This window comes from Heloderma suspectum, chromosome 16, assembly GCF_057233095.1.
Source record: "Heloderma suspectum isolate Gila_16-S chromosome 16, 16-S_ref, whole genome shotgun sequence".
NCBI lineage: Eukaryota > Metazoa > Chordata > Lepidosauria > Squamata > Helodermatidae > Heloderma > Heloderma suspectum.
In genome coordinates, this window is record NC_139473.1 from 10,349,034 (window position 1) to 10,635,861 (window position 286,828).

General features: G+C 47.8%; 4 protein-coding genes across 11 annotated transcripts; 2 read left to right on the forward strand and 2 right to left on the reverse strand.

Moving 5' to 3' along the window:
- The first annotated feature begins 1,740 nt into the window (after positions 1-1,740).
- On the forward strand, positions 1,741-135,823 carry KSR1 (kinase suppressor of ras 1). The gene is made up of 19 exons (XM_084822838.1): positions 1,741-2,032; positions 66,060-66,200; positions 101,418-101,565; positions 102,464-102,917; positions 104,735-104,739; positions 114,758-114,818; positions 115,498-115,581; positions 116,166-116,227; positions 116,355-116,464; positions 117,395-117,563; positions 119,150-119,191; positions 121,590-121,644; positions 122,434-122,482; positions 124,228-124,610; positions 125,584-125,680; positions 127,194-127,327; positions 128,435-128,566; positions 131,814-131,949; positions 134,255-135,823. The coding sequence occupies exons 1-19, from the start codon at positions 1,829-1,831 to the stop codon at positions 134,486-134,488; spliced, it is 2,700 nt and encodes an 899-aa protein (XP_084678964.1). The 5' UTR covers positions 1,741-1,828; the 3' UTR covers positions 134,489-135,823.
- Positions 135,824-153,781: 17,958 nt separating this feature from the next.
- On the forward strand, positions 153,782-175,530 carry LGALS9 (galectin 9). Of its 2 annotated transcripts, XM_084822841.1 has the most exons (10): positions 153,782-153,980; positions 161,418-161,506; positions 163,325-163,535; positions 165,212-165,334; positions 166,764-166,799; positions 167,749-167,802; positions 170,270-170,358; positions 171,907-172,069; positions 173,362-174,729; positions 174,824-175,530. In XM_084822841.1, exons 1-9 carry the CDS (start codon positions 153,951-153,953, stop codon positions 173,506-173,508), a joined length of 942 nt encoding a protein of 313 aa, XP_084678967.1. In that variant the 5' UTR covers positions 153,782-153,950; the 3' UTR covers positions 173,509-174,729; positions 174,824-175,530. The 2 variants fall into 2 exon arrangements, with proteins under 2 accessions (XP_084678967.1, XP_084678966.1); XM_084822840.1 differs by having other exon boundaries at positions 153,837-153,980; positions 173,362-175,530.
- A 1,804-nt stretch (positions 175,531-177,334) lies between these two features.
- Positions 177,335-230,365, reverse strand: NOS2 (nitric oxide synthase 2). Its single transcript, XM_084822839.1, has 27 exons — positions 230,276-230,365; positions 225,475-225,647; positions 220,144-220,225; positions 218,396-218,509; positions 217,832-217,980; positions 212,525-212,684; positions 211,094-211,185; positions 210,872-211,013; positions 208,967-209,106; positions 207,101-207,275; positions 205,288-205,389; positions 204,139-204,333; positions 203,688-203,770; positions 201,981-202,125; positions 198,991-199,095; positions 198,845-198,894; positions 197,295-197,469; positions 195,646-195,778; positions 194,796-194,874; positions 194,066-194,244; positions 193,545-193,708; positions 191,572-191,782; positions 189,618-189,705; positions 187,376-187,497; positions 183,982-184,130; positions 181,881-182,075; positions 177,335-179,845 (listed from the first exon to the last, which is right to left on the reverse strand). The coding sequence occupies exons 2-27, from the start codon at positions 225,591-225,593 to the stop codon at positions 179,717-179,719; spliced, it is 3,477 nt and encodes a 1,158-aa protein (XP_084678965.1). The 5' UTR covers positions 225,594-225,647; positions 230,276-230,365; the 3' UTR covers positions 177,335-179,716.
- Positions 230,366-255,754: 25,389 nt separating this feature from the next.
- On the reverse strand, positions 255,755-270,265 carry LYRM9 (LYR motif containing 9). 7 transcript variants are annotated; one of them, XM_084823065.1, is made up of 5 exons: positions 270,166-270,265; positions 269,628-269,705; positions 262,986-263,124; positions 261,609-261,701; positions 255,755-259,593 (listed from the first exon to the last, which is right to left on the reverse strand). In XM_084823065.1, the coding sequence occupies exons 3-5, from the start codon at positions 263,109-263,111 to the stop codon at positions 259,576-259,578; spliced, it is 237 nt and encodes a 78-aa protein (XP_084679191.1). In that variant the 5' UTR covers positions 263,112-263,124; positions 269,628-269,705; positions 270,166-270,265; the 3' UTR covers positions 255,755-259,575. The 7 variants fall into 7 exon arrangements, with proteins under 7 accessions (XP_084679191.1, XP_084679196.1, XP_084679192.1 ...); XM_084823070.1 differs by having other exon boundaries at positions 270,097-270,185; XM_084823066.1 differs by having other exon boundaries at positions 270,092-270,185.
- Positions 270,266-286,828: the final 16,563 nt, after the last annotated feature.

A 286,828-nucleotide genomic window follows, 5' to 3' on the forward strand; every position in this document is an offset into this window, starting at 1 on the left:
TTTCTTTTCTTTTACTGTCTTAATATTCATCTTTGTAAGCCACTCTGGGAGCCTTTTTTGGCCGAAGAGTGGGGTAAAAACACAACAAATAAATAAATAAATAAATAAATTTCACCAGCAATTCAAAGGGCTCCCCCCTTCCACCAGCAATTTAAAGGGTTTTTTCCTTCTTCTACCAGCAATTTAAAGGGCTCCCCCCTCCCACCAGCAATTTAAAGGGGCTTTTTCTTCTTCCACCAGCAATTTAGAGGGTTTTTTTCCTTCTACCAGCAATTCAAAGGGCTCCCCCTTCCACCAGCAATTTAGAGGGTTTTTTCCTTCTTCTACCAGCAATTCAAAGGGGCTTTTTCTTCTTCCACCAGCAATTTAGAGGGTTTTTTTTCTTCTACCAGCAATTCAAAGGGCTCCCCCTTCCACCAGCAATTTAGAGGGTTTTTTTCCTTCTACCAGCAATTCAAAGGGCTCCCCCTTCCACCAGCAATTTAGAGGGTTTTTTCCTTCTTCTACCAGCAATTCAAAGGGGCTTTTTCTTCTTCCACCAGCAATTTAGAGGTTTTTTTTCCTTCTACCAGCAATTCAAAGGGCTCCCCCTTCCACCAGCAATTTAGAGGGTTTTTTTCCTTCTACCAGCAATTCAAAGGGCTCCCCCTTCCACCAGCAATTTAGAGGGTTTTTTCCTTCTTCTACCAGCAATTCAAAGGGGCTTTTTCTTCTTCCACCAGCAATTTAGAGGGTTTTTTTTCTTCTACCAGCAATTCAAAGGGCTCCCCCTTCCACCAGCAATTTAGAGGGTTTTTTTCCTTCTACCAGCAATTCAAAGGGCTCCCCCTTCCACCAGCAATTTAGAGGGTTTTTTCCTTCTTCTACCAGCAATTCAAAGGGGCTTTTTCTTCTTCCACCAGCAATTTAGAGGGTTTTTTTCCTTCTACCAGCAATTCAAAGGGCTCCCCCTTCCACCAGCAATTTAGAGGGTTTTTTCCTTCTTCTACCAGCAATTCAAAGGGGCTTTTTCTTCTTCCACCAGCAATTTAGAGGTTTTTTTTCCTTCTACCAGCAATTCAAAGGGCTCCCCCTTCCACCAGCAATTTAGAGGGTTTTTTCCTTCTTCTACCAGCAATTCAAAGGGGCTTTTTCTTCTTCCACCAGCAATTTAGAGGGTTTTTTTCCTTCTACCAGCAATTCAAAGGGCTCCCCCTTCCACCAGCAATTTAGAGGGTTTTTTTTCCTCTACCAGCAATTCAAAGGGCTTTTTTTAGAGTGTCAACTTTCCGCGCTGTCGCTGTTTCGTTTTCCATGCCCACACGAGGTGGGCGGGAGGGAGGAGCGGGGCGGCGGTGGCGGTGAAGCACACGCACACGCGCGCGCGCGCGCGGAACCTCGCCCTCAGCCCCCGCTCCTCCCGCCCCCCAAACTACAACTCCCAGCATCCTCGCCGGCCGCGACCCGGCCCCAGCCGCTACAAAAAAACCCCGTTAAGCCCGCCGAGGCGCTTGTCAGCGCGCAGCGCAGCGCAGCGCAGCGCCGCTCCGCCGCCGCCTGCCTGCCTGCCGGGCATGAGCCTGCGCTCCCCGCGGCGCTGGATGCCCTCGCCCGCGGGGCCTGCGCGGAGAAGGCGCGCGCGGCGCGGGGGGCCCCGGCTGCTGCGGCGCGGGGCGCGCTGAGCGCCGGTGGCGCGGGGCGCCGAGGATAAGCGGGGCTCGCGCGCGCCGGGCTTTTCCGCCCACCCCGGAACGGGCGGCCCTCCCCGGCGGCCCGCGCGTCAGCGGACCCGCTCCGCAGCCAGCCGCCGCCGCCGCCGCCGCCGCGCCCGCCTCCCCGATGCCGAGGGATGGATAGGGCGGCTGCCGCGCGAGGAGGCGCCCCGAGGATGGTCGCGAAGAGCGGCGGCGGCGGCGGCCGGGCGGGCTGCGCGCTGCACCAGTGCGGCCAGCTGCAGGGCCTCATCGACATCTCGCTGTCCAGCCTGCGGGGGCTGCGCACCAAGTGCGCCGCGTCCAACGACCTCACCCAGCAGGAGATCCGCACCTTGGAGGTAGGCGCCCGGGCGCGGCGGCGGCGGCGGCGGCGGCGAGGGGGGCGCGCGCGCGCGGTTGCGGGTGTGCGCGCAAGCCCGACGCGCGTGTGCGCGTGCGTGTGCAAGCCCGACCTCGGCTCCCCGCCCCGCCCCGCCCCGCCCCAGGGAGCTGATCCCAGCGGGTTTTGCAGTCCATATATATATATATGTCTGTCTGTCTGTGGGGAGGGGGCTGCGTGAATGTCCTGCCCCCTTCCGCCAGCCCTCCGGCGCGGTGGCCGTCTCCCAGGCTGGGGAGAACCTGCGCTGAGCTGGAGTGAAAGCCGTATAATGCAACCCCCCCCCCCCGCGCGCGCGCGCTCCGAGTCCGGCCCAGAACAACGCCGAGGTGCTCTGCGCGGCTGTCGCTGTGTTTGGATCTCTCCCCTGCTTGCGTTGGTTTGGATCTCTCCCCGCCTCGCTGCTTCTGGTGCGGCTTTCCCCCAACCCGGTGCCCTCAAGATGTGTTGGACTACAGCCCCCATCGTCCCTGGCCAGCATGATGGAGGTTGGGGTCCAACCCGTCTGGAGGGCACCATGTTGCAGGAAGCTGTTCCCCCCCGCTTCTAACACAGCTTTCGCCCAACCTGGTGCCCTCAAGATGTGTTGGACTACCATCCCCATCGTCCCTGGCCAGCATGATGGAGGTTGGGGTCCAACCCGTCTGGAGGGCACCATGTTGCAGGAAGCTGTTCCCCCCCGCTTCTAACACAGCTTTCGCCCAACCTGGTGCCCTCAAGATGTGTTGGACTACCATCCCCATCGTCCCTGGCCAGCATGATGGAGGTTGGGGTCCAACCTGTCTGGAGGGCACCATGTTGCAGGAAGGCTGTTCCCCCCGCCTTCTAACACAGCTTTCTCCCAACCTGGTGCCCTCAAGATGTGTTGGACTACCATCCCCATCGTCCCTGGCCAGCATGATGGAGGTTGGGGTCCAACCTGTCTGGAGGGCACCATGTTGCAGGAAGGCTGTTCCCCCCGCCTTCTAACACAGCTTTCTCCCAACCTGGTGCCCTCAAGATGTGTTGGACTACCATCCCCATCGTCCCTGGCCAGCATGATGGAGGTTGGGGTCCAACCCGTCTGGAGGGCACCATGTTACAGGAAGCTGTTCCCCCCCGCTTCTAACACAGCTTTCGCCCAACCTGGTGTCTTCTAGATGTGTTGGACTACCATCCCCATCGTCCCTGGCCAGCATGATGGAGGTTGGAGTCCAACCCGTCTGGAGGGCACCATGCTGAGAGGAAAGCTGTTCCCTCCTTCTTCTTCTAATGCAGCTTTCCCCCATTCTGGTGCCCTCCAGATATTTTGGAACTACAACTTCCATCATCCCTGGCCAGCACTGCAGTGTGTGTGTGTGTGTATGAATTTCCTGTCCTCCACCAGCCCTCCCCAGAGACTGCCACAAAGAGGTTTTTTTTTTTTTTTTTTTAGACCTTTGGGGAGCTAAAATAAAAGCTGTAGAATCTTCTCAAGGTCAACTAATACATACAATACTAAGGTATTTTGCACTATTGTTGTGTTTGGATATTTTCCTTACTTCTGCTGCAGCTTTCCCCCAGCCTGGTGGCCTCCAGATGTGTTGAACTACAACTTCCATCATCCCTGGCCAGCATGATGGAGGTTGTAGTCCACCACATCTGGAGGCCACCAGGCTAGGGAAAGGCTGTTCTAACAGACTGCAGAGTTACCTGCAATCAAACCCAAGATTTATTCCTTTTTGACAGCACAATCCTATGCATCCGTATTGGAAGTAAGTCCCGTTCGGTTCAGTGGGATTTACTCCTGCATAAGTGTGCGTTCCTGGATTTATTTATTGCCTTTCTTAGCCGCCTTTCGAGACTGTGATCTTCCCAAGGCTGCTTACAATATGAAGCATGTAATTCCATATCGGTATGACACTCAATTTTAAACAAATTTCAGAATAGGGATGTACAGGGTAGCATCCAATGTTAGTCCTGCGTAGAGTAGATGCACTGAAATGAATGAGACTTAAGTTAGTCACAATTGACTTACATCCCATTCATCTCAATGGGTTTACTTTATGTAGCATTGGATACTACCCTTAGGACTGCAGCCTTTGTCACCCTATTTTTCACAATTTTTTTTGTACTCCTGGGATGAGGAATGTTGTTGGACGACAATGCCCATCATCCCTCACCATTGGCTACGCAACCCAGCCACATATCCCTCACTTCTGCTATCCTCCTTTCTATATATTTTAAAAACCTTTACGCTGCCATACTTGATTTTATTTTCTTGGAAAGGATCCCTCCCCTCTCCTACAACCGTTACAAGGAGAAGATGAATGCTGTCTTTCTTACAGCAGGGTGTGTATGTATGTTGCAGAAACTGTCTCTCCCAACTGCCCCATTTTCAACTCATGGTTTTATTTATTTAAGGATTTTATTATATTTTTATTCACTTGGTCTTTCTGCTACAAAAAGGCCCCCGAGGTAACTTATGAAACAGTAAGAAACAACAGAAGGCAAGCAATAATCCAAAAAGACTCAAAAGACGCAGTCCCAGCTAAATCTCTCTTAGACGCAGTCCCAACTAAATCTCTCTTAGCTGTGCTGGCTGGAGCATGCTGGGAGTTGTAGGACCTTTTTCTGTCAAAACATGCATAGGATCACACCCTTAAACGTGGTTAGAAGCTGTACGAAAAATGAATTGTATGGTTTCCTGAAAAAGGTTGAGGTGTGTGTGTCGGGTGGGGGGGGGCAGTAATCTTGCACACACCCCACATTGCAAGAAAAGGAAGTGTTGCCTGCACTATGCAGTTGTGTATGACTGTTTTGTTGCAACATTGTCGTTTTTCTGAGGAAAGGGCTGTTTCTGGCCCCTTTCTACAATGGCGTTTGCTTAGGATGTAGTCAGATTTGCGGCCATTTCTTTTGTTTTCTTTTGCCCTGAAAGGGCATGTGTTCTCAGTTCTTGGGGGATGTTTTTCTTTTCGGGGTGCGGGGAGCAAAATCAGCTCTTTACTTGCTCCCATCGCGTATGTTTAACACGTCAGGCACTTGCTTCTTCTGACCCTTCAGCTTTCGAAGTGAGGGTAGTAGGCTGAGGGGTGGTGATGGGCCCAAGGTCACCCAGGGAGTTGCATGGCTGCATAGGAATTTGAATCTGTGGTCCTCAACCCAGGTCTGACACTGTAACCCAGGGGTGGGCAACCTTTTCTCTGTTCTGGGCCTCATTCCCTTGCATGTAAACTGCCAGGGGCTGCAGGGCCAGAGCCAAAAGTGGGTGGGTGGGTCTCCTTTTCTCTTTGTACCACCCCCTTTTCTCTCTCTCTTTGTACCACCCCCTTCTCTCTCTCTCTCTTTCTGTAGCATCCCCTTCTCTCTCTCTCTCTTTCTGTACCATCCCCCTTTTCTCTCTCTCTCTTTTGGCACCACCCCATTCTGTGTGTGTACCACTCCCTTTTCTCTCTCTGTATCACCCCTTTCTCTCTCTCTCGGTCTCTCTCTGTGCCATCCCCCCCCTCTCTTTCTCCCCCCTCTCCCCCCCTTCCTTCCCACCAGTGAGTTGCAAGGGGACTGGACCAGTCACTCTTGCCACTGGCCTGAACTGATTGCATGCAGAGGGCCGCATGAAATTAGTCCGAGGGCCGCATGTGGCCCACCTCTGCTCTGCCCATTACACCACACTAGACAATAGTGTGCAATAAGATCAAGAATTTTGGCAGATTTTTTAAGAAGGTATTTAAAAATGCTTAAAGGCCCTGAGACAAGCAGCAAAGCGGAGTTCTCAGGGAAGTGAATTCCACACGTGTGGAGCATCTCTGGAAAAGACCCTGTGCCGGCCAACCTGACTGCACATGAAGGTCTGGACTTCTCCTTTCCCCTAGATCAGCTACTGGGTTGTAGTAAGTGCCTGCTCAGCAGTTGTCCTTGCGTTTCCGTCTGCTGCCGCCACTGTTAATGGTGGCCGGTTTCCCAGTTTTTGCTGCCATGAGCGGGTTTCACCCTTAAAGACAGCCTCAAAATAATAAGACAACAAAACAAACAATGTTTTGTTATGCCACTTTGCAAGCTTACATGGCATTCAAGAAATGTGGGGGCCACTGGTAGCCCACGGTATCAGCATTATTGTGATGCGCAAGCTGCGGTCTAGTGGTAACCCATCGGAGTAGGGCTGCCATGAAATTTGGAAGTGTGGGTGTCATTGTGGCAACCCGCATAAGCATGCCCCCAAGGAGAGTCCAAAAATGTAGGCAGCTCTATCAATTAGTTCTGTGCTGAAAATGTTCCCCACATTATTTCCGACCGTTCTTATTCAATCGGATGGAGAAGAAATGGCTTTCGAAAAGAAAGTGAAAAGAGAAGAAATTTCGGAGAAATTCTCATGGATTGGGTTCATGGTTCTCCTCCTTTGCTGACCTTTGCCACTTGAAATGGGTCTGGATAGAGAAGGTTGTCTTACCTGCTCAGTCGTGATCGTGCTCCCCCATTGCAGGAATTAAATTAGCATAGTAAAGCTAGGAAGATTATGTTTATCACCAATGATTGCTTTTGGGAATGATTGCAGTGTGTATCTTGCATGTGAGAAATTCCCTCAGTCAAGTTTTTTTTTGAATGGATTTCCCCAATTTGCACCTTGCTGACCCAAACACAGTTCCTGGTTGGAAATCCAGACATCCTGAGCTTGGATGTGTGTTTTGCAGTACAGACGTGTTTGACAGGTGCACATTTGAAAAATGCAAAAAGAGAAGTGTGTACATTTTCAAAATGCACCTAGACATGCTTTAGTTGGCGGGTGCATCAGTCCCCCAAAAGTGTACCATTGATAAATGTGCACAGCAATGCCCATTTTGGAAAACACCACAAAAATGCATATGAATTTAGGGAATGGAACTGGGACGGAATGAGCTTGGCGGTGAAAACCGAGAATCTTGAGCTTGACAGATACTCCCATTTGTATACATTTGAGCTTTGCAATAAAGTAACATCACAGACTGTAGCTCTTTCGTGTTCTGCCATTGGCACGGCTGTGTACGGTTTCTCCCTTTCTCTCTCCATGCGTGTGTCTGCCGACAGAGGATAAAGCAGCACGCGTCAGATGGAGTGGATTCTAGGCCATGGAAGTTGATGCCATAAGTCGACCTATCCCAACCTGGTGTCCTCCAGATGTGTTGGACTACAACTCCCAGCACCCCCCAGCCAGCACAGAACAACAGCCATCCTCGCTTAGGGATACTGGGAGTTGTAGTCACTCCCAACACATCTGGAGGGCCTCAGACTGGGGCAGGCTGCCATAAATTTTTGGTTTTGACTTTTTCAGAGTCTTTATTGGCTTAGGGCTGGGGTACTTGAAAGATTGACTGTTTCTATACATATTTACCCATGCATTAATTTCCTCCATGGAGGGTGCGCCCAGCATCTGAGGTGAGGCAGGTGGCTGACAGAAAGAGGGCCTTATTGGTGGTGGCCCCACCAGTTGTGGATCATGCCCCCAGAAAAGCTCGCCTGGTGCGTAAGTTGTCATTTTGACAGCAGGCAAAGACGCCCCCGCTCCTTAAGTTTCTTAGGTCCCATTTTGACTCAAATGTTTTAATTGTGCTTTTATGATTTTGTAGTTTCGTGTGTGGTATGTGTATGTGTGTGTGTCTTTACACTTGAATTGTGGTGATCCCCTTTGTCAACCGCCTGTTGAATAGAACTGAAGGGGAATAAGTCTGAAGTATAAAGATTAAGTATTAAGTACCACAAAGACTGTCTGTCTCTTTTTTGGTGGGTGTTGTTCCTAAGTGGTTCTACTAGGAGCATGTACTGGGAAGACAGATTCTGAAATGGAGAATGGCTCACTAATAGCCTTTCCCAACCTGGCACTCTCCAGATGGGCCGGACCACAACTTCCATCATCAGTAGCAGCACAGACCAACAGCCATGCTGGCTAGAAGGTGATGGAAGTTGTAGTCATATCTGGAGAGGATCAGGTAGGGCCTGAAATATATTCCTTTCCCAATAGATGGAGGCAAACTCTCTCCCATTTTGCCAGAATTTTATTCAAGTTGCAGATCAGAGCAAAGCTACAGGGAGCAATTAAAACAAAAGTCTTGCCATACAACAGCGGGAGGCTTTTGTAGAATGGGCCTTAGTTGTTTCCCTTCTCGCCCTGCCTCCCCCTGTGCTTTCTGACAATAGCTGGAAGGAACTTCCTTCCTTTCCCCTCACTTTCTGCCTGCAGACTCTCTTTTTCTAATCAGCTTAGAGATTTGGGGCATCTCCGTACTTCTGCTCCCGTTCCAAAATATCTGGTATCTTTCCAGACACATCTGGCTCATCCATTTCCCACCAACTCATTATAAACGTGTAACAAATACAGGAGATTATTTGGGGGGGGCGAGGTTGAGAGAGGGTCACCCACCCTGCTCGCTTCTTGATTTTGTTCAAGAATTTATTTATTTATTTATTATTTGCTTATTTTCTGTAAGGGGGTTGGACCTGGCTGCCTTCCATTCTAGGCCGTCCATTGCTCCTTCTCTCCAATGTTGAAAGGATCTGCAAAACTCATTGTTGTTAGTTGTTGTGAATCGCCCAGGGAGCTTCGGCTATTGGGCGGTATATAGACATGCAATAAATAAAATAAATCAGGTCCGAGAATCGCCGCTTATACATTGTCAAAAAGAGAGGAAACACACCGCTTAAAAAAAGGGCACCGATTGTCAAGATATTTCCATATGTACAGATGCAAATTTATTTATTTATTCATTTCTATACCACCCAATAGCCAAAGCTCTCTGGGCGGTTCACAAAAATTAAAACCAAAGAGCACACAATAAAACAATATAAAATATATAAAACCTTAAAATATATAAAACCTTAAAACCACAGTATAACAATACAACCAGAATACAACCTAGCAGCAACGCAGGGATTTAAAATACAGATTTAAAACAGCAAAGCTAAAATTCTAGAAAGCTAAAATGCTAAAATGCCTGGGAGAATAAAAAGGTCTTCACCTGGCTCCGGAAGGAGTACAAGGTAGGTGCCAGGCGAACCTCACTAGGGAGCTCATTCCACAGCTGGGGTGCCACAGCAGAAAAGGCCCTCCTCCTAGGAGCCACCTGCCTCATTTCAAAATGTATACGTACAGATGCAAATTTAGAAATAATAACTATAATTCAAATAGAAATACAGTACTTCTGACCGTAGTGGGGAAGACTGTGACTAGGTGACCTGCTTGCTCTGCTGTCAACTGTTGATGAGCAATATTATTTTATTTATTTATTTATTTATTAGAAAGCTCTCTGCGTGGTTTACAAAGATTAAAAACATTAAAAATACAGTATATAGAGATTAAAAGCTATTTACAGAAAAAACACATGAACAGACAGTATACACAAGAGAGCATGTATCTAAAACAACTTCAAACAAGCAATCACAGTATGGTTCTTTATCTTTAAACCGTACCTGGATTGGACAGTCCTTCAAATAGAGGACGGACCACTGTAAAGTAGGACACCTGGCCACCCTAACAACTCATGACCCACCAAGTCAAATGCAGCCCATCAGCTAGTCACATCTGGAGCCGTCTCAGGTTGCCGTAAGCGAACCGCTGCAAATCTGCGCCGCTGAACGTAATGCTGGTGGTACCGTCTTTCTTTAATAGATGTCTACACTGCTGAATGTGTTTAAAACTATCTCTAAGCGGTTCACAGCATACATTGTAACATGCATAAAAATGGCGGAAACATTAATATAAAACATGAATATCGATTAAAATTGATTAAAGCAACACTGGAATCGCAGACCAACAGACTGGACAGTGCCTTCGCTCAGGGAAGGCCTGGGTAAAGCTTCAGTTGATGCCTAAAGCATGCTACGGTTGGTTCCTCCAGAATATGAGGGGGGAGATGGTTCCATAAATTGGGCACCACCACAGAGAAGGCCTGGTGTTGCCACAACCTGGAGCACCAGCAAAACGTCATAAGAACATCAGAAGAGCCCTGCTGAATCAGACCAAGGGTGCATCTAGTCCAGCATTGTGTTCACACGGTGGCCGACCAGCTGCAGGACACGAGTGCAACAGCACCCTCCCACCCATGTTCCCCAGCATCTGGTGTACACAGGCATACTGCCTCTGATAAAGGAGGTATCACCTCCTCCAATGACCTTCATGCTCGCATGGGCCTGTGTTGGGGAAGGCGACCCGACATGTATATGGCGTTGTGGGTCCTTCCAGAGCTCGGAGGGTTTTCACAGCAAGCTGCTGTTCCAGATGGCAGGGGGCTAGCTGGTCCTGGCAGCTGGTGGCTCTAGGAAGCATTTTAATTTCCACCAATACTCTGTCGTGATGCTCCGTGGGTCGCAGCTTGGGAGCAGTGTGGGAAGTTTAAATGCATGGGAGGCTTGCCTTTGTTAGCTGGTGCATGCAGGGCTGCATGTGAAAACAGGAGGACTTGAAATCATAGGGTTGGAAGGGGCCTGCAAGACCATCAAGTCCAACCCCCTGCTCAATGCAGGAAGCTTGATTCCCAGGCGGTCTCCCATCCAAGCACTAACCAGGGCTGACCCTGCTTAGCTTCCAAGATCAGATGAGATCAGGCATATCCCCTATCCTGGCCACTTTGCCAATCCTTGATGGAGGTTGCTTTCAGTTGCTCATGTGGACTCGAATTGCACTTTTGGTAATACGCGTGGGTTATTGTGAATACGGCAAGGTGGTTAAGGCTGTGGAGGGATTGCTAGTAATTTCAAACAGCTCACGTCACAGTGAGATGGAACTTCCCTTCCCACCACACCCCCAAATGCCTTATCTGTATCTTGGGGGCGGGTTCATACAAGCAGCAGAATCAAGTAATAAAGAAACTTTGGCAGAACTTTACCACTTCAGGCTCCATGGGGGTGTCAAGGGGAGGGAAGAGGAGGGGAGTTGCATATTTAGATGCTCTGTCATGCAAAAAAATAAATAAAATCTGCACATAGAAAAATAGCAGGTCAGGGATAAGGCTAGACTAAACTCTCTCCCCTCAAATGCTACTTTTCTTCTTGCAGGGAGTTTATTTATTTATTACATTTCTATACAGCCCAGTAGCTGAAGCTCTCTGGGTGGTTCACAACAATTTCTTCTTCTTCTTCTTGGGGGAGCTTTCCAAAATTGCAACCACCTCATCTGTAGCCAGATACACTCCAGGAAAAGCTTGATTCAGCTGGTTTTATAAAATGACTCTGTTCCCCCTAGTTATAATAATGGGTAGTCTCCCTTTCTTTCTTTCTTTCTTTCTTTACAGTATTTTTACCCCCCTCTTCAGCCAAAAAAAGGCTCCCAGAGTGGCATCAGTTCTCAGTTTCAAAGTTCTTATCAGTGTTCTTTCTGGCAGAGAAGGGGGAAACAAGCTCCCTGCAGCTGTTCCTTGTCTGGCCGATGTATGGGAACATTATTACATTTTTGTCCTCCGCCCCCCCCAACAGGTGGGAGGGTCAAGGCAATTTCTGGACTGAAAATGCATCGTTATGTCATGGATGTGCTCACTAAATTTCCTGGCTGGTGTTCTCTCTTTTCCTGTGGTTTTGGAACAGATGCTTCTGAGAAATGGGGTTCCCCAGAAACAGAGAGTTTGCAAGGAATAGGAGAGATTTTGTTATGAACCAACAGAAAATGTCTGACCCCAAAAGTGCTTTTGGTTCTTTGCACTGAAGTGTTCTTGGCCTGAACCCTTGATGTCTGCACCGGCTCCACAAAATGAGGAACACAGAGCAAGAAAACGGTGAAAAAGGGAGATGATATTTCAGCATGCGACAGGAAGTTCCAGCGGTTAACCCTCCAAAGGCTAAAAACAGTGATGGCCGTGGCATGAGTCTCGGTAGCTGAAGAACACATCTGACAAAGTAGGCTTTAGCCTTCCAAAACGTGTTCTTCAATCCCCTAATCAGTCTTGAAAGTAGCACAGTGTCTTTTTTCCCCCAGTCGTGCAGGAAGGGATAACGTGTTTTCCTTGGAATGCAGGTGATCCATGGCCAAGGAACAGGAAGTGTATTTTTCTGCAACTCTTGAACCTGGTTGGAGCCTACAACAACACCCCCTCCCCGCCACACACCCCAAGAGTGAGAAGTGTAAAGTTGTGCAACTGCTGTTGCCTCTCCACTTTGGGAGACATCATTTCCTTCCCTTGCACGCAGTGGAGGCTGGGGGCTCCGAGGTCAGTGGGGTAGTGAACCTGCTCCGGGTTTCAGGCCGAACCAGTCGGTGCTCTAAAGGAGCTATCCGAGGTGCTGCACCCACTTTGGGGGAAAAGGCTCAGCACTTTGGATGTCTTCTTTAGAGCTCTGGCTGGTTCTGAGCGAAACCCAGAGTGGATTCACTGCCCCGCTGACATTGGCGCCCCCAGCCTTCACGGCTTCCATGTGAAATCAGAAGCGCGACTTGGCAATTTTATACTCGAATGCAGATGAGCCGTAGCTTGGTGGGAGATCACCTGATTTGGATGTGGACGGTCCCAGGTCCAGGGCAGGGAACGACCACCACCTGAAACCTTTAGAGCAGCCTTTGAGAGCCGTTGCCAGTCAGTGTCAGTGATGGAAATGGAAGCGGCACCGACCCTGCAGACATGTGTCTGCAATGATTGTTTACTGCAGAGGTGTTGAGCCTCTGATTCGCAGGCCCCAAGTCCAGCCCACGGGTTCCAGTCCAGCCCAGCAGGGTGCCCTGTAGGCCGCACCCCACACTTGCCCCAAAGGCCCAGCATCTTTTGGAGGACACAATAGGCTGGCTGCCTTTGGTTAGGAAAGGAGAATTAATGATCGACCGGCTGTTTTGCAGTCACAAGGGCTGGGACCGCGATAAGGATGACGACATTGTCAGAGAAAGTAGGAAAAGCCAGACGTCATGTGGGACTGCACATCCCCGGGAGGAATTCGGTTGTGCATATGTAACCCACTGGTATATTTTTCTTTAAGAATTCTGTGTGGGAATATTCTGCACATCTTCAGTACAGGAGTGAGATAGGGAGTGGCCACCGTTTTAGTCACTTACCGAAATGCAGCGTGGAAGAAGCGTGCTTTCCCCTCCCTGTAAGACCCCAAACCCGTGAGACAGGCCTGTTTGCAAAGTTTACTCTCATGTTAACTCATCCAGCTTGAGAAGATTGCTGTGGAGCTGGAGTGAACTGAGCAGAGACTGTTTTTCTTCTTCGGCCAGCCGAAAAATCAAGCTTCAGAGAGAAGTTTTATTCATATTTTTTGTTGTTGTGGACTCCAGCTACAAGACAGAACTTTGGGAGGGCTGTGCTCTGTTTTATTGTTTTGGTGATAAGTGAATTGTTCTGCATGTCAGATGATTACATGTGCATTGTTATTGTTTTTAATTAAGAAATTAACATGATGTACGTGAATTGTCCCTGAAAAAGGCCTTTGCTGCGAGTCCCTTTAGAGACCCTGAAGAAAAGTGTTACACGTAGATAAGAGACCGTGCAGCTTGGGCACGGGGTGAATTTCACAGCTATTGAGGAGATCCGTACAGAGAACTGGGCTTTGGCCCAGGGGCCAAATCCAGCCCTCTTCGGATTCCAAACCGGCTCTCGAGGGAGGTTCCCCAGATGGCCACACCCTCTCCCTGGGCCCCACCCCCTTTACCCCGAGCACTGATTCTTTGGTGGCTTCCCGGCTTTTGTGCAGTTTTCCCCCCTCGTTCTAAAAAGTTGGAACAGCTCTCCTAAGACTTGGTTATTGGCAGTAAGACCTTTAAGCTAAAATATCTTGTGGTGTTTATGTGTGTGTGTATTTTTGGCCCCACTGGAATGCAGTCCCCGAGAACTTCTCCAAAACTGAATTTTAGCCCTCTGGCTGAAAGAGGTTTGACAACTCTGTACTGAATGTATTGTACTGGTTGACTGTACTGAATTCATCTTATGCCTGCTTGTCTCCCGCTGCTAACAGCTAGCCCGCTCAGGAAGGTTCTTAGCTCTTGGACTTTGGCAGTCTTTTCACACCACAGAGAGAGGTGATCAGCATCTCAACGTGCAGAACTGAGGCCTGGTGAAAGCTAGAGACAGTCCTGCAATGAGGCAAAGGGTGGTGGTTGCTCTGGGTGGTGATATTTCGGTGCCATTAAAGGCAGCAGAGTGGGAAACTCCAGGGACTTCTTCATACGGAGCTTTTATCCTGCTATTGAAATTGGTTACTCACAGAAGTTTGCGGGTCCTGTAGATGACGTTGTCAACCTCCAGGTTTCTCCCGTGTTAAAGCCCTATACGGCTCGGGGCCACAGTACCTGACAGAACGCCTTTCCCGGCATAAACCGACCTGTACACTACGCTCTGCATCTAAGGCCCTCCTCCGGGAGCCTCCTCCGAGGGAGGCTTGGAGGGCAGCAACAAGGGAGAGGGCCTTCTCGGTGGTGGCTCCCCATTTGTGGAATAATCTCCCTGACGAGGCCCGCCTGGCACCAACATTGTCATCTCTTTGCCAGGTTAAAACTGCCTTCTTCTCTCAGGCATTTGGCACCGTATAATGGGTCTCTTGATTGTCTCTGGCTGATTGTTTTAAATTGTTTTAGATATACGTTGTTGTGTGTGTTATTTGTTTTATGTCATTATGTGGCTTTTTTTATATTTTATATAATGTATTTTAATGTTTTTTTAATTTTTAATGTTTTTTAATTTTTGTGAACCGCCGAGAGCGTGTTGGCTATGGGGCGGTGATGTCGGGAATGAATCTGAGCATGTGGACATAGCTAGCAGCTGAGACTCAGAATGGGAACAGCCAGAACCGGGGGAGGCTCCCTCCCTAGTAAGCTCAGATATGGCAAGGCCTTCGTTTCAAGACCTTGGCACACAGATGGCTCAGCCTGAGCCCCCCACTCCTCCATGAGAACCCAGGTCTCGGGAGGAGTAGAGTGAGGGGCGTGACCTGAGGGATGCTAAGGTCCGTTGCAGAGTGAAGCGGGAAAAGTTAGAGGCGGAGCTCAGACGCTCCCCCAGGTTGGCTATGCATGAAAGCCTATGTAGGAGGGAGCAACTGTAAGGGAGGGGCATCCCCCCTAAGCTAGTCTGGCCCGGAAGTTCTTGTTCAAACTGCCAGCAAATTCTCTAACTTCCACGTCGGCTCCTCTGTTGGTATTCATAATTGTGTGGCATAGCTACAAACTCTCTTTGTAGCCTGAGAGTTTCCTAGAATTTGCATTTGTAAGGAACCTGGTCATTAACTACTAAAGTAGTGAGCCTGAAGCCTGGTATCTTGGAGTGTTTTGATTGTGAAGGAGGAGGACGAAGGAACATGACAGGTATAGAAATATAATAAATGAAAGGAAATGACCTTTATTTCATTTTTTAAAAGATCGGAGATAATAAGCTATCAAATTACCGTGCTCAAGTTCCGCTTGTTCCCTCATGAAAAGAGGAAAACTCACAATAAGAGGAGTTAGACCACAGCGCCATCTAGCGGCTGCGTAATGAAACACATTGAAGACTCAGATAAGAGGGGAAAGGGGTGGTGGGGGAAAGGAAGCGTGTGTAAAGGGAGTCTGTCGTGATCCTGCATTTAAAATGGAAGCAGAAAGCCCCGTTTTAAATGCGGGATTTTAGGCTGGTGTAGAGATGCTCTGGATCCGATGTATGGGACACCCTCTGCTGGAAACCTCTCCCACCACAATGCTTGGGACTGGCAGAGTAGCAGTAGAACTTACTGGCTAGTTGTGCCGCATTTGTATCAATGGAAGGAGGGTGCCGCTTCCTAGAGCTGGTACTGGTGAAAGACTTTTATGCTCTGTAACCAGTATTCAAAATGTGTTTGGGCACACCGTCCTAATTCCACTAACTCCAGGGGTAGAGGAAAGAGACTCGCTTCTTCAAGGTCTTCTCCTGTTGAAGTGTACCTCTCTTTCACGTTGGCATGTGCTCCCTGCTCTGTGTTTTCACTTTTCGGCAGTTTGCCTGTGCATGAAACAGCGTTGCGGCTTCAGAACCCTCCCTGGGGATCTGCACGCTGAGAGCTCTACCGGTAGCTGAAATGGCTGGCTTTAAAACTCGGTTGAGGGCTGCAAATGATGAAGCTGTTACTGGATATGCGAGTTTGAAAAGGGGGATTGAAGAGGCAGGAGAAGGAAGGAAGGAAGTGGTTTTGGTGACGGTGTTTTTTTGGAATGGCGCTCCAAAAGGCCTACCAATTTGAGGTTACGCTGGCATATTTTTGACAGGACGAGTTGGCTCGATCTAGCACAAGGTTTGTACTTTTAATTTTATTTTTACATTCCCCAAATGTTTGGGTGTTTTTTCTCTTGCTGTTTCTTGATGAGGGCATGCAAGAATTAAAGTCTGTCGAAGCGTTGAGTTACATCGAAATCCCTGTTCATGTGACGATGTGAAAACCCCAGTTTTGCTAGTCGTCTTAAAAAAAATTCTTTGAGTGTTTTTACTGGACTGGGAACCTCCCATTTTTCCCCTTAGATGCAATTTGATGGCAATGAGGCCTGCTTCCAGATGAGGCTTTTATGGTACCACCCCCCTGCCTCATTCATGGATGTTTACAGGGGGGCCAGATGATGACATCTACGTGTTACTGTCCTGTGTTGTTGTTTTTACGGCTTCTTCCGTCTTTCTCCCTTAAGGCAAAAAATCTGTTAAGGAGAAAAAGATGGAACAGCGGCACAATGCCTTCTTAGTGGTGGCTCTAGGAGCATTCCATCCGGAAGCAACCCTTAGATGTGAACACGGACTGAGCATGTCCATGAGAGAAGCTATCTATCCCCTTATGCACAGATTAGGATCTTGGAAGAAAAATGCTCTTGAAGCCCAAGAAGAAATTTATTTTGCCTTGAAAACTGGTCCAGGGACGTTACTAGCTGATTTGCCTGGTTATCGCTCTTAGGGCACAATCCTGTGCATGTTAAGACAGAGAAAAGGCCTACAGCTCCCAGCGTGACCCAGCCAGCATGACTGGCTGGGGCATGCTGGGAGTTGTAGGCCTTTTCTCTGTCTAAACATGCATAGGATTGTGCCCTTAGTTGTTTGTGGTCACTGGGGTGGCACATTTGCCAAGGCTGTGTCTAGTCTGACCCTAAAGGAGGCATCAAAAGTGAAGCTGCAATCGGAATTCAGAGCTCTCTTAAAGAATGGCAGGCACCACTTGTACAGGATGGTTTTGTGTGAATCTTGGGTTGGCTTTTGTATCTTTAGGGTGCAGTCCTATGCAGGTTTAGACAGACACCCCCCCCTAAAACTCCTAGCATTCTGGGGGTCCTATAACTACCAGAAAAAAAAGTCTTACAACTCCCAGCATTCCCCAGCCAGCCATGCTGGCTGGGGAATGCTGGGAGTTGTGGGACTTTGTTCTTTCTAAACATGCCTAGGATTGCATCCTTAATGTTTATGTGTTATGTGGAGCGAAATATGTGTGTGACAGATATTTCAGCGATCATGAAAGAGGCCAGCAGCCATCTTGAAGAACCAGAACAGTATCGTGCCTGGAATATGATATGCCCTCCTACAAAAGGGCTGCAGTGGCGTAGTGGTTAAGACGCTGAACTGCAGACTGGAAGGTCGGCAGGACAGCAGTTCGAGACCCGAGTGCTGCGTGACGGAGTGAGCTCCCGTCTTCTGTCCCGGCTTCTGCCAACCTAGCAGTTCGAAAGCAAGAAATTGCAAGTAGATAAATAGGCACTGCCTTGGCGGGAAAGGTAACAGCGTTCCGTGCACCTCGGTGTTCAGTCATGCCGGCCGCATGACCACGGAAGCATCTTCGGACAGCGCTGGCTCTTCGGCTTAGAAATGGAGATGAGCACCACACCGTAGAGTCGGACACGAGTGGTTGGGGACACCTCTACCTACAAAAGCAGCGCATGCTGAGTCTCGAATTCTGTGCTCGCAGGGTCGGCGCTCACAGTCAAGCAGCGCACAATGCCTCGGCGTGCGTTGCTTCAGCCGTAGCTTTACGCCTCAAGCCCGAAGTCTGGCTTTCGTAAGCGACCAAGCTGTGTGAACCTGCCATGTTGGCTCGTGTGGTATTAGCATTGTTTAACCACGGCAAAATTCACTCAGCCGGTTCCAAAGAAGCAAAGTCTGGATGCCTGGGAACCAGCTGAGCAGAACACAGGAGCGAGAGACGTGTAATGTTCTAGGAAGACGACCATTATATTTTCAGAACCTTTTATTCTATTTTATTTAAATTGCCGGTATCGGAACATGGCTGCCCACAGATGCAGTCATTGGGTGGCTACCACAAATCTCTTCAGAGTTGGTCGGGTAGTGGTCTCTTGCTTTATACTGGGTTGGGAAGACAGACTGTGTTCTCTGGCTCCTGGGAAAGGGAAGGGCCTTTCGCATTGGGCTAATTTATTTATTTATAATTATTTTTAGGCTGGCTTGAAGAGCAGAACCCTCTTAAGGCAGCATACACGATAAGAACATACAAAAGTATACCAACAGGCAATGCATAAATATACAATAGCACACTATTAAAATGCTAGAAAGGTTACAGCAATAAAACCTGCAGCCCACAGAGTAGAGGGAAGGGCAGTGAGAATTGGTGGGTCTTCAGGGCCTTCGATGTGCTAAGAATAGTCCTGATGAACTTTGGTGGAAGCTGAGTCCAGACGTGCGGGACCACCATGAAAAGTCCCTCTCCCTTGTACCACCTTCCAGAGACCCAAGGAAGCCGGGCGAGAGTTTTCACCACTACTGAACATCTCCAAAGCCAGACGTGAAGCGTGAGACTGACTTTTCCCCTTGCTCTCTGTATATGCTAGAGGTTTTGTGGGCAGGGCGGAGTTGGTGGCAATCTCAAAGCATGTGGAACAGAGCATGTGGTTGGTGGTCAAGTGCCTGTGTTGCATGCAGAGGGTCCTGGGTTCAGTCCTTACCTTCTCCAGGTAACACGATTCTGGGTAGCAGATGGTGGCAAAGACATTCTGCCTGAGACCCTGAAGAGCTGTTTTTACCCGTCAGAGTTGATTGTGCTGGGCTTAGAGATATGAAGGCCTGGGGGGAAAAAAATCACAGAAAAAACAAGCCAGTGTGGTGTAGTGGTTAGAGTGTTGGGCTGGGAGATCTGGGTTCTAGTTCCCCACTCGGCCAGGGAAGCTCACTGGGTGACTTTGGGCCAGTCGCAGACTCTCAGCCCAACCCACCTCACAGGGTTGTTGTTGTGAGGATAAAATGGAGGAGGAGGAGGCCTATGTACGCCGCCTTGGGTTCCTTAAGGAGGAAAAACGGCGGGATATAAACATAATAAATACATAAAATAAATGGGAGAGGGGGGAATGGAAAAAATATTTCCCCCATTTTTCCCCCAGGGATTTTTGGAAAACTTGGGGAAAATGCCCCCCCCCTCCATTTTTTCCTGAGCCTTCGTATCTCTTAACTGGAAAAAATAGTCTGGCTCAGTACAAGGCAGCTTTGCGTGTGCGTCCTTGCTGGCTGGCTGTATTGTGACCAGCCAAAACCTGCAGATCCAGGGCAAGAAAAGCAGAAGGAAGGCGGGTGAAGCGCCTTCTGCTGGCCCAAACATCTCCGCTACCTAACCTAGATTGAAAGTGTCACCTGCACAGTTAAGTCAACTATTCTAATATTTAGTTGAATTCAGGTAAAACTGAGGGATTAAAAAAAAAATCAGTTCAGGTCCTGCTCTTAGGTTGAGACTCTAGGATGGAGGGCACACTTTCCAAGTCTGGATTAGCCCCTCTCCGTGCTGACAGCCAGTTCTCTGAAACCTTAACGGACTGCAACAGTGTGTATTCCGGCTCTAGCCGTTGTAACTGAAGTCACATGGCCTCAGTGAGGACCATGTTAAGAGGACTTCCTTCGGAGAACAATGAGATGTTGGCCTGGCTTCCCGTTTGGCACGTGAACGCTGCAGAGTTTTGGAGGCCACAAGGAAGGCTTCAAAGCGTGTAATAAGCGGTCTCCAAATCCAGGGTTTGTACCAAGTGAGAGGCGCAGGGAGAAAGAGGAAAGCTCTTCTTAATCTGGGCAAACTTAGGCCCAGCTTAACCTACATTTATGGGTCTTCTATGATTAGATGTTGGCGTATGGATGTGCGTTATCTTCCTTGCTGCAGCAATGCGTAGCACTTTTGGCCTCTCATGGCGGAGGAGAGCGTTCCTCTGTAGAAGAACTTGTTGGCCGTGGCTTTTTGAGGACTCTGTGACTATGTTAACAGTGGAATTCATGCAAGGCCTCGTTGGGTGTGGCATCCTCCTCCAAGTGTTGGGAACAGAAACCTCAGCCTAATGGACCGTTTTGAACGTGACCTGAGGCCGTGCTGGGCTAACCAAGTTATATTCTCGCCGGGGGATTCGTGCTCCTTCATGTGTATGCGCGGGTTGCTCAGTAATAGATAACTCCATGTTTTGTCACTTGGTGACTCGGAGCTGAGGATGAGAGGGAAGAAGAATAGCTCAGTGGCAGAGCCCCTGCTTGGAATGCAGAAGGTTCCAGGTTCAATTCCTGGCGTCTCCAGTTAAAATGATCCAGTAGGCGGTGATGGAAGAGATCTCTGGGAGACGATACTGGGATTGATGCACTAATACTGGTGTCTTCAGGTCGGTGCTGGTGGGGTGGCAATGTGCCCACTGACTCCTCTCTTGGTGCTCACTGCCCCCTCCTGTTTTTTATTTCTTGGGCCTGCCAAAGAAAGTGATGTCCTCTAGGGCCATCGTTATTTGGGTTCAGAAAAGAGTGGTTTTGTGTTCTGGAGCTCAGACCCCACCTTTGCTTTGTACTCAGGGTTTTGGGCAAGATTCTTTTAGTCTCCCCAGTTTGTCTTCTGAGAAGATCCTGTTCTGTGACTGGCCATGGCCACCACGGTGGCCATTTTGTGAGAGGTCTCAAAATTCCAAATGTGCCCAGTGCCCGCAAGAAGTCTGGGACCCCTTGATCAAAGGTCTAGCTCGGTATAAGACAGCTTCCTGAAGTGGCACAGTGCGGGGGGCGGGGGGAGGATACCATTTTTGAAGGCTCCCCTACGTTAAAAAAGATCCATGGAAATGAAGCATACTTCTTTGCCTGCTAAGTTGGCTTCCAGTTTGCTAGGAGTTTGTAACATAAGGACGCTTTCAACATGACATTTCCTTGCTGTCTTGCTGATTTTGAGCCTATAACTTGAATTCACCTGTATAAATCTTGATCCGTGGAGCTGAAGGGCAACCGTTTGTTGTTTTTTGCCTATTTGTATGTATTTTTAAAATCTGTTGCCAATTTTTGTTATTATTTCCCTGGTTATCTTTGCAGTTCATGGAGCTCAGAAAGACAGGGAAACCTGGAATTCTCAGGATGACAACAAGAGCTTCTGGCCCTCTTTAAAACTATGTGATACTTGTTTTAAAACTAGTTTTTAGGATAATAATTACACAGAATCCAAATGGATGAGGAGTGTGTGGGTGGCAGAATGTGCTTGCATCCAGGCATGGAGAGCCCATGTTACCAGACTCCAGTGCCATCAGCACCAGCAAGTGTGGGTGGTGGTGAGGGATGATGGGACTTGTAGTCCAACACCATCTGGAGGGCTACAGGTTTCCCACCCCTGGATAGGCAGTTGAAATGGATAGATGGGTGCCCTGTTAGCTTCAATGTGTAGTAAGCCCATAGGCTGATAAAGAGCTTAGGTCTCCGAGCCGCTGTTGAAAGAGTCTGGGAACTGTTGTTAATGCAATGTTTTATAAATACATTAATACTTTCCCTCCCTCTCATCCTAACTGGGCTAAAAACTGCTATAAAAATATCAATAAAACAACAAACCTGCCATTAGCGATAAACAGCTTTGTAAAAACCACAGCCAAATGTGATGGAAACAATACCAAATATGCAGCCAAAACTCAAGGACGATCAAAGAGCGCCCTCGTGAAGGCTGCATCTAAACCAGGAATGTGGAACACAAGAAATCCAGGCCTGGTTTTAAAGCTTTGAAACTCAAGCTGTCTTCATTTCAGAAGGACATACTGTCATATGTACAACTGTTGGTTGTACTGTGATATTGTGGTTTCAAGCTTTCATATTTTGTATTGTTTTATGCTGCGCTTTGTGGTTTTAATTTTTGTGAACCACCAAGAGATGGTGGTTATTGGGCGGTATAGAAATGAAATAAATCAATAAAAAACATATCCATCTCCACCATTTTTTTTTTTTTTACAGCACATAAGACTTAACCCAGTTAAAATCATTAACAAAATCCCTTAAAAAGCACGCATGTCGTGCTCTGTCTGCTGTGGCAAATAATGCTATTCTATAATTAAATTAACAAGGGCCCAAACAAAAATCTGGTTGTATCTCTTATTATTATTTTTTTACATTGGCCTTTGATCTAACAAACAGGGACTGGTTGTGGTCCAAATGGGCCATGACCAGTACTGATAAAATATTAGTCTGTCTTATACAGTTGTTAGGTCATAACAATGCTGGAAGTACAATTTAGGGTGGGGCGGGGAATCATGTTGTTGCAATAATGGGAGTCAGAAGCCTCATAGACTGATAGGGTTGGAAGGGGCCTACAAGACCCTCGAGTCCAACCCCCTGCTCAGTGCAGGAAGCCTGATTCCCAGGCGGTCTCCCATCCAAGCACTAACCAGGGCTGACCCTGCTTAGCTTCTGAGATCACTGCAAGTCACGCAGAGATCCACCAGTACATCCAAATCTACCTTCTGGGCACTCTACACTGACCAGTAGCGATTCTCCAGGGATTCAGGCAGGGCTCTTTCCCATTCCTATGTGGAGCATCCGGGGATTGAACCCGGGACCTTCTGCATGCAAGGCGGGGTGCTCTACCGCTGAGCTACAGTCATTCCACCTGGAGGAACAAAAGGAGTCTCCACAGGCCAAATGCGGCATCTATGTGGGCTGGATCAGGCCTAATATAACCTCAGTCTGCTGCCTAAATTAGCCACATCTTGCAAAGCAATGAGCTTTGTTATTTGGTCCCCACCAATCTGTCCTGTATTCCCATCCTCTCCACATCTGATGGTGGTGGGACACTGTTGCCTTGTGTGGGTAGATCCGTTGGGGAGAAGGTGGTGCTTTCAATATCCCGAGAAAGTCAAAACCAGCACCTTGGAACATAACGTCAGACGAGACCTGCTGGATTAGACCAAGGATCCATCTAGCCCAGAATTCAGTTCACACAGTGGCCAACCAGCTGCCCACGGGAAACCCACAACGAGGATGTGAGTGCATCAGCACTCTCCCACCCATGTTCCCCAGCAACTGGGGCAAATAGGCGTACTGCCTCTGACACTGGAGGCACCTTAGAGCCATCAGGACTAGTAGCCATTGATAGCCTTTTCCTCCAGGAATTTGTCCAGTCCCCTTTTAAAGCCATTCAAGTTGGTGGCCATCACTACACCCTGTGGTAGCAAATTCCATAGTTTAACTCTGCGCTGTGTGAAGATGTCCGTCCTTTTATCTGTCCTGAATCTCCCACCAATCATGGGAGGACCCCAGGTTCTAGTATTTTGAGAGCAGGAGAAAAATGTCTCCCTATCCACATTCTCCCCACGAGGCATAATTTTGTAGACCTCTCTCATGTTTCCCCTTAACCTCCTTTTTCCCAAGCAAAACCATCCCAGCTGTTGTAACCTTCCTTCATAGGGGAGATGCTCCAGCCCCTGGATCATTTCAGTTTGTTTGTTTGTTTATTTATTTATTGCATTTATATCCCGTCTTTTTTCCTCTTGCAAGGAACCCAAGGCGGCTTACATTATCCTCCTCTCCGTTTTATCCTCACAACAACAACAACCCTGTGAGGTAGGTTGGGCTGAGAGTCTGCGGCTGGCCCAAAGTCACCTAGTGAGCTTCCATGGACAAGTGGGGACTTGGTCCTTTCCTGCACTTTTTCCAGCTCCACAATCTCTTTTTTTAGAGGCTGTCACCAGGACTGTACCCAGTATTCCAGGTGTGGCCTCACCATAGATTTGTATACGGGCAGAATGATATTGTCAGTTTTATTCTCAATTCCTTTTCTAAGTACATTTCGGAAGCTGGAGATAATAACGGAGTGACGTGATCCAATAAACGGGCTTCCGTCAACAGTCCAGCTTTTTGCAGCAGCCGACGTTTCCGGATGCTCTTCAAAGGCGGCTCTGCTGTGTGGAGCATCTGGCAGTGGTAGTCTTTCGGAGGCTGTGGTCTGTGCGAAAGGAGACCTTCCGAGGCACAGGATGTGACTCTAAAGGGTTTGGATTGGGACGGCCTACATATGGGAAACAAACCTTTCCATCTCTTCCTTTTCTCTTCTCTTTATTTCAACCGGATTAGGCAATGGTTGTGGCTGGCAGTTTTTTTTTTTTCCACCCCTCTCTTTCCAAAAAGCACTTCGAGGGAGGGCCAGATGGTGCATGTCCTGTATGTGGCTCAGGGCTGCACATGCTCTCTGTGTCCTAATGGAGAGGAATGGATTGCAGCAACTTCCTGTTGCCTGCCAAATGCTTTTCTAACCCAAGGGTGGGAGAGGGGTTGGTTTGCCTTGTTTTGTTTGTTCTCTTCCTCCCTGGTGGGATATGCAGAGGAGAAGGCGGGTGGGGCGGAGAGGTGATGTGGTGGTGGGGGAGAAGGTTGCCACAGATAGGCTGAAAGAGAGCCTTGCGATGTGCGACTGTGGCTAAAAATAGACTGTGCCGTCTCCCCTTCTGGATTGGGTGCCCCCCTCCCTCGCCGTGGGGGGAGGTAAGCAAATGAGATGGCAGGCTGAAGCAGAATAAGGAACCCTGCAATCGATTGATCTGTGGCGAGGCAGTGCCGCTGGTAAGCAGACTTTGCCCAGGAGCACAGCTTTCCGGTCTTCCTCACACCAGCCAGCTGCCATGCGCTATTGCGGCACGCAAGGGATTCGGTGTTGTCCAACGGTCTTGGTAGTTAGCGGCTCCCGGATGGGCAGCCGCAGTGATGGGAGAAAGCTGCGCGGTCCGCCTTGTTGCGAGGGTGGGCAGATGGTCGATTTGCATCCCCTGGGACATATCAGTCATTTGGAGGAGATCGCTGAGGATTTCTGACCTGCAGTTATTTAACCATAGCAGCACCAACAAGCTGCTCTTGCCTCCATCCAAGCAATGGGGCCACGGCTCAGCGGTAGAGCCCCTGCCTTGCATGCAGGAGGTCCCAGGTTTAATCCCCGGCATCTCCAGGTAGGGCTGGAAAAACTCCTGCCTGAAACCCTGGAGAATCACAAAGAAGAGAAACAGGTTCTCAGGATGCTTTTTTTAAATTGTAGGGCTTCCTACAATAACAATTTTATGTGTGTGACGCTTCCTATGATAATTTTTTTTTTTGCAGGGCTTCCTACGATAATATTTTTTTTGCAGGGCTTCCTACAAAAAAAAAATTTGCTTTGCAGGGCTTCCTACAATAAAAAAATGTTTTTGCATTGTTTCTTACAATAAACTTTTGTTTTGCAGGGCTTCCTACAATAAACTTTTTTTTTTTTTGCAGGGCTTCCTACAATAAAAAATCTTTTTGCAGGGCTTCCTACAAAAAAAAAAATTGCTTTGCAGGGCTTCCTACAATAAAAAAATGTTTTTGCATTGTTTCTTACAATAAACTTTTGTTTTGCAGGGCTTCCTACAATAAACTTTTTTTTTTTTTGCAGGGCTTCCTACAATAAAAAATCTTTTTGCAGGGCTTCCTACAAAAAAAAAAAATTGCTTTGCAGGGCTTCCTACAATAAAAAAATGTTTTTGCATTGTTTCTTACAATTAACTTTTGTTTTGCAGGGCTTCCTACAATAAACTTTTTTTTTTTTTTTGCAGGGCTTTCTATAATAAAAATTCTTTTTTGCAGGGCTTCCTACAATAAAAATTCTTTTTTGCAGGGCTTCCTACAATAATTGGTTTTTTTGGGGGGGAGTAGGGCTTCCAACAATAAATAAATAAATAGCATCCTGAGAACCTGTTTCTCTTCCTTGTGATTTACTTTGGATGCTCACCTCCTTCTGTTTTCTTGAAACGACGGATCGCCATTGCTGCCAGTCAATGTCGGCAATACTGGGCTAGATGGACCAAGGGCGGGAGGGTGCTGTTGCGCTCGTGTCCTGCTTGAGGGTTTTCCGTGGGCAGCTGGTTGGCCGCTTTGTGAACAGAATGCTGGGCTAGATGGATCTTGGTCTGATCTAGCAGGGCTCTTATGTTCTTAAGTTCTTACAAAGCACTTACGGATGCCGTTTTTTTTCTCTAAAACCCCCAACCATCTGGAGCATGCCAACTTGTGGGAGGCTGTTCTACCCTACGGGCAGGCAACTGATTTTCCTCTGGCTTCCAGGAGAACCCCTGAACCCACGGACACCTTCTTAATATTGACTACTTACTTCCGAGCTACACCATAGGCAAAGGGCTCTAGGTATCCCCTCCCTCTACAAGGTGAGCAGCAACAAAGGCCAGGAGCAGGTTTCCTCCTTAGCAACTCCATAGTTGCTCACTCCCATGTGTGAGTTGAAGCTCTGGGGCATATTCTGCCAGAGCCTCTATTGCTGGGGCGGGGGGGCCAACAGAAAGGAATGGGAGAGCCCTTTGCCCATGAATCTCGGAATGGTTGGCTCCGGGGCATAATGAAGACGAGAACTCCACCAAGAAAGGATGTGAGGAGGACGCATCTTTTTAACTTAGGCTTTCAAAAGATGTAGCTGTTTTAAGGTTTTACTGTTTTAAATGTTCTTTAAAAACACACACAACTGGGTCAAGGTTTTATTGTTCAGTGCTTGTACACCGCCTTAACAGCTTTTTAGCAAAGAAGGCGATAAATAAACGGTAATAATAAACAAGTAAATCCAAGACCCTTTACCTGCAGGTGCTGGATATGGGACTGGGCGGCCTTACGTAGGCCGACCACGTGGCCCACCACTGAGTATTGGCCTGTTGGAGGCAGAAAGCGCCCGCTGCTCTTCTGAGTGGGGACACATGTTTTTCATGGGAACAGAAGAGCAGCCCTGATGGATCAGCCAGTGGCCTATTTAGTCCAGTCTGCTGGTTCACACAGTGGCCAGCCAGATGTTTTGGGCAGCGGGGGGAGACACAACCAGGCTATGAAGGAACTTTCACTGCTGTTTGCCCTCCGTGTTTGGTAATTAGAGGTACGTTACCATCGAGCATGGGCATTCGCCATGTTTATGGAGCATGGGCGTTGCTAGGTTTAGGTGTTGTGGGGTCTGGGCCCCTGATCAGCATAGCTGTCCTCCAGGGTGGAATTTCCTGTGGAATCTCAGTTGGGGAGGTAAAGGTGAAACCTTCCCCTCCCTGTGCTCTGTGTGCCCCCAAATTCCCCCCTCCACTTGGCAAGACCTAGGGAGATGGTGGGCTCTCCCACACTGAAGGCATTCAGGATGAAGCTGGACAGCCACCAGTCAGGGATGCTGTGACTTGGATTCCTGCATTGAGCAGGGGGTTGGACACGATGGTCTTGTAGGCCCCTTCCAGCCTTACTATTCTGTGATTCTGTGAAGCTGGACAGCCACTAGTCAGGGATGCTGTGACTTGGATTCCTGCACTGAGCAGGGCGTTGGACACGACGGTCTTGTAGGCCCTTTCCAGCCTTACTATTCTGTGATTCTATGAAGCTGGACAGCCATCTGTCAGGGATGCTGTGACTTGGATTCCTGCAATGAGCAGGGGGTTGGACTCGATGGTCTTGTAGGCCCCTTCCAGCCTTACTATTCTGTGATTCTATGACGCTGGACAGCCACTAGTCAGGGATGCTGTGACTTGGATTCCTGCATTGAGCAGGGGGTTGGACTCAACGGTCTTGTAGGCCCCTTCCACCCCTACTATTCTATGATTCTATGATTCTATGATTCTATGAAGCTGGACAGCCGTCTGTCAGGGATGCTATGACTTGGATTCCTGAAATGAGCAGGGGGTTGGACTCGATGGTCTCGTAGGCCCCTTCCAGCCTTACTATTCTGTGATTCTATGAAGCTGGACAGCCACTAGTCAGGGATGCTGTGACTTGGATTCCTGCAATGAGCAGGGGGTTGGACACGACGGTCTTGTAGGCCCCTTCCACCCCTACTATGCTATGATTCTATGGGTATTCCTCTGCATCCCAGTGGCTAACAGCTGCATTCTGCATTTTTCATATTGAAAAGAGCAACTCGCGGCCCCGATTGTGAATTGTTGTTAGGTTTATTTTTATTTATTTATTACATTTCTAATCCGCTCAGTAACTAATGTTTTCTGGGCATCTTACAACCGGTTACTTGTTACTTAATAGAGCAGGGAGGACCATTGAACATTCAGTTCTATTGATTAATATTTATATCCTACTTTTCCTCCAATGAGCTCTTGGCTGTGTATTTAGTTATTTAAAGGATTTTTTATCCCACTCCCCAGCCAAAAAAGGCTCCCAGAGCGGCTTACATGCAGTCAGTAAAACAAGTCAGCCCCTGCTTGCAGGCTTACGATCTTAAAAGACACAACACACAAGGAAGAAGGGATAGGAAGGGAAGAGGAAAAAATGAAAAAGTCTTTCAGCAGGGCTGGTGGAATGGCCCCTCTTCCCCTCTCATCTCCCTCTGTATAGACTTCTGGAATCAAGTGTACAGAGCCCCCACCCCTTTTACACTTACAACAACCCTGTGGGGTAGATTAGACTGAGAGAAAAGCCCACGTCATGTGATACTTATGTGAAGGGACATGTTGAAAGGGTCTGGGGGAGGCACTTGCTCCTCATAACACCCCCCCCCCGGCCATCCATGCATTGGGCTGTAGATCTCTACAGCTTCTGGAATCCTGTTCGGGCATCCTTAACATATAGAAGCAACGGAGGCTGGAGGCTCAGATATCAGTGGGGCGATGAATCCAGTCTGGGTTTCAGTCAGAACCAGTCAGAACTCTAAAGGGGCTCTCCAAGGTGGGGAAGCACCTTGGAGAGCTTCTTTAGAGTTCTGGCTGAAACCCGGAGCAGATTCACTGCCCGCCCAGCATTGGAGCCACCAGCCTCCCCTGCATAGAGGTTTACTCATGAAGGCTTCCCAAGCTCAGGTGTCCATGCTAATAGGTGAATAAATTAAAAATGAATGAATAATGCATGGAGCAATGGGTGGGCCTGGTAGGAGGCCTGTGACATCATGGGTGAGCCTAAGAGCACAGCCCCTCCACCCTTTCCTACACACGTCGCTCCCTCGTTGGACGAACATTTCAACCCACCTCTCCGAATGCTGTAAAGTTTCGAGTCTGAATGGTTATAGAAGCCTTCCTTGACCCCCGTCCTCCAGATGGGTTGGACTACAGCTCCCTCCAGCCCCAGACAGCATAAGCAGTGGCTGATGGGAGTTGTAGTCTACCCCACCCAGAAGGCGGCAGGCTGGGCTACACCATTATTATGAAACTGTCGTATACCATAAGAACAGAAGAACAGCCTTGCTGGATCAGACCAAGGGTCCATCTAGTCCAGCGTTCTCTTCACACAGTGGCCAACCAGCTGTTGATGGGAAACCCACAAGCAGGCCATGACTGCACCCTCTTGCCCATGTTCCCCAGCAGCTGGTCCACATAGGCATACTGCCTTTGATACTGGAGGTAGCACATAGCCATCAGGACTAGCAGACATTGATAGCCTTCTCCTCCAAGAATTTGTCCAATCCCCTTTTAAGACCATCCCAGTTGGTGGCCATCACTCTGTCTTGTGGTTGTGAGTCACATCATTGGTCTCCCCAGCCCCTACATCGACCAGAGAAGGAAGAGCTGCAGGAAGTTTGTTTTGCCCTTCCCTGCCAGAAGGAACACCTATAAGAACTTTGAAACTAAGAACAAGTGTTTGAGTTTTGCTTTTTTTCCCCCTCCTCCCTCCCAATCCCTTTTCCTTTTGTGTCGTATCTTCTAGATTGCAAGCCTTAATATTAATCTTTGTAAGCTACTCTGGGAGCCTTTTTTGGCTGTTGATAATAGTAATTATAATAATTCTGTTAATAAGAATGACAGCCCAGTACTGTCTACTCCCAATTGGCATCTCTCCAAGGTCATTCCCATTCCTGCTACTTTGACCTGGAGATGCAGGGATGGAACCCCGTTTTTCTCCGTGCAAGCCATATTTCCCCCCACTGAGCTGTGAGCCCTGCTGCAAATTAGTCTTGCTGCGTAAGGGTTTGTACTGCGGGCATATGGTTTCCAAAAAACACGGGTTGCGCTTTTTACGTGTTCATTTTTAACTGGCATCTAAATAGCTGGAACTGTTCTTTGGCATCCCAGCTTGTTTTGCTCACTTTGCTTGGGCTTCTCAACAAACAAGCAAACTTGGCTCTCCTGTGATCTGTAACCAGAGCTGGAACAAATGTGTGAAACAAGTTATTTCTTTGAATCTCACACATTCTCTGAGCAGGAGCCGAGATCCTGCTCCCCGACGGTGCTTTGGTTCCGCAGCCGGGTTAAAGCAAAACAAGGACTTGCCCAGTTTTACTCCCGCTGAGTTTGTTTGCTTGTTTTCTGAAGTAATGAGCAAATAATTTTGAAGATTGAAGCCATGACTGCTTGACAAGTGGATCCATTTAAAAGGGGGAAAAACAAAACGAGATTGTGCAAGCTAGCAGTCCAGGTGGATAGGCAGGCTTGGAAAGAAATCCACAAAAGTCGCTAACCTGAGCCCAAAATCTGTACCACCCCGCCTGCGAGCACATTCCAATGTACGTCAGTCATGATACATTGGCACTTCTTCGGCATTCTAATCCCGCCATGCGATTAGAATCTGGTTGAATTGCTGTCTTGGTTTGTGTTTTGTTGTTCTGTTGTAAGCCACCTGGATACATTATTTGGAAGGGAAGGATATGAGTTCTAACATAAGAAAAGCATACATCTCAAGCGTGTTCTAGTTCATATAGACCGTTGTGCTGAGTCGCTTGGATGGACTTCTTGCTCGCCATAGGTGAGCAGCAATTTCTCAACCTGTGCAGATTGCCTTTCTGTGCTTGATGTTCGCCACTGTTAATATAATATTACAATATTATTTAATTCATATTTAAATAATCATAAATAAGTATCTCCCGTTCTTTAAAAGACCAGGTGCGCTGTGTGCTAAAGCAACATGCTTCTATCTATGCTCTTTCTTGGCCCTTTAAGATCAGGACAAGAGAATACTTGGGCTGCACTTTGTCCTGCAGGATAGATAGGCGCAAACTGTTTCCAGGTCGACAAACAAAGTAAGCCGTAGTTCAGATGACCGGGTGGGGTGGTAAAAATTTTCCTGGGCAGTACCACCTTCCCGGTGGCTCTGATGTCAGTGGGTCAGTGAATTCACTCCAGGTTTCAGTCAGAATTGTAAAGGAGCTATCCAAGGTGTGGATACCTTCTTTAGAGTTTGGACTGGTTCTGTCTGAAACTCGGAGCGGATACACTGCCCCATCGGAGACACCAGCCCCCACTGCACCTTAGACTGCAGGTGAGCCTGTCACGGTTGAATAGCCTGCATGTAAAAATCTAGTATATTGCTGGAAAAATATTGGCTAGAATTTGTCAATGTGTAAGGAGCTTTATTTTGTGGTGCGGAGGTGGTTTCAATCTTGTGACTCCCCCTGCGCCAAACCAGACCCAAATGGTACGGTCCAGGAACAGTTTTACTGCCTCATCTACTGTTTGTGTGAACCTTCCCTGAGTGTGAAGGCCCTAAAATGTCATTCTTCCCACGACCAAATATCTTCAAGTCCACTGTCTTAATTTGGGCTCTATTCAGACATCCTGCTCCAAACCATGGTTAGCAAATCAGCAAACTCTTGTGTTGCGGTTGGCCAAGAAATCAGGATCTGCCAAGCATGGTTTGTGCTAACCATGGTTTGGTGTGGTTTCTGAAATGACCAGCCAGAGTTGGGGCATTGTCTTTCTCTCAAGAGTCTGCTTGTACCATGGAGGAAGGACTCCAGTTATGAAGCTGAGCACTGAAAGGTTTGGAAATAAAGTCATACAAGCAGCTTCAAAAAATTTTTGCCTGTCTGAACTTTTGGAAGAGCAAACCAGGGTTTGGGTTCTGAAGTAGGGTTAATGCAAACCAGGGTTTGTTGAGGTGCCTGAATTCTGTCTCCTTTGATATACATCCTGGTACCTTTTTCTGTCTTGGGACATATTTGCAAGAATTGCATCTTGCGGTGGGGGGGCTTAAAAGGAGGGACCAGAAGTGGTTTGATTATCTCTTTTTACATTGTTGTCTCTTTTGAACAGCATTTGGAGAAGTGGTCAATAAATGCATCTTTTAGAAAAACGAGGAAGGGCTATTCCAGGCACTGGGCTTTTCTTGAAGGGTCTTCCCTGTACTTCCACAAATGAACATATGCTTCTGGTTACGCTGCTGTATATTGCAGCTATCTCTACGTAATGCTCTGCGCTCTGCAGTCTCTTGGTTTGGGATAGCCATGGTTCACCATCTGCAGCTTGTGGTCGCCCTGTCAAATCGATCCATGGTTCTCTTCCAACCCATCTCTCTTGTTTTAATTAGATGACCTTCTTTCAATCAGTTTGAACCAAGTATTTATGGAGGTGCTGATGAATTATTCACAACCATGTTGGCTCGAGGGAGCACTTACCTTGATCGGGAGCGTGCTTAAAGATGATGGACTTGTCCCTGTCCCCCCCCCCCTGCCAGTCCTCCCGGCAAGTGGCTGAGGAGAACAGTCCCTGCTTTATCAGCCTGGCGAGATTGGTCTCCGCAAATCCAAGGCCTCCATCACCTAAAACGGCTTCCCCCAACCTGGGTGCCCTCCAGATGTTTACATCTCCCAGCATTCCTGACTATTAGCCATATTGTGGTTTTAATGTTCTATATATTTTAAATTGTTTTATTGTGTGTTGTTTGGTTTTAATTTTTGTGAACCGCCCAGAGAGCTTCGGCTATTGGGCGGTATAGAAATGAAATGAATGAATGAATGAATGAATGAATGAATGCTGACCAGGGCTGATGGGAGCTGGGGTCCAAAACCTGGAAGGCACCAGATTGGGGAAAGGTGAGCTAAAACATTGACCCGCCCTGTCTTTATAAGACAGAGGTGGGGAGCGCTGAAGGGAGGAATTCTGTTTTGGAAAAGTTCTTATGGGGCGCAAGGGCATGGGCAAAACTTTGGGAACCCCTCCCACAGGATATTTTAACTTGCAGCTCCTTAGGAGAGGCATTTGAACTTTTTAGGATGGGGGGGGAACTGCACAAAAGCTGAGAAACCCCCAAATGATTGGTGGTTGGGGGAAAGGGGGTAGGGCCCAGGGAAGGGGGTGTGGCCCTCTGGGGACACCCCCCCCCCCGGAGAGCTGGTTTGGAATCCCAAGAGGTCTGAGCTTGCCCACCTGGGTTAAAAGCTCAGTGCTCTGGATGTATCTCCTCTGAAGCGGTGAAATTGCCCCGTGTACAAGGTCTCCTATATACGCATAACTGAATTCCTCCCGGAGATGTGCGGCCCTGTGCAATGTCTGGGTTTTTTTGCTTTCTCTGAAGATGTCATCGTCCTTATCACAGTCCCAGCCCTCTTGGTTGCAAAACAGCCAGTCAATCATTAATTCTCCTTTCCTAACCGAGGAAGCCACCAGCCTATTGTGTCTTCCATAGGAAGCTGGACATTTTGGCAAGGGCAGGTTGTCCTGCAGGGTGAGCTGGGGGTGGGGAGAAAGCCCCCAGTCACCTCAAATTCCATGAAACGGTGCTTTGCTTCCACTCCGAGGGTCCTGAGAACTTGGCATGGTGATGCTGTGTGGATTAGATCTGCCTGACTGCGTTTTGACCCAGTAGCAGAGGGTGAGCAGGAAGGTGGGAGGTGGTGGTGATGACGGTGGCTGGGGCTGGGCTGGGCTGGGCTGGGCCCTCCCGCCGCCACGCGATGCTGATAACGTTGTGGTAGGCAGCTGGAGCAGAGGGCTGCAGGTAAACCTCAGCCGGCCGGCTGTCTGCCGTGGACTTCCTTCTGAGGAAGGGAGCTTGGTGCAGCCTGTTTGAGCCGAGCTGGGGAGCTGTAGTGGCCGGGGAGTGATGGTTTGTGCCAGGTAAGAAAGGCAGCGAGGATACGGCACCTCTCTGGTGCACCATTTGGGATGAGCTGTACTGTGGTTCTTGGATCGCTTCTTCGATCTTGGAGGGATTTTCTTGGAGCAGAAAGAAGGGGGGGCTGCAGCTCATTGCTGGAGTGCCAGTTTTCGGTGGTGCATCCCAAAATGACCACCCAGAAAGTGGCAATGGGTGATGAGAGAGCATCCGCGCAACAGAAGCAAACTTGTATTTTGATTTCCGAAGTGCCGCTATCGCGCTGTGATTGAAGAGAGCTCCCAATGCGAAACTGCATGTGCTCAGAGTATTTGGTGTTTTTGTTTTATAAATTGGGCTTGGCACACTGTCTGATGGTTGCTGTTCTGAGATTGCCTTCCCCCAGCCTGGTGTCCTCGTGTTGGACTACCTCTCCTAGCATCCTGGAATGCTGGGAGTTGTAGTCCGGTGCACATCGGGAGGGCACCAGGTTGGCGAAGGCTGTTCTGATGTCTCAGAAACGTAGAAGCGGTTTTAAGCACGGAAGAGCGGTTGGAGGGGGTGGGGAAGAGAAATGTTAGTTGTGTGCTTCACAATGGATGTAATACACGTGGACGTCGAAAGGGGAAGACTGTGAAATACAAGTTCTAAAGTGACCAGGCTGCACCAGTGCCTGGTTTGCATGTCGAGGGTCTCCGGTTCAATTCCTTTCCCAGGTAAAGGGATACGGGGTAGCAGAGTTCAAAGAGCTCTCTGCCTAGGAGCCTAGGGAGCACTTGCCAGTCAGATGGACTCTGACTCAGTGCAGCATGCGCTGCTCTGCTTTGCTCTTGCAAAATACAGAACGGTTCTCGCTGCAACAGGAGACCAGGTTCCTGCTCTGTGGAAAGGAAGAGCGAGTGTAAAAATGCTAGGCCTGCAACATCACAAGCTCATATACAGAGTGGCCCAAAAGTAGGTATATAGTTGTTTAGAATGTTGATGAGAGGGGGAGAGAATGTGTGAGTAGAAAATGTGTGTGTGGAGTCAGAATGACAGTAAGGAAGAGTGAGTGTTAAATCAGTTAAGTGTAGAGAGTGAGGGGAGTGAGGCCCTTAAGTAGGTATACAGTTGTTTAGTTGTGTAGTTATTTTTTTTTTACTGATATTGTGAATGATGGCAGCGAACTTGCATCAAGAACAAAGAAAGTGGATTCTAAAGCAGTATTGGAAGACTGAAAATTCTCTCCCCCTGCCATCAACGTTCTAAACAACTGTATACCTACTTTTGGGCCACTCTGTACTTGCTGTCAGGCTTGCAACCTGTTATTGCCCAGAAGGGGGTGAGGTGGAAGTTTCTTTCCTCCGAGGTGATGTGTATGGGCCCTGGTGGTTTTGCTGAGTTTTCTTTTTTCAATAGGCCTTTTAATTTTGCAAACCTTAGGAAAGGAACATCTAATGAAAGATTAGGAAACCTAGAGATTTGGAAACCTGTCTTTAATGGCCTGTGCTGTCCTACACATCTGTTTAGGGCACCAGGTTGGAGAACGCTGTTGTATAACAAGGAACATAACAACCAAAGGCACTCCACGGAGCAACTTAAGACGCAACTATACTTAGTTGACATTAGGTATGTGGGGCGGCGGGGGGGCTGGCCATTCTCTGTATGGGATAAAATGGGAGCCAAACTTGAAGAAATCCTCATTTGCCTGTCCATTTTGTTCTGCCTTCATGGATTTTATTTATTTCTTTTTTTTACATCTGTAGTCTATCACAATTTTCCATTCCCTTTAACAAGAATAAAAAAAGGCCGAAACAATTTTTAAAAAGCCAAAAAACCCTTGCCATTCAGAAAAGCAAAAATACATCATCTGTGAAGAAAAGAAGAATTTAATTAAATTCGCTCCTTCACTAGCTTCGATAGCATAGTGGCACACAGAGCAATCTTATGTACGTTTACTCAGAAGTAAGTCCTGCTGTGCTCAGAAAAGTGTGCAGTTTTCTCTGGGAGTAAGCCCCGTTGAGGTCAGTGGGACTTACTTCTGAGTAGACATGTGTAGGATTGCAATGTAAAAGATGGTGCTAAAAATCAGGCAGTCCACGGTTTTGAATTTTACATCTACAACAAACTCACTTGGTGGCTTTAGATCAGCTGTTGCTTGGTGCATCAGTCATCCCATCTGCAATACAGGGATAATAATACTGAACTACCTTACAAGGTTCTTGCAAGGATTACACCAACATGTGATGTGGGCAACAGTTTGGACTCTTGAAATCCCTCCTCCTCCTCCTCATTATTATTATTATTATTATTATTAGAATGACTTCATAAAGTGAGAGGTAAACTTCTGTATTATTATTATTAATAATACATAATTATTATTATTGACTTATTATTATACATAATATTATTATTAACTTATTATTATACATAATAATAATAATAATACACATTATTATTATTAACTTCTGTATTATTATTATTATTATTATTATTATTAGAATGACTTCATAAAGTGAGAGGTAAACTTCTGTATTACTATACTTCCCCCAAATCTTACTGAACTGGGATTTATTGAATTGAAATTTACACAGCAATTGCCTGGGAGCAAGTCCCACTGAAAGCAGTGGGGCTTCTTCTGAGTAGACATGGCTAGGGTTGCACTGTTCTGTTCTGGCAATATGGATACAGCAAGGTCGTCTCTTACCTTCTCCCCTCTTGAGTTTTTGCATGCACACCTGTCACAGAACCCTAGAACCCATGAGTAGTTTCCCGTTGTAGCTGCAATGTAAGCGCAGATGTCTTTATCTCATTACCCTGCGGCTAGTCCAGAAGATGTTTGTGCTATAAATGTTATTTATAAATTTAAATTTTGAAAAAATCATGGATGCTGAGAATTTTCTTTTTTTTTGTGGTCTTTCTCAAATACTAAGAACTGGGGGTCACCCAAACAAATCAATTAGCCCACGGCCGGTGCTAAGACTGGGTGGCCAATTGGCACACCGCTGCTGTGTCCCTTTGCCAACTGGACTCCCACCCCCAAATCCCTTGCCACTCCCCATAGGTGATTGTTTTTTGCCCTTCATTTTATGTGAGTGTAGCCCATAATAGCTCCTTAATGCCCCTGATGCGCTATGGGTTGTTTAATATGGATTGTCCTTTAAGGCACATCTCTTTGCATTTAGATGATACGTATATTGTAACACAACACATGCATGGAATATTAAAAAAAAAAATAAAAAAAAAATTGCTCCTTAATTGCTTGAACAGGATTCTGGGGTTTTATCAAAACTAACCTGGGGTGCTTCCAGGTAGACACCTCCTGGCACAATTCCAACATTGTGCGGCTCTTCCGCCTTTTCCTCTTCTATGGATTTACAAATGGAACATGACATCCTCCGGACCACCCGTGAATGAGGCAGAGCGAACGACCGATAACAAAAACCTGGTCTGGAAGCACCCCTGGAGCGGAGATAGGTGGGGGTGAACGAAATTGAGCTTCCCTGTTGCGTTTTGCTTTTCTGGGAAGCGAAGCAAAAGGCCTGAGGCGGAAAGGTGGTTCTTGACTTGCATGTAAGACCCGTTCTATTAATAATTTACCAGCAGCCCTGTGCAGGATGGGCTCTGTCGTTCTGGGAGTTGAGCTTGCAACGGATCGTGCGAAGGGGTCCTGTGAATCAAACACCTCCTCAGTGGAGGTTCCACTGGTCACTGCTTGCTTTCTCCCCACCATCAAATAATAAACCGTTGAAACGTGGCTGAATCGCTGTTTCTCCTGAGGTCTTGCTTTTATTTCCTTCCTTGCTTTGCGACTTTGTCCGAGGCAGACAGAGGCCAGGAAATTTCTTCTGCGGCCAGATTAACCGCTGCGCATTGGATGAGCCTCGTAATATCCAACAGCGCTTGGTTTTTATCATCTTTTTTTTAAAAAAAAAGATCATCTAGGGGGAGGAAATTCCTTTTGTTAAGGATTTATTTATTTGTTTTGCTTGCCTTTCCAACTGAAATGCGGACTTTGAAAGCGAGTGACACACATAACCTGGGTCATGGCTTGCCCCTGAAAAGAGACGCATATTGATATGGAATGTGTCAGTTGACATACTCAAGTTATTTTTCTGCCGCTGATAATTTCTCTTTCTTTTAACAATCATGCTTCCTTTCCCCTGCTACCGAGCCCGGGTTAATGAGAAAACAGCTAGTTTTCCATTTTATTTTTTTTTTTAATTTAGTGCAGTGTTATTTATTTTAAGAACGTCCTTATTTTTGGTAAATAAATACCATATTCTCTCTGCTGTAAAAGTTCTATAGGCATAAAAATAACAATGTAAAAATAAAAAGTTTAAAAATCCCACTATACCAACGAGGCAAAAAGCAGTAAAGGCCAATAAACCTTAACTGCTGTTAAAAACCTCAAGTGCACAGGACAGATTTAGCCTCGAATCGAAAATATCATAGAACCATATAGTTGGAGGGGGGCTGTGTAAGCCAGCTCTTGCTGGATGGAGAAAATCCGGAGCCAAAGCATCTTCAACCTGGAATAGCTCCTTTAAGAGTTCTGACTGGTTCTGACTGAAACTTGGAGTGGATTCACTGCCCCACTGACATTGGAGCTGCCAGCCTCCACGAGCTGAACTGCTCCTAATGTTCACTCGAAATCTACCCTTCTGTTGAGGAAGCCCATTTAGTTTTAGTATTTCCCCGTGATGCCCTCTTCTAACAACTGCCCTTCAGGTATATTAAGAGGGCTACCATGTCAGCCCCCTTCCATGCCCCCCCTCCCCAGTCTTCTCTTCTTCTGAGCTAAACATATCCTGTCCCTTCACCTTTTTGCCAGAGGACTTGATTTCTGTATTGCTTCTCTTCATTGCTCTCCTCCGAACCTGCTCCCATTTGTGCATATCCTTCTTGAGCTGTGGTGTCCAGAACTTGGAGGCAGTACTCCAGAGGAGGTTCGATTTGTGCAGAATAAAGTGGACTAGCCACTCATACCGCATTTGGAGTACGGTGTCCAGTTCTGGGCACCACACTTTAAGGAGGAGATATTTTTATTATTACATTTATATCCCACCCTTTTTTCCTCTGAGTAACCCAAGGTGGCTTACGTGGGCCTCCTCCTCTCCATTTTATCCTCACAACAACCCTGTGAGGTAGGTTAGGCTGAGAGTCACTGACTGGCCCAAAGTCACCCAGCGAGCTCCATGGCCGAGCGGGGACTAGAACCCGGGTTGTATAAATTGGGATGGGTCCAGAGGACAGCAACAAAGATGGTCAGCAGTATGGCGAGTGTAGAGCAGAGATGTTGGACCTCAGGCCTGCAGGCCAAATGTCCAAATACACTGGGTCCCAATCCGGCCCCTCTGCAGTTCCCCAGATGGCCTGCCCCCTTTTCTCCGACTGCCAACCATTTGGTGGTTTCCTGGCTTCTGCCAGGAATGGGTTTTTCCCCCCATTCTAAAAGGCTGAAATGTCTCTTCTGAGGCTTAGTTACTGGCAGTAAAAGCTTTAGGCTAAAATACGCCGGCATTTTGGTGTTTTGGCCCTGCCCCTTTTGCCTTTAGTCCTTCCTCTTTGGCCTCCTGCCTTGCCCACCACTGGAATCTGGCCCCCCAAAGTTTCTCCAGAATTGAATTGGCCCTCGAGGTGAAAGAGGTTTGGCACCCCTGGTGCAGACTCTGTATGAATATCATACTATATATCATTCTGCCCTTATACCAATCTATGGGGCAACCACACTTGGAATACTGCATACTGTTCTGGTCACCACACCTAAAAAAAAGAGATTGTAGAGCTGGGGAAAGTACAGAAAAGGGCAACTAAAGTGATGAAGGGGCTGGAGCATCTCGCCTATGAGGTAAGGTTACAGCAGCTGGGATTGTTTAGCTTGGAAAAAAGGAGGGTCAGGGGAGACCAATTCCCTAGGGAGGTGGCGGGCTCTCCCACACTGAAGGCATTAAAGATGAGACTGGACAAGCATCTGTCAGGGATGCTCTGACTTGGATCCTGCACTGAGCAGGGGGTTGGACTCGATGGTCCAACCCTTCTATTCCATGATTCTACGATTCTGTGACATGATGGAGGTGTACAGAATTATGCATGGTGTGGAGAATGTGGATAGGGAGACATTTTTCTCTCTCAAAATAGTAGAGCCCAATGGGGTCATCCCATGAAGCTGATGGGTGGGAGATTCAGGACAGATAAAAGGACAGACTTCTTCACACAGTGCAGTTAAACTATGGAACTCACTACCGCAGGATGTAGTGATGGCCACCACTTTGGATGGCTTTAAAAGTGGGTCGACAAATTCGTGGAGGAGAAGGCTATCAATAGCTACTAGTCTTGATGGCTCTGTGCTACCTCCAGTACCAGAGGCAGTGAGCCTATGTACACCAGTCGCTGGGGAACATGGGTGGGAGGGTGCTGTTGCGCTCATGCCCTGCTTGTGGGTTCCTGGTTGACAGCTGGGTGGCCACTGTGTGAACAGAATTCTGGACTAGATTGGCCCGTGGTCTGATCCAGCAGGGCTCTTCTGATGTTCTGGTGTTCTTATGTAATACATCTGGGGAGGGAGTTCCGCAAGTGGGGTGCCACCACAGAGAAGGCCCCCGCCCCAGTCACCACCCGCCTAGCCTACGAAGCTTGGGGCACCTGGAGAATAGTATCCAACGACGATTTCAATCAAAAGGGCAGGTACACTTGGAAGAAGCTGGTGCTTTAGATATTTGGGTCCAAGCAATACAACTTTTTTTGGCAAGTGTGCTGGAAATCGAGTCCAAAGCATGAAAGGGCCATGGCTCAATGGCAGAGCCCCTGCTTTGCATGCACAAGACCCCGGGTTCAATCACCAGCATTTACAGATAAGGCTGGGAAAACCCCTTCCCTGAAATTCTGGAGTGCCGCTCTCAGTCTAGGTCAACCAGCCTTCCGTAACCCAGTGTCCTCCAGATATTTTGGACTATGTCTGCCATAAGCCCTGTCCATTGCCGTGCTGGCTGGGGCTGATGTGAGTTGTAGTCCGAAACACCTGGAGGGCACCAGCTTGGGGAAAACTGGTGTGGGCAGTACTGAAAAGAGGGGCCAGTGGTCTCTCTCGGTAATGGGTATAGCTTCCTAGGAGAGTCTTGGGAGCGCCTTGCAGACTTTATTATGGTGAACGCTTTTGTCTGGGCTGGCCCTGCCCTGCCCTCAGGAAGTATGAGACAGTCGCTTCGGGCAGCAGACGCGGGCAGGCGGCAGTAAGGTGTTTGAGGAGAGGGCAGTGTGCCACACAGCCGGCCCAGTGCCCCCTAAGCTAGCCTTCAGCAGTGGAGGAGGATGCTGTCCCATTCAGGGCCGGCCCGATCATTAGGCAGAGTGATGCCTCACTCGCTCGTCCGTTCGCCTTGTGCTGCAGTCATCTGCCAGTGAAACCCAGCCCTGCGGTGCTGGGCGCACTCCACAGATCATAATCACGGCTTTTTATTTTTAATCTGGAAGTGATAATTAAGCATGACATGATTAGAGCAGGAGAGAAGGATGCAGGCGGAGGGGTGTTCTTTGAGCGGGGTGCGCTGGAGCACATGATGTAGCAACCACCTGGAAAAGATTTTGGAAACTATGTTGTACTCCTTCTGGCACCAGGTGAGGGCCTTTTTATTCTCCCAGTATTTTAGCATTTTAGCCTCCTGGTCTTTTAGCTTCAGTGTTTTAAATCTGTATTTTAAATCTCTGCATTGCTGCTAGGTTTTTATTCTGGTTGTACTGTGATAGTGTGGCTTCCAGCTTTCATATTGTTTCATGCTGCGCTTTGTGGTTTTATTTTTTTGAACCGCCCAGAGAGCTTCGGCTATTGGGTGGTATAGACATGAAATAAATAAGGGTGCAATCCTTTCGGGATAGGAGGCCGCCTCTGAACTCAGGGGCGACCGCCTATCCAGTGCAGGGCAGGAGAAGCCCGGAAGGGATTGTCCCCTCCATGCTTCAGCTCCACTGCAGTCGTGGCTAGACAGATGATTTCGGCTGTCTAGCTGCATGAAGTTGGGGGGGGCGGACGCTGGGTGACACATAGGAAGCATCGGAACAGCCCTCCCACCCTCCCCACCCCCAGGAAGGCCCCGTTTTTGCCACTCCGCACTCCTCTTACTAGTGTAGGAGGGGGGTGGAGGTCGGTTCTCAGGGAACCAACCTATCCTGTGGCCGTCTAGTCGCCGAATAGCGGCCATAGGATTACTCCCTAAATAAAATAAAATAAACTGGATGAGGAGCTTTCTCCCCTTACCATTCCCGCTGCCCCAAATCCAGTTGCACCATAGGGCCCTTCCAGCCCTGGGAAGTTATGGAAGGACCTCTTCTGGCAGCGATTAAGAACAATTAAAAACAGCCACATGTCCAACGGCACATTGAGCACATTGAGCATCGCATCTACTTACTTTTCACAGGGAGTGATGACATCATGCCTTGCAGCAGGGGAACAGAGCCAGTGGAAGCTTTGCTCTACAATAGACTGTTCTTTAAAAAAAAATAAAAATTGGTCCCTCCCCTTGTGTTCAGCCCCGTTCACCCCCGGAATGTGGCGCCCGGGAGCTTCTCTGAAATGGAGAAGCCTTGGGCTGAAAGGGGTGTCAACGCCCGTGCCTTACAGGCACTGGTATATCCATCGGAGGCCTAAGGTGGCCTCCGGACAGAGGACTCCTAGCGCTGCCGGGCAAAAGGCATCGTGCAGCTTCTGCAAAATGCGGCAGCCAGACTCGTAACAGGGACCAGAAGGTCCGCACATAGAAGACCGACCCTGGCCGTTTGTGCTCCCTGCCTGTATGGTTCTGAGCTCAATTCAAGGTGCTGGTTTGAAACTATAAAGCGCTGCATGGCTTGGGACTGCAGCACTTGATGGACGCCTCTCCCCAAACGAACCGACCCGTACACTCCCCTGCACTGAGCCGGGGGTTGGACTCGAGGGTCTTATAGGTCTCTTCCAACCCTACTATTCTAGGATTCTGTGATTCTGTGAAGCTGGACAGCCACCTGTCAGGGATGCTTTGACTTAGACTTCTGCATTAAGCAGGGAGTTGGACTCGAGGGTCTTATAGGCCTCTTCCAACCCTACTATTCTAGGATTCTATGATTCTATAAACCAACCCATACACGACGCTCTGCATCCAAAGTCCTCCTCCGGGTGCCTTCTCCGAGGGAAGCTCAGAGGGTGGCAATGAGGGAGAGGGCCTTTTTGGTGGTGCCCCCCTCCGTCTGTGGAACAAGCTCCTCGATGAGGTCCACCTGGCGCCAACATTGTTATCTTTTCGGTGCCAGGTTAAGACCTCTCTCTTTTCTCAGGCATTTGGCAGCACATGATGAGTTTTAATCGGTCCTGGATATGTCTTTAGTTATGACTCAGAGTTCAAAGTTGTTTTTAGTTATATGTTGTTTGTGTATATTGTCTGTGTGCTTTTATGTACATAGCTTTTCAATTTTGTATATTGTATTTTAATGTTTTAACTTCTGGAAACAGCCCAGAGAGCTTCAGCTATGGGGCGGTATAGAAATGTAAATAATAATAATAATCTTCTTCTTCCCCTCCTTAATGATTTTTTTTTTGTGGTGGTAAGAAAAAAAAAAAGCCACGGAAGAAGCGGAGGGAAAATCCAGGAGGGTTACAAAGGGAAGATGACAACATGTGTAACCCTCTGGTAAAATTCTGTGGCTGAGGCAGGGCGATTGCACGATAAACGCCTCGTCTGGAAGAACCCCCGTTGTGAGACGGTGTGACTGGCCCCAGGGTCAGCCAGCTGAGGTTCATGTTTGAGTGGGGGTTTGACCCCACGTCTTAGTCCGACACATGGCTAATCTAGCGATCCATGTGGACTAGCGACCTGCACTTTTGTTTTTGTGTTCATAATCTGATTTGCACTGATGCAGCCTGCTAATTGTGCCCCTGCCTGACTCTGAAGAACTTTTTTTCGAATTCGGAGCTCTGATGGTAGGGATTTATTCCATCCCTTCCAGCCCCCCTCCAGTTCTGGGAGTCCTGGCTGTTGATTCTTTGTGATGCTTTAAGCCAGGGGTGACAAGGCCTTCTTCTGCCAATACAACCATCAGCTCTCTGTTTTGACCATTGTGGGTGAAATCCTTGAAGTGTAATCGGTGTTATCATTTACAGAGCGCCTTTCTGGATCGTCCTCTTCCCTGTTCAGCCTGGGAAGATGCCAGTGTATTGCTTTCCTGCATTCTCAGATGCTGAGAACTTGGAAAAGTGCAGGGGAAAACCCCATCCCTCCCCATACTCCCCACTGTATGGCCACTGGGTGACCCTAAATCATGCCCTATGTATCGGTGGGCAAAGTACAGTAATTGCCCTGACACGATTTATTTATTTAAAGCGTTTTTATCCTGCCAAAATGGATCCCGAGGCGGCTTACATATGATCAGTAGAACGGGACAGTCCGTCTCCCATGCATTTACAATCTAGAAAGGCACCACACACAAGGAAAAAGGAGCGAGGAGGGAAGAGGGGGAAAAAAGTCAGCAGGGCTGACTCAGAACTGGTCTTGCTTCCCCCTCTCATCTCCCTCTATACAGCCTGCCAGAATGGCTAGGTAGAGTGACTGATGGCCGGTAGTTTTAAGTTTAAACAATCTGTAGGCCGTGGCTGAATTCATATCTAACACAGAGAAACACACCTAAGAACATAAGAAGAGCCCTGCTGGATCAGACCAAGGGTCCACCTGGTCCAGCATTCTGTTCACACAGTGGCCAACCAGCTGTCGACCAGGAACCCACAAGCAGGGCATGAGCGCAACAGCACCCTCCCGCCCATGTTCCCCAGTGACCGGTGTACATAGGCTCACTGCCTCTGGTCCTGGAGGTAGCACATAGCCATCAAGAGCGGTAGCTATTGACAGCCTTCTCCTCCAGGAATTACGGAATAATGGGCTCAAGTTACAGGAAGCCAGATTCCGGCTGAACATCAGGAAAAACTTCCTGACTGTAAGAGCAATATGACAATGGAACCAATGACCTGGGGAGGTGGTGGGCTCTCCCACACTGGAGGCCTTCAAGACGACGCTGGACAGCCATTTGTCAGGGATGCTCTGACTTGGATTCCTGCACTGAGCAGGGGGTTGGACTCGATGGCCTTGTAGGCCCCTTCCAACCCTACTATTCTATGATTCTATGAATTTGTCCAACCGCCTTTTAAAGCCATCCAAATTGGTGGACATCTCTACACCCTGTGGAAGCGAATTCCACAGTTTAGCTATGCGTTGTGTGAAGACGTCCTTCCTTTTCTCTGTCCTGAATCTCCCACCAAACAGCTTCATGGGAGGACCTCTGGTTCTAGTATTTTCCGAGAGGGAGAAAAATGTCTTCCTATCCACATTCTCGACACCGTGCATAATTTTGGGCATCCATTGAGACGTAAAGTGAAAAAGTACTTTCTTTTGTCTCTCGTGAATCTTTAAGGCCAAGCAGTTTAACTGTAATGACCCCAGATGTCTAGTGTTACGAGAGGGTGAAATGTTTCTCTGTCTCCCTTCTCCACGGCATGCCTAATCTGTGTGGCTTTTATTTTCTGGCAGGTTGCATTTGTAGGAGGTGCATAAATTGTACTTCTGTACTTTCTGTCAAGAAAAAAGGGAACATAAGCATGCAGTGAACTCAGCTTTGAGGTTGGCTTGCGGTGCGGTGGAAGCTGAAATCCTGTGTGTTTCAGCCCCGTGCAATGTGTGCATTTTTAAAAATGTGTGCTTGCGTTTTGTTTTGTTTTAATTGTCCTTCCCTTTAATATTTGGGGTGACAGTTACTTTGCACCTTATATGTAATCTTGCAAAGCTGTAAACTTGGCCCTGAACATAGATAGCTGCCTTGTGCATTATGCAATGCGCAATTAGTAACCCATGATGAAAATGTGAAACCATCTTCTCCAGGATGAGTCAAAGTGTTTGTTTCTGTAGTCAATACAGTTGAAGGTCTTTCTGATATACCAGGAGGACTAGAAACCTGAGTTTGTGGGTGTGGGAGCTTTAAATTAATTCTGTCGATCTCGTAAGGCAGCGGGGTGTGGTGTGTTAAGCAGACTTTCAGAAGAGAGAGAGGCGAAGAAATATTGTAGAAAAATTGCACCGTGAGAACCGCAGGCTTAACTTCATTTGCTTGGCCTCCGGTTGCTTTTTAGTTCTGAAGTAACAGTGTTTCTGGTCCTAATTTTAAATAGGACATATTTGAAGTCAAATCCTCCTGAGTGTGGGGGGGAAAGTCTTGCTAGAATCCCTCGGGATAAAAGCTGAAAGATGTGGCCATTGGGGTTTTACGTTCAGTTAGGTTTCCCATAGGCACTTTTTGTTTTTGAGGTCTGCTTTTATCGGTGTGGCGGAGTTTGCAGCGGGATGGGTTTGGAGTTTCCAATCTGCCATGGTACTTCTTGAATCCCAGCGTATCTTTTTATTTAAAAAAAAAAAACACCTGGCAGGGGAGCAAATAAATCTGTTGGTTTTGCCATTCGATGTTGGGAAATGTTAGCTCTGCAGGAGCTCTATTGCTTTACGTCTTGACAGTAAGCTTTGTGGCACACCAGCGGTTCTCTGCTTTTGGTGTGTGTGTGTGTGTGTTGTTTTTCCGAAGCTCCCAACTGTTTGTTTGACGTCACAATTAAAAAAAAAAAAGGCAAGCCTGTGTCTCAAGAGGTTTAGCTAGTTACAGTATAAATAGAACAAAAAATAATTCCGAAGTTGGCAGGGCTCCCCTGTATGCAGTCTCTGTCTCTCTGTCTCTGTCTCTCTCTCTCTCTCTCACACACACACACACACACACACACGAGCTGCATCTTGTTCAGACCAAGGCCTGGGTTTTAATTTTGAACCTAGAATTTTAATTGGCCCTGCAACGGGATTTTCAACACTGGCGTCTGCCCTTGGATTCTGCAAAGAAATCAGCAAAGAAGGTGTCTCTGAGAATGCACAGAGCTCCTTTTGCTCACCACTGAGTAATGTGCCTCTTCCCCACCGTAAACACATTTGGAATACAGAAATAAGTAGGGTTTCCGCATCTCACCAGGCACAGATGCGCAGACCCAGGGGGTGGAGTCTGGGAGTGAAGGGGTGGTACTTGGGAGAGACAGGAGGTGGAGCCTGGCAGCATATAGTTCCTGATTTTTTCCCCTCCCTTCACTCTGGTGTTCCAAACTTTCCTTCGAGAGACTGAAACCTGGTAAAGAAAAGGAGCTCTGTGCATGCTCAGCAGTGCCTTCCTCGCTTTCCAAGTGCAAGACTTTCAGAGTAGAGAATGTGACTGAAGGCAGGTTTAAAGCCCAAACCTTCCCATTTTCGAAATTGAGCACTACCATTTTCTTTAAATTAAAAAACAAGCCCTTTTCTCTTAGCGAGGGAACACGAAAACCATTTCACTTGAAAACTATGACCCTGCACCTACTCTAGCTGTCTCTGTGCCAGCACACTTCGGTTATAATCCTGAACATTTTAAAAAAGTTTTAACTTTTTCAAAAAGCTGGAACTCTTCCACGGATGTGCATGTTCCAAAAGAAGGAAACCTTATTGATTGATTTGATTTGTAACTGCAACTGATGGAGTGGTTAGTGAGTCGTCTCAAATCAGCATTTCCTGGATTGGTTGCATTACTGTAATTGTGTCATAGTTATGTTTTAGAGGAGTTATATTTAACAATATACAATTTAACAAACATGGGGTTGCTTTGGGTCCTCCCCTTTAGGATTTAAAAAAAAAGATTTTTTGTACTTCTGCAAAACTTGAGGCCCCCCCGCCCTTCCTGGTGATATCTTCCTTCTTGCACGTGGATGGTTCCATCTTGGCTACATAAGGATGCATATTTGGAGAATGAATTTGCTATTAGCAGATATGACCACGATTGAATTGTAGTGTTCTCCCCAACCTGTTCAGTAAACTGCGTCTTAAAGTTTTTACAGCCTATTTGATATCGCACTTTATTTTTTGCATGGGTTTGATCACAGCCAGGCTTTGTTAGCATTACTGTGTGTGTCTGGACATCTATAATATAAATTGCAAAATAAATGAAATATAATTTCTTAAAACTGTATTTTTTAAGAAAGAGAGAGGTCAGATGTTGCAGAGCCAAATTTTGCCACCAGGGTGGGCAGAAGGTCTCCAGATGTTTTGGACTTCAACTCCCAGAAGGCTCCCAGAAGGTCAGGAATGCTGGGAGTTGAAGTCCAAAACATCTGGAGATCTACATTCTGGCCACCCCTGCTATAAATGATCCAAAATAGGCTGCATATTTTTCCTTCTGAAAAAGGTAAGGGTCTCCTTCAGCCTCCACCTACCTGGTGCCCTCCATGCTGGCTGGGGAATGTTGAGAGTCGTAGTCCAACACATTTGCAGGATACAAGTTTGGGGAGCGCTGGTCTAGTTTGACTTAAAAGAACAGATTGTAATTTACTGCAGGGCTCCCCAATGCAGCATCTGTAGGCACTCACAAAACTTTTATGTATGTATGTATTTATTTTTGTTTTTAATATATACATAGATTTGTAAATGTCCATAGCAGTGAATGCATATGAAATTCACACAGTGTTCTAGCAATTATACGTAGGTTTCAACAAAAGGGGACCAAATATCCAAATCAGTATTCATCTGAAGGTGGTGTCTATATGCCACCTGTTCAAATATTGAAAGCGTTGTAAGGTCCTCAATCCATTGCCTTAGGGGAGGGGAGGGTTTATCCTTCCAATGTTGTAATATCAGTCTTTTAGCTTTCAAAAGGGTGCAGAGAATCCATTTACGCTGACCATTTGTTGATTTCCATGAAGCAGGTAAATAACGTAAAAGTGGGTGTACATCAGCAAATATTAAAGACTGTTCCAGTACAAAATTTATCCGTGTAATAACCACCTCCCCAAAAGAAGCTTCTATTGGACACTGCCAAAACAAGTTTATGAGAAGCATTCGCTGTATTGCATTGCCAGCAGTTAGCCAAATTAAACAATCCCTTATTAAAGAGACATTGCGGTGTCCAGTAGACATGAAACAAATGTTTTTGCTGAATGAGATGCAGCCTAAGATCCATAGATGCGACAGGTAGGCACCAAAGCTGCGATCCGCTCATGAGGCCTTTTGTGGTACTGCCCACGGCAGTCTCTCAAATTCCCAAATGTGCCCATGGGCCCGAAAAGGTTGGGGACCTCTGATCTACTGCTTCCTCCACATGGACCACATTTTAGTAGTTGGGGGAGACCTGTTCTGCGTCACTGTGGCCCTCTTTTCCCTCGCCTCCCCTTTCTTTCTGTTTTTCTTCGTTTGCGTCACTGAACTCTGCTCCTTTCTGAGAAATCAGTTTTGTCACAAACCCTAGCCGTTGCTGGCAGCCAAACCGTGAAGTTTTACTTAGAAGACAGAGCAGGAAATGACAAAATGAGATTGATTTGGGTTGGCGTGTTACAACCCTGTAAGATGTGTATTCTACAATTTGAGGGCCAGGGGAGGAAAGATAAATAAAAAAAAATACCAGAAAGGGGGGAAATCCCCAAAGTTCTGGCTTTATTTTTTCTTTTCAATCTCCATGCGGTCGGACGAACACTCCACATTAGAAGCCCCCAAAGTTTACTTCTCGAGCCCTGGGCTGAATCTACACAGAGCAGTTATACCGTTATCATACCGTTATCATAACTGTTGGTACACATGACACCAGTGGGCACCAATAGTAACGGTATGATAATGGTATAACTGCTATGTGTAGATTCAGCCCTGTCCTTCCGTACCCCTGTTCTAGAGCACAAAGAAATAAGGACCTTTCCTGCTCCTCCGGGTGTTTCTTCATGGGGCAGTCTGGACAAGTGATGCACGCAGGGCTGGCGTTGACAACAGGCATCTTTGGGAAGCTCCCTGACTCTAGATGTCCTGGCAGAGCCCATCGGTGCAATACCCACATAGGGGCTCATGGGAGTATTTAGTAATGATGCCTCCTGTTAGAAAGGCAACCAGCAGGGAATAAACAAAACAAACAATGAGCGTGTTCCAGTCCCCCCCCCCCACGGGCTGTCTTAATAATAAAAGGAGAACACGCCTTTCGTCAGTGAAAGAAAACAGTTTTCCTCACAAATATTCTTGCATATACAATGCAGGTACAGCATAGAGTTTCAAAAAGAGTTTGTTCGTTTTGTGTTCCATTACACAGGCAGGAGCGAGAGAGCAAATGCATGTACTCCCAGTAATGGTAGAAGCCAGAGAGAGAGAGAGAGAGAGAGAGAGCGCGAGCGAGCAGGGGGAGGGGGGAGGAAGGAAGGGGAGGAGCAAAAGGAAGAAATCACAGGAAACCACACTGTAGGCTATAGAGATCCTAAGGCTAGCAGTAGCCAGAATTCTCATGAACTAATGAAACGCAATGCTGGACCCTTCCAGTATCTTGCAGATGAGGTTGCAAGAATCCCAACGGTGGCGGGGTTTGGGAGACCACCTGCCATTTCAAATTTCCCATAATCCTCTTAGTGCAGCTATATCAGTGCATTGTGGGAATTTTTTTTTTTTAAATGTCAGGCAGCTTGCAGCCGCTCCCTGCCGATTATGGTGCTGCTGTTGCCCCTGTAGCAGTAAGACTGCTGATGGTGGGAGCGTGGTGGCTTTTGTGGGAGGGGGCTCCCAGCAGGTAGCACTTCCCTATGTGCCCTCTCAGTCCTGGAGCTGGCCCCGGATTCACGCAGATGGGAAATAAGTAACATCCTTGGAGAACAGCATGATACTGTTGCAGGGGGAAAGGCAGCCAGCTCCAAATGTAATGGGTAAACTTGACGAAAAAAATTAAACTGGTCTCCTAGAGCAGGGACGGGCAGAAGGTAGATCTCCAGATGTTTTGGACTTCAACTCCCAGCATTCCTGACCACTGGCCATGCTGGCAGGGGCCTCTGGGAGTTGAAGCCCAAACGTCTGGAGATCTGCCTTCTACCTACCACTGCCCTAGGGGCACTTTTAGATGCTTTCCTCCTGTTCCTTTCTTTAGCTAAATTTATTTCAGCCTTCCCCAGACTTGCTGCTGTCCAGATGTGTTGGACTACATCTCCCAGCATCCCCCAGCCCTCAGGATGCGTCTGGAGGCAGATCTGTACTACAGGCTTAAATGGGTTGACTTATAATCCCCTCTTCTCAGAGGACTGCAGCGATCATATTTCTGCGGAAAAGGGCTAAGGATCTCTTAACAGAATCTTCAGCACCTCATGGCGCTACAGTTCCCAGAATCCTTTGGGGGAAGCCGTGACTGTTCCACTTGGAACGAGGTTGGCATTTTTGCAGCGTAGCGTTACGGGCCTCGATATGACCGGACCTGACTGGAAGGCTCGCTTCGTGCCTGGGACGGTGAGCCCTGCCCGTCTTCCATGAGCTAGCAGAAGGCTGCCGGTCCAAAGATGAACGCTTAAGTGGACTTTTGCAGTTTTGTTTTATTTTTAGCCAGCCTTGAGATTTCAGCGCCCCCGCTTTTCTGCCAGCAGGCTGTGTTCAACTGGTCAGGGTTGAGGGAGGGAGGGAAGGAGGGAAGAGAAAGCAGGGGTTTGAATGGCTACTGGGAAGGTGAAGTACAGGGGTTCTGTCTGACATCTGCCCACTGTCTTCTAAAAATGGCCAAAGGCGTCGCTGGAGGGAGGGATTTCCCATGCTGCAACGCTGCACACAGACACGCTTCCTCTTTCCCACTTTCCAGCGAGTCTGTTGTGCTGCGTGCAGTTGGCAACGGATCCGGATCCGGCTCCCTTTGCGTACCATCCGGCTCCCTTTGCGTACATTTCTTTGCCAGCTGGGCGGCAAAGCCTGGCAAAAGTCTGACCAGCCAGGCAAAAACGAGCCTCGGGTAACGGCCGGGTGACAGTCGAAGCTTAGTGGCTAAAGTAAGAAATGCTGGGGCTGAAGCGCGCCTGTAAAATGTTACGTTGACTTCGAAAGCTTTTACTTCTAATCCGAGGATGAGTTTGCACCCGTCTTTCCCACCGTCTTCCTCCCCCCACTCCCCACGCATCCAGAGTAGCAGCAGTTCACTGCCGAAGCTGAAGGAAAGTAAATGCTGACTTCTGCCCTCTCCTTTTTTTAAAAAAATATTTTTTTATTGTGGTTTTGACAAAGCAAATCGGGGCAGGGGGAGGAAGGGAAGAAAAGACGAGCAAAAATTACATGCATAAAAATATAAATATTCCATTAAGTACGACTTTCTACAAAAGGCCGGACGTTATGCATAAGCGTCAACAAAAGCAGACCAAATATCTGTGCGTTTGTCCATTCGCAAGTGGCACCTGCATGCTGTTCAAATGTTGATAACACTCGGAGCAACTCCCCTGTGAGGAAAGGTTACAACGTTTGGGGCTCTTTAGCACAGAAAAAAGGCAAGTAACAGGGCCAAGTCAGTCAGATGTGATAGAGTCGTATAAAATGAGGCCTGGTGTGGGAGTGGATAGGGAGACGGATTCCTCCCTCTGAGCAGTGCTGAATTCAGGACACACAAAAGGGAGGGCTTCTTTATACAGGGCAGAGTTAAAAATGTGGAAGTTGCTTCCGCAAGGTGTAATGATCCCTGCCAATTTCGGGAGCTTTAAAAGGGATTCATAGATTAGACCAATTCACCTGCGGAACTCCTGTCTGCTGGTGGAAAGGAACCATGCTGCCCCATCCAAAGCCCCCTTGGACAGCTGTCCCTGGGAGTGATTATTAGTTATTTTTATACTACCTTGTTGCAGGTCGCCAGTAGGATTAATACCCTGTTCCTCAGTTCTTTCTCTTAAGAATTGAGGACATTTCAGGAAGTGCATCGTCCCAGCTTTGATTTAACCTCGAGTATGTATTTCTCTGCGACGGCGAGGACTCGGAACCTCATCTCTCTCTCTCTCATGAAATAACTTTAGGTACGGTGTGAGAGGAGGAGGTGTTGTGAAGGAGTAAAGAAGGAACAATTTCCCCTCACTCACAAAACTAGAACTTAGATTCACCCAATGAAGTTGACTGGGGGAAAAGATTCAGAACCACCAGACTAAAAAAAGAAGACCATTTCGTGCATAATGCATCATTAAAGGTATAAAATTTGTTAGTTTAGATCAGAAGTGGACAGACTTGTGGGATCTACTTTGTGTTTTGACTAAGGAGTGGGGAACCTCTTTTTCATCCAAGGACTACATTCCCCTGGGGGTGGGGCCAGATCCCAAAGTGGGTAAGGCCACCCCCTTCTCTCTCTCTCTCTCTCTCTCTCTCTCTGTCTCTCTCTCTCTGTCCCTCCCCCTCTCATCTTCTGCCCCCATCTCTCTCTTCCTGCCACCTCCTTTTCTCTCTCTCATCTTCTGCCACCCCTTCTCTCTCTCTCTCTCCCCCCCTCTCTCCTGCCACCCCTTTCTCTGTCTCCTGCCACCCCTTCTCTCTCTCACTCTCACTCTCACTCTCACTCTCACTCTCACTCTCTCTCTCTCTCTCTCTCCCTCTCTCTCTCTCTCCCTCTCTCTCTCTCTCCCTCTCCCTCTCCCTCTCCCTCTCCCCCCCTCTGTCTCCTGCCAACCCTTCTCTCTCTCTTTCTCTCTCTGTTATCTTCTGCCACCTTTTTTTCTCTCTCTTTCTCATCTTCTGCCACCCCCTTTTCTCTCTCTCCTCCTTCCTCCCCAGCTGTTTATTAAGTGATTACCTTTAGGTCTAGCAATCTGTATATTAGGCATAGAACCTCCATAGTTACAGGCAGTGTACCTTTGATTTGCTAGGAGCAAGCAGCAGATCCAGTGGTTTTATACCGAGAGCTGGTGTAGTGTGAGCTATGAATCAGGAAATCCCTGGTGCAAATCTCGCCACTGTTATAAACTTGATAGGTGACCTTAGGCAAGGCACCCTGTCCCAGCCTCCGTTCCACCTCCCTCATCTGTAATATGGGGGATAATAATACTGGCTTGCCTTACAGGGTTGTTGTAAGGTGGATGACTAGATAAGGCATGCAAAGTGCTTTGAATATTTGAAAGGGCTATACGAACGATAAGTATTGTTATCTCACTTCGCTTGCAGAGAACCCTGGGCAAGATAGACCCCTTGATCTGATCCAGCAAGTTGATTCTTCTTAAAAGAAATTGAAGCCACATCTTTCAGGTATCTAAGTCCTATACTAGAGGCAACATTTGCTATGGACTTTGCACTCTCAAAACACCAATCAGTGGTTACCCACCTTCAGTAAATACCATGGGTGGCGGAGGGAATATAACAAAGAGTTTGGCACTGAAAGACTTTACTCTAGCGTAGGGTTTTGAGGACTAGAGTCCACTTCATGTATTATTTTATTTATTAAAACATTTTAATACTGCCGTTCATCCATATGGATACTAGGACGATGCTTAAAATCACAGAAAGTACAGATTTGTGTATCCCCCCCCCCACACACACACGGCTGCAGGGAAGAAAAAATGGTCAAGAATGAACCCCGAAAGCCATGTAATGCAAGAGATACAGGCTAGTTTGTGGTTTCTACCCTCACTCCCACTTTGCATGAGGAGGAAAAACCAATGAGAAATGGATAGCTTATCATGATATCTGAACCTGGGATCGTGGTTTGTTGCTCCCAAACAACCCAAGATTTGTAAGACAGCAACAAGCCAGGTTTTAATGTTGGCTTAGGAATCCTGGCTTGTTTGGGAGAAACAAACCAGGATCCCAGGTTTGGTTGTCATGATAAGCTACCAATTTCTCATTACTGTTATCCACTTGTGCGAAAGGAGGGAGGAATGGGTTATGTGCAGCAGCTCACTCCTTTTTCAGAGTAAGCCAGAACTAGCTAGGAATCCTGTCTTATTGTTACATGTGAATGTGACCACACTCTGCTATTTTCTGTGCAAAGCCCAAATGTATATATACATAAGATAAGCCAAACCTCAGCTCCCCCTCTGGAAGATGAGGATTTACTGTAGCCGTAATTGGTGATTAACACAGTCTTCTCAATTTTGTTAACATATTTAACACCTTTAATAGAAGAGAGAACCTTGCTCTCATTTGAGCCCTAAACTGATAAAGTCAAATTTCTTGATAGACTCTAGTTTACCATTTTCATGCCGTGATCTCCCTTTTGAACTTCTCTTGTTGAAAAATTGTGCCTTTATGGGTGTCCTGGGAGTCTGTTGCTTTCTGAACATTGCCTTTTCTGGGGTCAGATCTGTGTTCAGTTTTTTTCCTTTGTCTAGAGACTGTGCGGTTGTCCATACTGGACAAAACTGAAGGACATTGTTGGCAGGTGATAGCATCAATTGCGCTTTGGAAGATCTGAAGTCCAAATTTAAGGTGTTACCTTCCGTACCCAGGCTTGGAAAAAAAACAACCCTAGTCTTGTGTGTCTGTTGCCTCAAGCCTCTTGTCCCCTTCTCCTTCGCCTGCAAGGTCACTGATCACAGATTGAGAAAGCCATAAAAAGATAACAGGTTTCAACTGAAAGTGGTTTTGCTGGATCTTGGAAATGGGAAAGTTGAAAATCCTGTCCCGCCAGATGCTTGCCAATGTCAGGTGCACAACAGTATCATAGGCTGGGGCAAACGTCTGCGGGCCATGTCTGGTGGGTGAGAGCCGTGTGCAGGAAGTCGTGTTAATTTACCTGTGAGTGTTTGTGTATCTTGGTAGCTGCATGTTTAGCAGAGGTAAGTGTGTGTCTGCCTTGCTTGTGTACTCCAGTGGATACAGAGCTGAACTTGGACCTTTGAGACCTGTGTTCAAATCCCATCTGGGACCAGCACCAGCTTTGGGGGTGGGGTGCTGGGCAAAGTGCCCTCTGTTGGGGAGGGCTCTTACATCAATGGGGCCCCTTCAGGCTTCTTTAGCAGAGGAAGCGCCACTCCACGGTTGGCTGAAAGCTGCCATTTTAGTTCCTCACAGTTCCCTGGAGTACCTGACATAGCATCACCCTGGGGCAGTTGTGGGGAATTTAAAATGGAGGCTTGCACACCGGCTGCCCAGTCTGGAAGGCTCAAGGCAGGTGTCAACTCCGGTGGGCCCAGCTGGGGCCTTGGCAGCTGCCCTAGGGTGCCCGGTGCTGGGTCTGGGTCTGATTCTGTCCCCGGGTTTACGGCCACCACCATCCCTGCCTCCGAAAAAAAGTGGAAGGTTTTTTTCTTCAGTTTTGAGTTCTTTAAGGCTTCTCAATGCAGACGCTGTAAAAAATCAATCAATCAATCAACGTTCCTTACACAGTTTGTGTGCAGAAAAGGGCAGCCCAAATGATCCAGGGATGGGAATGCTTCCCCTACCAAAAGCATGTGGGTTTCTTTAGGAAAGAAAGAAAGAAAGAAAGAGAAAAAAAGAAAGAAAGAAGATGAACAAAGCAGGGGTGATAGGAAGTTTACACAATGTGGTGCAGGCTAGGGGTGTACAAATTGTAAAATCGCAGATTGCCAGGGGCCTTATGTTCCGTCGTCCGCTCACTGACGGAATCAGGTTTTTCGCAGTTTTCAGAATTTGCACAAATTTGCACAAATATGCACTTGGTGCAAAGACACAGATCCCCCCCCAGTGCGCGAATCCCCCCTGCAAATTTTAATGCTTTAGCCAATGGAGGAAATGCACATTGTCGGCTGGTGTTTTTTCTAACTTTAGGTATTTTTCTATGACTAAATTTGTGTAAAACTCCAGAAAGTAAAAAACAACAACAACGCTGGTTTGCAAGACCATGGAATCTATGGAACTCAGGAAAAACTGCTCAGCTGCAGAATCCCCAGGTCGGAGTCTAAGAAATTCAAACCATTTGATTCCGTTGCAGATTTATCCGACATCCTTAATGCAAGCGGTGGGCTTAGATGGCCTTTATCAGAAGGGATTAGACCAGGGGTAGGGAAACTGTGGCCCTCCAGATGTTGCTGGATGCCAGCTCCCATCAGCCTCAGCCAGCATGGTTGGGGATGATGGGAGTTGCAGTCCAACAACAGCTTGAGGGCCACAGTTGCCCAGCCTGGAATTGGACAAGTGGCAGAGGGGAGATCTTTCGTAGGTTGGAACAAACGTCTAAGTTCCAACTTCGAGCTGAGTGTAGGGCCAGCGTCTGCAGCTCAGAGGCCCCCCAAATGACCACCAGAGAGTGGCAGGTCATGAAGGCATCAGGGTAGCAGAAGCACACGCCGTTTTATTCCTGTGGTCATGATGGTGCTGTGATCTCAGTGAGTTCAATAATGCAAAACTGCACATGCCCTGAGTATTTCGCGCGCTCTCTATTTGTAGTCAGTGTTGGCAACCATTCTAAAGTACCAGGAATGTAGAAGCGGTTGTACAGCAACTGGAGGCTGATATGTGTGTGAAAAGAAGTATGAGCTGCATGCGTTGCAACTAAAGGAATAAATATGGCTGTTTAAAGTGCCCCCCCCCCAATAACACTATGAAGCCCAGGGACTAAAATTACCGAGCTGTGTAGCTCAGTGACAGAGCCCCTGCTTTGCATGCAGAAGGTCTGAGGTTCGATCCCCGGCAACTCCAGGTAGGAATGGAAAACCTCCTGCCTGAAACCTTGGGGAGCTGCTGCAGTGTAGTTAATACTGGGCTAGATGGACCCATGGTCAGACTCAAGATAAGGCAGCTTCTTATGTTCCTATGGCTGCTGTTAGCCATGGTGTGTAAATAGAGCTTCCAGATTTAAAGGCAGTCCACCTCCGAATTCCAAATGTTGGTGCATAACTGTTGCCTCTGAGATGTCTAAAAGCAAGGCATGGTGGCACTTGTATGGCTACTCCTGGAACAGGATTCTGGACTCGATGGGCCTTTTCTCTGATACTGCAGGGGGCTCTTGGTCGTTCATGGTTTTCCTAGCATTTTACGAAGCCGCACAACTCTGGTTGTGGAAGGCGCCTTTTTGCTGCTTTCACTCTGCCATTTTTTAAAAGGAGTTCTTGCCGCTACTGATGCACAATCTTTTTTCTGCTTTCAGTTGCATTGCTCACCCTACCCAGCCTTTAAAAGAAAAAAGAAAAAGAACCCTGTTAAAAATTCCAGCAAGCTGTTCTAAGACCTGAGAAAGTAGCTGTGTGGGAAGTGAGAAAACCTCACTTACCCCCGAAAGTGGCTGGTTTAGTCAGCTTTTACTTCTTGTGCAAAACACACCCGCTCTTTTATCGAAAAGTGTCGTTTGGAAGTGCGGATTTGCCTTGTGCAAATGCAGCGCTCCTCTTCTCCCCATGCACGGAGCTAAGCAGGTTTGGGGCTTTCTGCCGTGTGGGCAGTGGGAACCAGGCAGGGAGGGAGAGGCAGAAAGAGAAAAGGGATGAGCCGGTGGAAGCAACAGGGAAGGCAGGGAGGCATGGCTTTGTAGGGGGAGGTAAGGTTTGTATGTATCCATATCCAGAGCTGAGGTCCAAGCTATTTTGGCTCCACTGGTGGAAAGTCCAAACGATGCTCCCAGGAGTGATTTTTTAAAATTAAATTTAATAATTCATCTTTTAATGGCACCCAAACTGTGTGCTGTAGTGTCTGATAAGAACACAAGAAGAGCCCTGCTGGATCAATCCAAGGATCCATCGAGCCCAGCATTCTGTTCATACGGTGGCCAACCAGCTGCCCCCACGGGAAACCCACAAGGAGGACATGAGCGCAACAGCACCCTCCCGCCCACGTTCTCCAGCACTGGGTAGACATGCGCATATTGCCTCTGATACTGTAGGTAGCATAGAACCATCAGGACTAGTGATGACCCTCTCTCTATAGTTGCTTTGGTTCGTTTGCCCGAACATGGCATTTGGGCCCTGATCTGGGATTTCTTAGTTTTCCCCTGAAAATCTCTGTCAAGTTTCTAGTCCCTATGACAAACAGTGAAGAATATGCTGCTGGTGAGTGAGCACCTGCAGAACATGTGGGTCCAGAGAGGTTCAGTGCCTGTCCCTTGACTCCGCAAAATGTGAAGTTCAACTTTGTACAGGTGGAAGTAAGAACGAATGAAATTTACGACTGTGGCATCTGGGGACGCCTGCTGGCTTAAATGACCTTCGAAAGGATTAGGCCTGTTTCTGCAAACATGGGTCGATAATGTCAACTGCTGTTGACCATGATAGTTAAATAGATCCTGTATGGGTTGTTGTTGTTGAAGTTCTACAGCACTATCAGCATGGCTGGCCCTTAACGGAGTGCAGGTATATTCCCTGAAGTGTGTACAAGGAGTACGAGCAACAGGGGGTGGGAAGATCTTTGCTTGAGAATGTGGAGAGTGGGCTGGCAACCAGAGTAGACGAGACTAAGTATATGGATCAGTGGTTTGACTTGGGATATGGCAGCTTCATATGTTGAAGAGGTATTGCTAGAACACTAAAGTCAACAGCTGAGGCCTTCCTCTGATTGCCTTCTCCGAGGGAGGCTTGGAAGGTAGCAACGAGGGAGAGGGCCTTCTCGGTGGTGGCCCCTCTGATTCTGCAACCATCTCCCCACTGAGGCCCACCTGGCTCCCACACTGTCATCTTTTCGGCACCAGGTTAAGACTGTCCTCAGATGGGGACATTTTTGTCAGCTCTCTTTATCTGGTCCAGTGTGTTACTGAAATTGTTTAGCTGCTTAAATTGTTTTAAATTTTGTACGTTAACACGTTATTCTGTGTTTTATTATCTCGTATTTTATGGTTTGTGACCCGCCCAGAGAGCTTCGGCTATTGGGCGCTATAGAAATGAAATAAATAATAATAGTATAATAATAGAGCCCCTTGCTTTGCACGCGGAAACTCTGAGGTTCAGTCCTGGCGCCTCCAGTTAACATGGGCCCACTGATCATTTGGTGTATGGTTTTCCCCCCCTACTCTGAAAGGTTGAAATGCCTCTCCTAAGGCTGGCAGTAAAAGCTTTACATTAAAATATGTTGGTATACTAGGGATTTTGGCCCTGCCCACCACTGGACTGGGGTCCCCAAGAGCTTCTCTGAAATTGAATTTGGGCTGAAAGAGTTCGGCACCCCGAGTCAAAAGGATCAGGGTGGCAGGTGATGAGAAAAGGCTCTTCTCCTGGTGAGCCTCTGGAGAGCTGCTGTCAGTCAGAGCAGAAAATATTGGGCTGAATGGACAACCTAGAAGGCGGCTTCAAATAGGTCCCTCTATCGCCCCCTGGTGTCTGGAAGCATGCGGAGTTGTTCCTGTTATCCAACATGCCTTCACACTCGTCTGTAAGCTTGACTGCTACGGGAAAGAAGCAAGGCTCCTTGCACCTCGCCTGATCCAGCAGAGATCCTTTTATGTCCTTAATAATTGAGAAGAGCATTTGTCTTAGGGCTAAACTACATGCTGTGTTAAACCAAATGCTGTGTTTCTCTTAGGGCTAAACTACACACTATGTTAAGTATGTAGCGTGCAGCTGATCCTCACCGGTTTGTTTACCTTAGTGCAAAGGGGCCCCCGTCCAGATAGGGACTGCCACGCGTGCGTAGGGGAGGTTTAAATCTTCCCAGCCACTTTCCTTTATTTATTTAAAGTATTTCTGTCCTGCTTCTCAGCCACAAAGGCTCTTGGGGAGGCTTACAAATGATCAGTTCAACAGGATGGACCCTGTCCTGCAGGCTTACAATCTAAAATGACACAACACATGAGGACAAAGTGATGGGAATGGAAGAGAAAAAAAACGACATTGTCTTTCTGCAAGGCTGTGCTTGCCTTCTCATCTCCCTCTGTTACAGCATGCTGGGATGGCTGGTGGTGGTGACCATTGAGGGAGGAGACGCCTTCATGAGGGCTGGTGGACTGTGTTCACCATCACACTTGACTTCTCCCCCAAAGTCCCCCCCCCCTCCTCTGAGGACTAAAAGCAGAAGGAAAAAACACACCTTTCTGTCGGTGCCCAGCTCCAAGGGTGGTTCTGATTCAGAGGGAAAGGCCCATGCAATCCACCCCTGCAGGCTTTCAAAATGGGACATTTTAAATGTTCTCCCAGCTATGCAAGAGCTCTCTGTCACGGATAAGCAATTCTGAAATGGCTGGGGTTGCGTATAAAAGGCATGGTTAGATCTGAAAAAGAAAAAGAGGTCATTGTTCTCTGTCTCTGCCTCTCTCGTCTCTTTCTCTGTCTCTGTCTCTCTGTTTCTCTCTCTCTCATCTCTGTCTCTGTCTCTCTTGTCTCTGTCTCTGTCATTCTCGTCTGTCTCTGCCTCTCTCCCTTGTCTCTGCCTCTCACTGCCTCTCTCATCTCTGTCTCTGTCTCTCTTGTCTCTGTTGCTCTCATCTGTCGCTGTCTCTGTGTTGTCTCTGCCTCTCTCATCTCTGTCTCCGTCTGTCTCTGTCTCTCTGTCACTCTCATCTGTCTCTGTCTCTGTCTCTCTCTCATCTCTGTCTCTCTCTGCCTCTCTCATCTCTCTCTGCCTCTCTCATCTCTGTCTGTGTCTCTCTCGTCTGTCTCTGTCTGTCTGTCTCTTGTCTCTGTCTGTCTCTCTGTCACTCTTGTCTGTCTCTGTCTCCATCTGTCTCTGTCTCTCTGTCACTCTCATCTGTCTCTGTCTCTCTCTCATCTCTGCCTCTCTCTGCCTCTCTCATCTCTGTCTGTGTCTCTCTCATCTCTCTCATCTCTGTCTGTGTCTCTCTCATCTCTGTCTGTGTCTCTCTCATCTGTCTCTTGTCTCTGTCTGTCTCTCTGTCACTCTCGTCTGTCTCTGTCTCTGTCTTTTCTCTGTCTCTCTTATCTCTGTCTCCATCTGTCTCTGTCTCTTTGTCGCTCTTGTCTGTCTCTGTCACTCTTGTCTGTCTCTGTCACTCTTGTTTGTCTCTGTCTGTCTCTCTCATCTCTGTCTCTCTCTCGTCTCTGTCTCTCTCTTGTCTCTGTCTGCGTCTATCGCTCTCGTCTGTCTCTGTCTCTGTCTCTATCTCTCTTGTCTCTGTCTCTGTCTGTCTCTGTCACTCTCATCTATCTTTGTCTTTCTCTCTCATCGTTGTCTTTGTCTCCGTCTCGATCTCTCAGTCTCGGTCTCTCTCTCACCTCTGTTTCTCTCTCTGTGTGCTTTGTTGTTCTCTTAGCTGGAGAAGGCTTGTCTAAGCCAGGGTGGCCCAAAATACATTGCATGTATTCTTGCAGGCTTCATTTTGGATCATAAACAATTCAGTTAGCCGTATCTCAGAGCAATTTTAGTCTTTTGTTTACGAGCTTGCGTTTTGCCCTCTGGGGACGGGCAACATGGAAGCCGTTGACCCTGCCCGCCCCCACCCCTTGGAGCGTTGGTTGCTGCAATGCAAAACCATAAAATATGAACACTGCCATCGGCTTCTTGGAGCCAAGCTGACATGAGCAATGATTTGGAAGGTGCGGCATGCACTCCTGTTTTAGCCCTGTGTGCTTGTTTGCTTGTTTTCGGACATTTCATACCCCACTTCATACCCCGCCCAACACCCTCCAGTAGCCCCAGTAGGCATCATGACTTTTGTGCTGCCATTTGTGGTTCAGAGGCAGTCATGCCAGCGGCTTCGGGGTTTTCGTTTTCTCCCCCTCCCAATGACTCTGACGGGCACTGCTGCTTGTGTGTCATCCACTGGGGGCACGGGGATGGACGGACATGGAGGCCTACAGCCTGCATCCCTCGGCCCCAGGTTGTGCCCCCCTGGTACATAGGGTAGCATCATCAGGGTGCATTAAGGTTGACAAAAGTATAAGAGGACAGCTGTCTGCTCCAAGGAGCTTCCAGTCTAAAATTGAACACAGGGAAGATGGCAGAGGAAGGGATGGAAACAGAGGCCAGGGGTAAGCAGGGAAAGGACATGTGCTTGTTTCAGTTACATGTACTTAAACTTGGTCGCAGGTGTAGATACCATAGGAAACAGGCGGGAGACCTTTTTTTTTCTGAGCCAGAGTCACGTTCCCTTGGGGGCAATGTGCCAAGAGGTACATGCAAGTGGTGGGTGGTGACCAGAGCCCAAAGTGGGTGGCAACCAGAGCCCAACGTGGGCTAGACCTGGAGACATCATCTGAGTGGCCTGCATTTTATTTTTGGTTGATCGGGGCGGGGAAAGGGAGGGAAGCACCGATCCAGTAAACGAAAAGGAGGAAAAACTCGCAGGTGCACAAGAAATAGTTCACATGATGGAAACTCAGCATGTTTTTTGTGGCTTCCTTTGGGGGCCACTGAAACCGTTTCCTAAAAGGAAGTGCTTGAGACAGCTATACCCTTGTCTCGCCAAAGCCGCCGCGTATACAACACAGTGGGAATTTTCTGCATATCACCAGAAAAGCTGAAAGGTGGGATGAGTTCTTTACCCAGCAGAAAGTGTCTCTGAAGTTCTTCCTTTTAGGAAATGGTTTTGGGTGCTCCTGGGGGAGAGTCTTTAACTTTAAATATTAATATATGAAACAGCTGATTTTTCTTGAGCTGGTCTGTAGTGAAGACTGAGCTGTGAGTCAGGAAGTCCCTGGTTCAAGTCTCGCCGGTCATGTGAACTCACTCGGTACCATCAGGCAAGCCTCTCTCATGCCTCTCCATCCACCTCCCAGTCCCCCCTCTGCTGCCCCCCCCTGTGTGGAAGTAGACTTTAAATGTAGCACGAGGGGGCATTTGTGTGTGCTGGTATTTGCACGTGCATGCATGAAACAGAGACGGGATGTGACTCTGTTCAGCACTCGTGTGTCACCTCTGGCTGGTTTCCCAAAAGGGAATATGGCCTTCACCTACCTTACAGAATCGTTGTAAGGACTCTGACTAGGTCATGGGGCTGTTCACACAACATGCAGGTGGTTGAGTGTGGGCTGTCTGTTGAACCGTGGGTTAGCGTGTTGTGTGAACCCAGGACGTTTTCCACAGGGTGGCTTGTTAACTGTGCAGTGTGGCTACTGAGCAACCCAACGACAAACCTGGGAGCCGGGAGATCCGGGTTCTAGTCCCCACTTGGCCATGGAAGCTCACTGGGTGACTTTGGGCCAGTCACAGACTCTCAGCCCAACCTACCTCACAGGGTTGTTGTTGTGAGGATAAAACAGAGAGGAGGAGGATAATGTAAGCCGCCTTGGGTTCCTTGCAAGAGGAAAAAAGGCGGGATATAAATGCAATAAATAAATAAATAAATAAATAAATAAAATAAACCACACCGCACGGTTAGCAAGCCACCCTGTGGAAAATGTCCTGAGTTCACACAATGCTCTAACCCACACTAGGTGGTTGAGTGTGGGTTGTCTGTTGAACCGTGGGTTAGCATGTTGTCTGAACGCAGGACATTTTCCACAGGGTGGCTTGTTAACTGTGCAGTGTGGCTACTTAACCACCCTGAACAACCCAAAGATAAACCATGAGTTCTCAGGGTGGCTTATTTGAGAAAAATAAGCCACACCACATGGTCAGCAAGCCACCCTGCGGAAAATGTTCTGGGTTCAGACAACACGTTAACCTACGGTTCAACAAACAACCCACAGCTTAACGACAGCCCACACTCAACCACCGAGTGTGGGTTAGCGTGTTGTGCAGACCCAGTTGTTGCATGTGAAGAAGGGCTTTTATTGTTGCTGAGTCGAGGGCTGGCTCCAAGTCTTGGAGGGCACCTGGTCAAGGCACCCTCAGTTAGGGATGTGCGAACCCACCCCTGTCCAGCTTCTCCAGGCGCCTGTCCAGCCCCTGCTCGCCAGTCCCTGGACCACCCTCAAGCCCCTCCCGCACTCAGTGAGCAGCCCTCACTCGCCCCAGCGCCCTTGTCGAGCTCTGTGGTCCCTTATCAAAAGGCGCCAATGCTTCATCCCTCTGTGCGTCATCCTCTGCACCACTGTCCTTAGCTGCTTCCTGGCACCATGACCTGATTAAGAACCTATCATATGCCGCCAAATGCCTGGGAGCAGAGAGAGTTCTTACTTAACCCAGCCCTGAAAAGGTGGCAACCCCTGCTGCTCTGTTCAGATGACGCAACAGGCCGTGGCAACCCCTGGTTGAATATTCAAAAAGGCCGCCTGCATGCGCCGTAGCCCCACCATGGCTTCAATGAGTCTCTTATTTGTATATACCATATCTGACGAAGGTTCTGGGTACCAGTGCCCGACTCTGTTCTTCCACTGCTTTGTTTATATGGGAATGGGGCAGACAGTGAATAGAACACCCCATGGCTGCTTCATCGGCTATAGAACAAAATATAGAACCACAAGCTATAGAATAAAAAAATAGGACCACAGTTGTAGACAGCTAAATTCTAGAACTGCGTTTAGCACACAGCTGAAAACTGATCTCAGTATAATAAATAAGATAGCAATAGAAACACACTTACGATCGTTTATAATATTTGCCGTTTTATCTTTTAGTGAAAATAATTAGTGCTTAAACAGAGATCATACTCGGTGTGATCCAGTCTTCAGTTGTGTGCTTATTGCAGTTCTATAATTGAGCCTTATTATAACCAGGACTTGCTGAAGGGCACCTATTCTGAGTTAGTGGATGAGGTGAAATCGATTCCAGCGGTTTCCCGTTTTTCCTCTCTTAGCCAGTGATCTGGTGGTGAATTTTTGAAGCGCAGGCTGTCATCATTACACTCCCCATAGCCACGTCCCCGAGAGGAGTCCCCAAATGCAGGCTGCTGTGTTGATCCATATTAGCAAGCCTGTTCTAACAGTTCTCGTCTTCACCAGGAGCAGGTCTGGTGGAGGCTGATGGCTCTGATGCTGGTGGGGCGGTGAGTCCACTCCAGGTTTCAGTCAGAACCAGTCTCTAAAGGAGCGGAAGCACCTTGGAGAGCTCCTTTAGAGTTCTGACTGGTTCTGACTGAAACCCGGAGCAGGTTCACCGCTCCGCTGACTTCGGAGCCGTCATCTCCACTGAGCTAGTCTTTTATAAAGCTATTGGGTCTTAATTGCCCATTCAAGACCAAGACATCCCCAAATACTTTGCATTACGACGGGGAACAATGGGTCCGTTCACACATCACGACAGCCCACCCTGGGTTAATTAACCTGTGGGGGCTGTCGCGTTGTCCTGGGCACCCATGGGTGCCATTTTTACATGGCGCCCACGGACATGTGGCCTGTTGTGACATGCAAAACCAGGCGGCAGGGGTTGTTAGAGGGTTAGACAACCCTCAAATAATCCTAAAACAAGCCATGGGTAAATTAACCCATGGTGGGCTGTCATGTCTTGTGAACAAGAACAATATATTGCCGCTTGGGAAATCTGTTTCTCCCAGCTTCAAGAACTGCAGCTAAGCTCAGAGGGAGCAGGGATGTCTGAGGGAGCTGGCATATGGCTTCAGCATCCCTGCTTATCAAAAGGTGCCAGTGCTTCATCCCTGTATGCCCTGGCTCCTCTACGCCACTGTTCTTAGCTGCTTCCTGGCACCATTTGAATCCTCTTCCCTCTCCCTCGACAGGTGAAACTCGTCCGCTATATCGGCATCCAGCTGCAGTGCAAGTTGAGTATCCCTCCCCACGAAAGGACGGTCGAGCTAAACAGCTACCCGAGGTTCAGCGACTGGCTGTGTCTCGTCAACGTGAGGAAAGACGTCGTCCAGGTAAGGCCACCAGAGTGCGTGGCTAAAGTGCCGATCAGTTTCATAGGCAGGGCCGGGCCAAGACATGTTGCTGCCTGAGGCAGAGAACAAGATGGCGCCCAATCCCATTTCGTGCACAAAAGCTGACTAGGCTGTTTCTTCAGCACTGGTGATGGAACAGCGTCCTCCATTGAACCTGAAGGCAGCAGGCTGGCTTAAGGAGCATAGGGAAGGCCATGATGCCACCTCCCAACATCTGCCGCCTGAGGCGACTGCTTCACCCTGCCTACTGGTAGGGCTGGCCCTGTTCATAGGATGACCCTGGGTGCTCGAGAGACAGAGAAAAAAGACTCCCTTTCCACCTTCTCCGCACACCATGCAGAATTTTATAAACCTCTATCATGGCCCACACGGAGTCACCTTTTTTCCTAAACCAGCCTTTCCCAGCCTGCTGCCTTCCAGATATTTTGGACTACAACTCCCAGCATTCCTGTCCATAGGCTGGCTGGGGCTGATTGGAGTTGGAATCCAGCAACATGTAGAGGGAACCAGGTTGGAGAAAGCGGTACTAAACTAAAAAGGCCCAAACTTTGTAACCTTTCCTCTTAGGGGCGTTGCTCCAGTCCTCTGACAGTTTTGTTCGTCTTCTTCTGCACATGTTTATCTTTTTTGTCATTTGGCAACCAGATTGTGATTTCAGGGTTCCTTATGTAAGCTTCAGAATATGTTTCTTAATGGGGGCTCTCGCATCTGTGTGATTTGGCTCTGTAGAAGGAACTTTTTCATGTATCTTTTATTTCAGGGGTGAGATCTAAGTATGGTGTGTCTCTGTCACTCTCAACCCGTGCTCCTTAAAAACTCCACCAGCGGGCTGGGATTTTTGCGTGCAGATTTTCTTACTTATCATGGAACTTGGCAGAACAGTGGTGCTGTTTTTTCCCCCTCATGTTTTGCATAGCTCTTTTGGGCTTACTGCAAAACCAAACAGGGAAATTTTCTTTGATTTATAGCTACCTTATCTTGACGCTCCAGTGGTGATTGATGTCACTTCCTTATTTCACGCATCCTCGAAACACGTCTGCCACGGGTTTTCGTTTATTTTGTTGTGCAGGGCAATAAAAGTCCAAGAGATCTTTGCCAAGGCCTCCCCGTGTGTTAACAGGGCTTTCGGCCTCTTACTGTGCGATATGTGAGTGTGTTTGGCCTCAGGTCTGTAAGAAGGTCAGGCCTCGGATCCTGAAAGACCGCCCACCCCAACCCCAGACGTCTGGGAGCCACAGAGCAGCCGAAGGAAAGGGAACTAACATTTGCAGAGAGTCGGAGCACTTTCCTGTTACTTTGCAAGTTGAGCTCTGGCAGGGAAAATCACTTCGGGGCGTCCAGTTAAGCCATGCATTGTGTTTGGCGGGGCAAATCAGACATGAGGTTCATCGTGTGAATGCAGTTAATGTGCATTTCTTGTCATCGCTGTTCCGTAAAATGGCAGCTGTGGGAAAACCCTAAGTAATTTTGGGACCATGGGGGGTGGAGTGGGGGGAGAAGAGGGGAACCCAGTGATGCTGTTAGGGGCAGATGTTTGGGGCTCCGCTCAGCAAAATGAACAGGGGGACCCCAAAGGTGGCAGGGCTGGGTTGTCGCATTTTCAAGAAAGTGAACGCAGAGACTCCCATGCTGTGGGGCAAACCTTCCTGAGTGGGTGGATGTGAAATGCATGGGAGGGGAACCTTCCTGCCCCTCCAGCCGAGAGCTCAAAGAACGGAATGCCCCATAGCAGAAGGCCCAGCCGGTTGCATGTCGGATTTGTGGGGGTGACAGCATCCTCCTTGCCCTCCCAGTGGGATTATTAAGATTTGGTTCTTTTTTTGAACGTGGGGGAGCATTCAAAAGCAGTATCCCCCAGCTACAGTAAACCTGCCTTTAAAACCAAACCAAACCATACAGGATTTCCAGGCAGCAGTTTGGGTGTAGTCCTGACTCCTAAGGCATATTGGCCAATCTTCCTTTGCACCCTCCTTTTTAAAGAGAGAATTTGGGGGGGCGCTTCTGCCACTCTTCTTGCAGCCATCTGAAGGTGAGCTGAAGACGGAGCCTTAAAAACGTGCTGGAACCTGAACAAGATTATCTCGCGAACAAGTTTACCAATGCCTGTCGCATGCCTCCTTTTTATTTTAGGAAAGTGTGGCAAAGATTTATGTGAGCTGCCATGTGCCAGCCTTCGCCAAAGTCTCTGCTTTTGCTGGGATGAGACTTGACTGGTTTTGCAGCATTTTGACGATGTTTAGCTGGGCTGGCAGGCAGGCGGTAAAAACAGCGCATCAACAAAACGCATAAGATGTTATCTTCATCCTTCTGAATCCCGCCCCCCACCACCACTTCCACTGGAAAAAAAAATCAAGTTGTTTAGCAGCGTTTTTTCCTGAACTACCATGACCTAGTCTTCAGGTGTATTTTGCACTCACACCATGCCAACATCTGAGAGCAGCAAAATTGGCTGCCGGGTGCAGAGTTCAGCTTCTTGTGAATTTCTGCTTTTGTTTTTGTAAAACAACAACCACACACAGAGAGAGAGAAAAAAGTAAGTTTCCTTAAGTCTGTGAAAATAGGCTTGAAAGCATGTAGGAAATACTGGGTAAAGTCTTAGAAGCTGGGAGGCAGGTTTTACTTTAAAACTGGTTTTGTGGTCTTTTTCTTTTTTTAATCCTTTATAGATTCCAACTAGCTATATAGCAAAGATCTCCATGTTTTCTTTATAAGGGGAATTTGTTTTCTGTCCATCAAACAAATTCCCAGGGTGGCTTGCAAAAATAAATACATAAATCCGAAATACAATAAAAAACAAACAATATTTATTTTATTTATTTATTAAATTTCTTAATCGCCCGTCTGGCCAGTCACCCAGCCACTCTGGGCGATGTACAATAATGCAACAGTTCAAAACAATAAATTCCACACTAAAACATCGTATTTCTAAAAATACCCTAACCCACCCCAAATGCCTGCCTGAACAACCACATTTTTAATGCGTGGAGGAAGCTCATTAAAGAGGGGGCATGGCGGAGTTCCCTAGGGAGAGAGTTCCACAGAGTGTGGGCCACCACAGAGAAGGCCCTCTCCCTTGTCCTCACCAGCCTAGCTGGCTTGGCTGATGGGATAGAGAGAAGGCCACCCAAAGGCCACTGATCTTGTTGAGCGGCCTGTCTGTTGTTGCTGGCGCTCCTTGAGATAGGCTGGGCTGGACCCGTATAGGGTTTTAAAGGTCAAAACCAACACCTTGAACTTAGCCTGGAAAACAACTGGTAGCCGGTGCAATATACTAAAAGCAGCAAATCTAAAGAAATCAGCATCAAGTAATCACAACACAAACAGCGGTTGGATATTAGGAACACTAAGCACAGCAGATGAAATATAAAGGCCTGGGTTAATTCAAAGCTTTTCTCATAATGACAACATGATATCAGGGTAGGCACCAGGCAAGCCTCCCTGGGGAGAGAATTGCAAAGTTGAGGTGCCACCACCGAGAAGGCTGTTTCCATGCTAACCATCCACTGCCCCACAGATGTTGGGGGTACTTAAAGAGAGTCTGTGCTGAAGATCTTAGCGTACGGACAGCGTTCACAACAAGAGGTTACAGTTACATCCATTTTGCAGTTCAGGTGGGGTAGTAGCTGCGGCTGAAAGCTTATGGTCTCCTAGACAGCAGTTAGATGGGTCGGTGGAGATCTGTGATCAGATCTCCCATGCCTTAAAATGTTTGCAAAAGGCAACTGTGATGGTGGTGGTGGGGGGGGGGGGTTGGATCAGGGATGTTATTCTGGGAGAGGGGCATTTAGTTCCCCCCCCCCCAGTTGTTTTCCCCATGAAAATCACCCACCTCTCCGCAGTTCCTATTTGCTCCTTACGGATAGAGAGCCCTCTTTTTGAAGCATTGTCCGGTTCAAGGCCAGTTTAATATAAAAAAAAGGAGTGCCGGGGGGGGGGTGTCTTGGAGGTTCTGCCCTTAAACAGTTAGCCCCTGAAATGCCCCCCCCCTTTCTGGCATATGCCCTGCAGTTTTGGCTCTTGGGCTCATGTTACAATTCTAGGGCCAGTAGTTTTCCAGAGGGTTTGAACAAAGCCGTTGACTGCCTATATCTCAGCTATGATGTTGACATATGCTGTTGGGGGTTTCTAGAATTGCTTAAGCCCCCAAACAGCCAAACAGAGGCCTCCACCCTTGGGGGGTTTGTAAGCCTCCTACAGACCTCATTCATGATGACTGCAGAATGCCGAGGGAAAGCACCGTCTCTGTGATATCCAGGAACTCTGTTGGCCTTATCTCTGCTTTGTCATCATGGTCATTAAAATAGCGAGAGGCCTTGTCTGACAGAGGCAGGCTGAGCATTAGTGCTATACAAGGGGGATATGCAAAAATGCAGCAGTATGGAGTGTTCCTGGTCAGGCTGCCAGCCAACCCTTTTTGGGGATGCTCCATTGCATTCCCCACTCCACTGCCTACTTTTTCGACTCCCACACAACAGTCCGCCAACATTCTGTTGCCACTGAGCATACTCAGTTCTCACTGGGCTCCCCCCTCCCAATGTAGTGTTTCCCCCCTTAAGGATCATTCATTCTTCTGCAAATCTTGGGGTTCCCCCAAGTCTCCTGATACCTTTTGTCAGTGGATTGGGTCATTTTGGATACGTAAGGCTCACTTACACTCAGAGAATGAGCTCACTGTGAGAATGTAGCCATGACGATTCAAGCAGCGCTTATTTGGGGGGTCAGCTACACATCTGATCTCCACAATTCCCATGTGCTGGGCATTGCAATCCTCATTTCCAGTTTGAAATTTTTCTCAGCTGCTACCCAGAAACCCAGTTGAATGAATGTGGCAGTCAGAATGGCTGTCACCCTCCCCCCCGCCCTCGGACCTATTATAGGGTCTATAGAGAACCTGTATACTTCTGTTGGGCCTTCTCCATGTGATTGGGAATCCTGCTTTTCCAGGGTTCCTGAGCATGTTGAGATGGCCCTCTGCGTGTACAGGGCTCGGGGTGGAGCGTGCCTGTTCTTTCTCCCTCCTCTTCGTATGTGTTTATGAGAACGTCTGAACGGTGCTAGAAAGAGTCAGACAGAGGCTGTGTTTCCCCCACTTTAAATTCTTCCATAGGAAGAACACTTAAGAAGCAAGGGCTGAAATATTGCTGTCACCGCTCTTTTATTTATTTGTTGCATTGATATTCCACCTTTCCTCCAAGGAGTCCAGCGTGGTGTACATGAACCTCCTCCTCTCCACCCTATCCTCACAACAACCCTGTGAGGTAGGGTAGGTTGAGAGTCAATGACTGGCCCAAAGTCACCCAGTGAGTGACTTTGGCAGAGTGGGGACTAGAACCCAGGTCTCCCCAGCTCCAGTCCAACTCTCTAACCACTACACCACACTGGCTCATGTCCGTCTGCTCACACTGCCACCCTGCCATTTCTTCCTGGGACCCGGGCGAATGTCTGTCTGTCCTTCCTTCCTTCCTTCCTTCCTTCCTTCCTTCCTTCCAATATTTATATACTGCTCTATATCTAGAAGAGATTTTGGAGCAGTGAACACAAAGGATAAAACAGTAAGAGCATAATAAGATTAAAACACCACATTAAAATTACGCTTGTTTAAGAACACAGTGCCAATAAAAGCTGTGACTGGTCAATTTAGGGATGCCTCGTGGAAGAGTGCTGTTTTCAGGAGGAGCTGGACCTGCAGGAAGGGGGCCACCACACGGAAGGCTCTTTTCCTGGTGGACTCCAACTGGGCCATGGGTCCATGTGGAACCGCCAGGAGCAAGCCCTCCGATGACCTCAGTGACCGGGCAGGTTGGTAAAGAAGAAGGCGATTTCTCAGGTATTCTGGTCCTGAGCTGTTCAGGGTTTTGTATACGAGTGCTAAAACCTCAAACCTGGCTTAGTAGCGAACAGGCAGCCAGTGCAGTTCCTTCAGCAAAGGAATTACATGCTGGCGGAGGGAATACGCTGACGGAGGGAAAATGCTTAGCTTATCAGGGAGGGTAGGTTGGAAGGATTTTCCTGGATTCCATTCATATACATGGAAGGTGGGATTCCTGCGGGGGGAAGGCCTGGGATGGTGTCGAGGAGGTGTTTTTTCCCCCCTTTGCCACGTGTTATTTGGAACTTCCCACGGGAAAGGTTATGTTCCAGTGAAAAATAGAGAGAGAGTCAGTGTGGTGTAGTGTAGTGGCAAGAGTGTTGGACTGGGAGCCGGGAGATCCGGGTTCTAGTCCCCACTCGGCCATGGAAGCTCACTGGGTGACTTTGGGCCAGTCACACACTCTCAGCCCAACCTACCTCACAGAGTTGTTGTTGTGAGGATAAAATGGAGAGGAGGAGGATAATGTAAGCTGCCTTGGGTTCCTTGCAAGAGGAAAAAAGGCGGGATATAAATGCAATAAATAAATAAATAAATCTTGCAGGTGGGTGTTGTAGGAAAGAACAGTGGCATAGAATATTCTTCTTGCAGCCCTGGCTGTGGGGAAACAGCTCATTAAAACGTTGAAATCTGGTCTGTAGAAATGCAGATTTGAGCGAACTGGGCAGGGGCGTTGCTAGGCCTGAGCCGGTGGGATCTTGGCCCTGAATCTGTTTCATAGAATCATAGAATTATAGCACAGCAGGGTTGGAAGGGGCCTACAAGACCGTTGAGTCCAACCCCCTGCTCAATGCAGGTATCCAGGTCAGAGCATCCCCGAAAGGTGGCTGTCCAGCCTCGTCTTGAACGCCTCCGGTGTGGGAGAGCCCACTACCTCCCTAGGGAATTGATTCAATTGTCGTGTTGCTCTAACAGTCAGGAAGTTTTTCCTGATGTTCAGCTGGAACATCGGGAAAATGTTGGGTGAGAAAGAACATTTTCCAGAGCCCCAGATTTCCCCCCCAGAACGCTGTGGTGATCTGCGAACTGGCCCAGAGTTTCCTTTGGTGCCGGTGGAAGCACAGTCGCCACATTGGGGATGAGGGGGATTTTCAGGCTGAATGTCCTCTAAATGGGCAAACACAGATATAAATTAGCATATGCGGATTTTATGCAGATTTGTGTCCGATGGGCCTGGCCCCCACACCTTTTGCGTGCCTAGCAACAGCCCTTCTGGGGGATGTGTTTTTTCCTCTTCTTTTGCACAGATTGTACATTAGGTGAAGCAATGGTTATTTTCGCCATTTATGAAAAAGCCACCCTTGTTGCCTCGGAGAATTGCAACAGATCCTTTCTAATTCTTTGCTCAACTCCGGTGTGCTCCAAAGGGTACCTTTTTATCAAGGAATTTGATAAACTGACAAATTCCTTCTCCTCCAGGAATTTGTCTAACCCCCTTTTAAAGCCAGCCAAATTGGTGGCCATCACTCGGTCTTGTGGTAGCGAGTTCCAGAGTTTACCCAGTGAGCAGCGTAGCTGAGTAGCCATCTCTCAGGGATGCTCTGACATGGATTCCTCACTGAGCAGGGCGTTGGACTCCATGGTCTTACAGGCCCCTTCCAACCCTACTATTCCATGATTCTGTGAGTATAGATTTGAACCTGGACCTTCCTAGCCCTAGTCTGACACCTTATCCTAGCCTTCCTCACCCTTGGCCCCTCCAGATGGTGTCGACTGCGATTCCCAGCATCCCTGACCATTGGCCACCAGGGCTCGTTGGAGTTGAAGTCTAGAACATCTGGAGGGCAGCAGGTTGGGAATGCTGACCTAATCCCCCCCGCCCCCGCCGGGCTCTCATCAATCTTTAGCCAAAAGTTCAAACTTTTTCTCTCCGCTTGTGTGTCTCAGAAGGATAGGTGGTTTCAGGGTAAGCAAATATTACCACTGAGCAGGTTCAAAAGAATGAACTTGAGCACACTCCGGGAGAGAGCGGAGGACAGGAAGGCCTGGCGTTCTATGGTCCGTGTCGGACACGACTTAACGACTGAACAACATCAAGGTGCAAAAGAATTTTTAGCAATGCATTGGTGGTGGTGGTGGGGCACTCGGGTGGCGGACGGAGTTAGGGGATTGTTACAGATTTATAAGTAGGACCTTATTTTTGCATCTGATAAATGTTGGAGGATATGAGCCCCCACCCCCACCCCTTTCAAAAAACAAACTACAGGCCTTTTCTGCTTTTCTTTTTTTCCAGCTTGATCATTAAAATCAGGATGCCTTTTGTTCCCCTCTAGCTTGGCCACTTCCAAAAATAAACCAACTAGGCGGGCAGGGGAGGTTGGAAAGCCCCAGACGTGCCCCCCCCTTTTCATAAATAGCCTGTCGGGTGCACTTTGAAATATCTGCTGACTTGGCCGATCCGCAGAAGAGCTTGTCTTTCGCTGGCTGACTTTTTTCTGATCCAGTCCTGGGACTCAGTCTTGGGGTGGGGAGGGGGAGCTCTGGGTTGCGAAGGGCAGCGTGGCGTGGGTGTTTAAATGCTCAGGCTTGAAGGCCTGTGTTTAAAGCAAGCCTGATGGCAGCTTGTCAAATCCTTTAGTTTGGGGGGGAGATTACTGTGGTAACAATGCAGTGTTTATGGAGCTGGGCCACGGCGAAATCTCCGGCAGGCGTGGACCGCAGACAGCCGGTCACGCTGCGGAGTGTGCGAGGCCTTGTCTGTCCGGAGACGGAGGTGGGTAAGAGGCTGGCCCCTCCTGTGCAGTTTGCTGTCTGTCTGTCTGTCTGTCTGTCTGCCTATCTATAATCTATCAATCAGCTGTCTACCTACCTACCTACCTACCTACCTATCTATCATCTATTCATCTATCCATCTATCATCTATCAATCATCTATCTTTCTATCTATCTATCTATTATCTATCATCTATCATGTATGTATGTATCTATCAATCATCTATCTATCTATCTATCTATCATCTATCATGTATGTATGTATCTATCAATCATCTATCTTTCTATCTATCTATTATCTATCATCTATCATGTATGTATGTATCTATCAATCATCTATCTATCTATCTATCTATCTATCTATTATCTATCATGTATGTATGTATCTATCAATCATCTATCTTTCTATCTATCTATTATCTATCATCTATCATGTATGTATGTATCTATCAATCATCTATCTATCTATCTATCTATCTATCTATCTATCTATTATCTATCATCTATCATGTATGTATGTATCTATCAATCATCTATCTTTCTATCTATCTATTATCTATCATCTATCATGTATGTATGTATCTATCAATCATCTATCTATCTATCTATCTATTATCTATCATCTATCATGTATGTATGTATCTATCAATCATCTATCTATCTATCTATCAATTCATCTATCATCTATCTATCTATCTATCTATCAATTCATCTATCATCTATGTATGTATGTATGTATGTATGTATCGATCTATCGATCTATCGATCATCTATCTGTCATCTATCCTCTATCTGTCATCTATCATCTGTCTGTCTGTCTGTCTATCTATCCATCCATCCATCCATCCATCCCAGGGTAGAGTGAGGGAGTGTCCTGGATCCAGCCTAATTTGTGGAAGCTGCAAGGACCATGTGAGGGTTAAGGGAAGAGGAGTTCTAAGAATTGATGTACCCATTACACAGGAGAAAGTGGTAGACTGAGGTGGTAGAACCTTTGATTTTTTAAAATTCCAATTGTAGGTGTGTATGCGGGGCTGTTTTTTGGGTTTTTTTAATGCTCCATCATGTTAAAAAGAACCAACCAACCATACATATAAATGAGCACGTCAGAGCAGAAGGTTATAATGTAGTCCTGGTTTGGGACTTTTTTTAAAATGCAGGGGAGCATTTAAAAAGGCTGGGCAATCCCCACTTCTGCCTGAAGTGGTACAGCCTGCATATCTACCACCTCAATTCTATGTACTGGGCCGGTTCACACAATCGCCACAGCCCACCATGGCTTATTTAAGCCACAGTTGGTTGTGGCATGTGCCAGTGGCCATGGTGGTCGGTCGCTGCAGCTTATTGTGCTATCCGAACCCAGCGCAGGGTGGTTTCTTGCCTTGGTTAACAAACCAGCCACAACCCTAAAGCAACCCGTGGGTTGTAGGTGGGTTGTTAACTGTGGCAACAACCCACTCTGGCTGGGTTCGGATGTCACGATAAGCCACAGTGACTGCCCGCCATGGCTTGAATATTCACAATGACTGCTGGCATGTGCTGCAACCCACCATGGCTTAAATAAGCCACAGTTTGCTACGGTGATCGTGTGAACCGGGTCAATGTGTCGAATGGCTCTAACTCTTTTAGGCCTAGTGCTGACTGAGGCCATTCAACCTGTGCCTGGGCCATACCACTTTGGATTGTGGGGGAGGACTCGCATGATGGAATGCGCCTTCTTTCAAAAAAATTCCCTGCCTGTTGATTCTAGCCTTGCCTTCTCCTTGACACGCTAGATTTCTACGTGTTGAGAATTTTCTCTTCAGAGAAGTGCATAAAGTCCCCCGAGTCCCCCATGTGCAGCATCTAGACCCAAGTCTACCACTACAAACTGGGATCTGTGCCCTATTTCTCCAGATCAGATAGGTTTTGTGAGCCTGTTTTGGTTTGGGTTGGTGGCTTTTAACGTTCTTAGGAAATGGGATTCTTTGCAGCCGAAACCATGTTCTGCAGGAAGTTCAGCAGCCGCCCGCTGTTGTGTTGTGTCACAAGCTCAGTACAACGTCAGAAGACCTTGTCCCCTCCCGCCAGAGGGTGGGGCGGCAGGGTCATGCCTAGGACAGATTTGGGCCGCCTACGAAAGCAAGTCATGCTTTGTTGACCACTGTTTGTATCTGTGATACCGTTTCAGCCATTGTGTGGACTGGGCCTGTGTTCAAGGTGTTGCCTCTGTGCGTTGTGACCTAATAGGAAAATGACCATGTAAAGGGTGGGTGGGAGGGGGGATGAGGATGGAAACTCAGCTGCAGGGTGGGGAAAGATATATAGCTGCTTATATGGGGGAAAAGCTGCAGAGGTGACTCATCCATCCATCCATCCATCCATCCATCCATCCAGAGGGCTGACACAGCTATGATTTCCCTCATAGAAACGTTGCATTAGTACCTCCTTCTACTGGGAGCGTTCACCTGATGGATCTTGTTCAGTTAGCTTGCCTTTAGGAAGGAATTTCCCCCTAGTCCAGTGTGGTTTTCGTGGTGGTAGTGTTGCAGTCAGCATGCAGCTTGGCTCACTTCCTTGAGCCGTTCGGATAAACTTGGTGTGGTACATCTTGTTCGCTCGGGGGGTCTCGACAGGAAAAAAAAGTACGACTCCCAGCATTCCTCAGCCAGCATAGCTCGGGAATGCTGGAAGTTGTAGGACTTTTAACTGTCTAAGCACACATTGGATTGTGCCCTTAATTGCAAAAATATAAAAATACATACACGGATGGAACTTAATTGTCTAAAAACACATAGGATTGTGCCCTTAATTGCAAAAATATAAACGTTGCAATAATGTAAAAATATAAAAATATAAATATTACATATAAATATTAAATATTTATAAATAAAAATATACAATATAAAATATGCAATATGAATATAATTGTAACAATATAAAAATTGTCTAAACACACATGGATAGAACTTAATTGTCTAAACACACATAGGATTTCACCCTTAATTGTAAAAATATAAAAATTCATACATGGATGGAACGTCACAATGTGGGAATAAAGGACAGTGGCCAATGGTACTCCTTCACAGAGTAGAGCCATTGAAATGAATAGGCCTTGTCTACGTAGGACTACCATTGGATACTGCCCATAGACTATAACAGTGGTACAGAAACCTTTTCATCCCGAGGGTCACATTCCAGTGGTGAGTGGGGTTCAGTACCCCTGTACTGTAGAAATAAAGAAATTGATGCATGATTAAACTTTATTCCCTAAGAAAATATTCATCTTCTTAATCTACATAATCGGGAAGCTTCTCTGTGTTAGCAGATCTAGGTTGTGTCTGTTCCTTATAAACTCAGAGATAGGAAATCACTTCATTTTCCCCATCTTGGCTTTTTATTTAATCATCGCTGCCATTTTCCGTAATGTAGTTACAGATCTCAGAGTTACAACTTTTTTTGGCCACCGAAATGTTTGCAGCAGCCAACATATTCCATACCAGCTCTTGAAGATTTTCTTTCAATACGCTGATATTGGGCAGTACCCAACGCTGATGCTCCACTTAAGCGGTTGACATCCAAGGAAACACGTTGCACCAGCGTACGCTGTTGGTGTTGCGCCAGAGGTCGTCTATGCTAGCGCTGTATCAATGGCATAAGGAGAACAACAGCGTTGCATATTGTCCCTTAAGTATCCAAGTAAAATGACCTCATGACTCTTACAAGTCCCCTGGACTGCAAGGAGGTCAAATCAGTCAGTCCTAAAGGAAATCAACCCTGACTGCTCATTGGAAGGACAGATACTGAAGCTGAAGCTCAAATATTTTGGCCACCTAATGCAAAGAGAAAACTCTCTGGAAAAGACCCTAATGCTGGGAAAGACTGAAGGCAAAAGGAGAAGGGGATGGCAGAGGATGAGATGGCTAGATGGCATCACTGATGCAATGAATATGGACTTGAGCACGCTCCAGAGAGCGCAGGACAGGAAGGCTTGGGGAGCTATGGTCCATGGGGTCACGAAGAGTCGGACACGACTGAACAACAACAACAAAATGACCTTAGCATCATCAGTTACAGGTCCCTTGATAATTTGGATAGTGACACACAGAATCTTCTTCCACAAAAGTCTTGATTTCTGGGCAGTCCCATCAGATATACATAAACTCATCCCTGAGACCCGAGACAAATTAACCTTTGAAATTTACCCATTCCTACAATCCTTAAATTGGATTCTTTCTGTGGACAATTGGGTCACCAAGATCCCTTTTATGACTGAAAGAAAGGAGCAATTCTTTCCTACGTAACTCCATACATGTTCTTGATGCAGTTAAGATATCCTCAAATAAAATGAAATGCTTGGGGCTGCGTAGTGCAGTTAGGTAATGTTAGACTCGATGGGGCCAGTTTAGGTAACAGCAGAAGCAAACACGCTCCCTCTGGCACATTGCTCGCTTCTGCTTTCTGTAAACAACCTACGATCGGCCCTGTCTTGATTTATGGGATCCTGATTGATTAGGTCCCAAGTAATCCGGATTCATATATCCACCAAAGTGAAACAAATCACAAATGGATCGGTTTAACACTTTATTGATTACACAGGGTGATATACGGAGGCAGAAAGAATATACAAAGAAAGCCCAGGTCTGTTCAGTTGGCAAAGCTGGCAACTTTGCCACGGGCTGATAAGTGCACCTGGGTCTCCAAAATATACGAGACGCTCCCTTCAGCATCAGCAAGAGTTCTCCAGGCTGGCAGCGCGCGATTCCCCCTTGGAGCGAGACCAGAGATCACAACTAGCTTGCTTGATTTGATAGGTTTCTCCCTCTAAGCTCAGGAGCTAACAGGGAGAAGGTGGGCTTTCTTTCCCACGGGAAGCAAAACTTATCTCATCTTTTAGGATGACGTAGTCCTGCTGACCAAAACAGCTTCAAGGTGAAGCTGTGAATTGCTAGCCTGTGTGAAAGGGCTTCAATTTGATTAACTATAGAGCTGCCAGCTAGGCCAAATGACACAGGTCTCTAGGTGGCTACCAACAGCATATAGGAATGCTGTGAAGTCCATCTTAAGAACATAAGAACAGCCCTGCTGGATCAGACCAAGGGTCCATCTAGTCCAGCATTCTGTTCACACTGTGGCCAACCAGTTCTCAACCAGGAACCCACAAGCAGGACATGAGCGCAACAGCACCCTCCCGCCCATGTTCCCCAGCAACTGGTGTGCACAGGCTCACTGGTTCTGGAGGTAGCACATAGCCATCAAGACTAGTAGCCACTGATAGCCTTCTCCTCCAGGAATTTGTCTAACCCCCCTTTAAAGCCATCCGAGTTTGTGGCCAACATCACATCTTGCAGAAGTGAGTTCCATAGTTTAACTCTGTGCTGTGTGAAGACGTCCTTCCTTTGATCTGTCTTGAATCTCCACCAGTCTTCTTCATGGGAGGACCCCAGGTTCTATTATTTTGAGGGAGGGAGAAAAATGTCTCCCTATCCACATTCTCCACACCATGCATAATTTTGTAGACCTCTCTCATGTCTCCCCTGACCCTCCTTTTTTCCAAACTATCCTTATTGTTCACCAGCAAACTTGCTACAAGCCCATTCGTAGGTTGTGAGCGTGACATGCAAACCTGGAGTGCTGGGATGTTTAGAGGCTAAACAACCTAGTGGTTAACCCTGCAAGAAACCATGCAGCACATCTGCTCGTTCCCACTTGTGCCCGGCAAAATGCGGGTTAATTGACCCATGATTTGCCCTTATGTGCGAACTGAGTCTTAGTGGTTTTACAGAGTGGGGCGGGTGGTGCTGTTTAGATAGCAATACAGGTAACTTTGCATACCTCAAAGTGCAGTCAGCCAGCCCTGCTGCATTTGGGGGCTCTCCGGCTCATCCAGTGAAGTGCGTCTCTGGACCTCTGCCCCAAAGTCCTGTCCTGATGGCACCACTGATTTTTAGAAAACAAACCAAGCAGCAAGTCGTACAGGAAAAATAAAACCCTGGCCTGGCTAGCCAATCTTTCTTTTCCCTATCCCTTGCTTCCTTGTGTCTGTCTGCTTTTGTTTTGATGGATTTAGGCAGGTCGGTTCTCTTCGGGGCGTGCCTGAGCTGGCCGCACTCTCCCGTGGCAGGGGTTCTCGTCAATCAAGTTTTGTCTGCCTGCTTTTAGTGTTTGCTGGGAGAGTGGAGTAATCGTGGTGTGATCGTGGGGAGACCGTGGCCTGAAAAGAGACTGCAGCGGCCGGAGAGAAGCTCAGGAGAATGTTGGGTGAGGTGTCATCCCCCCCCTCCAAAAAAAACAGGTCGTGAGAGCTCTTAAAACAAGTGGATTGGTTTACAAATTCCATTACTGTGCAGCTTCCTGGGTTGAATTCCTTTCTTGCTTGTGAATTTTAGGCTTCATCCAAACTGAAGTGTTGGCTTCCAGCCCTCATTTTACCATTAGGAGAAAAATATATCTAGCAACAAATTATCTTTTTTTAAACTGAAAAAAAAAAATGCATAGAAACAAGCTTGTACTAGTGAGAGAACCAGTCTGTCGTATGTGCGCAGGGGTGGGGGCTTAATTTGTTCCCAGGCTTGGCCTTAGCTTTGAATGCATTTTCTGTGCTGGTGCTCGATCCTATAATGTGTGAAGTAAGGGTGCCACTGAGCTAGTGCAGAAAGCCTTTTCCTTGGGCAGCTGCAACCCATCTTCTGTATTTCTGGGGTGAGGGGAAAACACTGCAAGCAGAAGGTATGACTTTCAGGCAGGGTTGAACTTTAGAATCTCTCACTTTAGAAATTAAGCACTGGCATGCACGTGCCTACTAAACTTGTAAGGATGGGAACATTTTAAAACTGCGACTGTAGAATCTGAGGCTGCAGGTGGATCTAGTCATACCAATAAAAAGATGGAAGAAATAGTGAAAAAATATGGGAGGGTTACCAAAGGAAGACAGCAGGTGCTTCCAGAGGGAGGGCTCCTAGCACTTGCAGCCAAAAGCCATTGGCCCGGTTTGGGCAAATGCTAGCCAAGCCAGGGACAGAGTGTCTCTGGCTTGGTTAGTTGCCCTCACAGGCAGGAGGAGCCAAGCAGGAGCGATCAAGCTGTGCGAACTAGTACACTGGCTTGCTCACGGTAACCCAGGGTTTAAAAAAAAATTGTATGAAATGCATGCAACTTTCTAGCAATTATACACATATAGGCGTCAACAAAAGTGGACCAAATATCCAAATAAGTATCCATTTGAGCATGGCATCTATATACCACCCATTCACATACTGAAAGCGTTGTAAGTTCCCCAGTCCATTGCATTATAGGCGGTGAGTGTTTATTCTTCCGATGTCGGAATCAGTCTTTCAGCTATCAAAATGGCACAGAGAATCCATTTACATGGATCGCTTGTTAATTTCCATGAAGTTAAACCATGGTAAAGAATTTAAAAGAGCGTGTACATCATCAGCGGCCCTTCTCCGTGAGCCCCTGCCAAAGGAAGTGAGGCGGGTGGCTACTAGGAGGAGGGCTTTTTCTGCTGTGGCACCCCGGCTCTGGAATGAGCTCCCTAGTGAGGTTCGCCTGGCGCCTACATTGTATTCCTTTCGGCGCCAGGTGAAGACCTTTTTATTTTCCCAGGCATTTTAGCTTTCTAAATTTTTATCTTTGCTGTTTTAAATCTGTATTTTAAACTCCTGCACTGCTGCTAGATTTTATTGTGGTTGTATTGTTATATTGTGGTTTTAATGTTCTATATATTTTAAATTGTTTTATTGTGTGTTTGGTTTTAATTTTTGTGAACCGCCCAGAGAGCTTCGGCTATTGGGCGGTATAGAAATGAAATAAATAAATAAATACATCAGTGAACATTAAAGACTGTTCCAGTACAGAATTTATCTGTGTAATAACCCCCCCTCCCCCAAAGAAGCAACTACTGGACAATGCCAAAACTTGCATTTAAAAGAAGCGTTGGCTGTATTGCACCACCAGCAATTAGCCAAATTAGTCAATCTCTTATGAAAGAGACATTGCAGTGCGAAATAGACATGTGCTGAATAAGGCACAGCCTAGGTAGATGCCAGAGCAGTGATCCACTGGTTTGGTGTTTTGCGGTGGTGTCCACAGCAGTTTCTCAAATTCCCAATGTGCTCACGGGTCCAAAAAGGATGGGAACCCCCATAACGGCCTTAAAAGGTTTGCTTGTTCTCCAAGTCCAGCATGAAAGCAGGGGCCCTTTAAAGTCTGGGTGCTTTTAAGAAAAAAAAGGCTTTATTTTGACCTAGTTGGTGTGCTGTCTTAGGATACTTCACTGCCAGCTCAAAGATGTTCGCAAGTTATCTTCAAGAAATATAGCCAACGGGCCACATGGTGAATCCATCATGGGGTACATAAATATGCTAAGTCTGTTCTGCAGATGCAGAGTTTGACAACTGGTGGTTATATTTTAAAAACAAAACAAACCCCAAGATGCTGGCTCTCGCTTTTTCTGCCTTTGGTTTGAAAACGTGTGGGCGATGCTACCGAAGGAACTTCAAATGGCTGTGTGCTGTGCTGGTGGTCTTCAAGCTTGTTGCCTTCAGGGAACCTTTTACACATCAGGTTGTCCGCCATGGAAATCCAGTGGTTGCAAATGATTCTGAGAGTTCTAGGGTGTGTGGTCAGTTTAAACAGAAGGCCGATAGGTTTTATTTTATTCCCCTGCCTGCAGACTGAAGTGTTACAGGCTATTCCACCCCCTCAGGACTCTACCACATAGTGCCTTTTCAGTGGTGGCCCCCAGATTGTGGAACTCCCTCTTCACCCATCTGCATTGGGTCCCATTATTGTTGTTCAGTCGTTCAGTCGTGTCTGACTCTTCGTGACCCCATGGACCATAGCATGCCAGGCCTTCCTGTCCTGCGCTCTCTCCCGGAGTGTGCTCAAGTCCATATTCATTGCATCCGTGATGCTATCTAGCCATCTCATCCTCTGCCGTCCCCTTCTCCTTTTGCCTTCAGTCTTTCCCAGCATCAGGGTCTTTTCCAGAGAGTTTTCTCTTCACATTTGGTGGCCAAAATATTTGAGCTTCAGCTTCAGTATCTGTCCTTCCAATGAGCACTCAGGGTCCCATTATTACAGAGCCTTTAAAGAGACTTTTAAAAATGACCTGCTTTTTGAAAAAAGGTCTTTTCAGTGCTGCCGATCTCATTTGTTGCAGTTTAAGTTGCTGTTTTATTCAGTGCTTGAAATGATCTGGCCTGTGTATTAGCTCTGTCCTGCTGGTTTGTAATTGTTTGGATGCATTGTTTTAATTTGTTTTGGGGTGTTTTGTTGTTATGGGTGCTGCCTTGGAAAGGCTATGCCTTGAAAGGCAGCCTAAAATATCCGTGGATAAATTTTAAAATATACTCACATTGTGTTGTGCTATAGACCTGACAGGTCTTACTTTGGGGTGGGAAGTAGAAGAGAAAACCCTGCGGCTGCTGACCTCTTCCTGTTTAATGCCTCTAAAATTTGTCTTCTAAGTACATGTTTTTATAAATGAGCAGTCTTGTTTTATATGCTTGGAGTTTAGGTTGGTTTAGTAAGTGATGCCTTCCTGTGCTGCTAAAAAGGGGCTGTTTTCTGGTTTGTGGTTATTTTTCTTCTTTAATTGCTGCTGGAGAACACGATGGATGACACTGGCCAGCAAAAATTGAAAGCACGTTAATATTTATTTAAAGTATTTTTTTATTGTGCTCCTCAGCCAAAGAAGGGTCCCAGAACGGCTTATAATCATTCAACAGAAAAGACAGTCTCTCCCTGCAGGCTTATAATAATAAAAATAGGCATGACACACAAGGAAAACAGGATGGGTAGGGAAGAGGGGAAAAAAATTAAGTAGACTGTTAACAGGGCTGGGGGAATATCCCCTGCTTCCCCTGTCGTTTTCTGGGGGCAAGTTAACTGGAGCAGGCCCTGTTCGTTTGTTTATTTACAGTATTTGTATACCGCTCCATTTCGGAGCAGTGAACATAAAAGATAAAACAATAAATAGATAAAAAGATTAAAACACCAGATTAAAATTATGCTATCTTTAAAAACAGAATACCAATAAAACCGTGACTGGTCGATTCAGGAACGCCTCCTGGAAGAGTGCTGTTTTCAGGAGGTGCTGGAAACAGCACAGGGTTGGTTTCTGCCTGACCTCCAGGGGCAGGGAGTTGCAAAGAAAAGGGGCCACCACACTGAAGGCTCTTCTCCTGGTGAACTCCCGTCGGGCCCTAGGTCCATGTGGAACTTCCAGGAGCATGCTGGTATAGAATTTAATTCTATTCCGCCCAATAGCTGAAGCTTTCTGGGCGTTTCACAACAACTCACAGATGAAAACAGCATGAAAAATTAAAAGATACAAAATTTCAATAGCTTTCCTGTTCTTTTTCAACAGAATGCTAGACACGTTCAGACAGCCTGCGTAGCTGCCTCATCATAGATGCTCCTGTCTCCCTCACGCCTTCTTTCCCAGAAGGCTGTTGATGTCCAGCTGGAGCAGGGCCCTGATGTTTCCTTTGGCTGCTCTTTTCTCCCTCACTCCTCAGTAATAGGCATGTGGTGATATAGAGACCGCTGTCACAGCACATGTTTTACGGCTCAGAATACTTTAAAATAATAACAGTAATGCGAAGAAATGGGAACTGTAACAAAATGTTGCAGCGTGGAGTAGTCCAGGTTTTGCCCACTTTCTGGTTTTCCATTTCCCCCCTCATGGTCAGCCGGCATTCTGTGCTCACTGGGCATGCTCAGCCCTCATTAGGTTTTGGGGTTCTCCCCCCGCCCCACGGGACTTTTTCTAATTTTTGTTGTACTTTTGCAATCCTTGGGCCTCCGCCAAGCCAGCTGATACCTCCCCCCTTGTGTGTGGGTGGTGCCGCTTTAACGTCCTTCCACACATCATCAGGTGTTTCCCACTCCCTTCCCCGCCTCCGTCCGCTGATCGTTCCTCAGCATTTGTGTGATTTCTTCCCCACTCTAAAAAGTTGAATGCTTCTTCTGCAGCTTAGGAAGTGGCAGCGAGAGCTTTAAGCTACAAAATGCTGGTATCTTGGGCATTTTGGGCTCCACCCCTTTTCCCTTTGGCCCCACCCACCCCTGGAATGCAGCCCCAGAGAGCTTCCCTGAAATTGATTTCTGCCTTGATACCAGTCAGGATAACCCCTTGACACACCCCAGTCTGTCCAGCTGCTTGGGGAATTTCCGCACCGTATTGCCTAGGGTCCCTCCCTTTAGCTCAGCCCTAAGAAAATACTGTGGACTTCCTTTCCCAAAGCCCCAAAATATAGAACTTAACAAAAACCTTTTTTTTTTTACAAAACCCTAAAATGCAAGCAGTAGCTTGAAACCCATGCAGTCATGCGGGAAGGTGTTTAGTGAGAAATGCCTTTTAAAATGTCACAGCCAATGTCCAAATATAAAAAAGGAGTTTATTTAGGGAAAAGGGCAAAAGGGGGGGACGGGACCCAAAGGAAGATAACAATCAGAAACATACACAGAATTCTAAATACAATTAAAAAGTCAGCCTCACTGATCTAGTCACGTTACCTACTTGAGTAGAGCCTTGGATCCAGAGCATATGCAGAGTTTATTGCAGAGAGGATGGTCTGAGAGAGAGCATCTTGGCCTCCAGTCAGATAGTATATAGAAAGCTCTAGAAGGACTGAATTAACCCTTCTTTTATGGGCATCTCAGTTCAGTAAATGCCAACCCCTCAGCAGAGGCTGATGGTTGCTTTGTCCAGTGATGTGTTAGCCTCCATCTCTGATGCTAGTGGTCTAGCCAGCAAATCAGAGAATTACCTATTGGCTGGACCCACCTTCTTAATTGCTGTAAACTTACATATCAATAGGCCAAGCTGGCTTGAGCCAGTCAACCTATTCAAAAAAGGGGATTGAGGTTTTGGTTGCATTTTTGAGGACAAACAAATGAGATATGGTAGTGTTCAGGTTGCCCAGTTGGGTGCCAACTGACCAGATGCTCTAGGGGGCACTGTGGAGTTATATCTGAAGTAGGGTTTTGTGTCACACTGAGAGAGGACTTTCTCGGTGCAGGCACCCGGATTGTGGAACTCACTCCCCTTTTACATATGGTCGGCTCCGAATCTTATAAGCTTCCAGTGCCAACTAAAAAGCTATTTGATGACCCAGGCTTTTGACTGAATCTGTGTCCTTGCATCTTGTAAACTGTTACTTATCTGTGTTTCTGTTCTCACCTGTTTTGTTTTATCGATGTATATTTATATGGTTTTACTATGTTTTATTGGTTTTGTACCCTACTTTGGGATCACTTCATAATGAAAAGTGGGTAATACATTTTATAAGTAAATAGTGCTTGTCATACATTAACAACCTTACAGCAACCCTGTAAGGTAGGCTGTTATCATTATCCCCACGTTACAGCTGAGGGGCAGAGGGAGAATTGTTCGCCTAAGGCCACCGTGCTGACGTCATGGCAAAGGCGCAGTTCAAATTTGGAACTTGATGAGGTCCCCGCTCTTGGGGGTTGTGTGGGGGTAAGGATGTAAACTAGGGGTCGCCCAAACAGGATTGAGCCTCAGAGGTTTAAATATGCAGGCCATTTAACTCCACGTACATCCAGGTCCCCCTGCTGCTGGCAACAAGAAAGTACTGGACTTTGAATAGCGAGGGAACAAAGAGCATTTCTACACGAGGCTTCTATTGCACACTTGTGATTGGTCGCTCATGGAACTTTGCAGGTCCTTTACATGACATTGTCAACTTCCAGGGTGTCTCCCACGCTTTCTAAACATTATCCCACTTTTTAAAAGATCAGAGGTAATCCGATAAAGAACGTTAATCCGATGTATCAGCTGTGTGACATGATGGAGTTGCACTATAACCACAGTGCCATCTAGTGGCTGTAAAATGAAACATATAGAACTTGTTGAGAAAGGAATTCCCCGATTCAGAGTGTGCGTCTGCCTGTGTAAAGGAGCCGATCTTAATCCTGCAAAGATCTGGGAACAAACGTCCTGGTAAAGATGCGGGATTTTAGCCTTGTGTGGTGAAGCCCTAGGACAAAATGGTGAAAGAAAACAAATCCCACTCATTGAGATCTAGCGACTTGCGATTTCAACATTTCTGGAACATCCCTTGCCAGATAAAAATGGGTTGCATACAACCTATTTCATCACATGTGAGATTTCTGATATGTTTTTCACCAAACCTTCCCAGGAATGAGTTCAAGTCTAGTTTTTATCTTTGTCTCTGTTTAAACTAGTGACAAGCAATGTCTTTATCGTGTTGTGGTGGGTGCACACAGAGATGGGCTAATCCCCCAGGGATGCAGTAGACCAGTTTTTATGTTAAGCTGCCACATATGTACAATGCGTGAGTGGCTGGCTGTTTGAAGTTAGCCTCTTATTTGTTCCATCCCTTTGAAATCCTGTCTGAGCGCTTCCAATTCAAGGTCACTGGGATTGTTTAAATATAATCTCCTTTTCTGTGCTTACACTTTTCCGACAACTTGCCATTCCGGCATTCTAAAATTAAATTCCTGGGGAAGGACTTCGGACAGTGAGAAGGGAGAATCTCAGATCTAGTTCTCGCTGTGGGGATAAACTAGGGATATACGAAAGTCACTTACCTTTTAGCGAAATTGATTCGAGGTGGGGGGGAGGCGCTCCGTCCCTCCCCCCGAAATTCTGGCTGGGCGGGAGGCGCTCTGTCCCTCCCCTCCAAAATTCTGGCTGGGGGGGAAGGCGCTCCGTCCCTTCCCCCCGAAATTCTGGCCGGCTGGCTCCGCTTCGCAGGGATTCTGCGGAGCCGCCGGCTGGCTAGCAGGGACGCAAATGGCAGCGGCCGTAGCCGCCGCCGTTTGCATCCCTGCAGTCAGCCGTGATAGGCTACGTAAATGTTTACGTAGCCTATCATGGCTGATTTAAAAGAAGAAAAAAAATGTGCGTACGCAAATGGCGGCGCCCATGGGTGTCGCCATTTGCGTTCCTTATTTTGGCACATCTTAGTCTACGTAAACATTTACGTAGAAGACGGCGAAAATATGGGGAACGCAAATAGCATCGACACTACGCTATTTGTGTTCCCATTATTTTTGCCGTCTTCTACGTAAATGTTTACGTAGACTAAGATGTGCCAAAATAAGGAATGCAAATGGCGGCGCTCATGGGTGCCGCCATTTGTGTACGTGTTTTTTTTTCTTTTAAATCAGCTGTGATAGGCTACGTAAACATTTACGTAGCCTATCACGGAGTTTTTTAAAAATCTAGCCGTGATAGGCTACGTAAATCTTTATGTAGTCTATCACGTTTTGTTTTGTTTTTTTACTGGAAATGGTGGCGGTGGCAGCCGGTCGGAAGACCGGCCGCCGCAGCCTCCGAACCGCCGCCAGAGCCACTGCCGCCAGGAAGATCCGCCCAAGGTAAGTCCCGTCCCGGGGGGGCGGGGGGGCAGACTGTTCCGCCACCGATTTCGGGGGGCCAAATGCGCTGGCATTCGGCCTCCCCGAGATTCGTGGCGAAATTCTCTGACATCCCTAGGGTAAACCCATGTCTGGGCCCTTTCACAGTTCAGGTGAAAGGCTGACAGGTTGGAATGACCCTCCATATAAAACGAAAACAACAACACCGACCCAGTACTGAGAAAACTAAACATCAGGGAGGAAGGCTAGGCTTGAACCCTTCTCCTTCCTTGACATGCTAGTTTTCTTCATGCAGAGAATGTATTTGCGTGGAGGAGCGTTCAGTCCTGTGAGACCTCACCTGTTGTCTGAAGCGGTACGGTGCAGACACAAGTCTGACATCTCAGTAAGAACTAGGCCTCAGCGTGGCTCACGAGGTTGGTGTGTTGAGCGGATCGCCCACTAATAATAGCTCGCTTTGGCTGGAGTATGCGCTGGTGTTTGTGCCTGAGGGGGCACATTCCTGCTGCGCTGGCAACGGTCCTAAGCTCTGCGTTGCCTTCAGCCTTTTAATTCTGCCTGTGGCACTAGTCCTGTAGCTCTCTGAGGGTGCGGCTTTGTACATCTTTAAGCAGCGTGCCACGCGCTGGATCAGCATAAGGCCTAATGCTCATTAAGGAGTTAGATCACACCAGGTTTGCTGAGAAATCTCAGCAGGACAAACAAATCTTTCTTTCAGAAACCGTTGCGAGTTCGGGCCAAACTGCACGTTACGTTAAGGCGCGCTCTTACCGCAAACCGCACCTGAAATGGGGGCCAAATAGCAGCTCTGTGTGTGGGAGGGAGAGGGGGGTTCCCGAGGGGAAACTGGTGTGAGCATCTGATTGGGATTGGGAGGGTGGCGCTGGCTGCTTTTCCTTCAAAATAAAAATGTTTTTAAGCATGCTTTAAAAAAAAAAAAGAAAAAAACAAGGAAAAGTGATATTAGTGTCACGTGTAGCTTGGCCTTTTTTACAGAGCGGGGTGTGAAGGCTTTAATCTACGGCTCTCAAGCTCTGGGGGAGTTTTCGCCACCCTGACTGACAACTGCAACTCGGGGTTTAGGTCTTGCTGATGTGAAAGCCTTGCTTTGAACCCCCAGTTTTCACCTGCTCCCTCGCTCTATAGAGCTTTCCCTGTGGCTTTTTGCACTCCTAGACGACTCCTTCAAGGCCCAGGACAGATATGAGAGTTTTGATGCTGCCGTTAGCCTGATGTGGGGGAAAATACAAGTGCCTGTATTTTTCCTCCATTGTGCCTTCATTTTGTCCACTAGGAGGGTAAGAGCAATTTTGGTTCGGGGGTGGGGGGACTTTAGAACAGGAAAACTGACCGGGCGGGAGTTTCCAGTGTGGTACTCATGGGTACCAGTGTGCCTACAAACATCTCTCTTGATGCCCGCCAGACTCCCTGCCCCTCCTGATTTTTATTTTATTTTATTTCTTAAGTTTTTTTAAAAAAATTAAAACATGTTTTTTAACTGGGAGGCTGGCATGCTGCAAAGCAAAGTCCTGCCTTCCAAGGCCATCTTTATTTGGGTTCAAAAGAGGGGTTTTGTGTTTTGGAATTCAGACCTCACTTCTGCCTTGTACCTAGGTTCTAGGGCAAGTTACTTCTCTTTTAGTCTCACTAGTTTTTCCTCTGGGAAGGGAGGGTTTTGTGACTGGCCATGCCCACCATAGAAGCCCTTTTATGAATGAACAAGGTCTCCCCCCGACCCCCGGCAGCTGTTTTCTGAGAACACCCATGACACTCTCTCAAAATTCCAAATGTGCCCACTGACCCAAAAAGACTGGGCACAGAGGAAAGGGTTGAACATCTCAGTGCCACCTCTCCATTCAAAATTGGAGCCCACCACAGTTACTTTGCGAAGTTTAAAGAAACCATGGGGCAGTATCCAATCCGGCACGACCACTGACGTAAATTACAGTGTGCTAGTGTCTCATTGGATACTGCCCCTGGTCAGGAGATCACAGACCTTGCCCACCTCACATCTGTTTTGGCCCTCAGTGGTCCAGTATGATTTAAGCTGCCGCGTTGTTCCAGAGTAGGGTCTGTGTAAAGTCCGCTCTGTCTGTGTTTCGTGGATTGTCTGGTGCCTTTTGTTCCATCATCCGCTCACCGATGGATGCAAAAACCCCTTTTTCGTCATGTGGAAAAATACGCAAGTAATTCCATAAGAGGTTTCGTAACAATTCACATAATTTACCTGAGTACGTAACATTTAGCGTATTGTCCCCCGTTCCAGTCAACTTTTCCTCAGCAGAAATTTGCGTATTTTCCTACGAATGAATATGTGTACATTTCAGGAAAGTTTTTTTAAAAAACCTCCGAAGGTCTATGGACTCCGCGTGGCCTGGGGGGGGCGTCATTCTGCAGTGGATTCCGCAAGTCGGAGTCTTAGAAATCCGAGCTCATTTTAGTCTGTCTCGCATTTCCAACATCCCTGTTCCAGTGCATTGTGGGAAATGAAGTAGCTTTTCTTTGAGGCATTGTGGGAAGTTAAACCCCCCCCCCCCCAAAAAAAACCTTCCACAATGCCCAGAGTGGTGCTATGGCAGGGATTCCTTATGGTGAATTTTTAAATGACAGATTGTCGCTGCTGTCAGATAAGCCCACACCCAGGGGCCCACCAGAGAGCTCTTTGCCAAATCGCTCTCTCAACTTAGGAGCTGGGCTTTCTTACCCAATCAGCTGATCTCTGTAATCCAAAACCTTTTTAGCATACTGCCTGGATTGTGGCAGAAAGCCATGTGTCTTCAATTTGCAGATGTGAACATAGGAAGAGCGGCCTTATACGGAGTCAGTGCTGTTGATACTGACTGGCAGCATCCCTGCAGGGTTTCAAACAAGAGTTATTCCATCCCTACCTGGAGACACCGGGAATCGAACCTGGGACCTTCTACATGCCAAGCGTGTGCTCTACCACTGAGCCATGGCCCCTCTGCAGTTTATCACCTCTAGGCCTGGTGTTCATTATCATCACAGTCAGGCCTCTGACAAGAGACGCAAAGGCTGGTGAGCGTCCAAAGTAGGTCCCAAAAGGAGAGAAACATCTCAGGATGCAAAGCTTTTATTAATGGGAAGTCTGACGCGTTCCGGCCTCTTTATTTGGAAGCCTTCTTCAAGGGGCTGTAACGGTAGTGGTAAATAAGGACACCCCAAAAGTACACTTTGTTGTTGTTTATTCGGTCAGTCGCTTCCGACTCCTCGTGACCTCATAGACCAGTCCACGCCAGAGCTTCCTGTCGGCCGTCACCACCCCCAGCTCCCCCAAGGTTGAGCCCGTCACCTCCAGAATATCATCCATCCACCTTGCCCTTGGTCGGCCCCTCTTCCTTTTGCCTTCCACTTTCCCTAGCATCAGCATCTACTCCAGGGTATCCTGTCTTCTCATGATGTGGTCAAAGTACTTCAGTTTTGCCTTTAATATCATTCCCTCAAGTGAACAGTCTGACTTTATTTCCTGGAGTATGGACTGGTTTGATCTTCTTGCAACCCCAAAAGCACACTATAAAAATTGTTTTCAAACATATGGCAAGGAACTTTGTGACAAGGCCTGTGCGTACGATTTAGCATTAAAAAACCTATACATCGTTCCACACCACAAGCTAGGCCTGTGTATCCGTACTTACTTATAAAAGACTGTGCACGGATTCTTATAACAAATGTCCCCTGCCATACTTCACTGGCAACTAGGAAAGAGTATACTGAAGGCTGTAATTTATGCTGTTAGAGAAGCTTTCTTCTTGAACGTCTTTACCGTTACTGCTACAGCCCCTTGAAGAAGGCCTCAAAGTAAGAGAGGTCTCAAAATAAGAAAGAGGTGGAAATGTGTTGGGTTTTCCATTAATAATATCTGCATCCTGAGACGTTTTTCTGCCAGGGTCCAGGGGCTGGCAGAGAAGGCCTGTTGGAGACAATGGGGAAACACAGCACCCCCCTTGCTGAAGTCCAGCCCTTTCCATCAGAGTTGACCTCTTGCTTGGAAGGCCTTCAGGCAAGAGAAAAAGTGTTCCCCATGGGCCTCTTCCTCAGCTCAGTCTAGCAAGCACAGGAGAAGGGAGGTGGGAAGCGGGGATACTAATGCATTGTCCCGGACTCCATCCAAAGGACAGCCTGGAGAGCGAGAGAGGCGAGTAGGTGGTGATGGGCTGTGGTTTGGAGGGGAGGGAATATGGCATGCTTGGCGGCAGCTGGCTTGCCATCAAAGGCTCCTTGTTCTTGCCTCCCACCCTCTCCTTTGGACGAGGAGGAACACAGCAAGCTACCGTATGTTGAGTCCAACCGTTGGTACACCTCAGTTTTGTCTACGCTGACTGGCGGCAGCTCCCCAGGGTTTAGACAGCGGCCTTTCCAGCCCTACCTGCCTGGACACACCAGAGATTGAACCTCGGACCTTCCCCATGCAATGCGTGTGCTCTAAAGGAGGAGGGCCGCTGGAGATAATACACGGACAGCGGAAAAGTGGGCCCATGGGTCTCTCTTGTTGCTGGAGTGCCCACAGAAACCCGGGCCCTGACCTGCCGGCATCTGACAAATCCAGGGGGAAAGATAATGTCCAAATCGGCCCTTATTTGACATTGTTGTCGAATAATTCATTGAGGGATGCTTTCCTAAGTGCAAAATACTGGGGCTGTGAAATTGCAGAGAGGAGGAGGAGACTTGGCTGGCCTAGGGTGAGCATGAGGAATTCTGTGGCAGTTGCTGGGATCTCTGGCCTCCTGGCAGGGCCCGCTGCTGAAATCTGCCTTGGCACACACACCTTTCCAGCAGCTGATTCTGGGAGCCACCATTTGACATTCCTGTGAGGCCCCCAAGTGTAGCATCACTCTGGGACACTGTGGCAAATGCAAGGGGTGGTTGCCAGCCAGACCCCCGCCAAGGGCTGCCCGGTGGCTGAGCCGGTGGAGCGCTACTGCTGCTGCCAGACCACTCCGCTGACGATGGAAGAGGGGACCCACCGGCATGCACTTTGCCAAGGGCACCCTCCAACCAGGAGGTGGCCATGAAGCTTGGAATGTGGGCGTTGGGTGGAGCATTTCCTTGTTATTTAATTGATTAGCAGTATCTATATACAGCTCCTCATTTGAGCAAATCCAGAATTAAAACACACATACACCCAGTAGTGGCATGAGGTGAGTTCAAAGAGTTCGTGGCTGGAGGAAAGCCAAAATAAACAGATAACAATTTCAAGGAACGCCTCATACGCGTCAGCATTGAGGCCTGAGGTACATTCGATGGGAGATCATTCTGTAGGGTGGGTACCACTGCAGGGCGGGCTGTGGCTCAGTGGTACAGCACATGCTTTTCATGCAGAAGGTGCTAGGTCCAATTTCAGCATCTCCAGTTAGGGCTAGGAAAGAATCCTGCTTGAAACCCCGGAGAGTGTCAACGACACTGGGGTCTGACGCGGTCTAAGGCAGGTTCCTATGTACCCTATGTCTCGGTGTTGCCTCTAAGTGGGAATTTGTAGGCTGCGGCCCGACAACAGGGCCTCCACTGAAGATCGTAGTAGGGAGTGAAGAAGCTATTCCTCCTGGAAACCTGGGTGCTTCCAGATTAGGCTTTTTTCACCCCATCGCTCTGTCTCCAACACGGAATGTCACGCAGGGTATAGACGTCGTTGTCTTCTGTTCGCAGCCCTTCCGTATTTCTCACCACTTCTTCCATCTTTTTCCTTTCTGTGGGAAATCCATTGAGTAAGATAGGATAGCGCTCTTCAAGTACTTGAAAGGTTGTCACAGAGAGGAAAGCCTGGATCTCTTCTCCATCATCCCAGACTGCAGGACACGGAATCATGGGCTCAAGTGACAGGAAGCCAGATTCCGGCTGAACATCAGGAGAAACGTCCAGACTGTTAGAGTAATGCGACAGTGGAACCAATGACCTAGGGAGGCGGTGGGCTCTCCCACACTGGAGGCATGCAAGACGAGGCTGGACAGCCATCTATCGGGGATGTTCTGAGTTGGATTCCTGCATTGAGCAGGGGGCTGGACTTGATGGTCTTGTAGGCCCCTTCCAACCCTACTATTCTAGGATTCTATGAAGCTGGACAGCCATCTGTCAGGGATGCTCTGACTTGGATTCCTGCACTGAGCAGGGGGTTGGACTTGATGGCCTTGTAGGCCCCTTCCAACCCTACTATTCTAGGATTCTATGAAGCTGGACAGCCATCTGTCAGGGATGCTCTGACTTGGATTCCTGCACTGAGCAGGGGGTTGGACTTGATGGCCTTGTAGGCCCCTTCCAACCCTACTATTCTAGGATTCTATGAAGCTGGACAGCCATCTGTCAGGGATGCTCTGACTTGGATTCCTGCATTGAGCAGGGGGTTGGACTCGATGGTCTTGTAGGCCCCTTCCAACCCTACTATTCTATGATTCTATGAAAATAGCGGCACAATGCCTTCTCACAAGTAGCGGTAGGAGCACTCTGTCTGGAAGCACGTCTGGACAAAACCTACTCTCGCCTCAGAATCTATATGAGACACTGCCTTCATTTTTAAAGTTGTTCTTCACAACAGTGAGGACTGTGCTTGCTGTTCATAAAATACAATAAGCCTGAAAGCTTTGCTTCTTAGGAATTCAACAGAGTAATCGAATATCTCAGTGTTTTCGGCTTTTTAATCCTGGTTTTGAATGCCTGAAAATGTTTTGGTTGGGCAACTGTATCTTATAAGTCTCTACAACGGAATCCAGAAGTTTGCTTCAAAAATGTAATGAAAACCTATTCTGCAAGTAGCGTCTTGAAGACAAAATTTTTCCTTAGCGCTGTTTTTCTCATTCCACCCCCAGCCGCATTTATACGACAGCAGGTTTTCTTATGATTCTGGGTGCAAGCCAGCCCAACGGTGAGAATTAACAGCGTGTTCCGGAGTGTAGTTCAGACACCAGATTATGTGAGAAGACAGCAGAATAAAACGGGGAGGGTTCCGGTTTTTCCAGCATAATTAAGTGAACAGACATAGTTCGTACCAGAGCTGTGCGCAAATGGCCTCTTGAAATTCTCCACCTTATTTGTGGGCAGAGAAATTTGGGAGACAATTTCACTGAATTTTTCCAGGGAGAGGAAAAATTCTCAATCGTTTCTCCCAGCCAGGGCTCCCTGTTGGCAGGGCTTGTAGCCCAGCTTCTTTCTTTTTTTCCTGAGGATTTTGGGTTTTTTTGAGCTGCAACAGCATCAACTGTCTTGGCAGGCCGGCCCCCAGTTTCCCTCCACTGCTCCAGGGATGAGGTGGAGTTAGCGCTCTGCCAAAATCTGTCCTCCAATTTCCTGAAAGTTTTATCCCCCCATGAAAGAGGCTTCCATTGTTCTGCCTCATTCAGGATATTTTAATATTTGTTTTTGTGGCGTTTTTGAGCTTACCGAATCACAGTTAGCCTCCCAGGCTGCCTGCATATCCTGATCTGAAAAAGCCCCATGGGAGGAATTACCTCATGATGCCTTAATCTGGGCTTTAACTGAAGTGCAGGAAGCTGAGGAGGCTACAGGCAGCCAGGGAGATGATTGTACAACGAAAAGCCCAAGAAACTCAAACCCAACCCATAAGAATTTCTCCGAAATTTCTTCGCCATTGAATTTCTTTTCGAAAACAGTTCCTCTTAGTCAAATTGAATGAGAATGGTCGAAAAAAATGTGGGAGAAATTTTCGGCACGTCAAAATTGTTCAGCATCCCCGCTCTAGCCAAAAGGCTCCTGTGACGTTACTTTTTAATAGGTCGGAACCCTGTTTTTGTGTCTGGTTTCATCTCCGTTTTTCTATTAAAAAGCGCCTCCCCTTTTCCAGCAGTTTTTCAGCACTCAGTGCAAACCTCTTTATATTTCTTTTAGTTAGTTGTTCTTCTTTCCTTTCTTCTCTTCGCTTTCACTGTCCTCAGCCTGGTTTGCCCATGCTGCCGTTTACTTCGATTGGTTTTGGTAACCCGTGTAATTTTGTTGATGTGACCACAGTGTGATGTCAGAGATGTGCATAAAGTAAACCACAAGGATTGTCACAACCAGTTGGAAGAAACAGCAGTGTGGGGAAATGATGGCAAAGTGAAGAAAAAGGGAAATGGTGCTGAGAAGCCACCAGGGAAAGAAAGAGAGAAAGAAAGGGGTACCAGAGAGCATCAAAACATGGAACATTCAGCCCGGTGTGTATTTTTCAGGAATTTTGGGGCTGCGTTGAATGTCTGAATGTAGAGATAGATAGGGAAGTTGGAGAATATTTGACCACTATTTTGGATGGCTTTAAAGGGGGATTAGATAAATTAATGGAGGATAAGGCTATCAATGGCTACTAGTCCTGTTGGCTATGTGCTACCTCGAGTATCAGAGGCAGTCTGCCTATGTACACCAGTGGCTGGGGAACATGGGCGGGAGGGTGCTGTTGCATTCATGCCCTGCTTGTGGGTTTCCCATCAACAGCTGGTTGGCCACTGTGTGATGAGAATGCTGGACGAGTTGGACCCTTGGTCTGATCCAGCACTTCTCTTCTTATGTTCTTACGTTAATATATTTGGTACATCTGTGACCAGCATATAGGTGCTACATAAGTGGAATAAGAGATAGGTCCCTTAAGGTCATTTGAATAAACGTGTGTAACCCAGCCTCTCCAACCTGGCGCCCTCCAGATGCATTGGACTACAACTCCCAGCATCCCCCAGCCAGCCAGGTTTACTCCAATACATCTGGAGGGCACCAGGTTATGGAAGGCTTTCGTAGCCATATCTTTCTGTGAAGCCTTTGGCCAAACCCTGTAGTCCTCAACCCCCTACTGAAACGGAGCAGGGACCAGGTCTGCACTCGAGGGGACCTCAGCAGTTCCCTCTGGTGGCCCCCCTCCTGTGCGATGGGTCCCCATGGGCTCATCTGGCAGGGGTGAGGGCAACAAGCACCCGCAGCGTTTCAGTCCGAGCCAGGCAGGAGCTGCCATTTAAATTTCCCACAATGCTCCACAGTGATGCTACGTTAGCGGTAGGGGGGAAGAGGAATTGTGGTAAATAAAAATGGTGGCTCCTAGACCGAGCCATCCAGTTCAGAGCTGCCATCGGTGCCACTGGGCCTTGCTGGGGCACCGAGGCTCCAACAGTTGGCTGTTGGTGGAAGGCCTGAAGGTGGGTCCGTGTAAACGAACTACGTACTTATTCTTTCCCTCTCCTGCCTCCTGTTTAAGTCCTTGGTCTCTCTTGTGTGTGTGTGTGTTACTCTGTAAAGCAGCCTTCCCGAAGCTGGCCCCCTCCAGATATGCTGAGTTGCAACTCCCATCATCTTAGCTGGGGGTGATGGGCGTTGTAGTTCAGCGGCTCTGGAGGGCACCTGGTTTGGCTGCTGTAAAGGACCATTTCATGTTTACGGCGCTACATAAATAATGATTAACGTCAGGTCGGTTCGCCATATCTGCGCATTCCTGACCGTTCTCACGGGCGCCCATGAAAAGCAGCCTGGCCTGTTTCACTCCTGAGATGTGTCCGTTTAGCCAGCCAGCTTTCAAGGGTGTGTCTTGGTAATGAAATGGAATTAACGTAATTCATTTCTAAGCGCTCTTCGGGGCACATCAACGGTAGGCCTGTGGCCTATAGTTCTTTTCCGCGTGGGCTGAGGTGCTGCTTGTGGCGAGGCTGGCCGGGATTAAAGTTTGCTCAGGGCAAACCCAGGTTTCTGTCTGCCCAGGTGCAAGCGTGGGGCTGTGTTCTGAGGCGCCGCTGATTCAAGCCACTTGCCCCGTACGCCTGACTGGATCAGGACCTGCCCAAACCCAAAAGCAAATAAAAACACCACCCTTCGGCTGGTGTCAGCGTGCAGTATCTTTGGTCAACTCTCCTGGCAGCGGGCTCTTCGGTAGCAGGTGTTTACATTTCCCACAACGTCCCTGACGCAGCGTTGCTTTGGGAAATTAAAATGGTGGCTGCCAGACGTAGGCACTCGCCACCGTTGGTCCGCCGTTGCCAGATAAACCTGTCGGAGCCCAACCAGGTGGCACTTTGCCGAGAGGGGCAGTCCTGAGAGGCGGCAAACGGCAGAAGAGTCTGGCGGTGCCAAGGGGCACCTAAATGGTTTCCCTCAGCATCACATTGTCCGGACTGAGAGAGCATCACAGAATTTGGGGTTATATAGTAAACAGAGGCTTGAGATTGGCTTTCTGGGATCACCTGACTGGGACCAGGAGAATTCTGGGTTGTGTTAACGCTCCAGCTTGAACTGTCGGCAGCTCCCTTCTCTGACCAATGGCTTTGTGCGGTGCCTGGGGAATTGGTGGCTTCTTAGAGCCCTGGATGCCCTGACAGTCATGTCTGAGTCCACCCAAAGGACCATTTGTACTCATGTTCAGATGTTTGTTCGGAGGAAGGCAGGGGGAAACCTTTGGAAGCATTCCCCAAAGAAGCAGTTGTCTCGCTCAAGTACACGTTAACCATGTCCTTGTGTCATCTGGTGTTGGAATGAATTTCCAGAACACTCTGTGACTCTCTTGCTTCGTGACTTGGAACTCAGCCTGGTTTAAGTTATCAAACTGTCTCCTCTCTCTCAGCATGCTTTGGGTTCTTGGGTTTTTTTTTTTATCTTTGTCTTCTACTTTTGGCGTTGTATGCCAAAGCCTGTATCTTGAGAGCTGATGCAGAAAAGGGCAACTAAAATTATCAAGGGGTTGGAGCATCTCCCCTATGAGAGAAGGTTACAACAGCTGGGATTGTTTAGCTTGGAAAAAAAGGAGGGTAAGGGGAGGCATAAGAGAGGTCTACAAAATTATACATGGTGTGGGGAATGTGGATAGGGAGGCATTTTTCTCCCTTTCTCAAAATACTAGAACCCGGGGTCATCCCATGGGTGGGAGATTCAGGACAGATCACAGGAAAGACTTCTTCACACAGCGCATAGTTAAACTGTGGAACTCGCTACCACAGGATGTAGTGATGGCCACCAATTTGAATGGCTTTAAAACGCGGTTGGACAAATTCCTGGAGGAGAAGGCTATCAATGGCCACTAGTCTTGATGGCTCTGTGCTACCTCCAGTACCAGAGGCAGTGAGCCTATGTACACCAGTTGCTGGGGAACATGGGTGGGAGGGTGCTGTTGCTCTCATGCCCAGTTTGTGGGTTCCCAGTTGACAGCTGGTTGGCCACTGTGTGAACAGAATGCTGGACTAGAAGGACCCTTGGTCTGATCCAGCATGGGTCTTCTTATGTTCTTATGATGTAGCACAGGGCTCAGAAGACTATGTTAGCATGTCCCTGGTTCGAATCTCGCCTCTTCCATTAACTCACTATGTGGTCTCAGGGAAGCTACCATCTCTACCCACCTTCACATATTGTTATTTAAATATATGTGTCACTTCCCACTACAGAAAGCAGTCTTGAAGCGACTTACACGCATGATACAGAAACTCATAATTAATGGAAGCAACTCCAAAATCAATATACAAATAAAAATTAACGGCCTAAAAGCAGAATAAAAACCAACACAATACGAAAAGTATTCATCCATAATACACAAAATAAAACACAAAATCCCTCCATCCATCCATACACAAAAAGTACATGCAAACGTATGGGTGGGGGGGAATAATAACATTGACTTACCTTATAGCGTTGTTGTAAGGATTTGCATGTACTCATTCAAGTTGGCTACGCCCAGCCTGTTAAGGTGGCATTCTCCGCCCCCCAATATAATGATGCTGAACTAGGAAAGTAAAGATGGCAACCAACCATAAATAAATAAATGTGTGTGGTGAATTTGCAACATCCTGCTTTTGTGGTATTATCTGTGCCAGAGTATATTGATATATGTAATTTTTGGGTGGGCTGCTCTTTGTACATGTTTTGGCAGAGAAGCCGTTCCAGGAAAGGTCACCACACAATGCCAGTCATTGCTTCTAGGGAGAGCGTAGGGTTGCTGGAGCATAAAACTCAGCCAGCTTTTCCCGCATCTGTCTCGTCACTGCTTGCAAACCGGAGTGACTGGGCTGTCCACTACGAAATAAATTTCTCATTCCTTTGTTCAGCTTAAAAAAAAGCTAAAAGCTCTTGCCAAAGCAGCTGTTGCATGCTGCTGGATGAACTACATCGGGGAATCTGTTCCTGAGCCAGTGAAATTCCTGAGCATGTCAAAACCACAAAGAGCGATTCATTCTGTCCCCAAATACTGGAACGCGGGCAGGGGGTAGCGGAGACGCTGGACTGAACATTCTTGAAAACTTTTGCAAAGACAAAGAAGCCGTAGCGGTCCTTCAAAAATCTCTTTCTCTCTCTTTTCGGCAGAAGATACCGGAGGAATTGACCCTTGATGCCTTGTTGGAAATGAACGAGTCGAAAGTGAAAGACACCATGAAGAGGTGTGGGGCCAGCACGGAAGATTGTTCCCGGCTCAATGGGGCCCTTGCCTGCTTACGGAAAGTGACCCGGACAGGTAAACGTCTTCCTGTTCTGTCCACTGGGGAGGTCTCTGTTTTTTTTGTGGGGGGTAGGGGACGAGGGGGGTCTCAGACAGATGATTCCCTGAGATGATCATTTAGAGCAGGGGAGGGCCTAATTTCATGCAGATGGGGAAAGCCCAGAGGGAGGGAAGAAGGGTGGAAGGGGGGTAAAGCCGAAACAGACAAAGCCATGGGAGAAGGAGCAGGGAAGCCCTCTGTGAATGATTGCTTCAAACCTCAGGCAAGGAGGGGGGGAAATTAGGGTTAGGCGAAGAATAAAAATGGATGGGAGTGAGGAATGTGGTGATAAGCTTTCTGCAAGTGAACCGTGCAGACCTCTGCCATAAACAATTGGTCCCTCCCGCAGCAGCCTACTGGGTGGGGAAGAAGAGACAGAAAGAAAAAAGAGAGAGAGAAAAGGGGTGTCATAAAAAGAGAAAAGGGGTCCTACCCACTGTGGCCCCCAACTGATTAGGAATGGGGGAGAAATTTGTTCAGTTTGAATGCAAACGCTTACCGAACCGTGCACTTTTGAACCGCTACGCGAACGGCAACTCGGTTATCCTTCGAAATTCGCCCATCCCAAGTTTCGTGACGGAGCGCTCCAGTCAAAAAATGTGCACAAACGTGCATGTACAAGAGGAGGTCATGCTGAAGGGGGTGGGGCTTGGTGAAATTGGGCTCAGAGGTGTGGAAAGGCAAGAAGTTGCAGGTCTGAATGGCACTATAGTTGCAGCTGGCTGCAAAGAAAGAAAGAAAGAAAGAAAGAAAGAAAGAAAGAAAGAAAGAAGACCGGGGAAGGGGTGCGGTTTCTGGGATATCCTTTTTGCCTGTCCCAGTCCGCTGTGGTCATTCCCGATGCTCAACCAGTGTTGTAATCTCTATGCGCAGGTGGGGAATACAAGGACGACTTGGTGTGGCATCAGTCAGCCACGTACCGTGAAAACAGCTTGATGCCCCCTTCCGAACTGTCCCCCTGCCCATGGATACATGGCAGCCTGCCCCTTCTGAAGGGCAACGGCCCGCAGCCCCGCTCCGTCTCAGTCTCCGCGATCCCGACTTCGGACAACTACCCCTCTGGCCAAGGGCCTCCCGCCTATGCCGAAAACCTCCTGGAGTCGTTTGCTTTCCCCACCCACTGTGGGAGGAGGAACCTTAGGACTCCTCACAGCATCACTATCACGCCGCCCACGACCCCCCAGCTCAAGAGGGGAAAACCACCTCGGACTCCTCCCCCACCGAGCCGGAAGGTTTTCCAGCTGCTGCCCAACTTCACTACCCTCACGAGGAGCAAATCCCACGAGTCCCAGCTTGGCAACAGGATAGATGAAGTTCCTGCTATGAAGTAAGTGTCCTCCAGTTCCTGCCCCCGTTGCGGGCTTAGTCATATGCAAGGTTTGCGGTTTTTCTGAAGCATTGGCTTGGCTATTTATAGCATTTTTATCCCGCCCTTTAGCCAAAAAAGGCTCCCAAGGCACCTGACAAAGCTATTTCTTAAGGCAGCCTTCTCGCAGGCTTGCAGTCTAAAATCACGACACAAAAGGAAAGGGGATTGGGAGGGAGGAGGAAAAAAGCAAATTCAGGCGCTAGATTCTTAGTTGCAGAGATCAGCAGGTCATGGACATATGGCTGCTGCTTCCTTTCTCTCTGATGGACTCGTACAGATCCAGGCACGATAGAAGGATGCCTGACCCCTTCTTCCTCTCTCTCTGATAGCCTCAGCAGCAACAGTTGGTAGCGGGGGCGGGAGGTGGGGTGCTCTCAACCGGAGGTGGATCTAGGCCTTGTACAGAGTTAGACTGCTGGTCCATTTAGCACAGTGCTTTTATTTATTAGCGATAGGTATAAACGGGCCTGACAGCATTTAGTTCGTAAGGCGGTGTGTGTCATAAAATACCAAATGCACACGGCAAATTCATGGGGGGCTGCAAGAGGGGAGGGTGGAGGAGTGGGGCTCTCTTGCAAGCGCCAGCTGAGTCCCTTACCTTTGCGCCCAGCTTGCTGGCTGGAGGAGGTGCCTGGTCAGCCCGCCCCACATCCCCCTCCGATGGGGGATTGCTCAGGGCAGGCAAAGCCTCCCTGACCAACACGACGGGTGGATGAACTATCCCTTGGGTCAGCCCAGCTTTGCTGCAGACAGGCTTCCCTGTCGCCATGCCCCCTGACATCATTCAGCCCACGGAATGATGCGGTTCTCCAGCCCCCCACCCAAAAACATTCCCCCGCCCTTGATATAGACACAAACACCTTCTAAATCAGGGGTGGGCGGAAGGTAGCTCTCCGGATATTTTGGGCTTCGACTCCCAGAAGGAGTGGCTGGCCACGCTGGACGTCGAAGTCCGAAACAACCCTGCCCAACCCCGCGTGCTTTTCTTGCGGGAATTTGGACAGGGCCGTCGCTCAGTGGCAGAGCGGCTGCTCTGGGGCCCCAGGTTTGATCCCTGGGGAGGGCTAGGAAAGACCCCTGCCTGAAAGCCTGGTGAGCCGCTCTGCTGTAGACTGCGCAGGGCTAGATGCAGTGCTGAGTGGTGGGTCGGGCGGCGTAGGTGCGCACCGTGTACCTCCCTGGGTGCAAATGCATGCACATGCGTGCGCACGCATATCTTCTTGCCCCGCATCTCAGCCCACAGGGATGGGGAAGTTTAAACCTCCCCTCCCTGCCCGCTGAGATCAGGGGGTGGGATTGCTGGGGGTGGGGAGTTAAAGGGCTCTCTTTCCCCCTCCCCATGCAATCCTGATCCAGGTTGCTCTTTCTGATGGCTGAGGGTGGGGAGAGGCTTTACTCTGCCCCCCCCCCACTTTCCAGCGATCCCACGGCAGATCCAGCTTGCTGTTTCCCATCTGCTCATTGGCGGCAAAGAAAGAGCGACGTCTGCATCGGAAACTCTGGGAGGGGGCCGAGGTTAAAGCAGCAGGAAAACAGCAATCTGTTAGAGCAGCAGGGAAAAGCATGTGAGGCATCCCAGGGCTCCGTGGGCCGCAAGGGAGCAGCCAAGCACCACGGTTGCCCATCTGTGAACCAAACGGACCAACCGTCTGATTCCAAATATAAGGCAGCTTCATATGTTTGATGTGTTCATCTGATTCATGTACTTCCATGATTCACTGTTGTTTTCTTCTTTCTCTCTCTCTCTCTCTCTCTCTCTCTTTTGTGTCTTCTAGATTTGGTAAGAGAGGCTTTATTTTGGCAGTCCTTCCACCAGCTCTGGAGAGGGTTGAAAAGGGCACATCTTGTAGCTTTGAAGTATAGCCTTTCACACCCATCCCCGCCTAACTTCATCGGGAGTTTGCTTCGAAACAGTAGGACCAAACCGAAACAGTCCCAAATGCGAGCGTTTGAAAGGACATTTAGCCCGGGGTGGGCGGGGGGGGGGGGAGAAAGAGGGGGAAAGCTCTCTGCCCAAAGTGGTTTTAAAGGCACCATAACTTAGAAGTTGCTCAGTTTGAAAGATTGTGAGCTACTAGGATCAGACCGGACCTGGGTTTAAACCCGAGTGTCTCCCAATTGTGGATAAAGTGTGTGTATGTGTGTGTGGGGGGTATTAAGGGGGGTTCTAGCAAAAGGGTTGCAAAGGGAGCGGGACCCTTCCCCATGCTTTCCTCCATGTAAACCTCCTCACCAAACTCACCTTGGATTTGGAGCCTGGCTAAGGAGAAGGGTGGCAGCGGGAAAGTGGGGGGGTCAAAAGGCAGGGAGATAAGCAGTGTGGGGGGAAGGTGGAATGGGGAGAATTTAACCCTCCCCACCCACAGCGCTCTCTCGCAGGGGCGTTGCTAGGCACTGAAAAGATTCCGGCCCATGCGACACAAATCTGCACGAAATCTGTGTAGGTTATGCATATATGCAAATTGAGAAATAATTAAGAGGGTTTCTTTAAATTTCATACGAGGCAAATCATTTCAAAGGCAATACATTCTTCAGTTAATCTGCACTCTGACTCAGATCATCCCAAACTAAGGAGAAAAGTCCCCCCCCCAAGCTTAATTCCCACGCAGGGGAAGATTGTTTTTGGCGGGTGAGTGAGTGTGTGTGTGTGTGTGTGTTGCAACATGTGGGAAAGGGAGAGCTAATCTTTCCTCCTCATATGCAATTTCCCTTGAACCCCCCACCCCCTCGCATGGCAATTAAGCCGAGAAAAACACACACACTTCCATCAGCACCAAGGAAAACTCAGGGCCCTGGGAAATAGATAGGGGACTCCATGGATCCAGGCATAGCAATACCACTCGCTCTAAAAATTAGTTCCTTCAACCTGCTTTATACATGATTGGGACTGATTCGGGTTTTAGACCACAGGCAAGGAACTGCGGGCCTCCAGATGTTGGACTACAATGCCCATCATCCCTGACCATTGGTCTTGTTGATTGGGGGGGCTGACAGGAGTTGGAATATTTGGAGGGCCGCAGGTTCCGCACCCCTGTTTTCAACAAATGGTTCTCCTACCGTCACATCTGGTTGGGTGACCCCTTTTGTACAGACGGTTATTAAACTGGTTTTAAAAGAAATGACGTCATTCGGAAGCTTGCTTAGCACTGGGTGACTGAGCTGAGCCAAGTGTGAACGATGACTCACTTCAGGCATGGGAGGAAATTCCAGTGGCTTAAAATTTTTAAGATGCTTCATCCTTCTGCGGCCTCAGGGCTGAAATGGCGTTGATCAAATCTGTTGTGGAAAGACTTTTTTTCTCTCCCTCTCTGCCTTCACGGAGCTGTTCAGGAGGAGCATGCTTGAAACGAACTACAGTCATTTCCTCTCTTGCTCTGTCTCTTGGGCCAAACAGTAACCAGGACTGTGTAGAGTTTCAGACCATGCAGAGATTTAGCTGAGAGGCCCACAGCTGCCTCTCAGCTAAAATCCTGAATTCTACACGAAGGGTTGTGCATTCTTAGACAGGTTCTCCGAGGTCATCCAGCCCCACCCCCTGCTCAATGCAGAATGCAACTGTAGCATCCCTGACAGATGGCTCTCTCACCTCCGCTTAAAGACCTGCAATGAAGGAGCTGATCGGCAGTCGTTAACATTTGAGTCATATCAGTGTTTTACTGTATACTGCATCTTTATCTAGGGATCTGGAGCTTGTTAGGTGGCAATTCTATGCCCACTTAGCTAACTCAGTGGGACTTTCTTCTGAGTAGGTGTAGGATCATAGAATTGGAAGGGATCTTGAAGGCCCTTGAATCCAAACTCCTTCTCAATGCTGGTTGATCAACTCTGCTTCAGCAACTCTGACAGATGGCTGTGCAGCGTTTGGTTAAATATCGCCAGGAAAGGAGAGGTAGTCTGTTCCATGGTGAGCAACTCATACTGTTAGTTTTTGGAAGTTTTTCCGAATGTTTAGCCAAAATCTGCCTCCCTGCAATTTCCACCCATTGGTTCTAGACCTGCCTGCTGGAGCAAGTATGTTCCATCCCTGTGTGATGTGTTCCTTCCCTGTTATCCCCTCTGTGTTGAGGAGAGAGAGGCAACTGTGCCAAAGTGCCCGGTGCCTGGCCACAGGAAGGCCTGGCAAACCCTTTGGATTCTTGAAGAGGCTTCTGTGGACTCTGCTGAAACTTCCATGAGGGCTAGCCTCTTGCTTACATACTGATATCCTCCAGATGTCGCATTCTTGTGGCTTCACACAAGTCCTGGATTAGATTTGATGGCTTGGCTTTTCTTTCCTTCACTACTAAGACATTACGTGCCTCGGTATGCAAGGTTTTTGTAATTCTTAAGAGGTTTAATCTCACAGTGGTCATGTCATCAGAAACATGAACTGTGCATGGGCATGAGAGAAGGACTAGGCCGAAGCCACATGGTGGGTCTCACCTCTGACATCCCAGTTCCCACATCTTTGTTTTTTTAATTATTGAGGGTTGAGAAGCAATATGTGTAAAGTGCAGCAGTGTGCAGTGAATATCGAAACCGTAATTTCTTACATGCTGTTTGACACCCGGGGCCAAGATTACAGTCACATTAGTCATCTGAATATGAACAGTGCTAGTTTCAGTGGTTATGATGTATGATTTTATGAGTCTTACGGTTTGGAATTTTGGAAGACTTCATAAAGACATTTGAGGTTTGTGTTAGCATAGATTTGGCAGTTCTGTCCGAGAGGCTGAGACGAGCGACGTCTTTGATCTGGTGCGGGGTGGTGTATGTGTAACTGAGAAAATAAAATTAGCGCGTGAGGGACAGGGAGGATGAAAAATAGTGTCACGTGCTGGAAGTCTAGACACTAATGTTGAGGCTTGTGTCTTGCAAAGCATAGAATCACCGAGTTGGAAGGGGCCATTTAGGCCCCCAAATCCAACCCACTGCTCCGTACAGGAATCGAGTTTAAAGCATCCTGCTTGAATAACTCCAACATGCAGGGTTTTTTCTAGAGGTTACGCACATCTCCATGGTTTCTCCTGAATACTCCACCTTCTGTCTCTCCCAGACTGTGTTAATTATAAACTGAAAGGGGGGGGGAGCTTGATCTGGTTAGAAAGAGGACATTTGGCCTCAGAAAGGTGATTGCAAACAGAGTGGAACCCATGCATGGAATCCCACCGATTTGCTCCAGTGCCAGGAATGCTTTGCAGGCCTCCCTCTCCAGCAGCTTCTAAAATGTTGAAGTCCACCGGAAGAACCCGTCCACCACTTCACATGCATGTTCCGAGCTTGTCGGGCGCTTTGCGGGAAATGAGCTTGTCGCTCTGGCATTCGCATTGACCAGCCAAGCTGGTGATGTGCCAAATAAATAAATAAAAATGGAAAAGAACATTGCTGCTTGGCATCAGGGATGTGAGAATCTGGTGCCATCTAGAGTCAGGAGGAAGGCGAACCTGCAGGAGAGTCTGGCTACGAAAAGAATGAATTTGGAGAAGTGGCAGCCCGTGCTTTGTGCCGAATTCAAGACAGCGTCCTCCAGACATTTGTTTTGCCCCGGATCGATTGAGCTGCGGAGTAGACAACAGCAGAGAGTTAGGAAATATGGGCAGGAGTTAAGAGGCCTCATCACAAATTGTTGACGTCCATGCGTCTTGAGGTGTCCGTGCGCCAAATCCCCCCCCCCCAATTTTAGAGAAGCTTCTAGAGCGGGGGGCGGGAGGCAACTTGTGACCTTCTAGATGTTTTGGCCTACAGCTCCCATGGTTCTTCACCATTGGCTAGGGCTGATGGGAGTTGTAGGCCAAAACTTCTGGAGGCCACGAGTTGCCCACTGCTGCTCTAGGGGATACAATCAGGGCCAGCTCTAGGTTTTAATGCGGCCCTGAGGAAAGGGCCTTGTTGGCGGGTTGCCAGCTGCAGGCCTATACCACCTAAATGGTGGGCAACCATTTTAAGTGTCTACATGGCTGCCTCCAGAGTCGCTTTGGGACATTGTTGGGAACTTAAATGGCAGCCCCAAGTATTTTAATTACCCACAATGCCCTGGAGTGTTGCTGCATCAAGGGCGTTGTTGGGAATTTAAAATGGCCACCTACCGCTGCCACCAGATAAGATGGATGCAGTGGAGTCTAGTGGCTTTGATATAGTGGGGCAGTGAATCCGCTTCGGGTTTCAGTCAGAACCAGGCAGAACTCTACAGGAGCTATCCAAGGTGCAGAGCATCATAGCCACCAGCCTTCACTGGCTGGACGCCTGGGTCAGGCGTTGGTGTTATTGTGCCTGGCTGGAGCTGTCCTGAGGCTACCAGGTGCTGACGATTTTTTTTCTTTTGATGCTTCAGTTGTTGGCCACTGGACCAGTAAGGGCCCTTTCTTCATCCCCTTCACCCCATTTTCTCTCGAGCAACATGGACTGCCACACAGAGAATTCTGGCTAGCAGAGCTTTTCCCCAGTGTTTCCTTTGGCAAAGCTCGGAAAATGGCCGGTGCCTTTGCGGGAGGGCTTTCTCGTGCTCAGGCCTTTCCCCCGCAGGTATACGCCTTGCAGCTGATCATATACCAGGTAGGTTTACCCAGCGCCTTTTGCACATAGTTTGTGTGTGGGTTGGGGTGGGGAGGGCAGACATGTAGAGCAGGCGTGTCAAACTGGAGCTGTGCACAAATGGCCTCTCAAAATTCTCCAGCCTGTTTGTGGGCAGCAAAATTGGCAGGACTATTTCACCGAATTTCTCCCAGCAGAGGAGAAATTCTCCAACCATTTCTCACCTATAGGGATTTCTATCGGCCGGGGTTGTAGCACAGGTTCTTTCGTCTTTCCTGAGGGTTTTTGGTTTATTGCACCTGCTTCTGTAGGTGGCAACAGCATCGACTGTGTTGTGGCTTCCACTTTTCTGAGGCAGAATTTTTGAATTTCTTTTGGTGGTATTTTTGAGTTTAGCTAATCCCTGCGAAGGGGCCAAGGGTGCTGTTTGTGGGCGGGATAGCTAATACCTTCGAAGACAGAAACAAAATTCAAAGTGATATTGATAGGCTGGAGCACTGGGCAGAAAACAACAGAATGGAATTTAATAGGCATAAATGCCAGGTTCTGCACCTAGGAAAAAGAAACCAAATGCTCATTTACAAGATGGAGGATACGTGGCTCAACGATACTACAAGCGAGAAGGATCATACACTTGTTGTAGATCGCAAGCAGAATATGAGCCAGCAATGTGATGCGTCTGCAAAAAAGGCAAATGCTATTTTGGTCTGCATTAATAGAAGTATAGCTTCCAAATCCTGTGAAGGACTAGTTCCCCTCTACTCAGCACTGCTGAGGCCTCATCTTGAGTACTGTGTCTAGTTCTGGGCACCACACTATAAGAAGGATGCAGACAAACTGGAGAGGGTTCTGAGGAGGGCAATGAAGATGATCAGGGGACTGGAAACAAAGCCCTATGAGGAGAGACTGAAAGAACTGGGCATGTTTAGCCTCGAGAAGAGAAGATTGAGGGGAGATAGGAGAGCGCTCTTCAAGTCCTTGAAAGGTTGCCACAGAGAGGAAGGCCAGGATCTCTTCTCAATTATCCCAGAGTACAGGACACGGAATAATGGGCTCAAGTGACAGGAAGCCAGATTCCAGCTGAACATCAGGAAAAACGTCCGGACCGTTAGAGCAATACGACAATGGAACCAATTACCTAGGGAGCTGGTGGGCTCTCCCACGCTGGAGGAATTCAAGACGAGGCTGGACAGCCATCTGTCAGGGGTGCTTTGACTTGGATTCCTGCATTGAGCAGAGGGTTGGACTCGATGGTCTTGTAGGTCCCTTCACAGACATAGACATAGAATCATAGGGTTGGAAGGGGCCTACGAGACCATCAAGTCCAACCCCCTGTTCAATGCCAACCCTACGATTCTATGATTCTATGATTCTTCTCTCTCTGTTACACATCTTTCCATGGCTCTGCAGCCCCCCCGGCCACCTGCACTTCCTGCACTGAAAAAGCCCCACGGGAGGAATTGCCTCATGAGGTCTTCCTCAAGATGGCTCCAGCTGAAGTGTGGGAAGCCGAGGAGGCTACAGGCTGCCGCAGAGATTATTGTACGATGACAGACGGGACACTCCTGCACATTCCTCAGCCACCTCATAAGTTAGGTAAGCACAAGAACACCCAACCCAACCCATGAGAATTTCTCCGAAATTTCTCCTTGTCTGGATTTCTTTTCGAAAGCCGTTTATTTTCTATGAACTCGAATGAGAATGGTAGAACAAAATGTGGGAGGAATTTTCGGCACAGCGCTATGTCAAACCTCTTTCAGCCCGAGCGCCTCTTTCAGCGAAGCTCTTATGGGCTGCCTTCCCATGGAAGCCAAAAGGGTAAGGGCCCCAAATGCAAGCCCTATTTATGCTTAAAGTTCTCACTGCCAGTTACAAAGCCTAAGGGGAGGCATTTCAACCTTTTCTGGCTGTTTCCATTCTGAATCTGAGCTGCTAGACATCTCCACACGCTCAGATTCATTCTTGACAGGGGGTAGGAAGAGAGAGAAAGAAGAAGGCTAGAGACGGGGAAGGGAGGGAAATAGCAAGGAAAGAGGATGGGTGGATTTCTACGTCACCTTTTCACTTGTGCTTTGGACTGGATATAACCTCTCGCAGGAATTGCTCTGGGAGGTTCCACCCAAGCGGCTCTTGGATCAGGACCATGTAAACACTGACGCTTGCCAGCGCAAGGGTTTGGCAGGTTTAAACAGGCTGTGCATTCAGGAACGGAAACCCAGACCACAAAAGGGAAAAGGGTACAACTCAGTTTTCCTGAGTACAAGTATAATACGTCTGCCCCCAAGGCTACTGTACAATACAACTCAGTTGCCTCCAAGGCTACTAACCACAACAGGGGATATAATTCCTGAACAGTAATGGCTCCCTGCAATGTAGCTGAGCGCGTTCAGCAAAGGGGGATAGCCAGTCTGCTGATCTGCAGGTGGGAGCGAGGCCTGAATCTTCCGGTCCGTTCAGAGCAAGGTTTCTTTACAGCCTCGCGATCTTGGGTCCACAGTGCTGGAGCTAACTGTATTAGTTAGCCCTCCCTCCCAAACCTGGTGCCCTTCAGATATCCAGGACTACCACTCCTAACGTTCCAGACATTGGTCATGCCAGCTGATGGGAATCGAAGTCCAGAACATCTGGACTTCAGGCTGGCTTTACCCAGCTTTTATACTCCTTTCAGCAAAGCCAGTAGAGGGAGAGGTAAGTGAAGCCAGAGACACAAGCCAATGAAGTGATGTCAGCACAGGAATATAGTAAGTTCAGCAGAACAAATCTCTGGCCGCATTCGGACGATCAGAGGGGGAAAAGAAGCCGCCGTGGCTTCTTTCCCCCACCCCGCACGTGCGACCGCCATTTGCATAATTACCCGTGACCGGTCGTGGTGTGGCTTGCTTCTTACCCACCCCACTACAGGGTGGGTAAGAAGCCATGGCCATACCATGGCAAGTTCGGACGACACTGCAATCTGCGTGGCGTCACGGGTAATTATGCAAATGGTGGTAGCGTGTGTGGCATTTGTGTGGGCAAGGGAAAGCCCCGGTGGCTTCTTCCCCCCCATGATTGTCCACACCCTGTCAGTGAATTCACAAAGTTCACTCATCTGTGCTGTGACTGCAGTTATATTTAGATCTTAAGCAACATCCTAAGTTGCGTCTGCCTGGGGACTTACATCTTTGCATGACTTCCTTATGGACCCTGTTAGATTTCAACTGATTGCATGACCAGATTTTCTTCCCTGTGCATGCCCTGATCTGCTGACGGCGGCTGTTTGCCACGCTTTGCGCAAAAAGAGCGTGTCCTCTGTACACAGGCACATGCGTTGGGACGTTCTCAGGAGCAACTTCAACGCTTTTACAAAATCGTCCCTTCTACCATCGCCACCGCTGCTGAGATTATTTTTATATGCACGAATTGTGTGTAATATTTCTCCATATTTTAGTAGCAGCAGTGGCAAAAGTGGATTAGGAGAGAGAGAAAGAGAGAGAAAGATGTCAGGCTGGCAGAAGCATGAGTTGATTCCTGGGAGGGTCTTTGTGGGCAGCGCCATTTTGAATACTTGTATGTTCACAGCTGAAAATGATGCCAAGCAAGGATTGAGTAATGTAATGCTGCATCAGGCCAAGGGTCCATCTCATTCAACATTCTGTTCACACAGTGGCCAACCAGCTGCCCATGGGAAGCCCACAACCAGGACACGAGTGCAACAGCACCATCCTGCCCATGTTCCCCAGCAACTGGTGCACAGAGACATACTTCCCCTGATACTGGAGGTAGCACATACCTATCAGGACTAGTAGCCATTGATAGACTTCTCCAGAAATTTGCCCAACCCCCTTTTAAAGCCATCCAAATTGGTGGCCATCACTACGTCTTGTGGTAGCGAATTCCATCGTTTAACTATGCACTGCTGTGTGAAGACGTCCTTCCTTTGATCTGCCCTGAATCTCCCACCATTCAGCTTCATGAGATGACCCCAGGTTGCAGTATTATGAGAGAGGCAGAAAAAATCTCCCTATCCACTTTTTCCACACCATGCATAATTTTGTACACCTCTGTCATGTCTCCCCTTACTCACCCTTTTTCTAGGCTAAACAGTCCCAGATGTTTATCCTTTCCCCTCTGGGGACTTGCTCCAGCCTCTTGGTCATTTTAGGGTGCAATCCTATGCAGGTTTAGATAGAAAAAAGCCGTACAACTCCCAGCGCTTCCCAACCAAATATGTTGGCTGGGGAATGCTGGGAGTTGTAGGACTTTTTTTTTTGTCTAAACCTGCATAGGGCTGTGCCCTTAGTTGCCCTTTTCTGCACCTTTTCCAACTCTACAATAGCAGATCTATGTATGTATGTATTATACTTCTGTACCACTTCATATAATAAAAACTAAGTGGTTCCCACTAAAATGCATATATAATACAATAAAAAACAATATCAAATAATAAATAATAAAAAGCATTACAGCAAAGGCATCAATAAAACAGAGCAGGGTCTTAATCCATTACAGGTCAGGGAACGTCTGTGCAAACGAATGCTTTCAAGAGGCGCTTGAAGCTTGCCACAGTTTCTGCCTCTCAAACCATAGGTGGCAGAGTGTTCCAGAGGGTAGGGGCCACTACTGAGAAGGCCTAATTACATGCTGTTACCTGGCAACATTCTATTGGTCACGGAATAACCAATAAGTCTTCCTCTGAAGATCTCAGGCTTGACTGGGTGTATATAGGGGAAAGCAGTCAGCTAGGTATTTTGGTCCTGGGGATATCTTTGTGCCCCACTTATAGGACCGGGATGGTTGGGCACCTGCGAAGGGCCCACACCCCAGGAGGGGCCCACTGGCAAGAGCCTCTTGGACATGCTCCTCTTCACCACTGCGACCTTCTTGTTCACCTGCCTCTCGCCCAGAGAGTGGTGGCGGTGTGAAGGAGGAGCAGGAGATGCCCCCGCCGAGTTGCTCACCGACTCTCTGCTTGGCAAGTAAACAAGCGGGAGCCATGATGAGGAAGAGGAACAACATCAGCTGGTGACAATGGTGGTGACAATGGCGGTGAGAAGGCGGACTCCCCGAGGGAAGGGGGCTGTTGAGGGTGTCTCTCCCAAAGGCCCTCAGGAACCTGGCACCTTGGATGGACTGTAGGGGTAGGATGCCAAAGCACCCCCACCTCAGTTGTTCCGCACCCCTGTTGGCCCACGTGGACCTCCTAACCTGCCTCCGGGATGGGCTGCGTGCCTGATCCCAGTGGCAACTCGACCTGCAGGCGCGTTCATAGTGAAACTCACACGCTGCCTTTTTACCTTTTGCTTTCTCAGATCTCCCCCAGGGATCTCCTCAAGCGGTACGAAGAGATATCGGTCTGTCTGTAACACACAGGTAAATACTCTGGAACGTTTGGCCGCTCGAGACTCTCGGCAGCCCTGGGTGGGGGCTGGAGAGGGTCAGGCTATTCCCAGTGCACTTGCAGTTACAGCAGGGTGATTTCTACGCCCGTGAATCCTGTTACAAGGCTGTGGCTTGTTACCTGCCTGCTGACTGTGCGAACGCAGTCAGTGTGGGGGAGATTCCTAGGTTCCGGGTGGGGTGGGGTGGGGTGGGGTGGGGTGGGGTGGGTGTGTTCAGTCATTCCCCTCTGGAATTTAGCCATGTAAACTTTACAAATGTCGCTCTTTGGTTTAATGGTATATCTTTCCCCAATACTACTATTTCTTAATACCACGTAATACCACCTAATGCCACTTAATACCACTTAATACCTAATGCTACTCAATAGCTAATGTTACTTAATACTACCTAATACTTAGTACTGCTTAATAATACTTAGTACTGCTTAATGGCACTTAATGCTGCTTTATGCTGCTTAATACTACTTAATACTTAATGCTGCTTAATAGTGCCTAATAGTACTTAATACAGTAGTACTTAATAATACTAAATACTATGTAGTGCTCCTTAATGCTCCTTAATGCTCAATACAACTTAATCGTACTTAATAATATTAAATACTACTTAATACTACTACTACTTCTCTGTGTTTTTGTTTCATCCCATCCAGATTCTCTACAAAGTCGTGGCTCTCTCAAGTGTGCCAGGTGTGTCAAAAAAGCATGATGTTTGGAGTGAAGTGTAAACACTGCAGGTGAGCATGCATTGATGGCATCACTACCCTTTTTACAGATAGGGATGGGCTAAAAAATCACAAAAAAGAAGTCATCCCACCCAAGAGAATAATTCTGCTCCTATATATATATTTCAGAGGTCCAGAAATGTGTCCAGCCGAACTCTAGTAACATTTAGTTACTAGTAACATCTAGTAACATTTTTACTAATTATAAACACATCGGGAAATGAGAAAACACTGTTGTTATACATCACGGGTGGCTTACAGGTGGGGTTACAGGCAGGATTAAAGGGTTAAGCCAAAAGAGGCTGTGTGATGTAGGGCGTCTCCACATGAGGCCTTATCGTGCACTCGTGACTGATCATTTACAGAATTCTGCGGGTCCTTTACACGACGTTGTCATCCTCCAGGGCTTCTCCCATGCTTCATGACCTTTATCCCATTTATTTTTAAAGATCTGGATTGCCCTGGTCCTAGTCTGACTTTCTAACCACTGCACCACACTGTTTTAGAGCCTGCTCCTGGGAAAAACTCTGAAGTCACTTTGTGGTATGTCTATAAAGCAATTATTTTCCATCTAATGTGTATTTTCTCTTTCACAGATTAAAGTGTCATAACAAATGTACAAAAGAAGCCCCACCCTGTAGAATATCTTTCTTACCCAGTAAGTGTCTGTTTTCTTTCCCCCCTTTACTCCCCCCCCTCCAAATTCCAAGCGGTTTTACGTGGTCGCATTACAAGAAATGCAAGTAAACAGCTTCTTTCTTTCTCCTCTCTTCCCCTGTCTTCAGTAGTATCGCCATTAAGGCGGACGGAATCCGTCCCTTCCGATATCAATAATCCAGTGGACCGACCCTCGGAGCCACAGTTTGGGACTCTTCCAAAAGCACTCACTAAAAAGGTACTGGGTTTACACTGAGGCTGCGGGGAACCTCATTAAACACACGCACTCCGCTTCAAAGGTGACAAACACGTTTGGGTGGATGTTGCACGATCAGCTTCTATGCAGGGTTGCTTTGACCAAATTGCCCATGTATTAAGATCACTGGAGGGGGACCCTCCCCATAGTCCAGAGGAGACCTTTCTCCCGATAAGGGAAGTGCATTTATCATGTACCAAAAAGAGTTCCTTCTGTGGTGTGATTTTTCAGCCTTTCTAACCTGGTGCCCTCTGTAAGTGTAGGACTACTGCAACTACTGGCTGGCTGCGGGTTTCTGGGAGTTGTAGTCCATGGCCTCTGGAGGCCACCAGGGTGGGGAAAGCTGCAAAGATGTGTAGCTGGCCAAAGTGATAGAATCATGGAATAGTAGTAGGGTTGGAAGGGGCCTAGAAGACCATGGTGTGCAGAATGTGGATCGGGAGACATTTGTTTCCTCTCTCAAAATACTAGGCTTCGAGGTCATCCCATGAAGCTGATTGGTGGGAGATTCAGGACAGATCAAAGGCAGGGCTTCTTCACCCAGCACACAGTTAAACTACGGAATTTGCTTCCACAGGACGTTGTGATGGCCACCCATTTGGATGGCTTTAAAAGGTTTAACAGGCAGCCTGATAAAGAGTTCTGAAGATCTCAAAAGTTTGTTCGCTTGCCTGCATACCCCAGTAACATCTACACTAGGGAAAGGAAACCCAGTGCCTTCTAGATGTTTTGGATTGCAATGCCCATAATCCCTAGCTGTTGGCCATGCTAGCTCAGGCTGGCAGGAGTTGTAGTTCAAAACAGGTGGCGGTCACCAGGTTGTCTACCTCTGGTCTACACTGGCAGATCTACATTCTCACCCCTGCAAGACCTATATTCTCATGAATTCTGCTTTCTCTCGAACACTTCCAGGACCACGCCCCACCAATGAACCACCTTGACTCAAGCAGCAACCCATCTTCCACCACGTCCTCCACACCGTCTTCTCCAGCCCCCTTCCAGTCTTCCAACCCCCCCAGTGCAACGCCGCCCCAAAACCCATCTCCCATGGGCCAGCGAGACAGCCGATTCAACTTTCCAGGTAAATTTGGCTTTGTTTGGGGGGATCACGCTTGGAGCAGATTCTCAGGGAGCCTTTTATGAGTCTTTGCTGGTCTGCCCTGCAGAAAATAAAATAAAATCCAGCCCAAGTCAGCTTCCTTCTTAACTCGATGCATTTTTCCTCCATTGCTACCTTACATGTTATTTATTTAGTTATGGCATTATTTACTAGTAGACCAATAACAAACGTTCTCAGGGTGACGTAGAGATTAAATCTCATTTCCTGCTTTCACCTCAGTATTGGGAATGATCCACCCTTTGCTTATTTTTTCCCCCAAAGCACCTAAAATTGCTACAACGATGAAGAGTTTTGCAGCACCTTAGGTCGAAGCTTTCTTTGGCTACAGCCCGCTTCATGCCAAGTTTCTGGTACACGAAAGCCTCTGCCATAATAAGGGTGGAATCCTGTGCATGTTTAGGCAGAGAACAGCCCTACAACTCCCAGCATTCCCCAGCCAATCAGAAGGCATTCTGCAGGTGTTCCATTTGTTCCTCCTTAACGGATTTCCTGCAGAAGGTAAAAAGACAGAAGAAGCAGTGGCAATACACGGGAGGGAGAAAACGTCTGGACTCCTTGTAAAAATCTGTGAATGAGGGAGGCACAATAAAAACTTTGTCTAGAAGTGCCCTAAGTCTTTAAGGTGCTGCAGGACTCTTCGTTGCGTTTGCTGCAGAAGACTAAAGCAGTTTCCCCTCTAGAAAATGCAAAAATTGCAAGTACAGTTTAAAAAATACATAAAAATAACACAAGTCTTGCTGTATAAGCTTAAAATCCATTTCACCGCACATACGTTTATCAACAGTGTAAAATTAAGATGATGGTTATTCGTTTGGGGTCTTTGTCATGCTGCATAATGCACGAGCTGTATTTCGATTCTGTTCTGTTAGATTCTGGGGAAATTATTATTTTTATTATTTTTTGTTTAACTGTTGAGTTTGATGAAGGGTTTGAAGGAGAGGGAATGTTGCTTGATGGATTGGGAATGCGACAGAGGAGGCCTTTTCTGGGCTTGTGGAGTGATAAAAAAGACGCAAATGCCAGAACAGGAAACTGGCAAATAAACCCAGTTCTGTCTAACCACCATGGAAAGCTAATAATTGATCTTCGACCCCATCTGGCTCTGAAGAAAAATAATGCATTTTCCAACCCAGCTGCAATCTTTTCAGTATGCATAACTCTGCGTCTTGAAAGCATGCGCAATCTTTTGTGGCATGTTGGTTGTAATTGTAAATATCTAATAAAGATATGGCCCAACTGTGAAGTTTGGATTTTTTTTTTCTTTTCTTATGTACTAGCTATCTTTGCTTTTTTAATGTCTCCATTTGCATGGGCTTCAAATGTACTATTAGTAGTAATAGTACTACTATACTATTCTTTGATTCACCCACGATTTGGACTGCCTTTTTACAGTTGACTAACAATGAACGGGGATTAATTCACCTGATATATAAATACGGGGGCATTTACTGACACAGTAATCTTCTCACGTGCTAATCTCTTGTGATCTTTTATTTTGTATTTGCTGTCCTCTCTCTCTTTTTTTCTTAAAAAAAAAAAAAAAAAAGCTGCCTACTACATTCAGCATAGACAACAATTTATCTTCCCAGGTGAGTTTTTCTTCTAACCTGCAGGTTCCATTTCTCCTGAAACACCTATTTCCACCCCTCCCTTCTCGGAAGTCCACACAGAAAAAAAAAAAAGAGTGACTTAACTTTCTTCTGCAGGTTGCATTGAAACTGTGCTCCTGCTTGCATGAACAAAGAATTTCTTTTCTTCGCTGTGCAGTGTTGCTTAAACTCCTCTTATGTTATAATGCAGGGTGTTTTAGAACCATGCACTCTTCCAACATTTTAGGTATAATATCCCCGTTCACCCCTTCCCTCTACCACACAAACCAAACTGGCTGTGCAACTTGGCTTCTCAGTGTGGTTATTCACTGTTAAACATAGTATAACCGCATGGTGGTGGTAGTGGAGCATGTGTGTTAGTGTGTTGTACTAGGGCAGCCTGTCGCCCTCCAGATGTCGTTGGACTAAAAGTCCCATGATCCTTGGCCATTGGCCATGCTGGCTACAGCTGATAGAGGCTGGAGTCTGCAAATGTCTGGAGAGCACCAGATTCCCCTTAATATGGGGCTCTTAGTAAAAGGAGGAAGAGGGCTGAGAGATCCAGCCACACTTGTGAACTTTACAGATATAGGCAACTTTTTGAAGGGATGCTTTAATGTTTATTTGCATCTGTACGATGGCATGACACCAAAGTACACTTAGGCATGTTCAGATGGTAGGGTTTTCGTGTCCTTATCAGTCGCGGAGGGCGTGATGTAGGCATAGCGCTTGCAGAGAGAGGGATTCACCTTCCCTCCCTCAGGGAGGGGCAACGGGCTGCTCATGGATAGGCATGGGTACGGGCAGCGTGCCACCGTGTTCCAGGGAACAGGAGGCCTGTCTGCCTCTCCCCAGACCCTCATCCAGCAGTCCGCCCCTGCTTGCTGAAAAGACATGAGCTCTGACTGAGCAGAGGGCTTCCGAGAGGTTGCACGGACCTCCCCTTCCTCGTAACATCCTGTCACCCGGCCTGTGTGCGCACTGAGGGGGGCGAGGGAGGTGAGAGAAGCATCGGCCTCACCTTGAACACAAGAGCCTGGATGCCTGGCTTCAGGGGGTGCGAGCCCCACACACTTCCAATCGAAATGCTGCTCCAAGAGAAGCCAGATTCTGTGACCGGTGTACTTGATCCAATCAGGCACCTTTGTGGTGGGTTGCTGACGTTTCCATAATTCTGCTGTCTGCTAGTCATGCAAAGGACAAGGGGCGATGGGGGGAGCAGGGCGGGCCCCAGTGGAGACAAAGCCCTACTACCTGTGGGCTGCATGTGCCCCTCGGCTTAATTTCAGGGGGCCCTTGGCTTAATTTCAGGGGACCCTTGGCTTGACGGGCCCTTGGCTTGATTTGACGGGCCCTTGGCTTGATTTGATGTGCCCCTCGGCTTGATTTCACATGTGGTGGCACTCAGGGAGAGAGAGAGAGAGAGAGAAAGGTGGCTGGCTGAGAGAGTGAGTGAATCATCCCATGCTGCAGATGGGGCTGACCGAGGAAAATGGCCCCCCACTCTTCCCCTAGAACAACTCCTTTGGTACAAGTACGTGATTCCGCCACCACCAGCCCTCAAACCTCCAGCCCGAGCACCAGTGCTGGTCTTATACGACACCTAATTTCGTGCTGGCAGTGTGCTGGGCTTTGTATAAAACCCCAAAGGAGATGTGATAATGTGCAGGAACAGTAGGAAGGGGCTCCATGGTGGAGGAGATAGTTTGTATGTGTGTGATCCTAGCTTCACTCCCTGGCATCTCTGGTTTAAAGGAACAGGGTCACAGGTGATGGGAAAGACGCTTCTCTTTGCCTGAGACCCTGGAAAGCTGCAGCCAGTTAGAGCAGAAAATATTGGTCTAGAGGGACTAACAGGCAGACCTGCTAGAAGGCCACTTGCTTTGCTACCAGCATATTGTTTTGCTCACGTGTACCGCCCAGCATAGAGTTACTGGTGTCGCATGATAGGGAGTTTGCTGAAATGGCGCAATCTGCTTTCCAGCACTGCATAGAATTGTACTTCTGTAATAGCTGGAGAGGGTCAATTTCCTCATACATCTGTATTGGGGTCTCCTGGAACTGTACCATTTCAGTCTGCAGGTGGGTGGGAAATCCCACATTGGAATGTTCCCTTGTGTAAAGCATGAAGACACTGCATGGAGAAAGGTATCATAGCTTTCCACTTGCAGGGAGCCTAGCTTTCTACTTGCGGGGAGGAGCTTTATGGTGGATGCAACTCCCCACCTGCAGTTTGATGTAGTACACCGTCAGGAGAGTTGTGCCACGCGATTCTGACATGTATATTCTTCAGTCAGGTATTTCTTGGCTGAGTGTTACGGCAGTTATTTAGAAGAAACAAATCTTGAGAACTGTAAAAAAAAGAGATTGAAGTTTACATTTTGCTCTTTTTTTGTAGAAATTCCCAATACCCCACATGTAATACAGCCTCCTGAAACTACTGAAAGCACTAAGTAAGTCTGCCCTTGTTTCTAATAATTCCCTCTACTATTTGATAAGTGGGACCTATGACACAATTCTGCAGTGTATTCTCACTACCTAACAGGAGTGCTTGTTTTTTAGGGTTTCGGACAGACAGGCATGCCCTCTTTTAGGGTACTCCATTCCATTCCGCCCCCCTCCCAGTTTTCCAGGGATTTTTCCCCCCAACTGTCACTCAACATTCTGCGGCTAATGCTCAGTCCTAATTGGGCTGTTCTTTGCAGGGACAGGTGCTGCTTTAGGTTTCCTTTTAAAAACATTCTTCTGCAAACCTCAGGGGTTCCCTCGGGCATGCTGATACCTCCCTCTTGTTTCTAAGTGCCTCTGTTTCTGTTGGCACTCACCACCTGAATTTGCTATTAGAGGGAGCGATGTGACTGTAGCGGGGAAAGACGGGAAAACATGTATCTGGAGATGGGAGCAAGGCTGCTGCCTAGAACTGAGTTCCACCTGCAGCAGTTCTTCTTACATGCACACAATAGTGCCAAGGGAAGGTTCTCTCTCTAAAGCTGGGCAGGGGGCACGTCTGCCTTTGGGAGGGCCTGTGGCACAGTGGTAGAGCCCCTGCTTTGCATGCAGAAGGACTCAGGTTCAATCCCTGGCATCTCCAGGTAGCGCATTTCTAGCTCTGTATTTCTGTCTCCCATATTTGCATCAAATAAGTCCCTTGATGGCAGCATCCAAGTATAGGATGCCATAACTCTCACTCATCGTGCCATCCTGCAATGTCAACTGTCTACTCTCTTTTCTCTCTTGAATAGTGCCGGCGAACACCTAGAGACAGATGGGGTTGAAGAACATGATACAGAGGTAAGTTTCTGTTTGTTGGGGGGCGTGTGTGTGTGAATTATTAATTAGTATAGTAGCACTTGCCATGTTATTATAGTGACATCAGCAAACAAGGTAGCTGCTGCCATTAGGAGTGTCGTCGTTCCCTCTAATTCTGATGCTCAGGCGTTGCGTGCCGTTGCTTATGTAGCCAAAATGTCAGCACCCGTACATGAGACAGAGGTATCAGCAGAGTCAAAGGAACCCCAAGGTTGCAGAAGTACAACAAATCTTTTTAGAAAAATAATTCCTAAGGTGGACACCTCAAAAGCAGCACGATGAGGTCCGAGAGCGCTCAGAGGACATAGAATACTGACTGACAGTTGAGGTGGTAGGGGGAGGAAAACTCGGGGGTGTGGGATTGGAATGGAGTGTCTTGGGAAAGGGCTGGCTGGCTGGCACCTTGAACAGAACCGTTCCACACTGCAATATTTTGTTGCAGGTGCCATTTATATTGTCTTAATCTCTGTCCTCTTCTATACTGCGACCTAAGGGAAGGTGGAACAGGGATGTACAAATTGTGTTAAATGCTTTCTGCCTGTGTTTCATTGATTGTCAGGCGATTTTTGTTCCACCCTCCACTCTTGGATGGAATCGGATTTTTTAAACCAGAATTTAATTCTATTTGCGCTAATTCGCAAGTACGCATTATTGCCAATGTGCATTTGTGCAAATGCACTAATGCACATTAACGAATGCAGATTAGCACTTCCGCTGATACACGTTAGCGCACGGGTGAATTAGCGCAGAAGTGAATAACTGGAATCCACAAGCCTCGGAAAAAGCTGGTTGGGTGCAGAATACGTAGGTCGGATTCATAGAAATCCAAGCTTCTGATGTTCCAGTGTAGAACTGTACACAGTATTCCAAATTCAGCTGCATCACGGGCTTATATAAAAGGCATTATGGTTATGAGTTGTTGGGTGTGAAGCCATGGATACTGGAGATAAGAAACCATTTGTTTGTTTATTTATTTAATAGCCAAAGCTTTCTAGGAGGTTCACAGAAATTAAAAGCACAAAGTACAGCATAAAACAATATAAAACATGAAAGCTTAAAACTACAATATAAAAGTACAGCCTTAATAACACCTAGCAGCAATGCAGAGATTTAAAATCCAGTTTTAAAACAGCAGAGCTAAAAGACTAAAGTGCTAAATGGCTGGGAAAATAAAAAGGTCTTCACCCGGTGCTGAAAGGAGTACAGTGTAGGTGCCAGGTGAACCTCTCTAGGGAGCTCATTCCACAGCTGGGGTGCCACAGCAGAAAAGGCCCTCTTCCTGGTAGCCATCTACCTCACTTCCTTTGGCAGGGGCTCCCGGAGAAGGACCCCGAAGATGAGCTTAGGGTCCAGGCAGGTACATATGGTACAGTTTGTTAATCAGGCAGGTGTACCCTGTCTCAAAGGATGTTTTAGGTAAGAGTGAAAAGGATTGCGTGGCTGCAGTTCTTAGGGTAACAGGCGATTCTGGCTATCCTGCAAGCACTGAAGCTGATCCAGGCAGGTACATATGGGAGGAGACGATCCTTCAGATAACCTGGCCCCATGCCGTTTAGGGCTTTGAATGTTAATACCAGCACATCATCCCTGATGAGTTGGAATGGAGGGGCCCCCAAAGATGCCACTGCAACGTTGATGCAGAACTCGGGGAGAATGTGGTAGAGAGCCAAAATTCAGGAGCTGAAACTCCCATCACAGCTCTTGTACCCTTCCCTTTCCTTTCCAAGCGTGTGGAAGACCAAGAGCCGAACAAGTCGGAACCCGAGGACGATGAAGATGAGATTGACGACCTGCCAAGCCGGCGATCCCGCTGGCAAGGGGTGATTGCCCGCAAGGCCAGCCAGACGAGTGTCTACCTACAGGAATGGGACATTCCCTTTGAGCAGATCGAGCTGGGAGATCCCATTGGCCAAGGGCGGTGGGGCAAGGTTTACCGGGGCCGATGGCATGGAGAGGTGGCCATCCGGTTGCTGGAGATCGATGGCAACAATCAGGACCATCTGAAGCTCTTCAAGAAGGAGGTGATGAACTACAGACAAACCAGACACGAGAATGTGGTGCTTTTCATGGGGGCCTGCATGAACCCCCCTCACCTAGCGATTATTACTAGGTAAGGATCTTAATTATTTTTTGACACACCCCACACCCTTGTTAAATAGGCGTGCTAAGACTCTGTGAACATGTTCAGCAACTCTTAAGGTCTGTTCACACAACATGCTAACCTATGTTCAGTGGTTGAGTGTGGGTTGTTTTGAACCGTGGGTTGCTTGTTGACCTGTGGATTAGTGTGTTGTCTGAACGCAGCCAGGCTGGCTTGTTAACCATGCAGTCTGGCTTATTTTTCTCGAACAAGCCACCTGCAAGCCCATGGCACACTCTGCCCAATCTCTTAACCATGGTTAAGAGATCCAGAAAGTTGCATCTGCACCAGGTCCAAATGGTGCACAGGACTGCTAGCCTTTTGGGAGCCATTAAAATAGTGTGAACTGAGAATTCGATGGCTCAAAGAATTCCTTTGAATTTCTGGATCAAACGGTATTTCCTTGAGGCAATGACACGTATAGCTAAGCCCTAGAATGGGTGTAATGAGCCCAGTGCAATTGCATGGAGGGATTTTGGAGCTGCTATTGTGCTTGTGAATGCAGCGCCATTGTATCTTTGACACTTTGGAATAGCTGTAATGAAACTGTCTTTTTTCAAAGTAGATTTTCCATGATGCCAGTGTTATATGCAAATATTCTATTTTCTATTGAGATTTTGAGATTTAATTGTTTTAATTGTATGTAATTTCAATATTTTGACATTTGATTTATTGTAAACCGCTTCGAGATCTTGCTAAAAAGTGGTATAAACATATTGTAAATACCTTATGAACCGGTCAAGACTCAGAATTTAGAGATCCTGGTAACAGAGCTGTGGTTATCTTTAACCAGGTTTTGCAAATCAGCTTCTACCCATGCTTGCAAACTCTCATGTGAGGGAAACCAAGGTTAGTTCTGACCATGATATAGATGGGCTCATAGAAAATGTAAGAACTGTTTGGGGTTTTCTTCTTAACACATTTGTCTACCCATCTGTCTTAGCTTCTGCAAAGGAAGGACGCTTCACTCTGTTGTACGGGACCCCAAAATACCTCTGGATATTAACATGACCAGGCAGATTGCTCAAGAGATCATTAAGGTAAGAAGTGTTTGCGTATGAATCAACCTTGCATAAGCTGATACCCTATGGAGACCCCCCACAATTCACAAAATCAGATCTCCTGGAGCACACCACCGTTTTGCAACTCTATCCCTGGACAGGTGCATCCTGAGTTCTCTTTAAGAAAGCAGGTGAAGATTTAAGGATGTCCTTTCGTTTGTAACTTGGAGAGTTTTCTTTGTCTAAAACGTTTTTACCCTGCTCTTCAACCAAAAGAGTGGCTTACAGATCAATAAAAAAAACACAGTCTGTGCCCTTAGACTTGCAATCTAAAACCACCTTCCCCAACCTGGTGTTCTCCGAATGGGCTGGACTACAACTCCCAGCATCCCCCAGCCTGTCCAACCGATCCGTAGTCCAGCCCACCAGGTAGGGGAAGACTGATCTAAAAGACAGGACACAAAAAGGAAAAGTGGAGGGGGTTGGAGGAGGAAAGAAAAAGCAAACCGTTTAGTTCTTACAGTGACCAGCTTTGATGGAACCAGTTCAGGGAGAGGAGGAGCTAAAAGGAACTGGTGTCTAAGCAGAGCTGATGGAGTGGCGTTGCTTCTCATCCCTTTCTCTGCTGCGACCTGTTGGAATGCTGCTTGGTGACAATTGAGGAGACCTTTGAATACGTTTAACTCTTGGATTATTTTTAGTGGAATAGATTTTTTAAAAAATCAATGGTGCTGATGATGTATACTTGTACCACTGGTATCTTGTCAGCTTCTCTGTGTTCCCTAGCTGGTCAGAAAGGAGGGCTGTAAACAGTAAAGACAAGAGTCTATGCAATGCGCTAAAGACCGGGTGGTGAAGAAGCCTGTGCCTGTGATTGGTTGAGCTGCCCTTATGTCACAGAGGGGGCAGGCAGGCACACAGAAGAATCTCTGCTTGCCATTGGCTGAACTGCCCTTATGTCACAGAGGGGGCAGGCAGGCACACAGAAGAATCTCTGCTTGCCATTGGCTGAACTGCCCTTATGTCACAGAGGGGGCAGGCAGGCACACAGAAGAATCTCTGCTTGCCATTGGCTGAACTGCCGTTACGTCACAGAGGGGGCAGGCAGGCAGAAATAGAAGGAGGAGATAAGGTAAAGCAGGGGTCTAGGAGGGAGGAGCTTGAACCAGGGTGGCCTAAGAAACGACTGTGGTCAGACGTAATGCTGCGCCATGGTTAACTTCCAAAAGGGAAGGAAGGGGGAACGTATGATGATGATGTTGTTGTTGTTGTTTGCATGTGAAAGGGGAGGAGGGAGCCCGAGAACCCAGGTCTCACTCCCAGTCCTCTAACCATGGTTACCTTTGCACCAGGCTCAAACATGCACGCTGGTACAGAGGACTGCTAGCTTTTTTAGAGCCGTTGAAACGGTGACTGAGAATCTCAGTCCATGCGACTGCTGAGTACCGTTTTTCACATACGTTGAGTCTGTGTATGTGGGCAAAACACCGATGCAATACTGAAACGATCTCATGTTCTCTCCCTGTTTAACCCCTGCCACCATGTTTTCCAGGGCATGGGGTACCTTCACGCCAAAGGCATTGTGCATAAAGATCTCAAATCCAAGAACGTTTTCTATGAAAATGGCAAAGTGGTGATCACAGACTTTGGCCTGTTTGGAATTTCAGGCGTGGTTCAGGAAGGGAGGTAAGTCTTCCGTGACGGCGTCTCCTGTTCATTTCTCCTGCCTGCCCGGTCCAAGGTCAGCTCCTATAAACTTCTCTGGAGCTGCAGCGTCCCCTACGGACAAGCGGTTTGGCTTATCTTTGCATATGTCAAATGGTCGGTTGCCTTGCAAACGGGATTGGAAGACCAGGATGTAAATGTCTGAGAGCTAAATGTCATAACGACGTTGTCACGTTCTTCACTTCAGTGGGGCCAAAATACCGAAAGTAACAGCACAGTTTAACTTCCAGCTTTCACTGCCAGCAACGAAGCTTTGGGAGAGGCATTCCAGCCTTTAGGAATGGGGGGGGGAGTGCAAAAGCTGGGAAACAACCAAACTGATTGGTGCCTGGGGGGGGGGAAGGGGTGAGGCCAGGGGACAGGGGAAGTGGTCTTCCGGGGAACCTCAGAGGGCAGGATGTGGCCCCCGAGCCCTGAGGTTCAGCACCCGGGGACAGTGATGGACAGTAGCTTGCCAGGGTCTCAGGCAGAAAAGGGTTCCCCCCGCACCTGCCAGTGGAGGCTGGTGGCCCTGATCTCAGTGGGGCGGTGAATCTGCTCCGAGTTTCAGTCAGAATTCTAAAGGCGCACTTTGGATGGCTCCTTTAGAGTGCCAGCTGCTACCCGCTTCTTTTAACTGGCGGTGCCCGGAATTGAACCTGGAGCCTTCTGCATGCAAAGCAGAGTGGTGAGAGTGTTGGGCCGGGTGCCGGGAGATCCAGGTTCTAGTCCCCGCCTGGCCATGGAAGCTCACTGGGTGACTTTGAGCCAGGCACAGATCTCAGCCCAACCTACCTCACAGGGTTGTTGTGAGGATAAAATGGAGAGGAGGAGGAGAATGCAAGCCGCCTTGGGTTCCTTGTAAGAGGAAGAAAGGCGGGATATAAATGCAATCAGCCAATCAATAAAGCAGGGCCTCTGCCCCGAGCTGTGGCCCCTACACAAGCTCCCGCTGGATACGTGCGCGTATCCCATTTCTGTTCATTGTGGGTCTTTACTTTCTGGAAGATTCTACCGATTGGGTTTGTAGCTCCCGAGTTCTGTAGGTGGCAGAGCGTGGAAGGATAATGCCCGTCTTTCTGATGCCAGGCGTGAGAACGAGCTGAAGCTGCCCCATGATTGGCTGTGCTACCTGGCCCCGGAGATCGTGCGCGAGATGGCTCCCGGGAAGGATGAAGATAAGCTCCCGTTCTCCAAAGCGGCTGACGTCTACGCTTTTGGGTAAGGTGGGATCCACAGGGGCACTTCCCTCTCGGGACCTGCGGCGGGTGTTCTGTTTCTCTGGCCGGCAGAAGCGTGGCCTGACAGCGTGCGAAGCAGGCCCGGCTGTGGTCAACGCCTGGATGGGGGACTGCCCGGCTGGGAGTGCCATGCAAGCTGCCTTGAATGGAAGAAAAACAGGATATAAACATAATCAATACATTGATCGCAGATACTTGTATGTGCTATATGCTGCTATATGTAGATCCAATGCATCTGGTGTCTTCCAGATGTGTTGGACTGCAGCTCCCCTAGCCAATAGTGAGGCATGATTGCGGATGCGGGCTGGGGCTGATGGGAAGTGTAGTCCAACACATCTGGAAGGCACCAGCTTGGGGAACGCCGATATATAACCACAACTAAAAACGTGTCTTGTCCTTTTTAGGGCGCAATCTTATGCGTGCTTCGACAGAAAAAAGCCCTACAACTCCCAGCATTGCAGCTGGGGAATGCTGGGAGTTGTAGGACTTTTTTCTGTCGAAGCACGCATAAGATTGCGCCCTTACTCAATATTGTGAAGTGACCATTCCCGTCACACTGTGCCTCCCTCCACCGCCTGACAATTATAGGTGCATTTTCTTTTGAGGGCAGCCATGTTTGTTTCACCTTTCCCGCAGCTATTAAGCACTTAAAACAAGGGTGGGGGTACTGAAAAACTTCCAGTGCCCAGCAGCGTGCGTGCGTGTCCATGGATTCCTAAAGAGCAAAATTGAAACCCGTTCGGAAAATATTTAGAGCTGTTCCGACAGAGGCTGAAGCCTTAGTCATACTGCCACTCTGGACTTCCTTTTGATGTTGTGGGGAAATCCCAAAAGTCTTTTCTGAGTGACATTTAGAAATCTTGCCTTCCCCTTCGACTAACTCTTCCTCCTACCAACTCTAGCCTAATGATAGTAAAGGCTTGCAAAACATTTAATTAATTAATTAATTAATTAATTAAATTCCTTGATCACCCATCTGGCTGGTCACCCAGCCACTCTGGGCGATGTACAATAATGCAACAGTTTAAAACAATACAATTCTACATTAAAATGTCGTATTTCTAAAAATACCCTAACCCACCCCAAATGCCTGCCTGAAGAACCACGTTTGTAATGTGTGGTGGAAGCTCATTAAAGTGGGGGCATGGCAGGGTTCCCTAGGGAGGGAGTTCCACAGAGTGGGGGGCCACAACAGAGAAGACCCTCTCCCTTGTTCTCAACCGCCTAGTTGTCCTGGCTGATGGGACACAGAGAAGGCCATCTGAGGCCGATCTTGTTGAGCAGCCTGTCTGGTGTTGCTGGAGGCGCTCCTTGGGATAGGCTGGGCTGGAACCATATAAGGTTTTAAAGGTCACAACCAACACTTTGAATTTGGCCCGGAAAACAACTGGTAGCCAGTGCAACTCCTTCAGCACCGGAGTGATGTGATCACGCCAGCCGCTGCCTTTTATCGGGCGAGCCGCTGCGTTCTACACCGGCTGTAGCTTCCGAACCATCTTCGAGGGTAACCCCACGTGGAGTGCATTACAGTAGTCTAGACGAGAGGAGACCAAGTCATGTACTACCGATGGGAGCAGATGGTCGGGAAGGCAGGGGCGCAGCCGCCGTATCAGATGGAGTTGGTACAGCGCTGTCTGGCTCACAGCTGACACCTGAGAAAATACTCTTCATTATGGTGGACCGGGTGGCGGGGTGTGGATGTCACAAGGCCCCTGAGGTGGTAAATGAGGGGGGGGGGTCATTGTACCTCCTGTCGTTGCCACAGGGAGAGAGAAAGGGTTGAGTGCTCACACACGCAGCCACAAATCAAACTGCTTTTCCATGTGGGCTTCCAAGGCAATGTGTATCGGGGTTTCGCTATAGAGATTCCAAGGACTAGAGCCAAGCTGCAGGGGTGGTCACGGTGCGACACTCCAGAGGTCTCCGCCATGCCTCACCATTGGCTAGGGCTGATGAAAGTTGCCGTCTGAAAACATCCGGAGGGCCGCACGTTGCTCACCCGGGGCGTAGCGGGAATCGTGGCCAACAGCAGCTTTCAGTTTTTATCGGGCCTTCTGGCTGTGCGTCGGTTTCTCTGTTTTCTACCTCTAAGGTCGACCCTTGGCAGTGGGGGCGGCCCATTCAGTTTCAAAGGCGCAGAGGCGAAGCTGCGACCCTGCTTTGACGTCGTCCCCAAGCACAACACTTAACTCCCCCCGCCGCCAGATAAAACAGGTGCGGGGAACATTTTTTGGCCCGAAGGTGGGATTTCCATTTCAGAGGAAGTCTCCAGGCCTGCATTCCAGTGGTCGGTGGGGCTGAGAAATCTACTCAGAAGTAAGCGCGGGCAGGTTGTCTGCTCACAAATAAACTGGACAAGCGCCTGCAGGACAAGCCTCAGAAGGAAGTAGGACTGAATCGCTCAGCGACCCGTCCTTTCCCAGCCGATTAGAGATAAATGCTTTCCCTTGCTCAACGCTGACAATGGGTACCTTTCTCAGCGCTCGGCAGGGAAAAGAACTGGGCAGGGAAAAGATCAGAGGTAGAAGCTTTTCCCTCCGGGGCAGAGGGGGCGAGGCCAAGGGAAGAGGCTTCCAGGCCTGATGGGGAGAATACCCTTGGACCTTACTGGGCCCGCAGGTGGGAAGCTCCCGTCCCCTGTCATAGGAGAAAACAGCACAATAGCTAAATTTTGCTTCTGCTCTGGTACCCCTAGCCCCTGAGAATCAAGCCTATCCCTATTTGCATAGCCCTGCCCCCTTCATCTGCATACCCCCTCCCCAGGCTTGTTTCTTGGTCACGCTATAGTGTGACGAAATGTTGGGAGCTGGCTGCTACAGGAGCCAGTGTGGCACAGTGGTTAGAGCAGCCTCCCTCAAAGTGGTTTTGGACTACAACTCCCATCAGCCCCAGCCAGCAAGGCCAGTAGTCAGGGATGATAGGCATTATCGTCCAAAATATCTGGAGGGCTCCTGGTTGGGGAAGTCTGGGTTAGAGTGTCAGTGCAGATCCAGGTCCAAATCCCCACTCAACCATTAAGTCAATCGCATACTCTCAATCTAACCTACCTCATAGGGTTGTTGTGCAGGTAAAATGGGGAGGGGGGGAACTCTGTACATTGTTCTGGGCTCTCTCGGGAGGAAGGGCAGGGATGTACATGGGACGAAAAAGGTATTGATAGATGCTTTCTGCGCCGTGAGCCATTGCTGTTGCAAAGCTTAACTCCTGAAAACGCCTTGGCCTCTCAGGACCGTGTGGTACGAACTCCAAGCCAGAGAGTGGCCGTTTGAGCGCCAGCCGGCCGAGGCGTTGATCTGGCAGATCGGGAGTGGCGAAGGAATGAAGCAAGTCCTTGCAGCAAGCAGCCTTGGAAAAGAAGTCGGCGTAAGTGGGGGCGGATTTCGTCATGCATTGCTCTACCGACCTGCCGCCGCTTTTCCTTTCACTCCCAGTTTCTACTTCCCTGGGGCTCCCGTTGAACCCTGGAGGCTGTAGTTCTGTAGACGGGCGAGGGCTTCCCAGCTCCCCTTCCCCCAGCACTCCCGCCCTAAGCCAACTTGCTGCTTCCGTGGCCGCTCTGAAGCTTTAAAAGGAGACATCGGAAGAGACAGTATGCTGCACCGGACATAATTTTGGACCCTAACCTATAGGTCTGTCTCGTGACTGCCTTTCTGTGCAAGGCCAGGGCTATGCCCTATAACTGGGGATGCCTAATGAAGCAGAGCGGGAAGTCTAGAGGCTGGTAGTTCAGCTGTCTCAGTGTCTCAGTAGCACAGGAGCCAGGATTGAGGCTCAAAGTCTTTGCAATTCCCCTCCTCCAGCAGCCTGTGAAAGTAGCCTTTGAGGCAGGGGTATAAACCAAATATAGATTATTTTGTGTAGCGGAAGCCATTACAAAAACAGAACACATCAAAGGCAAAGAGCAGAGTAAAATACATCGGCCAGTTAAAATAAGAATAAAACCGAGCATTCTGAGAAATAAAGGATTGCTCTTCAAGACAGTTTGACATATCACAAACTTTCCCCCTTAAAATTGCCGCTCGAAAAGCAAATCAGGCCACTTTTCCAGAAACAGGAGGGGACCTGTCCCCCAAGAAAAAAAATAAATCCCCAACGGACCTGCTTGATGGCACATCTAAATCTCTAAACAAGGCTTTTCTCATGCCCTCATAAATTGGGCAAACAAGTAGGTAACCAGTCAACTGTGCCTGACCTTGTCTGATCTCGGAAGCTAAGCAGGGTCAGCCCTGGCTAGTACTTGGATGGGGGGCTGCCTGGGAATAAGACTTCCTGCACTGAGCAGGGGGTCGGACTCGATGGTCTTGTAGGCCCCTTCCAACCCTGTGATCTTATGATGTTGAGCAAAGATCTCAGCTGATCTTGGAAACTTAGCAGCATCAGCCCTGGTTAGCACTTGGATGGGAGACCGCCTGGGAATCAGGCTTTCTGCACTGAGCAGGGGGTTGGACTCAATGGCCTCATAGGCCCCTTCCAACCCTATGATCCTATGACATCTTTTGGGGTTTTGGCCCCACATGGATGGCTCTTCATTCTTAAGGAATCATCGTCAGGCTGTAAAGGCTTTTCTCCATTTGGATTTTGTAATATTGGTTATGTAGTGTGGGTAAGGCATTTGGATGGGTGATTTGGCATACCAAGGGGCACGTTTCGACAGACAGGCTGAGACACGATCAGCACGGAAATCCTGTTTTAACATAATAAGATTTCAAATAACACGATGCTGTTTCAAAATTCAAAGAGCTCAAGATATCCCAAGGGAGACCATACGTCTCAATAATTTGTAACGTTTCCTGATTCCAGGATAAAAACATTCTGTTATTATAGTTCAACATCTCCCTGAAAGCAGGTAATACTAAAGTAGACCCTATCCCCTTAAGACAGGGGCGGGGAACAGGTCAGGTCAGTGGCGCTCACAGAAGGGAGCTCTGCTGACTTGACCTAATCCAGAAACGAGCATTTCTGCTCCGTCTTGCGGTTAGTTTTCGAAGTGCAAAAGCCCTGTTGTGCAAGCGGTAGGTCCTGCAACAGGGCCAAATCCAGCCCTCCTGGGGTCCCAAGTTACCCTTCCAGGCTCCCCCAGTTGGCCATGCCCCCTGCCGCCTTCCCCATGCCTCGCCCCTTTCCCCAATCACTGATTGGTATTTCCTGGGGCTTCTGTGCAGTTATTCCTTCATTCTAGAAGGTTGAAATGCTTCTCCTGAGCCTTAAATACTTTAAGCTATGATATGCTGGTATTTGGCGGGTTTGACCCCTCCCCCTTTACCTTTGGCCCCACCCACCACTGGGGTGTGCCCCCTCCCCGAGATTCTCCAAAATTGAATTCACCTCTCAGGCCGAAAGAGGTTCAACACCCCTGCTTTAAGGTTTGCGTAGCGAGGCCTCCTCTCGGTCCAAATGGTTTCGTTCTCCTGTGGTGCTTTTCAAAAGATGTCTACCTTGCCAAGCTCACCATCGAACGAAAGCAGGTCATTAACAAACTCTAAAGAAACAAACAAATATTTAGTTATGTTTATTTGTTCGTTTATGTTTATAAAAGATGGTTTATGTTTGTTTATGTTTATAAAATGGTTCTTTCTGTTTATAAACAAACTTCCCAGAGAGCTTTGTCTAAGGGGCGGTATAGAAATGTAATAAATAAATAAATAAATAAATAAATATCTCCTTTTAGGAAATCCTCTCGGCGTGTTGGTCTTTTGATGTCAGTCAGCGGCCTAGCTTCCCGCTCTTGATGGAAATGCTTGAAAAACTGCGAAAGCTCAACCGGAGGCTCTCTCATCCGGGACACTTCTGGAAATCAGCTGAGTACGTATTGGCCTGTGTCTGTGCCGCCGTGTGTCTGAGCCGCTTCCGGCAATCGCATTTTACTAATCTGCTGATTGGCAGACGAATAACCATTCCCTGAGGGCAAGAGCATCTCTAGGATCATGCATACTTGAACTGAACGTACTAACTCTGCAGGCCTATGTGTGTTTGCCTGGACAGAGGTCCCATTGAGTTCAGTGGGGCTTAACTTCTAAGTGAACGCGTATAGGATTTGCACTAGTCTACCACACACACAAACACACACGACAGACTGTCTCCCATTGTGTGCTCCCAGTGTGGACCTGGTTAGGTCTTACCTAGACGCTTCAAGGAAAGATGACAAAAAGGGCCTTGGCGCATCTGAGCATAGTATCCTATTGTGCTCATGTGCTTGCAGAACCCACCTCTTTTGCAAAGGGGCTTTTGCGGTTCTAAAAATAACCTGCAACGAGCAGAAATGTTCTTTTCCAGAACAGTCACAGAAGGGAGCTCCCCTGACACGTCCCAATCCAGAAACGAGCATTTCTGCTTGTTTCGGGGGTTACTTTTCAGAGCGCAAAAGCCCTGTTGCGCAATGGGACCAACAGGAGCAGTCCCGTTGCATACTGCTGTTAAAGACTAACACATTTATCATGGCAGAAGCTTCTGTGCAGTCAGCCCTATCAGATACACGAAGTGTTCCTCTCAGTTGGCAAGCATATATTCACAAGGCGGGCGGGGCTGGCGTAGAAAGGTGAGGAGTGAGGTCAGAGGAACATGTAATGGAAAGAAGACGTACAGGATGCGGCAGCTGATGCCACCAAATGTATGCAGACCCGTGAACAATGAGTGGAAATCTATCAATCTCATGAAGAAATTTGGTATGGGCAGATACCTTTATGTTCAATTATGTATTTACACAATTCATATACCGCTCTGCATCCCATAAAATTTCTAAACGGTGAACAGTAAAAGGGAAATCATAATCATAATCGTAACAAAAATAAGAATACAAATTGAACATGTAAAAAATGTCAGCACCTGCCTGACATCAACAGGCAGGGAATTCCACAGATAGGGAGCCAGTGCACTGAAGGCCCTACTGTGAGTGGACTCCAAAGGGATTTCAGGACCATGTGGAACCACTAGGAGCAAACAACGGGATGTTGTTTGTAACACTATTTCTCTCTCATCCACACACACAGGGCTTCTCTACACCAGGGTTTTATCCTGCACATTTACCAGGGCTTCTGCTTCTGGATTCTTTGCAGGATTAAGGTCGGCTCCTTTACACGTGCTTACACAGGCATTTTTTCAGGGATTTCTTTTCTCTGTGAGTTCTATATGTTTCATTATACAGCCACTAGATGGCATGGTGGTATAGTGGAATTGCGGAAGTACATGCAGCCATTGCAGAGCTTCATCGCGCAGTGAGAAAAAATGCTGGACTTTCCCTGATCTTAAAACAAAAAACAAAAAACAGGCTAAAGGTTATAAAGCATGGGAGAGGCCTTGGAGGTTGACGATGTCGTGTAAAGGACCCTCAAACTTCTGTGAGTGACCAATCACGGGTGCACGACAAAAGCCTCATGTAGAGATTGCCCACACACACACGTGTATATATGCCTGCCAACTTATAACACATCCTGCATCTGATGAGGTGGACAGAAGGTCCACAAAACCTTCTGTCATAATAAATATATTAGAGACAGAGGTGAGCAACCTGAGGTCTTGGCCCTAGTTTCACTTGGCCCTTGGCCTAACTTCAAAAGCCCTCTGCAAATGATTAGTTCAGACCTCTGGCAAGCGTGATCTGTCCTTCCTCAGCAGCCCACTGGCTGTGGAGGGAGAGGGGGAACGAAAGAGAAGTGGGGTGTGAGAAAGAGAGAGAGAGAAAAGGGGGCACCCCTGCCTATTGGTGAGCTTGCCACCATAACCTGCAAGACTCCTAGCTGGAGCTTTCCTTCCTCCTCAACCAGCTCCTCAGAGGCCTTTCGTAGAACCCAGCCCACCACTGAAAAGTCAGGATGATGATAATTACATTTATATCCAGCCTTTTACCCCCTTGCAAGGAACCCAAGGTGGCTGACGTGGTCCCCCTCCTCTCCGTTTTATCCTCACAACAACCCTGTGAGGTAGGGTATGCAGAAAGTCAGTGACTGGCCTAAAGTCACCCAATGAGCCTCATGGCCGAGCAGGGACTAGAACCCAGATCTCCCGGGTCCCACCGCACCACTCGTGAGTTCAGAAGGGCCGTATATCTTTGGCTAACCTGCACCAAAACACCTGCCTTCAGCTAGAAATTAGGGAGGCTGAAAGGCGCAATCGTATGCATGTTTAGACAGAAGACAGTCCGACATGCTGGCTGGGGGATGCTGGGAGTTGTAGGACTTTTTTCTGTCTAAACATGAAGAGGAGCCCAGCTCTCTGCAGAGAGACTGGGGAGAGATAATAAGTTTTAGACAGGAAATGAACTGTCGCAATCTCCTTTAGAGTCAGGTATCATTCTGGGTGTTTCCTACTCCTGTGCTTTGGCTGACTTTTTAACTATAATTGTGGACTAACTCCATTCTCTTGTGTGTGTGTCTCTCTCTTTTGCCTTCTACCTTCTACCTTCTAGGTTGTAGCTACCAATATGATAGCTGAATTCTGGCTTGCATGCTTCCGTCTGTCCTAACCCTCTCAGCAACTTGGACAACCACTTTACACTATGTGTACACACACACACACACACACACACACACGTGTTGCCAGTTTTTAACCCTTGGGTTCTTGCCCCCCAACGCTTCTATGAATTCCTTTTTCCTGCCTCTTCTCTCGGTGTAGGCTGCTAACCTGAAATTACCATTCCTGTCTGCGGGAACTGTGATGCTGTACTAACACTCAGCACAGATAAAGCCCTCTCCTTCCGAAGTGTGTTCGACCAACGGCTACAACATTTCTGTCCCGCTGCGCTCTCCTCGGTTCGGTTCTTTCTCTGAATGCTGACCACCGGCCTTGTTCGCAAGGTGTAAGCTAAAACGAAACCCCAAACCAACCAGCATTGTGCGCTTGCCATCTGTATGGGATTTTTTTTAATTTTAAATGTGATGAACGCTTAGTGCACCTTCCTGCCCAGCAAAAGAACATTAAAAGTTGCTCTCAGTTCTTCAGTTATTACAGCTTCAGTTGGGACGATTATTGATGTGTTCGTCTCCCTCTCCCCCAAGAGATGGGTTAAAAATAGTGCTGTTGCCCAATTAAAGAAATCTTGGTTGATTTAATCGTATGAATGTTTGTCAATTCATTGTTTAATTGATTAAACTGGCATAAATTTGCATGGAAGCAAAACTAAGAGTTTTGAAAACAATGGCATATTTTCCTTTGTCTTTAAAAGATATGCACATTTATTGTTCATTTGTCATTTTAATTTATCCCACCTTTCTGTGCATGGAAGAGGCATTCTTGGAGGAGGCATTCCTCTGTGTGTACGTGTGGGGGGGGAAGAGGAATGCCTCTTCTAAAATGGCGTTTTTTATATGTTATTTATATTAAAAGCAAGACCTTTAAAAAAAAAATCTGCTGCCCTATTTAATTGAGGGCAGCCTTTTAGTCAGAAGGTCTAAAATCAAGTAATTCTACCAACTTCTACCAATCCTGTGCATGTCTACTCAGAAGTACATTCCATTGAGTTTAATGGGCCTTGCTCCCTGGTACACAGGTAAAGCATTACAACCTAAATGTTGCAGCAGCCCTAGTTTAAAAACAAAGAGAACAGTTTTGTGTTTGACACGATGTTCATAAGATATTTGTTGATGTAGCTTCTTGCCTGATTCCTCACTGATAGCTCAGGGCGTGTTTGGACTTCCAGGCAAAATCCGCAACCGTAGGGGGATCTTTCACCCATGACATTTTTCCTCCATGGAAATGGTCTCGGGGGCAGACCAAGACTTTGCAGCATAGGCAGTGGGGGTTGTGACACTCTGCATTTGAGCAGAATGACCTCTGAGCTGTAACAGTGCATTGTACTGTTACCCCACCTTCCTTCCATGATGGAATTCAAAGGGTCTACTGTTCCGGTCACTGCACCTAAAAAAAGATATTGTAGAGCTGGAAAAAGTGCAGAGGAGGGCAACTCAAATGATTAAGGGGCCAGAGCATCTCCCCTAGGAGGGAAGGTTACAACAGCTGGGATTGTTTAGCTTGGAAAAAAGGAGGGTTGGGGAGACATGATGTTGTTGTTCAGTCATTAAGTCGTGTCCGACTCTTCGTGACCCCATGGACCATAGCACGCCAGGCCTTCCTGTCCTGCGCTCTCTCCCGGAGCGTGCTCAAGTCCATATTCATTGCATCGGTGATGCTATCTAGCCATCTCATCCTCTGCCGTCCCCTTCTCCTTTTGCCTTCAATCTTTCCCAGCATCGGGGTCTTTTCCAGGGAGTTTTCTCTTCGCATTAGGTGGCCAAAATATTGGAGCTTCAGCTTCAGTATCTGTCCTTCCAATGAGCACTCAGGGTTGATTTCCTTTAGGATTGACTGGTTTGACCTCCTTGCAGTCCAGGGGACTCGTAAGAGTCTTCTCCAGCACCACAGTTCGAAAGCATCCATTCTTCGGCGCTCAGCCTTCCTTATAGTCCAGCTCTCACAGCCATATGTTACTACTGGGAAAACCATAGCTTTGATTAGACGGACCTTTGTCGGCAAGGCGATGTTTCTGCTTCTTACTATGCTGTCTAGGTGTGCCATAGCTTTCCTCCCAAGGAGCAAGCGTCTTTTAATTTCATGGCTACAGTCACTTTCTGCGGTGATCTTGGAGCCCAAGGAAGTAAAATCTGTCATTGCTTCCATTTCTTCCCCTCCTATATGCCAGGAAGTGATGGGGCCGGATGCCATGATCTTAGTTTTCTTGATGCTGAGTTTCAAACCAGCTTTTGCACTCTCCACTTTCACCCTCAACAAGAGACTCTTTAGATCCTCTTCGCTTTCTGCCATTAGGGTGGTATCACCTGCGTATCTGAGGTTGTTGATAATTCTCCCAGCAATCTTAATTCCGACCTGTGATTCATCCAACCCGGCGTTTCTCATGATGTACTCTGCATATATGTTAAATAAGCAGGGTGACAATATGCAGCCTTGTTGTACTCCTTTCCCAATTTTGAACCAGTCGGTTGTTCCATGTCTGGTTCTTACTGTTGCTTCTTGACCCTCGTACAGGTTTCTCAGGAGACAGGTAAGGTGGTCTGGTACTCCCATCTCTTTAAGAATTTGCCACAGTTTGTTGTGATCCACACAGTCAAAGGCTTTAGCGTAGTCAATGAAGCAGAAATAGACGTTTTTCTGGAATTCTCTTGCTTTCTCCATGATCCAGCGAATGTTGGCGATTTGATTTCTAGTTCCTCTGCCTCTTCGGAACCCAGCTTGTACTTCCGGTAGTTCTCGGTTCGCATACTGCTGAAGCCTAGCTGGTAGGATAAAATTATGCGTGGTGTGGAGAATATGGATGGGGAGACATTTTTCTCCCTCCCTCTTAATACCGTAACCCAGGGGGGTCACCCCATGAAGCAGAATGGTGGGAGATTCAGGACAGATCAAAGGCAGGACTTCTTCACACAGCGCAGAGCTGAACGATGGAATTCGCTACCACAGGGTGTAGTGATGGCCACCCATTTGGATGGCTTTAAAAGGGAGTTTGTCTTTACAAGACAAATTCCTGGAGGAGAAGGCTAACACTGGCTACTAGTGGCTATCAAGAAGGCTGTCAATGGCTACTAGTCCTAGTGGCTCTATGCTACCTCCAGTATCAGAGGCAGTGTGCCTGTGTACACCAGCTGCTGGGGAACATGGGCGGGAGGGTGCTGTTGCACTCGTGTCCTGCTTGTGGCCTGCAGCTGGTCGGCCACTGCGTGAACAGAACGCTGGATTAGATGGACCCTTGGTCTGATCCAGCAGGGCTCTTCTCACATTCTTAGTGTTAAGTGGTAGAGCGGATGCTTTACATGTAGACAGTCCTAAGTTCGATCCCCAGCATCTCCAGCTAGGGCTGAGAAAGACCCCTGCCTGAAACCCTGGGAACTGCTGCCCGTTGGTGTAGACCAGGGGTGGCCAGCCCGTGGAAGCTTTGTTACTGGCAGCTGGGATTGGTTCACAGCAAAGTGAGGGCCTCCAGCCACTGCGATCTTCATTCCCCGTGAATGCCTGTGGGCTACACGGTGGGACTCAGAGACATTCTTAGGAAATGAAGATGGTGGGTGGCCGTGGCAGCCATTTTGTGGTTCTCAAATTGCGCAGTGGGCCCAAAGAGGTCAACTACCCCTGAACGAGGGTAAATTCTGGGGGCGGGCCTAATCAAGCGGACTTCCTGTCTCATCTGGTATGGGAGATCCCTTCCCAGTTTCCCCCCCCTGCCTTTCTTGACAGACCAGCAGAGTCTTGTACCTGGCTTCATTGCAGACTTGAAGGGCTTTAAGCCTCTCATCTTTCACTACGCCTTTTGTTTGGCCTTCCCTTTTTCTCCTATTTCTTCTCGAGTCAGTGCGGCTCAAAAGAACAGGGCAGAGAATCCTGCTTAAGCTCTGTTGATATAAGAGTACACAAGGGAGAACTTCTCCAGGGATTGTGCCCCAAGTCAACTAGGATATAGGGAAGCTACTTGGGGAAGTACGGTCGCCATGTACAATCCGTAGCCAGGGGGATGTCTTGGATCAGCCTCTGGGTATGTTCCTATTCCTGCAAGTCAGGTCGGAAACTCAGTGCAATATAGACTAGCTTTCCTGAACCTGGTGCCTTCCAGAGACGTTGGACTGCAGCTGCCACCATTCCCAGCATACATGGCAGCGGTGTAGAACTTCCCTGATCGAAGTGCCTGCAGGAAAATAGACTTGACAAACCATACGGTAGATATTGTGTGGAGGGGATCTCCATACAATGCGATTGATTGCTGTACAGGCAGATTGTCATGGGTGAAACAGCCTCAAGTCTTACAAGAAGGAAGCTGAAACGGTGCAGTTATTTTTAAAGGTACTCCCGGTGTTTTGCTTTCTATTTTGGAAATAGCGGCTCATCCGCTGCTTCTCGTTTTTGTACAAGCACTCAGAATGTGACCGATTCTAATTCCCTTTCCCCCCCTCTTTTGCTCCTTCTCTTACCCCTAACCTCCCTCTTCTGCATTAACAGTAGCAAAGTTGTCATCCGGTTTGAACGATTTCCCTTGGGAGATTTGGAATCGAGTAATCAAAAGATTTAGCTCGGTGTGTTTGGTCCTTTATGCGTGATTTTTGTCTGTGTCACTCGCACGTCTGGAAAAATCGATCGGAGACCTCCATGGAAGCTTCCCAAATAATGAAAGGTGCATGGTGAGACCCCGCCCCACCCCACCCCGGTCGCCCAGCAAGATTTCGTTTAGACTTTTTTAACGTTTGCTTCCAACATCTTGAGTCAGCAACTTTACTTTCAAAATGTTTACATTCTGATTACTTTTTCCTGTGTGAATTATATTTTAATGGTTAATAATAAATGTGATATGAGGAGGTTTTATTATTTAAAAAATCCATACTTTCCCCCCTTCAAATGTTCAAGTAGCACTGTTTAAGCAACCTGATTATAAATCTTGGTTTCATCTGTGAAGAAGCTATGGTTTTTAATTTTGCCCACGGAACGTACAACCTGTTTGAAGTGAAGCTTGCTTATCCCTTCGGGCGAGTCTACAGGAAACATTTAAACCAGTTCGAAACTGCCTGAACGGCCCCAGCTGATCCCTGAAAAATGCTTGGATTTGTGGCTTTTGTGAAGATGTGGAAAATCCCATACTCCCTTCTCAGAGATACATTTTCCGAATCTTCTCTGTTTGAGAACTGTGACAGTTCAGCAGAGTTTGAAAGTGGTTTAAATATCTGTGGACAACCCTCTCCAAATGTATTTTTAGCCCGGAAGCTGCTGAAGTGAAATAGAACGGACCCTGATTGTGTTTTGTAACGAGGTTTCAAGTGTGAAATGTAGTTTATTGCCTAGAAGTTAGCATCTTGGTTGAGATGCTTTTATAGATAAAAAAACAAGCTTCTACCTCTGATTCTTTGCTGGGGTGGGACATTTTGAGGCACATGGGCAGTATCTAAAGGGCATGAGATAAAGCCCCCCCCCCCCCGAGAGGTCTTCTACCTCTGATTCTTTGCTGGGGTGGGACATTTTGAGGCACATGGGCAGTATCTGAAGGGCATGAGATAAAGCCCCCCCCCCCGAGAGGTCTTCTGGGGTGGGCGGGGTGCACGTCGCTTTCTGCACAGTTATGTGTCTCTCACTTGTAACCACTAGTTCCTCCCCTTATGTTAGGGGTGTGGTACTTGTGGCCTCCGGATGATGTAAGACTCCAACTCCCATCACCCAGCCAACATGGCCAGTGCTTGGGGATGATGGGAGCTGTAGTCCAACAATATCTGGAGGGCCATGGGTTCCCCACCCTGTCTGACGAGCTTCCTAAACCTGCCCCTCTCTCCACGGGGAGTGGAAAAGGCTCAGTTTTGTTCAAATGCGACATTTTTACAAGCATCATAAACATGAATCCCAATTGATTGGCTTCGTATAATTCTAGGTGCAGATTTTAGGGTGGTTAGGTGCAATGACTTTTCTTTTAAGCACATGATTTTGGTTTAATCTTCTGCTTCTTCCTGGTATGTATAGGAAGTGTACAGGGTAAGGGAAGGAATTTTTTTTTTTTTCCCTTCGGTGTGGAGGGAGTACACTTGTTCTCTTAAGCCCCGACATGGTGTAAATGGAACACATTTTCTCCCTCGTGATCCAAGAGGAGGTGGAATGAAAAGAGAGGTTGCATTCGATCTCTGCTGGTTCATGTAGGACAAGGCAATAGGGAAAGATAGGGTCCGTCCAAGGGAGAGGAAATGTTGCACTGCTGTTTTTTAAATGGCTCCTGTAACTGCTTGACCTTCTCTTCTTATAACAAAACAAAACTTTAAGCACCGTTCCCAGAATCTGCAGGGTGTGGAGGGGTTTTTCCACACTCCTGCACAGTAGGTCTTTGCAACAGCGTAAATGCAACCACAAGGAAGGGGAAAGGTCTGGAGCCTGGAGGGCCGCGTGTGTGGGATTTGGTTGGAGTTCGAAGCTCTGGGAGTGGAACCCTAATTCTGTGTTGGACTGGGAAGCTTGTGTCTTCCTAGAGGAGATGGGGTTAAGCAGAACCTCCAGCTAGAGGAGCATTTAAATGAGGTAGCTTGACACTGGGGGAAAATAGATGTGGTGGCAGTAGCAGAGATCACTGTCCTTTGCAGATCCCAACTTCTCTTTTTTGGAGTGGGGGGAGAAGGACTTTCTGGTCCCTGCAGTGCAGAAACTCTGGAAGTTACACTTGTTTTGCAGGGTGTTAGAAGGTGGCCCTCTGTGGTCATCTCTTTCCCTGGATTATCAAAGGTTTATTTGATATACTACATAAGCTTCCACATCCCATTAGAATGCTTCTGTGTTCAGGCCCAGTTCTCGGCGAGGTTTTGGGGCTGTGGCTACATCAGAATGAGGCTGGGGGCGGCGGGGTGGGGGTGGGGGATGCTCACATGATGGAATGCTCCTCCAGGTACATGAACACTCCCTGCAGATAGAAAACTATCATGCCAGGGGAAATACGTCTTCACCTTGACATGTTCCATTTCTGTGAGCGGGGAACTGCTTTCTGTATGGAGGAACATTTCACTGTGGGAGCCCCGTTCCACAGTGCCGGCTCCGGGCTTTCAGACCATGCCAGCTCCAGGATTTTGGGGGCATTGCTTGCTTGACAGAGGGCCAGCGAGCAAATCGGCGGTCTGTTGCTCCTCCTTCTCACCGACACTGTTGTCGGAGCCAGAGCAAGAGGCAGGTGAACAAACAGGTTGCGATGGTGAGGAGGCGGAGCAAGCCCAGGGGGATCTTGTCAGTGGGCCCCTGCTGGGATGTGGGCCCTCGACAAGTGCCCAGCCACGCCTGCCCCGGACGTTGTTCAGGTATGACCTCGTAGCGTGTGTAAAACAGAGACCGTCAACTATGCTGCAGTAGAAATCAAAGCACCCCTCCCACAGGAGATGGCCTCTCCTTTATTAAACTCTTCCTCTCCTTTCTGTTCTCCCTTTAGCCCATGAAGAACCATACCTGTATCACGCTGCACACCCCACCCCCGCAGTCTGATGTGGTACAGCCCAGGCACAGGCCGACCCCTCAGTGCCACTGCCGCTCTAATGGGAAGTGCAAAAGGGCCGGTTTAGTCCCAACATGACAGGCGGGCTCAGTTTTGGCTGCTTAGCTATCCTCCATCGATTTCGTGGTTTGTTTTTGTTGCTTTCCTTAGTGCACCGGGACCTGAGCCTATATACACTGCCAACTGTTAAGAAACAGAGAGCCACTGATGCTTGTAAGGATTGGGCTCTGTTCACACGGGGTTCAGATGCTTAGCTGTAGAGACATGACTGCCTTCCAGATGTTGACTCTTCCTCCCTTCGCCTGTATCCCAACCCACCTGCACTGCAAAAGAGCAGTTTTGAAGCCAGCATCGCAGGCATAACCTCCAGTTCCCAGCTATAAACTTGGCATATGATTCTCCCATGCCCCCTTCTTAGCACAGCTCGTAGTCATAATCGATGGCTTAGTTTGGCAATCCTATCTCAGCGTAAGAAGCCAAGATATGAACAAGCTTTGTCCCGATGTGTGCTGCTCCTTCCTTCTTGGTGTGGCTCAGTTAAACCCAGGATCTTCAAATTAACCAGAGTTTCCCATTTTGCTGCGGGGGGGGGGGGGGGACAGGATCTTAAGCCAATTTCAAACCTTGGTTTTAAATTCTGGCTCATCTTGAAGCTGCTAACCGTAGCTTCCTGGTTCAGAGGGAGTGGTAAACTGTGGTTAATTGAGGAGGGAAGGGGTGGGCCCAGGGCTCGTTCACATCTCCAAAGTCTGAATGAATGTTAGCTACATTTAAACAGCCTTCTGGTTTTCTTCTTGTAACTTTGCACAACTCTTGTTTAACGGACTTCTCGATTGCGGTGCCATCTCCGAACCTGGTATCCTTCAGACTTCCTGGGCTGTCATCATCCCTGACCATTGGCCATGCTGGCTGCGGCTGATGGGGGCTGTAGTCTCAAAGGCACCAGGTGAGGGAAGGCCAGTAGGGAATTCCCTGGCTGTGCTTTTCTCATGCTCATAAGCACCAGGCAGACGCACCTTAGAAATGGATTCTGCTTTTCCATCCACCACCTCATTCTGTGACTCCAACTTGCACTGGGCTATTCCTGCGCCCACTGAGCCTTTTTATTTTGCGTGTTTTTTGGATGGGGTGTGACTTTAAGATGTGTTGGCCCCGTTCACCAGGCTGTTGCCAATCTGGCCCCGAGGTTAATCTCAAAGGTTTCCTTTAAAGTGAAAAAGCTATGATGAGAATTCAGTTTTACTTTACCTGGTTCAGAGTCCTTGTATTGAATTATGATACTGGGTTCTTTTGGGGGGTGGAGGGATTTCTGCCTAATGCTCTCCGTAGTTAATATATATCAAAGCCTTTGCTGGATCAGACCAAGATTCATCCAACCCAGCATTGTGTTCCTGACAGCTACATGCTTTTTGGTGCTTACAAGGAAAGCGTGATGGGAATATCCCTCTTTCTTCCCGGTATCTGGTATCCATCTGCCTCTCCGTGTATAGCAGTCATTAACCTATCATGGCTGATGGCTGTTAATAGATATATCTTCCATAAATTTTGTCTAATCGTTGTTGTTTTTTTTAAGCCACCTAAGGTTTTAAAAGGTTGAAATCAGCAAATACAAAGTTTGATCTTTGGGGGATGGACTCGATGGTCTCATAGGCCCCTTCCAACCCTACTATTCTATGATTCTATGATCCTTTAGAAAATGCGAACATCAGTCTTGTGACCCATCTCTGTTTACACTGCTGTAAATCCGGAGTCACTCCACTTCATGCCAGCAGGAAGCAGAGGGAAATGGAGTCCTTTTTTGTAACTGAATTGCATCAGGACTGTTGCATGGTGAAAAGGGATCCCTGCAGCAATTAGTTCCTACTTGTTTGTAACTATTCCTTCTCGTGGTGATTGTAAGGGAGTGAGTTAGCACTGTGAGTCTGTATCTTTTTGGTGTTGTACAAAAAAAAAATAAGTAAAGTGCAGCTGTATGTTAAGGGACTCCTTAGCCACAACTTCAACTGTGTATGTAAAATGAAGTCTGTAATATTGGTGAAAATGGACATTTTTTTCTTTTCAAATGTAATGTAAACTTTGTACAGTAAATATATATAAATATATATATATAAATATATTTTCTATCAACTGAGTTTGTCTTCCAAAACAGCTATTAATTTAATTTAAGAAGGGTTAGTATTAACAAGGAGCTGTGCCGTTAGTTCATGCCAACTGTTAAAAAAAAAAATGAAAAAGAAAGGAAAGTACGTTCGATGCTAATGAAATTCTGAATATTTTAGAATTCTTCTACGTGAATAAAACTTTGCTCTGGATGAAACAACTGAAGTTGTGACTTTTTTTTTATTATCCGTGTGGATGGAAACGAGAAGTGGTGTCTTTTATACATCTCCGCCTGTTGCCGTCCCTGAGTAGCTGGACGTTTCAAGGGAAGCTGGCACATGATTTGTTGCCTTGAGAGGAAACCCCCCACAGGTCATTGTGAAACCTGCTTATTTGCAAATTGAGTGTGAGGTAGCAGAAAAGTCCGCGGAGAATTGGTGCTACTCTTTAAAGTAGGAGCAGCCCCCCCAAATCGAATTGAAGAATAAAAGCTGGAATAGCTGCCTGTTGATGCAGCTGCCTGTTGATGCAGTGCCCCAGATGGGGGGGCACCAAGAATTGCAAAACTGTTTTCCTCCAGCTACATGCTGCAGGCAGAAATATCAGCGTGCCTAGCCTTTGTTTGTGTAAAGCGTTTATACCCTGCTCATCAGCTGGAAAGGCTCCAAGAGCGGCTTACAGATTAATAACAACAAGACAGTCGGTCCCCTCAGGCTCACAATCTTAAAAAGGGGTGGGGAACCTCGGCCCGGGTCCAAATCAGCCCTCCTGAGATTTAAGGTTTCCCAACTGACCACATCCCCTTCCCCTTCAAAATCCTGACCGTTTGCTGGTTTCACTGGCTTTTGTGTATTTTTTCCCCATTCTAAAAAAGTTGAACCGCGTCTCCTAAAGCTTAAGTTCCTGGCAGGAAGAAAGAGCTTTACGCTAAAATATGCTGGTATTTTGGAAATATGGTCATGCCTGCCCCTGAGGGCCTCTCTGAAATGGGCCTTTCAGCCTTTGGCTGAAAGAGGTAGATGTGATACAGGAAAAAAAGATACACGGGGAGAGGAAAGGAAAACCAGAAAACCCGGGGACCCATTTTTAAGGTGCCATAAGGACCAGCTCTGATGGAAATGCGCCGTTCACCATTCAAAAACAGGCCTCGGTGAGTCTCCGGGAAATAGCCCAGTGAACCAGCTTTCCTTGAAATGGCTATAATGCAGCCAGATGTTTTCACTTTACAGGGAAATTTCTTGGCCTCCTGGCGCTCAGCTGGAATCCGCTGACTTTTTGACACTCCCGCCACTGACGGTAAGGCTCGTGAAAGCAGCGGTATGTAGAGATGGCAGTTCATCACCGCTGCCGTTTCTCTTCCTTGCCTTGTTGGTGGGTCTCCAAGAGCGAGTAGCCACCAGCCTTCAAAACACGCGGAAAACTTTTAGAACACATTTCTATTCTCTCCGGCGTTTGAAACAAAAGTATTTTCGTTTAGGTCCTAGGGATGCAGGAACTATATTTGGAATGCTGTAACTGAGTTACCCATTCGGACGAATTGGGAAAGTGATTTTGGTGCGTGTGTGTTGTCATAGTTTAATTATGTCGTTTTTCATTGTACATTCTTACTGCGAACCATTCTGGGATATATTGTATGAAGGCCTGTACAAAACTTGCTTAAATAAATAAAACGTCGGGGTTAAAAGTGATAGGGCGTTACATGTTTGTCAGCGTGGAAAGCGGCATTGTTTTTAAACCACAAAGTACAGAGAGAGGCGTCTCTGTGGAGCAAATGAGGAAGCTACCATGGCATCTCCTTGTGAAGGCGCAATCGTAGGCATGTTTAGACAGAAAAAAGCCCTACAATTCCTAGCATTCCCCAGCCAGCATGGCTAGCTGGAGTTGCAGGAATACTTAAGCTACCTCCAGGGCCAGAGCATATGTACACCAACTGCTGGGGAACATGGGCAGGAGGGTGCTGTTGCTCTCGTGTCCTGCTTGTGGGTTCTCAGTCGACAGCTGGTTGGCCATTGTGTGAACAGAACGCTGGACTAGATGGACCCTTGGTCTGATCCAGCAGGGTTTTCTTCTTTTCTTAAGACCTCCATCCCATGCTTGTACCGTTGAAACAGGAAAATGTCCTGAACAATGGGTTCAAGAATGGGACCAGCTGCCTTCAGTTTGGAATCTTGCTCCAGAGAACAAGGTTGCAGAAAGTCTGTACAAGGAAAATCTGCCTTTTGTATTTGCTTTGGCATGAAATCACAGTTAATGGGAGGAGACAAGCTTCACGCACACAACAACACCCCCCCACCCCCGATCTTACTTTAAACGGCCTTGGGTTGAAAAGCAAGGTGGCCATGTGTCATCTGCACAAAAGATAATATCTTCTAGCCACCGGCATCCCTTGAGGAAGAAGCTGTTAGAGAAACGATAGAGCAAAACTCATTTCTACACTTTCAGAGCCATTGCACGGTTTTAACTGGAAACGGTTCTGAACTATAACCTCGATAACAAGGCAGTGTGCCTGGACTGTCGATTCTTTGGAGCTTCTTTGGAACATATGTCATGCATCTTTCCAGGAACCGCCCACCCCACCCCCTCCAGTTTGCAATTTACAGTAATCTTAGGCAATCCAATAGGTCAGTCAAGAACGCTGCACTTTCAAGGAAAGCTGAATAAAGGGATGGTGACCTCAATCCTTAATGTCAATTTTTGGTCTCCCACCATTTCTCTCTTTCTCTCTTCCTCAATGAATCAGATCAGATTAGTGGGGGCAAGAAAGCGAGTTGTTTTTATTATTCAAAAAGAGGATCCCTTCCCACCCCCACGAAAAATACCTCATCCAGGATCGTATGATGAGACTGCAGCCAACCCCACCCCCAACTTGATTACTCAAGAAGGCCGGTGATCGATGATATAGCCGACAGGTCACCAGTTAACCTGACTGAAACGTACTTCATGGGATGTTAATGTCTTTGTGGCCGTTTTAATTGTCTGTTTGGAAACCCGTGCCTAATGAGCAAATAATGACTATCTTAGGAGGCTAGATTTTTGACGTTGGCTTTCCAACAATTTCAAACTGTGAAGAGAGAGGGTCAAATGGAGTGCTTTGTATATTCATAGCCCCAGCTGGAGCTCAGGGTAACATTTCATGCATCTGATGAACCGGACTGTAGTTGCAGAATGCAGGGGTGTTGAACCTCTCGGGGGCCACATTCCAGTGGTGGGCGGGGCCCAAAGCCAAAGGAGTGGAGCAAAAGGAGTGGGGTCAAAATATCAAAACTAATGTCTGGTGTGTGGGGGATAGCATTGGGGGAGGAGGGAAATGGGAGGCAATACAATGCCGTACTTGGCCCTGTTCACGAACCATGCCTGATAGCAGCCTATTTTAGCATAAAGCTCTTATCATAAACTAGGCCATAGGACTGGATTTGGCCCACGAGCCTGAGGTGCTTCAGCCCTACTGTAATGTATTTGTTAGTCCTTACGGTGCCACAAGACTCTCAGCTCCTCCACACCGGGTTTTTTTATCCCGTAACTTTACCAGGGCTTCTGCTTCCAGATTCTTTGCGGGATTAAGTTCAGCTCCTTCACACGCATTTCCTCTTTTGGGGGGGGGGAGTGCAAGTTCTATATGTTTCATTATACAGCCACTAGATGGTGCTGCTGTTATAGAGCAGCCCCCTCTTTACACGGACAAATTCAATCTGGTTTTTTAAATTACCTCATTATTTCCATTTCAAATAAAGCTGCGGAAATGGTCAGAAAGCACGGGAGAGGCACTGGAGGTTGATGACACCATGTAAAATATCTGTAAACCTCTGTGAGTAACAAATCTCAGTAGCAGGATGAAAGCCCCGGGTGGAGAAGCCCACTTTCTTGTTTGTGCTCAGGGCCGGCCCACCCAAAAAGCAGGGTGAGGCGGCCGCATGGAAGAGTGGCAAATTGCGCTGCTTCCCCACCCCCAGCAAAGCACCAGATCCAGCGGGTGCTCTAGAGAGCCTTGCCAGCCGCTTTCCCTCTGTGGCATTTGCCACCATGAGAAAGCAAATGGCAAGATCGTTTGGAGCAGCCGCCAGACCTCTGTTGCTGGAGGGGTGGGGGGAAGTCTGGGGCTCTTGTGAGATCCCAGCCATGGCTGACACATCCAAGATCTCATGAGGGCCCCCACATGGCGGCGGGCTATCTGGGCTAGGGTTGGCAGGGAGGGAGGGTTGCACGGTGGCAGTATGGATTCTGCTCCAGGTGGCAAGAGAGCTTGCGCTAGGCCAGTTTGCGTTGCAACTGAATAACACAGCTCTGTAAACCAGAAGTTTGGGCGCCAGCTGGATGGTACACATCCAACATGGTACACATGACAGTATAAGTTTCCAGCCCCTGCCCCCCCCATCTCCAAAGGAACCTGGCCTCTCCTAAGAGTTGTGCTTAAAAGAAACCAAAGGCAGATGCACTGGTCCATGAGTAAAAAAAACCCAGAAGGCAGCGGGGACCCCCCTCCCCAAGTCCACAGTTAGCAATGCCTTTCCTGGGACTGGCCAAAATGCCACCAGTGATTGCCCCATCTTCTGAGCTCTCCAGAACACTTCACCAGGTAGGATGTCTGGGGAAGACAAGGCTGGACAAAGCTCGCCACCACCCAAACATGCCCTTTAGCCCTTCTGTTTCGCAGGGGAGGGACTGTAGCTCAGTGGTAGAGCCCCTGCATGCAGAAGCTCTCAGGTTCGATCCCCGGCGTCTCCAGGTAGGGCTGGAAAAACTCCTGCCTGAAACCCTGGAGAGCTGCTGCTGCCGGTCAGTGCCGACAATACCGGGCTAGATGGGCCCAGGGTCTGACTTAGCAGAAGGCAGCTTCCACACCCACACTACAGGATGTTTTTCCTCTGCATCAGCTGCAACAGGCTGCCTTTCTCCCCCCCGCCCCCACCAACCTGGCGCCATGGAGATAGGTTGGACTGCAACTCCCATCTTCCACAGTCGTCTCTCTGCTGTCCATGCCTCCCTCCCGCACTAACAGACCTTGCCCTGCCTTTCCTTTCCTGGTTTATTTTGGGACTGCACGTACGTTGCACTTTCCCTTCCCTGTCTCCAAAGAACTAAACGGGGGGGAAGTGGAAGGAGAGGGGAGAGAGCGGGATGTGTTGCAATCCGCCCCCTCCCCACGTGCTCCCTGCTCCAAGCAAGCTATAGTCCCAGCAGTGGAGGCTGGTGACTCCGATATCAGTGGGGCTTTCAGTCAGAACTCTAAAGGAGCTCTCCAAGGTGCTGTGAATCACCTTGGAGAGCTCCTATAGAGTTCTGGCTGGCTCTGGGTGAAACCCCCAGAGCATTCACGGCCCCGCTGACATCAGGGCCACCAGCCTCCACTGGAAGCGTAGTGCCTTTGGAGTTCTGACCGGTTCTGGCTGAAACCCGGAGCGGGTCCACCGCCCACTTGACATCCGAGCCACCAGCCTCCACTGGAAGCGTAGTGCCTTTGGAGTTCTGACCGGTTCTGGCTGAAACCCGGAGCGGGTCCAGCGCCCACTTGACATCCGAGCCACCAGCCTCCACTGGAAGCGTAGTGCCTTTGGAGTTCTGACCGGTTCTGGCTGAAACCCGGAGCGGGTCCAGCGCCCACTTGACATCCGAGCCACCAGCCTCCACTGGAAGCATAGTGCCTTTGGAGTTCTGACCGGTTCTGGCTGAAACCCGGAGCGGGTCCAGCGCCCACTTGACATCCGAGCCACCAGCCTCCACTGGAAGCGTAGTGCCTTTGGAGTTCTGACCGGTTCTGGCTGAAACCCGGAGCGGGTCCAGCGCCCACTTGACATCCGAGCCACCAGCCTCCACTGGAAGCGTAGTGCCTTTGGAGTTCTGACCGGTTCTGGCTGAAACCCGGAGCGGGTCCAGCGCCCACTTGACATCCGAGCCACCAGCCTCCACTGGAAGCGTAGTGCCTTTGGAGTTCTGACCGGTTCTGGCTGAAACCCGGAGCGGGTCCAGCGCCCACTTGACATCCGAGCCACCAGCCTCCACTGGAAGCGTAGTGCCTTTGGAGTTCTGACCGGTTCTGGCTGAAACCCGGAGCGGGTCCAGCGCCCACTTGACATCCGAGCCACCAGCCTCCGCTGGAAGCATAGTTCCTTTGGAGTTCTGACCGGTTCTGGCTGAAACCCGGAGCGGGTTCAGCGCCCACTTGACATCCGAGCCACCAGCCTCCGCTGGAAGCATAGTTCCTTTGGAGTTCTGACCGGTTCTGGCTGAAACCCGGAGCGGGTCCAGCGCCCACTTGACATCCGAGCCACCAGCCTCCACTGGAAGCGTAGTGCCTTTGGAGTTCTGACCGGTTCTGGCTGAAACCCGGAGCGGGTCCAGCGCCCACTTGACATCCGAGCCACCAGCCTCCACTGGAAGCATAGTTCCTTTGGAGTTCTGACCGGTTCTGGCTGAAACCCGGAGCGGGTTCAGCGCCCACTTGACATCCGAGCCACCAGCCTCCACTGGAAGCATAGTTCCTTTGGAGTTCTGACCGGTTCTGGCTGAAACCCGGAGCGGGTTCAGCGCCCACTTGACATCCGAGCCACCAGCCTCCACTGGAAGCATAGTTCCTTTGGAGTTCTGACCGGTTCTGGCTGAAACCCGGAGCGGGTCCAGCGCCCCACTGACATCGGAGCCACCAGCCTCCACTGGAAGCATAGTGCCTTTGGAGTTCTGACCGGTTCTGGCTGAAACCCGGAGCGGGTCCAGCGCCCACTTGACATCCGAGCCACCAGCCTCCACTGGAAGCGTAGTGCCTTTGGAGTTCTGACCGGTTCTGGCTGAAACCCGGAGCGGGTCCAGCGCCCACTTGACATCCGAGCCACCAGCCTCCACTGGAAGCGTAGTGCCTTTGGAGTTCTGACCGGTTCTGGCTGAAACCCGGAGCGGGTCCAGCGCCCCACTGACATCGGAGCCACCAGCCTCCACCCGGTGCCAGTATTTCGGGAGCCTTTGGCTGCCAGCGTCCCGCCCCCCGCCCCCCCCCGGGCCGATCAAGGCACTTTAAAGCACGCACCCCAAATTGCGGGTTCGGTTTTGGTTTTGGACTCGGAAGACTTCGTCACGGTAGGATCTTGTGGTTCATTTTTCATTTGCATGGCCAATGCCCTTGCGACACCCTCCTCGCCTTGCCACCCCCCGCCCCACTTCTCCACCCAGGCCTCGCCCGCTCCGCCCCACACCGCCCATCACCGACGCGCTGGTGCTGGCGGGGGACTTTCGCTTTCTCTGCAGCCCGCCGCCAGACGGGCGAAAGACCCCGGAGCCCGCAGAAGTCCCCTTGCCTGCCCCCTCCTCTCTCTCCGCGCGATTCCTGCCCCAGCGGCGAACGATGGCTGTCCAAACACCCTACTTCAAACCGGTAAGTCCCAGAATGGGTTTTGTTCTGTAGTGTGTGTGTGTGTGTGTGTTTGGAGGGGGGGGGCATCCTGTTAGCGAGCAGACCCCCTCACTACCCCCCAAATGAACACCAAATCCAGGGGAGAGATTCCTTGTCCTTCTCCCCTCCCATCACCCCCCCACACACATGCATCATAAATGTTCAGTTTGGAGGGGGGGGGGGCATCCTGTTAGCGAGCAGACCCTCTCACTACCCCCCAAAGGTTTGGAGGGGGGCATCCTGTTAGCGAGCAGACCCTCTCACTACCCCCCAAAGGTTTGGAGGGGGGCATCCTGTTAGCGAGCAGACCCTCTCACTACCCCCCAAAGGTTTGGAGGGGGGCATCCTGTTAGCGAGCAGACCCTCTCACTACCCCCCAAAGGTTTGGAGGGGGGGCATCCTGTTAGCGAGCAGACCCTCTCACTACCCCCCAAAGGTTTGGAGGGGGGGGCATCCTGTTAGCGAGCAGACCCTCTCACTACCCCCCAAAGGTTTGGAGGGGGGGCATCCTGTTAGCGAGCAGACCCTCTCACTACCCCCCAAATGTTTGGAGGGGGGCATCCTGTTAGCGAGCAGACCCTCTCACTACCCCCCAAAGGTTTGGAGGGGGGGCATCCTGTTAGCAAGCAGACCCTCTCACTACCCCCCAAAGGTTTGGAGGGGGGGCATCCTGTTAGCGAGCAGACCCTCTCACTACCCCCCAAAGGTTTGGAGGGGGGGCATCCTGTTAGCGAGCAGACCCTCTCACTACCCCCAAATGTTTGGGGGGGCATCCTGTTAGCGAGCAGACCCTCTCACTACCCCCAAATGTTTGGGGGGGCATCCTGTTAGCGAGCAGACCCTCTCACTACCCCCCAAATGTTTGGGGGGAGCATCCTGTTAGCGAGCAGACCCTCTCACTACCCCCCAAATGTTTGGAGGGGGGGCATCCTGTTAGCGAGCAGACCCTCTCACTACCCCCCAAATGTTTGGAGGGGGGCATCCTGTTAGCGAGCAGACCCTCTCACTACCCCCCAAATGTTTGGGGGGGCATCCTGTTAGCGAGCAGACCCTCTCACTACCCCCCAAATGAACACCAAATTCAGGGGAGAGATTCCTTGTCCTTCTCCCCTCTCAACATCACCCCCCCACACATGCACCCCATAAATGTTCAGTATCTCCAGGAAAGGTTCCTTTGGGGCATACTGAAGTGAACTCTGGTTTAGTTGCTCCACTTAAACCCAGACTAGTCTAGTGCGTAATGGTTGGCTCTTGTTGCCATGTTCCACTTAATATATATACTTTATTTTTTTTGCCACCCCCCTCAACATCTGTTTCCTGGGCAGTTTACAAATCGAACCGTTAGAAGCGAGATCTGAGACAAAAAAGTGAAATGTGGCGTGCGCAGGTCTTGTGTGCCAGCCAGCCAGCCAGCCAGCCCCCTTCCACTATACTCCATTCCATGCTTCCTCCCACCAAGTGGTACAAGTAAGGGCTGGAGTTTGAAGCCGAAGTCCTACAGCCCAGGAACCCACCAAATGTCCCCCTAGGAGAGGCAGGGCAGCAGAAGCAAACTTTGTTTTATTCCTGTGATTTGAGTGAGTTTAAAAATGCAAAACTGCACGTGCCCAGAGTCTCTCTTTTTAAAAAAAAAATAATAATAATCAGGGTTGGAAAACAGTTTTGTTGTTATTGTTCTAACGTATCAGGAATGTAGGAGTAATTGTAAAGCATGGAATTGTGGGGCGATGGGGCGGTGGGGTGGAAATGTTGTCAAGTAATACACACTTCGGCTCTCTAAAGGGGCTCCCATAAGACCATTAAGAGCACAATCCAATGCATGATTAGACTGAAAAAAAGTCCTACAACTCCCTGGCTGGCTGGGGAACGCTGGGAGTTGTAGGACTTTTTTTTCTGTCTAAACGTGCATCGGATCGCGCCCTAAGTCCAGGGTCTAAAATTACCTAGATGCCCCACTGCTCCCACCTGGTTTTCTGGTCCATCCGTCCCCGCAACAGTCAGCGAGCTAATAAGAATCCTCAGTCCTCTTTGGGCTGTTTTGCGGGTTACCCACCCCCTTATCCCCCCCACCCCGATTTTGGTGATTCTGCAAACTTCAGAGTTCCCTGCCTCTCCCTTGTGTGTGGGTGATGCTTCATTGGCTACATAAGCAGCGGCACTCACATCCTGAACATTGCAAATAAAGGGAATGATAGAAGAGAATAATGAAAAATAGTGTCATAGAACGGTAGGAATGGCAATTAAAAGCATATCGATAAATATTTAAAAGAATGTGTTGTTTTTTTAAGTGTCCTTGCCTGGTGCTGGAAAGATAACAGTGTGGGTGTCAGGCAAGCCTTGTAGGCCCCTTCCAACCCTACTATTCTATTCTATGAAGCCTCCCGCCGGAGAGAATTACAAATATTCTGCAATTTAAAAAATCCTTGGAAGAGGGCATTGGCAGATGACAGCATCACATGGGCAGGTTGATGTTGGAATAGGCGTTTCTTCCCTCCCAACTGCAAGAGGGGGCTCATGTGATGGAAATGCTCCTCCATACAAAAATAAACACTCTACAGAAAGAAAATTAGCATGTCGGGGAGCAGGCTAGGGTAGAGCCATTCTCCTTGAGATGCTAGGTTTCTGTCTGCAACTCCCCCTCAGCCGTGAAGCTCTCAGGGTTGCCCCTCGCTGTTTCTCAGGTTAAATCATCCTCATCCTAATAACTTTGCTGTATTTCAACTAGAGCTTTCCTTTCAAGTAACCATGCAAAGGATTGCAGCCTTGGCACACCCTCTAAAAGCGAACACAAGTGATGAGTGCCAAGGGAAATTGACCCACTGAGAAACAATGCTTGGGCACTCCCTGTGATATGCAGAAGTACCAAAAAAAAAACTTTTAAAAAACACGTAAGGGGAGGGGAAATGGCGCAATGAGGATTGATAATGCTTAGAAGCCATGGTTATTTTGAGTGTTTTCACTCACCATTGGAAAAGAAAAATGAAAAACAGGAGATGGGAGTGGAATGGCCTGAATAAGTTCCTTACAGCTTATAGGAGGGGTGAACAGACAGAGGTCCATGGGCTAATTTCATGTAGCCCACCAGCTAATTTCAAAAGCCCTGTGCAAGCAGTCATTCCGACTTATGGCAAGAGTGATCTGTTCCCCCCACCCCCACCAGCAGCGCCACTGGGCAGGGAGGAAGGGAGAGAGAAAAAACGGGGCAGAAAAAAGGAGAGAAAAAAGGGGGTGGCAGAAAAAGAGAGAGAGAGAAAAGGGAGTGGCGGGAAAAAAGAGAGGAAATGGGGTGGTGGAAAAAGAGGGAGAGGAAATGGGGTGGTGGAAAAAGAGAGAGAGAAGGGGTGGCAGAAAAAGAGAGGGGGTGGCAGAAAAAGAGAAAGAGGGTGGCAGAAAAAGAGAGAGAAAGGGGGTGGCAGAAAAAGAGAAAGATGGTGGCAGAAAAAGAGAGAGAACGGGGTGACAGAAAAAAGAGAGATGGTGGCAGAAAAAGAGAGGTGGTGGCAGAAAAAGAGAGAGAAAGAGGGTGGCAGAAAAAAGAGAGAAAAGAGGGTGGCAGAAAAAGAGAGAGAAGGGGGTGGTAGAAAAAGAGAAAAAGGGTGGCAGAAGGAGAGAGAGAAAGGAGAGAGAGGAAGGGGTGGCAGAAGAAGAGGGGGTGCAGCAAAAAAGAGAGAAAAGAGGGTGGCCCCACCCACTGTTGCCATGCAAACTCCAGCAAATTACCCCTGAGGGAACGCAGCCCTGAACAGAAAAACGTTTCCCCACCCCCGACTTATAGAGCCCTGGAGGAGAGGGCACGTTAGGATTCCTGAACAGGAGCCCTCCTGAGCATACACAGGCCAACCATTTTTTGGCTGGTCCCTTTTACGATTGTTTTGCTCCCGGCGGTTAATTTCCACGATCAGCCGGGGGCGGGGGAGGCGTTGCCAGTTCTGCATAGATCTGCCGTGTCTGGAGCAGGGGGTGGGAGGAGCTGATTCGCGATGCACCACCGGACGGAAATCAAAGGCCCTGCAAGTGCAGGGAAGTTCACAGCCTCTTATGCAGGCAATTGTATTCTCTGCCCACGTAAAACGGGGCAAAAGCAGAGAGAGGGGTTCAGGCACACTCCCCCCCCCCGAGGCCCTGCAAAAGCAGCATGTGGTTAACGGTGAGGCAGAGCTGTCTGCTTGCAAATGTCTCAAACAGGCCCTGGTGCCTGAGCTTTCTCTCCCCTGCCTCCCTCCCCAGGGGGGGGGACACATGGTAGTGTGCTAAGTAGCTTGAGCGACATGGCTGGCTTCCACCGCTTCCCGCTAGATCTGGACCGGAGCAGCGGCGGGGAGGCGATATTTGGGTTACGTAGCGTTTCGGTCTCTGCTCTCCTGAGCAGGTTGTGCTCTTTGTTCAGGGGCAGAATTATGCCCAGCCGGTCTCCCCGCCGGGCAGCGGCGGCCAAACCCAGCCCTGCTTAGCTGCAGGAACGTGGCCGCATCATCTGCCTTCAGGCCGTGGCCCCAGCTGCTGGAAACGGGGGGCCGCCGGTCAGGAACACGAAGCACTGAAGCACAGGGGCAGCGTCAAGGGTAGGCATGGCAGGGCACTTGCCCAGGGCCCGCATCCCAACAGGGGCCGCCTGACGAGAGCCTCCTGGACTCTTCCCCGCTCAACCTGCTGGTTCCCCTGCCTCTCACTCTGGCCCAGTCGATGGTGCTGGCGAGGGAGAGGAGCAGGAGACACCACGGCCTCCTGGCGCCCTGGCTCTCTGCCTGTCAAGGACGCAAATGGTAGCAAGGATGAGAACGAGGAGGACAAGGGGCAAAAGGCCGTGAGAAGGGAGGCTCGCTGACGGAGAGGGCCCATTGAGGGGGTCTTGCCCAAGGGCCTCCCAAAACTTGGAGCCGGCTCTGCCGAAGCGAACAACCCAGCAGTGATTTGATGCTTGCAAGGGCCTCAAACCTTGGGAACTCCGCCATGCCCCCTCTTTAATGAGCTTCTGCCGCGCATTAAAAACGTGGTTGTTCAGGCAGGCATTTGGGGTGGGTTAGGGTATTTTTTAGAAATATGATGTTTTTACTGTAGAATTTTATTGTTTTGAACTGTTTCTATTATTGTACATCGCCCAGAGTGGCTGGGTGACCAGCCAGATGGGCGATTAATAAATTTAATAAATAAATAAATAGATCGAGCGATGGATCGATTGATCAATTGTTCGATCTCTGGGAAACTCTAAAGCAAGGGGAGGGGGACATTTTTCCTCTCCAGCCCCGCCCCCCCCCCCGCATCAGAAACCATCGGGGTTCTGCATGCCGGCAGGGGGCGTTTGGGCGACAGAAGGATCGGCACTTGTCCCTGCATCCTGCAGATAGAGGGAGGGATGAAGGGGATGATCTGGCATGGTTGACCTCCCTGCTGTGAGTTCTTGAAGGGCGAGAGAGAGCCCGCTTGGCTTTTCCGCTCTGAAAGGGAGTACAAAGAGAGGTTCACGTGTCTGAAGGGTTACCGATGCTTGCCAAGTTCAATGTGGAGCGGTGTTCCTATGACTTTAACAATGGCATGACTGGGAGAACTTGACCAGAAATGGATTCTCCCGCCATGGCAGCAGAATAGCTGCAGCCGGGGACGTGAGCACTACAATGAGGTGGAGGACCAGTCAGGACCCTAGTAGAGTTCGGAACCAGTCAGACCTCTGAAGGAGCTACCCAAGGTGCAGAAGCACCATGGATAGCTCCTTTAGAGTTCTTACTGAAACCCAGAGCGGATCCACTGCCCCACTGATATCGGATCCACCAGCCTTCACTGGCCTAGAGCAGCTGTTAGGAGGCAAGTCTGTTGGCTGTCTTAGCAGCTACAACATCACTTGCAGCTGTCTACCAGGGGTGAACAGCTGGGGGCAAATGACTTTTCATAGGGACCCTACTCCCACTTGCGCTCTTTCCAGTTGGCCCAGGTCTGCAGCGCCTATTGGAATTCTCCTTCCTGCAAAATTATTAAAGGCAAAGGAACTCTGTGCAGCCGTCAGATGTCCTACAAACAACTTTTGCGATCATCCTTTGGGGAGGGGGCATCGCTCAGTGGGAGAGCACAGGCTTTGCTTGCCAAAAGTCCCCCGTTCAATCCCTGGCATTTTTATATTTTATAATTTTTGAGCGTTCGTAGTTTATATTTTTAATTCCCCCTGCACCTGCACACGGCCAGGAGAACTTATTGGTAATGGACAGTATAAAGATATTGTTCATGCCTAGAAGTAAATAAATAAAATCTCCAGGTAGGGTAGGGAAAAAAAACCCTGTCCGAATTCTTAGTGAGCAACTGCCCAATTTTCTTTGTTTGTTACATTTACATCCCACCTTTCCTCCAAGGAGCCCACGTACATGATCCTCCCCCTCTCCGTTTTATCTTCACAACAACCCTGTGAGGTAGGCTGGGCTGAGAGTCAGTGACTGGCCCAAAGTCACCCAGTGAGCTTCATGGCCGAGAAGGGACTAGAACCCAGATCTCCTGAGTCCCAGTCCAACACTCTAACCACTACACCACACGGTCTCTTGAGTGTAGATGAGCCTTATTTTATTTATGTGTTTATTTCTTGTCTATACCGCCCAAGAGCTGAAGCTCTCTGGGTGTTTCACAACGATGAAAACCACAAAATGTGGCATAAGATACAATATAATCTGTAAAAGCTTAAAATGAAAATAGGAAAATACAAATCACAATAAAAGCAGTAGAATGCAGAGGTTTTAAATGCAATAACAGATTTAAAACTACAGAGCGGAAAGACTAAAATGCCTGGGAGAACAAAAAGGTCTTTCCCTGGCGCCAGGCAAGCCTCTCTGGGAAGCTCATTCCACAACCGCGGTGCCACAGCAGAAAAGGCCCTCCTCAATCGACTGCCCTCCAGATGTGCTGTACTATAACTCCCATCATCTCTGATCATTGGCCACGTCGGCTGAGGCTGATGGGAGTTGCCGTTCAAAACATTTGACAGGCGCCGTGTTGAGAAAGGCTGTTGTAGACAAGACCCAGCCAGATGAAGTAATGATCCGACTTCAGGCAGCTTCCTGTCCTCCTAAGGGCCGTGTACAGAAAGAGATGTGCCCGGTTTGAGTGGTGAGCCTGCCGTGCAAATGCCCTCGGCACATTTTGTGTGGGTGCACGACCACGTGGCTCAGATCGAGCTCAGGGGGCATTGATTCTGGTGGTGCACGGGGCAGATTGGCTGGAACTGAATTCCACCACTTCTCCAAAGCCGTTTTTTGACGTTTTAGAAACCGATTGAGCTTTTTTAAAAGGGAGGTGGGACAAATGTATATTTAACCGAATGTCCCCCCACAGGAATGTAAACCGGATGAATAAAAATCATGCAGGGTGTTGGAACAGGATGTTTGCAGTCGGGGAAGTCTGCATTTCATTTATGCTTTATTTATTTTTTAAAACTTTCTCCAGTGTCTCCCGTTTACCGGTCCGATTTATGGCGGCCTCAGAGATGGGCAGATGGTCTTGGTCTCTGGAAGTATCCTGCCCTCTTGTAAAAGGTGGGTACTCCAGTTTTATTTCATTTTTTTCTATACACCTCCCAGAGAGCTAATAGTGGAGGCTGGTGACTCCGATGTCAGAGGGGCGGCTTTCTGTCAGAACTCTAAGGGAACTATCAGCACCTTGGATAGCTCCTTTAGAGTTCTGACTGGTTCTGACTGAAACCCGCAGCGGATTCAACGCCCCACTGATGGAGACACCAGTGTCCACTGGTTAATGGACAGTGTAAACATGCTGTTAATACAAAAAATACATCTTCATATAGAGCACAAAGGACCCCTGACTGAAACCTTGGAGAGCCGCTGCCCAACCCTGTGAAGACCAGCTTCCCCCAACCTGGTGCCCTTCTGAAGTATTGGGCCTGGGGGTTGTATATGGGTAGCTCCCCCAAACACTCCCCCCAGAATCTCTTTTGAAAATATTGGGGCTCACATCTGGGAAAATGTGAGGCAGTGGCAAATGCAATAGCCCCTGTGAAGGTAGGCAGAGGGCCTTTACATCAACACTGAGTAAATTCCTTTTCAGAAAAGGAATATGACTTTCAGGTAGGCTTGAAGCCTTGCAAATAAGCACACGCAAGTTATTAGTCCTCACGGGGGGCGGGGTGGTTAAAAGCCTGCCTGCCCCCCACATACCCAGTTGTGTTCTGGGTATGTTCTGTGACATCACAGCTACTCAGCTAATGGAGAAGTGGAGCTGGCAGATGACAACAGAGTATTAGCCTATTATATGATGGGACTAGAAGAGGGGGACATCCCAGCTCTTCACAAAGCCCAGAAGCTGGAAAATCAGGGAGCCTCCATCTCTGAGTATTGTAGAGGTGTGTCCATGAGGACCAAAAAAGAATTCACTCTGGAAATGGTATTCCATCAAAGGTGTTAACTCTTGTTAGCTAAGCAGAGTTTTACAAGTGGAGTGTTCCTGTTCAGTGTTCCAGCCAGGTTTTGCTTCCAGGGGCAATATTCCAGCCAACTATGCCTCCCCCTCCCATCACTTTTTTTCTTCTTCCCCTTTAGGGTTTTTCCTCCTAATGATTTTTTGTACTTCTGCAACCCCAGGGGTTCCCCCAATCATGCTGATACCACCACCTTGTTTCTCAGTGGCCCCGTTTTGGTTACATAGATATTGGCACGTAGCATCTGAGTTTACTACTAGCGGGAGTGATGCTCACACAGTTAGCATTGTATGGCTTTTCTGTACAGCACAGCCCTGCCAAACAGAACAGCCGTGAATGAGTGACTTTCAACAAAATCAGTTTGGTTTCTACTAGAAAATTCTGAAAACAGGATGCAAGTACATCTCTCTCACACACAACGAAACTATGAAATGTGCCCCCCAAATGGGCCTAGAATCATTCCTAGAAAGTCTACTGGATGAGATGTTTGTAGAGCTTGCCTACAAAAGGGGAGCATGAATTTCATCCCCAAAGAATTACAGTCCCACACTAGGTGGGAAGCTGAAATGTAGCACGCACACAGCCAAAGATACCTTGATTGCCAAATAAGTCTGCAAATGGAGCATTTTTACATCTAATGGTCAAATCCCAGAAAACTGTCCAGCTCTAAGGAAGCAAAGCAACCTAGAGGATGGAATGTCAGCATTTTGGGAGTTCTGTTGCCCCTTTACCCACTCGAATCAATCTCAGTGAGGATTTTCAGTGTTAGCTAGGAACGTGCACCAATGTATATTTCATTTAGTAGTGATGTCATAGAACGTCTGTGAACATTCTAACTGCTCAGGGGAAAGCTGTCAACAAGGGAATATTGACCAACAGTGCAAAACACACACTCTAACCTATCTATTTTTCCCCTTTGCAGATTCCAGGTCAACTTTCAGTGTGGCTCTTGCCAAGTGCCCCGATCCGATATTGCTTTCCATTTCAATCCTCGATTCGATGAAGGCGGCTGCGTGGTGTGGAATTCCTTTGAAAGGGGAACTTGGCAGCACGAGGAGAGGAAACACGAAATGCCGTTCCGCAAAGGCCATGCTTTCGAAATCCGGTTCCTTGTGAATAGCAGCTCCTTCATGGTACTGAGAAGATAAATGTAATTTATGGGCAAAGTTAATTTTTTTTAATTGCACGTTGGGTTGGATCCAGACTTGGCCTTCTGCAGACAGAAGGGCTTGCTCTGTCTGTGGAAGGCTTTGGGTCCAACAGAGAAATCCCACTGGTGGAACGGGAGAGAAAGTGATTTTTGTTAATTCCTCCGTCCTCTGCGGTCCCCTGTGCCCGGAGCATTGGGAGACCCTCTGGAATGGTTTTGGAGGTGGTGCTACGGCCTGCAAGGCAAGGGGGAAACCAGCAAAAATCGCCTCTCCCATTTCTGCCACCGGGAGAAAAGGCCCAGTGGGAAAGGGTGAGGCATATTCTAGTAATTTGTGCATGTCTGATGGGTCCTATCTAACATTGTCAACCTCCAAATCGTTCCCCTGCCCCACAACTGTCCCTTTACAGAAGGTTTAGGGCGCAAGCCTATGCATGTTTAGACGGAAAAACCTCCTACAACTCCCAGCATTCCCGAGGGCTGGGGAATGCTGGGAGTTGTAGGGTTTTTTTCTGTCCAAACATGCATAGGCTTGCGCCCTTAGTCTACAAGAGGGTTGGGGAACCTCTTCTTCTCCAGATGTTCTTAGACTTCAGCTCCCATCTGCCCCAGCCAGCATGGTCAGGGATGATAGGAGTTGTAGTCCAACAACATCTGAGGGCCACAGGCGTTCTCCATCACTGGGAGAGCAATTAGACGGTGAACATGCTTAGCTCCATCCCAGTAAAACAATTGATATGCCCGTTCCTGCAAACCAAAGGCAGTGGAGCAGGCTGGGTAGCTTTTTCTGGTCAGTTGGCAACCCTACTTATATTAAAGCGATGCTTAAAACTTCTTCTCAGAATGTTTTGCACTCAGATGTGGGGGCTTTGTGTGGGGGGAATGTTTCACAAAACCACGCACTGACCTTTATTACCACTACTTGTTTTATGCTCCTGGAAGCATAAGCTCCTGGAAGCATAAGCTTAAGCATAAGCATGAGCTTAAGCATAAGCATAAGCATAAGCTCCTGGAAGCATAAGCTCCTCCCCTCCTTTTGGAAGCTTGAAGGAACGTGAGTGCTGCCCCTTTGCCTTTCTTGGGGTTGCTGCCCCCAAAATCACTGCAAACGGGGGTGAAGCATATGTGGGGGTCTGTTGGCTTTATTTTTCTTGAGAACCCATGGTTTGTTGTTGGGTTGTTCAGGGTGGTTAACAAGCCACCCTGCAGGAAATGGCCCATGTTCAGGCAACACGTTAACCCACGGTTCAACAAGCAACCCATGGCTCAACAACAACCCATGCTCAACTACTGAACGTGGATTAGCGTGTTGTGTGAACAGCCCCAACATCAATAACACAGAGCAGGGCCAGTGAGGGGTGTTGCCTGGGGAGAGTCCAGAGATCTGGATTGCCTAGAAGTCCACCTTTCACCCATGTTGCACACCCCTGCTTTAGAAGTTAACCTTTGGGTGGGCATACAAGTCTCCCAATACCACCTCTGAGAGTTCAGTATTTCACACTCTGTTTCATATTCCCTGCCCCCATTGTACGTCACATTTTTTCCCACTGTATTTCACATTTTTTCCCCACTGTATTTCACTTTCCCCCCCACCATATTTCACTTTTTTTTTTTTAATGGATGTTGACAAGTCGCCATCTCTGTTCCTCTGTGTTCCAGGTTGCTGTGGACGGCAAGCATTATTTGGAGTTCAAGCATAGGATCCCCCTTTCCAGAGTGGACACCATTGGCGTCTCAGGGGAGCTGGATGTGGCTTCCATTAGCTTCCAAGGCCCTAATGTGGTATGTAGCAAAATTTCTGTGCATCTCCCAGAAAATGTGCCATCATGAAGATAGGCTGGTGGAATACCCCTTCTCCTGTCTCTATATCTCTCAACTCATCTTCCTTGCTTCTTTTGGAGAATTGCTCAAACGTTTAGAGATTTTAGAGAGACGAAATATTCCCCCCACCTTCCAATTTTTGGAAAACATGAACATGTTCTTGTAGATTCAATGGTACTGGAACACTCCAATTTTTGAAACATTCAAAATCCGCTCCAAAATGTGGAGTCGTTTGAGGGTTTTAAAAATTTTTTCATGGCTTTTTATCTATTTATAAATGAATGCATATTTTTATTTACAGTCTACCGACCACAAACATAAATATATAAAGTGTAAAATAAATAAATACACAAATATAAAATGCACACTGAAAAAATAAGATATGTCCAACTTCATAAAAATTGAATCGGCGAACAGTCGTTGGTAGAGCTGGGAGATCCGGGTTCTAGTCCCCACTTGGCCATGGAAGCTCGCTGGGTGGCTTTGGGTCAGTCTCAGCCCAACCCACCTCACAGGGTTGTTGTTGTGAGGATAAAACGGAGACGAGGAGGATCATGTACGCTGCCTTGGGTTCCTTGCAAGAGGAAAAAAGGCGGAATATAAATCCAATCAATCAGGAAGAAGAATCAAGATAGCACCATTTAAAAAGTTTGCAACTTGCTCAGAAATTGGAACCCTCAAGTAATCTTATCAGCTGAGACTCTAAGGATTGTCCAGGAAAAGGTTTGCATGATATGGTGTATTAAAATGCTTTAAATAAACAGTGATTGTTTATTTTATGTATTTATTTATTATTAGATTTATATCCTACTTTTTTTCCTCTGTAAAGAACCCAAGGCGGTGTCCGTAATCCTTCTCCTCTCCATTTTAAACTCACAACAACAACCTTGTGTGGTGGGTTGGGCTGAGAGTCTGTGACTGGCCCAAAGTCACCCAGTGAGCTTCCATGGCCGAGCGGGGAGTAGAACCCGGATCTCCCGGCTCCCAGTCCAGCACTCTCGCCACTACACCACGCTGGCATTTTGTGCCTTGTCATTCCATTGTATGATATCCTGTAGCAGCTTGCAAGGTTCTCTCTCTCTCTCTCTCTCTCTTTCTCTCTCTCTCTCTCTCACACACACACACACACACACACACAGGCGTACGCCAGTTAAGACCGGTATGTGAAAGAGCATCCAGGCAAAAAGCCTCAGGCTTCCTTCTCTCTCCCTCCTCCCTCCCTTGCTGGTTTAACACAGATTTGGGGAACTCTTTTCACATCAAGAGGTCCCAGGGGAGAAAAAAAAACCCACCAGATATTTTTTTTAATCAATTATGTTCTTTGCTGTAGCATCCCGGATGCACCTACCACGTGAACACAGGGACTAACTTTTTATCTCGTAACCTTCAGGTTCCAGATGTGTGGTCTGCCAGGACAGCACAAATGGTAAGTTTTCCCCCCGCTCCCCTCTCTCAGTCTCCTCTCCTTTCTTCCCTTCCCCTTTTCATTCATTCATTCATTCCCCCACCCACCCCTCCCTCTATTTCCAATGTTCAGAGGCGCGTGCTGTTGCTTATGGAGCCAAAACGGTGCCATCCACCCACAAGTGGGTGGTATCAGCAGGATGGGGGAAACCCGGAGGTTTGCAGAAGTACAAAAAGGTCTTTGGGGGTAGGGTGGGGTAACCCTAAGTGCAGGGGGAAATCCCCCCCCCAAAGAGCCCAGTGAGGACTGAGTATGCTCAGTGGGCACAGAAGGCTGGCTGACTGTTGTGGGGAGTGGAATGGAGTGTCCTGGAAGAGGGCATGGCTGGCTGGTACCCTGAACAAGAGCACTCCATACTGCAACATTTTGTTGCAGGCCACGCTTGTAAATAAAAGGTTAAAATCCTTCTCTCCCCATATTTCTCTCCCCATGATTATCGTCCTGTCAAGCTGGACCCTTAGGGCAGCTTTCCAGATGTGTTGGACTATGGGAGTTGTAGTCCCACACATCTGGAAGGCACCAGGTTGGGGAAGGCTGCCCTACTTAGAAGTGAGTCCTGTTGAATAAGGTGAGACATAAAACAGCCACGTAAATACAAGGATCAAACTATCAACGCCGCCAAGTAGCTTGTGCATTAAAAGGGCGACATGCGTTTTTTATTTTTTAAATCACCGTTCGGGCAGTAAAGCCAACGCCTTTTAAAAAGCTCTCTTGTCGTCTATCATGCTGGACAAGAGTCAGAGGGCAAAATTAACACTGGGGACGGAGCATTGATGGCGTGAAAAATCACTTGGGGGGGGTAATAAAGTACCAGGTCTGGTCATTGTGTCTTTTGTGGGTTGCTAGTGCCATCTAGTGGCTGTTCTTCTGCGGTGCTGTTTGCTAACACACTTTCCTTCTGTTGTTTCAGGCCTATTCCGGTTTCCCACCCAATCCATGTTTCCCATCTGGACCGGCCTATCTGGTGAGTCACAGAATCCATTTTTGTCTATAGAGCTCCCTCCCTCATCCACCCCAGTTCTCGTTGCTTTGGGGCCATGGTGAAAAAAAATTGAGAAATTAAACATACAGGAATAGTGTTAGCCTGGATTGTACTCCCAATGTATTTGGCCTGTATTAGCCCATAGCAGACTGAGATGGTAGAGTCCTGGGATGGTGGAGCAGACTGTACCACTTCAGGTGGGTACTTTAAAATATGTTTAAATGGTGTTCATTCTAGGCTGTGAGGGGAGATTTTGAACGCTTTTTGTATTGTATTGTTTTTAGATTGTTTTCTGGTGTTTATTTTTCTTTGTATTATTGTGTTGATTATGGTTTATATCGATTTTGGATTTTTTCTGTGATGTGAATTATGGAATTCTGTATCTGTGTGCATACATCGCTTTGAGACTGCTTTCTGTTGTGGGAAGCAACGGATACATTTCAACAACGGCAATAATAAAAAATTCTAGGCAGCTCTGTGTGGGTCAAACTTGGATTGGGGTCATGGGGAGACCTAGGTTCAAATCCCTACTGAGCTACGGAGCATACTGGGTGAACTTGTGCCAGTCATTTTTTCTCAGCCTAACCTACCTTACAGGGTTGTTGTGAGGTTTAAAATGGAGGCAGAGAAGAGAGCCATGTACTCCACTTTGAACCCCTTGGAGGAAAGGTAAAATATAAATGTCATCGATAAATCAGAGCAAGCTACTAAGCTCAAAAGAGTGCGCAATGTTCTGGTAAGTTCTATGGCTGGACTTGGGAACACAGAGAAAGGCACCCATTTGCCTGCTTTGTGGATGGAGTCTTGCATTCATCTCTGGCACACACTTTTTTCTGAGCACACACAGATGCATGGCGCGAGCGAGAATTCCATGCAACAAGGAGAAATCTAATCTCCAGTAAGATTTTCCCTGAAAATGAGAGATGGGGGAAAAATATATGGGCAGACGTTCTGTGGGGGAAGAAGTTGGGGACTGCATGACTGCACTATTTCTCGACCCCAGGTTGCAGAATATATCCTTGGTCCCTGTCACACGAGGCCCAGATTAGAGGCTTCTCAGTGCTTAGACCCGGTGTGGGTGATTCCACAGCCTGCTTTCCAAAGCCCTGTGCAAGTGGCCTCTGACAAGAGCAACATGTCTCTTCCCCAACAGACTGCTGGGAAGGGAGGAAGAAGGAGAGAGAAAAGGGGATGTCAGAAGGGCTGGTTCCAAGTCTGAGGGGCCCTGGGTAAAAGGGCCGGCCCACGATATTTTGCTTCCTGAGGCAAGAGATAAGAGGGTGCCCCCTCCTATTCCACGTACAAAAACTGACTGGACTGGTAGTTGAACGTTTCTTCAAAACTGGGAGTGGGATAACATCCTCCACCCCCCTCAAGGCAGCAGGCTAACTTAGGGAGCGAAGAGCAAGCCGCCTTGTCCACAGCTCTCTTCTCCAACTTCTTGCCGCCACCTCCCAGCATTTGCCACCTGAGGCAACTTCCTTTGCTGGGCAAAGGGCCTTCTCATGAGCCCCTCCTCCATCCGTTATCCCTGGTGGGCTTCTCTGGCTGTGGTGGCAGGAGCCACTGGGCCAGAAAATGTTTTAAGGGGGTCCGAAGACAGATGTAAGTGGCGGATCCAGTGATGCCAAGCGGTGACACTGGCCCTCAGCCCGTGCAAGCATCAGCCACAATGCTGATCAGGTCAATACATCCATCCAGGGATAAGGGTGTGACCATGTTATCGGAGTGGGGAACGTGCGTTTTGTGGCCCGCTCCGCCATCTGCTGCAGAATTGGCTGCCGCTACAGTGGCAACAAAGAAGTAGGAATTTTGCAAAGCAGCAACACCCAAGGTATGTGGGAAGCATGTGTCAAGGGCTCCTTGGAGGTCTCTCTCTGTCTAAACCAGTAGCCAAGTCCGGACACGGACAAAGGAATTCCTTTCAAAGCTTTATTCTTCTTTTACAACTTAACAACTATACCGATTGCAACTAGATCTGAGCAGCACAGTACCTATGCCCTAAGTTGGAACAGTTGGTCCCCGTTTGAAAGGGAATTACTGGCAGACCCCTGAACTTAAGGACTAGGGAGAGTCCCTCCCCTTTTCCCTTGGAGCCTCTGGGCGCAGCCATTGTTTGCGCGCCAACCTGGCACTTCGCCTCCTTTCCGCGCCCTCCATCTGGCGCCGCTCTCTGCGTCTGCGTCGCGCGTCCACCAAGTCTGCTATCTGTGCTCGGTCACTCCCTGGACTGCTAACTAAACTAGGAATGCTGGTGGGAGGAATCTCCGTCAGCTGTTGGTCCTGGGAAAGAGGAGCGCGCTCTTCCCCCAGGAGCGACTGCTCTTCCTCAGAATCAGAACTACTCTGGGATTCTATGGGCTCAGTGTCCACCCTGACAGCATGCACCAGATCTGGAAGCAGCATCACGCTCTTCTAAGCTAATACGATTTTTTCTCTCTTTCTACAGCCCGTGCCTTATCGGACTCCAATCTATGGAGGCCTTTTCCCGTCCAAATCTATTGTAGTATCCGGAAATACGCCTCCAAGTGCCACCAGGTAAATATCCAGAAGCCAGCTTTGGAAAACTCCCTCCCACAAGATATGTGCCTGCCCTCACCTCTCTAACTGTTTTGAGAGCGGGCCTTCAAAGCAGATTGGAAGAAAAGGCTTTTTAATTGATGGCGCAGGGCTGGGTTTTTAAAAACGGTTCCTTATACCGTGCTAAATTGTTTGTTTCAGATGTCTCACGTGGATTTCTGGACTGGACTGGGTCATGACTCTTTTGGTCTTGGGGAAGGTGGGGGAAGAGACGCCTGTCTGCCATGTTTTGGTAGGAAGTTGGGATAGAAATCAAATAAATAAATAAAAAAAAGAGGGAAACTGCACAAGCCATGATTTGCCTTTGTGTCTGCAGTACAAACCATGGTTTGGAGTCTAAACTATGGTTAGTGTAAACCATGGCTTGGTGTTACATCTGAACCTCTTGGTCTTTCCCTTGAGCTCTCTCCCACGTCACTGACTGTAAATGCCTTCCTTGTATTATTCCATATTCCAGGGGGTAATTAGTTTGTACAGCAAATGTGGGGGAAAGAGCCTTGCAACAACATAATGACTAACAGATTTCTTGTGAGAAAAACCAACAGGAGAAGGCTCCATGAGACGAAGGAAAAGCAAACAAATGCGTAAAGCACAAGGGACTCTAAAAAAATTATAATATTTTTATTATAACATACTTATAACATACAATAAAATAAAATATTTTATTATAATATTTTTTGGATTTCCTTGTGTTTTATGCCTTTGTTTGCTTTTCCTTCGTATGCCACAATAAATCTCCTAGGAAAAGCAAACAAGTGCAAAAAGCACAAGGAACCCTAAAAAAAAAATGTATTTTTTAGGGTTCCTTGTGCTTTTTGCACTTGTTTGCTTTTCCTAGCAGATTTATTGTGGCATAAGTTTTCAGGGACTGCAGCCTGCTTCTTCACATGTATGCAGTGTTAGCCTCTCTGGGCAGAGTCATACACACACAGGGGTTCGAATGGTAAACAGTGGAGCTAGAAGTCCATGAAATGCAAGGGGTATGGTCTATGAGATGTCTATGCAAAGCTCAAATGTATACAAGATGGTTGGGGAACATGTGGCCCTCCAGATGTTGGTAAACTGCAGCTCCCATCAGCCCTTGCCAGCATAGCTAGTTGTGAAGGATGCTGGGAATTGCAGTGCAACATCTGGAGGGCCACACATTTCCCATCCCTGGTATGAAAGATAAGTATGATGCCTGCTGACGACAGCAGTGTTTGACAATAACTCATCTTTCTACTTTTGCTATACTAATTTAACACTTGGAGAGAGAATCTTGGTCCGGAACAAGTCCTCAACAAATAGAATCAAACTTGCCAACCAATTCCATTTCAGCACTTGCACGCTGAAGTTTCCCTTCGAAGCTCTGCCGTTCACAAATGGTGGCTTTCATATCAGCAGCAGAGTGTAACGGGAGATCGAAATGTTCTCCAACTGGCGTCTGAACGCTGCTAATGTTTGACGTCATATTTGTGCCCGTTTATTCTTTCAAATAGAATCAATATTTTTTGTATTTATATGCAGGTTCCATATCAATCTGAAAGCGGGGAGAAACATCGTTTTCCATCTAAACCCACGATTCAACGAAAACGTGATTGTTCGAAACGCTAAGTTTAATGAGTCCTGGGGGACGGAGGAGCGCCACCTGCCTGCTGGGATGCCTTTGACCCGTGGCCAGGCCTTCAGTGTAAGTAGAAGCATTCTTAAGAGTACTGTTTGCCTCATCCAGATAAGGATGGGGGAGAATTCAGTTTGGTTTGCATTTTTAAGCAAACAGGCCTAAATCACACTTTCCGGACTAATATGCGGATCGGAACACAGTTGTTCTTGAGAGTGCTCACGTCCCCCCAGTTTTGCCATCTCATTCTTGCCTGTGAAATTGCATACAGAAATGCTTGCATTCAAGAATGCATATATTAGGGAGAAAATTTGTGCCAAACGGGTACACATTTTCCATCTGAAATTCCATCTGAAAACAAACGTGAATTTTCAGGCACTTTAGAAGAGGCACGTCAACCTTTTAGAGTGGGAAAAATGCACAAAAGATGGTAAAACATGAAACGATCAGCAGTTGGAGGAAGGGAGTGGGGTCAGCATCAGGGGAAGACCAGAGGGCCGGATTGGGACCCCAGGAAGGCCATATTTGCTTCCCAGGCCTGAGATGCCCTACACCTGTTCTAAACGATGGTTAGTACCAACCATGGTTGGGCATGCTGAACGAAGCTTTCATGTTATTTGAAATTTGGGTTGATATTTTAAGAAAAGCAGTATGTTCGATTCATCCATCCATCCATCCATCCATCCATCTATCTATCTATCTATCTGTGTCTCTTCCCATATATACCTGCTTGGACCCTTAGGTCATCTTTGAAGGCTCTCCTCTGGGTGCTGCCACCGAATGAAGCTAGACCCATGGCTACAAGAGAGAGGGCCTTCTCAGTGGTGACACCCAACTTATGGCATGAACATCCCCCAAACCAGTGGAGGGTGGTGGCTCTAATGTCAGTGGGGCGGTGAATCCGCTCCGGGGTTCAGCCAGAACCAGTGTGGAAGCACCTTGGATAGCTCCTTTGGCATTCTGACTGAACCCACTGACATCAGAGGCACCAGCCAAAGAGGTTCGCCTCGTCCCACATTGTTATCCTTTCTGTCCCAGGCAAAGACTTTTCTTTTCTCCCAAGCATTTTAGAGACCTCCTTCTAGATTTTTTTTACAGTTTTTTAAAAATCTATTCCTGTGCTGTTTGCTTTGTATTGTATTTTATTCTTTTAAATATTTGAATTGTATTTGACATTCGTAACTGTTTCTATGGCATTTGATTCTTTTCACTGTTCGTAATCTGCCCAGAGAGTTTTGGTTATTGGGCAGATTAGAAATGTAATGAATGAATGATGCATTCATTCCACACCTGAGATTTCGTGGGAAGAGAATGACGATTCACATATGAAGATCACAATTCTGCCCCTTTTCCCTTTACAGATCTGGATTCTGTGTGAAGCACAGTGCTTCAGAGTGGCTGTGAATGGACAACATCAGTTTGATTACAGCCACCGTGCACCTAACCTGCAGCACATAGATCAGCTTGAAGTGGAGGGCGATGTAACACTGACCAACATCCAGGTTTAGACCAGCAAACCTTTCTCGAAACACTTTTGCATAGAGGCTCATTTATGCACGGCAAGCACAACTTGTGCAAAATGCTGTGTGCGCTTTTTCAAGGATTCATTCTGAATTTGTAGCACTGCCTCTGTCAGTTTCAGAAACACCATCCCCCCCCCCATCCCCTGCTACTTTGTGCAAAAATTCAGCATTCTATATCTATCCTACAGAATTAGTAAGTCATGGTATGGCCTTTAGGGGCTGTTTTGAATTGCTTCCAGAGCAGGCCATTTGCTTAAAGGAACCAGATGTGATTTCACTGTTAAAGTGGAAGATTCTCCCTCAGTCTTTGCGGACAGTTTCTAGACTGTAGTGGAGCACAGGGGCAGGGGGGAAGCATTATATCCTGAAATTGCACTTCTGAATGGGAGCAAACTGATATGGTAACCCCCACCCCACCCACCCACAAAAGGCACAGCTCAGCCCTCCTAGGACTGCATCACTTCACAGTGCAGGAGGGGGCACATATTTGGAAGCTCCCCCTGCATCCAGAATTCCCCACCTGTAGAAAGCGAGCATGTCAGGAAAAAGTCTTCTAGCCTAGCTCTTCTGCCTGATGTGCTAGCTTTCCAGGTGCCTGGAGGGTTTCGTGTTTTGGGGGTTTAGAGCATATCATACCATCGTGCACTTTTCTCCCATCTCCATTCTGAAATGCTAAAGCCCAAAGAGGGATGTACCACATGCTTCTTACTGAAAGTGTGATTTGGCTGCCTTAGGCTATGCTTCTGTATGTATGTGTTTGGGGGGGGAGGATGATTCATGGCTTGGTCACCCCACCACTCTGTACAATCTGACATGGTTGATGCTGTTTGAACTGCTGCTTCCTTGCAGCAAATGCAGTTGCTGCAACCCATCCTGGACATGTATTCCAGTGCCTTACTGTGACGGACTTCCATTTCAGCATTCCTTACAATGTGCCTTATCCATCTCACAGCAAAGATTTTGGTAGCTGTATCAAGGAACCTTGCAACACTGGAATAGCTGGGGATTACATGTCCTGCTCGCCGAGCACAGATCTCGATTCCTTGCTCACACGTTCCTATTATGTTTGACAAGTATGGCTTGCAACAAAATGTAGAAGTGTGCAATGCTGCTGTTCGGGATCCCGGGTACTCCACTGTGCCCCCTCCCCACATTTTCCAGTTTCTCCTCCAAGTCGGCCAGCATTGGCCACTGAGCACACTAAGGGTGCAATCCTATGTGTGTTCAGACAGAAAGAAGTCCTACAACTCCCAGCATTCCCCTGGGAATTGTAGGACTTTTTCTGTCTGAACACACATAGGATTGTGCCTTCAGTCCTCGTTGGATATGTGTGGGGGTGGGTGGGTGAGCCGGAGTACTTTTTCCCTCTTTGGGGGGTACTTTTTCAAACCACAGGTGCTGCAGTTTTGTCTACATAAACATCGGCACTCTTGGCTGGAACGTTGAAACTAGAGGGAGTTACATGAAAGGCTTGCCATTAACCTGACCGAAAGCCAGACATTTCTCGCTTTTGCTTGCTGCAGGATTTTATACCATTCTGGCAGCTTATAATCTGACTGTTATAATCAAACGTTTACTGAGGTTGGAGGCTGCATCAGAAAGGCAGGATTTTACTGTCTGCCGAAGAGATCATTCTACTTGTTCCAGCCAGATCCAACTGTGTTGGAACTCCTGATTGAGAAACAAGGGGCCGTTTCTCAGGAGGCCACTCAACTTGGAGGTTGCTGAGGCTAGGATGAACCAAGATGGATCCTCTCAACTCTTGAACTGTGTTTTAATTTTAAGGCCGGGTTGCTCAACATGGGATGTGTACATCTCTTGCTCAAGAGGCTTTGCTAAGCATTATTCTCCAGTGTTTGCTTCCTGCAAACTCATCTCTTTTCTTTTTTAAAAAAACACGTGAAGCTGAATGTTGACTCATGTACTCCAAACCAGGTTATGAACTCAGATCAGCCCACAGGCTGTCTTTTTCGGCAGTGCAACTCTCTGAATAAACTAAGCAACCTCATTTGTGCCTCTGGGTCCTGTGGAGGAGGGAGTCCTGTGTAAGGAGGGAGTCCTGTGGCTCAGTCAGGAACCTGAACGACCGTAAGACGTCAAGGACACCCCAGTGCCTTGCTGTTGCCGATACTTGGGTTCTTGGATTGGGGGGGGGGGCGAGAGGAACGGGCACCAGTGCAATTTCCGAGAGATTGTGCCCAACAGTGGAGGATGGTGTCTCCAGGGTCAGTGGGGCGGTGAATCTGCTTCGGGTTTCAGTGAGAACCCTAAAGGAGCTATCCAAGTCAGACCCATAAAGGGGTGATCCAAGGTGCTCTGCACTGGGGCAGTGAATCCACTCCAGGTTACAGTCAGAACCACTCAGAACCCTAAAGGAGCTATCCAAGTCAGAACCCTAAAGGGGTTATCCAAGGTGCTCTGCACTGGGGCGGTGAATCCACTCCAGGTTTCAGTCAGAACCCTAAAGGAGCTATCCAAGGTGCTCTGCACTGGGGCAGTGAATCCACTCCAGGTTTCAGTCAGAACCCTAAAGGAGCTATCCAAGTCAGAACCCTAAAGGAGCTGTCCAAGGTGCTCTGCACCTTGGGGAGCTCCTTTATTTATTATTTTATTATAAAAGTACAATATTTCCACACCCAAGTTTTTGGAGCAGATAGGATAAAAGCAGATAGGATAAAAGAATAAAAACCATGTTAAAATAATGACTATTTAAAAAAAGAAACAGAGTTCTGATAAAAAAAAAAAGACTTCTGATAAAACCACAGCCAGTCACTCAAGGAAGACTTCCTGAAATAACAGTGTTTTCAGGAGGCTCCAGAAGCAACACAACATTGGCGCCTGCCTGACCTGCAGAGGCAGGGAGTTCCGTAGGAGGGGAGCCACCACACTGAAGGCCCTTCTCCACGTGGACTCCAGTCGGGCCATGGGTCCATGTGGAACTGCCAGGAGCAGGCCCTCCGATGACCTCAGTGACCAGGCAGGTTGGTAAGGGAGAAGGTGCTCTCTCAGGTATCCTGGTCCCTAATTGTTTAGGGCTCCATTACTAGAGCCTGGCCCAGTAATGAATAAGCAGCCACTTTAGAGTACTGACTGAAACCCGGAGCGGATTCACCGCCTCACTGACATCGGAGACACTAGCCTCCACTGGTGCCCAATGAATTTTGATTGCACAGGGTGCTGTGTTACACACGTGCAGCCGGCTTCCCCAATGCACAGCCGGTGGCCAACAGGCTCAGCCCCACTCTCCTCCTCATGCGATTATTGGTTGCATGTGTGGAAATGACTGGACACGGTAGAAGGCCCTGCGAATTAGTTTCCCAAGGTAGCAAGTTCTGAAACGTGGGTGCTGCAACCAAAAAGGCACCATCATGTGTAGACACCAGTTCTTAAAGTGGGCGGAACGTCAGTCAGGCAAACCTCAGTGGATGGATGGGAGCAAACAAAAAAAGGAGCTGTTTTAAATACCAGTTTCCCAAGCTGGTGCCCCCCCCCAAGGTGTTATTGGGCTCCAACTCCCATGTGCCCCGGCAAGAATGGCCAGGGATGCTGGGAGCTGTAGTCCAAAACATCTGGAGGGCGAGAGGCTGGGGAAGGGTGATTCAGGGCTTGAGAAGCTCCACTCGGAAACCAGTCCGCCAGCGTGACGATCAGATCTGCATGCTGCAACGATCCCTTGTCACCATTCTGGCTGCAGGAGCATTCTGCACCAGTTGCACTAAAATTCCATCAACCCTGTTTGTGACACCAAACGTAACACACGCAGCTCTCGCCACTGTGGGCGAAGAGCGGCAAACCACTCTAGACTCTGATGAATAGGAACATTTTCTTCGTTTATCCGATAAATTAAAACAGTTTACACCACCAGTTAACTAACGAGTATAACAATGAACGATCAACAGCACAAATGATGGACTCCCAAACCACAGTGGGTGTCAGTTAGCGATTGTTCATTGTGGAACAGATTCTGTCACACGGTTCTTCCGGTGTGTGAATGCTTGTTGCAGGAATTCTGGTTGTCCTGTTCCCCAGACAGAGACGCAAGGCAAAAGGCTCTTCCAGAAGGTAGTTCCTGTGTTTTTAGTTTGCTCCCGTGCAATCAACATGCTCTACGCTGATACAAGAACTCCAGAGGTGCAAGAAAACAGCCTGGATCGGAATAGCAATAGATGCTCGGGGCATATCTATTATTTACAATGCAAACATAAAGACAAAGAGGTTGCAATCCTATACCTATTTTCCTTGGAGTAAACCCCCTTGAATGCAGTGGGACTTACTTCTGAGTAACTGTTAACAGCCATTCTGTCTCCTCATGGAATGCTGGGAACTGTAGTTGTTTGGATGGAAAAGACGCCAGTGATTAAATTCTAACGGAGAATTCTCATTCTCACCAGATGACAGTTCCCACCATATTTTACAAGATGGTTTGTGTACCATAGGACGGATGTTTGTAATCTAGTTACACCGATTACATCGATGTAATCTAGTGTTATCGAGAGCATGGGGATGCGAAAGACATTTTATTTTGCTCACCCATCAGAACTGGAATGTTACAGCATCATATGAACAAGATCACACCATTAACCATCTAGCCTGGTATTGTCTTCTTTGACCAACAGTAGATCTCCAAAATCTCAGTAGAGGTCATCCCAACACCTGCTTTTAACTCCAGGGATTAACATCCTCATGTCCTACCACTGAGCCATGGCCTTTTGCCTAAAGATAAAGTAAGTTTCCAGCCCTCATGGTTCTTTAAAAAGGGCTGGTTTCAATAGGAACCTAGGAAGCTGCTTTCGACTGAGTCAGACCATAGGAACTTAGGAAGCTGCCTTCTACCACATCAAACCCTTGGTCCATCTAGGCCAGTATTGTTGACACTGACTGGCAGTGGCTCTTGGGGGTTTCAGGCAGGATTCTTTCCTTGCCCTACCTGGAGAAGCCGGGGATCGAACCTGGGACCCTCTGCATGAGAAGCATGTGCTGTACTACTAAGCTATAGCCCCTCACCCCATCAGCTCTAAAGTTGTTTTTAAAAGGGGAAGACACGGGGGGAGACACTTTTCCTACTGTTAGTTTAAAAAACAGCAACAAGGCCAATAAGGCTCAGTATCAGATGCAGGATGAATGTCTACAGTCATAGCACATGATGAGGCACTTTTAGGGTCAATAAAATCTGCAAACTTAAAAGCACTTGAGCGGGAGTTGGACAGCAGCATAAATGTTTTCATTTATTGCATTTTAACCCCCTCTGTCCTCCTGTGGGGAGCTCAGGGCAGGGTTCTTCCCCCCCCCCACACACACACACTCCCATTCCATCCTCACAACAACCCTGTGAGGTAGGTTTATCTAAGAGAGACCCACTGCTCCAAGGCCAACCGGCGAGCTTGCACAGCCGAGAGGGGATTTGAACCCAGATCTCTCCAGTCATGCTCCTATTCTATAAGGTTGAAATGCCTCTGCTAAGGCGTAGTTGCTTAGGAGTAAGAGCTTGAAGCTAAAAGAGGCTGGTATCCGGGGTGTTTTTGCTGTTTGGGTCCTTCCCCCAATGGAATGCACCTCCCTCCTCTGAGAGTTTCTCCAATACTGAATTTGGCCCTGGCTTAAGCCAACTGAATTGCAAATCAAATTCCTTCCCAGCCCCACCAATTGGCAGCAAACCTCTGACCATAGCAAGGCGATGAGGGTTGCCATCTGCTCCTAGGCCCCACTCCCCGGAGTCACCGGTCCAGCAGATTGCCTCCGGGTTGAAGGCCACAGTTTGGGTGGGCGGGAGGGTGTCCAGCATAACCGCCACTCAACTGCACCGATGAGAGCATCTTCCACCTTCTCATGGCATCTCCTCCACGCCCGGTAAGAAGGGCGATTGATTTCTCCCGATGATTGATTTTAAAATATCAAGGTTATCCCTCTGTTTCTATTCATAAACAGTCCAACCGCTGGGTAAAATCAGCTCAGAAACATATGAGCCTTTGTCCAATAATAGGTACCTAAAATAAAAAAGCTGACCGCTACTAAACTTCCCATAAAATATACATCAACTAAAGAATAAATAGAATTAAATAACATAACGTAGTGTTTTCAAAAGGCTGGGCTGTACGGGCCATCTCCTGCTTGTCCCATCCAAATTTTGGGGAGGGGAAGCAAAATCTGGCCCCCGCTTTCGCAGAAAACGGGCGCGCGTGTGCAAAGGTTATGGCTAGAACGTTAGCTGGGCTTGAGATCCCGAGTTGCTCAGGTCTCTTTCGGGTTTCAGTTCTTCCAAGGCTCTTTGGCTCTCGTGTGGAAACACAGCCCCAAATATGTCTTCGTGGTATCGTTTCTGCCTCTGTAAAAGCAAACAGAACAAGGGGGTTGAAATCAATCCAGGAAGTAAGTAAGTAAGTAAGTAAGTAAGCAAGCAAGCAAGCAAGCAAGCAAGCAAGCAAGCAAGTAAAATGTCTGCAACATTTAATGAATTCACTGTTCATCAAATTAAAACCCATTTTAACTGAGCAGACACTACTTTAAAAATGTGAATTCTTTTTAATACAAGTACTCAAATCTGGGGTGGCATTTCAACCTTTTAGAATGGGGCAGGGAGCCGTGCAAAAGCCGAGAAACCAAGAAACGATTGGTGGTCTTGGGAAGGGGTTGTGGCTACCTGACGAACTAGCCAGGCTCCATTTTAGAAGAGGCCTTCTCCCTTTTCCGTCACAGAGGAAGGCATGTGTCTAAGATAAGGCCAGCTGCCGCATAGAAACACACCATGTAAACACAAATAAAGCAGCCCTGCCTCCATCGTTTTATTACTATTGTTTCATTGGTTGCTTTTATTGTATTTTATCACAATTTTACTTTGTGAACTGTTTGGGGATTTTTTATTTTAAAAATGTAACGTGGTCTAAATTTTTCCTGAAATCAATGAAAGATTAAAAAACACACACGCGGAGAATGTTTTGGCCCATCCAAAAACCATTGTAAAAATAAAAGGTCTTGGCTGTATGATGGAAGGCCCGTTAGCAGAGCGTGAGCCAAGCTGTGGACGCTGGAAAGGGGCCATGGATGAATCCCCAACCAAATGGCTGAACAGTCTAAATCAGAGGCGTGCAAATTCCAGTGTTCTGGGGACCAATTCGCTCCCACTCCCGGAACCCAGCAAGGAACTACAGAAATTTGGCTGCAGTGTGAAACAAACACAGATTTTCATGTAAAACAAGGCCTGCAGTGAACGTGCACCATCGTTTGTGTTCCCCCCCCCCTCTGCCGCACCGCTGAATTTCAGCGGCCAATTTGGTGGGGCAGTGAGGGACGCAAAATCGGCCGAGCACCCTGCTCTTAATCGAGGATGCCAGCTTCTTAAGCCTGGCGTGGCAAGAGGATTGTGTGTTTTGCATGCAGCAAGTTGAAGGAGGCTTCCTTTGCTTATTCCACAAGGGCTAGCCAAGGAAATTACTAACTCAGGCCCTGGGCTTCAACTAGGGATATACATATTTCGTAAACTCCATTCTGTCTGAGTTTTGCCGATTGTCAGGTAACTTGAATTCCGTCGCCTGCTCACTGACAGAATTGGATTTTTTCCCCAATTTCCTGAATTTGTGCAAATTCGAACTTGCATAAATCCGCACCAGCGCAAATGCACAATCGGCCCCATGCTCATTTTCTTGCTTTAGCCTATGGGGAAAATGTGCATTTTGGGCTGGTGCTTTTTTATTTCGCATATTTTTCTACGACTAAATCTGTGTAAAATTCCAGAAAGCAAAGCACACACACACAAAACCACTGTGTAAATCTGCGGAATCCATGCAGCTCAGGAAAAACCGGTCTGCTGCGGAACCCGGGGGTCAGAAAATTGATTCCTCATTTGATTCCGTTGCAGAGTTCTCCGACATCCCTAGCTTCAAGCCCCTATTGAGAAATGCTAAGCCCAAGAAACAGGGATGCCGCACCATTAAGGATTTAGGTAGTGGTGGGGGGTGAATTTTGAAGTGTAGATGCTCATCATGGTTCCCATAGCCCCCGCCCGAGGAGAGTCCAAAATTGCAGGCAGCTCCGCTGATCTATATCAGCGACTGCAAGAATTGCAGCTAAGCTCAGAAGGAACAGGGAGCTCTGACGGGGGTGGAAGATAACCTCAACATCCCTGCTAATAAAAACGGTACCAGCACTGCATCCCTCTGAGCCCTGGCTCCACGACACCGCTGGACTCTGGCCCAGACCACGTGACGGCCTCGAGTCAAGAAGCATCGAGAAGCCAAAATGTGTAGGCCAGCCCAGAAATCAGGTCGTGCCATTCCAGACACGTCCTTGTTCTAATGGAGCCCCACGTTTGCCGCTTGAACTGCGTTTTGGATGGAGTTCGTCAGCAAACGTCGCTAGCGTACTTTCAGCTGGAAGCAGTATTCTTCTGCCTGCTGCTCCGTCAAGCCCAGCTGCCTGGCAAACACCTCCTTTAACGCCTTCGCCACTTCCCTGGCCATGCGGACGTCCCCGCAGACATAGAGGTGGCCCTCATGTTCGTGCAAGAGGCTGCAGGCTTCTGCTTCTAGTTTGTTCCGAAGAAGGTCTTGGACATAAACCTGTGGGGGGAAAGGAAAGAACCGACGTAGACGTTATTATTCAAATTGTTCCCGTCTCTAGGTTTTGGAAGGCCCGTGGGCAAGACACCCTCACTGGGCCCCCTCCCTCAGGGAGTCCGCCTTCTCAGCGCCATGGTCACCAACGACTATTCCTCTCCCTCATCTTTGCTCCCGCTTGCTTGCTTGACAGGTGGAGATCCAGGGAGCCAGGAGGCTGTGGCATCTCCTGCTCCTCCTTTGTCTGGGCCAGAGCAAGAGGCAGGTGAACAAGCTGGTTGCCATGGCGAAGAAGAGGAGCAACTCCAGGGACCTCTTGTCAGTGGGCCCCTGCTGGGGTGTGGGCCCTCAGCAGGTGCCCAACCAGGCCTACCCGTAATACATCACCATAATCACATAAGAACGTCAGAAGAGCCCTGCTGGATCAGGCCAAGGGTTCATCTAGTCCATCATTCCATTCACACAGTGGCCCACGGGAAACCCACAAGCAGGACATGAGTGCAGCAGCACCCTCCCGCCCACGTTCCCCAGCAAATGGTGCGCGCAGGCTCACTGGCTCTGGTCCTGGAGGTAGCACACATCGGGACTAGTAGCCATTGATCACCTTCTCCTCCAGGAATTTGCCGAACCTCCTTTTAAAGCCATCCCAATTGGTGGCCATCACCTGTCTTGCAGTAGTGAAAGCTGTAGCATAACTATGCGCTGTGCGAAGAAGTCCTGGATCTCCCACCAATCAGCACTGTGGTACTGTGCCTGCTCAAAAGCTCGCGTACATGGAACGAGAGTTTGTTTTAAGGGGAGAGCTGTCGTCCGGGCTTACACGGATGAGTTCGTTATTATCCGAGGACATAACGAATTCACCAAGGCTAAGTCCGCCTATCGCTACTTGTAAGTGGATTCCCGATTTAGCGTGGATTCCTGTCCTGATGTGCGCCAGAAAGTGGTGCACATAGGCACACTGGCTCTGATACTGGAGATGGCATGTCGCCATCAGGACTAGTAGCCATTGATGGCCTTATCTGCCACAAATTTGTCCAAACCCCTTTTCAAGCCATCCAAATGGGTGGCCGTCACTACATCCTGTGGCAGCGAGTTCCAAGGGTTAACTCTGTGCTGTGTGAGGAAGTCCATCCTTTAATCTGTCCTGCATCTCCCACCAATCAGCTTCATGGGATGACCCCATTGGGTTCTAGTATTATCACCATCATCATCATTATTTTTTAAATAATTTAGAATTAAAAATAATTTTAAATAACAGTAATTGATTAATTAATAATTGATTAAGGGTAATAATAATTAAAAATAATTTAAATAATTTAGCTGCGACATTTGATCACTTAATTGCGTCTTAAAGACAGATAACCTATCTGCTTATCAGTTTGTTTATACTCTGCCTTTCAGGGGCCCAGAGACAGTTTCCCACAATAAGGCTACAATCCTAAACACACGTACCTGGGAGTGAGCCCCACTGAATGCAATGGGACTTATTTCGGAGTGAAAGTGCATGGGATTGTGCTGCAAAATACCCATTAAAATGAACTTAAAGGGAACGACAAACTATCGTTAATAAACATCAAGGCCGCTGGATTAAATGAAAGGTCTTTCTAGTCTAGCATTCTAGTCCAGCATTCCCACAGTGGTCAACGAGACGCCTCTGGGAAGCCCAGAAGCAGGACATAAGCAAAATAGCGCCCTCCCGATCACGTTTCCAGCAACTGGTAGACAGGGGCATACCACCACCAGTACTGGAAGTGATCTATAGCCATCTTGACTACTAGCCACTGATAATAATAATTTTAACTGGAGAAGCCGGGGACTGAACCTGGGACTTTCCGCATAGAAAGGTGGTGCTCTGCCACTTGGCCCTGGCCCCTCCTCAAAGGCAAGATGAAATGGAACAGGGGCTTACTTTGGGACACCCCGGCTCCCTGGAATAAGCAGTATGGACCTCTCTCAGGATCCCCTTCCGATGCATGTGTTGCATCTCTTCTTCGTAGAGGTGATCGAGGCCGGAGTGTCGGCAGCCGAACAGCAGAATCAGGCCCCTCCCTTCGATCCCTAAAACACAGAAGCCCCCAAATAAGTTTGTCTCCCTAAGACTGCAGCAGGGCTGGCTTGCCACATTTGGAAGAGAGTGAAGACAGGCATATTGCCACTGAAAGACACACACACACACCCATTAAGTCCAGAGTCTAAGGGCATCTCTACACCAGCCTAAAATCCTGCATTTAAAACGGGGCTTTCTGCTTCCGTTTTAAACGCGGGATCACAACGCCTCCCTTTTTCACGTGCTTCCTTTCCCCGCTCCCCTTTCCCCCTCCCTCTCCCCGTATCCGAGTCTTCCATTCTCCTTCATTGATCTCGCTCCTCTTCTTGCCGCTTTCCCTCTTTCCCCGGAGGAAACTGAAGCGGAACTCAACGGGGTAATTTGATAACTCATGGTCTGCGATCTTTTAAAAACGGAACAAAGGGCATTTAGTGCAGGAGACGCCCTGGAGGGTCACGGCGTCATGTAAAGAGCCCGCAAACTTCTGTGAAGGAGCAATCTCTATCGCAGGATAAAAGCCCGGTGTGAAGGAGCCCTAAAATTACCTAAGTGCTCCACTGAATGTGTATGCAAGAGTCAGCAAGACAAGTCTGTGGAAGCAAGTGTGAACAGACATCCCTTTGCCCCCATATAATGTGTGTCTATCTTTGGGCCTATTTCTCAAGGAGGTGTTCTCCTCCAGACTGTTTGCGGGGGGAGGGGGCTCTCAAGCTGGACTGCTCCACCATGACAATGAATAAATAAGCAAACAAATCCCTGCACGCAGAAAAGTAGCAAGTCAGGGATGCTAATATGCTAGATTTCTATGTGTAGGGATTTTTAATTTGTTTTGCATCAGTCTAATGTGTGTCTATCTCTGGGACTATTTCTCAATGAAATGTTCTACTTCAGACTGTTTGCAGGGTGTGGGGGTAGGGCTCTCCAGATGGACTGCTCCACCATGAGAATGAATAAATAAGCAAACAAATCCCCACACATAGAAAATTAGCATGTCAGGTAAGCAAATAACCTGGATTTCTATGTGTAGGGATTTTTAATTTCTAATTTTATTATGGGAAACACTTTCCAATGCAAGAAAAGAAAGGAAAAAGCCTCCCCATTAAAAACCAGCATGGCTCAGTAAACATACACCTGGAACTTTCTTTTCTCTTTTCCCAAGCAGGAGCACTATAACAGTGCTATACATGATTACTCAGAAGGAAATCCTACAGGGTTCAATGGGGTTTACCTCCAGCTAAGAGCACAGTTTTCGGCTACAATCCTTTGCACACAATTACCTGGGAGAACACCCTATTGAACACCGTGGGACTTATGTCGGAGTGCACAGACATGGGCCTGTGCTGTAACTGATGCAAAATAAGGAAGATGTGCTTTAAAGCAGCGGTCCCCAACCTTTTTGGGACCAGGGACCGGTCCGTGGAAGACAATTTTTCCACGGACCGGGGGGGGGGATGGGATTGGGCCGCAGTAAGGGTGTGGGAACCCCCCTTACCTTGGGTCCACGGGGGGGGCGATCCGTCCCTCCCCCCCGGAATCCTCGTCAGCCCTGGACCCGCCGCGGAGCTGCTGGCCAAGTCCGGCAGGGGGAGGACTTCTGGCCGCTGGGACGCCCTGTTCTTTGTAGTAATAGGCTATTACTGCAAAGAACAGGCTCCGGCCGGGGGCGGACTTCCGGCCGCTGGGATGCAAATGGCGTCTGCATAGCGGACGCCATTTATGTCCCTGTTCTTTGCAGTAATAGGCTATTACTGCAAAGCACAGGGCCGGAGCCAGCTGGCAGCTCCGCGGAGTCACTGTGGAGCTGAACCGGCCAGGGCCAGTGAGGATTCCGGGGAGGGGGGGAGGGACGGATTGCCTCCCCCCCCACGGACCAAAGGTAAGGGGGGGTTCCCACACCCCTACTGTGGCCCGGTCCCTAACAGGCCACGGACCGGTACCAGTCTGCGGCCCGGGGGTTGGGGACCCCTGCTTTAAAGTATGCAGTTATCATCATCTCCCACTTTTTAATCAAGGATACACACAATGGTTATTTAATAATGAGGGCTTCCTTCTTTAGATGGCAATGTGTATGACTTCACTTATTTCAAAATGGGTTAAGACAGCCCTGCTGTGCTTGGGGCCCCCCTTGCTCATTCTGCTGAGGGGAGCCCCGGACCTTTGCCCCGAAGTCCCACCCTGATGGCACCACTGGATACACATAATGGCGGAACACAGACTTTTAAGATTGACAAGAAAATGGTAGGATGAAGTACAAGACGGTGCAAAATCGTAAGAGCAAAAGAGCAACGAAAGCAGACATGATAAAAACCAGCAGCCAAACTAAAAGCGGAAGACAGCATTACTTAGCATTAAATTAAAAGGACAATCACTCTTCTGTATATACCGGGAGAGGCATAAGAAGAGCCCATCTCTCTTACAGAAGTAAGAGCTCACTCTTAAGAACTCGGAACAGCCTGCTTCATCTCCCCCAATATCCCACTCAGTTGCGCTGCTCAAGTAATTGGTGATGCTGGGTTTGTTCGTTTGTCGGCAGAGTTCTACACTGAATTTGTAGAAATCCAGAAATTGTAGAAATCCAGAATTCAAAGCCCTCACAAGACAGTGTAAAACAATACACACAATAAGGGTGCAGTCCTACCTGGATGCCCGTCAGCCTCTGAGTTCGGGCATCCTATGGAGAGCGGGAGAAGCACAGAGGCGATCATCCCCTCCACACTTCTCCCACCCTGCATTTCTGCTAGATGGGCTTTTTTGCCTGTCTAGCCAGGGCTCTGTGGAGGGGGAGGGAAGGAGGATGGGGAAATCTAGGAAGAGCTCGTATCCCTGCTTCCCCGGTCCTCCCCTCCCCGCCCCCCAAACTGCCCCCTTTCCCTCCTGTACAAGGTAACTTTTGCGAGCTTGGGGAGGTAGCCGACGTAGTTCTGTCCGTGTCGGCTGCGAGGGAGAGGGGGCGGGGAGCTCGGACTCCTGGCTCTGAAGTTGGAGCGCTGCCTCCGACCTCGGACCCAGGAATCCAAACTATCCTATGCCCACCCCCCCGGACGCCATCTGGGGGCCACAGGATCGCTCTCCCTATTGTGGTATTATTATAATGCAAATACAAAACCATCGTTCTTAAAATACACAACACCTCTAAAATAAACAATGCTAAGAATCAACAGGGCAAGCAATTAATCAAATGCAGGCTGGGATGTTTAAATGTCTTCCACGTGTTTTTTTTTAACCTGATAATGATGGAACTGCCACGGCTCTTTACCTCTCATTTCCAAATCATAGAGTCGTTGTTGCCAGAAGCTTCTAAATGGAGCAATTCCTGTCCCTGGGCCAATCAGGAGGCATGGTTTTCTTGGGTCTTTTGGAAGCCGGAAGCCATCACCACTAGACAATACCACCAAAAGAAGAGGAGGAGGCAGAAAAGGAGAATGTTTATTCTGTCTCTGTTCATTCATAGGAAGCTAACATAGTGGCTAGATGTTAGCCATAATGGCTACCAGTTCAAATCAAGAAGCCCCCGGTTCAAATTTCACCTCTGTCATGATCTCATTTGGTGAGCTCACTCCTCTCAGCGTCTGTCCCCTGCACCTTACTTGTGCAATACAGGGATAATTTGTTTTTGTCCGTTGCCACGAATTGCGTTATGTCTGCTCGCAATGTGTGCAAATGTTGACATTCTTAAATAAATAAATAAATGCCGCACTACCTCCCACGGTTGTTGTTCAACAAGATAGTGTATGCGAACCTCTTTGGACATTCAAAAGCGCCGTTTTAATAAAGAAATGTTGCACACGGAGAGCGCCAGTTCAGGGTGCCAGCCAGCCAGCCAGACATGCCCTCTCTGGAAATACTCTATTCCGTTCCCCTTGGTTTTCTGTTTCCGCCCCCACCCCCAACTGTCACTCAGCATTCTCGGTCCTTGAGCTATCTTTGCATTTTCCCCTTTGCTTGAGGATTTCCCCCTAAATGTTTTTTGTACTTCTGCACACCTTCGGATTCTTCCGACCCTCCTGATGCCTCCTTGTGTTGTGTGTGGGTGGTGCTGTTTTGGCTACCTAGGGACCAGCACTTGAAGAATGGAGATGGCTATTAGCATATGTGGTACCTAACTTTTATAAGAACGCAGAAATTCCCTTCCTGGATCAGACCGCGGGTCGCTCTAGGCTAGCTCTCTCTGGTCCCATAATTCACCAGAAATGTATATAGATTTTAGACCAATTGTGACTTCCACCCAAGAATCATGGGACTTGTAGTTAAGTGGCTCATAGAAGTACAGTTCCCAGGGTTCACTGAGGTGAGGGAGGGAGTGCTAAAGCAGGGCTGCAGTCTATGCACGCTTACCTGGGAATATGCCGCATTGGTCATAGTAGGACATATTTCAGAGTATGAAATAAACACACGCCGTCACAGTCCCAATTCATTTATTTTAATATATGGGGCAGGGGGTGGCGGGAGGTTGCAGATTCTCAGGGATGGCTTTGTCATCAGGGGTGAGGAAGAAGCTCTCGGAAGAGCTCTGGGTGGGTGGAGCTGAAGGCAAAGGGGGCGGGTCCATATATACAAAAAATGCCAGCCTATTGTGGCTGGGGAGAGCAATCCTATGGTCCCTACACAGTGTCTGGGGGAAATGGGATATTTCGGATTCCTGGATCCAAGGGTGGAGACAGCCCTCCGACCTCAGAGCCAGGAAACCGAGCTGCCCGCCCCCTCGCAGCTGGCGTGGAGAGAACTGCTCCGGCTGCATCCACGAGCTCACAAATGCGAGCTTGGAGAGGGGTGAAAGGGGGTGTGTAAGTGGAGGGGAGGAGACTGGGGACGTAGGGATCTGAGCTTTCCCCAGCTGTCCCCAGCTTCTGAACCGCCCCCTCCCCTAGATGGGCGAAAAAGCCCGTCTAGCTAAAATGCCAAGTGGGAGGCACGACACACTTCCCACTCTGCACCGGATAGTCGTAAGCCTCCAAGTCCAGAGGTTTATGGGCACCCACGACAAATCCAATAGAACTGTGCCCTAAAGCTCTTCCTAACTAAGCCTTAGGAGACATTGCAACCTTTTAGAATGGGGGAAAAATGCACAACAGGCAGTAAACCACCCAATGATGGGTGGTTGGGGGAAAAAGGGGTGTTGCAGGGGGAGAGACAGTGGGAAGGTTCAGCACTCACTACCCACCCCTTTGGCCCTTTACATTGGCCCACACATGACTCCTCCTTAATATATATATATATATATATATATATATGAATGAATGAATGAAAAATCCCTGCACTTAGAAGACTAGCATATCAGGAGAAGGCTAAACTCCAACCCTTCAGCTCTTGATATGCTAGTTTCTATGTGCAGGGCAGGCAGCGCGTTTTGTTTTGGTCAGCAAAAGCACAGAATCAGAGTCATGGGCTTCACACATGAATAGGATTGGTCGGCATTTCAAAAGACACAGTTCATCCCATGCCATTTTGGGGCTGAGAGTTTGCCAGCTATTTGCTTGGCTGCCTTGTTGCCTTGTTACCTGCGAACAAAACAGGGGATTGTCTCCCCTAGGTTGATATTGTTCAGCCAGGTGCTGCATACTCCATGGTGCACTGGACCTTTTCCATCTGAGACGAGGAAGAAGGGGAAAATAGGACATGTATTAAATATTTGTTTGGCTTAAAAACATACCAAAAATGCATATAAAATGCTTTTCTTACAATAAAATGTGTATTGAAATGCATATCTTATAATAAAATGCATATTCATTTTCATGCAGCTTTATGTTACAATAAAATGTGTAATGAAATGCATATTTTACAATAAAATACATACTAATTTTCATGCGGATTCCACCCCTCTCCAAATCAGAGTAATGTGGAAATGACCCAGATGTATGAAATAATACACACAGAACTGACACGGACTGAACACAAACTGGTTTGTCTATCTCTAATCTGGGCTTCATCACTTTGGAGTGAAGATATGAATTCACACCTTTGAATGCTCCTTCTTCAACCAAAACCACAACAAAAATGCCCTGCACATAGACGTCTAGCATGTCAGGGGAAAGGCTAAACTACAACCCATTTCCCTGCCACTAGCTTCTCTATGTTGAGAGACAGTGTGGTGTAGTGGTTAGCATGTCAGAGTAAGGGTGCAATCCTACGGATGTTTAGAAAGAAAAGAATCCTACACCTCCCAGCATTCCCCAGCCAGCATGGCTGGCTGGGGAATGCTGGGAGTTGTAGGACTTTTTTCTGTCGAAACATGCATAGGATTGTGCCCTAAGACTTGGGAAATCTGGGTTCAAATCCTTATTGAATCATGAAGCTCACAGGGGGAAAAGATAGAGGAACTCATCCCCCATCCCATCAGATGGCTCCTGGTTTCAGACTTAAGAAAACTAAAACAAAACCAGACATCCCTCTGAGATATAAAGATATCTGAGATATTTCCCTCTAAGAAAAAAATGAGTATGTGTGTATGCATTTTTTTCAAAGAAATAATAGAGATAAACTAAACAAAATGAAAATATAAATTCAAAGACCACCAGAAGGTACAATGCACATATTCAAACCAAAACTAAATATTGTCATTAATTCAGATATTAAACTGTGGAATTGCAGTCCAGCACATCTGGAAACTGAAGGGTGGTTTGGTTGTTTGTTTGTTTAAATTATTATTATTATTATTATTATTATTATTATTATTATTCAACATTTCTATACTTTTCTAAGAGTTTTAGATTAAAGATCTTTTGGCGTTCTTGGTGGCACATTCAGGAATTGCTCATTAATGGGGGGAAAATAACCCGCATGCTTGTTCAGGGGTACACAAGAGCACAGGATTCAGCCATGATGGACAAATTGACTGAACAAGTGAAGCTCTGTGGATGAACACAGTCAGACTAATTTATTGATCATTGGTGGTGTTTCTTCCGTGTATACAGACAATCATTCTTCACTATCATGTTGCTGGACATCAGGAATCGATAAGACCACCATAAAAATCTAGAACTAGGTCTCTAAAAATGCCTGAGAGAAAAGGAAGTTCTTTGCCTGGCGCTGAAAGGATAACAAGGTGGGTGCCAGGTGGACCTCTTTGGGGAGCTTATTCCAGAAGTGGGATGCCACCACTGAAAAGGCCCTGTCTCTTGTAGCCATAGTTTAGCTTCCTTTGGGAGGGGCACCTGGAAGAGGGCCTTCAAAGATGACCTATGGGTCTGAGACGTTCCTTGACTAAAAGACTTCCTATACTAAAAGGGGTATATCTTTATAGTGAAGACAAGCCAACGACCAGGGTGAGAGAGGGAAATGCATCATTGCCACTGTGCCGTTCGCCTCTTTCAGATTAATGTTTTGGTGCCCTGTTGTTCAGTCGTTCAGTCGTGTCCGACTCTTCGTGACCCCATGGACCATAGCACGCCGGGCCTTCCTGTCCTGTGCTCTATTGCTCCTATATGGCATGTCGCTGCTGGAAGCACCGATTACCTCTGGTTCTGTAGGTGACCACCGCGACCGTCAGATGAAGCTCTCCAGGTTCCCAGTCTTGCGAGGAACTGATGGAGTAATACCGGGGTTTCAACAAAGGCAGCTGGGAGAGCAAGAAAGATGTCGTGACCTCGACAGACGGGAACTCCTCCAAGACTTCCAAGATGGTGGGGCTGTTGTAAAACTTCCATTTGTTGTATTCCTCCAAGCTCTAAGATGCAAAACAAAAACACACATGGAGTCTTGCAAGATATGTGGACTGCGACACCATGGACAACTTCCGGAAGCGTAAGAGAACCTTTCCATTTGGCCAAGCGGATCAGAGATCAGCCTGTCTCCCTCTCTCTTAGGGTGAAACCACATGCTATGCTAAATGGATCCTAAAATGTTTACTGACTCTAGTGTAAGTGTGCGGGGTCCCCATATGGATTGGGACCACCATGTGCAGGGTAGGGGGGCTAAACCTTCCTGCCCAGCCACTTTTTTCTTTAAATTCACCTCCCCCCATGCCCGCAGGGGAGCTAAAGGAAGAAATAAAAACCCAATCGCTCATTGCTGCTAATGAAGCACACCATTTCGCCCTTAGGCTCTCCGGCTGACACTGCACCACTTCTCCATCTTAAAGCCAAACTCTACATTCAGAACGGTCAGGTGGTAAGCCCGGCTTGGACTGCACCACTTCTGCCTCGCAGGTAGCCTCAGAAGCTGCCTCAGAAGCTCCCTGCAGGGAGAAAACTAGCAGATCATGGCAAAGACGACTCGGATCCTTGTCCTTGACAATGCTAGCTTTCTATGAGTAAGGATTTGGGGGCGGGGGGCTAGGGGACCATCCACTGTCCCACATGTGGTATTAAGCGGCAAGGCCTTAGGAACCTGAAGGTACAGCCATTCATTGGACATGAAGCTGCCCCAGAAACAAGCTTCAACAATTCCAGAATGCAGCAGGGAGGTTTCTAAGAGGAACTTGCCATAATGATAAAATGAAAATAAAAATGGGGGGCTCCGATGTCAGTGTGGTGGTGAATCCGGATTTCAGTCAGAACCAGTCAGAACTCTAAAGAAGCTCTGCGCAGCGCTTTTCACCTTACTTCGCACCTTGGATAGCTCCTTTTGAGTTCTGACTGGTTCTGAGTGAAACCCGGAGAGGATTCATCACCCCACTGATACCAGAACCACCAGCCTCCACTGGATCATAAATCATTGATGAAAAGAGTATCACTGGTTTTCCAGTTTGTCTCTGGGCACAATTCAAAGTTCTGTTTTTTGACCCTCTAAAGCCCTAAATCGCTTCACCAACTAAGTCCCCCACCTTTCATCCAGTGCATCCCTCTGAAAATTTATGGGCACCTTTTTAGCCAACTTTCTAATCAATTAATCTAACAAGGAGTAGGCAGCCTGGTGCCCTCCAGATGTTTTGGACTACAACTCCCATAATCCCTTACTGTTGATCATGCTGTCTAGGGATGATGGGAGCTATAGTCCAAAACATTTGGAGGCCACCAGGTTGCCACCTCTGCCTTAACTGACTGACTGGGGCTGCACAGGAGTGGGGAACCTTTTTCAGCCAGAGATTCGAATTCCATTTCACACAAGCTCTTGGGGGCCATCTTCCAGGGGTGGGCAGGATCAAAGGTAAAGGGGCGGGGCCAAGACAAAAGGGGTGTGGCTAAAATACAAAACAAAACACCCCACCACGTTTTAGCTTGAATCTCTTACTGATGGTAACTAAGCCCCAGGTGAAGAATTTCAACGTTTTAGAATAGGGGAAAAAAACTATACAAATGTGATTGGTGGTTGGGGAAAAGGACAGTGGCCACCTGGGAAACACTGGAGGACAGGATTTGACCTCCAGACCTGAAGTTCCTCACCCCTGAGCTGGTAGCTACCTTTGCAGATGAACACCAGGCAAATTGTTCTATGCAGCAGGCAACATTTTAGGGACCCCCCTGCACCTCTGACCTGCCAGAACTCACATGGCCCAAGAGACCAAGACGCTCCTTCTCACTTTCGTCTTTTGCCAGCTGCAAAAGGGCTCTGAGCAACTGTTGGGAAGGGGGAGTGGTGACATCCAGGAAATGCATCAAGGCTTGAGAGAAGGTGCATGCTGGAAACTTCTTGTCAGCGGTCCAGTAGCCACCTGGAATTGAGGAGGAAATGGGTGAGAAAAATCTCCAGGCTTCCAGAAGAGGAAGTCAGCTGGGGTGGAGAGAGATTTTGCACATTAAAGCAGAGCCATCAACAGGCTGGACCATTTCCCTGCCAAAATTGTCTTTTTTAGCCCTTCGTCAAACTCCGTTTCAAGCTCAACCCTGAAAGGAAAGGACAGCTCAGCTCTGAGAGGCAGAGGCAGCCTTGTACTATTTTCCCCACCCCATAAATAGCTATCCCAATCTGATTGTGTTTTGGACTTCAGTTCCCACCAGCCCAGACAGACTTGCAAACTCCGATTCTTATGACATTTTCCTTGCCCTCCCTTCAAGGCCCCTCGACTTACAATCGCGGTGGGTTTCCAACCTAATGACCTCATCAGATGGAGGTGCATCCGCAACACGGGTGATGATGCCATCAACAAGAGACTTCTGGTTGCCAGGGAAGATCCCAAGGTGGTCTCCAGGGAGATATTTGGCTTCCTGGTTGGCCTCACAGGAAAGCTTAATTAGGACGGTAGCACGGCTGAAATAGAAAGGAAAACACAGATCTCTTCTTAAGTCAACCGTCACAGGATTTCCTTGTTGACACCAGTTGATGGGATACATTTCAGAGTTCAGGTGTGGAGAGTTATGGTCTGTTTCGTAGAAACTTTGAAGGCTTCCAGACCATTTATGGAAAACCTTGTCCAATGGTTTGCACTTGATTGAAGGTCGTTATTGAAATGTCCCAGTCAACAGGCTATAACCTACAAAGAGATGAGGACTTTTCATCTTCCTACACATTTGGGGCCATAACTGTGCCACAGAGTGTTCAAAAATATGTAACACTTTTTCTACTCTGGAGAAGAGAATATTAAGGGGAGACATGATAGCATGTATATCCAAAGGGCTGCAGTCACACAGAGGATGGAGCAGAGTTGTTATTTTTTTTTAAAAAAAACAAACCTAATTTATTTAGGACCAGGACGATTAATAATTGGGGTCTAAGTTGCCCCAATACGTAATTAGTAAAAAAAAAAAATCTTCAAGGAAAGGAGGGTTCAAAGAGGGATGCTCAGCACATGACTAGAATACCTGGAGTTTGAACTCTGAAGATTCTGCCGAAATTTGAGTTTCATTGGAATGACATTTTTCCCATGGATATCACCGAGTGCTGTGGAAAAAATAAACACATAATTTGGCCATAGCTAATAAAAGTTGAGAATGTTCTGGACAATAACCGTGCTCTAGCAATTGTTTACAGTTGCAAGAGCTCCAAAGCCATGTTCAAATCAAGATGAAGGGATCTGGCAAAGGCGCACCATAGAATCCATGTGCAAATGAAGTCCCTCCACAGAACGGGGGAGGCTGTGCACAAGGAGATCCATGTGTGCGGGGGCATACACTTGCCATATTCAGAATATCATGCGTGCGTTTGGTCAGGACCAGGCTTCTGAAGTTAGGGAGCCCTCGTGTGATGAAGCGAGTTTCCACAAGACATTATTTAAGAAGCAACCGTTGACTTGATGGTTTACTTAAGACCCTCTTTCCAACAGAGTAGTAGAAACTTCAGGAAAGCCTATGCTGTGACAGTTACCTTTGCGGGAAAGACATGCGCTCTTAACAAATGCACAGCTTGAATAGAAAATATGGTGGCGCATAAGCAAGCACATTGGATGGCCGTTCTAGTTTGAGCTTTTGCAGCCCGCTTTCACCCCAACCCATTGAGTTCCCTACCTTACACAATGTGGACTAGCAAGATGAAAATAACAAAGAAGGCTAGGGTAATGTGGAGTGCTCAGTCGCGAGTCAAACAGCATGATTACTAGAAAGCGTTTTGTGCATTAAGTAGCGATACAGGTGTGATGATGGCAAAATTAAAGATGATGTAGATGAGAAAATTAAAACAACAACAAAGGCATTTGAGGGGTAGGGGAGAATATACCTTTCCCCAAATCCAGTGGCTGAGAGTCATACACAATCCTAAAATCCTTTGGGTCCCAGGTTTCATTACATGTATAAGCTTTCGGTAAGAGGATCTTGTGCTTCCCACGGATATCAAAAATGTCACAGGCAGTCTTTTAAAATACAAAACACACAGACAGACGAAAATTACGGAGGGCTACAGTTAGCAATCTTCAGACCTTGGTTTAGAGGGGGCTGTAAATGACTACTTTAATTGCAATCAACTGATTTTTTTTAAGTTTCCATTCAGAGCGAAGCAAATGCAAAGTTTATGCAACTGGTACTGATTTCCCTGTTCTTGGATAAAGAAATTTATGAGAACAGTTTTGTCAGTGTCAAAAACTCAGCGATTTCCCATGGATCGCTGCAAAAGGGACAAAATTATTAACCTCTCCAGGAAGCATTATTCTGAATACGCTTTGTTTACCCCCATGTTCCCATATGGTCCAATATTTCACGATAGATAGGGACACTCTTGCACATGAGTGGGCGAGGCTCAGGGCAGAGTTTGGCAGCCCTGTGGCATGGCCTGGTGGGCCAACATAGAGTTTTTCTACACGAGGCATTTATTGCACATTCGTCATTCCTAACTCATGATAGTTTGCAGATCCTTCAGACAACATTGTTTCACTTTTATGTTTTAAGAGCACTTTCCTGGGTCGTTGGTTTTTTTTTTAAGAGCAAGGAAAATGGAGTATTGTTTGTGAAAGTGAAAGAAAACCTTTTTCCTACTTCCATAATGGTGATATTCCACTACAGCACACTGCCACCTAGAGCTGATGTAGTGGAAAAGCAGGAAAGGAAAAGCTCTGTGGGGGGAGCGCGGATCTCAAGCCTGTGATGAAACTGAAAGTAGATACAACAGCCCTGTGTAGAAAAGCTCATAATCCATATTCAAAAATAGAAAGCGCAAGCAGATGACAAAGCATGGAGGCCAGCTGCACACTACACAGCAAGTGAAAGACATCAAATACACATATGTGCTGCATTTGTACCATTTTGAGCAGGGGCGTTGAACTTCTTTCAGGATGAGGGCTGAATTCCATTTCAGAATCGCTCTCTATTCCCCTTATTCAACCCAGGTTCTCCATCTTCTCCCCAACAGACACCCAGCATCCTGTGTCCGCTGTTCCCCACACCCTTTCAGCTTCTCTCCATTCAAGTTTTTCTGTACTTCTGCAAACCGTGGGGCTCCCCCAAATCCTGCTGATACCTGCACGGGTGCTGCTGCTTTGGGCTACATAAGTATCAACGTATGCAGAAGAATTTCGCTAGTAGGATATACGAATCGCTTGTAGGATATACCACACCAATCTCAGCCAATCCAGAGCCTTCACACTGCCTACCATTTGCAGGGGCTGCTTTTGCATGCTTTCCTTGAGCCCCTTAGAGTTCACAGTAGCTGACTAGGTGAGGTCACACAGCCTCTAAGACCCTGAGCCACTTATTTCAAACTCCTTGGTGTCTTAGAACAGGGGTGGGGAAACACATCGTGACAGTCTCGTTGCGGTCTGCACTGCAGCAGCCCTGTAACAATCGGAACTGACGGCTTTTTGGCTCTTTCCTGTCCCACCCACCATGACTGCACGAACTCCAGAACCTCATGCACATCATCATTATTGCGGTTACCTTGAATGCATTAACAGCCCAGGAGCGAAAAGCTTCCTCTTGCCCATTGAGTTCGTCCCCTTGGCCCATCGGGGTGACCGCAGACGCCCCCAGCTGTGCGAGCTTTTGGTAAACGGCATGGGCAAAGGCACAAAAGTCTGGGTACATGCTGGAGCCCAAGCCAAAGACGGCATATCTGTTCCAAGAGAAGAGTTTCATTAACTCTCTTTGTTGAGACAATTATTATTGTTGAGACAGAAAGGATATGGGATGAGGCGAATGGCTTGGGAGCATTGCTGAAGCTAAGGAATCCCTCTAAGCACATCAGAAGATCCCTGCTGGATCACACCAGGGTCCATCTAGTCCAGCATTCTGTTCACACAGCGGCCAACCAGCTGTCGACCGGGAACCCACAACCAGGACACGAGCACAACAGCACCCTCCCACCCATGTTCCACAGCAAGTGGTGTACATAGGCTCACTGCCTCTGATACTGGAGTAGCATATAGTCATCAGGACTAGTAGACGTTGATAGCCTTCTCCTCCAGGAATTCTAAAGCCATCCAAGTTGGGGGCCATCACGACGTCTTGCGGAAGCGAGTTCCACAGTTCAACTCTGTGCTGTGCGAAGAGGTCCTGCCTTTGATCTGTCCTGAATCTCCCACCAATCAGCTTCATGGGGTGACCCCTTTGGGTTCCAGCATTATGAGAGAGGGAGAAAAATGTCTCCCTATCTACACTCCCTGCAGGTAGAGAACCTGTAGAGCATGGAGAAGGTCCCAAGTGCAATTTCTGAGAAAGTCCTCCTTCTCCCCCCCCTCTCTCTCCTTGAAAAACTGGAGAGCTGCTGGGGCTCTCCAAATGTGTTGGACCACAACCTCCATCATCCACATTATGGCTGGAATGATGGGAGTTGTAGTCCAACTCATGTGGAGGGCATCAGGTTGGGAAGGCTGGTGCAGATAATGCAAAGCCAGATGAACCACATGGTCCAATTTAGGATGGGGCAGTTTCGCATGTTCCTCCTAGGACCAACTGATACTGCATGACCTCAGTACAGGAATGGCAGAAGATAAGAAGCCTGACAATATGGTTAATGCAAGATCTCCAGTCCAAAGAAGGCACCATGGATGGGAGAATCAGCTGGTCAAGGTTCTCCGAGTTCCCCTTTTGAATGCAAGCTTGTTCTTGCTGTTAATTGAATGGGAGAAGTGTGCATTTTCCCAAACTGTGCACCCAAATGCATACTTTCCCCCGTTGATGGAAGTGTGTGAAAATGGGTGGATTTTTTCCTCCAAAATCTGCATTTTTTAAGTATGCATTTTTCTAACAAACAGATTCTGTGGATGTGATCACAAGCTGGGGAATATGTCAGCTTTGCTGGAGAAATGTGCTGCCGTTTGCGTCCTGGGGTGCAAACGGGGCGGCGCCGGTATTGGCGGGGCGGTGAATCCACTCTGGGTTTCAGTCAGAATTCACCGCCTCGGTGACATCGGAGCCACCAGCCTCCACTGGCAAGTTCTGATGTTTAACCAGCTGAAATGAAACGTTCATTCATCCCTAGGAGTCACCTGAATTTGTTGTGCAGTTGTTTCATGGTCAGGAGAGAGTTCTGCAGCGTCTGCAAGGAAAACAAGGAGAACCGTTTACATGGCACTGATAAGCACATTGATGATGGAAAACCAACGTATATCGCGTGCATTGAAAGCCAAGTTACTTTTCCATTGCTTGGTGAGTCGCCGTTTCCAAACGTGCTGGTGACCACCAGGAGGAGGGTTTCCTTCTCAAAGTCCCTCGGGTTGTAATTGTCCATACAGATAACCTAGAAGAGGACAAAGAGTTCATGAGGAGGTACAGGAGGGACAGCGGTGATAAGCAAAGATATATTCAGCCCAGCCTGTCCAACTTGCAGCCTTCCCCTACCCGGTGCCAGATAGGGATGGCACGAGCACCCGATTCCATTTAGGAATCCGGTGGAAAACCCCCTGCCTGCACCCCCGAGCCCCACTTGCCGAGCCCTTGCCCCCGCTCATTGAGCTCAGCAGTTGCCATTTTTTGAAAAACAAAATGGCGATTGCAAAAATGTGCATATTTGTGCATGCGCAAAATGCGCATTTTTGCAAATCCACATTTTCATGCGTATGCAAATATGCTCATTTGCAAAATACGCATTTTCGCACATATGCAAATACGGGCATTTTTGCAATCGCCATTTTATTTTGACAAGGCCGCCGGGGTGAGTGTGGGCCACGCGCGGAGTGTGGGAGGGGCTCAAGCGTAGACCAGGGACTGGTGAGCGGGGACAGGGGCTGGCTTGGGTGCCCAGAGAACCTGGACGGGAGTGGGTTCACACATCCCAAGTGCCAGATATTTTGGACAAAGATTCCCATCATCCTTAACTATCCTTGACTGGCTGTGGCTGATGGGAGTTGCAATCCAAAACATCTTCAGGGCACCAGATTGGGGGAGGCTGATCTAGCATTTAACATGGGGATGGGGGAACCTGTGGCCCTCCAGACATGGTTAGACTGCAATTCCCATCATCCTTGATCAGTAGCCATGCTGGCTGGGACTGATGGAGGTTGGAGTTTGGAGCACTTGCAGCAGAGCATGAAATGTCACTGCACCCACCCCCTGGGATGCATTGCTAGTTGTCATTAGCCAGGCGCCCACCGTTTTGCATTCAGACGTCTTCTGAGGACCCATCTCACAAGTTTTCCCTGAGCCCACCCAGATACAGTCTGCAGTCTACAGCAGAGTGTATGGTTCTGTTGGTAATCAGTCACTTATAATTGTTGTGTTTTATTGTTATATTTTAGCGGTAATGCTATTGTATTGTTCACCGCTTTGATAACTTTGTGGAAAGCGGGATATACATGTGTATGACAAATAAGCAAACAACTTCTGGATGACCACAGGTCTCCCATCCTTGTTTTAAACAGAAGGACTGCTATGGCATGCAAAATAGTTTTCAAACTGTGCTTGGGGCAACACTGGAGTTACACAACGGAAACCTATCTAGGGTTTGTCAATTACAATATCTGTAACGGCAGACAAGCATCCCTGAAATGTGGCTTGCTCAGTGTAGGGATGTACGAATCCATGGGGGGGGAGGCGATCTGTTCCTCCCCCTGAATCCTCGCTGGCCAGCTCCACTCCACGGTGAGTCCGGGGAGCCGCTGGCCAGCTCTGTTCCAAAAGTGATACGGCCTCCATTGCTGCGCCGTATCGCTGCTGAGCAGAAACAGGAAGTGATCCGGATGCAAATGGCATCTGCTACGCCACTTGCATCCCTGTTTCTTCTCGCGATAGGCTACGCGTCTGTATTTATGAAGATATTTACGTAGCCTATCACAAGGAAAAACAGGGACACAAATGGCGTCACAGACACCATTTGCGTCTGGATCACTTCCCAAACGGAGCCACCAGGTCTACGTGGGTCCAGGAGGTGGAGGTGACTACATCCGTTCTGCCCCGGACTCTGGGGGGTCCGTGGCAGATTCTACGGACATCCCTAGCTCAGTGCCATCAAGCGTCCCTGGTGGACGACTACACAACTTCATTGGTTCAAATTTTATTGTTTATAGCCAATGGCCATTACAATATAAACACAAGAAATCATATTTATAAAACATTGAACAATCAATGAAATAAAATACAAATGGGGCCTTGGAAATACAAACAAAAGGTTTTAAGCATATGTTTGAAAAACGAAACTCCCCTTAGCTTTTGTCACTGATGTGATTCAGAAACGCCACTCTTAACTTTGTTGCAGCTAGAGCAAACAGCGCTACTGTGTAACTGACAAAGGCCACTCTTAACTTTGTAACTGACAACGGCCAATCTTATCTTTGTAACTGACAAAGACCACCCTTAACTGACAAAGGCCACTCTTAACTTTGTAACTGACAAAGGCCACTCTTCACTGACAAAGGCCACTCTTAACTTTGTAACTGACAAAGGCCACTCTTCACTGACAAAGGCCACTCTTAACTTTGTAACTGACAAAGGCCACTCTTCACTGACAAGGGCCATTCTTAACTTTGTAACTAACAAAGGCCACTCTTCACTGACAATGGCCACTCTTAACTTTGTAACTGACAAAGGCCACTTTTAACTTTGTAACTGACAACGGCCACTCTTATCTTTGTAACTGACAAAGGCCACTCTTAACTTTGTAACTGACAAAGGCCACTCTTAACTTTGTAACTGACAAAGGCCACTCTTCACTGACAAAGGCCACTCTTAACTTTGTAACTGACAAAGGCCACTCTTAACTTTGTAACTGACAAAGGCCACTCTTAACTGACAAAGGCCACTCTTAACTTTGTAACTGACAAAGGCCACTCTTAACTTCGTTGCAGCTAGCGCAAACAGAGCTACTTTGTAACTGACACATTTCTCTATGTCTGCCAGCAGCCATCTGATCTTAAGATCATCAGACAGGCCTTCTAGAGAGGTTTGAAAAGGGACAGTGAACTCAACCCTAGGTGAATTATATAGAGGAGAGTATAAAATATAATGCACTACATCTTCAATTTGGCCTAATCCACATACACAGAAATGATCTTTTGCTGGCTTTTTAGAAAATCCGCTGGCCAGGCATCTGCCAACTACACAACTTACTCTTCAGGAACCTGATGTAATATTACTCTTCTGTCTTGTGAAAAATAAAATTAAAGTAAAGGTCAACAAGTGGCTTCTTACTTTGGTATGGAAGGCACAGTTGAACAGGTCAGCCAGATTACGGGCCAGCGTCTCGGATTTCCCCGTTTCCGTTGCATAGAGGACCGTTGCTTTGATCCTGGCTGTCGTGGCTCTCCGCATCAGCAAGGATGCAAAAAGCACAGCCCTGGGAAAGAGGAGGCAGGGCTACCAGTCAGTGATTGCGACATTCCGCAAATGGCAAGGTGAAGCAAAGGCCAATCTGGAAGATTGCTTCTCAATCTTTAAACAAAGCCCAATATATTAGCCCTTGAAAATAATTCTAGGTTTGAACCCCTTTGCTGCCACTTGCTGTAGGGAGCATGGGATGATGCCCTTTTCTTGTGGTCATAGGAAGCGGACTTCTACCAGGTCAGCTTAGCTCTTATTGTACCTAAAAACAACTACCAGGTTGTTTTTAGATACATGCTGTCTTTGTGTCTGTCCATCTGTTTTCTAGGTAAATGGCTTTTAACCTCTGCATACTACATTTTTAATGTTTTTAATCTTTGTAAACCACCCAGAGAGCTTTGGCTACGGGGCAGTATAGAAATGTTAGTAGTAGTAATAATAACAATAACAACAACAATAATAATAATAATTTGTCCATCTAGCGCAGTAGTGTCTGGTCTGATTGGTAGGGACTCTCCAGAGGGGGTGTTTGCAACCCTGGAGGTGCTGGACTTTGCTTTCTGCATGCAAGGCATGGCCTTGACTGCTGAGTTGTGGATCTCCTTCACCCGGAGCTTTTATCCTGCTATTGAGATTGCTCACTCATGGAAGTTTGCGGGTCCTTTTCATGACATCGTCAGCCTCCAGGGTACATCCAGAGGTATTTCCTGTTTTTTCCATCCCAGATAGATCCAGAACTAATGAACCATTTTTTAAACTCGGAATGTAACGTGATTAGAACAGCCACTAGATGGCGCTGTTTCATTGAGGTCTATGGAACCTTGAAAAATAAACGCTTCCCGTCTCAGCAATCAAGCGGTCGCTGTCTGGGAGCCCGTGATAAAAGCGGAAAGGCTCCAGAACGGGAAGACTGCAGGGGTTTTCTTTGGTGTAAAGGCGGCCATGGTCTTCTCAGAAGCATCTGTGCGAAACAGGATGCTGGACTAGATGGGCCCTTGGACTAATGGCAGAAGCGTTGTCCTTTTTAGGAACGTCGGAAACTGCCTTATACTGAGTCAGACCCTGGGTCCATCTAGCCCAGTATTGTCGACACTGACTGGCAGCAGCGGCTGTCCAGAGTTTCAGGCAAGAAATTACCTGGAGATGCCAGGAATTGAACCTGGGACCTTCGACATGCAAAGCAGATGCGCTGCCACTGAGCCACGGTCCCTCCCTGTTCTTATGAGATTATCCTGCAAGCACCTGATGGCAGCAGGATTTAAAACAGCTTAAATGCAAGTGTGTGTGACTTTGACTGGCTTCTGCATCAAACTGCCCCAGAGCAGTGGCGGCCGGTGACTCCAGTTCCGGAGCAGTGGTGATTGCATTCTGGGTTTTAGTTACCACCAGCCAAAACTCTAAGGGAGCTAGCCAAGGTTCTGAACCTTGTCCCCCAAATGGGTTCAGCACCGTGGATAGAACCTTTAGGGTTTGGGCTGCTCGTAACTACAACCCTGAATGGAATCAGCGCCCCTCCGGAACTGGAGTCACTGGCCGCCACCGCTCAAGAGTCAGAAAGGTTTTGCCTTGGAAACTTACTTGGCCCAAGTGCGGAATTTGACCTCTCTTCTCCTTGGCCTGCGTCTCTCATCTTTCCAGATGTGTGTTTTCCATGCATCCACCTTGAAAGGACAGGGGGAAGTCGGATAATTAAAGGGTAGGGAGAATGTGGGTAGGGAGATATTTTTCTCCCTCTCTCATAATACTGGAACCCAACGGGGTCATCCCATGAAGCTGATTGGTGGGAGATTCAGGACAGATCAAAGGAAGGACCTCTTCGCACACCACAGAGTTAAACTATGGAATTTGCTTCCACAAGATGTAGTGATGGATGCCAATTTGGGTGACTTTCGTGGAGGAGAAGGCTATCAATGGCTACTAGTCATTATGGCTAGATGCTACCTCTATGTTGCTGGGGAACATGGGTGGGAGGGTGGTAATCTTGACCCTCCTGAGATAATATGCTCTGAACCCTGACCGTTTTGCTCACCTGGTAATAATAGAAAGGAGACAGGATGTAGTTCAACATCTCCTGGTGGAAGATAGGAGTGATGCTTCCTGAGATGGGAGGTACGAGCCACACCCAGTCAGCTGGACACCCCCCCCGGAGCCGGTATTCATTCTGCATGTACTTCATGAATGACTCCGTGGCGGAGTGGTGGTCCATGATGGTGACGTTTTGTTTCTGGAAGAGTCACAGAAGCTCAGAGACTCTGTAACGGGGATGTGGGTCTACTCAAATAATTCCTGGAAGGCCAGCTGTTCAGATGCACTCATTCTGACCGCACACGTGTGGTCCGCACCCCGCTCAGCCTGACTCCTGCTCGCTGCGTGCTCAAAAAGCTGCACAAGGCAGCAGTGCTGGAACCAGTGGGGCTCGTGTGAGCGGAGCAATGCACATGCGCTCCAGGATGCACAACAAAATGCTGCTGGAGCGTCTGTGCGTGTAGGGATGTACGGAGTTAACTTACCTTTTCGAAGGGTGACATCCGCGATGGCGGGGAGGCGCTCCGTCCCTCCCCCCGAAATTCTCCCCGGCCAGCTCTGCTCCGCAGCAACTCCGCGGAGCCGCCAGTCGGGGCCGCTCGCAGCCGGACATCCGGCTGCTGGGCTGCACAGGGACACAAATGGCGACCGCCGTAGCCGCCGCCATTTGCGCCCCTGTATTTTGCCGTGATAGGCTACATAAATATTTACGTAGCCTATCATGGCAAAAGACAGCAATGCAAATGGCGGCGGCTATGGCAGCCACCATCTGTATTCCCTTTTTTTGCCGTGATAGGCTACGTAAATATTTACGTAGCCTATCACGGCCTCCGCAGGGACGCAAATGGCGTCCTTGGATTAGCCGTGATAGGCTATGTCATTATTTACGTAGCCTATCACGGCTATAATGAAGAAGCGAATGGCAGCCGCAGATGTGGCCGCCATTCGCAAAGCAGCGCGAACGGCAGCAGGTAATTGCTCCATCCTGCACGCCTTTCGCAGGGTGGGGGGGCAGGGGGCTTCGTTCCACCACGGATTTTGGGGGGCCGAATGTGCTGGCATTCGGCCTCACCGTGATCCGTGGCAGAATTCTCTGACATCCCTATGTGCGTGGTCCCCAGGGCCCGCCGCCTTCTCCCTTTTTCCCACTCACCCGAAAGCTGTGCAGCACAGCAATGTTCACCTCTATCACTGCCTTGTCTTTCCACAGTGAGGACAGATTGTTTGTTTCCAGGCCCATCCTCCTCCCCACGTCCTACAAAGAGACAAGACGGAGGAGGAACTACATGTCACATCCTGGACTTCAAAGGCTGGTGTCAACATGCTACAGAAATGGCTTTAACGCAGTGTTGCAGACGGTAAACCATCCCCCTGTTATGGAAATGATGTAACGCTGCAGGATATTCACTAACATTCTAACTGCTGAAGGGGAAGGACCACTCATTCCCAAGCCCAAGTGTGGGGAGGAGGGGAAGGAGGAGGAGGAGGAAAGAGGAGAAAGAGGAGAAGGAGAAGTCTTGTTCCTGGATCTTGAGCTCTGCAGCCTCAGCACACCTATCAGCATAGGACTGAACTGCCTACGTCTTTGATTCTGGTGTGAGGAGCAGCAGTGTTGGCTAGAGAGAGAGAGAGAGAGAGAGAGAGAAGAGAAAGAAACAGAGAGAGAGAAACACACACACACACACACACACACAGAGAGAGAGAGAGAGAGAGAAATTGACTGAGTCAGGCACCAAGTCTGCTAACCAATAAAATACAAACTGAGTTAGGATGCAATCCTATGCATATTTCGACAGAAAAAGTCCTACAATTCCCAGCATACCTCAGCCAGCATGGCGGTGGCATGCTGGGAATTGTGGGACTTTTCTCTATCTAAACATGAACATAAGAACATAAGCGCCCTGCTGGATCAGACCACGGGTCCACCCAAGTCCAGCATTCTGTTCTCACAGTGGCCGACCAGCTGCTCACGGGAAACCCACAAGCAGGGCATGAACGCAACAGTACCCTCCTGCCCATGTTCCCCAGCAACTGGTATACATATGTGTGCATAGAACTGTGCTTTTAACAGTTAGAAGGGACCATAGAAGGGGATATGATCGGCATGCAGAAGGCTCCAATCCCCGGCATTTCCAATTAAAGGGATCTGGTTCTTGCAGGTGATCAGAAGGATGTCTCCTGAGACCCCGGAGAGCTGAAGAAAGAAAATACTTGGCAAAATGGGCATGGTTTAAGGCAGCTTCCTATGTTCCCAAATTAAAATTAAATTGCAACACCATTAAAATGTAAGGGTCATAAAGAATAAGCAGCTCAAGCAACGCAACCAAAGGCACCTCCCCCATTGCTCAGCCAGATGCCTTCGAAACAGGATGGTTCTGCCCCAGAATCTTGTCTGATCTCAGAAGCTAAGCAGGGTCAGCCCTGGTTAGTACTTGGATGGGAGACCGCCTGGGAATCAGGCTTCCTGCATTGAGTGGAGGTTGGACTCGATGGTCTTGTAGGCCCCTTCCCAGCCCATGATTCTATGAGATGTATGAGATACCAAACTCCTTGAAAAAGGCTTCTATGAGATCAGGATACAGTGCTTCAAAAGTTGAAGCAGACCAGGAGGAAGCTATGGAGATCCTAAATTCCAAAGGGACCCAAAGGAAGACAAGACAGCAGCGGAGGTTGGAGGCTCCAGTGTCAGCGGATGGTGAATCCGCTCCGGGTTTCAGCCCAAACCAGTCAGAACTCTAAGGGAGTTACAGTTCTTGAGGAGTCGGAGTCCTGTAGGAGTTAGAGTCCTTTATAGTTTGGACTGGTTCAGACTGAAACCTGGAGCGGATTCACTGTCCCACTGTCATCAGAACCACCAGCCTCCATTGTAGCAGAGGATGGGGTAGAAGAGACAAGGGGTGAGCAGGGACGAAGGATTTGAGCCAGTGGGATCACAATTCTGTAGAACAAACCTGCAGAAAGGTTACCTGAAGGATATTGTAGCGCTGTGTGTCGCAGAAGTCTCGTACCCCGATTTCGGTCCCCATGTACCAGCCATTAAAAGGGCAAGCTGTAAACTCCAACCCTCCGACCTCAAGGAGCATGTTAGAGACAGCTGGAACGGCGTACCACTTCAGGTCTAGTTCCTTAAACCATTCATACCTGGCAAAAGGATCACACAGCCGTCGATTAAGCTATTTACTTATTTATTTATAGTATTTTTATCCCACTGTTCAGCCCAAAAGACACCTGGAGCACCTTACATATAGGCAGTAAAACAAGACAGTTTGCTGTTATGTCCAAACTGGGGAACCCTGGCTTAATGTTGGTTAACCAACCAGGAAATAAGCCAGAATGGCCAAACCAAGGTACGTTTGAGGACCTGGGGATTGCTGTAGTGTACTATAGCGAATTTTGTTGGATTAATGGTTTTGTACATTTGTTTACTCATTTAAACTACATTTATACCACTTAATACCCTAACATCTCTTAAAGGTGCAATCCTATGGATGTTTAGACAGAGATAAGGCCTGCAACTCCCAGGATGCCCCAGACAACCATGTTGGATGGGGCATGCTGGGAGTTGCAGCCCTTTTTTCTCTCTGTCTAAACATCCATAGGATTGCACCCTTAGAGATGTTAGGGTATTAAGCGGTATAAATGTAGTTTAAATGAGTAAACAAATGTACAAAACCATTAATCCAACAAAATTTGCTTCCAACCATAGACAATGTCCATTCCAAGACATCCATAGGATTGTGCCCTAAGTGGTTTACACACACATACACATATAATACAGTATGAAACCAATATAAAAACAGTGAAAGAACAAGAAAAGACAATAAATACTTAAGCACGACAACAAGACAACTATAAAATGATGTAGTGTCATAATCCATTACAGAGCAGCGTCAGGGAAAGCCAGCGTAAACCAATATGTCTTCAAGAGGTGTTTAAAGCCCAACATTGCTTTCGAACTGTGGTGCTGGAGAAGACTCTTACGAGTCCCCTGGACTGCAAGGAGGTCAAATCAGTCCATCCTAAAGGAAATCAACCCTGAGTGCTCATTGGAAGGACAGATAATGAAGCTGAAGCTCCAATATTTTGGCCACCTAATGTGAAGAGAAAAGTCCCTGGAAAAGACCCTGATGCTGGGAAAGACTGAAGGCAAAAGGAGAAGGGGACGGCAGAGGATGAGATGGCTAGATAGCATCACCGATGCAATGAATATGAACTTGAGCACGCTCCGGGAGAGAGCTCAGGACAGGAAGGCCTGGCGTGCTATGGTCCATGGGGTCACGAAGAGTCGGACACGACTGAACGACTGAACAACAACAACAACAAAGCCCAACACACTTTCTGTCTCTTGAACAACATGCGAGAGGGTGTTCCAGAGCGGGGGCCACTACCGAAAAGGCCTGCTTACATGCTGTTAGTTGGGGACACTCTATTGGTCGTGGACCAATAAGACCTCCTCAGAAAATCTCAGGGGTCGACTGGCTGTATATAGGGGAAGGGAGCCAGTTGCATAGATAACATTAGAAAGATAGAAAGCCAGAGAGAGAGAGAGAGAGAGAGAGAGAGAGAACCTATTTCGATCAAAATACCAGATGGGGTGAGGAGAATACTTCATGCCCAAACATTCCTGCTCTTTTGTTAATTTCAGCTCAATTTTTTTTGCTCCCATTGCCTGCATTTTATCTCTGAGATTAATTCAACATAATTTCACCCCAACGAAAGCTAAGAGAGCGGAACCGGTCACGAGGCCTCAGCTAACAATCTTGCTTTGACCCTTGCCGGTCTGCCTGTTGAGAGCAGGCCGGGTCGCTGTCATCCGAAGCCAAGATGCTTACGTGGGATGCTCCATCGGCACTTCAAGGACGAGCTCTGGCGGCAGTTCAAATAGTTCCGGGTCTTCGCCGTTGGCTTGGAGGATCCATGGAACCACATCAAAGCGGCCATATTTGGGCTTCCAACCAAGCTGGATACAGAGCTAGGAGAAGGGAAAGAAATGAGGTGTGTGTTTTTCTGTGCGTTGTGGCGAAAGGCTTTTAACTCCTTGCGTGCTTCCTGTGGGCCTGCTTGTGAGGGTGCCTTCTTCAGGGACTGGAGGCACTCTTGACCCCCATACACCACAACAAATGGAGGGAAGCTGACTGTGCTAGTCACACTGCTGAGGGTGGAGGGTGGATAGTGGACCAGAAGGTGCAACACAGTCCAATCTGGTAAACGTAATGCGTGTGAAAGATGGAGACTTGGCAGTTGAATGCTGGAGAGCTGCATCAAAGCCAGGAGGAGAGCAGTTCAGAGCTGGTTTCTTCGGAAACAGGAGGGGTGTGTGTGTGTGGGGGGGGGCTCCTGGCATCAAGGGTAGGCATGACTAGCCTGCTGCCTAGGGCCCACATCCCAGGAGGGGTCCCCTGATTTATTTATTTCTTTATGACATTTATATCCCGCCTTTTTTCCTCTTGCAAGGAACCCAAGGCGGTTTACATTCTCCTCCTCCTCTCCATTTTATCCTCACAACAACAACCCTGTGAGGTGGGTTGGGCTGAGAATCTGTGACTGGCCCAAAGTCACCCAGTGAGCCTCCATGGCTGAGCAGGGACTAGAACCCGCATCTCCTGGCTCCCAGTCCAACACCCTCACCACTATGCCATGCTGGCTCTCACCACGCTGATGGTTGCTCCTCTCTTCACCGTTGCAACCAGCTTGTTCACCCACCTTCCCTTTAGCCCAGACAACAGTGGAGGTCAGAAGGAGGAGCTGTAGAAGCCATGGCCTGCTTGTTCACTGGCTCTCTGCTTGTCAAGCAAGCAAGCGGTACCAATGACGAGGAAGTGGAGGAGGAGCAAAAGCAGGTGGTGAGCAGGTGGACTCACTGAGGGATGGCCCCCCGTTTAGGACACCCTGCCCAAGGGCGCTCAAAAACCCTAGAGCCGGGATTGGCTCCAGTCATCGTTGGACTGGAAGGGAAAGGGAGCTGCAACTCAGTTGCCATAGCAATAGGAATGCTGCTTTCCAACCCTGGGAGAGGCCGATGTGATGCCTCGGGAGGGTTAGGAGGGGAAGGACCAGGCAGCATGCAGAGACTGTGATCAGTCCCCTTCTGTGCAGGTACCTCTCAAGCTCTTGTGTCCGTGGAATTCCCCAGGAATTTTAGGAAGCTGCCTTACAGGGCCGGCCCTACCATGAGGCAGAGTGAGGCAGTCACCTCAAGCAGCAGATTTGGGGGGACATGAAAGGGCAACAAATAGTTATGTACTTTTTTTATTGTATTTCTCCTCCCAGGAATGGGGAGAGGTGCTTATGGGATTTTCTGTCTCATGCACCAGGATAACTTGGCTGGCTTTGGAGATTTTGCACCTTACTCGGCTAGGTGGGTGAGGTGCCATTTGCTGCTGTGCCACAGGCAGCAAAATGTCTTGGGGTGGCCCTGCTGCCTTTCAAACGCTGGCTCCATCTAGCCTAGTATTGCTGACACGGACTGGCAGTGGCTCTCCAGGATTTCAAGCAGGGGGTTTACAGCCCTACCTGGAGATGCCAGGGATTGAACTTGGGACCTTCCACATGCAGGGCACGTGCTCTACCACTGAGCGATGACTCCTCGCCATAATGGGCCCATAATTAGAAACGCTTAAAATGTAAGAATCGGCAAGCTGTCCTCTGGATGTGCAGCCAGCTTTGACGAAGATAAGAATGCATGGACTTCGTTGGTCCATCCATTCATTTTTGCAGTTCCTGGATTTCATGCATACCTGTGTGAATTCCACGCTGGCTGGATCTCCTACAATGGAACCATTGGGCATTTGGTAGCCAGCATATCGGATGAGCTGGCTGTTCCATATTCGGAAATCGTGTTTCCCATCCGTCCTCTGTGGAAAGACGGTGATGGTGGACCTGTTTCAAGAGACAGAGCAGATGACAACTTGTCCTGTCATTTTAGTGATCCAAGTGGGATGAAAGAAAAGAGCCCATACCTTATGTTCCCTCCATTCGTTGAATACTGCAGATGACGGCAGAGGTGCTCAAACATTTCCTTGGCGGTAGCACAGCTACGAGCATCAAATACCTAAGGGGTTCCCGTTTGGGGACAAAAGAAAGAGTTAATGGTTCCAGTAAGCTTTCAAAAAAAGGCAGGAAAAAAGAAACCGGTGGAAACCTCAGATGACTCTTAACAGGGGTGCAGAACTCAGGCCCAGAAGCCAAATCTGGCCTCCGCAAAGGGCGACACTTCTTTCCTCAGCTCCACCCCTTTTCCCCAATCACAGGACTTTTGGCTGTTCCCTGGCTTTTTGTGCAGCTTCCCCCACATTCTAAAAAGTTGAAATGCCTCTCCTAAAGTTTAGGTACTAGCCGCAAATATGCCTCTCCTAAAGCTTAGTATGCCTAATATGCCTCTTAGTATGCCAAAGATGCCTCTCCTAATATGCCCAATATTAATAATTAATAATAATTATTATGCCTAATATGCATAAATATGCCTCTAATAAATATGCCTAATATTAAGAATTAATAAAAAATATTAGTATGCCTAATATGCATAAGTATGCTTCTAATAAATATGCCTCTCCTAATACGCCTAATATGCCTCTCCTAATATGCCTTTTAGTATGCCAAATATGCTTCTCCTAAAGCTTTAAGCTCAAATATGCCAGTATTTTTTTAATTTTGGGGCCTGCCCCTTTTGCTTTCAGCCCCGCCCACCGCTGGCATGTGGCTTCACTGCTTGTGAGAGACTTCACTCCTTGGCCAATTGTCCTCCCCCACCTATGATAGGATCTGGAAAGAAATAAGTGCCGTGGGGGCAGGAAACTCCTCGACTCCTCGTAGCAAAACTCCAGTAACAAACTCATCTCCAGCTGAGAGGTTCCATCTGGGGACATACCCTAATTCTGGACTCACTCCAAGGAAGTCTGAATAAGTTCGGAAATTTAAAATTCATTTTCTGTTGCACAGTCTTTGTGGGGGCTGTCGCAACAAGCCCTTGAACGTCAACATTTATCACTAGACCCGGCGCCCAGTGCCAGCTCCAGGTTTTTGAGGGCCTTTGGGTGAGACACCCACAACAGGCCCCCTCCCCTAGTAAGGCGACCTTGTTGCCACCGGTGTCACCAGCTGCTTCTCACCCTCTTTCTCATCATCGCTACCGCTTGTTTGCTAAGCAGGCAAAGAGCCAGGGAGAAAGTAGGCCGTGGCGTCCACTGCACCTCCTTTTCTGCGCCACTGTTTTCTGGGCCAGAGCGACAGGCAGGGGAACAAGAAGGTTGCAACGGCGAAGAGGAGGGCGCTCTTGTCAGTGAGCCAACGCCAAGATGTGGGCCCTTAGCAAGGGCCCAGTCAGGCCAGCCCTGAGTACGCCACAACCTGGTGGGGAAGCACCACTCAAATTAACAAACGGATTCAGTCACCTGTAAATTGGACCACTGGATTCTCCCAATGCATCTTGGGGCATTCCTCCAGGCCTGCTTTGTCGCAAAGATGAGTTCCTCTCCAGTCAACTGATAGGTTCCTGTTGTTTCTATCTCTTCGGCCACTGCTTCCAAACGTGCCAGACGGTCTATTTTCGGTCTGTGCAAAAAGGAAACAGCAACCACGGCGAACAATGAGCAAACAATGGATGACACCTGGAGCGAACATAATTCAACGAGGCAAATTCACAAAAAATATCCCTCTGGGTCTATATTCCACATCAAGGGAATAAACAGGTGTGACTGTAGATACGTAGACTATCGGAAAATGTTCCTACACGGGCCTCGTTGAAATGAATGCGATCATGCATATGTAGGAAGGTTTGTGATACAAAACCAGTTGCCTAGGCTGGTTTGATTGACCCCCTCTTAGGAACAAAACACACATACAAAAAAACAATTCAATCTTTCGAGCAAAGCGATACAGCAAAGGGGGGAAGAGGCTGGGTGTCTGGGTGTCCTGGAATCCAAATGATGCTTGAAATTCCTTATTACCTTGACAAAATGCAGCAAAAGACAAAACAATAAGATATCATTCTTGTGGCACAGATAACAAGAAGCGCTTGATTTCAAATAATTAGATTAGGAGGATTTCTGCAAGTCTGTGCAAATTATGGTCGCAACGGGTGAGGTTAAAGGCAACTCTCAAAATAGCCAGGGTCTCTGAACAAGGAAGCATAATTATTGTTTGGTGCGATATCCAAACTGATAAACCATGGTTTGCGATCAGCCTGCAAACCACAATCAGAAGCCATGGTTTGAAGATGGCTTGGAAATGCTGGTTTAGCATGATGTCTGAACTGACAAACAAGAATTGCGGCTATCGGCCTGCCTCCAGAGGCTGCTGTATTCTGTAGAAATGAGTGAATTTATGAAACCAAGTGTTGAGAGGATAGAACATGTAAGAAGAGAAGCAGTTCTAAAGACAGGTTTGCCTGTTCTAGCTTTGGAAGGTCAAACCATGGTTTGGTGTAATGATTGAATTGAGCCCCTCTCCAAATTTATTCCAACAAAGTCAACAAGCTTGTTATAAGGATTTTTTAAAATATATATATTTTGCACTCTTATCATTTGGATTCAGCAAAATTAGGCTACAAAGCCTTGGAAGCAGTGATGCTGCTGAATTTTGTAACTAGTTGGCTCACTGCTTGAACTTCGCCCGTTTGGAATGCTCACCTTTTAAATGACCCTGACCAGCATTTTACAAATTCACTATTAAGTGTGGAATTGATCAGGAACTTCCGAGCAACTACAACATGTATCTAAATAATGCCATTTCTGTGCATGCACTGAGTTCGTTGGTTTAACCCTTGAATAATCCGGTGTGCCCATCGCTTCGTGTCATCGTTTATCCGGCTCTGCTAGGAGGAGGATGAATTTGCGGATCCCTTTTCTCTCCTGCATATATCAGCCATCAGCAATGGTGAGTAAACATCACATCACATAGGAAGGCTATGTGAAAACAACCAATCAGGAAGGGGGTACATAACTCAGTGACACATGATGTCACCACGCACTACACGTTTCCGAACCACAGCTCGCAAGATGCATAAGAACAACAGAAGAGCCCTGCTGGATCAGACCAAGGGTCCGGCTGGATCAGACCTGCTGGATCAGATCCATCTAGTCCAGCATTCTGTTCACACAGCGGCCAACCAGCTGCCCACGGGAAACCCAGAAGCAGGACATGAGTGCAACAGCACCCTCCTGCCCATGTTCCCCAGCAATTGGTGTGCATAGGCTCACTGCCTTTGGTACTGGAGGTAGCACATAGCCATCAGGACCAGTAGCCATTGATAGCTTTCTCCACCAGGAATTTGTCAACCCTCCTTTTAAAGCCATCCAAATTGGTGGCCATCACTACACCCTGTGGTAGCTAATTCCATAGTTTGACTATGCGCTGAGTGAAGTCCGTCCTTTGATCTGTCCTGAATCTCCCACCAATCAACACTTTGATACTGTGCATGCGCAAAAGCTCATTTACACAGAATGAGTGTGCATTTTAAGGGGAGAACTCTCGTCCGGGCTTACACGGATATGTTCGTTATTATCTGAGGAAGTAACGAATTCACCCAAGGTAAGTTCTCCTATCACTACTTGTAAGTGGATTCCCGATTCAGCGTGGCACATGAAAACTTGTCAAATATATGATTGTCAGTGTCACCTTTCACAGTGTTGATAATTTCCATGACACATTTACATAGATCTATGCTAAGGGAGCATTCTGGAATACTGTGGACAGTTTTGACACTGGGCAACCAGAAAGGTTATCATAAAGCTGGAAAAGGTGCACAGATTTGAAGGGGGTTCATGCCACTTCCGTGTGAGGAAAGGCTAAAGTGTGTGTTTGTGTGGGTTAGTTTCGAACAGAGGTTGAAGGGCACTGGTGCCATGAATGGTCATGGCTCTTTGACATTAACGTCGTGACATTGCAAACTGGGAAATGAATCAGGGAATCTGAGATTTCATGATTCTCTGCTGGTCGTCAATAGCTACAGATTTATTGCTATAAAGTCACCAGAAAACAAAAGCTCATTAGATCTAATTTAAAAATTGCCCCAAGAGCAATAAGTAGAATGGAAGAATGAATTATTTTGCATATCAGAAGCTGCTTTCATAAAAATTAATTGGCGGGGAGGGCGGTCAATTTAAAAATAATTTGCTTTTTAAAATGTTTTCTAACAAAAGCACCTGGATCACTTACAGAGTTAATTTGGAACTGGAGAGATGAGTAAAAGCCTACTCTTGGAAGCATTAGGAAGCCTCAAGTGATTTTTTTTTTCTCCTCTAGCTTTGATGAACTATTCTGTGGCCAGCTATAACAATGTTCCTCAAACACGGAGTCGATCAGGTTCAGCAGAGACTAAGCACCTGTCTATACAATCCACAAAAGGAAAGGGTACAGCTTTTGCAGGACTGTACCACTTTGACTTTTATGGCAGCAGAGGTGGGCTGGATTGCATATATGAATGTTTGCCCCCAAAACACACCCACATAAACTCTATGCATGTAAGGAAATAGCACAGCAGGGTAAAGAGGCTAACTATACAGACTTCTTATATTTTTATGGTGTGAGGAACCTGATCATCCAAGCCAGATCATCTAAAGCAGTCCAAGTCTGTCTGCTAGGATTGACAGTGCCTCTCCAGGTGGATCTCCCCTTCCAGCTCTGTTACTCAAGATCCTTCTGGTGCAGATGCCAGAAACTCAACTTGGGACTTCCTGACTGCTGGAGCAATACGACAATGGAACCAATGACCTAGAGAGGTGGTGGGCTCTCCCACACTGGAGGCATTCAAGATGAGGCTGGACAGCCATCTGTCACTCAGGCATGCTTTGACTTGGACTCCTGCACTGAGCAGGGGGTTGGCCTCGATCGTCTTGTAGGCCCCTTCCAACCCTACTATTCTATGATTCTATGACCTTCTGCTCTACCACAGAGCCAGTAGCACCAGCTAAATATCAAAACGAACTCTGGAAGATTCCTTATGTGTCAATCCAGATAAGGTCCTCCAGTATCTTCTACTTGAAGGCCTGCCTTCTCCCGTAACAGCCTGCCCACATTTTGAGGTCGTCAACAGAGGACTTTCTTACTTGCCCGCCGCCGAGGGCAGTTAGGCTGGTGAGTACAAGGGAGGGAGACTTTTCAGTGGTGGCCCCGCACCTGTGGAATCCGCTTCCATCAGGGGGTTGAAGACTTCTTTGCAGGTCTTCAGGGATGCTCTGAAGCACCACCTGTTTTCACTGGCCTTCCCCGAATCTGCGAGCTGCAGGTTTGACCAGTGAAATCTGTTTTTACCATGTTTTAAAGTATGCTATTGTATATTCATGTCGGACATGACTTAACGACTGAACAACAAATACTTTGGAATGTTTTTTTTATCTTGTACGTCAGCTTGAGAGGATTTCACCCTTAAAGGCAGCCTAAAAAGAAGTTTGAATAAATAATACTCTGACTGGTAGCGGGTGTGAAGGAGTGAATTTGACACCTGTTGCATCCTGACCAGGTGCTCAGCTTCTGTTTTGGCCCTTTGCAAAACAGTAGCTACGAGACGGATCAGGAAGTCCCTGGTTTCAATCTTCCCTAGCTGGTGTTAGGCAAACCAGTCCCTCTCTTCGTCAGCCTGAGTTGCCCTGTCGGCAAAATGGGCGTCCAGGGTCATTATAAAGCTGAGAACTAGGCAGTGGAGGCTGGTGGCCCCGATTTCAGGGGGGCACTGAATCCGCTCCGGGTTTCAGTCAGAACCAGACCGAACTCTAAAGGAGATATCCAAGGTGCTGAACCCTGTCCCCAAAATCGGTTCAGCACCTTGAATAGCTCCTTTAGAGTTCTGGCTGAAACCCAGAGCAGATTTACTGCCCCACTGAAATAGAAGCCACCAGACTCCATTGGACCGAGGCAGTGCACAGGAAGCGCTTTGAGCAGTTGAAAGTTCAAGTCAAATGTTTAGTGCAATTATATTAGTTTTCTGTGTCCTGGGTGTCATCCTTCCCCTCCCTAAATAGTGAACATACATGCTCTCTCTCTCCTCCCCTCTCTCTCCTCCCCCTCCCGCTCTCTCTCTCTCTCTCTCTCTCTCCTCCCCCTCTCCCTCTCCTCCCACTCTCTCTCCTCCCCCTCCCCTCCCTTCCCCTCTCCCCCTCCCCTCTCCCCCCCTCTCCCCCTCCCCCCTCCCCCCTCCCCCTCTCTCCCCCTCTCTCCCCCTCTCTCCCCCTCTCCCCTCCCCCCTCCTCTCCCCTCCCCCCCTCCTCCCCCCTCCCCCCTCCTCCTCTCCCCTCCCCCCCTCCCCTCCCTCTCTCTCCCCCTCCCCCTATCCTCCCCTCTCTCTCCTCCCCTCTCTCTCCTCCCCTCTCTCTCCTCCTCTCCCCCTCCTCCTCTCCCTCTCCTCCTCTCCCCCTCTCCCTCTCCCCCTCTCCCTCTCCTCCTCTCCTCCTCTCCCTCCCCCTCTCTCTTCCCTGCTCCCTCCCTCTCTCCCTCCCTCCCTCTCTCTCCCCCTCCCCCCTCCCCCCCTCTCTCCCCCCTCTCTCCCTCTCTCATGTACACCTGAAGCAGTAAAGAGGCAATATATTGCACTATTAGAGTTGGAACTGGGATAAACTAACTTGCCAGGAAAATGGTGGTTTCTTCCTCCCTGCACACACACACACACACACACACACACACACCCCAATCTGAAAAGGCCCTCAGGGATGACAGTAACAGACCGATTCACAGGATAGGATCACCCTAAGTCAAAAACGGCTCACTCTTTAAATGAATCGTAGAACTGATTGACAAACGCTGTCGCTTGGAGTAGTAATTCGTCTCTGGGGATGGGTCCATCTCGGGGACCTCTGACCAGACTTTTGGGGTTCATGAGAGACCCCTCACAAACTCTAGTCCGGCAGTTAAAAACCTGAAACAAACAAAACAAGGTAAGAGAGACAGGTCAACAAATGCCCTCAAGTCTATGGCTGACGTTAGCAGTACATAAAGCCATCACCTGGCGCACCGGGTTCACCGCAACCAAGCATTTTCCAAAGTCGGGCTTGAACAGTTGTGAATCAGAATCTTTGTTTTGTTATGAATGAGTAGGACCTGCAACACAAGGTTGCAGCATGGAATGCTCCTGTTCAGGATGCCAGCCAGCCGCGCGCTCTTCTAGCCTACTCTATTTCATCCCCAGTTTTTCATTCCCCTTCCCAATGGTCTGCAGCTGTCACTGTTCCGATATAACATAGTGAGTGCCCGATTTGCTAACACAGTTAGCACATATGGTGACAGAGAGTAAGAAAGAAACCTTACATCCATACCCCACTCTATCCTCTTACCTCTTTGGCCTGGTGGTGCAATGCATCTTGAAAGCCGGATCCGTTTTCCCAGTTTTTAATTTTTAAGTGTCTGGGGCACCCAGTACTGTTCCTGGTGCCATTTTGGAGAAGTTTCTGGGCAGAAAAGAAACCCAAAATAAATACATATGACGTTGTTTCTTTGTCATGTTTGGGCTTCAGGTCAACATGCACGGGGTTCTCTCGTCTTATCTTCACAACAACTTTGTGAGGTAGGACGAGGCTGAAAATGGCTTGTCCAAGGCTATTGGGGAAGCTTCAGAGCTGAGAGGGGATCTGAACACACCGTACACACACATACACTCTCTTTTACAGACATTTTGCTGCCTGAGGCGCAGCAAGAAGTCCATCCCCCCACCCTGGCCGGCCCAAGTCACGGTGCATATCTAAGGCCAGTCAACTTATTTTGGCACCTAAAGTACCCCCCCCACACACACACACGCACACACACAAAATTCTCACCTGCAGCAAAGATACATTTATTTATTTATTAAATTTATTTATTTATTAAATTTATTAATCGCCCATCTGACTGGTCACCCAGCCACTCTGGGCGATGTACAACACACCATAAAACAATTTAAAACAATAACATTTTACCATAATTTTTTTTTTTTAAATACCCTAACCCACCCCAAATGCCTGCCTGAACAACCACGTTTTTAATGCACGACGGAAGCTCATTAAAGAGGGGGCATGACGGAGTTCCCTAGGGAGGGAGTTCCACAGAGTGGGGGCCACCACAGAGAAGGCCCTCTCCCTCGTCCCCACCAGTCTAGCTGTCCTGGCTGATGGGACAGAGAGAAGGCCATCCGAGGCTGATCTTGTTAAGCGGCCTGTCTGGTGTTGCTGGAGGCGCTCCTTAAGATAGGCTGGGCCGGAACCATATAGGGTTTTAAAGGTCAAAACCAACACCTTGAATTTGGCCCGGAAAACAACTGGTAACCAGTGCAACTCCTTCAGCACTGGAGTGATGTGATCTCGCCGGCGGCTGCCTTTAATCAGGCGAGCCGCCGCGTTCTGTACCAGCTGCAGTTTCCGAACCGTCTTCAAGGGTAACCCCACGTAGAGCGCATTACAGTAGTCTAAACGAGAGGAGACCAGGGCATGTACTACCGATGGGAGCAGATGGTCGGGAAGGAAGGGGCGCAGCCGCCGTATCAGATGGAGTTGATACAGCGCTGTCCGGCTCACAGCTGACACCTGAGCCTCCATGGACAGCTGGGAGTCCAAAATGACCCCCAGGCTGCGGACCTGGTCTTTCAAGGGTAGCTGTACCCCATTCAACACCAGGTCAACATCCCCCAGCCTCCTCTTGTCTCCCACCAAAAGTACCTCGGTCTTGTCAGGGTTGAGCTTCAGCTTATTCCTCCCCATCCAGCCACTCACCGTCTCCAGACATTTGGACAGGGATTCTACGGCCAACCTTGGTGAAGATTTGAATGAGAGGTAGAGCTGCGTGTCATCCGCATATTGATGACACTGCACCCCAAACCTCCTGATGATAGCCCCCAGTGGCTTCACATAGATGTTACAAGACTGTAACATCTATACAAGACTGATAAAAGTAAATAACAATTTGCTGTCCTTTCATGACACTCAAAATCAGGACCTGGGCCTAGGTCCTAGCCTGATACTGTAACTGCTACACCACGGTGGCTTACAAATCAGCATGCAGCCTTAAACGCGTAAGACCCTTTGAAGTAAGGGCACTGCAAATCCAGACTCACTTCTCTCGCCGTTGCGGTGTTCATGATCACATCCAGTTTCCCGCTTAGGCCATTTGAAAAGGGACCTTCCTGTTCTGCCAAGCTAGAAGAACAAAGAGTGATGTTAAGAGAGCCGGGGAAATGTGTTGAATGTGGGCTGGTTGGACCATGTGTGTGAGTGAGAAAACGTTGCCATTTCGAACAGACAGACAGAAGATAGAATTGTTGTGAACTGCCCAGAGGGCTTCAGCTATTGGGCACTACAGAAATGGAACGGACACACAAACACACAGAGCTGAGAATTGAAGGCACTTGGAGGTACACCCATCTTGCGATCTGATGTGGGGTAGCAGATGTGTTGTCTTGTGGGAAGGCTGATGCCATCTGCTTCCTCCATTTATGTTCTAAATCAGGAGACGGCGTGCTGGTGCCCTCCAGATGTTTTGGACTTGTTGTTCAGTCGTTCAGTCGTGTCCGACTCTTCGTGACCCCATGGACCAGAGCATGCCAGGCCTTCCTGTCCTCTGCTCTCTCCCGGAGTGTGTTTTGGACTATGACTCCCTAAATTTCGGACAGCATGGCCAATAGTCAGGGATTCCAGAAGTTGCTGTCCAAAACATCTGAAGGGCTCCAGGTTGCCAACCCCCGGTCTACATGTATATTTGTAAATAAAGAAAAAAATGCGCAAGTCCCAGCCCTAGCCGGAGAGCCCGGGGATTGAATCTGAGACCTTCTGCACGCAAAGCAGATGGGGAGTATGCAAGAAAGGCCATTCGTCTCCACTCCACTGCTTAGGTAAACAGGAGAAGGTTCCCAAGCTTGGTTAAATCGGGAAGGGACCTCCCTGGGGTGCTGGCCACGGTTAGGGTGATGCAAAGACTGGAGAACCACCCAGACGACCAAACAAAGGACCCACGTCAAGCCGCTTCAGATATAAACTGGTAGCAAACTAGTTATAGTAACGAAACAAAGGCAGGGGAAGTAATTGACAGAAGTTATTACTTTGGGGGATTAACAGGGCGGATATTTCAAGGAGTCCCAGGCTAAATGCTTGCTAAGAAAATAGCTGTGAATTTCCTTGGTTTCCGGTATAATAATGACTTCTGAACTTGTCTCTTCCTTTTCATTTTGATGCTTGCCAGGGAACAGGAGAGGCTGTCCATTGATTATGCTTTTAACCCGCCCTTCCTTCAAAGAGCTCGGGGCTCTTTCACGGTTCTCTCTCCTCCCCCATTTATCCTCACAACAGTCCTGTGAGGTAGGTGAGGCAGAGAGAGAGAGGGGGGGACTATTTATTTATTACTTTTCTCTACTGCCCAACAGTCGAGGCTCCCTGAGCAGTTCCCAACAATTAAAACCATAAAATACAACATGATAAAACGTAAGACTTTTAAAAGCTTAAAAGTAGCATGCAAAACCAAAGTAAAACCCAACAGCAGTTACAACCTAGACTGGGTGAAAAGGTACGTTTTTAGGAGCTGCTTGAAAGATGCCACATTTCTGCCTTGCAAACTGCACGGGGGAGGGTTTTCCACAGTGTGGAGGCCGCCCAAGGCAGAAAAATTGGAGCAATCCTATGTATGTTTAGACAGACTTTTTTTTTGCCAAAATGTGTATAGGATTGTGCCCTAATACATAGACAATGAAGGCATCTCTTCATATTAAGGGTGTAATGGTTCACAAACAGAAAAGGCAACAATAACAAAAGCTCAAATAACATGACCGTTAAATTTATCCTCAAAACTAAAACATAATTTGACTATTTTATTGCCAGACAACAAATAATGTATGTCCAGAAGTATGAGGAAGCTAAACCTGTAAACAACCCCCCCCCATTTCTTTCCGTTCTTTCCCCAAAAGGAGCATCAGGAAAAGGGCCTTTTCTGCTGTGGCACCCCAGCTGTGGAATGAGCTCCCTAGAGAGGTTCGCCTGGCACCTACGCTGTTCTCCTTCTGGCGCCAGGTGAAGACCTTTGTATTCTCCCAGTATTTTTCGCTTCCTAGTCTTTCAGCTCTGGTGTTTTAAATCTGTATTTTAAATCTCTGCATTGCTGCTAGGTTTTATTCTGGCTGAATTGTTATATTGTGGTTTAAATGCTTTCATATTTTATATTCTTTTATCCGGCACCTTTTGGTTTTATTTTTTGTGAACTGCCCAGAGAGCTTCAGCTATTGGGTAGTATAGAAATGAAATGAACAAATAAATAATCAATTCAGCTGCCTAAAAGCCAAGGCCTTCTAAAATGTCCCTTCATTCTCTTCCGTAACTATTGATCAACTTCAGTGGGTTATCTCACACAGCACGGGCAAAACACCCCCTTGCCCTCCCCCCATCCCCAGCTTACCTTTTCCTTTTTTTTTTGAGTAGCTGGGCTCACTCCAAAAAGAAGCACTGGGCTGCAGACACCTGTCATTTATATTTTTTTAAGAAAGCCTCTGGGGCCCCATGTGGGCCGCAGAGGCTTTCCCGAAAATGAAGGCGGTGCTTCAGGCCAGGGCTTTGCGTTGCAGCATAACCCAATTTAAACAAACAGAAATATTAACGATTTCTAAAAATCATGGAGTGTCTGGAATGGAACTCCTTTTACGCTGGTGAAACTGGAAGACCTCTTTCTCCTAAAAAGATTTCAGGAGCGCTTGGCCGATATTCAGCTTAAGGAAACACATGCCACAACACCCTTCCTATGAAGGAGCACCGCTCTGGCAGAACAACTTTCGTGAAGATCTCTTTGCTAGCAGCTGAACAGAGCCCCCAAAGGAGAAAGATTAAGGGGGCAACGTTGATTGGTCAGCTGAAACTTCATATCACTGTAAAGGATGAGAGGAAACAAGCCCTGAGGTTTGTGAATGAGGCGTGATTGGCTGTCGAATGCAGGTGCTGATAGTTAACCCATATTCCCTCCCTGAGGTTCGGCCCTGCTCCTGATCGGTTCTGGCTCAGCTTCTAAGTGGCATTGTAGCAGGCTGTTATTTGCGACTGAAGTTGGTTTTATACTGAAACATTTCACATTTTAAAATCTGTTTATAAATATAGAGAGAGAGTGGTTGGTTGGTGTAAAGCAACACAACAGCAAAGTAACACGGACGCTCTGGACCCACTGTGGATCAATCTTAAGGTAAAATGTAAATAAGTTGAAATCTACCAGCAGGCACTGACAGAGCTTGTAGATACCAGGTTGGGGACACCAGAAATACAAAGTGAAGAAGCTAAGAGCCCAGATGGATCCAACCAAGAGATCATCTAGGCTTCCTGCTTCCACACAGAGGAGAGCCCAGATGGATCCAACCAAGAGGTCATCTAGACATCCTGATTCCACACAGATGAGAGCCCAGCTGGATCCGACCAAGAGGTCATCTAGGCATCCTGATTCCACACAGATGAGAGCCCAGCTGGATCCTGCCAAGAGGTCATCTAGGCATCCTGCTTCCACACAGGGAAGAGCCCAGCTGGATCCGACCAAGAGGTCATCTAAGCATCCACTCGGAGAAGAGCCCAGATGGATCCGACCAGAGGTCATCTAGGCACCCTGCTTCCACACAGAGGAGAGCCCAGCTGGATCCGACCAAGACGTCATCTAGGCATCCTGCTTCCACACAGGGAAGAGCCCAGCTGGATCCGACCAAGAGGTCATCTAAGCATCCACTCGGAGAAGAGCCCAGATGGATCCGACCAGAGGTCATCTAGGCACCCTGCTTCCACACAGAGGAGAGCCCAGCTGGATCCGACCAAGACGTCATCTAGGCATCCTGCTTCCACACAGGGAAGAGCCCAGCTGGATCCGACCAAGAGGTCATCTAAGCATCCACTCGGAGAAGAGCCCAGATGGATCCGACCAGAGGTCATCTAGGCACCCTGCTTCCACACAGAGGAGAGCCCAGCTGGATCCGACCAAGACGTCATCTAGGCATCCTGCTTCCACACAGGGAAGAGCCCAGCTGGATCTGACCAAGAGGTCATCTAGGCATCCTGCTTCCACACAGGGAAGAGCCCAGCTGGATCCGACCAAGAGGTCATCTAAGCATCCACTCAGAGAAGATCCCAGATGGATCCAACCAGAGGTCATCTAGGCATCCTGCTTCCACACAGGGAAGAGCCCAACTGGATCCGACCAAGAGGTCATCTAAGCATCCACTCGGAGAAGAGCCCAGATGGATCCAACCAGAGGTCATCTAGGCACCCTGCTTCCACACAGAGGAGAGCCCAGCTGGATCCGACCAAGACATCATCTAGGCATCCTGCTTCCACACAGGGAAGAGCCCAGCTGGATCCGACCAAGAGGTCATCTAAGCATCCACTCAGAGAAGAGCCCAGATGGATCCAACCAAGAGGTCATCTAGGCACCCTGCTTCCACACAGTTGCTTCCAGGAAGCCCCAAGCACAGCAAGAAGGTACACTACTGCCAAATGTGGAGGTTCCATTTCAGTGTCATAGCTAACAGCCACGGATAGATTCCTCTGCTTCCATTATCGTATATACCAGGGGTAGGCAATGTGGTGGTCTCCCAACATCTTGGACTACAATTTGCATCCTCCCTGACCATTGACGACACTGGCTTGGGCTTATGGGAGCTGCAGTCCAAAACCTCTGGAGGGCATCAGGTGACCTGCCTTGATATACTGAACTCAATTCTCTAAGTGCCAAGTTCTTATGTAACCAAAGTGACACCACAGTCATACACAAGAGGGAGGTTTTAGTAGACTCCGGGAAACAGCAACATTTGCAGAAGTACAACAGAACAGGGATACAAAACTTAAGGAGGCAACCCCCCCACCAAAAAAACCTGAAAAAGACTCCAGTGGGGGCTGAGCATGTTCAGTAGCCACAGAATCTTACTGCGTGTGGGGGCGAGGGGCAGGGGAGAAATGGAAAGCCAGGCATGAGAAGGGTGCTGTTGATTTCTTTGATTGTCTTTTTAAATGTGCTTTTAACTTACTTGATTTTTATGTTATGTTTTCATTAAGCTTTTGTTTGTAATCTGTGGGTTTCATTGTTAGCTGTTTTCAGCATCATTTTTTGGGCACAAAGACAGAATATCAGTTAATTCAATAAGGGTAGGATCCTATGCATGTTTAGACAGAAAAAAGTCCTACAACTCCCAGCATGCACCAGCCAGCTGGCTGGTGCATGCTGGGGGTTGTAGGACCTTTTTTCTGTCTAAACATGCATAGGATTCTACCCTAAATAAATAAACCAGTGGCCACACTGACATCTGACGGCAATGATCTGTTATGTGCACTCTGTGAAGAGGTATTTTCTTTTGGCTTTCCTGAATCTATCGCCAATCGATTTCAGTTACGTTCCATGGGTAACCCCTGAGTTCTGAGAGAAGGAGAAAAGCAAGGAACCTCACCCGTGAACGTTCCTGGTGGTTTTCTCCATGTTATTGTTGATATCCTTCTCTTCTTGGGACTCGTTTTTACCGGTTTGAGGCTTGAAAAGTAACTGCCAAGGACACATCATTTTCTGCATATTACGGGGCTGTTTGGCAGCGCTGAAATCCTGTTAAACAAGGTGGACACCGTTCTGCGAAGGAAACGGACAAAACACTGTTTTCAGGAATGAAGAACTGTCGTTTGGTTAAAAGGGAGAAATGTGTCAGTCTCGTCAAAAGGATCAAATAAAAACTCTCCCAAACTTCTGCCATTAATACATACCACAACGTATGTTCCATTGCCGTCCATGGTGAAGTTAGGTAATTTTTGACTCTGGGCTTAATGGTCTTAAGGTGGTAATGAGTATTGCTTCACTTACTTCAAATGGTCATACAGGGGCCCTCCTCCTTAGATGATAATGAATATGTATTAGTTCACTTACTTCAGAATGTGTTAAGCCCCATGGCAGCAGTATTGCTTACAAGAACGCAGATTTGTTTTCTGCACCCAGAAACACTTTAAGGGCACAATCCTATGCATGTTTAGACAGAGAAAAGGGCTGGGAGTTGGAGGCCTTTCTTCTGTCTAAACATGCATAGGATTGTGCCCTAAAAGTAGAACAGAAAGTCTAACATTTCTGGATTTTGGACCATCTAAAATCAAGCACCTTGATCTGTGCACCTGGCTTCTGCAAAGGATGGCTAAAGCATTTGGGCCCTTATTATTTTAGAAAGAGAAACACCCACGCACACCCACCCACACCCACCCACACGTACAACTAAGTGGGGGGGGCAGCGTAGAGGTGCATATGAAATTACAGTGGATGGTTGTTTTTTCTCATTTGTCCACCTGAGAGAGCAGTCAGGTGGGTGACTACACGTGCCAGGGCCTTCTCTGCAGTGGCCCCACACCTCTGGAATAAGTTGCCATCAGGGGTCCGCCATGCTCCAACATCACAGGCTTTTAAGAAAGCCTTGTAAACATATTATTTGACTCTGTCCTTCTCATAATATGATAGCTTTTGTTGCTGTTTTCATTGCTGATTTTGTTGTTGGTTTTATTGATGTTTTTATTGTAGGTGTTTTTTTATTGCTCTTTGTAATGTATTGTATTCTAACTGTGTTTCTTGTGTTTCATTGTTCTTAATCTCATACTGGTTTTATGTGTTTTACTGCTGTCTGCCACCTGGGGGAGGGGGGCTGCTGCCCTGAAAGGGAGCCAATCAATCAATCCATCCATCCATCCATCCATTCAATCAATATTTGAATGTGTAATTCTGAAATGCTTAAGAAATGTAGAGGCCCCTACCGCCCAATTTTCCGTCGTATGGTACAGAAAGAGTCATATATTCTCTCTCACTGTCTTTGTCGCTCTCTGTCTCTCTCTCTCTCTCTCTCTCTCTCTCTCTCATATTATCCTAAAATTTGGGGATCACCCAATGAAACGGCCAGCAGAACCAGGACAGACAAAAGCCCTGGCAAACATTATGCATGAGCTGGCTTGCTTGAGAGCCAGTCAGCAAGTAAACTGCAGCATCGCCTTCTCCTCCCATCCACGGTTATCTGGGCCTGGGCAAGAAGAAGGTGAACAAACAGGTGAGGCAATGATTAGAGTTCTGGCTCGTTCTGACTGAAACCCGGAGCGGATTTACATCCCCACTAAAATAGCAGCCACCAGCTTCCACGGTAAACAGCAGCTGCAGGAAGCCCAGTGAGAATGGGGACTGTGGTGTCCAGGGAGGGGTTTTTAACCCTTTCTTCCTGCCCCAAAGCCCCAGTGAAAATCTCCCCCCTGCCCCATGTTTAAAGCTGCTATTCACCCTAGGAGGGAAGCTTCCATCTGCAGCGGAGTATGTCCCGTAACGACTTGTAAGAAGGAATTCCCACTTGGTGTTCCTGCCTCAGACACCATCACTAAATTTTCTAAGGCTGTGATCTTACGCATGTCTAGCCAAAAAACTCCCACAACTCCCAGAGTTCCCCAACCAGCATGGGAGCTGTAGGAGTTTTTTCTGTCCACAGGATTGCACCCTAAATTTTCTAAAATGTCTAAACAGACCTGAGATCCATTTCAAGCCTACTCGGAGTAGAGCTTTTAGAGTATTGGCTGGCTCTCTGTGGAATTCTCTGCCAGTTATTGTGAGGGAGGCACCGACATCGGCTTTTTTCGACATCTGCTAAAGACATTTTTGTGTTGGCAAGCTTTCCCTGAATAACCAACTGCAGTTTTATTGGTATAACTTGATTTTAAGTCTTTTTCCTATTTCTTCATTTTCAGTTAACAGTTCACCATTTGGAAATCCTTTTGAAATATAGAGCAGTTTATACATTCTATAAAAAAATATGATCATGGGCCTTGCTTTGGTAGGATTTTCTGTGGTAGGAGACGAGAGGGGTGGGCACCGATTTTGCCTCACCATCTCATGTACTTCCCTGCAGTCTCACAACATAATCCATTTATTTCATGCACTTACAGGTTGTCCTTGATCCACGACGGATCCCAGGGCAGGAGGCATAACATTAAAAAAAGACAAATTGAATCTAACAACAATTACAAGGTAAAGAGCCTTAAAAGCCTATTTAACCAGCAAACAAAAACATCAATTAATTTTTTTAAAAATAAGCCCTGGGCAAACAGGAACATTGCAGCTTTCTTGCCACCATTACAGGGGGAAATTCCACAATGGTAGGGTGATGCCAGTGGGGGCTTCACAAAAGGCCAGTCCGGGCTGCATGTTGCCTCATCCTAAAGGTATATGTTCCTGGGACCTTCCTGCATTCCTAACTGTTACATCCTCTTCCTGGGTCTGGGGTCTGCCTGGGACTGAAGGTGTCTGGCCAAGGTGTGTGTGGGGTTTTTTGGTGCAAAAGTGTCCTTCCTTCAGAAAATGCGGGAGGGCGGCAAAGGAGTTCTAAGGACTGATAAGGGCTGTAAGGACTGATTCACCCAATATGCATTTCACGCAAGCCAACAGTCCTTTCCCCAGGGTTGGGGCTTTTTGGTAAGGAACTGGAATTAAACAGGTTCTACATCTCATCTAGTGCTATGTTAGCCTACAAGGCCTTACCTTAGGGTAAAGATCCTTCAATAATATTTACTCACAGGTCAGTCCGACTTAGTAAGGGCCCCCTGCCGCTTGAATTACTAGCTTCCTTCTTTGCAAACTGGGCCCTTTTTATTGCTTCCTTCCTTTTCAGCATAGCTAGGAAGGATCAGTGATGTATTGCCTGTCAAATTAGTCAGCTCCTATCTCCTCCACCACCCTCCCTTTAATAAGTGGTTTCCTTTTGTTTTTGTTTTTTTTAAGTTTGTAGCGAAAAGGAAAATAATACAAGGAAACTAGTAATTAAAGTCAGACCACCCAGAGAAGGTGCAGTGAAGTGGCTAGGTTGTTGGACAAGAACTGGGGTCACACAGGGGCAAAGCCAGTAAAAAAGAAAAAAAATTCAGCTGAAGATAAGTACATTTAAGCCCTACAGATGTAAATACAAAAGACTCTGGTTGCAATCCTAAGCACATTTATAAGGGAGGGAGCGCATTGAACAGAGAGGGGCTGGCATGCACGGCTTAGCACATCTCCAAGCATTCTTAATTATTCTTAAAATATTTTAATTATAGATCAAAAGAGATTCGTGTCATCTTCAAATCATTCACTCAATACACATCCTCAATACCGCAACAACAAATGTCACTTACTGCAATGACATAATGATGACTAAACAACATAAATCAATGGAAGTTTAAAATGCATACGACACAAGCCTATACGTGTCTACTTGGAAGTACGTTCCATTGAATTCAGCGGAGCTTACTTCTGGGTAAAGAAATTCAGGATTGCAGCCTTAAATTGAGGAGGATGAGACCAAATTATTAAAAAAATATATATTACAAGAGACAAAAGTATGCTCTACAATACTCTAGTTCTGTGGTTCACCAAGAAATAACATAATAACTGACCATTTAATTTGGTTAAGTTTTAGGAAGATTGGTCTTGACAGGAGCCCCCCAAATGTGGTAGGGGGACATAAAGAATTAAAGAGTTTGAGGGTTTTTTAAATCTAAAAAGACCTAATTGTTTTTAAACATCTGGAATACAATGCTATTTTAAAACATCACGTCAATTTCCACATATGACCCCTATTCACTGAAATAACATTTTATATATATTTTAAGTTCCAGCTGTAACTAGGCAATCCAGCTCACAGTTATATTCATGTAGGCACTCCCAATTCCAAGGTCCAGGAAGATCCAGTCAAAGTAAGGCTGCAATCCTATGCACATTTACCTGAAAGTAAGTCCCATTGAACTCAGTGGGAATTACTTCTGAGTAGACACATATAAGATTGTGCTGTTAACGTCTTCTAAGTCCCTGTTTATTTCAACAGAAAAGTTAAAGCTTTTGACTCAATCATTCCTGCTGGAAAAAAATTAACCTCTGTCATATTGTGGACTTTTATTTTAAATTTCTGCAGAATCACCTGTGGGTCAGCATCTTTCTGTCTTGGAACAGGTTAGAGATAAGAGATCCTTCTGTAGTTACCTGCGCCACAATGCCACCAATCTTCCAGGTCTTGCGTGTTCTACAGCCATCCATTTATCATCCTTATTTTCTCTCTCTGATCCGAGTAAGAATTATTTCCTTTCTTGAATTTCACACTGGTGCCAAATTCTCACAGACGAGACTGAGAATCACAGTCTCAGCTGTTTTTCTCCCGACTGGAAGAGCTGGACTGAAATGGTCCTTTTGCCCCAGCTGGCAAGACAAAGAAATCCTCTTACCTTGAGTGAATTTTCAACAGTCCCGCAGGAGAAGGTCTTTGCAACCGAAGCGACTTTCTTTTCAACTTCTGAAGTTATGCTCTGAAGTCTGGGCCATCTACAAAGTGATGGCATTTTGTACTTTCTTCATATGCAAATTGACAGGGGAGGTGGAATATGAATTTTGAAAAATTGGGAAAATCCCTGGGCATATATTTTGTTTGTTTAGAATTGGAGACAGACGAGTTGTTACTACTGCATGACTTCCTAACGGGACATGCACCACACCCATTCTACATGTGGGTATCACCTCCCCCTCTGACATCCACACATCCTTGAAAAATAAGCCAGGAAATACTGTCACTATTTTTGGAGTGGGTCTTGATGGTCCTGTAAAATGATGCATGCTGATCGCCATTCTGTATGCTTTTACTCCCTCTAATAGCAAACCCATGTGGTGGGTGCTGACAGAAGTGGAGCTGAAACGGGACCGCTGAGGAACAAAGGGGAGATATCAGCATGCTTAGGGGAACTGCAAAGTTTGTGGAAGTACAAAAAATCCCACCCCACAAAAGCTTAAGGGTGTAAAGGTGCAATCCCCCCTAAACACCAGTCCAAAGAGGACACAGTATACCCAGTAGCCATAGAATGCTGGAAAATAAAACTGGAAAGCTAGAGTGTTGCAGCAAGGAAGGGGCAATGGGGCCAGGCTGGGGAAGACTGGGGGAGGGCAAGATTTGCTGGAAGCTTGAACAGAAGTTTCCCTATTAGGGGGCAAGGATACACTGCAACATTTTGTTGCAGAACTCGCTTGCATTTGCATGCTCTGCAAAAGCCTGTCTGGCTTCTGGAACCCTGCATGTTACAAACTGCTTGTAACAGTTTCCTTTTCAATAAGAATATTTGATAGGGAAAAGTTAAAGGGGGCGGAGAAGGAAGAAATAGAAAAGGGGGCCGTCTGGGCTCCTTCACACGTATACTACGTACTTTACTTGTGGGACTTAATGGCGCAGAATGTGAGGGCAGGTATTAACCTAGATTCCTCCCACCCCAAGGATTAGCTGAATGATTATCACAAGAGATGAATAGAAATGCCATATTTAGGAGCAGTATACCTGTGAATACGAGGTGCTGGGACGAAACGCAAATGCCTGCTTAGAAGCTCTCAAAGGTATCTCTCTCTGGGCATTGCTGGAAACAGGATGCTAGTCCAGATGGCTCTCCCGTCAGATCCAGGGAGAGAGCCCTCCGTAGTGACTCTCAGCCTTATTGAGATTGTAGCATGTCTATTTTTGTATTTCTGGGCTTCGGCTGATCCTGCAATGTCTTCTCAAGAACGATTTGGAGAGAAGCCAGTTGGCGGAGGGACCAATTTGGACATGCACGACGACGAAGAGCCCAGTTGTCCATCTCCGGATCCAGAAGCGGTAGAACAGCCTTCCCCAACCTGGTGGCCTCCAGATAAGTTGAATTCCAACTCCCATGATCCCCTGGCCAGTATGATGGGTGGTGCAGTCCAACTCATATGGAGGGTGCCAGAGCTACAGAACCTCACACCTAGGCCAAATTTAGACCTACAGGGTCCCCCAAATTTATTGTATTTTTTTATTTTAATTTTTCATTGCATTTATAGCCCGCCTTTTTTCCTCCTTAAGGAACCCAAGGCAATGTACATAATCCTTCTCCTCTCCACTGTAGCCTCACAACAACAACAACCCTGTGAGGTAGGTTGGGCTGAGAGTCTGTGACTGGCCCAGAGTCACCCAGTGAGCTTCCATGGCCGAGTGGGGACTAGAACCCGGATCTCCCGACTCTCAGTCCAACTCTCTAACCACTACACCGCACTGGCTCTCAAATGAGACCCATGCTCTTCTCCTCTCCCCTCCCCACCCCACCCCCTCTCCCCAAACACCCCTCATTGGGTGTCTACCTTCTTTGGGGCAGTTTTTGCCCCCTTCTCAAAGGTTGGAATATGCCTCTCCTAAGAGTTCCTGGCAGTGACAGCTTTATGCTACAATAGGCTGGCATTTGGCCCCGCCCTTTTTGCCTTTGGCTCCACCCACCACTGAGATGCAGCCCCCAAGAGCTTCTCTGAAATGGAACTGCTCTCTCGGGATGAAAGACGTTCCCCACCTCTAGAGGGTACACAAGGTGTCTCCTGGGCACTGAACTAGACAGAGAGTTTATATAGGAGATGGAGGGTAAAACCCAACATCAGTCCCACTTAGAGTAGACCCATTGAAAGGAATGAGTCTTAAGTTAGTCCTTTTCATTTCAGTGGGTCAACTCTAAGTAGGATTTATGTTGGGCTCTACCTGGAGAGTCCGCCCTTCCTGACTCTGAGCCAGAACCCTGATCTGGGTAGGCGTAAGCTTACACGGCTTTCCCCTCCTCTCAAGTAGTCCATTTCATGCTGCTAGCTGGGCAATCTGCCAGCAGCCCTGGGGGCCCTTTCTGGCTCAGCATTCCTTTGCTCCCCTGACCCTGGGGGTGATAACGGGTGGGGAGGGGGGCATCCCGTGGAATGTGGCCAGATGCTCAGGCCACTGGTATGGAGGCTTCCAGCACCACAGCTAGAATGGGAGGGGGGGTTTTGAAGGCCCTGCAGGAACAGTGGGTCCTCGGGCTGCTCACAATGCTGGGCTTTGCTGGTTGGGGCCCTGCTCCCTCTCCTCAGAGGACATCTCAGCTTCAGGGTGTGGGTATGGCTAGATCTGGGCAGGCGAATTTCCCCAAATATTTCAGGGAGATTGGTTAGCTTACCTTACATTATAGGCGAGGTGGCCAAGAGCTTGTTCTTTCCTTTCCTTTGACAGTTTTTAAAAAAGGACTCACTGGCCACTGGCTGTGAGCCTCGCAAGTCCCAGCTGCCTTTCTTCTCCCTGTGCCAGCCAGATCACCATCATGGAAATGATGCCACGTTTCTCCAAACCTGGGTGCCTCTAACCCTAGTGTGGTCTAACCCAAGGATGGGGAAACTGTGGCTCTCCAAATGTTGGACTACAACTCCCATCAACCTTGACTCTTGGCCTTGCTGGCTGGAGCAGATGGAAGCCGGAGTCCAAAAACACCTGGGGGATCCCAGGTTCCCCACCTCTGGTCTAATTCCAGCCCAAAAAGCTTTCCTGAAGTCACTGTGGTCTTTCGGGTTCCTCTCCTTCTTCTCCCCTCCTCAGACTCCCATCAGGGCTGTTCTGTGCTGCAATCGCTTGTCCTTGGGGTCGTGGTGCTGATTTGCCCAGACGTTCTGTGAGACTGGTAGCAATCCAAGCAGTCTCATGAAGGGTTCCGCAATAAGAGCTTTGGCAGATGATCCAGTAAGCTAAATAAAGAGGGGGAAACAAACAAAACCAGTTACTAAAATTAGAACCAGATCCAAGAGTTTAGAAGGTCAGTTTCGGGGCGAGCAAAAGAAACCGGTCTCACAATTTTGATGTGATTCTTTCCCATTGTCTGCAGCTGGCTTGGAAAAGAATAGATCTCCACCTAGTCACCTATGGCAAGTGAGAACTGCTCCAGGTGAATGCTTTCTTCAGTGGCTTCTTTTCTTTTTCTGTCCTATCAGGATGTAGAACACCCACAGGAAAGGTGTGTTCCAAAACGTGACACCCTTCCAGCGCTTGGTGAGACAGTTGGGTGGTGCATATCCAACGGAACACACATGATTTGGCTTTTGGCACGTGCCATCAGCAATTGCTTATGACGTGACATTTATGATAAGAAGAGCTGTGCTGTTTGAGATCTAGTCCAGCGTCCTGTTTCCTACAGTGGCCAACCAGATGCCTTCAAGAAGTGACTTGTTCCCTTTTAAAAGCATCTAAACCAGTGGTCATGCCCACGTCTTGTGGCCATGAATTCCATACACACTTCTTTTGTCTGGCTCGCAGAAAGCCAAATACCGTCCTCCCCAGACTGGAGACAGACAATGTTTTATTTTGTTTTTTCCATGAGTTAAAAGCAGTTTGAAAAGAGGGACCGCTGTGTGTGTGCTGTGCGCACTCATCCCGTTTTCACTTTTGGCCAAAAGGCGTTGCAGGTTTTTGCATTATTGCAAAGGCTTGCAAAACCTGTTGGAGAGCAGGCTGTGTATGCATATATGGAAAGCATATGACGTTCCTCAAAGCACTTTCGGCTGTCTTTAAAAAACTATTATTCATATTTATCGATATCGAAACGCTGGTATAAAAGCTGCTTTGTAAGGCCTGTCTGAAAAGCAGTACAAAATTCTTCTTAAAATGATTTTCTGGTTGCAGTCCTACTGCAAATGATTGGTCTGGAAATAAATCCTGACTTTTACGTTATCTATTATTATTATTATTATTATTAATCATAATCATAGTCAATAATATTTATATGCTGGAAACTAAGCCTGGAGGGAAGCCCCATTGAAATCAACCAGACTCCTGAATAAAGATGTAGCTTCTTTTGTGATAAGACAGAGCAACTTTCTAGATGTATTCTTTGATCTCTTTCCCTTTATACCCTGTAAGGGCAGTTTTGTTTGGCTTTGTTTTGTGTTTTGTTCCTGAAAATGCAAGAAGAGTTTGGCAGGCTGGCTACGATTCTGCACTGCTCCCAACTGCAAATTATTTGCGTTCCCTTCCTTATGAACCAATATCAGGGAAAGACAAAACAAAGGCAGTTTTATAAATGTGCTGCATGGGGTCACCCTACTGAGTGGACAACCTTGAGATAACAGCCTGCAGAGCTGCCCTTTCTTCTCTGCAAGACAGCTGATGAGATGAAATTAGGGACATATTTGTAACACCTCTGTTTAACACTACTGCTTGAACATTTTTTGATACTACATTGCTTTCTTCCTTTCAGTCCCTCCTCAAACTCCACCTCTTTTCTTGATGGTAAATCTTTTGAAATTGCTAGGGGTTCTATTTCTTGATTTCATTTTTATACCACCCAATAGCTGAAGCTCTCTGGGCAGTTCACAAAAATTAAAACCCCGGAGTGCAGCATAAAACAAGATAAAATACGAAAACGTAAAACCATAATATAACGCTACAACCAGAATAAAACCTGGAAGGGGTAGAAATTCACTCAGTTCGTACACACGTTCGAACCAATACAGGAACCGAAACTCCGTTATCTGTTGAAATTTGCATTTCTCTGAATTTTTCAATGGAGTTCTCGAACCAAAAGTGCATGCAAAATGAGCATTTCGCTGAAAATAACATGAAAATGCATTACATTGAGAAAACTGCTTGCAAAAAATATGTATATCAGGCGAAATTGTGTACAAAAATGCATGTATTAGGAGAGTACACATCAAAATGCATATGAATTTTCATGCAATTAAAAAAATTCTCAAAGGCATGTGAATTGCAAACAGCCTGCTTAGATCCAGGGTGGACAGAAAGTAGATCTCCAGATATTTTGGACTTCAGCTCCCAGAAGCTCTTGCCAGCATGGCCAATGGTCAGGCATGCTGGGAGCTAAAGTCCAATAACATCTGGATATCTACTTTCTGCCCACCTTTTCAGAAAGGGGTGATTGAGTCAGTCGCTATCTGTCAGCCAAACCTACCTCACAGGGTTGTTGTGAGGATAAAAATACCATGATCTCCTTTAGGCAAGATATAAATAGGGATGGGATAGGTCCCACTATGGTGGGATGTGGGAGAGGGCCTTCTCTGCTGTGGCACCCCAGTTGCAGAATGCTCAATGCAATGCAGGAATCCAAGTCAGAGCATCCCTGACAGATGGCTGTCCAGCCTCGTCTTGAATGCCTCCCATGTGGGGAGCCCACCACCTCCCTAGGTCATTGGTTCCATTCTCCTATTGCTCTGACAGTCAGGAAGTTTTTCCTGATGTTCAGCTGGAATCTGGCTTCCTGTCACTTGAGCCCATCACTCCATGTCCTGCACTCTGGGATGATCGAGAAGAGATCCTGGCCTTCCTCTCTGGGACAACCTTTCAAGGACTTGAAGAGTGCTGTCATATCTCCCCTCAGTCTTCTCTTCTCAAAGCTAAACATGTCCAGTTCTTTCAGTCTCAATGAGCGGACGACGGAGCGAAAGATGCCAGACAGTCCGCGAAACACAGATGGAATGGATTTAACGAAATCCTAAAGTCCCTAAATACAAATCGAAACAATAAGCTTGTCACTGTCAGGTGTTATGGGGCAGACTTAAGGGTGCTCCCAGTATGCTTAAATCTGTCAGTAAAAACCCACCAATAGAGGCAGAAAAAAGATGCAGCTTTAAGCCTGGTGGAAAGCAGCAACGTGCTATCTGCACGTGTGTCAGGGAGGTCCTCTTTGTCGGACAGCCTTCCTGATTGAGTTCTTGTACATGTTGTTGGCAAAGGCTGTAACTACAAGCCATAAATTGGGAACCCAAGACGAGAGGCTGAGTGCCCAAGCTGCTGAGTGCCCAAGCTGCTGGCCAGGAAAAATAAATTGCTGCAGACGCACCCAAACCCTGAGAAAATTCCAGATGCCCAACAGAATCCAGAAGGCTTTTTTCTTTTTTTTTTGAAGTCAAGCTTTCGTTTTTACTTTTCAGGTGGCTTTATGTGCTTGCTCAGAAGTTGCACATCCTACCTGATGGACTTCCAGAAAGTCAGCAGGGTGGAGTGATGAGTCAGCACATTTCCTGCCCAATAAATAAATAAACCCCACAAACATCATTTGGATCAGGAGGATTTAGATGATGGCCCTTACGTAAGTCTCGGAGAAGGAAGAAAAGACAAAAAGGAAAGTACAGATGAGGAATGGGGATTTCCTTCCCAGGGCAAACGGATTACATTCGCTCATCATCTTACGCATGCATCCCTGAGAGTAAGCCCCACTGAACATACGCATAGGATCAGGCTGGGAGGGGGGCAGCATGAAGCCATAAAAACAATTAAGGCCTAAGCCTATCCCAAATCTGAACCTGGAGGCTGACAGACATCCTACGCAGAGCGGGAGTGCTCTTTTTTTTGCTAGATGGGCTTTTTCGCCTGTCTAGCTGGAGCTCTGCAGAGCAAGAGAGAATGAGACTGGGAGGCCAGAGGATTCCACATAAACAGGCCTCCACAGTCCCCTCCCCTCCCCTCCCACAGAACTGCCCTTTTCCCCTCCTCTCCGAGGTCACTTTCGCAAGCTGAGAGAGGCTGCCGTCACAGTTCTGTCTGCATCAGCTGTGATGGGGAAGGGGAGGGGTGGGGAGCTCGGACTCCTGGGTCTGATGTCTGAGCGTTGTCTCTGACCTTGGATCCAGGAGTCTGAACTATCCTATCCCCCCCCTCGCCCCCCACTGACACTGTTTAGCAGGCACAGGATTGTTCTCTTCAAGTTCTAAATAGGGGTGCTTGGGGGGAGAATATGATGTTTGCAAATTCTAAGACAGATCAACATGATCCATGCTTCCTGGACTAATGTGCAGTGGTGTGATGGGGACTTTTGAACTGCAGGCACTAACCATGACAGTCCCCACGGCCGTGCCCCCATGGAGGATCCAAAAATGCAGGCAGCTGTGTTGATGCATATCAACAAACCGGTCCCAGCAGTTTTCATTTCTGTAAAGCTAATGGGTCAATTGCCCCCTCCAAAACAGGTTGCATTGCGACAGGACTAGATCACAACACTATATTGCTGCTAGGGAGATCCATTCCTCTCCCCCCGACCCCCAAAGTGACTGTGAGGATTGCACCTATGCTCAGAGGTTGGTCAGAGTTTTAACAATAGTGAAAACAAAAGGCTTTGTCCTTAGCATAGCCACTTGTCAATCACCAAAAAAGAAGTCACTCATCACCAAAAAAGGGGGCACCAATGTGCATAAAATTTGCATATGCTGATGCGCATGTATAGAGGCAAATTCGGACATCACGACTCTCGTTTATGTGATTGATTGATTGATTGATTGATTGCATTTCTAATCCACCCGATAAGTCATATTCTTTGGGCGGATTACAAACAGTGAAAATACTGAAATAACAGTTAAAAATATAAAATACAAAACCAATACCTAAAAGAATACGATACAGTATAATGCAAAACAATGAAACAGCTCAGCAATCGATAAAACCGCTGTACTTGTGCTGTAAAAATTAAAACAGACCATTTAAGTAGAAATACGGTACATTTCACCATAGTGGGAAGGCTGTGACCGGGTGACTTGTGTGACTTGCTCCGTCTACCGTCCGGGTGCTGTCAAGGGGCAACTTTAAGGCCCTTTTGTTCTTCCTTCTGGTGGTTCTTTATCTTAAAAATGGACTTGGGTTGACGTGTCTTCAAATAGAGGATGCCTTCAAATAGAGGATGGTTCTCTGGCAACCCTTCAAATAGAGGACTGTCCTCTGTAGAAGAGGACACATGGCCACCCTTCCAGAGGTCCCTTGGGTGAGGGCCTTCTCATACCTGGACCCGGCCCTGCTGTCTTTCTCAGTTCCATAACCAAAGGTCCTTCTCAGCTGGAGACACAGCAATGAACCCAGGGCCTCATCCAGCCAAAAGACTGTCTCTTCTTCCCCCTCCCTCCCCAACAAATGAATTCCACCCTTATAATCTTGAAGGTGGTGAAAGCTCTTCCCGGCAAGCCTCTTGGCATCGCATCGCCCTCTCACTTCTTGACACAGTTTCATCACATTTGGCCAAAGAAATGTCGGATTGCTCCTGTCTTGAAGGCAGAGGCAAAATGGCATTTGTCTGCCAGACACGGACCAGATCAGCTGCCTGGATGGGGCTCCTTTTCCAGCATTTTGACAGCTGACGGCCAGCATGACGACGGTTTTCAAGGTGGGAGGCCGCAGGAGCTTCAAATCCCCGCTCAGCCGTGAAGATGTTCGGAGTTGAAGCAGGATCAAACTTTACAAGCAAAAGAAGTGAAGGTCAGCCCCCCCCCTCCCGCCCCGTCAACTGTATCTGAGCCTGCAGCCAGTTTCCATCATCACTTAAAGAAAAAAAAAAGTACATAAATGCAACCTAAAAGCAGAACTAAAACAAATCAAACCAAGAGTTTAAACAGCTCCGGGGAATTGATACAACCGAGATCCTAAACAAAGCCTGTGTAAATAAAGTCATCATCGCGTGCCCAAAAGCAGGCAGTGAAGAGACCAGGTGCCCTTCCTCAGGAGGCCATTCCACATCCTGGAGCCACCACCAAGAAGGCCCTCTCCTGGGTAAACAGGAAGCTGCCTTATACCGAGCCAGACCATTGGCCTATCTCAGTCAGTATTGCCCACTCTGACTGGCAGCGGTTCTTCAGGGTTTTCAGGCAGGGCTCTTTGCCAGCCCTACCTAGAGATTGAACTTGGGTCCTTCTACATGCAAAGTGGGTGCTCTGCGACCCAACAATGACCCCCCTCCCCAGTTTTCAGGCACACAACCATGCAACCTGTCCTGGGGGGCTTTGAAAGTGCACACGAGAAGGTCAGTTTTAATCTGTGTTTTCGCCAGTTTCCATCTGTGAAACATTGGCAGGTATAATCATTTACATCTACCTTCTCATCCGTTAATTCCCACGATCATAATACTGAGCTAGTGTTTGTCCATCTAGTTCAGTATTGTCCAGTGAAAGTCAACGGAGATTCCGCAGGCCTAAAGTCTGCCCACTTCTACTCTACCCAGACTGGTGGGCTTCCAGCTTTCAAGGTCGTCCCAAGATATCGCGCTGCCTTGAGGCAAAGAACAAGACGGCAGCCCCCTCGCATTTGTGTATGAAAGCTGACGGGACTGACAATGAAAGCTTTCTTCAACACTGGCAATGGGACAGCATCGTCTACAACACCTGTAGGCAGCGGACCAGCTTAAGGGGCGCAGGGCAGGCTGTGTGGCCCACAGGTCTCTCCACCAACACCTTGCTGCCGCCTCCCAGCATCTGCCGTCTGAGGCAACTGCCTCCCCCTGCCTAATGGTCGGCCCGGCCCTGCCAGGGTTTCATACTGGGGTCTTTCCCAGCCCTATCTGGTGTCAAGGGCTCCTTGGAGGCCTCTCTCAGTCTAATCCAGTAGCCAAGTCCAGACACAGACAAAGGGATTCCTTTCAAAGCTTTATTCCTCTTTTACAACTTATTAACTCTACTGTTAGCAACTAGATATGAGCAGCAGAGTACCTATGGCCTAAGTTGGAACAGTTGGTCCCCGTTTGAAAGGGAATCACTGGCAGACCCCTGAACTTAAGGGCTAGGGAGAGTCCCTCCCCTTTTCCCTTGGATCCTCTGGGCGCAGCCGTTGTTTGCGCGCCAACCGGGCGCTGCGCCTCCTTTCTGCTCCCTCCATTTGGCGCCACTCTCTGTGTCGGCGTTGCGCATCCATCAAGTTTGCTTCCCGCGCTCTGTCACTCCCAGGACTGCTATCTAAGCTAGGAATGCCGGTGGGAGGAATCTCCGTCAGCTGTTGGCCCTGGGAAAAAGGGGCGCGCTCCTCTCCCAGGAGCGACTGCTCTTCCTCAGAATCAGAACTACTCTGGGATTCTATGGGCTCAGTGTCCACCCTGACATCTGGAAATGCCGGGGAATGAACCTGAGGCCTTCTGCATGTGAAGTGCTGAGCTATGGCCCTTTGCCCAACTTCTCTCAGACGGTGGAGGGACCTGGCAAAGGGCCTCCTATGTGGAACAAAGATCTTGGTAATGCTCCTGTGTGTGCAATTCCTGTGGGGTTGCAGTATCAACCCATTGAGACTCCTCGACTTCCTTGGTAGCTATTGAAAATCTGTCCCTTTCCCCAGCCACGTCTTATCTGGCAGTAGAAGAGAGAGAGAGAGGTGTGTGTGTGTGTGTATGTATGTGTGTGTGTGTGTGTGTATGTGTATGTATACACATATATATATGCGTGTATATATCGTATCCATATATATGGATGGCGGGGGTGGCTGGTGGCTCTACTTTCGGTAGGGTAGAGATTCCATTCTGGGCTTTAGTTCCAACCAGCCAGAAGTCTAAAGGAGCTATCCAAGGTGATGAACCCCATCCCCCAAATGGGTCCAGAACCTTGGACAACTCCTTTAGACTTCTGGCTTACTGTAACTAAAACCCAGGATGGAATCTCTGCCCCAACAAAATTGAGCCACCAGCCCCCCCCCAAATTTCACATGATCAAAACACGCTCAGTCCGTGTCAAAGTTAAGTGTGTCTCAGTAGCACACAGCCTGCAATCGCTCTTCTCTCTGCCTCCGATCGATTGGCTGTAGAGGCTGCTGCTTGAAGGGAAAGTCTTTCGTATGTCAAGTCATCTGCTCACCTCTTCATCTTTCTCTCCACTTTTATCCAGCCTGGAGACTCTCGGGACCGGTCTGTCGAGCAAGGGACCCCCAGGCTGTCAATCAACAATATCACCTGAAGAGGAAGGGAAGAGGTGCCTTTGCTTTTACGGGGTTCCCACCTGACTAGAAACCCCGAAAAGTAACTTCAGGATTTCAGCTGCTTTTTGCACTGAGTATTTTACAAATACTGTTATTGTTAGGAGGCATGACAAAAACCAAAGGGGCCGAAATATACACAGTTCAAATGGTTTAATGTTAAAAACTGCAAATATAAAAAGGATTGTACCCAAAACATGTGTGTCACAATATATGAAATTAAAACAGAATTGTAAAACCTAAAAACGGTGACTTTAAAATGTCATACTAATAGAAAAGGACACAGTGGGTGAAATCCAATGGAAGTCTTACTTAGAGTAGACACACTGAAACGAAAGGGATGCAAGTTAAGCTAACGTATGTCCCATTCATTTCAATGGGTCTACTCTAAGTAATACTTCCATTGGGTTTTACTTATATGACAATAACAGTAAAGGTGTCCCCAACCAGTCGTGTCTGACTCTAGGGTGCGGTACTCATCTCCATTTCTAAGCCGAAGAGCCAGCGCTGTCCGAAGATGCTTCCGTGGTCATGTGGCCGGCGTGACTGAACACCAAGGTGCATGGAACGCTGCTACCTTTCCCGACGAAGCGGTGCCTATTTATCTACTTGCAATTTCTTGCTTTCAAACTGCTAGGTTGGCAGGAGCTGGGACTGAAGACGGGAGCTCACTCCGTCACGCGGCACTCGGGTCTCGAACTGCTGTCCTGCCGACCTTCCGGTCTGCAGTTCAGCATCTTAACCACTAAGCCACCGCGGCCCCAATATTTATATTTAATTAATAAATATTAATAAATATTTATATTTACATATGACAATATGTAAATATAAATATATATATAGACTGTGTTCTTTAAAAAATAAAATAAGACACAACAAACAGAACTTCACTCACTCTTGCTCTGGATCCCTGTAAGGTTTGATGGGTCCCTCGGCAAGATTTTATTTATTTATTAACTTAGGCTGCAATCCTATACAGGTTTAGACAGAAAAAAAGTCCTACAACTATAAAAAGTTCTACAACTCCCAGCATTCCACAGCCAGCCATGCTGGGTGTGGCATGCTGGGAATTGTATGACTGTTTTCTTCCTAAACCTGCATAGGATTGCACCCTTACTTACTGTCCCACCTTTCCACCCCAAAAATAAATAAACGGTGCTCAATGTGGCTAACAATAAAATCCAGATTAAAAAGAATAACGTAATTAAAACATAGCATAAAAACAAATAAATTAAACACAGAACAGGAAAAGAAATACACAGCGCCAAGCAATTAAAACACTTTTCAGCAACAGGACAGCTTCTACGCCAAAGGCCTGCCTGAATCAAAATATTTTTGCCTGCTGTCCAAAGCAAGACAGAGGGCATTTCTACACCAGCCTAAAATCTTGCATTTAAAACGGGGCTTTCTGCTTCCATTTTAAACGCAGGATCACAACGTCTCCCTTTTTCACGTGCTTCCTTTCCCCGCTCCCCTTTCCCCCTCCCTCTCCCCGTATCTGAGTCTTCCATTCTCCTTCATTGATCTCTCTCCTCTTCTTGCCGCTTTCCCTCTTTTCCCGGAGGAAACTGAAGCGGAACACAACGGGGTAATTTGATAACTCATGATCTGCGATCTTTTAAAAACGGAACAAAGGGCATTTAGTGCAGGAGACACCCTGTAGGGTCATGGCATCATGTAAAGAGCCCGCAAACGTCTGTGAAGGAGCGATCTCAATCTCAGGATAAAAGCTCTGTGTGAAGGAGCCCAGAGAGGGGGCCACTTTAGCCTCCCTCAGCAGGGAGTTTCAAAGCCTGGGAGAGGCCACCAAGAATGCTCTCTCGTGCACCTTCTGCTGGGACCCCTCTACTGTGGTGGACTGTGGTAGGTTTACCTGGTGACAGCTGTGCTCTGAATCTGTGCAGGAAATTGTGAGCCACCATTTTGGGGGTTGGACTTGATGGTCTTGTAGGCCCCTTCCAGCCCTGCTATTCTATGATTTAAATTTCCCACAGTGCTTCAGGAAAGCTGATTTTAAAAACTCAGAGCACTGATAAGTGGGATTCTATGGCAGGAAAACCCAACAGGGAGGATTTCAAGAGGTGGGGGGAATACAGATGACACAAAATTGGGTGGGGTCGCTAATACCTTACAAGACAGAAACAAAATTCAAAATGATCTCAATAGGTGGGAAGATGGCAGAAAAATACCAGAATGAAATTTAACAGAGACAAGTGCAAAATTCTTCAGTAGGAAAAAGAAATAAACTGCACAGGTATAAGATGGGAGGTACCTGGCTTGGCAATGGTAAGAGTGAAAAGGTTCTTGGAGTTGTAGTCAATTGCAAGCTGAATATGAGCCAGTATTGTGATGTGGCTGCAAAAAAGGCAAATGCAATTTTAGGGTGCATCAATAGAAGTATAGTTTCAACTTCATGGGAAGTGATAATTCCACTCTATTCTGCACTGGTCAGACCTCACCTTGAATACTGTGTCCAGTTCTAGACACCACACTTTAAGAAAGATTGAGATAAATTGGAACGAGTTCAGAGGAGGGCAACAAAGATGCTCAGAGGACTAGAAGCTAAGTCCTATGAGGAAAGGTTGAAGAAACTGGGTGTGTTTAGCCTTGAGAAGGCTGAGGGGATATATGATAGCACTTTTCAAGTACCTAAAGGGTTGTCATACCAAAGAGGGTTTCAACCCGTTCTATCATCCAAGACTGTAGGATACGAAATAACGGGCTTAAGTTACAGGAAGGCAGATATCGGTTGAACATCAGGAAAAACCTCGTAATGTTCAGAACAGTCAGACCATGGAACCAACTGCCTTGGGATGTGGTAGGCTCGATAACTGGGGTACTCAAGCAATGACTGGGTAGCCATCTGTCAGGGATGGTTTAAACTAGATCCTTGCACTGAGCGGGGGTGGACTCCATGGCCTCAAATGGCCCCTTCCAACTCTATGATTCTATGATAAGAATACTCCTGTTATTGCTTACTCTTGATATTCTCCTTGATAATCTTGATTCTTTATCTTTTTTTGTGAATTGGGGGCAAGAACCATAGCAGTAGTTGAAGTTGCTTAGTGAACATTTGTGAACGTACACAAATCGCGGCACGGTTGCAAAAATGATTGAATAAAAACAGATTACAATTTTGTCTTTAAAAGGCCTGCGGGCCAGATGAACTCGCCCCGCTGCTTTTTGGGCGGCCCCCCAGAATGTTTATGCTGGCTATGGCCTGCAGTCAGTGTCACCATAAACAACCCCCACCCCGCCGGCCATCAATGAATACTAGAAATCCCCCTTGGTACTGTCACAGCTATGGCAAGAAGGAGGTGAGTTTTGTTTTCCTCCAGTCGGCTTGGAGAGTAGCTCAGCCTTCTGTAAATAAAATGAATGAATTAACATCTGTGAGTACTGGGAAATGCCCATTTCTAACCCCAATGGGGAAACCTGGGTTTAGAGGATTTAGGACAAGTCATCACTGTGAAAACATGGGCAATTGGAGGAAAACCCAGCTTTCAGCCTTTTTTAGCCAGCTGATGCCTGGTATTATTTCTGGTGATGAATCAACGTGCATTTTAGGTGTTATTCTCTACAACAGCGGTAGGCCACGTGTGGCCCACCAGATGCTTTGGCCTACAACTTCCACTGGCCCTAACCAGCACAGCCAACGGTGAGTGACGGAACTGTAGGCCAAAACAAACGGAACGCCATAAGTTCCTGAACTATGCAACTGTGATGAAATAGCGAAAGAGGGTAAGTCGAAAGGAGCTGGATGATTCCACTCACTTGGTCCTCACACTGGGGGCCCCATGATCTTGTGGAGGATAATATCTGAATATGGCTAATACTGAAGAGGTCCACTCTACTACGAATCAAGAGATACAATTTGGGAGACTATGAGTATGTATAAACTTACTCAGCGAGGAATCCTAACTCGAAGAATGATATTATGGCACCGTGGTTTCCATTCATTGCCTACGCTGAAGCTCTTCAAACTTTTGATAAAATTCCAACCAAGTACAGTTTCCCTATATATTTTTTTTCTGATTAACGGCACAGGCCTACGGGGATAGGCAGCCGCCTCCGAACTCGGAGGCGACCACCTATCCAATGCAGGGCAGGAGACGCACGGAGGAGATTGTCCCCTCCTTGCTTCAGCCACCCTGCATTTGTGGCTAGACAGCCGATTTCGGCTGTCTAGCCACGGGAAGGCAGAGAGGGGGAAGTGGCTGCCGGACGACGCATAGGATATGTTGTGCCGGCATTTCCACCTTTCCCACCCCAGAACACCCCCTGGGATGCCCAGTTTTGGCTGCTCCGCACTCCTCGTCCGAGCACGGAGCATGGAGCCATTCCAAGCTGCCTGTGAGGCAGCGCGGGGGGGGGGGGTAGGTCAGGTCCCCGAAACCAACATATCCTATGGCCGTCTAGCCGCTGACTAGTGGCCATCGGATTGCTCCCTAATACACACATACACACAAAATGACATACACTCACACACGCCCCTTTTCTGTGTTGTATAACTTGCATTTTTACTTTCATTAAGTACTGAGCTCCCATGTAAGCCATTTTATTGTAGATGTTCCATAAGCATATCAGTTATAGACTAAGATTTAGAATGAGTGAATTCCTTTGTTTCTTGAGTGGTTTCGATTTATTATTAGGTACGTTCTTTTTGTTGCCTTTCTTTTGTGAACCTTGTTTTGAAATAAAATAGAAGTTCATGATTAAAAAGGAGATACAACAGGAAATCTCGAGAGAAAATTATTTCCCCAAGTATGGTCTTGGTATTCTTGAATTCTAGTGTAGCTAACACCTTTTGCAGATGGGACATCATACAGAACATTGCACCGGTTTGGCTATCTACGTGAGTCAGCTTTTTTAAAAAAATGAGAGACTGAGATTCCAGTAATAAGCACATGTGGGAGTCTGGGGTACCATAATGGAGACCTTAGAAAACTGTTTTTTGTTCAAACCAAGCCAGCTTCAAACCATGGTTTATGGAGTTGGCTTGTTTCAACAAACCATAGTTAACATTAACTACGGTTTAGGTTTCAGCTGTAATGCTAAACTTTGGTTAATTGAGAACAAGTGAACTGGCCATCTCGATGAGCAAGGGGGGGAAAGATGAAAGATGGAGGACCGACTTTCAGTGGGAGGTGGTGACTCTTCTGTCAGTGGGCTGGTGAATCCACTTTGGGTTTCAGTCAGAACTCTAAAGGAGCCATCCAAGCTGCTGAACCCTATCTCCAAAATGGAGTGGAACCCTATCTCCTGCAAAGAATCTAGAAGCAGAAGCCCCAATAAGTTGCAGGATAAAATACCTGGTGTGGTGAAGCCCTGAGTGTATAACCGTAATTGAATCTAAGTGTCCAGTCCATTGTTGAACCAACAGGTGTTTTAAAGAACTACCTTTATAAATCTGAGCAACACACCCCAAAGGAACATAAGACCTGTAGCCCATCCTCAGTTAGCACCTGCACAGCAGACTGGACAGGTAGGCACACAGGTCACCTGGCCACAGTCTTCCACACTATGGTTAGATGGATTGTATTTCTATTTAAATTACAATAAATATTTCAAAATTTGCATCTGTACATATACATTAGCATATGCCAATTTTGCACTACGCAAAATTGCATATTGCAGTTTGCACTACCAATTTTTACAGTACATTCAGCATCTAACGTCCTCCGAGTGTCTCCTCCAAGGGAAGCTCGGAAGGCAGCAACCAGGGAGAGATCCTTCTCAGTAGTGGCCCCCCATCTGTGGAACGAGCATCCCGATGAGGTCCGCCTGGCACCAACATTATTATCTTTTCAGTGCCAGGTTAAGACCTCTCTCTTTCCCCAGGCATTTGGCAGCACATGATGAGTTTTAATTGGTCCTGGATGTGTCTTTCATTATGACTCATTGTTCAATGTTGTTTTTACTTATATGTTGTTTGTGTATACTGTCTGTGTGCTTTTATGTAAATGGCTTTTACACTTTTTATATTGTATTTAATGTTTTAATTTCTGTAAACCGCTCAAAGAGCTTCGGCTATGGGACGGTATAGAAATGCAATAACTAACTAACTAACTAACTAACTAACTAACTAACTAACTAACTAACTAACTATTTTATGCAAATTGCTGTCCCCTTTTGTCCTCTTTTTTGATGATGCATTTCCTTTGGGGGGGGCGAGTGACTACCCTAAGTACTGCATGGAACCACGGTGTGATTTTTACTTCCAGCTAATGGAGGGAAAGCAACGCCTTGGTAGCTAGTGCGAAAACAACCTCTGGCAGGTTTTTAATGTTCATGGCTTCTGGAGTTGATCCATGTCACAGTATTTCCAAGTCCTGAAAGACAACGTGGAGCGACATACCTCTTGTTATCCTTCCGGACCTTCTCTGGCTGAAATGGCAAGACGTCTGCAAGATCCAAGCCACCGATGCAATTTAAATGCAATGCGATATAAAAATTGCACAACTCAAACCAAAACATGGCCTGTTGGAGGAAAATGAGCTCATCAGGACGTGAAGTGGACATCGTCTCCTCGGAAAGGAAATTACCTTCTGGGTTGGTAGCTGGGAGGAATTCCCAAGCTCTAGACTGAGGTTTAGCTCACATGTTCTGGGCAGCCACTCAGTAGTCATTTGGCACTGGCTCTGCATCATTCATCAAAGTTTCACAATATGGTTTTTCCATTCAAAAGTGAAAGCAACATTCTTGCCAGGGTGGGCACTGCCACACCCACAAGCAGAGGTGTGGTGGGAAATCTTGAAGTGCGGGCACCAGTGGAGGCTGGTGGCTGTGATTTCAGTGGGGCTGTGACTCCAATCTAGGTTTTGGTCAGAACCAACCGGAAATCTAAAAAGGCGATCCGAAGTGCTGAATCCTATTCCCAAAATGGGTTCAGCGCCTCAGATAGCTCCTTTAGAGTTCTGGCTGGTTCTGACTGAAACCTAGAATGGATTCACAGCCCCAGTGAAATAAGAGCCACCAGCCTCCTCTGGCAGGCCCTCCCCATGACAAGTCCCCATAAACGTGTGCCCAAGGACAGTCCAAAAACAGGCAGCTGCGTCGATCCATATCAACAAACTCTAGTGGGGTTTTCATCTGTTGGGTTTTAATTCCCTGTTCAAGGCCAAGACACCCCAAAATACTTTGCATTACAACAGGGAACAATATGTAGTAGTGGTGGTAATTCATTTTCCCCCAGTTACTGTGAGAAGTACAACTAAGCTCAGAGGAACAGGGAAGTCTGAGGGGGATGGCAGATGACATCTGCGCTCCTGCTAATCAAAAAGTGCCGAGGCACGTGCCTGTGAGCCCCAGCTCCAAAACACCATTGCCCATGAAGCTACTTAGCTTCCAGCAGCTCCCTTCGACCTCTGTTGTGCCACAAGGACCCACACCGAAACCACATGCAAAGCCCCATAATTTGGGTCCTCCACTGGGGGCAACCTTGCTGAAGGCAAGGAAGTCCATCTGGGCCTGGATAGGGCCTGGATGGGAAGCCGCTAAGAGCAGAGGTGGGAACCTCTGGACAGCATCCCAAAGGCAGACAGCTGGGTCTCTGAATGTGGCCTACAGGACTCTCTGCGGGCCACACCCTGCAGCTGATGACGTTCTAGCTGCCACACTCTGTAGTCGGCTTTCCAAGCTCCTGCATTTGCCCACCTGCCCGCCGGGGGTATTTCTCTCTTCTCTCATTCCCCTCTGCAAAACTGAGAAGCCGTTCCATGTATGAAGGTTTTTCACTAAGAATTTTTCTACCTGAGGCATTCCTTGTGCTATTGTCATTCCCTACTCATGGTTGTTTACGGGTTCCTTAGACAATGTCGTGACTAGGGGTGTACTAAACCCCACTCACTGTGCTCTGCTGGGGTCCGTGGGGGGGGGGGAGGTGATCCAGTCCTTCCCCTGGAATCCTTGATGGGGGGGGAGTGATCTGGTCCTTCCCCCTGGAATCCTGCCTGGCTGGCTCGGCTCCGCGGCAAGGCCGCAGAGCCACCAGCCAGGGCCAGCCGCAGCCCAACTTCCGGCTACTGCCAGGCTGCTGGAGCAGCAAATGGCGCCCATCGTAGCGGTCGCCATTTGCGTCCTTGAATTAGTCCGTGATAGGCTACGTAAGTATTGATGTTTGCGGCCGCAGCAGCCTGGCAGCGGCCGGAAGATGAGCCAGAACCGCCGCCGCTGCATCTGCCCGCCGCATCCGCCGCCAGGTAGGACCGTCCCAGGAGGATTTCAGGGGGTGGTGGTGGGGTGGGAGGCTGTTCCACCATGGACTCCGGGGGGCTGGATTCCAAAGAATCTGGCCTCACTGGAGGCCATGGCAGATTTCTCCAACATCCCTAGTCGTGACCTTGGGACCTTTGGCAAGTTGAGAAAGTGTCCTGGGCACCACCACAAAATGGCTGCCATGGGAGGTGTGGCAAAGGACAGGACAGCTGCCCCCAAGACTGAGTATGAGGCAGAGGTGGAGGTGGGGGTGGGGGTGGGGGTCTGAGCCCCGACATGCTAAACAACTCCTTGGAACCCACAGTGTTCTTTCACAGCAATCCCAGCTGCCAGTAAGAAAATGTGCTAACTTCTTTTTTTAAGTGGGAGGGGTCGCACACTGTCAGGGTGGAAACTGAGCCGATAGAACCCCACAGCAGTTCTGATTCTGAGGAGGATCAGCAATCCGTGGGCACAGCAGCTGGCAGAGATTCCTCCTGCCGGCATTCCTGAGATAGATAGTGACCCTGGCAGTGAGAAAGTGCGGGCGGCTTGACGCTTGACGCAGACGCAAAGAGCGACGAGCGATGGAGGACGCAGAAAGGAGGCGTAGCGCCCGTTTGGCGCGCAAGCAACGGCTGCCTCCCGTGGACCCAAGGGAAAGAGGGAGGATCTCTCCCTAGCCCATAAGTTCAGGGTCTTCAAGTGATTCTCCTTCAAACGGGGACCAACTGCCTACCCGGAGCATAGGCTACTCCGCTGTTCCTTGCTTAGTCGCTGGTGATTAGCATCTGAGTCATTAAGTTGTAAAAGGATTAAAGCCTTGAAAAGAATCCTTTCGTCTGTGTCTTGAGTTGGCTATTGGCGTCTACTGAAAGAGGCCGCCAGGGTGCTCCTGACACACACCTTGGTAAGTGCCAAGGGGGGTGTTGAGGACCAGACTGCCTCCCCCTGGCGTAAATAATACAACGTGGCAAAGAGGACAGCATTTTGAGCCTTTAGCTGACCTTCCACGAGCGCACAGGGCACACTGAAAACCTCCCATTCCCGTTTTAATAAGATGCCACTCAAAGCCAATGACCTTCAGCGACATCCGCCTTTGTGGTTCTGCTGCTCCTGGGACTCCGTTGGCTGGAATGGTCAAGCAGGAGAAAATGGCGCAGGCGTCCTCGGGTTTTCATCAGCAGGCTGATTCAGAACAGGAATGTTCCGTGACACGGGGCGAGGTGGCAGCTTTAATCCCACATTAGTAACACAAGGCAAACGCATCAAACGGTTCTGTTCAAGCAGCATGCAACAGGCACGTCAATCTTTCATGTGCCTCCCCCCTGCCCCCGCCACGTTTCTGATCAGACAGCCTTTCAGCTTTCTGACTGGATTAAATGTTTATCTTACCTGTCCATCGCACAAGTTTTTTAAATGAGGCAGCGTTAACTGATGTGCACCTGAGTTGGCAACTCATCACCACAGACTATATATATATATATATATCCCCCAAACACGGACATACCAATTCTCTCACCCTTCCTTGCACTTTGAGTAAACATGGCACTGTTTTCTTCATTAAGGGTCTCCATCTCATATTTTGCTCAAGATGTTCTTAGAGCCAGTAGTAAAAGAGAAAAGAAAAAGAAATCCAAATAGCATTTCTGCCTCCCACCAACTAATCAACCCACTCCCCCAGGGCAAAATCTACCATTATTTCAACTGGGTTTGAACAGAACCCCCTGGATTGTGCCCCAAGAACCAGATCCGTCCATCTCCCTCTCTGCTTTCCCTACAGCACAATCCTATACATGTCTACTTGGAAATAGGTTTTATTGAGTTCAGTGGGTCTTACTTCCAGGTAAGTGGGCATAGAATAACAGCCTTAATGATACCAAAATCCTGTATGATCCAATTGTTCATATTCTCCTGGAAGAGTCCCTATTTTCTATTGCTTGTCCCTACTAAAACACCACCCTTTTGAGGAAGTATTGGGTATGTATCTTTTAAAGGTTGTCCATATAGACATGTGTGCTAAAATACTTGTAAATTTCAGCTCCTTCTCTTGGGATTCTAAATGTTTAATATCTGAGTGGGGTGGGTTTTTTTTCCTTGAGTCTAGTACGAGAGTGGGAAATGGATGCAAACCTTCTGGCCCCCAAGTGTGGACCTCCAGATTCTCCCCAGGCCATGCCCCTCACTTAAGGCCACACCCTATTTCCCCAGGCCACACCCCTTACCAGCCCCACTCTGGGTTATTGACATCATTTACTCTGTCCCCCCAACTACAAAGCTAATGGAGGGAACCTTGCACAACGTGGAGAAAGAGAAGGCCAGGATGCAAAGGCCTTTCCCCGCCATTTTGTACTGAACAAAGATAGGAGCCACATCAGGACCTCTGCTCACTTTTGGCTCTGCCCATGCCCACTGCTAGAATGTGGAGCCAAGGGATGCTGGGGAAATCCGCAACGGATTCAAATGAGTTCAGATTGCTATGATTCTGCAGTGGACCTGCTTTTTCCACATTTATGGGCTGTTTAAAAAAAAAACACCTTTGGGGAAGGATTTGCGCAAATTCTCACCAACACTAATGCGCATTTGCTCAAGTGTGCAAATGGAACGAAATTCTCTTACATCCCTAAAATAATCTGACTCTGTCAATGAGCAGATGACGGAATGAAAGACTCCTGTTAATCTGCAAAATCAGTACATTTCTGCATTCATGTACAAAATCAGTACATTTCTGCATTCATAGAAGCATAGCTTCCAAATCACGTGAAGTACTAGTTCCCCAGTACTCAGCACTGGTTAGGCCAGATCTCGAGTACTGTATCCAGTTCTGGGCACCGCACTTTAAGAAGGATGCAGACAAGCTGGAGAGGGTTCAGAGAAGGGCAACAGAGATGATCAGGGGACTGGAAACAAAGCCCTGTGAAGAGAGACTGAAAGAACTGGGCATTTTTAGCCTGGAGAAGAGAAGACTGAGGGGAGATAGGATAGCGCTCTTCAAGTACTTGAAAGGCTGTCGCAGAGAGGAAGGCCAGGATCTCTTCTCGTCATCCCAGAGTGCAGGACATAGAATAATGGGCTCAAGTGACAGGAAGCCAGATTCCGGCTGAACATCAGGAAAAACTTCCTGACTGTTAGAGCAACACGACAATGGAACCAACTACCCGGGGAGGTACTGGGCTCTCCCACACTGGAGGCATTCAAGACGAGGCTGGACAGCCATCTGTCGGGGATGCTCTGACTTGGATTCCTGCACTGAGGAGGGGTTGGACTGGATGGTCTTGTAGGCCCCTTCCAACCCTACAATACTATGATTCTGTGAAGCTGGACAGCCATGTGTCAGGGATGCTCTGACTTAGATTCCTGCATTGAGCAGGGGGTTGGACTCAATAGTCTTATAGGCCGCTTCCAACCCTACGATTCTATGATTCTGTGATTCTATGACCCTGACAGCTTTTACACAGGGAAGCACAAATCTCTCTGACTCTCAAATTCCAACCCCTAATTTAGCTGCACAACCCACTTGCTCTCTCCAGGTCAGCAGCTCCCTTTTTAGAGTGCTTCTTGTTCTGCTCTAAGACCATTTCTCTTTGCCGCCAGCAAATCTCACAAGATCCAGACAGTAGGTACATGGAAATATGTTTCCATAAACACCCCCAGGCAAAATCTACAATTTAGTCTCAGTTTATTCCCCATGCTAGTGGGGTTGCAGCCATGGAACCCTAAGTCTCCGGGCCCCAGTGAAGTACACCTTTCCTCCCACCCACCCCAGGTTTGGGCCTTGCCTATAGACGTCTACTCAGAAATAGGCCCCATTGAGTTAATGGGTCTTACTCCCAGAAAAGTAGGTTTAGGATTGCAGCCGAAGTATCATTGGGTGCAAGGGAGACTGGTGGCTCAGATTGTCAGTGGGGCATTGAATCTGTTCCAGGTTTCAGTCAGAGCTCTAAAGAAGCTATCCAAGCTCCTTGGATAGCTCCTTTAGAGTTCTGACTGTTTCTGACTGAAGTCCAGAGCAGATTTACCGCCCCACTGACTTCGGATCCACCAGCCTTCACTGGTTGGGTGGCTTTGGGGGGTATTTTCTGCAGTGCTTGTAATTTGAGACCTAGTGCGGTGTAGCATATAATAACATGTTGGCCTTCGGTCCCGGAAACCCCATTTCTCATCCCCATCCAGACACGAAGGTCATCTGAAGCTTGGCCAAGTCACTGTTTCTCGGTACGACCTGCCTCGCAGGGTTCCTGTGAGAAGGGGCATGAGAGAAGCCCCACGTGTGCCATTCTGAGTTACTTTATGGAAAGGGTGCGAGACAACGATACGAATAGGCATGCAGGATTTGAAAGGAATGTGGGGCAAAGAAGGAGAGAAGGAGATACGGCGAGCTCCGAGGACGTCTTTGGCTCCATCTCTCAGCACGACGTCCTGACAAAGGAATTCTCACTGCCGCCTCTCACAAAGAATCCAGGCCAGATGGGCCAATTTGGAGACGGTTTCTATCGTCCTCGATCATCAACTGGTTTCTCTCTTTTCCAGTTCCAAGTACCTCAAGGGTAGGCCAAGCCTACGGCATCGTGCAATTCCCCGTGCTATGCTGCAATTTGCTTGCAAAGGGAAATTAAAAGGGAAAATCCACGTGACTTCAAGCACCCTTGGCAGGGAAGCGGGCGGGAAGGGTTCCTCCATACCCACAAAATTGAATTCAAGGATGCAAGATGCTTTCAACACAGAAGACTGGATGCAGCAACAAACGTCTTCTGTTCGTCCTGCTGCATGCAGGTTCCCAGCCGTACAAACCTGAGAGCAGTTCAGAGGCCTCAGCAGGCCTGAGCATCTTCCAGTCATAGAATCATAGAATAGTAGGGTTGGAAGGTTCCTACAAGGCCATCGAGTCCACCCCCCTGCTCAATGCAGGAATCCAAGTCAGAGCATCCCTGACAGGTGGCTGTCCAGCCTCGTCTTGAATGCCTCCGGTGTGGGAGAGCCCACCACCTCCCTAGGGAATTGGTGCCATTGTCGTACTGCTCTAACAGTCAGGAATAATAGAATAGTAGGGTTGGAAGGGGCCTATAAGACCATTAAGTCCAGCCCCCTACTCAATGCAGGAATCTAAGTCAAAGCATCCCTGACACATGGCTGTCCAGCTTCACAGAATCATAGTAGGATTGGAAGGCGCCTATAAGACCGAGTCCAACCTCCTGCTCAGTGCAGGAATCCAATTCAGAGAGCATCCCTGATAGATGGCTGTCCAGCTTCATCCTGAATGCCTCCAGCACGGGAGAGCCCACCGCCTCCCTATTGCTCTAACAGTCAGGAAGTTTTTCCTTCTGTTCAGCCAGAATCCGGCTTCCTGTAACTTGAGCCCGTTCTTCCGTGTCCTGCACTCTGGGATGATCGAGAAGAGATCCTGGCCTTCCTCTCTGTGACAGCCTTTCAAGGACTTGAAGAGCGCTATCCTATCTCCCCTCTGTGCACTCATTATTTGTGTTTATTTATTAATTTGCTTCCTCCTTCACAGAGAGATTTTAAAAATGCTTTGTCAGGGGAAAGTAACCACATGTTTAAAAAGAAACAAACACAACAAAACTATTCTTGCATATTTATACTCAATGTGTGGGGCCTGCAACAAAATATTGCAGTAGCTCCTCACCTTCTAAGCAGGAGTGTTCCTGCTCCGGTTTCCAACCAGCCATGCTCTTGTCCAGGATATGCCATTCCATACATCCCTTTCCTATTTTTCTTCCCCAGCAGAAGTAAACTTTCTGGGGCTACTGAGGAAGCTAAGTCCTTATGGGGCTGTTTTCTATTTGCTTTTGCTCCCTCACATTAAAAAAAAGTACTTCCACAAACCTTAGGGTTCCCCTGATCATACCGATCTCTTTTACCTTGCTAATCTATCTGTCCATCCATCCATCCATGCATCCATCCATTTACAGTATTTGTATACCACTCCACATCCAAAGACCTCGGAGCGGTGAACAACAAGCATGCGAAGAATAAAAACATCACATTAAATAATTTAAAATTCTTTAAAAAGAGACGTCTGATAAAACCAAGTTTGATCAACCACGGCCAGTCACTTGAGGAAGGCCTATAACAATGTTTTCAAGAGGTGTCGAAAGCAATGCAACGCTGGCTCCTGCCTGACCTCCAAAGGCAGGGAGTTCCACAGGAACGGGGCCACCACACTGAAGGCTCAACGGCCCTGTTTTGGCTACATAACCATGGGCACTCACCACCTGGGTTTGCTATTAGTGGGACTAATGAAACTTTCAGATGAGGGTTGCATGATCATGATGTATCAGTTGATGAAGTGACAAGGAGAATTTTACCACTCACCAGCTTCCGATGTGTGGTAGAACGGTTATCAAACACACACACACAGAGTGTTTTGGTGGCTCTAATTTGGATTTTAGTCCCATCATTTGAGTTTTGCCCCTGGAAGTGGATTCTGTCATTCATCTGTCAGTTCCCTCACAAATCCAGACACACGCGGTTCAAAATTGAGAGTTCAAAGTTTACATTTCAAAACCAGTGGAGACTGGTGGTTCCGATGTCGGTGTGGTGGTGAATCCGCTCCGGGTTTCAGTCAGAACTCTAAAGGGGCTCTCCAAGGTGCGAAGCAACCCGGAGCGGATTCACCGCCCCACTGACACTGGAGCAACCAGCCCCCATTGTTCAGGATCCTACCTGTTTCTCCTTCTCTCTCCCATTCAAGTCGTGCTGTTGACAGAGAAGCTTCTCACTTCTGTGTGGGGAGGAGGCTTCACACAGAAACTGGATCCCCCCTCCCTGTTCCTGCAGCCATAAGGGGCACCAATTTATTTATTATTACATTTATATCCCGCCTTTTTTCCTCTTGCAAGGAACCCAAGGCGGTTTACGTGGTCCTCCGCTTCTCCAATGTATCCTCACAACAACCCTGTGAGGTAGCTTAGGCTGAGAGTCAGTGACTGGCCCAAAGTCACCCAGTAAGCTTCGTGGCCGCAGTGGGGACTAGATCCCAGATCTCCAGAGTCCCAATCCAACACTCTAACCACTGCGCCACTCTGGCTCTCAACTAACACCTCAGTGACCTTTCCTGAAGGAGCTTTTCACACCACCAGGTTTTTGCACAACAACCTCTCCCCTCCTTTGCGTGATGTGAGCATTACGGCTGTCAGTCATTGAAACCTGAAGACCAACATGTTTCTTTCTTTCCACCAAGGGGCTATGCAGGTGCCGAGTTTTAATCTACCCCACACATCCCTCTTGGGGAGAGAGAAATGAGAAGACTCATCTGGAGGTTGCCCTGATTCAATTGAGCAGGGACAATAGAGCGGCAGGATAAATCCATGGGATTATGAAGGTGCAACTGATGCCCAAAGACAGTGCATTCACTAGGTGACAACTCATTCTTCAAAGATATAGAATTAGGATGCCTGGATTCTTTCCCGTGAGGCAGTTTTGGGAGAGTAACACTTGTGTTTACCGTGGAGTTCTTGACTCTGATATGAAGTACTCCTGTTCCCCACAAAATTCAAGACATTCTTGTATTATTATAGTAGGTGCCTGTATATACACACCATTCTTGGGTATATCCAGCAAAACATTGGCTACAGCTACCTGTGACTTTCTCCAGGCTGTTCTTGATTGGGCTCTACACGGGTTGTTCACAAACATTCTACCTGCTGAAGGGGAAGGCTCAGCCACAGAATGTCAAAAATCAAGGCTGCTGTGGTGTCCGTATTTGGTCCAGAAGGTGCAAACTGGGTAAATCCTGATCAAAAATGAACTGAGTCCCATTCCTCATACATCCCTAAATTGGGAACACTGGTGATAATATGCGCTGCTGCCCTCTATAGGCAGATGGAAGTTACTGCACTTAGAACACAACATGTTTTTCCAGAACAATTTCAAAGATTTGTTGTCTAAATGTTATTTGACACTCTTGCCTGTTGTAACTGGGATGGATTTGTACTCGGGCCTACTCTGAAAGGCTCAAGGGCCTTTGTTTTGTTTATCTTCTTTTCTTCAAGAAGGTATACGTTCCTTTTCTTTCATTTACTTTTTCGTTTATTTGTCCGGCTCACCGACACCGTGATGTTCTCCGAATTTGTTTTATTCTGATTTTTCACTTGAAAATAAATGGTAAGTTGTTTTTAAACCCTAGGGATATGGTGAATCTGAATTGCAGCGGAGGGGGCAGGCACTGGGTTTTCAACTGCATTTTGGGGTACATGCAGAAGCTCTGGGCTCCGTATTAGGGCCAAAAAGATACCAGTGCCCTTCCAATTATAATAAACTGCCCATGATTCTTCGGGAAAAAGTACGTACATATGTGGTAAATAACAACTATATTATAATCTTCCCAGACTTTATTTCCATGTCATGCAGAATGGATCCCTCAACTAAGGGGAGACATGATAGGGGTCCTCAAAATTATGGATGGTGTGGATAATGTGGATTGGGAGACATTTTTCTCCCTCTCTCAAAATACTAGAACCAGGATCATCCTATGAAGCACCTTCTCCAGATTTATGATAACCTTTCTGGTTGCCCAACGTCAAAACCGCCCACAGAATTCCAGAATGCTCCCTTAGCATGGATGTATGTAAATGTATCACATAAATGATCACCACTGTGAAAGGTGACACCGACATCCATATATCTGACAGGTTTTCATGTGCCACGCTGAATCGGGAATCCATTTACAAGTAGCGATACGCGAACTTACCCTGGGTGAATTCGTCATTTCCTCGGATAATAACAAACTCATCTGTGTAAGCCCGGATGAGAGTTCTCTCCTTAAAATGAACTCTCGTTCTGTGTAAATAAGCTTTTGCACATGCACAGAATCAAAGTGCTGATTGGTGGGAGATTCAGGACAGATCAAAGGAAGGACTTCTTCTCGCAGCGCAGAGTTAAACTATGGAACTTGCTACCGCAGGATGAAATGATGGCCGCCAATTTGGATGACTTTAAAACAGAATTAAACAAATTCATGGAGGAAAAGGCAATCAACGGCTACTAGTCTTGATGGCTATGTGCTACCTCCAGTAGCAGAGGCAATGAGACTATGTACATCCGTTGCTGGGGAACATCATGCCCTGCTTGTGGGTACCTGGTTGACAGCTGGTTGGCCACTGTGTGTACAGAATGTGGGACTAGATGGACCCTGGATCCAGCAGGGCTCTTCTTATGTGCCTACGTCAACTGTTTCTTGTCTTTGGGCCACCAAAAATGCAATCCCCCATAATATAATTTGACACATGTTTCTTAAAACAGCACACTTCTTGTTTGCATAGCCAGCGGATGCTTTAATTTAAGCCAGCAGTAGAGACTTCGATCTATGCTGTACGGGAGCCCCACCTGATCTCTTGGTTGCAAGCAGCAGCGTGGTGACTATACCGCTGTTTGTAACAAAGAGTTCAGTGTAAACAGCAGCCTCCAATCCAAGGACTACCCATTTCCCCCAAATTCTAGCAACACACAGCAACGTTCTTTATTCATCTGAAAGCTGAGTCCTGGAAGTACAGCTTGCCGAACTGCGATCTCCACAGGCTCTGAACAAACTAGGAACGTCGACCTCATCTCTAACGGAGTTCGACGTTCAAACCTGAAATCAACGTTTGGCTACTCTTGATAACATACCACTTGTCCACTACTGGGTGTCGATGGCAAAGAACTTCCTGAAACACAACCTGGTGTGGTCAAGGCAGAGCTTATCGCCTTGCATTTTACGATCAGTGAAGCAAAGCCATGCGCTCTGGTAACAGGGTGTTGTTCCAAACTGGTGTTCTCCGTCCAGTTAGGTCAAGAAAGAAGTTCCCTCCTCTCTGTCCACTTTCCCCCTTCTTACTTCCGTTTCTTGTACTAAAAAGGACAGGAGAAGAAAGACCAAGGCAAGGGGATTAACAAAATGATTTCTAACATGGATTCAACTCTTATTTTTAAAAATTATTTTAAATATTTATATACCGCACCTTCATCCTAAAGAGGGTTTCGGGGAGCAAGGGGAACACACACAAAAATTAAACATCTTATACAACAAAATGAACTGACATCTAAATATAAAACAGTAAAACTGAAAGGCATTAAAATCATTTCAACTTGCTTAAAAAATACACATTACAGTGTAAATGTATAATAATTTCTTTTCTTCCTTTTTTAAATGCCTGTGCAAATAAAAAGGATTTAATGTGGTGTCAAAAACAATACGGTGGCAGCATCGGGCCTACCTTCTGTGGGAGGGCATTCCAAAATGGGGGTGCCACCGCAGAGAAGGCCCTCTGTTTTCCATGGTAAGCGCACTTCTCTTGTAGAAGGGGTATGAAGAAGACCTCTTGTGATCATATTAATGCATGGGCATACTTAAAGCCAACATCCTATACACATTTATTTGAGACTGAGTTCCACTGATACCTGCAGGGCTTACTTATTTTCATATGATTTATTCATACATTTATGAGTCGCCCTTTGACCCGAATAGGCGACTTATAATTTAAAAACTTCAAAAATTATGTAAAAACTTTAAAACATCACCAGTAGCAGAATTAGGAGCTGGGGAGAATCTAAGGGCTACTCTACACCAGGGTTTTATCCTGCATCTTTACCGGGTCTTCTGCTTTCAGATTCTTTGCGGGATTAAGACTGGCTTCTTTACATGCGCTTTTGGGGGGGGGATTTCCTTTCTCTGTATGTTCAATATGTTTCATTATACAGCCACTCGATGGCACTGTGGTATAGTAGAATTGTGCAACTGCACCCAGCTGCTGTTGTGCTTCATAGAGAAAATAGTGGATTATCCCCGTTAAGAAAAAAGACACAATAATGATCACAAATCACGGGAGAGGCCCTGGAGGTTGACAATGTCACGTAAAGGACCCACAAACTTCCAGGAGTGACCAATCACAAGCGCACGATAAAAGCCCCATGTAGAGATGCCCTAAGATGTGCTGACCTGGCTACACACAGGGGTTTCCTCCAAGAGCTGCCAAGTCAGAGTGGGCAAAGTGCTTTGTTTAGTCCTGGAGACCTGGGTTCAAATCACCGCTGTGCCATAAATCTGTGCACGGTATGGGTGGAGAGTATCCATGAAACCTAGAGGACAGGATTTTCTATATACCCCAACTATCATGGGAATATGACTGGTTGGGACAAGAGACAGGGCCTTTTCAGTGGCTACACCCAGGTTGTGGAATACCACACCCCATGATGTTCGTTTGGCCCCTACTCATGCCGTCCTCTGACATTTGGTGAACACTTTACTGTTCCAGCAAGCTTTTGCCTTGCTGGGCAGATGTTTTCTGTGGTGACTGTAGCTTTCATCTGCTGAGCCTGTCTCTATTTTATACTGTTTTTATTTTCTTTATTTTAAATATTTATAGGATACCATTATGGGTCAAACCCTCTTGAGGCAGCTCCCAACTTACAAATAACAATACAAATTAACAAGGTAAACAATATGGGCCTGGAGGACAAATAGTCGGAGGTGACAGAAGGCAGGTTCCTGTGTTCCTCAAGTGCTGGCATTGTGTAGGGAGGGAGAGTAAAAATGGCAACAAAGGAAGCCCAATAGGGTCCAGGTATTCCTTGGCAGGGGGAGAGTGCAGTTACTCCTCCACTCCAGCAGGGGGAGTGCTGCTGTTGCACCTACGCATGTCCCTTATCCGGCATACGGGTTACAGGGCTAAGCCCTGGCATTAGAAATATCATGACTGCGTCCTCTGCAGTGAAGTCCTCTGAATGAGGAACGCAGCTGCATTGGAAGGAGAAGCCAGAGAAACTCTTGAGGTGGGATGCCGACTGACAGCGGTGCCTGCTGTCAACATCTCGCGCCGTTTGGGTGACCCGGCTTTAAGAACCAGAACATCGTAGGGAATACTCACTTTCTCCATCACCCAGTCGGCGTCTTCAATGGCCCTCTTGATAATCTGCTGGATCCTTTCAGGATTGTCTTCGTCCGCGTGGACTTGGAAGCTCTGCGAAACAATTGGCCCCAAAAGGGACCCACCCAGTTAACGGCAACAACTCATCCAGAGAGCTATGGCTGCAGCCTAGAGCATACTTTATTGTTGTTGTTGTTAATATTATTAATTAATTAAAAGTATTAATATACTGCTTTATAGACTGAACTCACAAAGCAGTTTACGTGAAATTATCGAAACAACAGAACTTTAAAATGCAGTAAAAAAACAAAAACAAAGAAGACAAACAACTCTATCTTGGAGAAGATGATTGGGTTTCTTCTCCTCTCCGAGCAAGATGGGAGTCTGCATACCAGTGCTGCCACCCTCCACCGGGTCTTGGGAACTGGGGCAGACCTATGGTGCCCATAACCCCGCCCCCCATATAATCACCACCCATGCTGGCTTTCAGAGAGCACTTGACCCATCCACGGCTGCTCTCTTCTGGGTAAAATTCTTTGATGCCTTGATCACAGCGTCAGGGGAATAGTAAAATTCTAGGCTTGGAAGGGTCTATGTTCATTTATTAGGAAGCAAGCCCCTCTTAACTCCGTGGCCAATAAACCATGGTCCTTTGAACCAAGGACAAGCGCCATGCTTTCGCCTCTCCTCCCTCTCACACCGTAACACAAGAGCTCTAGGGTTCCCGAGGGTTCTGAGCTTTGTTCAGCCACAATTTCTCTTAGGTCTGAAATGGGAAAATGGGCTTTAAGCTCAGGTACGATCCTGGCCTGCAAACCAGAATCAAACCATGATTTGCAATCCTGACTTATAGCCAGAACCAAAAGCATCGTTTCCCAGTTCAGACATCACGAGAAGCTGTGCTTTAACGAACCCTGGATGTCTCGAGTGAAGGCACGAGGGAGAAGGGGAGGGGAGTAGAAAGCGCATGGGAACAACGCACGTTCTTGGTCCAACCAATCATAGTTTATCAGACCAACGTAGTTACATCGGAACTGGGTCTTAATTCCAAGTCAACATGCACAGAATCAGAGCAGGGGTCCCCAACGTTTTTGGGCCGGTGGGCACATTTGGAATTTTGAGGCAGTGTCGTGGGTGTTCTCACAAAATGGCTGTTTTCTTGCTTGCTCTCTAGCTCTAGCCCAAGAGAGAGGCCAAATCAGGGGGGTGGCAGTGACAATGGAACCAGTACCTGGAACCAGCACCAATCGCAGCGAATTTCCCAGAACCATCCAGCTGTCTATCGTTGGGAACAAAACACTGGGCTTATGTCGAGTTTGCGCCTAATTCTTCAAGGCGGTCTGTACCGCCCTTGGCGGCGAGCAGCTGTCTCCGTACCTGCCGGACTGTGTGCTTGTAGTGATCTTGGACGTTTTTCCCCGGCAGCTCCTTGCAGCAACGGAGCAAGTAACGGTACAGCTGTAACGGCCTCTTCACCAATTCTGCCCCGGGGAGGGGACCCATCGTCCACCATCAACTAGCCGAAGAAATAAAGGAAAGGCGATAAAGCACAAACATGTTCGAGGCCAAGCAGATCACACGAGCCACCGCAACAGCACCTGCAACAGCAAGACCTTTATCCATGAAAAGAAAAGCAATGAGCAGTTTGATGGAATGGCCCCATTCAGCGGGTAATTTAATGCACTGCAGTTATTAAGGAACAATCTGGCTGGCTGGGGCATGCTGGGAATTGCAGGCCTTTTTTCTGTCTAAACTTGCATAGGATTGCACCCTTAGTTAATAATTAATTACACTGGATATATGGCTGTTCTTCTGACAGGTAAAGGGGGGAGTAAAGCAGGCTTGTACATTACAAGGGCTCCTGGGGAGTGCAATGTGCCTCTGGACACACTGCAGAGACACCTTGCCCCCCTCCCCCTGTAGGATCCTTGTCTTAAAAGATGGAACTTAGAGGGAAGGTTTTGCTCTTAACGCAAGAATGTCTCCACTGTAGTGCTGTGATAATTTCCCTATTGGTGTGAATAGCAGCCGTTTGCTTATAAGGGAGAACAACTGAGATGCATCACCAGAAACAAAATGTCACTGCTCCAGCCAGCCATACCCTCCTCTGTGAGACTACATTCCATTTTCCTTCCCCCAGACACTTGGCATTCTCTGACCACTGAGCATGCTCAGTCCTCACTGGACTGTTTTTGCGGTCCCCTCCACCCCACGCACACGTAGGTGTTTTTTTCCCTTTTTTCTTCTACTTCAATAGGCCTTGGGAGCCCTCCAAGCCTGCTGATATCTCCCTCTTGTGTGTGGGTGATGCCATTTTGGCTACATAAACAACGGCACTCACCGGTGGAACATTGGAAATAGAGGGAATGATGTAAAGGGGTGGCTTCAGCAGTCCCAACTGTTCTCTGCCCCTGGTAACTCTGCACTCACTGAGAATCAAACTAGAATCTACCTGCACAGCTCCACCCAGACTTCCATTTCTCAAGAGAACTGGCTTGTAGGTGTTTAAACAACACCATCAGCATACCTGGCCCTTCACAACCCAAGCAAAACAAAAAGGCAGGTCCCTGCCCCAAGGGGTTTACAATGTTAAGTGCAGAGTCAGTTGGGGAACAGAGCAAGGCGAGAAAGGGAAGGAGAATGGCAAAAATAATGGGGTCCAGAGGAGGGGGACAAGAAGGTGAGCGTCCTGAATAGCTATGAGGACAAGTTGAAGGAGTTGGGTGTGTCTGGCTTGGAGAAGGGGCGATTGAGAAGCAATACAAAAGTCATCACAAAATATTTGAAGGGTTGTCACTAGAGGATGGAGAAAATTTGTTTTTCCGTTGTTCCAGAGCAGGGATGGCAACATGTGGTCCTCCAGATGTTTTGGCCTACAACTCCCATCAGCCCTCACCGTCTGCTATCTTGGCTATGGCTGATGGGACTTGTAGGCCAAAACATCTGGAAGGCCAGAAGTTGCCCACCCCTGCTCCAGGGGGTAGGACACGAACCAACAGTTTCAAATGACAAGAAAAGGGATTTTGACTTAACATTAGGTAGAAATTCCTGGTATTACAAGCTATTTTGACAGTGGAACAGACAGACTACCTTGGAAGGTGGTGGATTCTCCTTTGATAGAGGTTTTTAAGCAGACTGGACAGCCACCTATCAGGGCTGCTGTACTGGTGGATTTTCTGCATCAGCAGTGGGGATGGACTGGATGACCTTTAAGACTCCATCCCATTCTATCATTTTATGAAGTGCTGTTACATGTATTGACAGCACAACATTTACTCAAAAACATGTCCCGCTAGGCTTATGTCTCTTGGGAGTGAGGGCCGAGGAGTTAAGGTAACTTGGACTTCTGGTTATCATGAACCCAGTGTGAGAGAGCCAATGTGATCTCCTTGTTGGTCTAGGACAGGGGTGGGTGACATGCAGTTCGCAGTCCGCAAACAGGAGGTCCAGGCCTCTGGTGCCCCCATGCCACCGAAATTTACAGTGGCTGCAACAAAGAAATTGGTGGTTTTAGGGACAAGCTACATTTGTCCCTTTTAAGCCTCTGTAGTAGTTTGCTGCTGAATTTCAGTAGGAAACCATTTTTTTTCATAGAATCATAGAATCGTAGGGTTGGAAGGGGCCTACAAGGCCATCGAGTCCAACCCCCTGCTCAACGCAGGAATCCAAGTCAGAGCATCCCTGACAGGTGGCTGCCCAGCCTCATCTCAAATGCCTCCAGTGTGGGAGACCCCACCACCATCCTAGGGAATTGGTTCCATGGTCGTATTGCTTTAACAGTCAGGAAAAATAGAATAGTAGGGTTGGAAGGGGCCTATAAGACCACTGAGTCCAACCCCCTGCTCAATGCAAGAATCTAAGTCAGAGCATCCCTGACAGATGGCTGTCCAGCTTCATAGAATCATAGAATTGTAGGGTTGGAAGGGGCCTGTAAGACCATCGAGTCTAACCCCCGGCTCGATGAAGGAATCCATTTCACAGCATCCCTGACAGGTGGCTGTCCAGCCTCGTCTTGACTGCCTCCAGTGTGGGAGAGCCCAGTACCTCCCTAGGGAATTGGTTCCACTTTTATATTGCTCTAACAGTCAGGAAGTTTTTCCTGATGTTCAGCCGGAATCTGGCTTCCTGTCACTTCAGCCCATTATTCCATGACCTGCACTCTGGGACGACAAGAAGAGATCCTGGCCTTCCTCTCTGGGACAACCTTTGAAGTCCTTGAAGAGCGCTATCATATCTCCCCTCAGTCTTCTCTTCTCGAGGCTAAACATTCCCAGTTCTTTCAGTCACTCCTCGTAGGGCTTTGTTTCCAGTCCCCGGATCATCTTCGTCACCCTCCTCTGAACCCTCTCCAGTTTATCTGCATCCTTCTTAAAGTGTGGTGCCCAGAACTGGACACAATACTCCAGATGAGGCCTAACCAGTACTGAGTAGAGGGGAACTAGTACTTCACATGATTTGGAAGCTATACTTCTATTAATGCTTCCACCACTGCACCACAAAATTTCAGTGCTGCAGCAGCAGAAATATGGCCTGCAGGGGTATCCGGGGGGGTGGAAAGTGGCCCCCGGACCCCCAAAGTTGCCCATCTCTGGTCTACAAGCTGGGAAGTACCAGGTTCAAAAGCCCACGTGGCCATACATGAGGTTCACTGGTTGATCTTGGGTCTAGTCAATATCTCTCTCAGCCTAACCTACCTCACAGGGATGTTGTGTGGTAAAATGGAGGGTAAGGGGCCATGTATGCTGACCCAAGCAGCTTGAAGGAAGGGGGAGGATTCAAACGTAATCAATACAAATGGATAATATGAATCCTGGAAAACAATACATCATTCTGAAGTTCAGCACGATTTGAAATCAAATCGTGTAAGACGTATCAACTTTTGCTGTAGAAAGCAAACTCACAGGCATGCCAAGACTTGGAAGGCCTTACTGCCATTAAAAAGCATTAAATCAAGATTTCAATTTGGCACTGATTTAACAGTTGGTTTGCCATCTGTTAAACATCTAAAAATTAACAAACTAGCGCGGTTATTATATTTCAGAGTCACTCGGCAAATAAATCAAGAAAGCATGGGATGGAAGGCTTGCCTCAGTGAACACACCTACGCCGCGGGCTTATTTACACCCGCGCTCTGTCTCGGTTGTTTACTGTGCACCGGGGCGAGTCCATGGGCTTTAATGCACAGTTGACTTTCTCGAGAGTCTCTACTACGCGAGGTTTAATCTGCCGTGCGAGCTTTAGACATTCTCACGCCTTGGAATCACACGTTCCAGTGCACCCCCTCCAGCTCATTTTTATTATTGACTCATCATTATGATAGGTAGGCGAGTGCCGAAAGAGAGCTTTTGCGTTCCGGGAACCTTCGGGATGCGTGCATGCCTGCAACACGCCACAGTAACAAGAAGCAGCAGAAACTTTGTGTAGCCTGGCCTTGCATGTGTACTCAGAAACGTCCTGCTAAGTTCAACGGGGATTGCTCCCAAATAAGTGTGCGCAGGATTGCCACCGATGCGTATTTACTCAGGAGACAGTCCGCCAGGGTGTAGTTCAGTGGCAGGGTGCATGCTTTGCATAGACATTTATTTATTTATTTATCACATTTATATCCTGCCTTTTTTCCTCCAAGGAACTCAAGGCGGCGTACATAATCCCCCTAATTCTCCTCATCCATTTCATCCTCACAACAACAACCCTGTGAGGTGGGTTGGGCTGAGAGTGTGTGACTGGCCCAAAGTCACCCAGTGAGCTCCCATGGCCAAGTGGGGACTAGAACCCGGATCTCCTGACTCTCAGTCCAGCACTCTAGCCACTACACCACACTGGCTCTCAAAATTGCAGGTTCGGTTTCCAGGTAGGGCTGAGAAAGACCTAGTCTGAAGCCTGGGAAATCGCTGCCTGTCAGCATAGACAATACTGAGTTAGATGGACCAACGGTGTAGCATATGTTGTTGTTGTTGTTGTTCAGTCGTTCAGTCGTGTCCGACTCTTCGTGACCCCATGGACCATAGCACGCCAGGCCTTCCTGTCCTGCGCTCTCTCCCGGAGCGTGCTCAAGTTCATAAGAGCAACTCCCAGAAGAAGAAACTAGTCACAGGTGGCTAGGAGCTAGAGAGAGCTCAGTGCAGTTTGAGCCTGGCACTTTTCTGGGTATGAGTTAATCAGCTGATCTCTCAGTTGAGAAATTTACTGATTGATTTGATTTGTGCCCCGCCTTTCCACCAAAAAATGGCACTCAAGGAGGCTTACAGGCACAATTACAATGGATTAAAACAATATTAAAAGGCGACAAAAACATAACCATTACAGAATAAGGAAATAAAAAACAGCATCCAAGCGACAGACCCACTTGCAGGCAAAAGGCCTTCTTGAATAAAGTGGTCTTTGGCTGCTGACAGGACAGCAGACAGGGAGCGAACCTAAGCCTCCCTTGGGAGGGAGTTCTACAGCCTGGAAGCTACCACTGAAAAGGCCCTCTCTCGGGTCACCACCAAATGCGCCTCTGAAGGCGGTGGTCTCAAAAGAGGGGCCTCTCCACATGGTCTTCAGGACTGGGCAGGCTTGTATGGGAGAAGGCGATCTTTCAGGCAGCCTAGTCCAATGTGGTGTAGTGGCCAGACTGTTGGACCGGGAGTTGGGAGATCCAGGTTCTAGTCCCTACCCAGCCATGGGGGCTCACTGGGTGACTTTGGGCCAGTCGCAGACTCTCAGCCCAGCCTACCTCACAGGGTTGTTGTTGTGAGGATAAAATGGAGAGGAGGAGGATTATGTACGCCGCCTTGAGTTCCTTGCAAGAGGAAAAAAGGTGGGATATAAACATCCTAATAAAATATTAGGGCATTATAGGTCATAACCAGCACTTTGAATTCTGCCTGAAAACACTGAAGTTGCTGTAACAAGGGAGTCGTGTGCTCCCTGTAACCAGCTCCGGTCAACAGTATGGCTGCAACACTCCGGACCAGCTGAAGTTTCCGAACCGTTTTCAAAGGCAGCCCCGCGTAGAATACGTTACAGTAGTCCAAACAGGATGTTTCTAAGGCATGTGTGATTGTGGCACCTCTGTGAACAGGGGCAGTTGGCACAATAGCCTCAGCTGTGCAAACACACTCCTGGCCAAATAGAAATAGCTATATTTCAACCATCTTGCCTCAGTGGTGGTTTCTTGATCATAAGAGAATGCTACAGATGGTACCCACTGGGGTATCTACTTCGCTGTTGTCTACAACAGGGGTGGGCAGGAGGCAGGTCTCCAGATGTTTTTGGACTTCAACTCTGAGCACATCTGGAGGGCACCAGATTGGGGTGGACTTTGGACTATCCAACTAGATGGACTTTGGGTCTGACCCAACAGGGATCTTCTGACATTCAAGTCATTTGTCCATTCTACCGGGCAGCATGGATTGTACATATGCCTGCCCGAGGACTGAGATCTGTTGGAGGGGCCCTCCTCTGCATCCCACCAGAGCAAGACACACACTACGGTGGGACGTGCAAGGGGGCCTTCTCTGCTGTGGCACCCCGGTTGTGGAATGCTCTCCCCTTGGAGGCCCGATTGGTCTCATTTCGGCGCCAAATAAAAACGTCTCTATTTACCAAAGCCTTTGAGGTCTAAATGCATTCCCTGAGTTTGCACCCTGTTTTAACTGTTTTATTGTTTTAGATTTTAATTGGTACTAGTTTGTTTAACGGTTTAATATGTTTTTAGCTGTTTAAATTATTTATTGTTTTACACTTAAATTTAATGTAAACAATTTATTGTTTAAATTGATTTTATCTGTACGCCGCCCTGAGATCTTAATGATATATGTTTCAAATAACAAATATCAAATAAATAAATAAATAAATAAAGCTGTTAACTGCCACTTAAATGCCGCCATTGTATCAGCAGAGAGGCTGTTACCACAACTTTAAATAAAACATTTCTAGAATTGTTATAGAGAGCTTCCGCTATGGGGCAGTACAGAAATGCAATTAATAATAATAATAGTAGGAGTATTTTAAAAATGGGAGCATCACCACTACCTGGCGGGTGGCTTGCAGCCGGAGTTAAGCAGGAATTCTTCCCGATGGCACAGCACAGGAAAATAGCAACTCTCACCTCTGCCAAAAGAAAAAGACCTTGCAGGGTCGTTGTAAGGATAAAATGGGGTGGGAAAAAGAGATACATGCTCCCCGCATGAAGTTCCTTGGAGGCACAGTGACATATAACCATACTAAAACATCAGCCCCACACACACCCAACAGCCTTAGCTCCCACGGGTTTGCACCCATAGCATTTCACGCTGTCCCTCACCGCCTTGCAGAGCCCCCTGCGCATTCGTGAGCCCGTAACATTTGCTTTGCTCCAGCATACCGCTCCCTCTATCCGCATTGCGCCCCAAAACGATATATAGCCCGCCTTCTCCCAGTCTGTGTCTTGAGGCCCGCCCCAGCATTCAGCCTCCAGCGGACCGAACTGCATTGCATTGCATTGCATTGTACCGCACCGTACTGCACTGCGCTGCCTCCAACCCCAGACGCGCCGCGCTCTTCCCCCAGCGTTCCAAGCACCCCTCCTTACCAAAGCGCCAACCTCCCTGTGGCGCGTGCGCAGTCAGGTGCTTTTGCAGCGCACCTCGCCAGCGCCTCCGCCGTTGGCTTCCTCTGGGCAACCCAGAGATAAGAAACCTGTAGAGGAACGCTTCGCCTCGTCTGGATAGGAAGCTCCCGGGTTAAAAAAGCCTCTCTTTTTTTTTCTTCCCCTGCAGTACAATCCCACACGTGTCTGTCCAGACGTCATCCCCACGGGTTCCAATGGGGATATTTCAATGGGGATGACTTTAGAAGTGGGTCTAAATGGGCAGCTTCAGTCTCCCCAGGGCGGCAGTGGAAGCTACCCATGGAAATCAATGGAAAAAATCCAGGATTTTGCCGTAATTGTTAAGGGATTGGTGGCTCCGTTTCTCCCTCAAACAGAAGATAGCAGCAACGAGAGGCGTTCCTGCTCTTTCTAACTCAGGTCTAATCTCACGTGGATTTCTTTTACTTTGTTTCGTTTTTACGTTTTTAAAAGCAACCCCACCGATGCAACTTTGCAATGCGAGCAAAGGGCTGGATGCGCCTCATCTCGGAAGCTAAGCAGGGCCAGCCCTGGTTCGTACTTGGATGGGCGACCGCCTGGGAACCAGGCTTCCTGCATTGAGCAGGGGGGTGGACTCGATGGTCTTGCAGGCCCCTTCCAACCCTTTGATTCCTCTATGAAAAACAGTCCGTTATTCCCTTATCGCAGGACGGGTGCGGGCTGGGACGGAGAGAGAGGGAGGCTTGCAACAGCCCTGCAATGTAGTCCCGTTAATCTTGCAGGTTGGGGGCGGGGGTCAGGCTGAGCCTGGTTTGAATTTCCCCCTCGCACCCCCTTCCCAGCCCAAACCCAGCACTCGGTTGCAATGCACAAAGACGCACTTCAGGCACTTGCATGCAGTCACACTGCAGTTTTAAATGCTGAACAATGAAATAAGATCCCAGTTTTTAAAAAAGACCTTAAGTCCTGTCTTTGCTGCTGTCTTTGGGCTTTTCTGGATACCTGCTGCCCGGCCACTCCTAAAGCAAAATTCGAGCTTTCTCCGTAGTTTTATATGGGTAGCTGCCATTTCTGCCCCTGGAGAAGGGAACAAACAAACAGACAAAATATATCGCTTGCAACCAGAAGTTTGGCGTGTATGAGACTTTCTCTCTCTCTATGCTGCGGTCAATCAGCGACGCGGAGTCACTCCGACGCGAGCGGGCTTCAGGCAGGGAAAGGGCGCCCTCTGGCGAGCAAATTGCGAAGCACACGCCATCAGAACATAAGGAGAGCCCTGCCGGATCAGATCAAGGGTCCGTCTAGTCCAGCATTCTGTTCACGCAGTGGCCAACCAGCTGTCGACCAGGAACCCACAAGCAGGGCATGAGCGCAACAGCACCCTCCCACCCATGTTCCCCAGCAACGGGTGTATATAAGCTTACTGCTTCTGGTACTGGAGATAGCACATGGCCAACGGGACTAGTAGCCATTGATAGCCTTCTCCAAACTTCCCGTGACTGCAGTTTCTAGAGAGGAGGTGAATCTGGCATTGCCTGGTGTTGGATTGCTATCATTTTCTTCCTGGCAAGGCCATGTGACAGGCAGAAATTCAACAGGTGCCGATTTTCCAGGAAAGCTTTGCCTGTTGAACATCTGCCTACCACGCCACTGTGTGAAGGGACAGGAGGAGCCTGGTGGGGGAAAAAAATGGAGGGCAACTCAGGCCTTAGTCCTAGATGTGTGATGGTCAGCTGGCACCCTGCACATGCTTACAGGCATGCTTCTCTTGGTTTCATTAGAAAGACTTTGAGATCTGGCATTGGAAGCAGGTTCCATTTTATACAGTACATTTTGTAGTCAGGGTGGGCAATCTGTGTCCCTCCAATTGTTGTGGGAGTACAGTTCCCATCGTCCCCAAACATTGGCCATGCTGGCTGGGACGTATGGGAGGGCCATAGGTTCCCCAGCCCTGTATTAGGATAATGTATGCATGAACTGGATCTTTTGTTCTTGTTAATGGTCAATTTCACTACTGAAATCATTTTTTAAATTTTTTTATTTTTCTTTATTACATTTCTATACTGCCCCATAGCAGAAGCTGTCTGGGTGGTTTACAAAAGTTAGAACATTAAAATGCAATATACAAAGTTTAAAAGCCATTTACATAAAAGCACACAGACAGTATACACAAACAACATATACCTAAAAACAACTTTGGACTAAAAACAGTTTAACGAAAAATCCAGCAATAAAAACAACCCAGCTTAAAACCCACCCAGCTTAAAAACAGTATACAAGAGTCAGCAAAAGGAATGAGAGTTCTGCAAAGGGAAGGCCTGCCGGAATAAACGAGTCTTTAATGCCTGCTTAAAAACCTTCAACGAGGTCAGCAGGTGCATTTCAACCGGCAGGTCGTTCCACAACTGAGGGGCGGCAAAGGAAAAGGTCCTCTTGCACGTGGCTGCCGATCTCACGTGAGGCAGCCGCAGCAGAGAGCCCTCAGAGGACCTTAGGTGGCCGACTGGGACATAGGGGAGAATAGCCTTCTCCTTCTCCCCTTCCCTTTCTTGTCTTCCTCTTCGTCCTCCATCTTCCCTGCAACAAAATGTTGCAGTGCATCTTCACCTCCTAGCAGCAGCGCTCTTCTTCAGGGTTCCAGAAAGCTATATCCTTCAAACAGGCCATTCCACTCTTCCGCCCAGTCTTCCGTTCTTCTTCAACTACTGACCCTCAACGCTCCATGGCTGTTGAGCATGCGGAGTCCTTACGGGGCTGGTTTTGTGTGTGTTACCCTTGGTATTCTGCAAGATTTGCCTCTCCGCCCTGCTGCCTGTGTCCCTCTGAAGGAAACTGGGACCCAATCCAGGAAATTACCCTTCTTGGCAGGCCTTCTCCCCTCGTAGGTCATAATTCCTCAATTAAACTTGGCATGTTCCAAGTAGGACTTCATCAAATCAGGCCCTGCTCCAACTACCTTTTTGGTGTGGTTCTGCCCCTAGAAGCAGGGCCTTTATAGAAGGGGCTCCCAGGCTGTGAAACAACCAGTCTCTGGGACTGAGGATGTGCCCCCTACCTCCCAGGAAGAACAGAATGGCAAGTGGGAGACCAAACCGGACCCATCAGTCAGAGAAGGAACAGCTTCCAGAAAGGATGCTCTGTTCCAACTATCAGTTGTCCTGGGATGGCACAGACAGTGGAGGCTGGCGCCCTCCAGAGGTGTTGGACTACAATTCCTAGCATCCCCACCACCACACTGGACAGCACCAGACTGGGGAAGCTGGCCTTAATTATTGCCTTTAAAGGCTTACTTGGACATAACAGCAACTAGTAATTGCTGTACGGTTAATGGAGAACCGGCTGCTACAGTTAATATAAACCTAGCAGGTTAATGATCGACAAGGTCTCAGCCGTGCTGGCTTCTGTGATTAAAGAGAAATGACTGTTTATTCAAAATAGAAGGACTTCTAAAAAAAATGGAGCAAATCACCCAGATCTTTTGTGCTCACCCAGGGTTGGAAATTACTCTTTGATCTCGGAACTAGGAAGAGAATCGTGGTGTGCGGGGGGCGGGGGATGGAGGCTGGTTCCACGGGTTCTTCAAGGCTCATTCAGATGGCACCTAACCATGGTTTGGTATTATGTCTGAACCAGCCCATTGGGACACCCAATAAATTGATTGGAATCAGTTGCAGGAGAGACAACAGAAAACCCTTCTTCAAACAGCACATCAGTTGACTTATGGCATTCGCTGCCACAAAACGGGAGAGTTTGCGCATAATGCTAAACCACAGTTGGTGTTACAAGGATGAGCCATGGTAAACTTTGGGCTCCTGTTCTCCCTCTCCCCTATCTTCCTCTGGCATGAAGCTGACGAGAGGCTTCCTCTTCCATTTTAGATTAACCACAGTTTAGTGGTGAATCTGAAGCCTAAACTGTGGTTTGTTGAAACAACAGGCCGGCTTCTTAAACGATGGTTTGAAACTCTCCTGTTGCAACAAACATAGTTAAGAACAACCACGGTTTGTTGTGTTTGGACCACACAGCAAGCTGTGGTTAATCTAAAAGGGAAGTGAAAACTTCCAAACTTCCCACAGAAGTGCCAGCGGAGGGGAAAAAAATGTGAGCCCAAGACTTGTCCAGGCTCATTCTTGTAACGCTAAACTATGGTCCAAATTATCCCAAGATGTCGCAATGGCCACCATCTTAGATGACATTAAAATTAGACTAATTTGTGGAGTATAGATCAATCAGCAGCTTTTAGTCATGATGGTGAAATGGATTCTCTCTGTTCAGTGGCAGGTTATCTCTGGGTTCTAGGGACAAATATTTGGGGACGGAGGGGTCTTTCTTTTAATCTATCAAGATGTCCTTGTTTTAAAAATGCGACATAAAAGACGTCGTCCTCAGGAAATATATAATCTGCCTGCATGCCATGTTCCAGGGACGCAAGCCTCTTCCCTCCGACTTAAATAGCATTCACAGCGCACCAACGAACTTCTTAGGCAGCACCCAGTAGACTCAGTAGAATTTTTTTTTAAGGAATCTTCTAATTGTGCCGCTTCTGAAATAGATGACTGTATAATGATGCCTTCATCAGAGAGCTGAGATCACATTTGCATTTAGATAAAGAGCTTGTAATACTTTCTTTAAAGAGGGGAGCATAAAGGAAGCCACACTGAGGCCTCTGTGACATTCTCCTGCTGTCTATAACTGTGTACGTTCCTGATAAGGAGACGGAGGCAGTGATGCCAGGGCGGGCTTGGCCCATTAATCTATGCCCTCGAGTTTGTCAATTGCCCGATTCAGTTCTGGGCGAAACCGATGATACTGGGAGATGACACCACGTGATACCTCTGCTATCCGATGCTCCTGGGATCCATTCTCCCTTGCAGCTGTGTCTGTTTTTGCTGTCAAATCCCCACTCTGCCCCCACCCCACACTTCACAGCTTCTGAGTCTCCTTCAAAACTCCTCTGTGCAAGCTTTTCTTTTATTATTTATTCATTTATTTCGAGTAGTTTTATCCTCCTCCTCAGCCAAACAGGCTCCTGGAACGGCGTACACATAATCAGTAAAACAAGACCGCCCCTGCCTGCAGGGCTTACAATAAAAAAAGACACGACACGCAAGGAAAAGGAACAGGGAGGGAAGAAGAACCAAGGCATAGAAATCTACAAGGAAGCAGGTTTTAGCATTCATTTAGGAGAAACTTCCTAATGGGATGAGTGGTGGGACTGGGGGCTCTGATGTCAGTGGGGCACTGAATCCAGTCTGGGTTTCAATCAGAACTAGTCAGAACTCTAAAGGAGCTATCCAAGGTGCTCCTTTAGAGTTCTGACTGGTTCTGACTGAAACCTAGAGTGGATTCAACGCCACATTGATATTGGAGCCAGCAGCCTCTGCTGGATATGAGCTGTTCAGCCGTGGAACAGACTGCTTCAGGATGTGGTGGGCTTTACTTCGCTGGAGGTACTTAAGAGGCTGGAATGCCATCTGTCAGGGATTTGGTAGTTGCATAGTTTCTGCACTGAGCAGGGGGTTGGACAAATGGCCTCCAAAATCCTTTCCACTTCTGTGTTCCTCTGGTTCCGATTTTTCCAGACGTCAGGCCCTTCACATTTCACATGAGATGAAATTTCGGTGGCAACTCTAGAACAGACAACGAGATCGAGTTGTGGGTTTTTAAAAACCCATCAGGAAATGCCCTGTGCATCTGTGTCACTCCAAAGGAAACTGGGAACCCATCCAGCAAATTACTATTGTTGGCAGACCCTCTCCTCTCGTAGATCATAATTTCACAATTAAATGGGGCAGGTTCCAAGCAGGCCTTCATTATGGCGTAATCTAGTCAGTCGAATTTGACAAAAAATCGTTTTTATCCGGGTTCTTGAGGGAGTGGCTGGGATGCAATAAATGGTTTGGTTAAATACAACATCTTGCTAAGTTGCCCCTAAATCATCCAGGCTGGATTTTCTTTGAGAGGCAAAAAATGTGGCGAGCTTTAAACATCTCTTGAAGACATATTGGTTTTTTACACAGGCTTTCCCTGGTTTGTAATGGATTATGACACTGCTCTGTTTTATGATTATCATCTTGCTTTGTTTTGAAGTATTTCTCGTTTTATTGTTCTTACACTGGTTTTTTATATTAGTTTTATATGTATTTTTATAGTTATGTGTGTATTGTGAACCGTTTAGAGATTTTAGGATATTAGAAGCATAATCTTATGCATGTTTAGACGGGGGGGGGGGAATCCTACAACTCCCATGCTGGCTGGGGAATGCTGGGAGATGTAGGACTTTCTTCTGTCTAAACATCCATAGAGTTGTGCCCAAGTGGTATAAAAGTAGTATGTTTAAATAAACAGACAAATAAATATCTCGCTTGTCATCTCCTGCCTCTTCGCGGTTGGGGGGGACATTGAGGGTGCTGTACCCTAAATTGCCCCCCACCCTCAATGCCTGCAGCACTATGCCAGTGAATGATGCAGTAAACATGCCTAGCCTTGTTCTGTCTTTATCTGGTCAACACAGCAGAACTCGCCTGTCTTTTGCTCTCTGGGAATCAGTTCCAGTCCTCATCTTTCACCCTATCTCAGACTTTTTCTAATCTAATGCTCTCCAGATGTGCTAGACTACAACTAACACATAGACTCCTCTGTATCCCCCCAGTACGAGACATACACTGCAGTGGGACATGATGGGAGAGGGCCTTCTCTGCTGTGGCCCCCTGGTTGTGGAATGCCCTCCCCTTGGAAGCCTGATTGGCACAGACATTGGTCTCATTTCGACGCCAAGTAAAAACGTGGCTTTTTACCAAAGCCTTTGAGGGCTAAATGCATTCCCTAGCACATTGTTTTAACTGTTTTATTGTTTTGGATTTTAACTGGTATTAGCTTGTTTAATAGTTTAATATGTTTTTAGCTGTTTAGATTATTTATTGTTTTAGACTGTTTAAATTGATTTTATCTGTACACCGCCCTGAGATATTAATGATATAGGGCGGGATAGAAATGTTTTAATAAATACAATAATAAATAAATAAATAAATAAAACCACACCACGGCTGATTGAGGGAGCCTGGGAGTTGTAGTCCAACACATCTGGACGACACCAAGTTGGGAAAAGCTGTTTGAGATCCGTGCAGTCCCCCCCTCCCCCCAGTTTCCTGGGAGGTCAATCGCAATGGGTGTAACCAAAAGCCAGAACAGAGGTCCACGGGGAGCCAAGCATTGACCCAAGGCTCAGCACCCCCTGAAATTTTTGGGATTACCCCAATTGCCATGCAAGAGATGGAACTGAATGTGCTGCCAGGTCTTGGGGAGCAGGATTTCGTGAAACATGTTACTGGGCCTCCGGGGTTGGTAATATTTAACCATCCATGACTCTTGCTATTTATTCCACATGGCTCCAGTTTGAAATTCACCATTGAATTTACACCTGCGATAACCCCGAGAGACAGGGGAAGCTTTCAAACATTCGGCTGTGTTTTAAGTCTCCTCAAGGAAGAAGCAGGCTATGGGAGGACGGCTTGGGGCACCTGTCTGTCTGTGATGAATGACGTTTTTCTCCTTCAAGGTGGGTTGCGCGCGTGGACGCCCACTGCACGAAGGGCAGAGCAACACGAAGGCTTCCCCTGGTTCTGAAATAACATTGATGGCTTGCATCAAGCCTTATTTGCATCAGGTCTTGCATCTGACCTGTGTTGTTTGGAAAACCGGTTCTATGACATGTATAATTAACGCAGTTTATTCCAAGAGATTCTTTTTTTTTTTTATCCTGCCAGTTATGTGTGTGTGTGTGTGTGTGTGTGTGAGAGAGAGAGAGAGAGAGACCTCTATTCCATTAGGGAATATATGTATATGCATCTCTCTCTCTCTCTTTCTCTCTAGGTTAGAGAGAGGGGGGCAAATGAAAAGTTCTGCTAATCACACAGACTCCCCCCCCCTTGTTTTAATCCCAACACATGTGGGGGGGTGCATGGGTGGGTGTAAGTTGGGGGGGAGAATTGGGGGGTTAACCTCACCTCCCTGAGCACCGTGGTCCCAATCCTGATAGGAAAACTATCGCGCATCGCTACAGTATGCGCGATTACACGACACTACGCTAATCTGCGTGATTAGCAGAAGGCTTAGTTTGGCCCAGAGAGAGACAGAGAGAGAGAGAGGAATGCTTCTATTCCACTCCATTTCGCTGGCTTTTCCATCCCTGGTTTTCTATTCCCCCTTGTCACCAGTCACTCGGCATTCTGCGCTCACTGAGCATGCTCAGCCCTAAGCATGAATCTTGGATCTCTTCATTGATGTCCATGGGCAGCTCTCCCTTCCGTCTCTGGGAACATTAAAAAACATGCTTCCGCTTTCCGCTGCAACGAGTCCTGGCTTCTGATTTTCTGGCGTGACCCTTAGGGCGTACCAGTGTGCACTGCCTCACATTTCCCCTCTGCTCCTGCCTCAAACCCTGTCCACAGGTGTGTTCTCAACACCACCCACACCCTGACAGGGCACATAGGGCAGCAGTGGCGTCGGGATAATGGGCCCCCAGACCCGAGTCTTTTTCCCAGGGCCTCCAATGTGTTCCCCGGAGCCCTGACTGTCCCCTGTTACCAGTGGAAGTTTTCCTCAGCCAAATTGCCACGCAGAGGGCAATTTTGAAGGGGGATTGCCGCTGGCAAAGGAAGAGTTAACTCTTCCCTTCCGACCTGCTGCAACCCCCGTCCCCCAGAATCTTCCCCTGCATGGGAGTAAAGCTTAGGGTGAGGGGTCTGTGGGTAGAGAGGCATTTTTCTCCCTCTCTCATAATACCAGAACCCAATGGGGTCATCCCATGAAGCTGATGGGTGGAAGATTCAGGACAGATCAACGGAAGGACGTCTTCACACAGCGCGGAGTGGAACTATGGAATTCTCTACCACAAGATGTAGTGATGGCCACCAGTTTGGAGGGCTTTAAAAGGGAGTTAGACAAATTATGGAGGAGAAGGCTATCAACGGCTACCAGTCCTGATGGCTATGTGCTACCTCCAGTACCAGAGGCAGTCTGCCTATGTGCCCCAGTTGCTGGGGAACATGGGCTGGAAGGTCTGCTGCGATCATGCCCTGCTTGTGGGTTTCCCGTAAAAGGCTGGTTGGCCACTGTGTGAACAGAATGTTGGAATAGATGGATCCTTGGTCCAGCAGGACCCTTCTGACGTTCTTATGGGAAATCCCTTTCCTTTGGCTTGGGATGACCTGGGCCAGGGTGCAAATGAACTGAAAACAATATTTTATTTGAGATGATTTGGAAGGGAAATTAATCAGCTGGCTTCGCCTCCTGGGGATTTGAAAGAAATCCTAGCCGTTCTTTCCAGATTTGTGTATATGGATATAAGGTAGCATGTGCAGAATTTACACAGATGGATGTCCTATGGGCCTGGGTTCCAAATCACCCTGCTAATCTTTTCCAGTTTGGTAGGATCCTGATTCTAGACTGGTAGCTCCTGATACTCAGTTGCCCTGTGGCTACTGGACTGAGGGGTAAGAACAGCCTGGCCCCAGCCATCAGCAAGACGATTAACTGATGCGGGCACTATCCCCTCTCCCAGCAAGGTGTCAAGGGCTCCTTGGAGGCCTCTCTCAGTCTAATCCAGTAGCCAAGTCCATACACAGACAAAGGGATTCTTTTCAAAGCTTTATTTCTCTTTTACAACTTAACAACTCTACCGTTAGCAACTAGATATGAGCAGCAGAGTACCTATGCCCTACGTTGGAACAGTTGGTCCCCGTTTGAAAGGGAATTACTGGCATACCCCTGAACTTAAGGACTAGGGAGAGTCCCTCCCCTTTTCCCTTGGATCTTTTGGGTGCAGCCATTGTTTGCGTGCCAACCGGGCACTACGCCTCCTTTTTGTGCCCTCCATTTGGTGCCGCTCTCTGTGTCGGCATCACGCATCCATCAAGTCTGCTTCCTGCACTCTGTCACTTTCTGGACTGCTATCTAAGCTAGGAATGCTGATGGGAGGAATCTCCGTTAGCTGTTGGCCCTGGGAAAGAGGAGCGCGCTCCTCTCCCAGGGGCGACTGCTCTTCCTCAGAATCAGAACTACTCCGGGATTCTATGGGCTCAGTGTCTACCCTGACACAAGGTCACAATGGCAAGGATCAGCTATTAGCTACGCATCCACAGAAATGAATCCATCAAGTGGGGATGAGGGCAGTGTAGGCTGGTGGCTCTGATGTCAGTGGGGCAGTGAATCCGCTCTGGCTTTCGGTCAGAACCAGTCAGAACAATAAAGGAGCTCTCCAAGGTGCTCCTGTATTGTTCTGAATGAAACCCAGAGTGGATTCTACTGGATGAGAGAACAGCCTCTTCTAACTGGGCTTCAGGCCTGTTCCATAGGATCCTCTCCAGCTTCACATTTCTGCAACTACAAAGAGATGTTCGGCATATGACCCCCAAAGCAGTTAATCCATAGAACTCCGAGGAAAACTAATTGACTTCAGTCAGATGGAACCAAACGGTATCTCCATCTGCTGTGGTTTGCGTGGACCAAAACGTCATTCCCTTTGGAAGGTGCAAAATTCACCGTTAACCGGATGCCTCTTTTGCTTTTGATGGAAGGGCTTTAACTAGGCACAGCTGAGAAACAGATCAGAAAGGGAGCCAGGCAAGCCTCAGAGAGCAGACGTTCTAATTTCACACCCCGATATGCAAACACGATGCATAACATTGACTTTACGACTGCGACAATGTCATCGCGCTGTTTCCTCAGAGAGTACTGAAATGAGGAACTCTCCTTGCCACATCCTCCCCTGTTGCTCGGTCACATTGTTACTCTGCTGCTACACACGGTGAAGTTTAAATATTATTATAGATAGATATATCATCTTTCCACATAATAAAATCTTTTGCAGAAGAGGGAAGTGAAGGAAGATGGTTCTTGGTAAAACTTCTAATGGCTCTCAAAGGAGGGGGAAACTTGTTTTTTTCTTTTTTTAAAAAAAACTGACATTTCCATACAGTTTAATTAATTGGAGTTCTGCCGGAGCAGCAGATCTCAAAGGAGAACGAAGCGTTGACATCGGATGGAGATGAAAGATCAATGGAGTCTTCGTAGTTTGCAAAATGTGTGTGTGAGGAGGGGGCTTCTAGGAGCTGCAAGGGGTTGCTTTAGAAGGCACAAACATCTTTTTGATATGTTCCATTTTTAGTGTGCATTATATGGGTTTTGATCAGGCCGTGAGGGTGATGGCGGTATAAAATCTGTCCTTTGCCAGCTAGTTCATAAAAACATCCATCCCTGCTGGTTCAGGCCAAAGGTCTATCTTCTAGTTCAGGGGTGTGTGACCTCAGGCTCGGGAACCAAATCCAACCCTCCGATGATCCCCAGATGGCCACGCCCCCTTTCTCTTCCCCACTCATCATTTGGTGGTGTGATGGTTTGAGGCCTACAGAGGCAAAGGGTAAAACCTAGAGGCTGGGGGGGGGGGTTGTTGGGAGGGGGTATCCCTGAGAGGAGTAGTTTCATTTCCACAGTTAAGTTTCATTTCTTCAGGTTTGAAGGATTGAGCAAAGGGCTGGATGCACCCGATCTTGTCTGATCTCGGAAGCTAAGCAGGGTCAGCCCTGGTTAGTACTTGGATGGGAAACTGCCTGGGAATCAGGCTTCCTGCACTGAGCAGGGGGTTGAACTTGATGGGCTTGTAGGCCCCTCCACCCCCATGATTCTATGACGTCGAGCAAAGATCTCTCTTGCCTGATCTCGGAAGCTAAGCAGGGACAGCCCTGGTTAGTACTTGGATGGGAGACCACCTGGGAATCAGGCATCCTGCACTGAGCAGGGGGTTGGACTTGATGGGCTTGTAGGCTCCTTCCAATCCTATGATTCTATGATTTCTATGAAGCAGTACTTTCAGTTTTGAGGGAGGAGGCCATATAAACAGAGTGAGAGAGCCAGTAAGAGCAGAGTCGAGGAGACCAGAGCCCGAAGAAGGAGCAGGAAGAAGCAGCCTGGAGAAGACTAAGTACAGCAAGGGTAAAAGAACTTTTGTATCACTCAGCTCTATTGTGTAAATACTTTTAGTTGTGATTTGTGTGCTTTAATTTACCAGTAAACTGTTCTGGTTAACACCCAGGTGTCTGGTGCGCTGATCACCCCAGTCTGCAGCCTAAACCCCATGTTATTGGGAAGGGGAAGTTAAAAGAAGGAAGGTGGGACACTTAAGGAGGCAAGAAATCTTTAAGGAGTTGCTCAGGGGGACCAGGTCGTAAGGGGAGCCCTGCTAGGTGGTTTCTGGCTTTTGTGAAGTTTTTCCCCATTCTAAAAGGTTGACATGCCTCTCCTAAAGCTTAGTTAATGGCAGGAAGAGCTTTAGGCTAAAATATGCTGGTATTTTTGGAATTTCAGCCCACCCTTTTTTAGCTTTGGCTCCGTCCATCACTGGAATCCCCCCCCCCCCCCCGTCTCTGAAATTGGATTTCACCCTTGGGTTGAAAGAGGTTCAGGCACCCTGGTCTAATTCATCGTCATCATTTGAATTTTTATGCTGCTTTTCCACATAGCTGTGTCCAAAGCAGCTCACAACACAAGAACAGGAATGCAAGGACAAGGGCAAATCGACATCAATCCGTCACTTCCATAAACAGTTCAGCACCTATTCTTTGCAAAACGTAATCGAAGAACCCAAATATGCCATTCATTTCAATGCTACTAACATTATAATATTCTGCTTTAATTCCAAGGGGTTCATGATAAACTGTTCAGTGGCTGGAGTGTGAGACCTGTTTCAACCTGGCACACTTTCTGAGCAGGCCCAGATCCCTTCTCACAGAGAGGGCTCACAAGGTAGGCCCGTGAGAGAATCAGTTCACCGCTTTCCAGCCAGCCAGTGTTATAGACTGGGGGGCTGTCCAAGAACCTGAGCGTGACAAGCGTAGATACAAGAAGCAATTATTTTAAATTGGCAAAACGTCCATCATTATGATGGTGAGAAGTGGGTGGGTGGGTACGGAGTCTATATTGAAGAGCCTTCTTGCGTGTAGTGGCAGCATATTACCTCCATCAATGGAGATCGGCCGAGAAAAAAGCAGTTGGGTGGTGGCTGAATATCACAGATTGATTTGAGCAAACCAGGGATGGACAAATCTTGTCTTTTTCTGGTCCGTGTCACTCTTGCATGTTTTGACCCATAATTTTCTTCTATTTTTGCACAAATCTGGATTATTATTATTATTATTATTATTATTATTTTTTAAATCCTTCAAAATATTTATGTATCTTAATGCACATTTCCTCTCCAAATAAACACAGCATCACAGCATCTGGAGAAGCACACAGTTCTGAAGATAGTTAAGTTCTCATCTGCGCTTTATTTATTGACACCATTTGCAGGCTGCCCCATCACAGAAAATTGTCTGGATGGCTTGCAGTAAATAACGTTAGCCTAAGAGGTGACAAACAGTTCTTTCCATGTAGGAACATGCAAAAATCAAATTCCTCATACATCCCCCAGCTAAACCATACAGTTGTTTGGCTGCAGGCTTCTGGTCTATATAGATTACTATATAGATCACAAAGACAGAGAAGTTAATTACATAGTTATACTCACTTTATTTGCATATATTCTCAGGGGCCATAAAAAGCCTGTTGTGTGCAGGGAAAGAAGTAGGGATGTCACAGAAATCCACAGCAGAACCAAACGAGTTTGGATTTTCATGAATTCAACCCACAAATTCTGCAGCTGACCAGCTTTCCCCTTGTCGGGTGGATTCCACAGACGTGAGGATCGTTTTTCTAACTTTCCCGAATTTTGCGCAAATTTCATTGTAAAAAAACAAACAAACAAACGCAAAGTAAAAAAACCCTGCCGAAAATGCACATTTCCCCCATAGGTTAAAACATGAAAACGCACATTTTGGGGGAAATTGTGCACGTTTGCATGTGCGAAATTATGCAAATGCGAATTTGTGCCAATTTGGAAACAAAAAATAGATTCCAGTGACGGGCAGGTGATGGAACGGAAGGTGCCTGGCGATGCGCAAAACACAGATGGAACGGGTTTCACACAATCCATACATTCCTAGGAAGGAGGGGTAGAAAAACCAGGGGTGGGAATGGAATGGAGCATCCTGCAAAAAGGGTGTGGCTGGCTGGTTGGAATATTAAACAGAAGCAGTCCATGCTACAACATTTTATTGCAGATCCTACTGCCTATAGCATAAAGCTCACCTGTTGCCAATATGACTTTAATTCTGCATAAGCTATAACAGGCTCTGGGCCAGTGGAAACCAACTGCTTAACAGGCATGAATTTACGAATTTACGGTCAGGCTCACAGAATCTGCACATAGCATCACAAAGCTGCCCTAGGTAAACAGGTGTTTGATGCTTTATGACCTACGGAACAGAAATCAGATGTTGCACATACTCACGAAGCAAACTGCCCCGTAACTTTCTTGATGAAGTGACCTGCATTTGTATGGCAGTTTATTAAGCCACACCATAGTAAATTTTGAAGGGCAGGAGTTCATCATGACAGCCCCCAGAGCGCCCCCCCCCCCTGGAGATAGATGATAGATACAGCTTTTCTACCCTTTATACTCAAAAGAGCTGTTTGATTATTTCCCACATTTGCTGGCTTCCTATACGCTAATCTGTCACAAACTTGAAAGCCTTGTTATCACCTCATTCACTCGTAGGAGCAAGGAGGGTCCATCAATTACCTTGATGCTCTGGCAAATGCTAATTGCTCTTGCTCTTAAAAAAAAAAAAAAAATCCCAGAACTGCAGTCCCCTTTATTCCCGGTCTGTTACACCACTGCCTGTGAATGTGGGTATTCTTTCCACCCATGGTACAGGATTTCCACTGTCAGCCTTCCTCGCAGTGTACCACTTCAAAATAAAGGCGGAAAGCTCCCCTTTATTAAGATTTCCTTGCATATAGAAAGGTAGTATATCAAGGAGAGGGACTGCAATGCTGCCTTTCTTCCCATCCCTGCTGGCCACCACTTTACACAAACCGCCATGATAATCGAACACAGAGTCGGTGGAGGCTGGTGGCTCCAATGTCAGTGGGGCAGTGAATGCGCTCTGGGTTTCAGTCAGAACCAGTCAGAACTCTAAAGGAGCCATCCACGGTGCAGAAGGCTCTGAATGAAACCTGGAGCGGATTCACCACCCCTCTGACTTTGGAGCCACCAGCCTCCACTGACCAGAATCCTCTAGTCCCCTCCCCAGAAACAGTTAATTTTCATGACCCAAATATGGAGGCCCATTTTCAACTTGCTGGAAGTGGAAATTGCTTTTTAATCCTCGCTCTTGCGGATTGCCTGCAAAACCATCTGCCACACACCAAGGGTAGCGGTGGCAGGATTGTTGCTATTACTGAAGATCTGTTGTATAGCGTAATGTTTTTCAGGACCTTCGTGCAATAAACAAAGACATCAAAGCCAAATTGCAAATCCTAAACAGGTTTGTGGTTTTGCCCATGGCACAAACACGCACGACACACAAATAAATAATGGGCAAGGTCAATGAAACATTTTTTAAAAGTTTGCCAAGGAGCAAGTGGGTCCATGCTTTTCTTCCTTTCTATCTTCTCAAAACACCTGAAAACTTTATGCCGACTTGTTTGTGTCGAGGGTTGCCACCTTTTTTTCCTGGCCCTGCTCCTGTGCTTTTAAAGAGCAAAAAGGCAGAAATAAAGCGAGGGGAAGCCGACCTGGTCACTTTAGCTCCAGGTTTTTCCACTTTAGCTCTGGTCACTTTAGCTTCCTGTGGTGTTTGTGTGTGTGTGTGTGTGTTAATCAAGACGCTGGAGCAGTTGGTAGAAAAAACCTGGCAACCCTCAGAACACCTCTGAACAAATTCTGAACTCGTGACACATCCAAGCAGACCGGGCTTCTGGGCTGGGACGGCTCCACATGAGAGTCCACATAGCTCCTCCTGAATGCCCAGAGGGCGGGTCATTCCCACCCCACATTCCCCCTGCCTCAGTGGTTCTGCAGAGTCCTCTGCAAATTGCACATAGGTTGCCACCTTTCCCCCCTTCTCCGCTGATAACACTCTCTCAAAATTCCAAATCTGCCCACCGACCCAAAAGGATTAGGGACCCCTGTTGCACAGGGTTCAGTCTAAAGAGTCTGTTCTTTCCACTGATGTGGATACAGGGCTGGGTCTACCCTTAGGCAGAGTGACTCAGCCTCTGGACCAGATGCCTGGCCATTCCTTCTGAGCACTGTCCCTCCCCCAGCCATTCCCCTCTGGTTGGGGACCAGAGCTGTGTGTCCTACATGGCCTGTCCTGCACCCCTGAACTAATCTGCTGCCCTCAGGTGTGAAAGAGAACTTTCTCTCATCGCCCCTGTCGAAGTGCAATTCAGCTGTCATTCTAGTTTGCTTCTGTATGTGGAATGGGGGGTTGGGGGATGGAGGATATTAGGGATGTCGGAGATGCCATTCCGTCTTCCGATAGTTGGCCCGACTCAGCCTGCAGCGAGTCAGGCCAGCTAGCAGATTTTCAGTGGTTTTGAATTTGTGCCAATTACGACTGCGATTTGTGCAAACAACACTTGTTTTGGTCGTAATTTGTGCAAATTGCAGTTGTAATTTGGGCAAATTTGCACACATCGTGGCCATAATTTCTGTGAATCTCTATTTGCACAAATTATGACCGAGACAAGAAAAAACTACATAAAAAGTCCCCTGCAA

Coding starts and splice junctions, on each gene's coding strand:
- LYRM9 (XM_084823067.1), bottom strand. CDS start 263,111: ATGGGTCCCCTCCCCGGGGCAGAATTGGTGAAGAGGCCGTTACAGCTG. Junction 261,702..262,985: donor ACAAGCACACAGTCCGGCAG/GTACGGAGACAG, acceptor ATTGTTTCGCAG/AGCTTCCAAGTCCACGCGGA.
- LGALS9 (XM_084822841.1), top strand. CDS start 153,951: ATGGCTGTCCAAACACCCTACTTCAAACCG. Junction 153,981..161,417: donor AAACACCCTACTTCAAACCG/GTAAGTCCCAGA, acceptor AACTTTCTCCAG/TGTCTCCCGTTTACCGGTCC. Junction 165,335..166,763: donor GCTTCCAAGGCCCTAATGTG/GTATGTAGCAAA, acceptor CGTAACCTTCAG/GTTCCAGATGTGTGGTCTGC.
- NOS2 (XM_084822839.1), bottom strand. CDS start 225,593: ATGCAGAAAATGATGTGTCCTTGGCAGTTACTTTTCAAGCCTCAAACC. Junction 212,685..217,831: donor TTCTACGATTCATTTAAAGA/GTGAGCCGTTTT, acceptor CTTTTTGCACAG/ACCGAAAATAGACCGTCTGG. Junction 195,779..197,294: donor GGGCTGTTAATGCATTCAAG/GTAACCGCAATA, acceptor GTATTTTAAAAG/ACTGCCTGTGACATTTTTGA.
- KSR1 (XM_084822838.1), top strand. CDS start 1,829: ATGGATAGGGCGGCTGCCGCGCGAGGAGGCGCCCCGAGGATGGTCGCG. Junction 2,033..66,059: donor AGGAGATCCGCACCTTGGAG/GTAGGCGCCCGG, acceptor CTCCCTCGACAG/GTGAAACTCGTCCGCTATAT. Junction 119,192..121,589: donor ACAACAATTTATCTTCCCAG/GTGAGTTTTTCT, acceptor CTTTTTTTGTAG/AAATTCCCAATACCCCACAT.